We start from the raw sequence: 243793 nt of genomic DNA on the forward strand, positions 1-243793 counted from the left end.
AATGTTTGTGAAATAAATGAATAAACATCCCTGTCTGTATCCATGTTCTAAAAACCCCTCACCCCTCACAAGGTGACAAGAGCGTCCTCTTTCCTAAGACGACAGCTCCCAGTAGGGAGAGGTCAGGCTGGTTTTGTTTTATCCTGAGAATCCTCTGGAATCTGCTTGCTCTGTGCACTGACTCTCCTACCCTCTCCTTTTTCTCCCACAGTCAATTCTGATGTTGTTGCTCACTTCTCTGCTCATGTTGGGCTCTGCTCCTGACACCATTAGTCACCTCCCTCAGTTCTCAGCTTCCCTAATGAGCAGCTGTCTTGTCTTCAGTCTGAGACAGGCCTCCCCCTGCCTGCTGCTTCCTGGGGAAACCAAGGTCTGGGGTGGGAGTGTAAGGCTCAGAGAAGGGTCCCAACCTTCCTCTGTGCTCCCCACGTGCTGTGAAGGGCGTGGGAGGACAGAAAAAAGGATTATCTCTAGGCAAAGGAGGAGGCAAGTGGAAAACAGCTGATGTTTAAGGGTAGATTATAAAGGGTGGACCCGGCTTCCCTGCTGGGAAGAGTCCATGGAAGGGTCAAGGGACAGGATGAGATAGCGGCAGGAGGATCTGAGTCAGGCCTGAAGAGGAGAGAACCCATTCTGGTGGGCAACTGAGGCCAGAGGACCTCTGCTTGCTTGACGGCCTTTCCTGGGCTGGCTGGTCTCTGCCTTGTTACTGATCTCCATGTGTGGAGGCAGGGAGGTGACAAAATAATCTCTTAAGCGTCCTGCCAAATACCAGAGAACACTTGATTGAGATTCCTTGATTTTTGTGGGTTGATCTGAGGCAGCCCCAGGCAGGGATGCCCATCCAGGGGCTAAGGTGACTGGAGGTTTCCACGCTGCTGTGCCACAGTGAGAGGCTGTACTTGGCAGGGGCCCTACGGAAAAGAGATGGCACACTCATAGAGTAAGTTGAAGAGGGGCAATGAAGGGAATATTTCCTGGGTGGGGTTACAGTAAACAACATAGGACCTAGAGACACCCAAGGGCTAGCCACAGAAGAAAGTTGTTACCAATTCTAGGCTGGAAGGGGAAGGGGTAAAGGAAGGAGTGGTGTTGCCAGAACCTGGTGAGAGCTGTATGTGGGAAAGCCCTTGCCCCAGGAGCGGTAGCCTTCTGTAAAGGACCACAGCTGCTGCCAACACCGAGGCCCAGTAGTGGGGCTGAGGGTGGAGAATAAATACCCCTCTCTCTCTCCTCCCATTGGCTTGTCTCCTGTCAGTGCCTCCCATTGGCCAAACCCAACAAGGAGCTGAGGGCAAGGAGCCAGGGTGAAACTATCCATAGAGGCCAGCTTCCTGGGCCACTGAGTAGAGCAGAGAAGAATGGAGAGTGAATCGAGACCCTTCTTATCTCTTCCTCCTGATGTCACCCACCTGTAAGCCTACCTCGTCCCTACCTAGTTCCTGAAAAGCTTATAAGTCTCTGTGCCATCCCATCTCTCAGTCTGAGGTGGACCAGGTCGGGGCCAGGATCAGGGGAGGCTCCAACCATGTGGGGTAGATTTCAGTTGCCCTGAGACTACCTCCTGCCTGGCTGTTCAGCATCAGGATTCTCGGATGGCCTCATTCTCCTTGCATTAGGCTTTAGGAACACGGAGTCTGGGTAATCATACTTTCCTATCAAACCCTTGCCTCCATTTGACTCTCTGTCAACTAGATGAAGCAGGAAGTTTCTCCCTGCCTTCCCCTGCATGGGTACTGACCACTGCCCTTTATCCTCCAAAATTCCATTTTGATTTGGGGAAGCTGAGAGAGTACCCTGACCCTCTTAGCATCTCAGAGACTGAGAAAGGGCCTGTTCCTGCTTGACTTATCCTGGAAATGACAAGTCCCTCTCTCCTCCCCCTTAGAACTATTAAATTATTAGATTCCATAGGCTCATTTCTCAATACTGACCTGGGTTACCACCTTGAACCTTAATTAGTCCCTTCTTCCCACTAGCTCATTTCTCACCCTGGTCACTCTGAAGGCCCTTAAGAGAGGAACTTGAGGTGGACTCTAAGCTCTGAAGCCTAGGGGTCCAGTCATAAATATACACTGCATTATTCAGGGTTCTTCAGAGAAACAGAACCAATAGGAGCTATTGATACAGGTATAGATGTAGATATAAAATGGGAAGTGAGACTTATTATAGGCAATTGGCTCACACAGTTATGGAGGCTGAAAAGTCCCACGATCTGCCATCTGTAAACCAGAGACCCAGGGAAGTCCGTGGTCTACTTTGAAGGTCTGAGAACTTGAGAGCTGATGGTGTAGATTTTTGTCTGGTTCTGAAGGCCTGAGAACTAGGAGTGCTGAGGAGAGGAGAAGACCGCTGTCCAAGCTCATGCAGTCAGGCAGAGAGAGGATTCAACCTTCCCCTACCTTTTTGTTCTATTTGGGCCTTTAGCAGCTTGGTTAATTTTATGTGTCATCTTGACTGGGATATAGGATGCCCAGATTTCTGGTTAAGCATTATTACCTGCCTACGCTGGAGAGGGCATTCTGCTCACTCAGTCTTCCAATTCAAGTGCTAATCTCCTCCGGAAACACCCTCACAGACATACCCAGGAATAATGTTTAACCAGATATCTGGACTCCTGTGTCCCAGTCAAGTTGATGCAAAATATTAACCATTACATGTACCTACCAGTTCAGGTAACTGCGCCATCCTTCCTCTCTCCCCAACCTCCAAGACCAACTGGGCCCTAGGTTTTCCCAGTGCACATGCCTTGTAGTAGAAAACTACTGTTTTGGCTTATCCAGTACCCATTTCAGTCTTTTGTTTTTTTTTTTTGAGCCGCGCCACATGGCATGTGGGATCTTAGTTCCCCGACCAGGGGTTGAACCCGCGCCCCCTACATTGGGAGCATGGAGTCTTAACCACTGGACATCTAGGGAAGTCCCCCTCCCTTCAGTCTTGAGTGGAAAAACATGAAAATGGAATTCATTTATCGTCAAGACAGCAACGTGAAGAGATTATTGCTTAATCCCATCTCCCTTGATTTCAGTGTTCTGGTTCTTCATCTTCCTGGGATAGCCTCTTCAGTATTTTCTTTGATTATGTAAGCCACCCTCGTTTCTTTCTAATATCATCATTTTTTGCTTAAGGTACCTAGAGTTTTCCTGTTGCTTGCAACCAAACATTTTCACCAATACAAATTCCTCTTTCTCAGAGGAGCTATGGGCTCTGCCCCTCTAGTGGGCTCATATTTGCAACCCCTGGCTTGAATTCAGATCTCATTTAGTCCTGGAATGAGAGGGAAGAGAGCTCCTGCTGTTAATGGATGGTGTCACACCTCATCTCAAGAACAGGTTCTTTGTTGCCTGACTCATCAGGACCCACTCCCAGCCTGACTTGCATGTCTCCACACTCAGGTCACAGCCTGAAAGAGCCAAACTTATTTCCCATGACTCGCTGTCACAAGTCCTACAGCCAGGTCAGCCTGGTCTCCTTGTTATTTTCCACTAATTCCTGTGCTGTGCCTTTGCTCGTGATGTTCTTGGACATGTGACAAGCTGGTGGCCCTCTGCTGACTACCTGAACCCCTCTCAGACCTTCAAACCGTGGGCCACATCCTACCTCTTCCTTCCCTAAGCCTCCTGTGCACTATCAAGCCCACAGCAGCTTCCAAACCAAGCACGTCTGTGGGCTCTCTTTGACATGGAACAGAGAAAATGATTTGTTTGGTTGAGCTTTGTTTCCTTTGTAGACTTAAGTCTCTGAGGACTTGAGTTAAGGCTCAAGTACTTTTACCTTATGGGCCTCAGCGTTGGACATGAGGCTGAGCACACAGTGGGTGCTGATGTTTATTTCTCCATCCCTAGTTTGGAAATTTTCTTGGTCCTATAACACATATTCTTCATTCATTCATTTACCCAACATTTATCAAGCACCTACTAAGTGTGGGCTCTGTGCTAAGCTCTGGAGGTACACAGTAAATAAAACATAGCCAAGGAAATCACAGTCTAGAACTGAAGATTTATTGAGAATTAGACGTAGCAGAATGACCCATTGGGAAAATAACCCTGTTTAGTTTTCCTCAGCTGCAGGCTCACCTCAAAGGAATGAAAAGCATTTCACCCATTCTGAGAGGAGAGCCAAGCTTTATGTCTTTGAGGTTTGGACTTTTTTGACCCCCATGAAGGTTTGTGTGTTTCTGGGTAGAAAGGAGAAGCTGCAAGCATCAGGCTACATGGAAGACAACTTCCATAAAGCCTTTCCTAACAGAGCTTAGGACTGGAGGCTTAATGCTTCTCACATTGAAGAGGGCTGGTCCCAATTCAAGAGGCTTGGATGGAATGAAGGGGATGAAGGTATTAGTTCCATCAGAGCAGAAACCTGAGCTCATGTGAATGCAAGTCCTCTGAGATAGGAGGGCCTAGGAGGAAGAATATTTAGGTGAACAAATACATGATGACAGTAACAGCTGGCATTTATTGCACACTTAATGTATGCCAGGCACTGTGTTAAGCACTTTCTGTGCATTCACTTGTTTCTCACAAGACCTCTATGAAGTAAGCAATATTATGGTTTCCATGTTACAGATGACGTAAAGAAAGATTAAATGAATTGCTCAAGGTTATGGGTCTGAGAATCAAATCCAGGCAGTCACTGAGGGTCATAAATGCCTGTGAGGTCTGAGTACAAAGGACCACAGTTTGGGGAGTCTTGGCAAGGTTGCTGTGGCTGAACTTGTCACAGAGGGCATGGAGCTGCCTGAGAACTCTCACTTTCAGATGTACCTCACAGCCCAGGCAGGGGGTACAGCAACTGGCATGATCTGAGGACCTGGTAATCTTGATAAGAAGGTGCTTATATCAGTCAACTATGACCACAGTAATGCTGTATAACAACCACCAAATTTCAGTGCACACAACAGTAAGCATTTATTTAACTTGTGTTTGGAGATCAGCTGTGGGCTGATTTTGGCTAGGGTGTTTTGGCTCTGCTCCATTTGTCTCTCATCCTCCTTCCAGGACCAGCAGGCTAGTCAGGGAATGTTCATCTCATGGAGACAAAGGAATACAAGAGTAACAGCCCCAATGCATAGCCCATTTTAAGCCCCTGCTCGTGTCAAGTCTCATAAAATGCCACTGGTCTTATGAATCATATGGCCAAGCCCCGAGTCAAGGGATGGAGAAATACACTCCACCCACAGGACAAATCTGCAAAGTTACCTGGCAAAGAATGTGGATTTATAATCCTATTACCTAGGAGGAAGCAAAGAGATGTTATCTAGTGTTCCACAGAATTTAAACTGAATTTAATTTGGATTTAGAGAGAGAATGAAATCTTACAATGTATCATGGAACAGTTCATGCCTATTACAGAGGTAAAAATCTATCTTCAGAGACTACAACTTTTGCTATGTGAATATTTGCTATGTGAATATTTAAATTTTTAGTTTTTATTTTAGTGAAAATTTTAAAAATACCTTTTAACAAGAACATACTCTGGATGGTCTAGATGACTATGATAGCTGCCTTACAATTTTCAAAGCCCCAGTGATCACCTAGAGTGCCAATATTTAACTTTATATGCAGGCTTCTCAAACTAGAGTCTGTATTCTTAGGAAGACGTGTTTTCAAGATGGGATAACATTAGTGAGAGTGGTACACAGCAGACAATGTATAGAAGAGGCCCAGATACAGTGCAGTGGGCATCAAAGTGTGCTGGAGGCAGGGGCAGCTATGGGGCTTAGGGCAGGGCTTATGGTGCCTTGCAGCAGTGGTAGCATTTGAATAGATCTTGAAAGATGGTGGGATGGTGTCCTGGGAATAATCCTCAGATTCTTTCTCCGTGTAGGCATAACTAGATTCTTGTTTCTAGGGTTCCCCCAGAAAGAAAGAGCTTTCCATTCCATCTCTGTAAATCTAGAATCTCTTTCACATTTTTGCATCAGGGCTTTGTCCTTCATTTCACATATATATGCTGTTAGTTATAGCATTTGAATAGTAGGCTGGGGAGGTTAATGGCTAAACTTCCTGGCTTTGGAGCCAGGCCAACCAGGGTTCAAATCTTGGCTTTGACATTTACTAGTTCTGGCCTTTAGGCAAGTTGCTTGAACTCTCAGAATTCCAGTTTCCTCATCTGAAGAAGGAAATACTAATTCTTCCATGGGGTATTTGAAAAATTAGAACTTGCCAGTAAAGTGTAGGTTTTCTTTATGGGAAGATTTTTAGATTGAACTTCTGATTCAATTTCTTTAATGGTTATAGGATTTTTCAGATTTCCTATTTCAGGTTGAGTTGGTATTAGCAAGTTACAAATTTCAAGAAGTTTGTCTATTTCACATATATCCTCAGTTTTTAATTAATTAATTAATTAATTTTTGGCTGCGCTGGGTCTTCGTTGCTGTGCACAGGCTTTCTCTAGCTGTGGAGAGCGGGGGCTACTCTTCGTTGCCGTGCGAGGGCTTCTCATTGTGGTGGCTTCTCCTGTTGCAGAGCACGGGCTCTAGGCGCACGGGCTTCAGTAGTTGTGGCACACAGGCTCAGTAGTTGTGGCTCGCAGGCTCTAGAGCTCAGGCTCAGTAGTTGTGGCGCACGGACTTAGTTGCTCTGCGGCATGAGGGATCTTCCTGGACCAGGGCTTGAACCTGTGTCCCCTGCATTAACAGGCGGATTCTTAACCACTGTGCCACCAGGAAAGTCCCTATCTTCAGTTTAATTGGTACAAAATTATTCATAATATCCTTTCGTTTTCTTTTTAATGCCTGAAGCATCCATAGCAATATCCCTCTTTTCATTCCTGACATTATTTATTTTTGTCTTCTTTCAACTTTTCCTTGATCAATATCACGAGAGATTTTTCAGTTTTCACAGAATCGGCTTTGGCTTGGCTTATACTCTCTGCTGCATATTTGGTTTCTATTTCTTCAATTTCTATTCCTCATCTTGCTATTTCCTTCTTTCGGCATTCTTTGAGTTTATTTTGCTCTGTTTTTTATAATTTATTAAGAAAGATCCTTAGCTCATTAATTTTCAATCTTTTTTCTTTTGTAAGATGCACATTTAAGGCTCTATATTTCCTTTGGAGGCTTAAATAAAAAAGACATATGTAAGTGCCTGGTCCTAAATAGGCACTCATTAAATATCTTATCATCACTATCATCATCATTATCTAGTCTCAGATGAGATGGCCTAGCATAGTTTCCAGCTCTCTTGCTCTCTAATATGACCTGTGCCCCCTGAGTTTTACCATTGGACTCTCTGAGGACTTCTGAGGAATTGTTTTGGGCCATATCACCTCCTTTTGGGGGTTTTTGGGAGGCTTCCTGTGAAGATTAAGGCAGGGCACAGACAGGGGCATGTGCCTTTGACCCCATCTTCCTCAGGAGCTCAGACCTTATTTTCCTAGAATGTCTGACAATGTCCCAGGCCCATGGGAAGTGTGGGTTTTAACCTGCAGGCCTTTGGCAGATTATATTTTCAGAAAATGGCCACAGTAGTATCTCCCATCCCATAAGCTCTTCTAGAACTTGTCATTCCCCCATCAAGAGGTAGAATATATTTCCCCTCCCCTTGAGTCCAGGGTTTGTATTCCTTACAGATTATAGACCAATAGGGTGCAGCAGAAGTGGTGCTGAAAAATTTCTGAGGCTTGGTCATAAAGGAAATGCAGCTTCCACCTCATTAGCTGAAAAACTCATGATTCAGAGCCCAAAGTCACCATATAGGAAGTCTGAATAGCCTGCAGGCACCATGTTGTAAGGAAGCCATACCACCTAGAGAGGCCATATATAGGCACTCTGGCCTCCAGTCAAGGCACCAGACATGACTGAATGACCATTTGGTGATTCCAGACCCCAGCTTTTGAGGGACCTACATCCTTCTAATCATACCAGCTGAGGCTCCAGACATTGTGGAACGGAGACAAGCTATCCCCTATTGTAGCCATCCAAATTCTTGATCTACAGGCTCATGAGCATAAAAAAATGATTGTTTTTAGCTCTTAACCTTTCAAGTATTTTGCTACACAGCAGTAGATAACTGGAACAATACTTATTATCCTTTCTGGTATCCAGCTCCTCCATCAGACTCCTTATACTCTGTATTTCCCACTGAGGCCCCAGTAGAGACTGCAGAAGCAGAGCACAGCAAAGGTCTTTTGTGTGAGCCCTGTAGGAGCAAACTGGAAATGGAGATTCTCTGATCCTATCAATTTGTCTAGACTGAGCTCTCCTAAGACCGTTGGTTCCCAACCTTCCCGAGTACTAAGAAAGACCTTTATCTCATCTAAAAGGCTGAGTGTCTCCCAAATGACATGGTTGTACTTTCAGTATAGCTTCATACATAGCTAACATTCATTGAGACCTTACTAAGTGCCAGGCACTGTGTGAAGTATTTTATATACATTATATCCCTGAATCCTCATAACAAACCCAAGACTATTGTCATTCCCATTTTACAGATGTGAAGTGAGGTGATCAAATTGCCCATGCATCCTGTTCTGTATATCAGATGCAGAGTTCATGAAGGAGGGCCTATAGAATAATATCCATACCCTTACCCTGGTGTGATGGTGAGTGTTGTTGTCTAGCTCCACATTTGCCCTCTACACTGTCCCCCAAGACCTAGGAGCCTGCAACCCACATTTCCTATACTCCTTTGATAGCTGGCTTCCTGTTATGTTCTTCCAGTTGAAATCACTGGCTGGTGACTAGAAGGCAGGAGTAAGGGAGAAGCCATGTTCTTTTCCGCATCTTGATGGCACCTCTAGCAATGGCCGCATTGCTTGCTCTTGTGTTCCTTCTCAGGCAATTTAGTTCCTAAAAGCAGCCTCAATGGCACAGCAGTTTTTAGCTATGGTTATAACCGTTGCCCATTTTGTTCTTCCACCTTAGGGCTAATAGTGACTTCCTGTGATTACTAATCTTTGGAAAATCTCATCTCCCTCTTTTCGTTCCTCCAGCCCTTCCAACATGTTTGCTACCAGTTCCTCAAATTAAATCCCTTCTACTTGAAATACCGAGAGTGATTTCTTTTTTAAAAAAATAAATTTATTTATTTATTTTTGGCTGCGTTGGGTCTTCGTTGCTCTGCACGGGCTTTCTCTAGGTGCGACGAGAGGGGGCTACTATTCATTGCAGTGTGTGGGCTTCTCATTGCAGTTGCTTCTCTTATTGCAGAGCTTGGGCTGTAGGCGCATGGGCTTCAGTAGCTGTGGCACGCAGGCTCAGTAGTTGGGCTCACGGGCTTAGTTGCTGTGCAGCATGTGGGATCTTCCCAGACCAGGGCTTGAACCCGTGTCCACTGCATTGGCAGGCAGATTCTTAGCCACTGCGCCACCAGGGAAGTCCTCTAGAGTGATTCCTGATTTCTCCTGATTGTCTATTGACTAACACACTTATCTTTACAAAACTTCGTATAACCTGACCTTTATTTAATTCTCCAACATCAACTCCAGTCATTCTCCCTCTTGCTCACTATGCTTCAGTTACACTTGTCTCCTTTCTGTTCCTCAAATAATTGCAGTCTTTTCCTGCCTTGGGGCCTTTGCTCCTGTTGTCCTCAATGCTTAGAATGCTTTCCGCCAGCAAGTTGCAAAGCAGGTTCCTTCCCATGCCTCTGGTCTCAGCATAAACGTCAGCTTTGCACAGCAGCCTTCCTCAGCTAGAAGTCTAGAGTAAACCTACCCCATACCCAAGCAGTCTTATCACCTCACCCTTTTATTGTCTTCACAGCACTTATTACTAACTAACCTTATCTTACTGATCTATTCCTTAACTTGTTTATTGTCTGCTTCCCTCTCTAAAATGAAACCCTGAAAGAGCAGAGAGCTTGTCTCTTTTGTTTATTACTGTATCCAGTGCTTGGCACAGAGTTGGTGCTTAATACATATTTTTTAGTGAATGAATGATGGAATGAGTGGTATGCAAGCCTCTCCTTAGGCCTGAAATGTGCTCTGGCACCTACTGAGATGTTTGACATTGGAGGCTATCCAAGGGAGAAATCTCCCTGCCTCTCTTGAGACAGGACCACCAAGGTTTGTACCTAGTAATAGGGCCCTGAGCTCCACTTATGTCTCCAGGCAGGCCCCTCCTGAGCTGTGGGAGGCCTCCCTGTGGCCCTGCCCCTGTCTTCTGGCATGTTCTAGTCAGTCTGTTTCTTTCCATGATTCTAGCAGGCTTCAGGGCATTAATGATTAAAAATGCAAACTTGTCCAGGGCCAGTATCAGTTGGACCACACGCCCACCATGTGGGCAGCTCATTAATTCTAATAAGCCAGGACCCACTCTCACAAAGCTTTTCCATCTGTGTATTGCATTTGATAACTACAAAGAAAACAAACAAGATTGTTACAAAATTAATTTTACTGAGCATCACATTCTTATCACACAATAAGAAGCAGAAAGTTTCTGTTATATAACATTTAACCCAAATCATTGCTGTAATAATAAGCTGAATCCAAAAAGAATGAAATTCATACTGTAATACATGCAATATAAAGAGCCATTATATTTGTCTTTTATGACATTATGAACAAAATAAATTATGGGATCTTATTCTAAACAAAACAAAACAAAACAAAACCAAAACCCATTTTACTGCTGCACTAGAAAAGAGAAGCCAGCAGGATGAAGCCTGAGGCTTTCTTTGCAAGGTTGGGTGCTCCACCAGGTCATCTTGTCCATCTTACTGCTTCTGGAGAGACCTCTTTTTTTTTTTTTTTTTTTTTTTTGTGGTACGCGGGCCTCTCACTGTTGTGGCCTCTCCCTGTGCGGAGCACAGGCTCCGGACGCGCAGGCTCAGCGGCCATGGCTCACGGGCCCAGCCGCTCCGCGGCATGTGGGATCTTCCCGGACCGGGGCACGAACCCGTGTCCCCTGCATCGGCAGGCGGACTCTCAACCACTGCACCACCAGGGAAGCCCGAGAGACCTCTTTTTAATGTCTCCTAGTTTGGGAGTATCCTCTGGATAGCAGGCTGGCTGACACAGGCAGAGGAAGCCAACAGAAAACCCATAGAAATGTTTATAAGAACATTAGGAATCCAATTTCTAACAAAACTTTGAAAGAGATTGTTGAGAGAGGGAGAAGCTGACTCTGGGCTAGGACCTGGACTTGACCAAGCCAACAAGGGCAGAAGAGCCTAGTCAAAGGCCCATCTACTCTGGACTCATTTACCAGCAATTGCAGGCACTCTCCTGGTCCAGGAACCCTTGGCTGGGCAGTTGGATGGGGTGGGGATGAGACCCTCTGTAAGCTCTTGGAGGCCAACAGACATACTCATTTTGCTATCTTTCCATTATTTCCTCTCAACTTCTCTGCTTTAGGCTAACTAAACCATTCACCATTCCCTGTCTAAGTATCTTACTTTCTATCTTCTATAGCTTTCTCATGCTGTTCTTCCTCTATTGGAATGCCCTGCCTTCTTCTATACCCACCTAGATCCTCTGGTATTGTTCAAAACCCAGCCCAAAAGCCACTTCCTTCAAGAATTCTTCTCTGGTCTCCCCAGGTGGAGAGTATTGCTCTTCCTTTTGAGTTCCTAATGCCCTGGATCATAGGGCTCTGATCATTTTCTATTGTATAATGAGTATTCATGTTCTTCTACCCCTTTATGATGATTATATTATTTTTCCCAATTATTCATTTCTCCTCTCTGTAAAAGTAATATAAATTGCCAGATATCGGCATGTGACTTTCAGTACCTCCCTGTAGAGGGAGGATATTTCCTTACCCCATTGTCATAGGTTTGGTCATGAGACTTGCTTTGGCCAATCAATTGAGAATAGAAGTGATCAGAGCCATCACAGTATCCTCTACCCTCTGCCACAAGAATGACATGTACTAGACTCTTGAAGCAGAGCCAAAGCTAACCTGAAGCTGATGAGCAAGAAATAAACCTTTGCTGTTATAAACCACAAAGTTTGGGATGTTGTTTGTTATCACATCATAACCTGGAAAAAGCTGACTAATACATCTTTACTAAAGTGCAAGCATATTTATGGGGAGGATCATATCTGATTCATGATTTGTTTCTTCTCTTTCATAAACCTAGCACAAAGCCTTTTTTAGAGGCTCAGTAACTGTTCACTGAGTGAACAAGTTAAAAAATCTATCAATTACTAAGTGCTACTCTAATAATCCCTCACCTTGTGTAGTGCTATGCAACCCACAATGCAGTTTCACAGACACTGTCACTGGACCTCAGGACAACCCTGTGAGAGCAGTAAGGGAGAGTGGACATCTGTTGCTTTCTGTCTGTCTAACATCTCTGATTTCTTTGGGGAATCACCCCTCCCCCACTGCATGTGGTTCTGGTGGGGCTGCCAGTCATAACACCAGCCCCACTAGTCACAAGGCTAAGTATGTGACCAGGTCTGCCTGATTACAGTATCTCATCCTCTGGGCACAGTGACTGGACCAGAGATAAGCATAAGACCTAAATAGGGCCAGTGGAGGTATAGACCCAGAAGAAAGATGTCTAGAAAGAGTCCCAACTATGAATGGGAACTCTAAAGAGGCTACTTAACTGTTCTGTAATCCTCTTATACTCCTCTAATATATTCACTTTCTCACTCTTCAAAACTTCTGCTTCATAACTTCTCCTGTCTTTGAATATTTTTCACTCTCTTCACCACTCACTTCCAGCTGATGACCTCACCTCATGACTCATGGAGAAAATAGAAGCAATTAGAGAAGTGCTCCCTCATTTTCCTAGCAGCAATTCTACTTACCTACCTGTATGTGTCCTCATATGATCTACCTTCCCTCTTCATACAGTGGCTTGAGTGTCCCTGCTTCCATCAACGGCCAACTGCTATACAAGAACATTTTCAGTATCACATATTCTCTAATGTATTCCAGCTTTAAAACATAAATAAACAACCCTCCCATTACCCCATGTTCTCCTGTATCACCACCCAATTTTTCTACTGTGCTTCATGGCAAAACCTCTGGAAAGAGTTGTATATAGTTCCTAACTCCACTTTCTCCTTCACGTTCTCTCTTCAGCCCCTCAGATGGGCTTCCATCCCCACCATTCCACTGAAATTAAAATGTTAGTGTCATCAATGGTCAGCATGCTGCCAGGTCTGAGAGCTACTTCTCAACGTGGTTGACTTCACTTCCAACTTGAAACAGATCTCCCACATATGTACACTACTATATATAAAATAGATAACTAATGAGAACCTACAGGGAACTCTACTCAATGCTCTGTGGTGACCTATATGGGAAGGAAATCTAGGAAAGAGTGGACATATGCATATGTATAACTGATTCACTTTGCTGTACAGCGGAAATTAACACAACATTGTAAAGCAACTATACTCCAATAAAAGTTAATTAAAAATAAAAATTAAAATAAATAAAAAATGAAAAAAACCCCACTGAGGTTAAAAAAAGAAAGAAAGAAACATGATATCCCCTTGACTTCTAGGACGCCATACTCTCCTGGTTTTCTACCTCACTGACGTCTTCTCAGTCTCCTATGCTGGCTCATTCTCTTCCACAAACCACTAAATATTAGACAGTCCCAGACCTCAGCCTAACACCTCTTCTGTTCTCTATCTACATCTAGTCCCATGGCTGTTTTTTTATGACTGGCAAACTAGTATCTCCAAAATAGACCTCACCTTTGAATTTCAGCCTTCTATACCTATCAGCCCACTTGATGTCTGCTATGGATTGAATTGTGTCTCCCAAAAAGGTATGTTGAGGGACTTCTCTGGTGGTCCAGTGGTTAAGACTCTGGGCTTCCAATGCAGGGGATGTGGGTTCCATCCCTGGTCGGGGAACGATCCCATGTGGTGCATGGTGCAGCCAAAAAAAAAGATATGTTGAAATCCTAACCTCCAATACATATGAATATACCCTTATTTGAAAATAGGGTCTTTGCAGATATAATCAAGTTAAGATGATGTCATATGGATTAGAGTGGGCTCTAAATCCACTATGACTGAAGAAGGGAAGACATAGAGACAAACAGAGAGACTGTCATGTGAAGATGGAGGCAGAGATTGGAGTGATGTGTCTACAGCCAAGCACTGCTGGCAGCCACTAGAAGCTAGAAGAAAGGGACATGGAACCCATTCTCCCTCAAAGCACCCAGAAGGAACCAACCCTGCTGACACCTTGATTTCAGATTTCTGGCCTTCAGAACTATGAGAGAATAAATTTCTGTTGTTTTAAGTTTGTGGTCACTTGTTACAGCAGTCCTAAGGAAATAATGCAACATCTTGTCATAATCTCAGATTTAACATGACCAGAAGAGAACTCTTATCCCCTCCTGTGCCCAAATCTACTCCTCCCCCTTGCCATTCCCCCAAATCCTTTTTCTACCTTGACCCGTGGTCTGCTTTCCATACAATAACCAGAGGGTTCTTTTAAAGACAGAAGTTAAGGAGTTCCCTGGTGGTCCAGTGGTTAAGACTCTGCTCCCAATGCAGGGGGCCTGGGTTTGATCCCTGGTCAGGGAACTAGATCCCACATGCTGCAACGAAGACCTGGCACAGCCAAATAAATAAATAAATATTTTTTTAAAAAATAAAATAAGAACATAAGTTAGATTAACTCCCTCTGTTCTTTAAAACCGCCAAAGTCTTCCCACAATCCTTTGAATGCAATAGAAATTCCATATCTTGAACTACAAGATCCTTCATGCTCTGGCCCCTGCCTCCTTCTTTGTTGTCATTTCTTTCTTTTTTTTTTTTTTTTTTTGTGGTACGCGGGCCTCTCACTGTTGTGGCCTCTCCCGCTGCGGAGCACAGGCTCCGGACGCGCAGGCTCAGTGGCCATGGCTCACAGGCCCAGCCACTCCGTGGCATGTGGGATCTTCCTGGACCGGGGCATGAACCCGTGTCCCCTGCATCAGCAGGCGAACTCTCAACCCCTGCGCCACCAGGGAAGCCCTTTGTTGTCATTTCTTAAGTTCTCTTCCTGCTCACTTCTCTCCATTCACACTGGCTTCCTTCTGTTCCTTGCACAAGCTTATTCCTGACTTTGGGCTTTTGTACCAGCTATAATACTACTTCTGCCTGGAGCTGCCCTATCCACAGATCTGTCCATAATCCACCTTTCCTGACCTCCCAATAAAGAGTGGGCCCAGACTCTACCACACCACCAGGTTTGATTTTCTTCATGGGAGAGCACGTCCTTTCACGCCAAGTCCCTGGTTCCAGTCCCTTGGTCCTGGATTTCCTTCAATCCTTTGATTAGAATCCTCCTCAAATCTGGGAGTCAAAGCACTCAATTTTTACTTAAGAATTTGAGGGAGGTTTCTGACACTTCCAGTAGAAAGAGTCCTGCCTAATCAAAGGCTAATAAGCCCAGTCTCTACACAGGACCACACCCCAAGGAAGACTGATCAAAAGTCCATGCTCTTCCAGTGCAAGAAACCTGCTGGCTTTCGATTAGCATCCTCAAACTTTCCGTCCTGTGATGAGAAAAGGTCATATCCAGCTTCCACCAAGGGTAGAGGGAGGCAGAGCTCACAGTTTATCTCTCAAATGCCATCACGCCACCAACCAGCTATCATAGTTTCCCTGACTCTGGCCTCCTCACAGACTGAGGGGGAAGCAGAGCAAGACAGAAGAATTCAAGGAGAGAGGGACTTCAGGGGGATGTCTGTGTGATCTGTAGTTTGCCATCATCCCCCCAAAATTGAAAGGAGATCTGTAGCTCTGTGTGTCCTCTGTTGATGCCAGGCACTGTGCTAGGACTTTAATAATAATAAAGCATCAATTGCTGCCATTTGGGGAGTGTAATCTGGACCAGGCAGAGGGCTAGGCATTCTAGAACCATTATAGCATCTAGTTCTCACAACAGTTCTCTGAGGTAGGTATTATCATCCCCACCTAACAGATGAAGAAACAGACTCAGTGAGCAGAAGGGACTTGCCAGGTGGTTTCTACTGCAAAGCTGTGGTCTTCCTTCTATGTGGCATTGCCTCTTTGCTAAACCTTCTGTCACCTAATTCCCAGCATGAGACAAACCTGTGACTAAATGTAGGTACTGGGACCTGCAACCCTCGATTCCAGCCCATGAGTCACCAGAGTGGGGATCTGCTAGCTCAGGAACTTAACCCTCAAGGCAGCTTCCCCCAGCCCTTCTACAGCTGTGCTTCAAAGAGAGATACCAAGGCCTGAGTCACTTCCCTGGAAACTCCCTTTCAGAGACTGTCCTTGAAATAAGATAATGCAAAAATCTGAACTGGACTGCCCAGGGGGCCAATTCCCACCAGCCTCCACTGATGAGTTGCCTCTGCCTGTTCAGGGCGCCACAGCAAGGGTGAGCTTGAAGCAACATTCCGGCAGGAGCTTCTCCAGATATGGAGAGGCCAAGCAGATAGAAGCTGCTGCGGTGGGACAAATAGCATGCATAGAAGGATCCTGGGGATGGAGGTCTGGGAAAGGGATGGAGTGAACATCTCTCATCACGAGAATGATTCCTGGGCTTCCCTGGTGGCGCAGTGGTTGAGAATCCACCTGCCAATGCAGGGGACATGGGTTCGAGCCCTGGTCCAGGAAGATCCCACACGCCACGGAGCAACTAAGCCCGTGCACCACAACTACTGAGCCTGCCCTCTAGAGCCCGCAAGCCACAACTACTGAGCCCGTGTGCCACAACTACTGAAGCCCGTGAGCTCTAGGGCCTGTGCTCCACAACAAGAGAAGCCACTGCAATGAGAAGCCCACGCACCGCAATGAAGAGTAGCCCCCGTTCGCCACAAGTAGAGAAAGCCCGTGCAGCAACGAAGACCCAACGCAGCCAGAAACAATAAATAAATAAAATAAAATAATAAAATAAATAAATTTTAAAAAAAGAGAATGATTCCTAAGGCCTCCTCCTTGCCATAATTGCAACCTGAGATTCTGTCAGTCAAGGATGAGGCTACGTTAGTGAAACGTCTATAGCCTGACCCCCCGTAGAAGACAGTGAGGCCATTGGTGTGAGCATCTGCCATGGCAGAGACTCAGCAGAGATTTGGTGGGCAAGAGTCAGGAGTCTCAGTTTAGACGTTGACACAGGCCTGAGGGTCCTCGGAGTGTCATACATGGCATGTTGTGATGGAAGCCTTTAGGGATGTGGATTCCAACTTCCTTGTTGCACAGATGGAGAATCCAAGGCCAGATAGGGGAAGTTACCTGCTCAAGGTCCCCAGCCATGAGTGAAAGAGCTGGCACCTCTCATACTTCTGTACATTCAGGTGAGAACCCCCCCCATCTCATCCCTATTCTAACAATAGAAAATAAAACATTGAAAATTCAAAAATAGAACACTGAAACCAGGATGGGAGCCATGTCTAACCTGGCTGCTTTGGGAGGGCCCATGTGTCTAAGCCCATGTCATGCCCCCTGAGTGTCCCTGGAAAGCCAAGTTGGCATCCTGCATTGTGTGGTTAGGATTCACGCTTGTGCCAATCACGCACCAGCCCACCTCCAAACGCAGAATGGTGTTTGCGTTTGGGCAACGGCATCTTCGCCTGTGATTTTCCTCTGATGATATCTTGTTTTGCCAACTAAATTAAGACTATGACAGAGAACAGAGACTACCTCTAGCAGTTTAGTTCAATTAAGATTTCACATCAACAAATTAAAATGTATCCTCACCGTCTGCAAAGTAAATCTGCCTGCATTTAGGAGGAGGCTCTGACATTTGCTGTTCAGACACCTAGCTGTTACGAGCCGAGTATCAATGAGGACCCACCCTTTCTGGGACTGGCTCTGGGGGTTCAGGGCCAGGGTTTGTCTCCAGGGACTTACAGCTTCTGGGCCAGGGCTTCCCAAGCATGAGTGTGAGGACCAGCCTGAGACTTTGATGAAGTTTTCACTGGTCCTCTGTAAAATCACAAAAATGAGAAGTAGGAAGTCATGTTTTTCATAAAACTAAGTCAATTCAAACTAAAAGACTGTTAATAAACAGTTTTAAATTTGTCAGCCACTCTTCAAGGGACTGAGGATTCACCAATGAACAAAACAGACAAAAATCTCTGTTCTCTAGGAGCTTTTATTTTATGCGGAAGAGACAGACAATAAATAAGGCAAATGAGTGAAATATGCAATAAGTTAGAGAGTGATAAGAGCTGTGGAGAAAAATAAAGCCGAGAAAGAGGATAGGGAATGTGGAGGGCAGAGGGATTTGTGATTTTTAAATAGGGCAGTTTGGAAGGCCTCCATGAGAAGGTGACAACTGAGTCAAGACCTGCAAAGGTGAGGGACTGAGCCATGAGGATATGGGAGGTGCGGGGTAGGGGGGGCACTCGGGCAGAGCAGTGCCAAATGCAAAGGCTGATATGTAGTTGTAGGTGGTATGCAGATGGAACAGAGTGAGCAGGAGGAAGAAGAGGAGGAGAGGAGGTCAGAAGAGAGGGATCATAGGCCATAATAGGGACTTCAGATCATTCTCTGAGTGAACAGGAAGTAAGCAGAGGGATGGAGCAGAGAAGAGACAAGCTCTCCCTTAGATTTTAGTAGGATGGTTGTGGCTGCTGTGTGGAGCATAGGCAGAAAGAGGGCAAGGTTGGGAGCAGGGAGACAAGAGATTTATTGTGGTTACTAAGTGAGATATGGTGGTGGCCAGAGTGAGGGCTGAAGAGCAGGTGATGTGGGAAATTGGCTCAAAATGTTTAAAATCAGTAATATTTTAGAAAGTTCAGCATGTAAGGTCAGCACCTCCTTGACATCTTTGAAAAAAGGCAATTCCATTGGTGGTCCTAGGACAGGGACCTCAAATCCTTAATGACAGCACAGGGGCCACCCACAGTGTGGTGCTCCAAGAAATGGACCTTTTCCTCTGTAAAATGAGATGAATAATCTTTTCTTTCTAGAGAAGGCAAGTAAAGCTATTTTCTCCATTGAATATTAGAGAACTGAGAGAGTGCAAGCCCTATGAGGCAGGTGCTATGTCCACATCCTGTTTCCAGATGTTCCCCAGCAGCTACTTCTAGGTCCAGGGCATGCATACTCCAAAAATAGTTGTTGAAAAAATGAATGCATGAGTACCTTTCCCCCATACTTTAGATAGGGATTTAAACAGAGTTTTAGTAACAAACTTTGAAATTGTGTGTATATATATATATGTGTGTGTGTGTGTGTGTGTGTGTGTCTGTGTGTGTGTGTGTGTGTCTGTGTGTCTGTGTATATATACTTTTTTTTTTTAAACCGGAGGGCTGTTTGCGTGTGGTGATGGCGGTGAGTTTGTTTTCTGTTGGTTTGTTTGTTTTCTGTGAACATAAAAAATTATGGATTATTATATAGATTAGGTTCTTGCTGCTGAAGGATTTGGGTAACTTCAGGGTTATTTCTCATTCTCTCTTTTCCCTTTATTTTTTATTTATTTATTTTTGTGGTACGCGGGCCTCTCACTGTTGTGGCCTCTCCCGTTGCGGAGCACAGGCTCCGGACACGCAGGCTCAGCAGCCATGGCTCACGGGTGCAGCCGCTCCACGGCATGTGGGATCTTCCCGGACCGGGGCAAGAACCCGTGTCCCCTGCATCGGCAGGCAGACTCTCAACCACTGCGCCACCAGGGAAGCCCTACCCTTATTTTCTTCATTTCCCTTCTCCTTCCTCTGTAATCTTAGTTGGCCATCATGTAAAACTGGACAGAGTTTTATGCTTCCTATTTCTACTCTTTAAAGTAGATATGTGAAATGTTTTTTATTTTTATCTTTTAGAAAAGCCCAGAAACTAAATTAAATTCTTTTTTACTTGTGTAACTCTCAGTTAATTTTTCTCTCACTGTATGTCAGCATCCCCACTTTCTGCATCTAAGGAGTTGATACTACTTCCTGATGGGAAGGAAAACACACCCAACATGGGACTCTGGACTTCACCACTTCAAACTTCTCTGCTATTTAACTTGCATGGTAATTTGCATAGATCTACATATGTTATGCAATCAGCCTGCTCTCCTTTTACATTTAAGCCTAAAATAATTTTGCTTTTATGATGTTCTTCTCTGCTGCCTTCTTTATTTCTTACTGGTCCTGTGATTTAGATTTTTGTAAAAGGAATTGATGAAAAGCCAAAGGTATAGACACATTACCCAAACAGCTACTGGGGAGAGGGAGACGGGGAAGCAGCATGGTGAGATTGTCTTTGGGATTCATTTATTCATTCAGCAAATGTTTATTGAGCACCTACTATGTGTTAGGCTCTGTGCAGGTGCTAGGAATACAGTGGTGAGAAAGCCAGGCACAGTTCTTACTCACATAGAGCTTATACTCTCCTGAGGAAAATAGACAATAAACAAGTAAACACATAAATACAAGCATGATTTCTGTTACTAATAAGTGCTAAAATGAAAATATAGTTATTGGAAAACTGGTTTAGATTGGGTAGTTCATAGAGAGTCTCTCTGGAAAAGTGAAATTTGAGCTGAGGCCTGAATGATTGGAAGGAGACAACCAGGTGAACATCTGGGGGAAAAGTGTCCCAGACAGTGGGAACAGCCCTGAAATGAGAAGGAGCTTGAAAGGTTTTAGGAACAGAAAGGAGGTGTAGCATTTTGAATGCTTTCAGTGGAAAAAAAAAAAAAAGGAAAGGAATTGTATTACCTCATATAAAGAAGGCTGAGGGCAGAGGGGGTAGGGTTGTAAGGTTGGTCAACATCATCCAGGGCCAGACTATTCCCTTCTTTCTGCACAGTCACCCTTTTGTGCTGAGGTCCTTCTGGATGCCAAGATGGCTGCCAAAGCTCCAACTTCATACAACTCCCTTGTAGTGGTACAATGTCCAGGAAGAGAGGAAGAGGGCAAACCCTTCCCTTTTCAAAACAAGGAAACCCTTCCCTGGACACTGTGCAGATTTCCCTTCATATCTCAGAACATAACAAAAATTTCATCACATATGCATTCCTAAACTGGTCATTAGCAAGGAGAATGAATGACACAGATTGGTGTAGAGTTGGGCAGAGGAGCAGTCTAGCTTCTAGTGAACTTCATGGAAGAACCAATGCTACCAATTTCTGACAAAAGCCAGGCTTCTGAGAGTAAAATTAGGCTTCTGTGAGCAAGGAAGAAGTGGGGAATGGCTGACTGTAATTTGGTGCTCAAGAATATTGCCGCAGGAGGACAGTGTGGCTGGAGTACTGGTATAAGAGAAGGTTATGGAGATGGAATGAGGGAATACAGAGCTTGTTTTAGGTTCTTCAAATGTAATCTTTCAGATCCATGTAAGTCCCTAAGGTCTTACCCCATTTTTCACTAGTTACTCTCTCCAGTGCTGTCCCTCTTCCCGTCACTCCCCCAAGGAACCACCTCACCTCTGGGTGTAGAGTTCTAGAAAGGCTGCCCAACTCAAGTATTAGACACTGAGTCTAACACTAGCTGATGACACTGGGTAAGTCCCTTCCTTTCCTTAAGCTTAGTTTCATTATCTACAGCAATGACACAATAACATTTGTCCAACTGGCTCTTCAGGAAAGTTGTAAAGATCAAATCAAAGAGTTTCTGCATGTCCTTTGAATACTATAAAGTACCGTAGTTATTATTATTTTTTATTTTTTATTTTTTGCGGTATGTGGGCCTCTCACTGTTGTGGCCTCTCCCGTTGCGGAGCACAGGCTCCTGACGCGCAGGCTCAGCGGCCATGGCTCACCGGCCCAGCCGCTCCGCGGCATGTGGGATCCTCCCGGACCAGGGCAGAACCCGTGTCCCCTGCATAGGCAGGCGGACTCTCAACCACTGCGCCACCAGGGAAGCCCCGTAGGTATTATTATTGCTGTTACTGTCATTCATCTTCAATGAAAGACAAAGGTTTTTTTTAAAATTTATTTTATTGAAATGTAGTTGATTTACAATGTGTTAATTTCTACTGTACAGCAAAGTGATTCAGTTATACATATATAAACTTTCTTTTTCATATTCTTTTCCATTATGGTTTATCACAGGATATTGAATATAGTTCCCTGTGCCATACAGTAGGACCTTGTGTTTATCCATTCTATGTATAATAGTTTGCCATCTGCTAACCCCAAACTCCCACTCCCTCCCTCCGCCATCACCCTTCGCCTTGGCAACCACAAGTCTGTTCTCTAGAGACAAAGCAGTTTTAAATTTTGAGTAGTCACCTCCTCCAGCTCCTTGGGAAGGGACAGCTGTCATTTTGGAAAGTACTCTGAGGGGGTAAGGAGGGCGGCCTTGAGCTCTGTTTTGCCCTTCATCCCCCCAGACCTTTCCTCAGTGTCCCCCATTCCCCCCTCCCCCGACAGTCTTCTGTGCTTCGCATCAGAGATGTCCTTAGAAACAAGCTGGGCTGATGTTCAATAAAATGTGAGCTAAAGCTGGCTGAGTTATTATCCTTTTTTCTTGATAAAAAGAGTGAATGTATTTTCATTACTGGCAGAGTGCTTTTAGCTGGTGAGGACAATTAAGCCCTGGAAATGCAGCAATCCATTTCACACTGAGAGAAGATTTGAGGGATGACTCACCAAACACCCAGGCCGTGGAGGAGCCAAAAACATGGCCACTGTACCCAATAATAAAAACCATAGCATTTTTGTGATAATAAGGTAAAGCAGCCCCTAGGTGACTCCAAGTAATTTGCCCCACAGTGGAATGCTGCTGTTGCTGCTGGCATGAAAGCTGTGAGCCTGACACTTCTCCACATACCTCAAGACCCTTCTTAGCCATCCTCTTCCTTATTCTTATCATCTCTTGGGAAGGCAGGCTGGGAGGAGCTTCATGTTATGGGCAGCAGCTTCTGCCAAATGTTACCTTTTAGGTTCAGACACTCTTCTTGGTTTTGCTTCATAATCTTTTGATCACCTCCCTCACCCTCAAGCCAGACCCTATGTCCAAAGAATCAGATCTCTGAGACCAACAGAGTTGTCCATTCCAAAGCTACAAGATCGGTGGAAAAACCCTCCTTTACAAGATCAATGACAACCCTCCTCTCTTCTCTCTCCTTCCCTCCCGTCTTTTTTTTCTCTTTTTCAAAGATGAGTTAGAAGTTCTAATTTCCAGTCCCCAGAGGCAAAGGTGAGATGACCACTCCCCACCTTCCCTGCCCTACCAACCCAAGCTGAGAGGAAGAGTCTTAAGCTGCAGATTCTTGGAAGCAAGAAATTTGCTGGTATTGTGGCTTATTTGGCTACACATCTACCTCCCTCCTTAAGAACGAGGGGCAGGGACGGTGTTGCCACCTCCTTCACCTCTGCATCTCCTGCAGCCCGCACAGTGCCTGGGATAGTCAGCTCTTAGATGTTTGATGAATGAATGAATGAACAAACAAAGCCACCTCTGTGTTGGTTTATTTCTCATGGCTTTGTCTTTTTGTTCTGTTCAACACACAGCTCCACCACCATAACTTAGAAAGTGGAAATTACTTCAGAGATGCAGGGACTGAGTATTAGTGGAGTGAAAGCGATCTGGTACATTATTACAATTTTTTCTTAAACCACTTAAGCTCTAGTTTCCCTCCTGTTTGCTGTTAGAAGGGATCCCAAATCAGTCGTGAACTTTCGTCTGCCTTGAGGGAGTAAGAGGAGAGGGCTGGGGTGGTTGTCCAAGCTTATTATCCTCTCCATTACTCAGGAGTATTCCCCTGAGCTTTCACATGATTTTATTTTAATGCTGTTATTTGTATTAGGCGAGTCTCCAGCTCAGCCAGGCCAAAAAGGGAGGTGGGGGAACCAGGGAGGAGCTGGTGGAAAAATAAATATCCTGTAGGTTCATGATGATCTGACCATGGCTTTAATATGAATCATATTTGCTCTAACCTGCTTTCCCACAATCAGCATTTCTGCTAGAAATAATTTATAATTATCAAACTCCAGTTAGGCTAGAAGATTCCTTGCAAAGGACTTTGATATGATTAGGGAAAGGCTTGGAAATGTAATTTGCATGGTTCTTGTCCTCTCTGCCAATGACATTCCTGGAGAAGGCATCTTGTCCTTCCTGGCAGGAGAAATTCCAAGGGCAGATAGGAGCTGGGGACCAGACTTCAGGGTCACTGGGGCTGCTGCTCCAAGGCTGGCCCAAAAAGAAGATGCTTTCCTGGAATAATGAGTCTGAAAGATTTCCCATCTCAGCATTTCAAGAACTGAGAGTCAGTGAGTGGCCCAGAGTGGGACAGTGCCAAGTGCATGCTGACCAACAGCTGTGCCCAACACTTCAGTGTGAAGGCCCTTTGGTAACTGCCCAACACCCAGCATGGGTCATCCTAAGAGAGTCCTGGTCTTGCTCCTGGCTGAGAACTAGTAACAATCCCCTCTACCTCTTCCCTCATCTTAACCCTTCAACTCTGCAGCAGCTGAGCCAGAGAAGGACAAAAGTTAAGCAAAGGTGCGCTGAAAAATACAAATATTATTGAAAGAAATGAAAGAAAACCTAAATAAATGAAAATATATCCCATGTTTGTTACCAAACCAGGTTCATTTGCCTGACACACAGCAAGCAAAACGCTGAGACACTGAGGTCTGCAGCAGAGAAAGGGTTTATTTACAAGGCAGACAAGCGAGAGATATGAGGACAAGTCTCAAATCCACCTTCCTGAAGGTGAGGGGCTTGGGATATTTATGGGATAAAGAAGCAGGGTGGGGGCTTCACTGGTGGTGCAGTGGTTAAGAATCCGCCTGCCAATGCAGGGGACACGGGTTCGAGCCCTGGTCTGGGAAGATCCCACATGCCGTGGAGCAACTAAGCCCATACGCCACAACTACTGAGCCTGTGCTCTAGAGCCCGCGAGCCACAACTACTGAAGCCCTTGTGCCACAACTACTGAAGCCCGTGCGCCTAGAGCCTGTCCTCTGCAACAAGAGAAGCCACCACAATGAGAAGCCTGTGCCCCGCAACAAAGAGTAGCCCCCGCTCACTCCAACTAGAGAAAGCCCACATGCAGCAGCGAGGACCCAATGCAGCCAAAAAGTAAATAAATGAATAAATAAATTTATTAAAAAAAAGAAGCAGGGTGGTCTGAGATGTGGGGAAAGATAATTGGAGGCAAGAAAAAGGTAAAGTAATTGGCGTTCTGCGTAGGCATATCTGAGTTACAGGCTCCTTCATGGGATACACGTTCAGAAAATGGCTGCATTAGCATGAGGGTGGAGTTTTTGGCCCTCTGATATCCAATGTTGTCCTTCAGACACTCAAGCAGACCCAGTTGAATGGTTGGTGGTCTTGACTGGTTTGAACTGGGCAAGGCTAGCTCTATGTTTCTGAAAAACAATTTAAACAACAGTTGCTATAGCGGAATATACTTCAGAGGTGTTATCTATAGAGGGGTGGTTAAAGGAGTCTTGTGATATGTTGTCTAAGCTATGTGAAGCTTAGAGGGTACGCAATTTGCAAAAACAATTAAAGCAAGTTTAGTTAGTAAAGGCAGGTTACAGGATCATATTTATTAAGCAAGTTATAGTTTAAGGGATCTAACTGATGACTGCCCTCGGTTTCATGTTCATGGAAGACTCAATATTGTTAAGGTGGCATTACTCCCTAAATTAATTTACACAGTCAATTCAATTCCTATTAAAATCCCAGCTGCCTTACAACAAGAAAAAAACTAAACAAACTGAAAAGAAACAACTTTTCTTAGATTCATCAGAAACTGAGGTCACAGGACAAATGACCACCCTAAAAACTAGAGAGATAGGTGAATGCGGAGAATGCAGACCACTTTACCTAAAGAAGAAGCTGCTGGAGCCAGGAACCAATAGCACTGAAGTACTGATACATGCTACAGTATAGATGAACCTTGAAAATATTATGCTAAGTGAAAGAAGCCAGTCACGAGAAAAATACATTATATGATTCCCTTGATATGAGTATCCAGAATAGGGAAATCCACAGAGACAGAAGGTAAATTTGTGGTGGCCAGGTTGGGGTGAGTGGGAAATGAGGAGTGACTGCTAATGGACACGAGGTTTCTTTCCGGGATGATGAAAATATTCAGATTGTAGTGATGGTTGCACAACTTTGTGAATATATTTAAAAAACCACTGAATTGTATGTTTTAAAATAGTGAGTATTACGCTATGTGAATCATATCTCAATTAAAAAATAAAAAGTTAACCAACGATGATTTGGGATGGGAAATCCAAATTTTCCTTTAGATTCGGTCTGCAGACCGTTTTTGGGAACCAGAGCTTCTGTAGGTCATTTTCCTACTGACTGACCAACCCAGCCTTTGACCATTCCAAGAGGAATTCTGGGATATGGAAGGAAAGAGAATGAAGAAGGGACTTGAAGGAAGGGAGCTAGGACTGGGAAATGCTTGAAATGAGACTCCAGAGCCTTGTGATTGTAGCTACTGTTCTGCAGGAGGCTACCTCCTTCATTAAGTCTCCCTGGTTTCTTCTTTCCCTAAAGCATTTCATCCAAAATATATCATTTTGACCCAAAGACCTGGATCCTTGGATCACTGGATCCTTGTTAGCTTGTAGGCTCTCTGTTTATTCCACAGTAAGCTATTTTACTTGTCCCAGATATGTGTCCCCTTCACAATGACACCACAACCTCTTCCAGGGCAGGACCCCTGTCTTGGTCTCACAGACCCTTAATGTAGGAAAGAACTTTGGGCATCACTTGGCCCTCCCCTCCTAATTTAAATGTAACCCAACTATCAACTTCTTGGGTTTATCCAAGTCTCCCAGCCTCCTGGGGTCATCTTTCCCCCCATGTTCAGCTAGGAAGAATCACCTTATGCTGCTCCCCACCCTCAAAGACAATAGGAAACCCCATGTCCTGAACTCTGTGTCTTTGGGAATTCTTGTGCAGTGTTTGAGAGAATGGCTTTGGAGCCTGGGTTCATATCCTATCTCTGCCACTTATTGATGGTATGACCTTGGACAAGTTATTTAACTTCTCTGTGCCTCAGTTTCCTTGTATATAAAATGGGAATAGTCAGAGCTCCTCCTTCATAGCATTAAATGAGCTACCAGTAATATATGAATATACAGCACATAGAACTGTATCTACCACTCCATAAGGGCTATAAAAATATTTGCTCTTGGGGCTTCCCTGGTGGCACAGTGGCTAAGAATCTGCCTGCCAATGCAGGGGACACGGGTTCGAGGCCCGGTCCGGGAAGATCCCTCATGCCACGGAGCAACTAAGCCCGTGCGCCACAACTACTGAGATTGCGCTCTAGAGCCTGCGTGCCAGAACTACTGAAACTCGCGTGCCTAGAGTCTGTGCTCCACAAGAGATGCCACCACAATGAGAAGCCCGTGCACTGCAACGAAGAGTAGCCCTCACTCCCGCAACTAGAGAAAAACCAGCGTGCAGCAACGAAGACCCAACGCAGCCAAAAGTAAAAAAATTAAAACAAAAAAAAATTGCTCTTATTACCTGTTTCAGCTGAATTCTTGACCTACTGTGCCCCTCATCCCTTTCTCCTCTCATGCTGCCAAAACTTTTCACTCTCCAAAGCATCCCTAATTCAAAGCGATGTGTGGCAGACTTTTGCTAAAAGCTTGAAGGAAACATGCCACACAGCTCAGCCAATAACTTAAAATTGTATCTTGAGCATCGTTGTTCTTTAAAGTCCCCTGATCATTCTTGCCACCAGGCATCTCTCAGTTACCATCCAACTTTTCTTCTCTAATGCCAGCTTGCTGCCTTGCTCTGTATACCCAGTTTCCATCAACACTTTCTCACATCTCCTCTCGCCTTTCCCCCGCCCTTCATCCTGGAAACTCAAAATTTCACGGTGGAATTCTGTTCTCGTTAAGCCTCACAGTAGCCATCTAAGCCCCACATGAGGGGGGCAGGGCAGCATGGGGAGAGGCAGGGAGAATAGCTTTTGCATCCAGAGAGCCCTTGAAGCTGGTTTCCTTTTTTTTTTTGTTTTCTATTAAAGAGGGCTCTAGCTACCAGGACTCAAGGAGGCCCAGCAGGGGCCAGGGACACCCCCAAGTTTCCCTGGATGGAGAGAAGTTACCATCTTCCTAAGGAATGCATTGCATACCCAGCAAAAGCTACATAAAGCACCCACTGCACAAAGGACTAGCCAGAGAGCAGCAGAGTAAAACTAGCTTCTTTGTGCCGTTTGCCTTACATAATTTGTTACTAGGCCCAGATGATCAGGGATTTATTGTTTTTGAGGGAGGGTTGGAGGTGATATTTTAGCCCATTAAAGCCTCTGCTTCCCCAGGCCTGATTTTCCTCTGGCACCACGTTGAACTTTTTCTCTAGCTGCCAAGGAAGGCAGGATTTCAGGCTAAGGTAATTTATGTTAATTTTTTCCCTTTCTGGTCCATTAACTTTTGTGATGTTAATATATCTTACAGGATCTCCTCACCGCACGAGTTGCTGCGTCTGCTGGGTGCTGCAGGGCCTGAGCAGGGGGCTGCCTGCTGGCATGACCTCCCGAGCCCTGTGTATACCCTTTCTCCACTGCCTGGGGATGTTGGTAGGGGATGGGTTGGCTCCCGCCTGCTCAGATGAAAGTTAATGATTCCCTGAAGTGGGATTCCCGGAAGCTCTGGGAGGGAAATGTTGCCAACAAAGACCTTCCCTGGGCAGTTTCTTTGGAGTTCCTTCTGGCCACCCCCATTCCAAGGCCAATTTGAAAGGAGGCTCGGGTGGAATAAACTGAGCAACGCACATTTCCTTACATTACAGCGTGCTGTCTTGCAGGGAGGGGAGCTTTGGGGATTAGAAAAGGAATAAAAATCTCTTCGTGCCCTTCAGGTGCTTTCTGTATAGTTGGGAGTGGGTTGGGGTGGGAGGGTAGATGTAACCTAATAGGGTCAGTTCTGTTAGAAGGTGATGTTGAGGAGAGGGAAATGTCCCCCTCTACTTCTCTGGAGTTCTTGTGGCTGGATAAATAAAATTGACATAAAACGGATTAACAGGAGAAAAAGAAAAAAATTTTAATTCATGCGCATGGAGGTCTTATAGAAATGGGACCTAAGAAGTGGCCAAAGCAGGCAGCTTTTATACTTTTTAGACAAGGAAACAATAAATTTGTGAGGAATTGACAGGACAAAGAAACTTAGGTTTTGGGTGCCCAATTAGTGAAGAATCTAAACAGCATTTTAAAGAAGTAACATGGTTTATATACACTTCTTGGCCTGAATTCCCTATCTTGGGCGATAAGGGTGTCCTTTTACTTCCAGATGCAGGGAGAACATCTGTCACGTGAGAGACTGATTTCCTGCTTTCAGGAGACAGAAAGGAAAGTCACAGTGTCCCTCTTGTGTTGGCCATTTTTTAAGTAACTTTAATTCAAAATAAGCAATATGCCACTGAGGCACATTTTGGGATGGCGTAACCTGGGCCCCAACAGTGACATATATGCTCCTAAATATCACCGAGCTTTGCAAAATCCCTCAGCGCTTATAAGAAAACCTAGGATTTCACAACAGTGAAAACTTCACCAGTGACACATTTAAAAAAGACAGGAACCTGATAAAAATGGTAACATAGCTTTACAAATATTAAATGGTTAAGCAAAACATAAATACTATAGTAAATATAGCACTCTGATTTGGAAAAAACCTGCAGTTTGCTTGTGGAAATGGGTGTTGGCAAAGTCACAGCTCATGAGTTATTGTGAAGTGGAGGAAGGAGGATTATCTGAAATTTTGTTTGTTTGTTTGAATAAATTTATTTATTTATTTATTTTTGGCTGTGTTGGGTCTTTGTTGCTGTGCACGGGCTTTTCTCTAGTTGCTGCGAGAGACGTTACTCTTCGTTGCGGTGCGCAGGCTTCTCATTTCAGTGGCTTCTCTTTTTGCAGAGCATGGGCTCTAGGCGCGTGGGCTTCAGCAGTTGTGGCTCGTGGGCTCTAGAGCACAGGCTCAGTAATGGTGGCGCGGTAGCTGTGGCGCATGGGATTAGTTGTTCCGCCGCATGTGGGATCTTCCCAGACCAGGGCTTGAACCCACGTCTCCTGCATTGGCAGGCGGATTCTTAACCACTGCGCCACCAGGGAAGCCCAGGTTATCTGAAATTTGATGGAAAGTTGTAACACCAGATGTGGATGGGTATGGTTCCTAGCACATGTGTGGTGTTTGTGTGTGTTGTGTTTTGTGTATTTCTACATGGGTTGATCCAGGTGGGTGTATTTTTCTGCACTCACCTAGTGTTTCTTGTGGATGAAGTTGTACAGAAGCAAATGTGAAATTTGCATTTTTGTCCAAATTGTTTCCTAATATATCAATCAGTTAGGAACAAATTCATGTTTTCAAAACAAGCCTTATAGAAACATAAGACTCTCTATACATATACCAAATTCCATAATGTCGGTTTGTAACCAGATAATTTATTAAGAAACTAATTCATTTGTTTTCTCTACATTTTTTTCCTCTTCTCCATTCCAAGAAGGTGGCCAAGTTCTTTGTAATTCTTTGCCTCTGTGACATTTGCAGAACAGAAAACATGCAGTCATTCAATCAATAAATAAACATTCATGAGTCTCTCCTATGCACCAGGCAGGGTTCTACACACAAGGGGATAGAGCAGTGAACAACCCACACAGTCTTTGTTTTCATGGAGTAAGTGTTCTAGTGGGAGAGGCAGACAAAAAACAAATAAATGCATAATAGAATGTCAGGCAGTGAGAAGTGCTGTAAAGAAATATAGAGCAGAATAAGTGGTGAGGGAGTGACTAGGTGTGGAGGGAGAGGACATGACTCCTTTAAAATCGATGAAATAGTGGTGGGAAAGGGGAGATTTGAGCAGAGATCTAAATGAAGTGAGGGAGTGGGCCATATGATTATTTAAGGGAAAAGTGTTCAAGACAGAGGGAACAGCAAGTGCACAGCCTCTGAGGAAGAATCATGCTTGATACATTCGAGGGATATCAAAGAGGCTGAAGGCCGGAAGGATTGAGAGATATAGAGAGCAATAGGAAACTAGATAGGAGGCATAGCAGGAACCTGGTCACATAATGTCTGTAGGTCATGGTCCGGTCTATGGATTTTTTTTTTTTTTTTTAGTAAGTGTGATAGGAAGTCATTGGAGTGTTTTGAGCAGGTGAGAGATATCTGACTGAAGTGTTAAAAAACTCACTCTAGATCAGTGCTGTCCAAAAGAACTTCAATGATGAAAATGTTCTGTCTACTCTGCCCAGTGTGGTAGCCATTGGCCATATGTGGCAATTGAGCATTTGAAATGTGGTAAGTATGATTGAGGAAGTAAAATTTTAATTTATTTAATTTGAATTAATTTGAATTTATATTTGAGTAGCCACATGTGGCTAGTGGCTAGTATATTAGTGCAGTTCTAGATGTTGAGCATAAAATAGACTAAAAGGGAGTGAGAATTGAAGCAGGAGGACTGATAGGAGTGCAATAGTCCAAATAAGAGGTGATGGTCCCTTGGACTGAGGTGGTAGCATTGGAGGTGATAAAGAAGTGGTTATATTTTTATTCTGGATATATTTCGAAGGTAGAGGCAACAGGCTGATGGATTAAATATTATAGAGCATAAGAGAAAGAAAGGAATTGAAAATGATTCTTAAGTTTTTGGCTTGCAACTGAATGAACAGTGGTTTCACTTCCTGCCATGGGAAATAATTGGGAATGAACAGAAAGTTTCCATTTTGTGTTGTTTTGTTTTTTCCCCCAAACCTAAGCTCCCTGATGAGGCTGTTCCAGGGTCCTAGAGTGCGTGGAAGAGAGGAAGGTGCCCTGGAATGCAGCCAGGTTGGGAAGAAATCTAAAGTCAGGAATATTTCAAATTGTGTAAACCTAAACCCTACCCCTTGCAGAACCTCTGAGCGAGTGCACTAGAGAAGCCGGCCCCCAAAGAACACTCTGTCCCAAGTCTGGGCCCAAAGCAGCAGAGCTTCCTGATCCTAAGGGACCAGTGGGCTGGGATGACGGATGTGTCAGTGGTGGCCTGGATGGCTGACATGTGGAAGAATCTCCCCGACCCTGCCTGAGACACTGAGCTTCATGAAGGTGGGCAAAATGGCTGGATGTCAGTGTTCTGCCAGTCTCAAGAGATGGGTATTTGGAGTCATCTTTACATGCATTTAAGGTAGAGAAAGAAGTGTAGGTACATGAGAAGCATTGTGGATGGGCTGAGGCATTGTGGATGGCTGTGAGGGAGATTGGGGGGATTAGGAGGCGGAGTCAGGAATGGTGGATGCTTCTACCCCATAGACTCTAGATTCTAAGTCCAACAGTCAACTTTCAGTGCCTTCTGTAAACTTCCCAAGGGGTGTAAAAGATCCTTTCATTCAAGTCATTCTATAAACATGTTAGGAATAACCTTTAATCGTTCCGTTTTTCATTTTGAGGAGGGTGGGAGTCACACGCTGGGATATCTGTGCCAAGGCAAGGATATACCTCTCACACGCAGTAGGTAAAATAAAGAATTCAGAGTAAACAAATCTGGGTTTGAATCCCAGGTCCCTCCCACACTACCTGTGTGATTTGGGGCAATTAACCTCAGTTAATTAATTACTTTTTTCTGAGCCTCAGTTTACTCGTTCATAAAACGGGACCACCCAGGTCTGAAATGAGGAATAAATAATGTATGTACAATATCTTGCATGACACCTGACAAATAGGAAGAGTTCAGTAAATGCTAATTTCCCCTTCCTATAGAATTGCCCAGAGTTGCTCATTGTAGCTTCAGCCCCAGAACCTTCTTGTGGTGTGCTGCCCAGCATCTCCTGTTCGACCTGGGTTCTCCATGGCTTGCTCAGATCACATCACAGCTTTTTCTCCCCTGCATTAATGCTAAGCACTTCTTATTAAAAAAAAAAATTCTCTGTTTGCCTCGTACCTTGTGATCTGAAAAAGCAGCTGTAAATAGAAGGTGTGCTCCCTATGATGCAGCAGTCTTGGCATTTTGCTCTTTAAAGGTTAATGGCCAGGGCTCTACCTTTGGAAAACTCAGCCTACAGCACTCACCAGAAATTGCTGTGAAGGAAAGTGAGCTTGAGAGGATGTGGGGAGGGTGTTGAGGAAGGTCTCTGGAGTGGGATGGTGAACCTGTACAGGGAGAATGGTACATTCTAGGAAAAAAAAGGTAGGCCATGGCAGCCCCCAGTCATGAGAGGTAGCAGGACTATGGCTTCCATCTGGCCCCCTTTCTGGACCAGACTGAGGTCTTATTGCCTATCCTTTGCTAGAGAATTCCTGAGAGGACTTGCAGTGATAATTCGGTGCTCAATCATGCTTCAGTTGCAATTTATTTAAAGTCGACAATAGGGTTCCTGCCTTTAACAACCAAATTCCTAGTACTTGAATCTCTGAGGCTGGATTTTTTTAATCTTGATAAAAAAGCTATATTTCACACTTATTACAGCACCTGGCACCTGACACCCTCCAGAGACTTTATAAAACTAGTGAAATGAAACCCTCAGCACCATTGTAAACAGGAAAGAGAGTTGAAAAACTAGATGCCATACCCCCTCACCGTAGGAGACAAAGGACCAAACTTGCCTAACCTCCACCTTACCGGTAGATCCAGATTTTTTTAGGCCAGTCTTCAAAGAGCTTTTGATTGGTCCTCAAAGAAGTCCTAGCTCACAACATCTCTTGGAGGTCAGGATATACCTGAAAAATGGGTCAATCAGGCACCAGCTCACAGCTCTGACCTGTATGCAGATGAGTCCTCCAGACCCAGGAACCCCGCTCCAGCTTTTCACGCTCAGCATCAGACAATAGCCAGTCAGAGAAGCTGGATTCATCTTTGCCAAATGTCCCAGGGGATGAAGTATGTGGGCATGTCTGCCCTGAGATGGAAAGGTAAACGCAGGATTTGGGGTGTGGTTCAATTGAGGAAAAGTGCAATCATATGATTCTCCCTGACCCTACAACTGTCCTGATATCTCATCCCTGATTGGGTCCCTACTGGAAAAACAGTGGGGCTTATAGTCAGAGACCTGAGTTCAAATCATCCTTCTGCCACTTAACTAGACTTAAAACTTAATTTCTCCAAGTCTCAGTTTTCACATCTGTACAGCAGGAATAATAATACCATTATGGTTATCTATTATGGTATAACAAACAACCCCAAACTTAGTGGCATTAAAAAACAACCAATCTGTCATGCTCACAGATTCTGTAAGTTAGTAATTTGGACAAGGCACAGTGGAGATGGGTTGTTTCTGCTTCATGATGTCTGTGGCTTCAGCTGGGATGATTTGAAACTGGGCTCATTTGGGACTGTTGACCATGGCCTTTCCACATGGTTTGGGCTTCCTCATAGCATGGTGGCCTCTGGGACTTCTTACATGATGATTCCATGTTCCAAGAATGAGTGTCCCAGCCAACAAGGCAGGAACTTCATGGCCTTTTATGATCTAGCCATGGGATTCACATAGCATCATTTGTACCATACTCCACAGTCATAGAGTCGCCAGCCTGCCCAGATTCAAGTGGAGAGAACATAGAATAGATATCACCTCTTGCTAAGAGGAGGATTAAGAACTTGAAGTCTTGCTTTCAAACTGCCATCAGTTCCTCCCTCACTCGCTTCCTGTGAGGAATGAAATAACAATCTTGTACATAGTAGGGGCTCAATAAATAGTATTCTGTATTCTCTTTATCTCCTTTAGGCCTTTCAGAACAATTTGCACTCACTCCAAAGGAGAGGAGCACAACCAAAATAACCAAAACTGCTTCTCTTTTTTCTGGTTTATGTCCAACTCTGGAATATCACAAAACCTAGAGAAATGGTCCTGCAATGCTGACTCTTAGGGTGGTAACCTGGGGCAGGTAGGTGATTTAATGTCCCATGGGAATTTTCAGAGCTACTTCTCAGGATAGAAAATTAAAACCAAAAAAACCCAAAAAACAACCAAAAGGAGATGGACTTCCCTGGTGGTGCAGTGGTTAAGAATCCACCTGCCAATGCAGGGGACATGGGTTCGACCCCTTGTCCAGGAAAATCCCACGTGCCGTGGAGCAACTAAGCCCGTGTGCCACAACTACTGAGCCCGCGCGCCTAGAGCCCAAGTTCTGCAACAAGAGAAGCCATCACAATGAGAAGCCCGCGTACTGCAACGAAGAGTAGCCCCCTCTTGCAGCAACTAGAGGAAAGCCCGTGTGTAGCAACAAAGACCCAACGCAGCCAAAAATTTAAAAAATAATAAATAAATTTGAGGGGGGATAAAAAAGAACAATTATAAAACCAAAAGGGCAAAACCAAGTTCAGAGCTTGACTCCTCTGCTGATAGGAAATCCAGCCCTGCAATTCAATGCTAAGCATGTCCAAATTCTGCACTATAGCTTTAAGATAAGTCTGTATTTGACTGTGTATTTCCTTCATACTCTGTGAGGAAATCACCCTGGGAGTGTTTGCATATCTCTGACTGAAAGAGCTGCCCAATGAGGCAGAGGGACTGAATCAGAGGAGGGCAAGGAAGCTGCCAGGTTTGGAGTCCACTCAGAGAACACAAATTCCAGATTCTGAATCCAACTCCAACGTTTTGAGGTCCAAGTTTTCTTTACTCTTGGCAAGCTCACTTCTTTTGTTCACAGAAAGAGTAGAAGTTTTAAGGCTCATTTAATGCCTCTCTCACACCAAAAGCCCATTCATAAGGCCATGGGGATGAAGTGAGTATAAATGAATCAGGAACTTATGGCTTCTTTTTTCCCTTGAATTGTATATAAGGGAACATAAATTAAGAGAAAAAACTGGTAAGGGAAAGAAAAGCGTGTAGGGTTTTAGCCAACTTTGAAGCTTTGAAAACACCTTGGGAAGGGATGCCTTCCACCAGGCCCACCAAGAGATGCTGGTGAGCAGGTGGACAATGAGAATCATATGGGACAAGCAGAAAGGCCCTGGATATCAAGGGGAAGGTGGTATATTAAGGCAGTTTATTAATCTGTTGCTGTGTAACAAATTACCCCCCAAATGTAGCAGCTTTTTTTTTTTTTTTTTGGTATGCTGGCCTCTCACTATTGTGGCCTCTCCCGTTGTGGAGCACAGACTCCGGACGCGCAGGCTCAGCGGCCATGGCTCACAGGCCCAGCCGCTCCGCGGCATGTGGGATCTTCCCGGACTGGGGCACGAACCCGTGTCCCCTGCATTGGCAGGCGGACTCTCAACCACTGCGCCACCAGGGAAGCCCGCCAAATGTAGCAGCTTTAAACATTTATTATCTCCCATAGTTTCTGAGGGATGGAAATCAGGGAACAGCTTAGCAAGGTGGTTCTGGCTCCGGGTCTCTCAGGAGGTTTCATCGCCTAGGACTGGAGTCACCTGAAGGCTTGACTGAGGCTGGAGGATCTATTTCTAAGATGTCACTGATATGGCTGTTTTCTGGAAGTCTCATTTTCTCCACAGAGATGCTTATGATATGGCAGTGGAATCTCAAAGCAAATGATGAGAGAGAGAGAGGAAAAAAATGAGCCCAAGATAGAAGCTGCAGTGTCTTTTATAACCTAATCTCAGTAGTGATATACAGTTACTTCTGCCATATTCTTTTTTTTTTTTTTTTTTTTGCTGCATTGGATCTTCGTTGCTGCACATGGGCTTTCTCTCGTTGCAGAGAGTGGGGGATACTCTTCATTGCAATGTGCGGGTTTCTCATCGCAGTGGCTTCTCTTGTTGCAGAGCATGGGCTCTAGGCATGTGGGCTTCAGTACATGCAGCACGTAGGCTCAGTAGTTGTGGTGCAAGGGGCTTAGTTGCTCCACAGCATGTGGGATCTTCCTGGACCATGGCTCGAACCTGTGTCCCTTGCATTGGCAGGCGGATTCTTAACCACTACACCACCAGGGAAGTCCTTGCCATATTCTGTTGGTCACATAGACTGACTCTGGCACAGTGTGGGAAGAGCCACACCAGGTGTGAATACCAGAAGACAGGAATAATTGGAGGCTGGATACAGATGGGAGAGGCACAGAGACCAGGAAGGCAGTTGGATCTGGGCTTCTTCCAGAATGCTTTTTTTTTAAAGAAAAATTCATCTTATTGGAGTATAATTGCTTCACAATGCTGTGGTAGTTTCTATTGTTCAACAAAGTGAATCAGCCATGTGCATACATATATCCCCGTATCCCCTCCCTCTTGAGCCTCCCTCCCACCCTCCCTATCCCACCCTTCTAGGTTGTCGCAAAGCCCCGAGCTGATCTCCCTGTGCTATGTTGCTGCTTCCCACTAGCTATCTATTTTAATTTGGTAGTGTATATATGTCATGCTACTCTCACTTCACCCCAGCTTCCCCCTCCCCTGCTCCATGTCCTCAAGTCCGTTCTCCATGTCTGCGTGTTTATTCCTGCCCTGCCACTAGGTTCATCAGTACCAATTTTTTTAGATTCCATATATATGTGTTAGCATACGGTATTTGTTTTTCTCTTCCTGACTTATTACTTCACTCTGTATGACAGTCTCTAGGTCCATATACCTCACTACAAATAACTCAATTTCATTTCTTTTTATGGCTGAGTAATATTCCATTGTATACATGTGCCACATCTTCTTCATCCATTCATCTGTCGATGGACATTTAGGTTTCTTCCATGTCCTGGCTATTGTAAATAGAGCTGCAATGAACACTGTGGTGCATGTCTCTTTTTGAATTATGGTTTTCTCAGGGTATGTGCCCAGTAGTGGGATTGCTGGGTCATATGATAGTTCTATTTTTAGTTTTTTAAGGAACCTCCATACTGTTCTCCATAGTGGTTGTATCAATTTACATTCCCACCAACAGTGCAGGAGGGTTCCCTTTTCACCACACCCTCTCCAGCATTTACTGTTTCTAGATTTTTTAATAATGGCCATTCTGACCAGTGTGAGGTGATACCTCATTGTAGTTTTGATTGCATTTCTCTAATAATTAGTGATTTTCAGCATCTTTTCACGTGCCTCTTGGCCATCTGTATGTCTTCCTTGGTGAAATGTCTGTTTAGGTTTTCCACCCATTTTTTAATTGGGTTGTTTGTTTTTTTGATATAGAGCTCCATGAACTATTTGTATATTTTGGAGATTAATCCTTTGTCCATTGCTTCATTTTCAAATATTTTCTCTGATTCTGAGGGTTGACTTTTCATCTTGTTTATGGTTTCCTTTTCTGTGCAAAAGCTTTTTTTTTTTTTTTTTTGCAGTACGCGGGCCTCTCAACTGTTGTGGTCTCTCCCGTTGCAGAGCACAGGCTCTGGACGCGCAGGCTTAGCGGCCATGGCTCACGGGCCTAGCCGCTCCACGGCATGTGGGATCTTCCCGGACCAGGGCACGAACCCGTGTCCCCTGCATTGGCAGGCGGACTCTCAACAACTGCGCCACCAGGGAAGCCCTGTGCAAAAGCTTTTGAGTTTCATTAGGTCCCATTTGTTTATTTTTGTTTTTATTTTCATTACTCTAGGAGGTGGGTCAAAAAAGATCTTGTTGTGGTTTACGTCAAAGAGTGTTTTTCCTATATTTTCCTCTAAGAGTTTTATAGTGTCTGGTCTTACATTTAGGTCTTTAGTCCATTTGGAGTTTATTTTTGTGTATGGTCTTAGGTAGTGTTCTAATTTCATTCTTCTACATGTAGCTGTCCAGTTTTCTTAGCACCACTTATTGAAGAGGCTGTCTTTTCTCCCTTGTATGTTCTTGCCTCCTTTGTCATAAATTAGGTGACCATATGTGCATGGGTTTATCTCTGGGCTTTCTGTCCTGTACCATTGATCTACATTTCTGTTTTTGTGCCAGTACCATACTGTCTTGAGTACTGCAGCTTTGTAGTATAGTTTGAAGTCAGGGAGCCTGATTCCTCCAGCTCTGTTTTTCTTTCTCAAGATTGCTTTGGCTATTCAGGGTCTTTTGTGTTTCCATACAAATTGTAAAATTTTCTGTTCTAGTTTTGTGAAAAATGCCATTGGTAGTTTGGTAGGGACTGCAGTGAATCTGTAGATTGCTTTGGGTAGTATAGTCATTTTCACAATATTGATGCTTCCAATCCAAGAACATGGTATATTTCTCTATCTGTTTATGTTATCTTTGATTTCTTTCATCAGTGTTTTATAATTTTCTGAGTATAGGTCTTTCACCTCCTTAGGTAGGCTTATTCCTAGATATTTTATTCCTTTTATTGTGATGGTAAATGAGATTATGTCCTTAATTTCTCTTTCTGATTTTTTGTTGTTAGTGTATAGGAATGCCAGAGATTTCTGTGCATTAATTCTGTATTCTGAAACCTTACTAAATTCATTGATTAGTTCTAGTAGTTTTCTGGTGGCATCTTTAGGATTTTCTACGTAGAGTAGAAAATCATGTCATGTCATCTGCAAACAGTGACAGTTTTACTTCTTCTTTTCCAATTTCTATTCCTTTTATTTCTTTATCTTCTCTGATTGCCGTGGCTAGGACTTCCAAAACTATGTTGAATAATAGTGGTGAGAGTGGACAACCTTGTCTTGTACCTGATCTTAGTGGAAATGCTTTCAGTTTTTCACCACTGAGTATGATGTTTGCTGTGGGTTTGTCATATATGGCCTTTATTATGTTGAGGTAGCTTCCCTCTATGGCCGTTTCCTGGAGAGTTTTTATCATAAATGGCGTTGAATGTTGTCAAAAGCTTTTACTGCATCTATTGTTATGATCATATGGTTTTTATTCCTTAATTTGTTAATATGGTGTATCACATTGATTGACTTGAGTATATTGAAGAATCCTTGCATTCCTGGGATAATCCCACTTGATCATGGCGTATGATCCTTTTAATGTGTTGTTGGATTCTGTTTGCTAGTATTTTGTTCAGGATTTTTGCAACTATGTTCATCAGTGATCCTGGTCTATAATTTTCTTTTTTTGTGATAACTTTGTCTGGTTTTGATATCAGGGTGATGGTGGCTTCATAGAATGAATTTGGGAGTGTTCCTCCCTCTGCAATTTTTTCAAAGAGTCTAAGAAGGATTGGAGTTAGCTCGTCTCTAAATGTTTGCTAGAATTCACCTGTGAAGCCATCTGGTCCTGGACTTTTGTTTGTTGGAAGATTTTTAATTACAGTTTCAATTTCATTACTTGTGATAGGTCTGTTTATATTTTCTAATTCTTCCTGGTTTAGTCTTGGAAAATTGTACCTTACCAAGAATTTGTCCATTTCTTCGTGGTTGTTCATTTTATTGTCATATAGTTGTTTGTAGTAGTCTCTTATAATCCTTTGCATTTCTGTGATGTCAGTTGTGATTTCTCCTTTTTCATTTCTAATTTTATTGATTTGTGTCCTGTCCCTTTTTTTCTTGATGAGTCTGGCTAAGGGTTTATCAATTTTGTTTATCTTCTCAAAGGACCAACTTTTAGTTTTATTGACTTTGCTATTGTTGTCTTCATTTCTATTTCGTTCATTTCTGCTCTGATCTTTATGATTTCTTTCCTTCTACTGACTTTGAGTTTTCTTTGTTCTTCTTTCTCTAGTTGCTTTAGGTATAGGGTTAGATTGTTTATTTGAGATTTTTCTTGTTTCTTGAGGTAAGATTGAATTGCTATAAACTTCCCTCTTAGAACTGCTTTTGCTGTGTCCCATAGGTTTTGGGTCATCATGTTTTCATTGTCATTTGTTTCTATGTATTTTCCGATTTCTTTTTTGATTTCTTCAGTGACCTCTTGGTTATTTAGTAGCACACTGTTTAGCCTCCATGTATTTGTGGTTTTTATTTTTTTTCCTGTAATTGATTTCCAATCTCATAGCGTTGTGGTCAGAAAAGATGCTTGATACGATTTCAATTTTCTTAAATATTCTGAAGCTTGATTTGTGACCCAAGATGTGATCTATCCTGGAGGATTTTCCATGTGCACTTGAGAAGAAAGTGAATGCTTTTTGGATCAAAGAAGGGCAATCTTCCTAGGATCTCCACTCCATCTTTCTCTTCTGCACCCCTAATGGGCTGTAAACTCTATGAGGACTGAGACTGTGTAACTGTGTCTGTCTTATTCACTGCTCTTCCCTGGTGCCTGGCCCATGCTTGTTACATAGTAAAGCCCTTGATGTTTGTTGAATAATGAGATGCATAGGAAAAGACAGAAGTAGATTAGGTAAAGAATGGTGTATTGGATTAAAGCATTGAATTCCAGGCTCAGGAATTTTGTATCCTGGGTGATGTGAAGCCACTGGGAGGGCACCCTTAGACCTAGTTTATCAGGCTCTTATGGCTTCTGCTGCCTGGAATACTCTCTCTTCAGGATTCCTGCTCCTCAGTCAAGGGGGGTAAATGATAACAGAACAAAGTCTTGAAAGAAGCAAGAGGGGTGTGTGTGTGTGTGTGTGTGTGAGTATGCACACCTGCATGGGCACATATGTGCCTGCATACAGAAGCTCAGGTGGAAGGAAAATATTACAAGCCCAAAGCAAAGGAAAAAACATGGGTGGAGATTCAAAGACATTTTGAGGTGGATAAGAGGGACCTTTTAAGTCCACAGGGACAAGAGAAAAGGAGAGTGAGGAAGCTCCCAAATAAACTATGTGCACCTGAATCCCTGTTTCAGAGTTTGTTTTGTGGGAACTGAAAACAAGATGTCTCACAAAATTCAAGCATAGATATTTAGGTCTTGCTTGGAGGAGATGCAAGACAAGGGCTGCTTTTCCAGAGCCCAGAGTCAGGGTGAAGTGTCTACAAGACGCTTTTCCCTCTTATGGTATAGCTCTGGTAGTTATTGTGCTAACAATAATATCTCTTTTCTCCAACAATGTCTCTTTCTCCATCTTTTCAAAACCTGCCTTCTAACTCCCTAGTTTGGTGTATGCCACAGTCCCTGCTCTGTCACATATGCCATGGAGCTCATCATGTCTGAAAGAGCTTCATAAACTGTACTGTTAAGCAAATGGAACAAGTGAGGAAGAGGGGGAGAAGAAGGAGGGGGAAGGAGAAGACAAACAGAGGAAGGAAGATGGAAGGTCTCTAACATAGAACAAGTAATGCAGAGTTGGGCACAAAAGGCAAGGGCAGGGTTATGGGAGGCGTGTTACAGAAAGTAGCCAGAAGTTGGGCACTGAACTTTTGTAGGAAGCCAGTGTTGAAACAGCCTGTGAATAGCAGACACAGGCCTTCGCTTGAAGCTGGTTCTTCAACTCTCCTTGACTTCATTTTAAGTAACTCTTCCACCAGGCTGGCATGTGGCAGACTGGAGCTGCAGTCAAGATGCTGGGTTGCTCACAGCTGTGCTGCGTGATGCTGTGAGGCATTTCTTCAGTTTCCTCTTTTGCTTCTGTATCTTCTGGCAACTAGCAGGGGTGGCTCAGAGGACCTGCAGAGCTGAGAAATATGCTCTTCTGGGGTGTGGCACTCAGAACCCTCCCTGGAGCTGACTGCAGATCCCTAGACACACAGTTTTGGCTTTCTTCAAGGCTAATATTCTGGGGGTGGAGCAGAGGCAAGAGTGGGGCTAGGGTGGAGCGGGCCGGGGTGGGGGGGAATTTAGGTCAAATGTCAAGAAGGCCAACCTAGCCCTCTGGGTTTTCTGGGGAGAGAATGCAAGGATTGCAAAACTGACAAAGAATGCAGGGTGGCTGGGGATGAAAGCTCCCTTTGCCCTTTCCCCAAGAGGAGACTTTGTGCTTCATGCCTTCCTGGAATTCTGCTGGCAGGGGCCTGGACCCAAGTAAAAAGGCTGGGTTTGTTGTTTCTCGAGGTTGGGAGGCAGAGAATCATCAAGACACAGAGGAAACAAGCCTGGGGAGGGAGAGGTAAAGGGCTTAAGCCACAGAATTACACCGTTTTGGGGTGGGGAAAGAGTCTTTGTTGTGTTCATTCATTCATGCATGCTTCCATTCATACATTCATCTACTTGCAGGCATTTATTACTAGAGGTGCTGAGCTCAGAGGCGGCCCAGATACACAAAGCTTCCTGACTTACGTGTCAGGTTGCTGCCCTTAAGGATAGCTCTCCTGCTGTGGTGAAACAATCTTTTCTGTTCTCTGAGGAGCAAATTACAATAGTTCAGGCACAGGGGGTAGATGTGAATTCCAGACTGCTGCCTGTAGAGAGGATGAGCTTTCAGAGGGAGGAGGCCTGGCAGGATCAGTGTGCCTCACTTTCCTGCCTGTCCCCCACATTCCCTGAACCCCAAGAGAGGGCACAATCATGCCTGTTGAAGCCTGTCCCTTTTACTTGGGCAATCTGCCTTCTTGCTTCCTCATTCTTCACTCCAGCAACACTTTAGTCCACGGAATGGGACGGACTCGCAGGATATATTCTTCCTTCCTTCCATGCTTTCTCTTTCTTTTCCTTCTTTTAGTATTTACTGAACATCTACCAAGCGCCAGGCACTCTACTAGGTGGCTTCCTTAAAGCTGTTGAAGTGAGATGGTGCTTTCCGAACAAGAAGTATTCTGTTGTCATTCCTCTTTCTTTGGCCACGTGGAGCTAGGCAGAGATGTTTTTTCTCCCTCTCTCTTTTCTCTGCCTCAGCCGGTTCTCTGAGGTGACAAAAGCTGGCCTTTGGCTCCCTCCTTGCGGACAGCCCACTGCAGCCCTCCCTTCCTTTCCCCACTTTCTCTGGCACCTACGGGCCAGATGAGACTGGGGCACCGTGAGTCCTGCTGTCTATGCCTGTGTCTATTCCGTTAGCACTTTGGTCACTTTAGGGCCTCTGGGAGCCAGGACACTTTCATAACCCCCAGAGAAGACCAAAGCCACCCCAGCCTTCTGGATGTCCAAAGTTCCCTCCCATGTGGCTTCTGCATCAATGACCTACCCCTGGTTTTATGTGTGTGTGTGTGTGTGTGTGTGTGGTGGTTTTTTTGGTTTGTTTCTGCCTCAGGCACATTTTCTCTGTAATTTTTGGAACCCAAATATAAGGGAAATCTCATTTGCTCCGTTCTGACTCATTTACAATTAAATACACTTGTTCCCATCTGTGTCTGTATACATCTGCATACATTTGCTATAGCATTGCCCTTAATTTTGGAAAATGATGCGGCTGGTGTTATTTTTACCCTGACTGACAAATTGTCTGAGACCAGTGGGTGTTCACCCACCCACCCAGTGACAGCCCCCACCCAGTCCTGTCCCTGAGGGAGGTGGTGACATTTCTCGCATGGGAAAGACATCAGACCCCTGGTCAGTACTGGTCTTTGTGGTTGCCTGTCTTAGGGGGTCCAGCTGCCGGGACTGGGTGTGTGCCTGTCCATCTCAGTGCCAAGGCCTCACTGACCACAGAGATGGGCCTTGACTCCCTAGGCTACCTGCTGGCAGCTGCTTTGCTAAGCATCGAATTGGGAGGTGGAGTGGTGGGGGGGGCTTGCTGACACTCAAGGAAGGTGACACTGAGGAAGTACTGCCAGGTCACCTCAGCCCATCCCCTCCCAGCCCAAGAGAACTGAAGAGCTGTCTTTACTGTTCAGAGGGATATGGTGGCATGTGTGGGCGCCTGCCTCACCTACGTACCTAAAAATACCACACCATGGTTGTCTACCACTTTTTTTCCTCAAAAATCCAAGTTATATTCACATTTAATGAGATGATGGTGCCTGTCAGTACACTTCAAGACCTTTTTATATTATCTCATTGAATGATTTTATTTATATGCATATGCTAAAATAGAACTTGGCCAACAATAATATAGGATGCAGAAGATAAGACATCAACTGCTGCCTATCAAAAAAAAGTTTATATCAAAACAATTCTTGAAACAATATTCACGTTCTGCTGAACTTTAACCTCTCTTGGAAATTCTGTGATGGGTAGTGTTGCTACTTCTGTTGATAAATAATTCAGATCTCAGAGAAAGGCTAGGCTTTCGTATTTTTTCTGCATTACTTCCAAGACCCTGGACTCCATACTTCATGTTGATGCCAGAATTACCCAGAGTGTCATTCTGTAGCCTGAGACCTCTTTAGGCTGAGAAAAAACAATCCATGGGCACCAGTTACAACCAAGGATACTCTTTGTACTTGGCTTTGTCTTGGGCCTAAAGACTCCACAGAGGTGGAGTAGCTGCCATCCCTGGCCTTGGAGAACTTAATGACTGGCCAAGATTTCCAATCTAAGGTTGGGGATCAGTTAGCTACTCTCCTCCAGTGGGTTCCTGGGTCTCTGCCATCTCCACTGAGAACCTCTGCCCAAGATTCCTTGACTGGTTAAGGCCTTATCCCTTGCTCAGTCTGAGTGGCTGCTAAGCACACACACACACACAGACACACACACACACAGACACACACACACACACACACACACACACACACAGAGTCAGTTGTGGGCAGAGTCAGCTGCTCCTCAAGCAACCAAATCTACTATATATAACCCCCTTTGCCTAGGTTCTAGACCTACAATGCCTCTTAAAATTTCCTCTCTTTTGGCGCTTAACTCCTTGCCATCCCTCAGGTCTTGACTGAGACACCACCTTCTCCAAGAAACCAGGTTGGGCTGGGTGTCCCTGCTCTGTGTCTATATAGCAGTATATTGTAATTGCCTGGAGATGTGTCTTTGGTTTCACTAGACTGTATGCTTTCTGCAGACAAAAGCTGTGTCTGTCTTACATCCCTTGTGCCTAGAGTAGGGCCTGATATTTGGTAGCTGTTCAATAAATATGTATTAAATGAGTGAGTGAATGAGTGAATAAATGAATGCATTCCTAAACTGAGTCATTTTATAGAATCCATGGTCATTTCACTCAATTCATTCTGTAGAAGAAACCAGTTTTCTTAAAAAGAAACTGAGGGCTTCCCTGGTGGCGCAGTGGTTGAGAGTCTGCCTGCTGATGCAGGGACACGGGTTCGTGCCCCAGTCCGGGAAGATCCCACATGCCGCGGAGTGGCTAGGCCCGTGAGCCATGGCCGCTGAGCCTGCGTGTCCGGAGCCTGTGCTCCGCAACGGGAGACGCCACAACAGTGAGAGGTCCGCGTACCGCAAAAAAAGAAACTGATATTGCATATGTTGAGGTAAACATTTAGAGAGATCTACCCCAAAATGAAACAGTAATGACAGTAATAGTTGAAAACAATATGGGATAGTACAATAATAGGTGAATTGAATTTTCTTTTTACTTGTGTGTGTTTTCTAACTTTTCTACAATGAGATATATATACCAAAAGAAGTTACCATGCACAATTATGCTATATAACTGTCCTAAATTCTTTTTTGCGGTACGCGGGTCTCTCACTGGTGTGTCCTCTCCCGTTGCAGAGCACAGGCTCCGGAAGTGCAGGCTCAGCGTCCATGGCTCACGGGCCCAGCCGCTCCACGGCATGTGGGATCTTCCCGGACCGGAGCACGAACCCGTGTCCCTTGCATCGGCAGGCGGACTCTCAACCACTGCACCACCCGGGAAGCCCCTAAATTCTTTTTATAAGTTTGCTTTAAATGCATCTTCCCCATCCCAAGAAGTAATGGTAATGATAAATAATGTTTATTAAGAAGCTGTGGGGTCAGTATGGTCCTCTGAGAAATAGACACCAAGATGAGATCAGGCATGCAAGAGATTAATGAGGGAGCATCTATGAAGGATAAAGGGAGAGAGGAAGCTGGGGAAGATGATGAGAGTCTTTTGCCTACAATGCAGATTTGACAATCTGGAAAAGGAGATGGGCAATGAGGGAGGATTGGGTTGGAAGAGCTTCAGACTGAAGTGCAGTTCTGAAAAAGTCTCAGCCAGGCTTGCTGAGAGTCCTGAGCAAATGTTGGCCATCAGATCAAAGAATAAACAAAATGTCATATATACAAAACACAGAATATTATTCAATCTTTTTTTAAAATTTATTTTTGGCTGCATTTGGTCTTCATTGCTGCTTTCTCTAGTCGCGGTGAGTGGGGGCTACTCTTCGTTGTGGTGCACGGCCTTCTCATTGTGGTTGCTTCTCTTGTTGTGGAGCATGGGCTCTAGGTGCACAAGCTTCAGTAGTTGCAGCACGTGGGCTCAGTAATTACAGCATGTGGGCTCAGTAGTTGCGGCGTGCAGGCTCTAGGGCACCCAGGGTTCAGTAGTTGTGGCACACGGGCTCAGTTGCTCCGCGCCACGTGGGATCTTCCCGGACCAGGGATTGAAAACCCATTTCCCCTGCATTGGCAGGCAGATTCTTAAACACTGCACCACCGGGGAAGTCCGTTATTCAATCTTAAAGGAAAGGAATCTGACACCTGATAACATGCGTGAACCCTGAAGGCATTATGCTAAGCAAAATAAGTTAGTCACAAAAGGACAAACAGTGTAGTATTCCACTTATATGAGGTACCTAGAGTAGTCAAATTCATACAGGTAGAAAGTAGAATGGTGGCTGCCAGGAGCTTCAGTTGGGGGCACGGGAGTGGGGAGTTAATGTTTAATCAGTATGGAATTTCAGTCTGGGAAGAAGAAAAAGTTCTGAAGATGAATGGTGGTAATGGTTGCACAATAATGTGAATGCACTTAGTGCCACTGAACTGTATACTTAAAAATGGTTAAAATGATGAACTTTAAAAAAAAAATGATGAACTTTATGTTATGTATATTTTACCACACACACAAAAAAGTTGTCCATCAGAACAGTCCCATGTTGTGCAGGAAAGGCCCAACTCTAGTACCCCTGCTAGGTTCAGACATAGGCTGAGAGCAGCCCAGAGGGTGCATGGCCTTGGTGTGGATGCTGTGATAGATCTTGAGGTCAGCCAACTCTGCTCACTACAGCAGTTTCTCAAAGGGAAATCTGAGCAGCACATCACCATGGCCACCGTGGTCACCATAGCTGTGTAATGCCTCTGGACTTTGACTGCCTGGGTTCAATACCCAGCTCTGGCATTTTCTGGCTCTGTGACTGTGGGGAAATTATTCAACTTCCCTGTGTGTGCCTTAGTTTATTTATCTATAAAAAAGGGGTAATGATGTTAGTTCCTACCTTATAGGGTATTACATAAATGAGCTAATATAGGTAAAGTGCTTAGAACATTGCCAGTTGTAAAGTATGCTGTTTGTAAGAATTTGCTAGTATCATCATGAAGCATTTACTGTGACATAGGCTCCGTGATAATGAGCTTATTTGATTACTTCAAAAGAGCCTCCCAACAACTTAAGAGGTAATAATCTCTCCATTTAAAGATGGGGAAACTGAGGCTTGGTGAGGCTACACAGCCAATTAGAAGTGAAGCCCTGAGGAGGTCACTGGTGGCCCAGCTCAAGAGTCCAGACAATTAACTAGGTAATGCTGTAACCTGATCAGCCCTTTGCCTGTGACACTGGCTCTTGCTCCATTCCAAGATAAGGGTTCCATCTTGGCCCTTGTCCTCAAATATAGCATCTTCATCATCACCATTATCAAAATTGCCATCATCTTCATCAGCAGCAGCAGCAGCAGCATCCAAGAGGCCTTTATTAAAAGCATCTAATTACACATTCTGCTGTTCTGTATTTTAGACAATAATTATACAGACTTCTAGGAGCTTAGCAGCTAATGCTTTGATGAGCACATTAAGGGCTCCCAAATAGCAGGATAAAGGCACAGCTATAGAGTAACTTACAACTGGTGATGTCTCCTTGGGCAGGCTGTGAACTTCTTTGAGCCTTTTTTTTTTTTTTTTTTTTTTTTGCGGTACACAGGCATCTCACTGTTGTGGCCTCTCCCATTGCGGAGCGCAGGCTCCAGACGTGCAGGCTCAGTGGCCATGGCTCACAGGCCCAGCCGCTCCGGGGCATGTGGGATCTTCCCAGACCAGGGCACGAACCCGTGTCCCCTGCATCAGCAGGCGGACTCTCAACCACTGCGCCACCAGGGAAGCCCCTTTGAGCCTTTTTGATAGGATAAAATCTACTTTCCTTCCCCCCAGACCATAGTGAGATAAGGTTTGAGGACATGCTTGGATGATTAGGAAGCTCTGTGCAAACTTTAGCTAGCACTTCTCCCAGGCCTCTTTGATCCTGCCAGAGTTGATAGTGAGAATGCTCCTGTACTTCTCACCTGTGAATTCACTGCTCTTGCCCACTTGGGAGTACATGGATGATGAGAAGTAGGATCTTTTTGGCCACACCCTCTGCCTTTTGCTCTTAGTTATCAGAATTTAATATGGTGTTATTTTCCTGGTTTGGCCCATAGGAAGGGGCTGCCTCTCTGCTTTAGGTCTAGATTTATGACAACCCCTCCTACTACTGCCATAAAAATGACCGTTTCCTAATTCATATTTCTCTGAACCACATTTTTCTATCTAGTTAGTCAACACACATTAGTGAAGTACCTATTATGTGCTGGTTATTGTGTTGTGTGCTAGGGGTAAGGAGGTGAATGGATGCCTTCCTTGAGCAGCTCACTGATATGGGCTAGTGGGGTAGATGACAGGTAAATGTGTCATTGCAATACAGTGAGATAAGCCTTGACAGATGTGTGTACCAGGCTTGAATATCTGGGAGGATATCAGAATCTGGAAGAAAAAAGAGAATAACTGTGGGGGTAGGAAGGTGGGTGGTGAGGAGAGGAGGAAAGTTGTTCCAAGCTGAAGGAATTAGAGGCTTTGATTAGTGAAGCAGGTCTAAAGACATTCATAAACCCCCATCCTTCCAAATCTCAGGAATTGAGTGGGATGAGGTTGGAAAGATAGACCAGCACCATTCATCCATTCAGCACCTACTATGTGCCAGACATTGTTCTAGGTACTGGGAATAAAATAGTGAACAAGACAGACAAGGTCCAAGATGTCAGGCTACATCCTAGAGGGAGAAGACCAATAATAAGTAAGTAGACAAATGAATAACTTTGGATGGTGACATGTGCTATGAAGAAAATACAATGGGATGATGGGATAGAGAGTGACTATCCAGCTACCTTAGAGTGGGTGATCAGGAAGGCTGAATTGAGGCAGTGACATTTGAGTTGAGACCTGAACAATAAGAAGGCACTGCCATAGGGAGATTTGGGAGAAGAGCCTACCTGGCAGGGAGACAGCTTGTAGAAAGGAGCAGATCCCCAAAGGCCCTGTAGGCAGGCTAAATTGTTTAGGTTTTGTCCTGTAACAACGGTAAGCCACCTGAGGCAGGGAGCACCTGCCAGGGCCACATTTTGGAAATCTCACCCTAGTCTCCTGGGCCTCAGCCTCAGTGAAGACACAGGACACCTTCTACCTACCCCCTAAACCCCTAAACCTGAATACCCTTTGATGGGCAGGGCAGTCAGAAGACATTGCTCACCACCAGGTAAAAAGGGCTTTGGTCCAGAGAGCCAGAGGTTTGGCTGAAAGCTCAAAATGCTGAGGGCAGATGATAGCAGTCAGGGAGTCACAACCTCACCTTAAGCAAATTAATGAAAGGAATAAGGCATTGCGATCTAAGGGGACCTTGCTCTGTGCACTGTATTATGGCCCAGGAGGCAGAGGAAACTGGTGTGCCCAGTGTTGGAGGCACTGATGTGTTGTTGCTTAGCACAGCAGGTGGATGTCTTCCGAATTCATGATTCCTGCTGGTCCTGGACTGGGCTGTGGAGGCTGGGAAAAGCAGTAATGGGGTAGCCAATTTCATTTGCTAAACTGGACCTTGCTCAACCCAGAAAACCCCAAGAAGGGTTTCACTGAGGGCATAATGCCCAGTTTCAGTAGGAACAGCTGTTCTAGATAAAGTGTGGCGTGTTGTGTGGGGCTCAGCCCAGTCTCCTTTCTGTGTCCAGAGATGTTTCTAATACTCCATCTGGCATGGTCATTCCCCTGCTTAAAATCCTTTACCAGTCAAAAGAATTTATTAGCATGGCATGATTCTAACCTTCTCGCTTCTCTATTCTCTATTCTCTCTGACCTTGCTGTGCCCAGTCATTTTTAAAAAATATTTATTTATTTATGTATTTTTGGCTGTGTCGGGTCTTTGTTGCGGCACTTGGACTTCTCTCTAGTTGTGGCACATGGGCTCCAGAGCACATGGACTCTGTAGTTGCGGCACGCAGGCTTAGTTGCCCTGTGGCATGTGGGATCTTAATTCCCTGACCAGAGATCAAACCCGCGTCCCATGCATTGGAAGGCAGATTCTTAACCACTGGACCGCCAGGGAAGTCCCCCAGCCCAGTCATATCGAACATCTTGCTTTCCCCCAGAATCCACTATATTCTGTTGCCTCTGTGCCTTTGCACAGGCTGTTCCCTTGCTCTTGAATGCCTTCCCTTCACCTCCAACACCACATCACCTGGCTAACTCCTTTCAGGACTCAGCTTAGATGTCAGAAATTCTTTCCTGCCCTGCAGAGCTAGGGTTAGAGCTCAGTGGGCCACAGCACTCTTCCCCTCCTTTTTTTTTTTCTTTTTTAATTTCTTCCCAGTTTTATTGAGACATAATTGACAATCCTCTTTTCCTTTTTTACCTACCTACCTCTTTATTTGCAGCTCATCCTTCTGGCCTCCTGAGTCCTCCCAGACTAATCCAAGCTTCCCTCTTATACATTCTCACATTATTTTTCTTTCATAGCTCGTATCACAATGGGTAATGACATGTCCATGAGAGTGTTTAATTAATGTCTGCCTCCTCCGCTAATCTGTAAACACCATGGGGGTATGTATGTTGTCTGTTTAGTTCATCATTGTATCCCAAGAGCTTGGCACATAAATACTTACTAAATGAATGAATGAATGGTACCCTTAACAAATGGAGATTACTCCCAGCATAGGACTCAGCTCATTATAAGAGGCTATGTACTTCTCTGTCCCTCAGCTATCCTATAAACTCCTTGAGGGGAGGAATGATGTTTGGCTCACCATGATTTCCCAGTGCTTGGCATACTGTCTGGTAATTAGCCACTCAAAAAATATTTTTGAATAGGTGAATAAATTAATGTATGATGACAAGCATTCATTCATGTTCTCTTACCCTTCATTCTTTTTTTTTTTTTTTTTTGGCCGCACCACATGGCATGGCATGCAGGATCTTAGTTCCCCCACCAGAGTCCTAATCACTGGACCACCAGGGAAGTCCCGCACTGCATTCTTTTTGTTTTGTTTTGTTTTCATGTTACTTTTTTATTATTATTAATTTTTATTGGAGTATAGTTGCTTTACAATGTTGTGTTAGTTTCTACTGTGCTGCAAAGTGAATCAGTTATACGTATACGTACATCCACTCTTTTTTTAAAATAAAATTTATTTAGGCTGAGTTGGGTCTTCGTTGCTGTACGTGGGCTTTCTCTAGTTGCGGCGAGCAGGGGCTACTCTTCGTCGTGGTGCATGGGCTTCTCTTTGTTGTGGAGCACGGGCTCTAGGCGCACAGGCTTCAGTAGTTGTGGCTCATGGGCTATAGAGCGCAGCCTCAGTACTTGTGGCGCATGGGATTAGTTGCACCATGGCATGTGGGATCTTCCTGAACCAGGGCTCAAACCTGTGTCCCCTGCACTGACAGGCAAATTGTTAACCACTGTGCCACGAGGGAAGCCCTATCCACTCTTTTTTTTAGATTTCCTTCCCATTTAGGTCACCACAGATTAATGAGTAGGGTTCCCTGTGCTAAACAGTAGGTTCTCATTAGTTATCTATTTTATACATAGTAGTGTATATATGTCAATCCTAATCTCCCAGCTCGTCCCACCCTCCCCTTCCCCCCTTGGTAACCATAGCTTGTTCTCTACATCTGTGACTCTATTTCTGCTTTGCCAATAAGTTAATCTGTACCATTTTTCTAGATTCCACGTATAAGCGATATTATATGATATTTTTCTCTTTCTGACTTCACTCTGTATGACAATTGCAGGTCCATCCATATCGCTGCAAATGGCACTATTTCATGCCTTTTTAATGGCTGAGTAATATTCCATTGTATATATGTACCACATCTTCTTTATCCATTCCTCTGTTGAAGGACATTTTGGTTGCTTCCATGTCCTGGCTATTGTAAATAGCACTGCAGTGAACATCGTGGTGCATGCATCCTTTTGAATTATGGTTTTCTCCATATATATGCCTAGGAGTGGGATTGCTGGGTCATAAGGTAGCTTTATTTTTAGTTTTTTAAGGAACCTCCATACTGTTCTTAGTGGCTGTAGCAATATACATTCCCACCAACAGTGTAGGAGGGTTCCCTTTTCTCCACACCTTCTCCAGCATTTATTGTTTGTAGATTTTTTGATGATGGTCATTCTGACCTGTGTGAGGTGATACCTCATTGTAGTTTTGATTTGCATTTCTCTAATAATTAGTGATGCTGAGCATCTTTTCATGTGTTTGTTGTCCATCTCTATGTCTTCTTTGGAGAAATGTCTACTTGGGCCTTCTGCCTGTTTTTTCATTGAATTATTTGGTTTTTGTGATATTGAGCTGCATGAGGTATATTTTGGAGATTAATCCCTTGTCAGTTGCTTCATTTGAAAATATTTTCTCCATTCTGAGGGTTGTCTTTTTGTTTTGCTTATGGTTTCCTTTGCTGTGCAACCACACTTCATTCTTAATATAGCAGTCAAGTGACCTTTTAAAAATGCAAATCAGATCACGGTCACCACTTCATTTCTTAATATTACTAGGGGTTTTGCATTGCTCTTAAAGGACAACCCAAAGTCCTTACTATCACCTACAAGGTCCTACATGATTTGGCCCCTGCCTACTCCTCTGACCTTATGTAGTATTATCTTTTCCTCATTTACTACCCCTCACACACTTGTCTTTCTTGTGTTCCTTGAATACACCAGCCTTATTCCCACCCTCAGGCCTTTACACTTGCTATTTCCTCCTGTGGGATATTGTGCCCCATCACAGGGCTCATTTTGGTCTTTCAGGTCTCAGCTCAAAGCTCACCTTTTCAGTGAGGCCTCTCCTGACCTTTCTACCCAAATAAGCATGCCTCCTTCCGGTCACTCTTAGCACTTACCCCTACCTGAAATCACATTGTTCATTTAACTGTTACCTACTTATTGTCTTTCTCCTTCTCTAGAATGTAAATTTCATGAGGGCTGCCCACTACGGTATCTCCAGGGTCTAGTACAATGCATGTCACATAGTAGGTCCTCCAAAATATTTGTTGATTGAGCAAAAAAATGGATGAATGAATGAATATGGTAATAGCCTTCTGTGATGGAGGGGCAACACCTGCCAAACTTACAGGCAGGTAGAAGAGTGAGTTACTGTGACTAAAGAAATAAAGAAGCTGGACTGGTAAGAACTGATGGAGGGAGACAGACAGGATGGAATGTAGGTTTGCCAGACTCCACTGTGAGCTCATAGAGTCTGGGAATCTCAGGGTCTACTAGACTGCCTGACTCTAGTCAACTCAGAATCAAATTCACTCTGGGCAAACTAAAGACAAAGGCTGCCCCAGCTTCCACTTTAAGTTTTCCTGTATTCAGAATGCCCATATGGGGACACACAGGGGCATGTAAAGATTCTTGGCAGATGTATCTCCCTGCTCTGTTCAAATAGGTTTGCTTTTTCTCAAAGTTTCTTGGAATTTAGAAAAATTGTTAAGCAACGAAAGCAATGAATGGAGACAAATGACTCATTCACTATTACATCTGAAATCTAAAGTATATTAATTTAATTGAGCTTACATTACAATGCAACAATTCTTATTTTGATAGCACTTTTCATGCTCTTATAAAAATCTAAAAATGCCAGGCATAAAAGGAATTTTTAGAATGGTGAATACAAAGAACCAGGTTTCCATAATAAAGCCTACTGATACTTTAAAGAGAAAAATAAAGCACAAACAACCCTCTTCTATCTACCTCCCTTTTTCTTTCTTTTTTTAAAAAAATATTTATTTATTTTGGCTGCGTTGGGTCTCTGTTGCTGAGCGCGGGCTTCCTCTAGTTGCTGTGAGCGGGGGCTACCCTTTGTTGCGGTGCGCAGGCTTCTCATTGCGGTGGCTTATCTTATTGCAGAGCACGGGCTCTAGGTGCGTGGGCTTCAGTAGTTGTGGCATGTGGGCTCAGTAGTTGTGGCTCACAGGCTCTAGAGCACAGGCTCAGTAGTTGTGGTGCACGGGCCTAGTTGCATATGGGATCCTAACGGACCAGGGCTCAAACCCATGTCCCCTGCATTGGCAGGCAGATTCTTAACCACTGCACCACCAGGGAAGTCCCTCCCTCCCTTTTTAAAAGACTTCTTTTTAGATACGATTGTGCTTGGTTGTCACAGTCTTTAACTTTTATCTTTTCAGGTTCTCTTTCTTTACTGTTATCAACAAAAATACAAGCATGAAATGGGGGGAGTGTTTTTGTGTACTCATCTTTGATCATATCAGAGAGGAAAGAATCGTGAACACCCACTGCTGACTGATTTTAAAAACTAAATCTTGATTTCAGTTTCTGCAGGGAAGGTGAATAACATGAATAAAGAGAACCTTACGCATGTTTCTTAAGCATCAAGGGCCTAAGTTTGGTTCTTTTATTTAAAACTTAACTCACCAAATAAAGCCAACAGCATCCTCTATTAGAAGAGCCCTGGAAAGGATACAAGTGAGCCCCTGTCCTGGTACACCCCACACCCAAAAGAAGCTCCCAACCAGCCTCACTTATCACACTGTTTGAAGCTGTGTAAAAAGACAAAATGTAACAGTATAACAACCAGGGATTTAAATTACCTCCATCATAGTATAGCCTTAAAATGAAAACTATTCTGACGGTAGCTTGTCAACAAAGAATTTTTAAAAGCCATTGACATGGGACTTCCCTGGTGGCACAGTGGTTAAGAATCCACTTGCCAATGCAGGAGACACGGGTTCAAGCCCTAGGTCCGGGAAGATCCCACATAGCGCGGAGCAACTAAGCCCATGAGCCACAACTACTCAGCCTGTGCTCTAGAGGCCGCAGGCCACAACTACTGAGCCTGTGCTCCTATAGCCCATTTTCCACAACCTACAACAAAGAGTAGCCCCGCTCGCCACAACCAGAGAAGGCCCACACGCAGCAACGAAGACCCAATGCAGCCTAAATAAATAAATAAATAAGTAAATTTATCAAAAAAAAAAATTAAAAAGAAAAAAAAAGCCGTTGACATTTCAGAGGCTAAGTGGGGCAAGGTTAAGAGCCTGGTTCTGGATTCTGGTAGATCTGGGTCCCAGCACTGCCATATTCCCAGTGTGACCCAAGCTTCTGTTTCTCACTTAGAGAATGAGAAATACAATAATCCTAACTTCTTTAGGATTATTGAGAGGTTTGGATGACATGTGAAGCTCTTACCACAGAAACTGGCATGTACTAAAGACTTAGTAAATACAAGCTATTATTATTTTCAGTCACTGAGTATTAAAATAATTATAATTGTGTGAACAAATGAATTAATGAATGAGTTTTAAGTATACTTGACTTCACTTTGTTTTCTGTCCAACCTTAGACAAGTTATCAGTGATTCTCAACTCTGGCTGCACAGTAGAATCACCCAGGGAGATTTTTAAAAATGCTTAGTCCCGGGCTTCCCTGGTGGCGCAGTGGTTGAGAGTCCACCTGCCAATGCAGGAGACGTGGGTTCGTGCCCCGGTCCGGGAAGATCCCACATGCCGCGGACCGGCTGGGCCTGTGAGCCATGGCCGCTGAGCCTGCGTGTCCAGAGCCTGTGCTCCGCAACGGGAGAGGCTGCAACAGTGAGAGGCCCGCGTACCGAAAAAAAAAAAAAAAGCTTAGTCCCTGCCTAAGAACAACTGAATCTGAGCCCGTGGGGTGGTGCCTGGGTATCATATTTTTAAAAAGCTCTTCAGGTGATTCTAAGGTGCAGACAGGGTTGTGACTTACTGTGCTACACAGAAATGAGGAAAATACCCTGGTGTTAGTTAAGCTAACAGACAAAACTGCCAGGATGGCAGGGCTTTACTGCTTTCCCCCAGCCATCTGAAAGGGAACGGAAAGGCAACCAGTGCCACTAGGCATCCAATTGCCTTTGACCCTGATGTGGTCCCACACTTAGGGTTTTATTTATTTATTTTGGGCTGCATTGGGTCTTCGTTGCTGTGCGCGGGCTTTCTCTAGTCATGGCGAGTGGGGGCTACTCTTTGTTGCGGTGCGCAGGCTTCTCTGCCTTGCGGAGCACAGGCTCTAGGCACGCAGGCTTCCGTAGTTGCAGCACGCGTACTCAGTAGTTGTGGCTCACGGGCTCTAGAGTGCAGGCTCAGTAGTTGTGGTGCACGGGCTTAGTTGCTCCGCGGCATCTGAGATCTTCCCCGACCCGTGTCCCCTGCATTGGCAGGCGGATTCTTAACCCACTGCACCACCAGGGAAGCCCACCACACCTAGGTTTGACCTTCAGTTTTTTCTGACTCCTGTCCCAGTCTGATCCCCTTTGTTGGCTTTCCCAGGCTAATCCAAGAGTCCCTTTGGTCTCTTCTATGGGTCTTATTGGGGGAGGGTGGCTCATCATTTCATGGCAACAAGAGGTAAATGTTTTCCAAACTTTCATTTCAAAGCTGCCAAGTCTGTTCTCATCTTCATTATTTTCGGATCTTTACTCATTTTGGTTCTTCCTTCCTCAAATGAGATAATAAACAGGAACGTGCTGTGTAAACTGTAAAGCTATTTACCAGCACATGAAGATAAATAATAATGAAGCCCTCATAATGTAAAGAGTCTCTAAAATGATCTCTGATGGTTCATCTTTATTGACATTTTGACATTATTTTATGTTACTTTTCAGAATACTCTGGGAAGTCTTGCTGATTGACTTTTTTGGACTGTTTTCTCCTTAACTTTTTTTTTTTTTTTTTTTTGCGGTACACGGGCCTCTCATTGCTGTGGCCTCTCCCGTTGCAGAGCACAGGGTCCGGACGCGCAGGCTCAGTGGCCATGTCTCACGGGCCCAGCCGCTCCGCGGCATGTGGGATCTTCCTGGACCGGGGCACAAACCTGTGTCCCCTGCATCGGCAGGCGGACTCTCAACCACTGCGCCACCAAGGGAGCCCTCCTTAACATTCTTGATGCACCTTAATCCTCATGATTATGTACACTATGTTCAGCAACCTGAAGTTGAAACCTGAAGTTTATCCAAATATCATCAATTGACATTAGTGACCAAGTCCTTGGCTTCAATGACACTTGGATTTCCTCCTATATCTATGGCCACTCATTCTTTCTCCAAATATTTTTAAGTGCTTTTTTTTTTTTGGCTGAGCCACGCGTCATTTGGGATCTTAGTTCCCCGACCACGGATCGAACCTGTACCCCCTGCATTGGGAGCATGGAGTCTTAACCACTGGACCATCAGGGAAGTCCCTTAAAGTGCATTTTATCTTCCAGGCACTGTGCTAAATTTTTTTTTTTAATTTTTGGCTGTGTTGGGTCTTCGTTGCTGCGCACAGGCTTTCTCTAGTTGCGGCGAGTAGGGGCTACTCTTGGTTGCAGTGCGTGGGCTTCTTATTGCAGTGGCTTCTCTTGTTGCGGAGCACGGGCTCTAGGCATGTGGGCTTCAGTAGTTATGGCACGCAGGCTCAGTAGTTGTGGCTCGTGGACTCTAGAATGCAGGCTCAGTAGTTGTGGTGCACGGGCTTAGTTGCTCTGCGGCATGTGGGATCTTCCCGGGCTAGGGCTCGAACCCGTGTCTCCTGCTTTGGCAGGCTAATTCTTAACCACTGCGCCACCAGGGAAGTTCAGCACTGTGCTACATTATCAGAGCAGAGAAGTAAAAAAGTCAGACAAGATTCCTGTCCTCATGGAGTATATAGTCTAATAGAGGAGACAGAAAATAAACCATTAGACAAGACAATTCTAGAGAGGGATGAGTGCTATAAAGAATAGAAATGCAGTATCGTGGGTGGAGAGTGACTGGGGTGTGGGAGATGTGGTCAGGAAAGGTCTCTCCGACCAGGTGATGGAAACACTGAATGTGTTAGGTGGTGACAAGTGCTAAGAAGTACAGCAGGGTAAAGAAATAAAATGGAGAGAGGCGGGAAGGGAAGTGGGTGCTAGTGTTATTTTACAAAGGGTAATTAGGGAAAGACTCTTGGATAGGGTGATATTTGAGCAGAGATCTGAACAAAGCCATGGAGTGAGCTAAGGAGCTATGGGGGAGAAGACCATTCCAAGTAGAGGAAACTCGAAACACAAAGGCTCTGAGGAAGGAAAGTGCTTCCTTGTGTTATGGGAATGTCTGGGACTCCAGTGTGAGTTGGAGTGAAAGGATGGAGGGGAAAAGCCAAAGATGGGTCTGAGGTTGTTGGGTAAGACTACCACTCTTTTATTTAGAGTAAGATGGGAAGAACTGGAGGGTTTTGAACAGATGATAGGTTTTAAATGGCTCAGATGCTATGAGAAAAGAGCTTTAAAACGAATATGTATTCATTGTTAAAACGTAAATGGGATATTATATGCATTGCTTTACAATCTGCTTTTTTCCAAAGTGAATTTTATTTATTTAAAATGTTTTTTAAAGTCTTTATTGAATTTGTTACAATATTGCTTCTGTTTTATGTTTTAGTGTTTTGGCTCTGAGACATGTGGGATCTTAGCTCCCCAGCCAGGGATCTAACCCGCACCCCCTGAATTGGAAGGCGAAGTCTTAAACACTGGACTGCCAGGGAAGTCACCCAAAGTGAATTTAAAAAACCCCGAAATATTATCATCTTTTTCTCTTTATGTCTGAAATCCTTTGTGGTGCCCATTCCCTCACAATCAAGTCTGAAGCCTTACAAAGCCTTCTCCAGTCTGGCCTCTCCCTACTTTACAGCTCTCAAATCACGGGACTTCTTTTCCTGTAGTGGGACTTGGGGCTTTCAAACTTGCTTGTCCCCTTGTCTAGAAATACTCTTTCCTTCCCTCCCTATCCACCTTGTCAATGGCTTTTCTATAGACTCCATGTATTCCTTCTTTCCTTCATTTAACAAATATTTATTGAGGGATCTATGTCCCTCAGGTCCTCTTCTAGAAATATATTCTAGGTACCAAGGACATAGCCCTGAACAAAACAGACAAAAATTCCATCCCTCATGGGGCTTAAATTCTAGTGAGAGGAAGACAGGAGAAAACAACAATTTAAAAAATATATGTGTAGATATATACTGTACAACTTTATATGTCAGATGGCGATCCACCCTAAGGAGAAAAATAAAGCAAAGAAGGAAGGATGGGATGCTGAGGGAAGGGAATGCAATTTTAGATAGGGTGGCCAGGAGGAAGCCTCACCAAGAAAGTGACAGCTGAGCAAAAGACCTGGGGGAGGTGAGGGAGTGAGTTAGGCAGCTATTTGGAGGAGAACATTCTAGGCAGAAAGCAAAGGCCCTAAGCCGAGAGCCTGTCTCTAAGTGTTCCAGAAATTGTAGAGGCCAGTGTGTCAGGTTTGTGGTGGGGCAGGTGAGCTCTGGAGGCCCTCATATGGACCTTGCCTTTTACTCTGAGTGAGATAGGAGCCACTGGAGGGTTTTGGGCAAAGTAGGAGTGACATGTTTGGACTTATTAAAAATTTTAACAGGATCACTCCAGCTGCTGAATTGAGACTAGACTGAGGGAGGCAAGGGCAGAAGTAGGAAGGCCAGTTAGGAGGCTCCTGTTAAATTCAAGCTAAGTGATGATAATAGCTTGACATAGGATGGTAACAATGGACATGGTAAAAAGTTGGTGGATTCTGAATATACATTGAAGAGAGAGGCACAGGATTTGCCAGGAATCAGGTATGAAATGTGTGAGAGAAATAAAATAGTCAAGGATGACTCCAAAGTTTGGCCTAAACAACTACAAGAATGGAATTGCCATTTATGAAATGAAGAAAACTGTGGGATCAATAGGTTTGGACAAAGGTATCAGGAAATCAATTTTGGACATATAGACATAAAGTGTGAGATGCCTACTGGATATCCATACCAAGGTATCAAGTAGGGAGCTGAAAGTGGGAGTTTAGAATTCAGAGGGAAAGGTTCAGGTTGAGATATAAACCTAGAGTTGACAGCATAGTTAAAGGCAAAAGACTGGATGAGATCACCGATGAGTTGATGGTAGACAGAAAAAGAGGTCCAAGGATGGAGTCCTGGGACACTCTAACAGTAGTTCTTAAACTTTTTAACCTCAAGATCCTTTTACACTCTTAAAATTTTTTGAGGATCTTGAAGAGCTTTCGTTTAGGTGAATTTTATCTACCAATATTGACTGTACTATTACATTATCAAAATAGATTTTTTTTTAAAACATAGAAAGTCAAAGTTTATTTTGGTAGACTTGCTTTTATAGGCATTGGTTTAACGTATAAAATAGCATTTTTTTGTTTGTTTGTTTGTTTTGCGGTACACAGGCCTCTCACTGTTGTGGCCTCTCCCGTTGCGGAGCACAGGCTCCGGACGCGCAGGCTCAGCGGCCATGGCTCACGGGCCCAGCCGCTCCGCGGCATGTGGGATCTTCCCAGACCGGGGCACGAACCCGCGTCCCCTGTATCGGCAGGCGGACTCTCAACCACTGCGCCACCAGGGAAGCCCTAAAATAGCATTTTTTAAAAGAAAAATAACAATGTTTTCTGAAACAAAAGAAAATTCAGGGGGAGAAGTGTCCTTGTTTTGCATTTTTGCAAATTTCTTTAATGTCTGGCTTAATACAAGGTAGCTGTATTCTTGTATCTGCTTCTGCATTCTGTGTGATGCCATATTATACATCGTGTAACCTGTAAAACTCTCTATTGTACACCATGAGATATTGGGAGTGAAAAAGGCAAATGATATTTTAGTATTACTATGAAAATAGTCTTTATCTTACAATCCCTTGGAAAGGTCTCAGGAGTCCTCAGATTGCACTTTGAGAACTTTGAGAACTATTTAGAGGTTGGGAAGATTTAGAAGGAATCATTAAAGAAGACTAAGAAGTTGCATCCAGGGAGGCTGAAGGAAAATCAGAAGAGCCTGGTGCCCTGGAGATCCAATGAAGACAGTATTTTAAGGGGGAGAGTGATCAAACACTGCTGATGGTACAAGTCAACTGTGGGCAGAGACTGATCACTGGATTTGGCATCACGGAGGTCATTAGGGACCTTGATGAAAGCAGTTTTGGTGGAGAGGTGAGTGTGAAACTCTGGCAGGAGTGGGTCACAGCATAAAGGTCACTGAACCCCAGACTAGGTTAATTTCCCCCTAAATCTACTTGTATCTCTTCCCTATCTTCACATTTGACCTTCTTTTTTTATAGTTTACCTGTTTTAATACCTGTCTCTTCCATTATATTTTAAATTTTGTGAGAACAGGGATCTCAGTTTTATTATCTCAATTTTAAAGTCAGTTTTATTCACTACTGCTTCTCCAGCACATAGCAAGTACTTAGGACATAGTGAATGCTCAAGTTGCCCCTAGTAAGTTTTTCATGCTTTCTCAGCGGTCAGGAACTGACTCCTCATAACTTACAGGGCACACTGCAAGTCTCTCATATTCTTCTTCTGTCACCCAATCCTTCTTTTTCTCAAACAAATACACTCTTTCATCTTTAGGGCCTCAGTCCGTTTGGGCTGCTATAACAAAATACCACAGAATGAGTAGCTTATAAATGTCAGAAATTTATTTCTCACAGTTCTAGAGGCTGGAAAGTCCAAGATCAAGGCACCAGCATGATCATGTTCTAGTGAGAGGTCTCTTCCTGGTTCATAGAGCCTTCTTGCTCTGTCCTCACATGGCAGAAGGGGCAAGGGATACCTCTGGGGCCTCCTCTTTAAGGGCACAGATCCCATTCATGGGGGCTCTGCCCTCATGACTTAATCACCTCCCAAAGGCCCCATCTCCTAATACCATCACCTAGGGCATTAGGTTTTCAACATATAAATTTTGGGGGACACAAACATTCAGTCTATAGCAGGGCCCCACGCTTAGAAAGGTCCCATGCTTGGTTTAATGCTCCAATGTTGCTGTCTTGAAATTGTTAGTAATTTTTGAACACGGGGCCTTGCAAACTAAGTAAATGGTACTTGAGTGAAGTGATGAATATACTAAGTTATGGAGCATAATCCTTTAACTCTGTCTCTTGTTAGTTCAAATATTTATTGACTGAATATTATGTTCTAAGGTAGCTAAGTGTAGTGGGGGGAAGCCATAGCCACCCCAGGCAGGGGATACCATAGGAGCAAAGGCTCTGAAGCTAGAAACAGAATGGGGTGTGGTTGAAAGAGAATGGCCTCATTAAGGTATGTCTTTTGAAGGTTATTCTCTCCCTTCATGGTCCTATTTCCTTTTGTCAGCAACTCTTAACTAGCACAAATCCATAGTGCTTTGAATTACAGTGGGCACGTTCACCCATAGACATTAACTGGGCGCTGCCTAGGGGATAAGCCTTGTGCTGGGTGCTGTAGGGGATATAGCTCCTGTCTTGCAGGAGTTTGCATTTCCTGGGAAAGGGAGATATAAGTAGTAAAGGGTAAACATGTTGAAGGCAAGTCTCCCTAGCACCCTGTTCAGTGCTCAGCACCAAACAAGCAGTGGATACTGTCTTGCATTATTTTAGATTTATAGATCAATACTGAAATCAACCTCGTTCATCATCCCATGATGAAGATAAAATGTCATTAGGGTTTTCTATACCAGGATGATAGTGAATATGTATCTGGTTTGTTTTTTGTTTTGTAGTTTTTTGGGGGAACATTCATCAGGAAGATAAGGAAGAGTGGGAATAAAATTCCGTAAATGGCCAGAAGGATAGGAATAGACGCCAGGTTCTTCAAATTTGTGTGTATGTATGTGTATGTGTGTGTGTGTGTGGGCAATCTCAGGAGGGGACACTGATGTGAGAAGCCTCTTGTCCTCCATCAGGAGAGCTCTCGGTTTCCCCATCTGTCAAGTGACAGATGAGTTAGGTGACTTCTAGAAGGGCTTCCATCGCACATTATGAGTTCCCTAGAGTCGGATTCTACTTCCACTTCGCCTCAAGCTGTGAGGCCTCAGTTTCTCCTTCTGTAAAACCAGTGGGTGGACCTAGAGCACTTTTCCGGAAGCCTGTTACTCCGAACACCTGTGGCACTCTTCAGCGCCTCACCCGGTCCCTGGGGCACCAGCGGGGGGTGGGGCTTGAGCAGGCCGCGCCCGGAGACTCACCTGTGCACGGAGCGGTGACTCACCTGCCCTCCCCCGCTCGCGGGCTGTTCCAGGAGTCAGCGCTCCTCCTTCCTCTAGGAGGGGGGGGGTCACTCCCATCCTTAGATCACTAGGGGCCTGGAATTAAGTAACTCAGGGGTGAGGGGCGGAGAGCAAGAGGTCCTGTTGGGGGTCCAGGCCTGGCACCGCCAGGCTCTTTGGTCGAGGGCTCTCTCCAAATCGAGGACCGGGAAAGCTGGGCTGCAGCGGGAGGCGCCGGGAAGAGCGCGCCGGAGGGAGGTGCTGGGAAGGGCGGGCGGGGCCGGGGGCGCCGGGCGGCCCATTTCCTCCTCGGAGCCGGACAGGCGGAGACAAAGCGGCGGCAGTCGGCTTCGGGCTTCGGGAATCTTCCTGCACTCGCCGAGCTCGCCGCAGGTAATTGTCTTCGTGCGGGTGCGGGCTCCCCAGCCGGGCCGAGGGGCTTCTCGGGTGGGCGGGCCGGGCGCGGTCACCTCCACGACCCCGCCCGGAATCGGGCTCCGGGCGGGCGCTGGTGCGGCCTCCGGCCCTCTTCTCCGGCGGCGCCCCGGGCCTGGGCCCTGGCCGGGCGGGGCCGGCGTTTCCTGGCGCTCGGGAAGTTGAGGGGCCGCGGCGGCTGGAGCAGAGCGAGCCGCCAGCCCCGCGCCGCCGCGGCGCTTCCTCACTTGAAAGTTTCTCCCGGTTTCTAAACTTTGTTCAAGTGGGCTTGGTGCGCGCGCCGGGCCCGCGCTGGGCCCCCTCGGCTGCCTTCCTTGTAGGGAAGAGTCGGCGCGTTGTACCAGGTGCGGGCGGGTCCTGGAGTTGAGTTTTCCATTGAAGTACGTGTGGTTTGTGGTTTCTGTGGTCGCACCCCCGCCCCCGCCACCGAAACTTCCTGGTCAGGTGGACAGGACATTTGCTGGGCCCGCAGCCCCGCATTCCCGGCCCGAGCGTATGTGAAAGTTTTTAGTGGCCCTTTTCTCTGACACAGTCTGGCTGGGAAGGGCAGCCACGCCCGTGTGGACTTCTGGCGTGCACCGTGTTAACCTTTGTTGTGAAATTACTCAGACTTCTTGTGCTGGTTAATTGGACGCACTTAACACTGATTAGTACTAGTTTTCACGAACGTCCTTGGAACGTTTTTGTTGTTGACTTTTAAAGGAGTGTGCGTGTGCGAAGCGCTTGTTGGAAAAAATGTTGACTGAATGCCTAACCTTGGCTTGGCAGGAATGGCTTCCCAATAATGCAGGCGGCAGTTGGCTCAGATCCAGGACTGACAACCTCTTATGTACTCGCGCGTCTATGTAACATTTTTTTGGTGTGTTTGTTTTGTACAAAACTTAGGATAATTTAGAAAAGAGTAAGATATGTTAAGTCTCCAACTAAATTAAGGGCATTTCATGTTTATGATGAAGGAAATGATTACACCACTGTATTGTTGCAACAGGAAAGGCATTTCGATGAGAGGATATTTTGTGTAGCAGTGATTCTTAAAGACTGTACAGCTGTATGTTACTTCGGGAAAGTATGAATTTATAAATCAAATTAAGATGTGTTATTTTATTTTACAAGAGGGAGGGGTTGAGAAATTATCCATAGCCTCTGCGCAGCTATTTACCCTTTTTGACTTTTACCAAGTTAAAAAATAATTTATCCACTTTCTTAAGGGACCACAGTTGATTAAGAAATGGTCTCTGCCCCCAAGAGCTCACAGTTGTAATAAGGAGGAGAGACACACACCCCAGGTGTAGTACGAGGCTGATGGCGTTCAGTACCATAACACTACTGTTGAGAAACTTGTGCATGGGTCAGTCTTACATAATAATAATGATAAAAACTGGTGGAGATGTGGAGTGGGGGCTAATGCTTCCAGGAGGGGACGGCATTTGAACTGGATGAAACAGGAGTAGGGTTTGGTTGGGAGGAAGCATAAAAGGGCGAAGGAGTTTGTGGAATTGTGATGTAAATCTCTCCTGGTTTTCCTTATAGTTTTGGCTCTTGTTTCTCAGTCTTTTTGTTGTTCAGTACACTCATATCCAGGATTCTGTCCAGCATATCTCAGTGTTTCACACCATTGATGTGGTGTCACCCTCCTTCCATCAGTAACATTCCTATGGTGACTTAAGAGATCAGGGGTGCCCTCTCCCTCCAAGTTGAGAAGCAGTTCTCTGTGCAGTCTCCCTGCCATCAAACTTATGCTAAAGTCCGATACTTGTGCTAAAGTGGAAGCTTCTATTTTGAGTACAGATGTTTCACCTCATCCACATGGTCACTTGTGCACTGGAGAGCTGCTTGGGTGCCCCCAGGGGCATCTCAAACTCAAGAGGACCGGGCTTCCCTGGTGGCGCAATGGTTAAGAATCCACCTGCCAGTGCAGGGGACACGGGTTTTGAGCCCTGATCCGGGAAGATCCCACATGCTGCGGAGCTGCTAAGCCCGTGCGCCGCAACTACTGAGCCCACGTGCCACAACTACTGAAGGCTGTGTGCCTAGAGCCTGTGCTCCGCAACAAGAGAAGCCACTGCAATGAGAAGCCGGCACACCGCAATGAGCCGCAATTAGAGAAAGCTCACATGCAGCAAGGAAGACCCAACGCAGACAAAAAGAAAACAAAACCAAAACCAAAAAAACTCAAGAGGACCAAAATGAGAAACCTTTTTCTTCTTTAGACCTAAACCAGATGTAGAGATAGGCAGTAACTGGCAGAGTCCTGGGATTTCTTTGAGAAAGTAGCAGTAGTGTGAGACGTGACAGACAGACCTGGTTGTTGGGGGTAGTGGTTTGCGTGCTGATGAAGATCTAGACAGAGGGAACAGGATATTCTGCTTGTGTAAATAAGGGTCATGAGACAGGAGAGAACAACATGTGTTTAGAGACCTAAGAGAAGACTTGTGTAGCTTGAATACTTTTAGGATGGGGAGAAGGCCTTAACGTGAGATTGCCAGGAAACTCCAGGTCACATGTTTGGATTTTCTTCTAAGAGCTGTAAGAAGCCATTGTAAGAAGTTCCATGATCTGATTTCCTTTTTAAGAAGATTGCTCCTGCTAGTGCTTGCAAGGCTTGTATATGTGTACAAGTGGAAGGTAGGGAGTTGAGCTAGGAAGATGGTGGGAGTGAAGGTGGTGGGATAAAGGGAGCTGTATTTTGGAGAAATGAGATAGGCCTTACATATAAATTGGATGTAGGGGCCTAGGATTATCTGTTACTGTTGTTTTGTTGTTTGCTCAGTCACGCACCTTGTTCTCCCCCACTCTCCCAATTTGTATTCCATCACTTTTATAATGAGCTCTTTGTCCTATCACAAGACTCAAGCTAACACTTTCCTTTCTGGTAGCAAACTTCTTCCCACTAGCTGGTATACTCCACTGTACTGTACCTTGTTATTGATATCCCTGTTTGCCTTTGCCGCTAGAAAGTGAGCCTTAGCCTTCGGCATGGTACCTGGCCTGGAGATTAAAGAAAAAAATTAGGTGCACGTTGAATGAAGGAGGAAGGAGTCTTTTCTGTCTGGAGTCTGGCTTGTGGTTGGAACTATGACAGATGAGGCAACAGTCAGATTATGGAGGGCCTTGATGACCAAGTTGCTGTTATGGGCAAATTGAGAACCATCCTCATTCCATTCTTATTCCTTTCCACCCAGATCTAATCAGATGAAATCCTTTACATCTGATCTTCCTCTTACATAAATTCCTGTTTTCCCTTCTCCCTGCTTCCACTCTAGTTTAGATCATCTTCTTATTTTTGAACTATCAAAACTACTTGTAGTTCTCTGGATAAATTGTTCTATTGTTTGCTTTGGTGCCTTTTTCATATTTTTTCCTTTGCCTGGAGCACTGTTTTTCTCATCCATCTGACAAACTTGTTTATTCTTTAGAACTCACCTTAGATGTTAGTGCCTCTGGGTTCTCTGTTGGATCTCAGTGCTTCTTGGGTACCTTGTACATATTCTGTGGTTGCATCTTTCATGTCATTTGGTAAATATTTTTATGGATTACTTCCTCTCAGCTGGGGGTTTCTTAGAAGTTGGGTCTTAGCCTTTATTTTTAATAAAACTTTAAAAAATTAAAGTATAACATACATGTAGAAAAGTATTCAAATTATAGCAGTACCTGTCTAATGAATTATTTGAGTGAACACCACCCATAGACACCATCCAGATCAAGAAACAGAAAATTACCAGTACTCCAGAAATCTCTTTGCAGTCACTACCCACCCCTCCTCTCCCTTCAGTTTTTATAATCTGAGAATTTGGAACACTGTTGTTGCTCTGTAAGTGTTTGCTGAAGTTAGTTGAATTTCTTACTATCTTCCCCTCCACCATTCAGTCTTTTACACATAAGCAGTACTCATTCTTCTTTTGGGAAATGTACTGCTGTCTTGTTGCACTAGTCAGAATCTTAGATGGGCATTTAGCACCTTCTGAGTCCTGGCCCCAACTTATTTTTCAGCCTTATTTTCTATTGTGAATTGTTGCTACATGTCTCTGCATCTGCCAGGCATTTGTTGTGGAATACTCCATCGTTCTCTGACACGAATGCTATCCATCCGAAGGCTGATTGATACGGTTTTTCTATTCAGACATTGATCATCGTTGCTGAAAGTGATCTTTAACTTACCTGAAATTCTAAAATTTGCACCTGATTATGACATTCTCATTAGTTTTTAAAATAAAATATACATAACAAAACTTACCATTTAAATTATCTTTATGTGTACACTTCAGTGGCATTAAGTACATTCACAATGTTGTGTAACCACTACCGCTGTCCATATCCAGAAAAATTTTTCATTGTCCTAAACTGAAACTCCATATCCATTAAACAATAACTCTCCATTTCCTCTCCCCCCAACCCGAGGGCAACCACCATTGTACTTTCTGTCACTTTGAATTATTAACTTAACTATGTTAAGTGCCTGGCTTATTTTACTTAGCATAATACCTTCAGGGTTCACCCATGTTGTAGCATGTGTCAGAATTTCCTTCCTTTTTAAGGTTGAGTAACATTCCATTATCCATTCATCTATTGATGAACACTTGGGTTGCCTCGATATTTTGGCCATTGTGGATAATGCTGCTGTGAACATCGGTGTGCAACTATGTGTTTGTGTCACTGCTTTCAGCTCTTTTGGGTATATACCCAGAAGTGGAATTTCTAGGTCAGTTGGTATGGTAATTCTACGCTTAAATTTTTGAGGAACTGCCATACTGTTTTCCACAGTAGCTATGTTACTTTACATTCCTAACAGCAATGTTTAAGTGTTCCATGTTCTTCACATTTTCACCAACGCTTGTTATTTTCTGTTTTTTAATTAAAAAAAAAATTATTTACTTTTTAATAATAGTCATCCTGATGGATGTGAGTTGATGTTTCATTGTGGTTTTGATTTGCATTTCTCTAATGTTTAGTGTTGTTGAGCATTTTTCATGTGATTATTGGCTGTTTGTATATTTTCTTTGAAGAAATCTCTGTTCACGTCCTTTGGCCATTTTAATTGTTTGGGGTTTTTTTGTTGTTGAGTTATAGAGTTCTTTGTATATTCTGGCTGTTAATCACTTACTAGATGGAGGACTTGCAATATTTTCTCTCAGTTTTACCCTGTTGATATGTCCTTTGATGTTAAAAAGCTTTAAATTTTGATCAAGTCCCGTTTATTTGTTTTTTCTTTTGTTGCTAATGCTTTTGGTATCTTCTAAGAAGTCATTGCCAAATCCAGTGTCATAGAGCTTTTCCCTGTGTGTCTCTCTCTACCCCCGCCCCAGCTGAGCTGTCTACTTTGAGGGCAGGAAGTAAAGTTTTTATTGTAGCTAACTTCTGGAAAGACTTTTTTTTAAATGTAGTTCTTAAAATGTCATAGCAAACAATAATTGTATGGTAGGGGGTTTCCTGCTATTGCTAATTTGTCATTGATTATGTGTCTATTATCTGATGATTTATGATGTTAACCTGCTTTTAGGGGTTTTTAATCTTATGAGTCTCAGTTGGAGAGTTTGAACTTTGTCATCTATGTAATGACTAAGATGACTTATAAAGGATATTTATTTTAATGTTTAACATGATAGAATGCTAATTTATTCTTTTAGTTATGGACTGCTGGACAGGACATGTATCTGGTTCATATTAAGTTGTCTTATCAGTAAAACCAGTGCACTAGTTCAGTTATTTACATAGCACTGAGTTGCTGATTTACCTTTGTAAAGACTCTTGTGGACCATAAATTCTTTTGTTACATGCTGAGCCCCTTCAAGGCAATTACATTCTTTTGTATCTTTTAGTCTTTTGTGATACCTGACTCATATCTAATATGAGGAGATATGCTATATATAGGATTGTGCCAGATTGATATGGGGGTGGAGGCAGCATGGCTTTACATCCAGTTTATTTAAGTTTTTAAAAAAAATAAAACCACTGAGACTTCCCTGGCGGTCTAGTGGTTAAGACTCCGCACTTCCAATGCAGGGGGCGAGAGTTTGATCCCTGACGAGGGAATAAGATCCCATGTGCTGCGCGGCATGGCTGAAAGATTAAAAACAATAACAAAAAAAGTCAACAACTTTATAAAAAAAATTCATATTTATATCACCTAGAGATAAACACTGTTAACATTTTGGTGTACATCCTGTGATATTTTTTTCTAGGTATGTGTATTGACTGTATAACTTTTATAAAAACTAGATTTTACTTTATTTGCTCTTTTGTAATCTGCCGTCCATTTATCATACTTGAACATTTCCCCTATTAATAGCATTAAGATTAACCTTTATGTACCACTAAGAAAATAAACACTGCCAAATAAACTAGGAAATGCCATCAATTGTAAGACACATCCAAATTTTAGAGACTTAAAGATGTGAAATATGTATGCTTTAGAATTGATGAAATATGGTTAATCTCACAGTGTTAACATAGCATATTAATGATCCCCTACTGTTCCAATATAGCTTCTTTAATCAGTCCTCTGTTGGACATTTCATTTGCTTCCAGAGCTGCTTTAATTTGTAGCTGAATCTTTTGCCTGTCCTTACTTCTTAAGGGAAATTTCTTAGAAGTGGAATTCCTGGGGGAAAAGATTTGCTACTCTTAAAATAATGTTTTTAAATTGGGGTTAAATATATATAACATAAAATTGACCATTTTCACTATTTTTAAGCATTAAGTGCATTTACGATGTTGTGCAACCATCATCACCATCCATTTTATTTTATTTTATTTTTTTATTTTTTATTTTTTTCATCACCATCCATTTTAGAACTTTTCCATCATTCTAAACAGGAACTCTACTCATTTAACAGTAACTCCCCATCCTGCCCACTCCCCAGCCCCTCGTAACCTCTTATCTACTTTTTTTCTTTATGAATTTGCCTAGTCTAGGTACCTCATATAAGTGGAATCATATATTTGTCCTATTGTGTGGCTTATTTCATGTCACCTTTGAGGTTCATCTGTGTTGTAGCATGTGTCAGAATTTTCTTCCCTTCCTTTTTTTTCTTAAGTTAAAAAATTGTAAAGTACACATAACATAAAATTTACCAACATAACCATTTTTAAATGTATAGTTCAGTGGTATTAAGTACATTCATATTGTGCAGTCATCACCACCATTTATCTCCAGAAGTCTTTTAATGTTGTAAAATTAAAACTATACCCATTAAACTTCAAGTCCCCATTACCCCCTTACCCCAGCTCCTGGCAACCACTTTTCTTTCTGTCTCTTTGACTACTCTAGGTAATTGGTATAAGTGGAATCTTAATCTTTTTGTGACTAGCTTATGTTACTTAGCATAATGTCCTCAGGGTCCATCCATGTTGTAGCATATATCAGAATTTCCTTCCCTTTTTAAGGCTGAATAATATTTTATATATATCCCATTTTGCTTATCCATTCATTTGCTAATAAGCATTTGGATAGTTCTGCTATGAATAGTACTGCTATGAACATGGGTATACAAATATCTCTTTGAGACACTGTTTTTAGTTCTTTTGGATATATACCCAGAAATGGGATTGCGGGATTATATGGTAAGTTTATGTTTAACTTTTTGAGAAACTGCCATACTGTTTTCCACAGTGGCTGTACCATTTTGCATTCCAACCAGCAGGGCACAAGGGTTCTGATTTCTCCACATCCTTACCAACACTTGTTATTTTCTTTTTTTTTCTTTTTTTTTTTTGATAGTAGCCATCTTTTTTTTTTTTTTGCGGTACGCGGGCCTCTCACTGCTGAGGCCTCTCCTGTTGCGGAGCACAGGCTCCGGACGTGCAGGCTCAGCGGCCATGGCTCACGGGCCCAACCACTCCGCGGCATGTGGGATCCTCCCGGACCGGGGCACGAACCCGTGTCCCCTGCATCGGCAGGCAGACTCTCAACCACTGCGCCACCAGGGAAGCCCCGATAGTAGCCATCTTAATGAATGTGAGATGGTATCTCATTATAGTTTTGATGTGCATTCCCCAAATGATTAGTGATATTGAGTATCTTTTCATGGGTTTATTGGCCATTTGTATATCTCTGGAGAAATGTCTATTCAAGTGTTTTGCACATCATTGAGTTGTTTTTTTTTTGGTTGAGTTTTAGTTTTCTATATATTCTGGATACTAATCTCTTTTCACATATATGTTTTGCAGTTATTTTCTTCTGTTGTCTGGATTGCCTTTTCACTCTGTTCATAATGTCCTTTGGTACACACAGGTTTTTATTTTGAGGAAGTTTATCTCTTTTTTTCTTTTGTTACCTGTGCGTTTGGTGTCATATCCAAGAAATCATTACTAAGCCCAATGTCATGAAACTTTTGCCCTGTGATTTTTAAAAAATTTATTTATTTATTTTTGGCTGCTTTGGGTCTTCGTTGCTGCACGTGGGCTTTCTCTAGTTGTGGCAAGTGGGGGCTACTCTTCGTTGTGTGTGGGCTTCTCACTGCGGTGGCTTCTCTTGTTGCGGAGAACCGGCTCTAGGCAAGTGGGCTTCGGTAGTTGTGACACGCGGACTCAGTAGTTGTGGCTTGCGGGCTCTAGAGCACAGGCTCAGTAGTTGTGGCACACAGGTTTAGTTGCTCTGCAGCATGTGGGATCTTCCTGGACCAGGGCTCGAACCCGTGTCCCCTGCATTGGCAGGTGGATTCTTAACCACTGTGCCACCAGGGAAGTCCCCCTGTGATTTTTTTTTTTCCTAAGAGTTTTATAGTTTTAGCTCTTACATTTAGATGTTTGATCCATTTTGAGTTAATTATTATATATGATATTAGGTAAGAGTCCATGTTCATTGTTTTACATGTGGATATCTAGTTTTCTCAGCCCCACTTATTGAAAAGACTGTCCTTTCTTCATTGAGTGGTTTTGACACCTTGTCGAAAATCATTTGACCATGAGAGGGTTTGTTTCTGGGTTCTCTATTTTGTTCTATTGATCTCTGTGTCTGTCTTTATGCCAGTACCACACTGTTTTTTTTTTTTTTTCCACACTGTTTTGATTACTGTAGCTTTGCAGTAATTTGATGCCAAATTTGCTCTTGAAGTGAATAATCTTTTGTACAGTTAGGGTCTATGGTTTAGTTGTATGTGTGTGCTGTTTTGAAAATAAAATAAATTCTTTAAACTGTTCTATCTCTTTATTATGGAGGTGATTGCACAATTGAGTTTGTCACAAGTCATAGGATAGTATACTAGAGTGAATTTTACTGCATATAAAAAGTGAAAAAATAAACAGGTAAAAACAAATTCATTCAAAAAATATGTATTTTGCAAGTTTGACCTTCTGTATAGAGATAAACAAATAGTGAAAAACATGAAATCAATTATCCTTTCTGCTTTCCCAGCCCAAATCATTTTTCCCTTTTGAGGGACTGAAGCCACACACTTAGAAGTCTTAAAGGAATTTTGGTTATACCTTATGTGTTGGAGGATTTGTCTTATTAGTACCTTCTGTTTTCTCTTAAGAAAAAAAGTTACATCAGGCATTGTACAGAGTCTCACAGAGCAACAGTTCCTATATATATTCTGGATACTAATCTCTCACCTAGGCCGGACAGTGGCACCTGTCCGGCCTAGGTGCCACTGTGCTTGCTCCCAGACATTGAGGGTGGTATTTGTTGCTTGTGCAGTGTGGTGGTCAGCTCAGTCTCCCATGTTGTGGGCCTGGGCTGAATGGGCCGAACTGTGTAGGGAGGTGAACAGTCTGGCTTTACTTGCCCTGTCTCATGCTGTTTTGTTCACTTGCAAGAGCACTATACTAAATTTATCCATTATTGAAAGTTCAGAGTGTGCAGAAATAACTGTGCTTCAAAATAAAACTTCAGCATTGCCCTTTCTCTGTTGGAGCCTCTAAATGTTCATTATTTTCCCCCTTATTTTTTTTTTTATAACTATCAAACTTTCTCTGTGTGCAAGCATACCCCCAACTCCATTTCTAATGGAGCTTGAAATTACCATGCATTTCTATTTACTTGTTGATGGGCTGTCATCTATCAAACCCCCTTTTGATTGGGATTTAATTTGTGCTTTTTCACTGGCTGCAAGTTTGGAGCAATGCATATAAGGTAAATACAGTTTGCAAGGCAACTTTGAGTGTCATTCTAAATATTTGTAACAAAGATTTGGAGCAAGTATTGTATGAGTAGTGTGATTAGATTTTTAAAATTTCTTGTCATCTGTTTAGTAGTCCCATTGTAGTAAAAGATGAGAGGGGGGCTTCCCTGGTGGCGCAGTGGTTGAGAGTCCGCCTGCCAATGCAGGGGACACGGGTTCGTGCCCCGATCCCGGAAGATCCCACATGCCGCGGAGCGGCTGGGCCCGTGAGCCATGGCCGCTGAGCCTGCGCGTCCGGAGCCTGTGCTCCTCAACGGGAGAGGCCACAACAGTGAGAGGCCCGCGTACAGCAAAAAAAAAAAAAAAAAAAAAAAAAAGAAGAGAGGGAATTTTATTGTGGAAGTTGTAATTTTCATCTGTAAGAATTTTTTTTTTGCATTTTTAAAATATTCTTTTCCATTATGGTTTATCACAGGATATTGAATATATTTCCCTGTGCTATACCTTAGGACCTTGTTGTTTATCCATTCTAAATGTAATAGTTTGCATCTACGAACCCCAGACTCCCAGTCCATCCCTCTCCCTCCTCACCTTCCCCTGGGCAACCACAAGTTTGTTCTCTATGTCTGTGATTCTGTTTCTGTTTTGTAGGTAGGTTCATTCGTGCCATATTTTAGATTCCACACGTAAGTGATATCATATGGTATTTGTCTTTCTCTTTCTGACTTACTTCACTTAGTATCATTATCTCTAGGTCCATCCATGTTGCTGCAAATGGCATTATTTCATTCTTTTTTGTGGCTGAGTAGTATGCCATTGTATATGTGTACCACATTTTATTTATTTTTTTTTTGAGGGGGACAAAACTGCAAAACTTTACTGAGAGAATTTTGACAGTCACATTTCCAACACAAGAACGGCCTGCAGGGGCTTCCCTGGTGGCGCAGTGGTTGAGAGTCCGCCTGCCGATGCAGGGGACACGGGTTCATGCCCCGGTCCGGGAGGATCCCACATGCCACGGAGTGGCTGGGCCCGTGAGCCATGGCCGCTGAGCCTGTGTGTCCGGAGCCTGTGCTCTGTGACGGGAGAGGCCACAATGGTGAGAGGCCCACGTACTGGAAAAAAAAAAAAAAAAAGAACGGCCTGCATGGTTACAGTTTGCCTTCATTTAAACCTGTGATTGCCCTTCACCTGTAAGATAACATAACATTTGGGAATATTAGTTAGAACTTTATTTAGATGACACTAAAAGAATACAGAGGACACTACAGTCTTAGTTTTATAAAATGGACTAAAACCAGAATCCTAAGGGTGACCCTTGGCTTATATACAGTTAAACCTCTGTAGAGACTTTGAAGGTAGACTTTCAGGCATATTAACAATATTTGCTCAACACACCACTCTTTCTAGTGGTACAGAGAAACAAAGAGACTGTTCAAATTCAGAACTGATTAAACCCAATGCTTCCATTCAGAGATAGTTGTTTTTTTTTTTTAACATCGTCTTTGGAGTATAATTGCTTTACAGTGGTGTGTTAGTTTCTGCTGTATAACAAAGTGAATCAGTTATACATATACATATGTTCCCATATCTCTTCCCTCTTGCGTCTCCCTCCCTCCCACCCTCCCTATCCCACCCCTCTAGGTGGTCACAAAGCACTGAGCTGATCTCCCTGTGCTATGCGGCTGCTTCCCACTAGCTATCTGTTTTACATTTGGTAGTGTATATATGTCCATGCCACTCTCACTTTGTCACAGCTTACCCTTCCCCCTCCCCATATCCTCAAGTCCATTCTCTAGTAGGTCTGTGTCTTTATTCCCCTCTTGCCCCTAGGTTCTTCATGAACTTTTTTTTTTTCTTAGATTCCATATACATGTGTTAGCATACGATATTTGTTTTTCTCTTTCTGACTTACTTCACTCTGTATGACAGACTCTAGGTCCATCCACCTCACTACAAATAACTCAGTTTCGTTTCTTTTTATGGCTGAGTATGTACCACATCTTTATCCATTCATCTGTTGATGGACATTTAGGTTGTTGCCATGTTTTGGCTATTGTAAACAGTGCTGCTATGAACATAGGGATGCATGTATCTTTTTTTTTTTTTTTTTAAATCTTTTTGGCCACTCCATGTGGCATGTGGGATCTTAGTTCCCAGACCAGGGATGGAACCTGCACCACCTGCATTGGCAGCGCGGAGTCTTAACCACTGAACCGCCAGGGAAGTCCCTATCTTTTTGAATTATAGTTTTATCTGGGTATACTCCCAGGAGTGGGATTGCTGGATCATATGGTAATTTTATTTTTAGTTTTCTGAGGAGCCTCCATACTGTTTTCCGTAGTGGCTGCACCAACTTACATTCCCACCATCATCTGTAAGAATTAAAAAAAAAAAAGACTTAGAGGGCTTTACAGAAGAAAAAATTTATCATTTGCATTTAATTTTTGTGATGAGGTAATTTAATCCAATTTAATCTTAGTGTTAGATAACTGATGTAATTCCTTAATTGCTAATTTAAAGGGTAGTTCTTTTCTGGATTATTTCATTTTGGCTATTCCATTTCATTATACTGAGCTGTGGATTTCCTTCTTTTTCTTGTTCTGAGATTTCATTATTAAATACTGTCATAAGTAAGTGGCTCATCAGTTGTATTTTGAAAATGTTTTATTGCTATGTTTTATTTTGTTAGTATTAGACATTATGATTTGAAGAGTGTGTTGAAAGCCTGGTTAATTATCAGATTACATATACTGGTTTATTAGGTTAGACTGCAGACTGTTCTTGAAACTGAAAGTGCTATGATAACTCAGAAAACGCATTCATTGTGACCCATTTCAAGTTACACGGAGGATAGGAGCCTTTGCTAATAGTCCATTTGCCCTGTGCAACTCTGATACGTGCTTTGTTTCCAAGCAAAGATGCATTGTTACTATTCTCTCATGGTATGTTGAATATTTCATTATGTTAAATATTTCAGTATTAATCTAGACTCTTAATCATGGTTTGTGAAAAATGATAGTGCACTGAATAAGGCAGAGCTGAAAGGGTAGATTATTATTACTGACGAGTCAGTGTTCTTGGGGGTTTTCTGTTCTGGGGATCTCTAAATTGGCAAAGGTTTCTTATAATCATCTGTTACCATTTTCTTGCTTCCTTGGACCTGGGGTCATCATGTTCTCAGAAAAGCTCTGGACTGACTTTGAAGTGTATCTTTAGAAACCTGTCATTTTGCACAGAAGTGGATAAGTGAAATGTGAGCTTGATCCCTTGGGAGGAGGGGAAAAAACTCAAGGAAATGGAAGATGGCAACCCTTGAGAGAAATTTAAGCTTCTTTGGTGTCATTAAGACCTGTGAAAGAGGTAATGTTTTCTAGGTATCTTTATTGAGTTAGGGTCTAAGGTCGTGTTTAGTTTGCTGTATCTCAATTGCAGGGGGAAGGGTTCAGTTAAATACAATGCATTTATTAAGCCTGCCTTTTTTTTTTTTTTTTTTTTTTTGCTAATCTATAACGGGAGAGAGATTTCTTTGCACACACATCGGTGTTGCTAGATGAAATCTAAAAACAGTCGAGCCAGTTCAGTTAATCATTTATAGAATGTTGTTAGATGAAAGTTACCATGCTCAAAAAAGGCATGATCTCTGTACTTAAAGGAGCTCTCAGCTTTATGGGAGATGGACACACTGTTATCGTGCTATGTGGCAAGTGCTGAAATAGAGATGCTTGTAAAGTGATGGGGGAACCCAGAAAAGAGGGAACAGCTCTTTCTATGAAAGCAGAGGACATTTGTGTGAGCCTTGAAGGAAGATGGAAGAGTCTGGAGGGGTGCTCTGGGCAGAGGATAGGGGTTATATAAAAGTCTGGAGACTTATACTATCTGGAGAAGAGTTTGGAGTAGAGGCAGGTGATGAGGTTGGCAGGCCATTGTGAGTAAGGTTTGTAGGAGTTTCCGCTTCATCCTGCCTGTGGTGGGGAAGCAATGCCAAGTTCTTTTCAGAGGAGAGTCGATTCCATGACAGTGATAACTGGGGCTGTCTGGAGAGTGATTGGAAATGAGAAGACCCCTGAGAATGGGAAGGGTTAGTAGAGTGAGATATTTACTAAGATGCAGAGGAGGGGAGGGAAGAGGAGGAAAGGGGCCTAGAGTCTCCTTCTAGGGGACCTGGTTTGGTGGAGCTTTGGTAGGGGGAGATGAGGAAGGCCAAGGGGGAATAGATGGGGAGGAAAATGCTTGGCTCGAGCCTTGTGGGGTTTAAGGAACTGAGCTCTGCGGTCATGTGCGTGAAGTCCTTTAGATTGGGAAAGTGCTGCTCTGGCCAGGAAGGCACTTGCTGTTGGCTTTTGGTCTTTACTATGGTTACTGTAAGAGGTGGGGTTTTCTCCTTTGTCTTTGAGGGTTTTTTTCTGGGGCGGGGTGTGCATTTCAGGATTTTTCAAGTATTATAGAATGGTATTTTCAAGTTAAGAAAGATAACTTCCAGTGCCTTCTTAATTTCTTTGCTTATTTTTTAGCCTTATCTTCTGCCATTTCACTATCTGTCTTATATTTTTCATTTACACTTGTGGTTCTTGGAAGGTGCCAAAGTTCTCTGGTCCCTTTGCACAAACTGAAACAACCGCCCTCCCTCCCTCCCAGTACATCGGATCTTCAGTGAGGACTCTCTGGCCATTGGGGATTCCCTCCTGGGTGCTCCTCTTTGCACTGGTGGTTCACTGTACAACTCTATACTTTCTGTTTTATTGTAACTATTTTCCGTTCTATACTGTGAGCATTTCGCCCAGCTGTTTTTGAAATTCTTCAAATGTACAGAAAAGTTGTAAAAGTGTAATACAACGAGCACTTGATTCTTCAGTTTACCTAGTTTCATCAATTGTTAACATTTTTCAAATTTGCTCCATTACTCTATATAAACTTTTTTTCTGAGGAATTTGAAAGTAGACTGCAGACACCAAGTATTTCACCCTTAGGTTTTTTGGCATGTAACTTCTAAGAGTAAGGACATTGCCTTACTTAACTACACTATATAAGAAATTTTACATTGATATAGTAACATGATTTCTTTTAAAGAGTGGTCCAAGAACCAGTGTCTGCTCTCCCTAGGAACTTGTGAGAAATTCAGACTGTTACGTACTACCCTAGACCTACTGATTCAGAATTTGCCTTTTAACAAGATGCCCAGAAGTACTGATCTCATGTACAGTCCATATTCATATTAAATTCCACCAGTTGTCCCAGTGATGTCCTTCATAGTTTTTTTAATCCAGGAATCAGTAAAAGATCCCATACCTCATTTAGTTGTTGCATTTCTTTAGTTCTTTTTTTTTTTCCCAAATTATATTGTTTTTAAAAATATATTTATTTATTTGGCTGCACAAGATCTTAGTTGCGGCATGCGGGATCTTTGTTGCAGCATGCAGGGTCTTTTTAGTTGTGGCATGCGGGGTCTTTTTAGTTATGGCATACGGGATCTAGTTCCCTGACCAGGGATCGAACCCGGGCCCCCTGCATTGGGAGCATGAAGTCTTAACCATTGGACCACCAGGGAAGCCCCCTGTGTCTCTTTAGTTTTGATTTTCAGTCTTTTTTTTCCCCCATGACATTGACACTTTTGAAGAGTTTAAGCCAGTTTTATAGAATGTCCACAGTTTGGATTTGTCTTATTATTGCCACTTTTGGCAGGAACAGTACATGTGTGATGATGTACTTTTCTCAGGGCATTGAAATGATTGTCAGGTTGTTCTACTGGTGGTGATGCTAAGTTTAAACAGTTGTGATTAAGTGGCATCTGCCAGATTGTTCCATTTAAAGGCAACTTTTTCCTTTTGTACTTAATAATTAATTGCTGTGATGATCTGGTAGGGATTTCTAATTAGTCTTTGTGTCCCTGGCACCTAGCAGGATCCCCAGGGTGTGGTAATTGGTCAGTCATTGACAAGTGAATGACAAACTAGGTCATCAAAGGTATACATTACAAGTTTTAGAGATAGTTCTTTCTTGCTTTCTTACTCAGTCTCGGTAACTTCCTATACTCTAGTTAAGTTCCGGCATCTTTTCTCCTGGCTCTCCAAGAAAAGTACAGTCCTCTTCTTCCTGCGCACTTCTCAGCTGTGTGAGAAGTTTCTCTGCCTTTTAGTCCCATTGTTGTAAAACAAAACCCTCTTTTTTCTCCCTTTGTCTCTTTTCTCTTGTGCTTCCAGTCCACATGCTGGTTTCATCTTTGTTTTTCAGACGAGAGTCATCCAGTTTCTTATGGAAACAGGGACTTCCTGTGTATCCATAATCAGTTCCCTGTTAGAGGGCTTAGTGCAATTTTCTCTTAAACACTTCCTTTGTTGATGGTCTCAACCATGTCGAGTGGAAGCTAAGTAAATGAACAAAGATATCCAGACCACACTGCAGTTACTTCAGCAGCTCTGGAGCTTGTTTTTGTTTTTTCCTTCACTTGATCTCTCTCACCTCTTCTTGCTCTATGCTCCAGCCACATTGGCCACCGCTTTCTCTAAGCCCTGGGAGATGCTGCCTTGTCTCTGTTACCTCTGCCTGCAGCGCTCTTCCCCCAAATAATTCACTTGATTGGCTCTTCCTTGACTTTCAGATTTCAGCTCGTGTTACCCAGACAGAAAGGCCCTGGAAGGACCCTACCTAATTGCATTACCATTATCCTGCTTAATTTTCTTTCTAGCACAGATATTGTCTTATTTGTTTACTTATTTATACTGTTACTACAGCGTAGTTTGACGAAGGCAGAGTTTTTGGTCTCAAATAGTGTCTATACAGAGAAGGCACTAAAATATTTGCTGATTGAGTGGCTAAATGGTGGACTGAACATTGTTTTTTTAGGTTTACCTTTTGTCCTTTGCTTAGTGCTCTTGGTAATCATTGTGTCTCCTAACGCTTGTGGCATGGAAGTTCTTTCATTCAGTTGTTCCCTGTGTTTCCCCCGTTGCCTGTTTTTTTTTTTTTTAAATACGTATTTATTTGGCTGTGTCGGGTCTTAGTTGCGGCTTGTGGGATTTTTTTGTGGGGGCGTGCGGGCTTCTCTCTAGTTGTGGCACACGGGCTCTGGAGCTCGCGGGCTTAGTTGCCCAGTGGCATGTGGGATCTTAGTTCCCCGACCAGGGATGGAACCCGAGTCCCCTGAATTGGAAGGCAGATTCTTAACCACTGGACTGCCAGGGAAGTACCTCCACATTGCCTTTGGTACTCTAGAGAAGATAAGAAACAAAATGAGAGTGATGGTATGTTTTATTATGATTAAAAATAATTATCTTTAAAAAATAATTATAATAATAAAAGTAATCATAATTATAATCTTAAAAAAATAATAAAGATCTAGCCAAGTGTCCTTTTTCTTATAGATCTATATATACCTGGAAGTGGAGTGACAACTTGTACTATGTGCCATATAAGTTCCTGATATAAAATGTATTTGTATATGAGTTGATCACTGGTTTATGTAATCCAGTATTCTGCTGTAGATGGAAACTTTTTACTTTGATTGTGTTTTGGCTCTCAGGTTTGACCAAGGCTAAGCATTTTTTTTTTGGACAATGATATTGTACTTGTGATTAGAAAGAAACTGTGCTTTTTTTTGTGGTGGTTGGAGGGGAACAGGTTTTCTTTTTGTTTACATGAATCTGTGCTTTTTTTTAATATATAAATTTATTTATTTTATTTTTGGCTGCATTGGGTCTTTGTTGCTGCACACAGGCTTTCTCTAGTTGCAGCGAGCGGGGGCTACTCTTCGTTGCGGTGTGCAGGCTTCTCATTGCCGTGGCTTCTCTTGTTGCGGAACACCGGCTCTAGGCGCGAGGGCTTCAGTAGTTGCAGCACGCGGGCTCAGTAGTTGTGGCTTGTGGGCTCTAGAGTGCAGGCTCAGTAGTTGTGGCGCATGGGCTTAGTTGCTCTGCAGTATGTGGGATCTTCCCAGACCAGGGCTCAAACCCATGTTCCCTGCATTGGCAGGCAGATTCTTAACCACTGTGCCACCAGGGAAGTCCCTGGAGTGAGTTTTAATCATAAAGGTTACCTTTTTTTTTTTGACAGTAACTGGGAGATTTGAGAGTTGAGATTCCACCAGCTGTGGTAACTCTGTTTAATGCAGATGCAACCTGGCATCCCTACGACTGCCCTGAGTAATCCACAGTCCTATATCTTGTGCACTGTGACAGTTAACATTACTGTGGGTACTTTAATTTCTAAATTTCCTAATTTGCATTTAAATGAACCATTCTAACACTGCATTAACTTAACCTTGCTGTTTAAAAAAAAAATTGGCATTTAGTAGCTAGGTGCGGATATTCTAAAGCTTTGGAGCAGACAGATTTTAAGACTAATGTGGCCATTCTGTTGTAAATGAACATTTAATATTTTTGGAGAAGGTATATAGCTCTTTGCACAAATGAGACAGTTTGCCAACAGTCAGCCTCCTTGGTTCTGATGGAACTATGCTTTTATTTTCTGCTTGTTGCTTCTCCATTTCTCTTTCGGTCATGAATATTGCTAGTCACATGCCCACCATCTCTGCCCCTGTCTGAATTTATAGTGAACTTTTGCTTTATAGCCAGGATTGCTATTTATAAGGTAATGAAGACTGAGTAACTACAGTTTAACTTTTATTTCATTCCACTAAGCGTGATCCCTCCTGGAAAAACCTAAGGTTGCTGTAACTCATTAAGGTTGGCTGGCTCTAGTAGGTTTTGTAATAGGTCTTGTGAAGGAGTGCTCTGTAAGTTAATTGGAAAACTAGAAATTGCCAAGAGTTTAAAAGTTATTTGTTTAGTTACTTTAAACAATGTCATTAATTGTAGAGAAGCAGAAGCTATGACTAAGATTGAAGCAGGAACTTTGTCTTGGTAGGCTTGTAAATATTTCAAAATCAGATTGCATAAATTTAATTCAACTAATACTGTGTCTGCTCTGCATAAAGCATCTTTGCATAAAGTACCTTGCTAGCAACTTAAGGCATATAAAGAAACATAAGCATAGTTATCAGGTTAAAACTTAAAATACAGGTAGGAATACCACAGGCTAAACCTGGGAAAAATCAACTATGTTCAATGAAACACTTCAGAGGCTACTGAGAGACCATTTAAATGAAGGGAATACTAGAATTTCAGAGCTGGAAGGACATGGAGCTTAGAATTCAACCCCTTTCATTTTATAGATGAGAAAACTGAGGATCCAGAAAGGTGAGGTCACTTGTCCAAGGTCAGAGAATAAATAAATGACGAAGCTGGTTCCGGGAGCCGTGTTCTTTCCAGAGAACGTATTTTCATTAGATTTTATTTTTTAAATTTTTTTTTAAACTTTGAAGAGGTCAGTATTCTTTTTTTTAAAAATTAATTTATTTAATTTATTTTTGACTGCGTTGGGTCTTCGTTGCTGCACGTGGGCTTTCTCTAGTTACGGTGAGTGGGGGCTACTCTTCCTTGCAGTGCACGGGCTTCTCATTGCAGTGGCTTCTGCTGTTGTGGAGCACAGGCTCAGGCACATGGGCTTCAGCAGTTGTGGCTCGTGGGCTGTAGAGCGCAGGCTCAGTAGTTGTGGTGCACGGGCTTAGTTGCTCTGCGGCATGTGGGATCTTCCCAGACCAGGGCTGGAACCCGTGTCCCCTGCATTGGCAGGCGGATTCTTAACCACTGCGCCACGAGGGAAGCCCTTCATTAGATTTTTAAATGTTCTACCTCTGCTGTTTGAAATCCTTGTAGGGTTGGGGTCACCAAGAGCATAACTTGATTCTGTAGTATAGTTTAATAACATTTGGTGTCACTCTTGGAGGGGCCTTTGATTAAAGATGCCTCACAAGGCAGTCTGCTTCCATCATGGTTATTGAAAGACTTGAAAACACACTGAATGGGTTCTCAGTTTTCAAGTGTCAGTATATTTCAAGTTTCTCAATGGAAGTGAGTGATTTGAGTCTTTTGCCTTAACACCTCCCTCCTCAGAGACAGTACTTAAGAGGATGTGGAGTTCTGGGATGTGGAATCAATCAGAAAGGACTTCAGGGGAGAATCTTGTTTAGTGATTGCAAAGTGGTGACCAACAGGGCAAACGTGTTTGTCCCATACAGTGGTAAAATCTTTTGGAACAAGTTTCTAACATTAAAGTTGGGAGATTTAATGTAAAAATCTGCAAGTTTGGATCTCTTAAAAAATCGAATGATCTGCTAACCAGAGGTGTGCATGATAAAGATTGCCTGGAGCTCATGGGAAGCTGGGCACATGCTTTTCCCATTTACCAGTCCCTAGTGGGTCTCCCCACACCCAGAGAGGTCAGGGTCGTTTGCAGTTCATTAGTGTGCTTACACTCTGCCTTCTTTTCCAGTTAATAAGAATGTGAAATTATTTTGTAATTGGGAAAACAAAAGACCAAAAAGACTGTTTTTTTGATAATTTAAAATTTATTATCAATCAACATGTGTACAGATCATCAGGGGACTCTTGTTCTTTCTCTAAGGCAGTCCTAATTTTTCTCCAAGTGTCTGAAGCCTTTTTCCCCGTTACTGGACTGGTCCAGTCTTCCCAGGCTCACCTTGGGCAGCTTGCTCCCTCTTTGAGTTATCTCCAAACAGCTTTTCTTCTCGGCAGGTTCCCTGTGGCTTGAGACCTTGTCTCTCTCTCAGCTCAGGACTCTCATCCTCTCCAGTTTTGCTCATTGGGCCTGAGCAATGGATTCTAAAACCATAAGAATGCATGTGTATGGTGTTTGGATCTTGTTTGCTGGTTTTCAAAAGTAATCAAGTCCTCAGGCCAGGTGCCTTTCCTCAGGCAGGGGTTGGGCTAAGTGCTTTTCCCTGAGCTCCTTTCAAGAAGGCTTTTTATTTCAAGAAAAAAATGAAAAAGTGTGTTTCTTTGGGAAAGTGAATTGTTGTATGTTGTACTTGTTTAATAATTAAAATCCAAATGTGACCACGTCTTCTTGCAGCTAACTTCACTTAAGTTGTCTTTTGACTCCTTCCCTCTGCAACCTTTGAAAGATTTTCTGTTCTGTGTTGATACAGTGGCTGGAATGCTAGGATACAGAAATGTGGGATCCATGGGGAAAAATCATTCCTTCTGAAATGTCTTATCTTTGACATTTGATGACATTTGCTTGAGCTGTTGTCAGTCCTGTAGCAATCTAAAGGACTCCCATCTCCTAGGGTTTGCTCACTTGGGCTGATGTTTAGTGGGCAAATAACCTTTAAAAACCAAAGTATAGGCTTGACATAATATGAGTGTAGAGAGCAAATTTGCCCACTTGAAATGAAACAAATTCCCTGGAAATGGGCATTTTGTGTTACCAGATTAAGCAAATCCACATTCCTTTTGGCATTCCATCTTCAGCGATTCTAGAATTTTTAGATGATGCCTCCAGTAATATTTTCAGCTATATCTAAAGGAGTCTACCTGTTTGTGCCTCAAGCATGCATTTATGGGAGAGGATACAAACATATTTTTTATAGTAAAGTTGTTAGGAGTGTACTGGTCACAGACATGCGCAGTTCTACCTTGTCCTGGTCATCATTCAAATATAGGATTTAGATGTCTGATGTTGCTTTCTGTAGAGGGTTTAGAACTGTGCTGTCCGATAAGGTAGTCACTGGTGGCTATTTAACATTAATTAAAATGAAATAAAGATAATCAATTCTCAGCTACACTAGCCACATTTCAAGACATCTCTCCCTCTCCTCTCCTCTCCCCTCCCCCCTTGTTCTCTCCCTCTCCTCCTCCCTTCTCTTCTCTTCTTCTACCCCTCCCTTTCTCCATACTGTCTCTCATTTTCCCCTTCAATTTCCCTGTTCCTTGTCTTTCTCCTCTCTTCCTTCTTTTCTTCTCCTTCCCACTCTTCCTCCCACTTTCCGTTCTTCTCTGTATATATGCATATATTTAATACATTAGTTTTTTCTAAACCATATGAGAATAAGTTGCAGACATCATTCCCATTACATGTCACAAGGACATAGCTACAATATAATGACGGGAATTTGAAAAGTTAACATTGATACATTACTATTGATTATCTATTTCAGAGTCCCTGATCAAATTTTATCAGTTGTCTCAATTTTTTTTCCCTCCTAATACAATTTTCAGTCCAGAATGACTGCATTTAGTTTTCATGTCTTTTTTAGCCTCTTTTAATTTGGAAGAATTTCTCAGCCTATCTTTGTTTTTCCTACCTTGACATTTTTGAAGACTGTAGCTAGTTATTCTGTAGAATATCCATCACTTTGAGTTTGTCTGATGTTTCCTCATGACAAGATTGAGGTTAGATAGTATTGGTAGGAAATACCACAGAAGGTGATGCTGTATCCTTCTCAGTGCATTGTACCAGGGGGTACATGATGTCCATTTGTCCCATTATTAGGGATGTTAATTTTTGTCACTTGACTAAGGTGGTGTTTGCCGGGTTTCTGTACTACAGAGTTATATTTCCCCTCTTGGTAATCAGTAATCTGTTGGGAGTTACTATGAGACTATGTAAGTACTCAGTTTCTTAGTAAACTTTTCATCTGTTTGCTTTAGCATTCTTTGATAATTCTTGCCTGAATATTATTATGATGTTTCCTAAATGGTGATTTTTCTAAATATGTTATTCCTTCCCTATTTGTTGGTTAATTTCCTATTACAGAGGAACTTTTCTTCTCTTTTGTTCATGTTAGCGTGGACTCATTCAGCGGATCACAGTCTGTTTAATTTAATGTTCACAAAAGCCATCTAAAGACATGATAGTCTTTTTTTCTTTATTATTATTTTAATAAATGTATGTATTTATTTATTTATTTTTGGCTGCGTTGGGCCTTCATTGCTGAACGCGGGCTTTCTCTGGTTGCAGCGAGCGGGGCTGCTCTTTGTTGTGGTGCGCGGGCTTCTCATTGCAGTGGCTTCTCTTGTTGCGGAGCACAGGCTCTAGGTGCACAGGCTTCAGTAGTTGTGACATGCAGCCTCAGTAGCTGTGGTGCATGGGCTTAGTTGCTCCGCGGCATGTGGTATCTTCCCGGACCAGGGCTCAAACCCGTGGCCCCTGCATTGGCAGGAGGATTCTTAGCCCCTGCGCCACCAGGGAAGACCCCTATTATTATTATTTTTTTCTTTTCTTTATTTTTTTGGCTGCATCGGGTCTTAGTTGCAGCACAGTGGATCTTTGTTGAGGCATGAGGGATCTTTCGTTGCGGCTCGCGGGCTTCTCTCTAGCTGCGGTGCATGGGCTCCAGAGCGTGTGGGCTCTGTAGTTTGTGGCACTCAGGCCTTCTAGTTGAGACGCGAGAGCTCAGTAGTTGTGGCGTGCAGGCTTAGTTGCCCCATGGCATGTGGGATCTTAGTTCCCCGACCAGGGGTCAAACCTGTGTCCCCTGCATTGGAAGGTGGATTCTTTACCACTGGACCACCAGGGAAGTCCCTGATAGTCTTTTTCTAAAAAGTAAATGATAGTTTTATTTTATAAATGAGGAAACAAGTTCAAAGTGATTAAGTGATGGTCAAGCCTGCCTTTTGATTATATTGTCCTCCTTACAATTTGTAAAATAAAGATTGTACTTTTTTTCATTACAAAAATAACTTTCTAAATATCTGTCATTTTATAAAATCATAAAATACAATTATAAAAAAGAATGTTAAAACCACTCATAATCCCCAAATCTTAGAGGTAACATCATTGTTAATATTTTGGTTTATATATCCCCCTGCAGTTATACTTCATATTGTTTTCAAAATCCCCTTTCCGTCTTCAGTAGTATGTATTTTGAACATTTTCTCATAAACCTCTACATTTTCCCCATTTTTAAAATGAGAAATTTCAGATATACACACCCAGCCACACACATGTCTTCCATCTAATTTAACATTTATGAATATCTTTTCATAATTCCTTGGTCTCTATGTGTATGTATTTTTACTTTCGCTGAATTTGAAAGTTGCAATCATCTTGACATTTCACCCCTAGATATTTCAACATGCATCTCCTAAAAATAGTCCTTTTTCTATATAGCCACAATTCATTATCACACCTATGAAATTGAGCAGTAATTCCATAATATAAATATTAAAAATTTACCAATTTCCCTGCAAATGTCTTCTTAATAGCTTTTTGTTTCAAACTGGGATCCAAACAAAATACATGTGTTGCATTAGATTCTTATGTCTCCTGAGCCTTAAAGTCTGAAATATTCCCCACACCCCCCCATGTTGACTTTCTGACAAGTTAATGTCCTGTTGTCTTGTAGGATGCCTTACATTCTGGACTTGTCTGTTACCTCATGGTGTTGTTTAACATGCATGTGTATCCCCTATAAACTTCTATACTTCATATAAACTTGCAATACAGTCTAGGTTAGGGTTTCTTAACCTGCATTGAATTTGAATTGGAAAAATTTTGTCTTTGTTGTTAATAGGAATTTAGCATTTCCTTCTTTTATTAACAATAGAAAACCAACTCCAGTTTTCAGTTGAACCTCTAACTTTGTCCCACTAGTAGGAATCTCAGTGCTTTTCATATATGTAGCAATTGTAATGTATCTTGAAAAAGTGCGTGTTCATTATTACTTTGAAGTAGTTATCAGACTTCTTGACTTTTTTTTTTTTTTAATTTATTTTTGGCTGTGTTGGGTCTTCGTTTCTGTGCGAGGGCTTTCTCTTGTTGTGGCGAGTGGGGGCCACTCTTCATCACGGTGCGCGGGCCTCTCACTGTCGCGGCCTCTCTTGTTGCGGAGCACAGGCTCCAGACGCGCAGGCTCAGTAGTTGTGGCTCACGGGCCTAGTTGCTCCGCGGCATGTGGGATCTTCCCAGACCAGGGCTTGAACCTGTGTCCCCTGCATTGGCAGGCAGATCCTCAACCACTGCGCCACCAGGGAAGCCCCTTGACATTTTTAAAAAAAAATTATTTATTTTTTTGGCTGTGTTGGGTCTTCCTTGCTGTGCGCGGGCTTTCTCTAGTTGCGGCGAGCGGGGGCTACTCTTTGTTGCAGTGCACGGGCTTCTCATTGTGGTGGCTTCTCTTGTTGCGGAGCACCGGCTCTAGGCACGCAGGCTTCAGTAGTTGTGGCACACAGGCTCAGTAGTTGTGGCACACGGGCTTAGTTGCTCCACGGCATGTGGGATCTTCCTGGACCAGGGCTCGAACCTGTGTCCCCTACATTGGCAGGCAGATCCTTAACCACTGCACCGCCAGGGAAGTCCCTTGACATCTTATTTAATATGTTAATAAAGAGCATATATATTACTGCATCGCACATTTGTAAAGTATTTTTATAACTAAATTTCAATATATGTGTTTCTTTGGTAATCCTTTTTTTTTTTTTTTTGCGGTATGCGGGCCTCTCACTGTTGTGGCCTCTCCCGTTGCGGAGCACAGGCTCCAGACGCTCAGGCTCAGTGGCCATGGCTCATGGGCCTTCCGGACCGGGGCACGAACCTGTGTCCCCTGCATCGGCAGGCGGACTCTCAACCACTGTGCCACCAGGGAAGCCCCCTTGGCGGTAATCCTTTGAATTATATTTCACGCATTTCAAAAAAGTTCTGAGAAAAGGTCTATAGCTACCCTGTGCAGTACTGAAGCCACTAGCCACATGTGGCTATTGAGCCCTTGAAGTGTGGCTTGTTTGAATTTAAATGTGCCTTAAGTGTAAAACACATCCCAGATTTCCAATACTTAGTACTTATGTAAATGTCTCTAATTAAAAAAAACTGATTACATAACGAAATGATAGTATTTTAGATATACTGTTTTAAATAAAATATATTATTGAAATTAATTTCATCAGTTTCTTTTTACTTTTTTAACACGGCTACTGGAAAAATTTAAATTACATAGGTGGCTTGTATTATATTTCTATTGGACAACATTAGTCTATAGACTGCTAAAGGGATCCGTACATTGAAAAAGGCTTAGAATCCCTGTGCAGAGGCTTCATTAGACTCAGGTTAAACATTTAATTTTAATTTTGCTGTTGCACAGATAATTTTGCTCAGTTTATAGTAATACAGAGGCTCTTGAAAAACATTTAAAACTTTTTTTTCATTAAGAGTACTTTCTAGGAAACATAGGGCACTTCATATTTCATTGGGTTAGGCATATACTATCAGAGTTGCATTATTAGCAATACTAAGTTTAGTTATTTAAGGGGATGATTATTAGATCCCAACACTGTAAAGGTGTATCCTCCCCGCTTTGTAATTAGTAAGTAGCCTGTTCAGGTGGTACTTCGGCACCTTACAAATACCCTGTTCCCCAATAGCCTATCACCTAATGGTGTTAACATTCATTGATAATCCGTGTTTGAATCAGTTATCCCACTGGGGTTTACAAAATGGTCATTTTCTAATTCTATTCTATATTTATGGTACAGAAATTCTCTTCCCATCCCCTTTCTTTTGAGGATCCCTGTGGTCGTAGGATAGCTATCTAATAGGCAGTTACAGTTATTCTTCTTGATACTCAACTTGTGAATTTAGCCAATGGAGCCCTTGGTTCTAGTATCTTGTTGATATGATCTTGTTAGTCTTTGTGTCTTTCCTTGCTTTCTGCGCAACAGGATGTATCAGACCTTTAATAAGCCTTTTTTTTTTTTTTTAAGGAAATAGTATTTAATAGCAATGAAGACCTGGGCAGTGAGAACACTAATTTTTGTTTTTTTCTGAATTTTGTCAGTATAGCTTTTTAAGAGTAGCACAGTATCCCCTTGTGTGGTTGGTTGTGTGATTTATTCAGTGATCTGTTTGAAATTTAGGTAGTTTCCAGTTTTTAATGATTGTATACAGTGCTGATGTGAACATCATTGTATCCAAGTTTTTACATGTACCTTAATTTTTCCTAGAATAAAAATTGAGAGGTAGAATTTCTTGTTCACAAAAATGCACCCTAAAAGGTTTTATATTTCTATGAACAGTTTGTTGTCTGGAAAGTTTTAGTGTTTACTTCAGCTACATGTCTCACCTGGTTTTCTGGTTTTTCTTTAATCTTTGAGGCACTACTTTTAGAAGCAAACACCAGCTGCTTGGTATTTTGGCTGAAGTCTTTTTCCCTTAGTCTTAAAGCCTCTGTCTAATGGAAGTTTACCTTGACACTGATACAGTGATATTTGACTAAGTGTGTGACTTGAAATTTCTTCTGGCTACAAGTGATAATAGCTGTAGGTGCAGAGGGCAGTAGGCTTAAGCATTATGTTTTAATACAGTAAGAGAAGATATTCTCTAAGAATCCACCAAACAGTGAAGTGAGGTTTACCTTTTAGATAATAGTGTACTATAAATATTTTGGAATAAGAAAAACCAGAATCTTCTGTATTAGTCTTCTTTCACTTTAGCTTTTCATCCTAATTCTAAGTCAGTGTGGAAAAACTCGAGGTAGAAGTGTCTTGGTGCCAGAGAAGCCAAAAGGGAAAAGCTCTGTGTTTGGGAATGCCCTCTTACAGTAGCCCTAATGTTTGTAAACTCGAAATCTTAAGTGTAAGAGGTTGTAAGAATTATGGGCCCTCATGTGCAGGCTGGTAAGAATATTTTTCATCTTGTGATTGTAGCTTTCCTGGTATAAAAGTCCTTAAGTAGGAGAAGACTTGTTATATGTTTCATGTTTGTGTTTGATACTTGCCTGACCTTGTCTCTTTCTCTTTCAGAAATGACTGCTGTCCACGCAGGCAACATAAACTTCAAATGGGACCCCAAAAGTCTAGAGATCAGGACTCTGGCAGTTGAAAGACTGCTGGAGCCTCTTGTTACCCAGGTAAGAATCTGCAAACAAATACGTAGTTGTTGTAACATGATTCCATAGCAATGGGCCCAGGTAATAAACACAGGGCAAGGTTATTTAGTTCAAAGCCTTAATTTGAGTGGTTGAGTTTAGGCTGATAGTAATGAGGCAGTTTGGCTCCGCTAATAGTTAAATATTGATGTGTGGATTCATTTAGCCCTTTAGAAACACATTTGCTGCCATTTTTTCAGTCTTACTGGCAGTAATAGGGGCTAGTGTATGTAGTGCAACTAGTACTTAAAAGTATTTCAAAAAAAGATAGGATGCGGAGCCTTGACTGTTAAGCTTCTTCACCCTGCTTAACACACCTTTTGTTGTCTAGGATTGATTAACAGGTCATTTAACTTGAGAGTGTAGGTTTGGTATGTTTTGTTACAAGTACAAATATCACAGTGTGATGACATTTCATTAACTGTTAGCAACTAGCTATGCACTTTTAGTGTTTTGGCACATTTTACTCCTGTGTGTGTGTGTGTGTGTGTGTGTGTGTGTGTGTGTGTGAGAGAGAGAGAGAGAGAGAGAGAGACAGACAGATACTGTGCTAGCATGAAAATGAGATGTAATGGCATGTGCTATCTTTTTAAAAAACTCCATTCTAGCTCATAAATATAAACTAGTATTATAAGTAAGTAAGTAGGAGTGGGTGGTAATACTCGAGAATATTTACTTTCTTGGAGCCCATCTACTGCAGCTCTCAGGTCTTCTGTGGACCGCGTTACACTAATAAATGTTTAGTCATCTTCAGCCTATACAGGTCATCATTATTATATGTGTTAATGATGGTTAATGTCTGGGACTTAAAACATCATCACAGTAGGCTGCTTTGGGCAATTGTTCCTTTCTTTATTAAGGGCCTTTCCTAATTAATTGCGATTTGTGTGAATACACTGAAAAGATTTCAGAAGCAAGTTATCTTAAAACATTTTGCATAGGTTGAAAACATGGAAAAATGTGACCTCCAGGCAGATCTAATAAATTCATTGTTAACCTCTTTCTAACCTTCTTGATGACGTGCAGTAGAGACGTAACTTGTTTGTTACCAGTTTTTAATTTGTAAAATGAAGTTTAAAAACCTAATGATCACGTTTGAAGAATTAAAATATTCATTATATTTCTTAGCTTACACATTGAGATAGCTAAATTATTTTGGAAACTAAATAGAGTATCATTCCTGAATATCTTAAATATGGAGAGAGTTGTATGTTATTTGTTAATGCTTAGTGGAATCTCATAAGTGTGATGTTTCATTTTATTATGAATAATTTATTCTTGCTACCTTTAAAGATGTTAGTCTTTCTGTTTTTTTTTAAATTTTAATTGACTACAATTTAATTTTCAAAAATGAAACTTTTAGGTTACAACCCTGGTAAACACCAATAGCAAGGGGCCCTCTAATAAGAAGAGAGGTCGTTCTAAGAAGGCCCATGTTTTGGCTGCATCTGTTGAACAGGCAACTGAGAATTTCTTGGAGAAGGGGGATAAAATTGCAAAGGAGAGTCAGTTTCTCAAGGAGGAGCTTGTGGCTGCTGTAGAAGATGTTCGAAAACAAGGTAGGTCAATATTGCTTTTTATATATAGAGAGGCAGGCCTTTCTAGAAAAATAATCCTTAAAGGTGACTTTTTGTGGTCAGTATTTTCATTCTTATATGCTTGCCAGTTGCTCAGGTAACTATGAATATTCACTTAGTGGAGATGTATTAAGTTGTACTGGCTTAAGCTTTAATCAGGAGAGATTAACAAAGGAACTTCTTTTTTGGAGACTCTGAATCCAGTTCCCTTGGGTGTTCCAAATAATAGTTGAGTCTTAGAAATGTTATAACACAATTTGATAGGAAATAAATGGGGCAGAAGTTTATATTTCATCCTATGTAATATCTCTTAGTTTGTGCCGAAGATGTAAGGGTGATAAAATGGAAAAATGTCCAGCCATTCTTTTCAGAAAGCACTAGAAACCGCTTCATTCTGTCAGACTGGTATGTAAAATCAGCCATGCATATTTGCACTGGCTTGAGTTTAAAATAATTTAAATGGAGCTTAAGGGAAACATTATTTTTGGAAACTCAGAAGTAGTAAAAAGTGAAATTGTAACCCACAGCTTATCAGTAGTTACTATTAGAAAAACTGTCATCGCTCTGATGTAATAAGCACAATATAAGAGGACTTTATTTTATTAAAAATTTTTTTAAATTTTATATTGGAATATAGTTGATTAACAATGTTGTATTAGTTTCAGGTGAACAGTAAAGTGATTCGGTTATACATATACATGTATCTATTCTTTTTCAAATTCTTTTCCCATTTAGGTTATTACAGAATATTAAACAGAGTTCCCTGTACTATATAGTAGGTCCTTGTTGGTTATCATGATAAGAGGACTTTAAACCTGGACGATTAACTTCTTGAAACCTGCAGTTTTGTGTTAAACTTCTGGTCCAGCAGGAGGACTTCAACAAAGACATAGGTTTTTTTACGGCTGTTGGATATCATCTAAGGTGAACTGACCTCCTGCTCTGTGCATGTGCTTTACTGGCTCTTGGGAGAACCTCAGTGGCTCTCTGATGGCTGACAGCAATGTACAAAGTCCATTGGAATCTTAAGTCAAATTCATCCCTGTGACAGTACCCAAAAAGAGCAGTGCATTCAATGGAGATGCTATCTCCCATTGTTCTGAGTTTGTGAATAAATATTTTAATACTGCAAATGATGAGATTACTTAAGTTCCGTAATACTAGCTAGGTGGACGTGTTAGTTTTCTCTGGCTGCCATAATAAATTACTACAAACTTGGTAGCTTAGAGCAATAGAAATTTTTTTTTTTGAAGTTCTGAAATCAAGGCGTCAGCAGGGTTGATTCTTTCTTGGGGCCTCAGATGAAGAATCTGTTCCATGTTCTTTCCTGGCTTCTGGTTGTTGCTGGCAATCCTTGGCATTCCTTGGCTTATAGACACATCATTCCAATATCTGGCTCTTTTTGTCACATGGTATTTATTCTCTATGTATCTCTGTGTTGCAAAGTTCCCTCTTATAAAGACATTAGTCACTGATTTAGGGTCCACCCAGTGTGACCTCATCTTAATTTGGTTATATCTGCAAAGACCCTATATCTAAATAAGGCCACATTCACAGGTTCTGGGTGGACTTGAATTTTGGCAGGACACTATCAACTTGGTAGAGTGGGTTTTTAATGAATTTATTTTAAAGTGGTTTAATTTTCCAATTCAGGACAATTTTTGAGCTTCCTATTGAGGAAATCAGGACAGCTGTTACTTCATTGACCTCAGAAAGTTTTGTTTCCTAGGCCTTCTTGCCTCCTCTAATGAAACTCAAAATCTTAACAGGTGAATTTGGTCAAGTGTTCATTGTCTAGTGACTTAAGACATTTATTTTCAAAATAAAGCTTAATTATTGTAAGTAGCTTTTTTTCCCACTGTATATGTTCCTTGTTTCAGAAGTTACTCTGATACAAATCTGTAGCAATCATGGTATAATACACTCTCCCCAAGCACCCCCCTATTATGAATGCATATCTAAATTTCTGTTTCTTTGTGTTTTTTTGTTTATATCTGAGAAAATCTTTTATGTGGCTCTGAATCATAAATACTTGTTCGTCCCAGTCCAGCTTTGTAATTATTTTTGATCTATTCATGATTTAGTCACCATAATTTTCCTTCTCCTTGCAGGAAGACAAAACAAAACAAAAGTAAAACTAAAGCAAATATATAACTGCCTGTCATCATCGTTACTGTATCAGGTGTGAAAAGCTGAAGTGCCTTGCCTTTTTTCTGTTGGCTTACTTTTTTCTTTGGTGATTGTTAACAAATGGTGATGCAGCCTCTCTCCTATCATAAGTAGAAAATACGTGGTATGAAAATGGTTGAGCACAGATCCTTTTTAGTCAGCCAAACCTTGTTGGTTATGTTGTTGAAGCTGTTTACTCATCATTTGAAACCCTGAAGTGATGTTGATATATCTGCAGATTCTTTGACACCTCTCCGTTTAAAAAGTGGCATCTAACTTTGATTCTCTTGAATGTGTGTTGTACTTAGAGACTCTTGGTTCTATAAAGAATAGAATGTGATGTGGAAGTTATACTATTTACTTTCGAAGCAAAGTCATAAAAAGAGTGTTGTATCCTCTTATCTCTTTCTCATGGGTTATTCACTCTGGGGAAGCTGGCTGCTATGTTACAAGGACACTCAGGAGGTCTTGTGGAAAGGAACTGATGTCTCTTGTACCAAATTGCCAAGCATATAAGTAATCTGCCTTGGAAGCACATCCCCCAGCTACAGTCAAGTTTCAGGTGATGGCAGCCCCAATCAACCCTGAATTCCTGACCCACAGAAAACTTGGGGAGATAATATTTATTTTAAGCAACCAAACTTTGGGGTAATTTATTGGGTAGGGAAAGACAATTAATGCAAAAACCTTTCCCAGGCCCGCTTTCAGTCGTTCTGAGCACTTATGCAAAACTCTGACCTAACTGCTCTGAATTTTACTGGCATATAAAATGTAGAGTAATTATGATTTATCTAGCGCTCCATAGCAGATTGCCTTATTAAGTAGAGTTAGAATCCTTTGCATTTCAAGTCTGTTGCTTATCCACTGGAACACTTAATTGCTAAAGGATGTATATTTATTTATTTTTATTTATTTATTTTTGGCTGCTTTGGGTCTTTGTTGCTGGGCATGGGCTTTCTCTAGTTGCGGCGAGCAGGGCTACTCTTCATTGCGGTGCGCGGACTTCTCATTGCAGTGGCTTCTCTTGTTGCAGAGCCTGGGCTCTAGGTGCATGCACTTCATTAGTTGTGGCACGCGGGCTCAGTAGTTGTGGCTCACGGGCTCTAGAGTGCACACTCAGTAGTTGTGGTGCACAGGCTTAGTTGATCTGCGGCATGTGGGATCCTCCCGGACCAGGGCTCGAACCCATGTCCCCTGCACTGGCAGGCGGATTCCTAACCACTGCAACACCAGGGAAGTCCCTAAAGGATGTATAAAAAGATTATTTTGTTCCAAATCAATGTGGGCTACTTTTGCCTAGTACAAGTTGGCTTTTTTTTTGGGGGGGGTAACGTTCAAGTAGTAAATATTTTAGACCTTATTGGCGATAAGGTCTTTCTTGACACTACTGAGTTCTGCAGTTGTGTTGGGAAAGCAGCTATTCAGTATATAAACAAATGGGCATGGCTGTATTCCAGGAAAACTTGTTTATAAAAACAGGGGGTTGGCCAGATTTGACCCACAGGCTGTAGGTAGCTGACCTCTGATCTAGGATTAAAGATATGAGCTTACTGTTTTCAAATAAATAATTGATTTAGGTACTTATAATGCTTTTGAGCCAAAAATTGGACCTTCTATATCTTTTGAGTTTGTACAAGTCCTGTGCTTTCTGTGCAGTCATAATTAATAACCAGAGACTTGAATGCATGCAGTTTTTCAGCATAACTTAATTTTCTTTTTGTATTTGCCCCTGATTACATGAATAATAAACACAAACATTTGTGAGTACACTAAAATGTTATCGTAACACTGTCAGTGGGTAAAACATTCACATACATAAATGCAGGGTCACTTTACCTCAAGATCAGGTGAGTCTCCTGTGGTGGGTGGGAGCCAATTATCAATTGCATGGCCTCCAAACCCCTGTGATCAGGGATTTCATTGTACTGCTAGTCAGCCCAAACTAGTTGTTAACTACCTTATATGGGCTGAGGCATACATGTGCCTCATAGAGATGTGCTTTTTTGGGACCCTGCCCACCCCCCATGTTCCCCTCCCTGATTAGGTCATTCTTACTTTATACTTTTTTCTTCCTAGCTCTTAGCACAGTGACAATTAAATATTTGGTTGTCTTCCCCTTTCTAGGCTCCAGCAGGGTAGGTTCTGTGCTGGTCTGGTGACTGTTCTCTGTGGCAGCTATCATGGTGCCTGTTCTATGATAGGCACTTAAATGTTTGAGGAAGGTAATTGACTATGTTCTCCAAGAATTATGTGAGAAAAGGCTCTTTCCAAAATTTAAGGTGAGTTTCCTCCCCGCTGCCAAATGTAAATGCAGGGATACTAGTGGAGAATCTTACCTTAAAAAAAAAGAAATTGAGATATAATTCACTTAACATAAAATTCACCCTTTTAAAATGTATATGATTCAGTGGTTTTTAGTATATTCACAGAATTGTGCAGCTGTCACCATTATTTAATTACAGAACATTTTCATCACCCCCAAAAGAAATCTCATACCCATTAGCATTCATTCCTTATACATATATTGATTTTAAAAAAAAATTTATTTAGGGCTTCCCTGGTGGCGCAGTGGTTGAGAGTCCGCCTGCCGATGCAGGGGACACGAGTTTGTGCCCCGGTCCGGGAGGATCCCACATGCCGCGGAGCGGCTGGGCCTGTGAGCCATGGCCGCTGAGCCTGCGCGTCTGGAGCCTGTGCTCTGCAACGGGAGAGGCCACAACAGTGAGAGGCCCGCGTACTGCAAAAAAAAAAAAAAAAATTATTTAATTTATGTATTTTTGGTCGTGTTGGGTCTTCGTTACTGTGCGCGGCTTTCTCTAGTTGTGGTGAGCGGGGGCTACTCTTCGTTGTGGTGCGTGTGCTTCTCATTGCAGTGGCTTCTGTTGTTGCGGAGCACGGGCTCTAGGCACACGGGGTTCAGTAGTTGTGGCACGTGGGCTCCGTAGTTGTGGCTCGCAGGCTTAGTTGCTCCGTGGCATGTGGGATCTTCCCGGACCAGGGCTCGAACACACGTCCCCTGCATTGACAGGCGGATTCTTAACCACTGCGCCACCAGGGAAGCCCATATATTGATGTATTTTAATGATACCTGGAAAAGAGTATTTGTGAGTCCTTGAATAGGGCTCTGATGAGAAAAAGAGGGCCCTTAACTGATTAGGGGACATCCAAGGGACAGAGATGGGAAAGCCTAAATGAAACTTGTTTGAAAAGGGGGAGACGTTAAAAAAGTAGGACCAGTGATGGTAAATTGGAGGTTGACTGATGAGGAATAGTTTCTACTAGAACAGGGTTTTTTAATCCATTAGTTACAATTCACAGTTAGATCTCAAAGGCCAAGAACAGAGACTTGCTGCTGCATCAGTGACTTCTTCCCTACAGCTCTTGGGCATTTCTGGGTGGAGGAGGGAGGAGAAGGCCCCAAGAATCTGAGGTGCACCTTTATGTATTCCCGCACGGCTTCTAATGATACTCTGTTCGGTAAAGGGTCCAATGATTGGTGTACTGCACAACAGTGTATTTCCTGGGAAGAAGCTTGTGTTTAGAGACACCAGAGTGGGGAAGGGGCTGGGTGACCATGTGTGGTCTCTGATGCAGAGAGACCGTCTTCAGGAATTCCCTGACAGTCCAGTGGTTAGGACTCAGTGCTTCCACTGCAGCGGTCCCCAACCTTTTTGGCACCAGGGACCCATTTTGTGGAGGACAATTTTTCCACGGATGGGGGTGGGGATGGTTCAGGTGGTGATGCGAGCGACGGGGAGCAGGCAGATGAAGCTTCGCTCCCTTGCCCGCACCTCCTGCTGTGCGGCCCGGTTACTGACAGTCTGCTGCACTGGTCCGTGGCCTGGGGGTTGGGGACCCCTGCTGTAGGGGGCCGAGTTTCAGTCCCTGGTCAGGGAACTAAGATTCTGCATGCAGAGCGGCGCGGCCAAAAAGAAAAAAGGCAGACAGACAGGAGGCTGTTTTTCCTGTTTCATCTTGGAGCTTATAATCAGGACATATGGAAATGTAAATTAATAATAGCATGAGTGTCATGCCAAGAATGGAGTGGACTAGGAGGTTAAGCATGGGATTAGAAAGGCTTCCTGAAGGTGCAGTAGTGGATCTTGAAAGGTGAAAGAAGGGAGGGGAAGAAGTCATTCAGGTAAGAAAACCAGCAGACAGAGCAAGATGTGGGTGAGGAACAGTGAGGGTTCTGACTGGAGAGGAGTGCTGGGAGGAGAGGTTGGATAAGAAAGAGCTTGGAAGCTAGATTTTAGAGGGTGGCTTGGAATGCTAGGTGAAGAAGGGAGCACAATCCGGGAAATGATACAGGATTAGAGGGTTCTGTGGCTGGAACAGGTCTCCCAGGTTCAGGTTCCCATATATTTAAATATATATAGTGACTCAGGACTTGCTACCTCTGGAAGCAGCTTTTTCCAGCCTTGTGTTTATTTTTAAAGCTTTTTTCTTCTTAAATTAAACTGAAATATGTCTCCTTAACTTTGTTCCTGTTTTAAGAATTTCTGCCATCTGGGTAACACAGAATATGAAGAAAAGTGGTGTTTGGGAGAGATTAGTTTCTCAGGTGTGTACAGGAAGCGTTAAAGTGGTTGGGGGAGAGCCTGGAGGCCAGACCAACAGTCAGGAAACCATCAAGGTGGTGGGCAGTGAGATGGTGCTGTTAAGGACAGGACTGCTGCAACAGACTGTGGAAAGGGAGAGTTGACCAGTTGTCAAGCAGGTTTACTGCCCCCTTGGCCTGTGGTAAATGGCTAATTTTCTTCATAGATGAAACTAAGGGACCTGGTATGTGAAAAATTATAATATTTTCCTCAGACTTGAATCACTTAGGGTATATATTGAGGCAGTGTGTGCTACTAAAAACTCCAGGTGAATTACCTAAAATTAGCATACTCTCCTCAGTTTAGAGCCATTCTAAGATTCTGGTGTGCAGTTTTCCATCAAGTTGAAAAAAATTCCATTACATTATTTGCTTCAGTGTTTATTTACACTAATAAAAAGTCAACTAACAGATTATTATTTTTTTTAACTTTTTATTTTGATTCATAGGGATTTGCAAAGATAATACAGAGCAGTCCAGTATACCTTTACCCAGTTTCCCCTAATGGTTACATTTTATGGAACTATAGTACAGTATCAACATCAGGAAACTGACGTTGGCACAGTAATTCTGTGGTTTTATCACCTGTGAAGATTTGTGTAACCATCTCTGCAATCAAGATACAGAACTATTCCATCACCACAAAGCTTTCCCTCATGCTACCCGTTATAGTCATACCCATGTTGCTTATATTCCCCACCATCCCTAACCCTTGGCAACTAATCTGTCTCCATCTCTAATTCTGTCATTCCCAGAATATTGTATAAGTGGAATCATACAGTATAATATACTGTATATGAGTATATGACCTTTTGAAATTGGCTTTTTTTTTTCTTTTCCACTCAACATGTTGTCCTTGAGAGCCATCCAAGTTGGTGTGTCTGTCAGTAGTTTGTCTGTGAGTACTCCATGGTGTGGATGTAGCTTGTCTTTTCATCCTCTTAACAGGTATTTTGTATAGTAAGTTTTTAATTTTGATGAAGTTCAATTTATTGATATCCTCCCCCATTTATGGATCGTGCTTTTTTTTTAAAAAAATTATTTTTGGCTGCATTCGGTCTTTGTTGCTGCGTGTGGGCTTTCTCTAGTTGTGGCGAGCAGGGCTACTCTTTGTTGCAGTGCTCAGACTTCACGTTGCGGTGGCTTCTCTTGTTGTGGAGCACAGGCTCTAGGTGCATGGGCTTCAGTAGTTGTGGCTCATGGGCTCAGTAGTTGTGGCACACAGGCTTAGTTGCTCCATGGCATTTGGGATCTTCCTGGGCCAGGGCTCGAACCCGTGTCCCCTGCATTGGCAGGCAGATTCTTAACCACTGCGCCACCAGGGAACCCCATGGATTGTGCTTTTGGTGTCACGTCTAAGAATTCTTTTTTTATTTTTTTTCCTAAGAATTCTTTAACAAGCTTTATGTTAGCTCATGAAGTTTTATGTTTTACGTTTAACTCTCAGACTCATTTTGGGTTAGTTTTTGTATAAAATGTGAGGTTTAGGTTCAGTTCTTTTTTTCCCTTGCGAACATACAGCTGTTCCAGTATCATTTGTTGAAAAGACTGTCTTTCCTTCATTGAATTGCTTTTGCACCCTGTTAAAAATCAGTCACCTGTACTTGTGTGAGATTATTTCTGGGTTCTCTGTTTTGTTGTATTATCTATGTGTCTGTCCTTCTGCCAATGCTCACACAGTCTTTATTGCTGTAGCTATGAGTCTTAGAAGTGGGTAGAGTGATTCTTCCCCCTTTATTCTTTTTCTAAATTGTTTTAGCTATTCTAGTTTTTATTGCTTTTCCATATAAATTTTAGATAATCTTGTCTATGTCTACAAAAAAGCTGCAATTTCGGTAGGAATTACATTAAACTTGTAATCAATTTGGGGAGAGTTGATATTTTTACTATATTGAGTCTTCTATGAACAAAATATGTTTCCATCAATTTAGATCTTTTTTATTTCTTTCATTAGTGCATAGCACCATGTATATATATATAATATATATATCCTCTATATGTTTTATTAGTTTACATTATTTTATTCTTTGAATTATTATAAATAGTATTTTATATTTATTTAGTTTTGTGTTTCTTTTCAAGTCCTTGGCTACACGCATATGCATTTTACCCTAGTTTTATTTCTAGCTTTGGTATCATTTTACTATTTTCTTTAAAAAAATTTAACACTAATTACAGGCATTTTTTTATGATTTAGTATAACCTTGGAATTTATTATCTTTAAAACTATGTACTTTCTGGGACTTCCTGGTGGTGCAGTGGTTAAGAATCTGCCTGCCAGTGAAGGGGACATGGGTTTGATCCCTGGTCCGGGAAGATCCCCCATGCTGTGGAGCAGCTAAGCCCGCGAGCCACTACTACTGAGCCCGTGTGCCATAACTACTGAAGCCCGCGTGCTTAGAGCCCATGCTCTGCAACAAGAGAAGCCATCGCAATGAGAAGCCTGCGCACTGCAACAAAGAGTAGCCCTTGCTCACCACAACTAGAGAAAGCCTGGGCGCAGCAACAAAGAGCCAATGCAGCCAAAAATAAATGAATAAATTTGTTTAAAAAAACCAAACTATGTACTTTCTATTACATCATTTCCCTATTATTAGGCTTAGAGGTTATTTTTATGTTTTTGATATAAATAATGCTGTAGTGAGTGAATACCCTGTATATATAATGTTTTCCCCTTTTCAAAAAATTATATCTTTAAGATGTATTTCCCGGAGTAGGAATATAGGGGCACAGATCTTTTTTAAAAAAATTAGAGTATAATTTATATTATATACAGCAAAGTACACAAATTGGTGTACAGATTGAAGAAGTTTTACATATATGTATACTCATGTAACTACCATTCAGAAAGTTTCCTCAGGGACATAGATTTTAGGACTTTAAAAATGTAGTCCTAAATAGTTCTCCAGTAGGGCTATATCTATCTATCTATCTGTCTGTCTATCTAGTTTGCTTAGTGTTCATGTAACCTCACCTATTACAGGTTACAGAAATTCAACTCAAACTTGTTTAAGCAAAAAGGGAGTTAACGGGTCTTAGTAATTGGGAGTTCCAGGAGTAGATCCTGAGTTCAGGCATGGCCAGTGTGACTTGACTGAAGGGATGTGAAGCTTCCTTCATCACTTGCCTCCATGTATTTGTTTACCTCTGTTTTCATATATACATATTGGACAAGATGCCCACCTCTAGTTTGAGGTGGTCATCCTAGTTTGTCATCCCAGCAGATAAAACTTTTCTTTCTTAGTGTTTATATCTTAGTCACGGAGGGGACTGATTAGCTTTGCTTTGGTCATGCTCGGCTCTAAACCAGTTTCTATCTCCAGAGGAGATTGATTAGCCAGTGTGGATCACATGTTCACCCCAGGACACAAGGAATGGTGGAGCATTCTCCTAGGGAACAAGGGATATAATAATACGATGTTCAATGGAAGCAAATTATCCTTCTTGACAAGTAATGGGATAGTCCATTAAAATTTTTTACTATCTTTTTTTTTTTTAAATCTATTTATTTATTTTTGGCTGCATCGTATCCCCTTTGCTTCACGGGGGCCCCCTCCAGTTGTGGCCAGCGGGGGCCACTCTTCAGTGCGGTGCGCGGGCTTCCCATTGTGGTGGCCTCTCCCGTTGTGGAGCACAGGCTCCAGGCGCGCGGGCTTCAGCAGTTGCGGCTCGCGGACTCCAGAGCACAGGCTCAGCAGTTGTGGCACACGGGCCCAGTTGCTCTGCGGCATGTGGGATCCTCCCGGACCAGAGCTCGAACCTGTCCCCCCTGCATTGACAGGCAGACTCCCAGCCACTGCACCACCAGGGAAGCCCTTTTACTATCTTTAGAGGTGTAAAATGCTACTTTATTTTTTTAAAATTTGCATTATTTGGAGTAATTGATGTTGACCATTTTTTTGTGTTTGTTTATGACTGTACCTTAAACATGATGATGCTTGTGAGAGCCCCTAGGGCAGTGATAAGTATCTATAAACATTAGTGCTCCTTTGTTGATTTGTTGAATCCCTGTTATTTTTCTTATTGATTGGAATTATGCCAGGTTTTCAAAAATTGTGACATGGCTTATTGGACCAGAGGTGCTAATCTTTTAGGTTTCTCATCACTAATCTATTGGTATGCAGAGGTAGTATTAACTTGGAGTTGGAGAATCAAGACGTGATTGTGTGTGTCTGTAATGATTTTAATGGTGGGACCTGATTTATGGTAGTCCTGGAAAAGGTGGTTGAGTTCAGTTGAAAAGAACAAAGATTGCAGCTAAATCCAGTGACTTTTTCTGCCTCCCAGACCATGTGGTTTGATTTTTGTTCCATGACTGCCATACTGCTAACCACACCCAGTCATCTCTCATGTATGTGCTGTTATTCACATGGTGGACAACATGAAAACATCTGGATAATTCACTGCGGCCTCCTCTCCAATATTGGAAAAACAGTTAATAGTAATATCTACATACCCCATCTCCCCAAATCGATAGAAGGTAAAAATAGAGTAAATCCTTTTACTAAGTATCCTTGACAAGTAAATAGAAAGCAAACATTTTAACGTTTGGCTTATAGTTTCCCACCTTTCATGTCTGTTTATGTCAGGCAGTATTTGTCTTAAAATTTCTTTGGAGGCTTTTCATTTCAAGTTCTGGCTTTGGGATCATTACAGTATTCCATTTCAGGTAAACTTTGATTATAATGCAAGCCCATTGTTCTTGAGTAGAAGTAGGACTTCAGCTTATTGAGAGCAATCATTGTTGTTCAGTACTAAGTTTCAGTTGTTCTAAGAACCATGTTTTCTGTAGGAAGTGTCTTGTAACTTTTAGAGCAAGAAAGCAGTATATATTGGTGTTCTAAAACAATAGAGTTAAAACTATTGAGTTTGCTAAGATCTGTGTGATCTTAGCAGTTACAGTTCGTTGGTGACCATATTCATTAATGGACTTGTTGCACAAATATCTTCTCAGCTTTTTTTAAATCTTGAAAGTACAGAATTACATAGATAAAACTGATGGTCTTTTAAGGACATTGTTATAAAGAAGGAATAGTCAGTGAGGCTTGTAAATTGATATTAAGAGACATTCTTTTATTTATCTCAGTAATTGTGCAGTGAAATTGAGGACGTAGAGGCCTTCTTCCTTGTTATAGTTTGAATGATTTGTATACAGGGAGAAAATAGTATATACATATGGAGAGGTGTGTGTGCATGCATATATATGTGTGTGTGTGTGTACATATTTTTGTGGTGTGTATATATGTTTGTGTGTGTGTGTGTATATATATATATATATATTTTTTTTTTTTTCATTGTAGATCTTGGCAAGGCAGTTTTAAGGAAAATAATGATGTATTTTATCCCTGACAAAAGAATATTGAGCACAAGCTATCAGGCTCTTGAGGCATAATTTTCTCCCTGGCAACTAACTAGAGTCAGATTGAAGGAGGTGAAAATTGGTCTCCTGTCCAGTGCAGATGTTGACAGCTTCAGACTGGTATACCCACATCTAATATAGTCAGCCTGCAAGATAGATGTTAGAAGGCAGATGTAATCAGGACAAAGCAGCTGTCAGTGAGTGTTTCGAGTAGGATTTGAGAGGTAGACAGGAGACAGAGCGAAATCTGGGCTTGCTAAGTTCATGATGTGAAGACTTGAAACATAGCTTTGAGGAGCTTTGTGTGGGTGTGTGAGACTGCATTTTAATTTGTCTGGTCTTGTTAGTGTGGTTTTATTCATGTTGAAATCATGAGCTTGATCTTATATATGGGATCTTTAATTTTTCACAGGAAAAAAATGACAAGTATTCCTACCCTGGAATATTGAGTATGGATTTCAAAAAATGTTAATTATGCTATGGAAGAGCAATAGCAGAGAAACGTTTTGAAAACGATTAAATTTAAGTTAATTAGGTTTTCAGATTAGTGTAATCACTTTCTTCATTAAATCTAACAAGAAATCAGCTGATTTTTCTCATACTCTTGCTTTAAGTTCTGGCTTGTCATTTGTTATCCTGCCTTTTCCCCTTGCTATTTTGGTAGATTTTTCGTCCTGTTTTCGCTGCTTATTTTTGTGGATATCTCTTTTCGTGTGATCCCGTGATGGCTGTATCTGTTGTTAGAAGTGCTCCCACTCCAGTTCCTACCCTTCGTATGTTCCTGAGGACTGTGATTAATTTAAAACTTGTTCATTATTGACCCCTCTTCCTCCGCTCTCACTATTTAATCTGTTTTCTGTTGTTCTTCATTTAACTTGAGCAGGAAAAGCAAAATATAAATTCCAGAAAGTCATTAACTGGTTGGCATCTGGGTGTTTTATGTCTTAAAGTTGTCTGTCTGACTTAAACTGTAAGTCTGTAGGCTGGAGGCTACACTTTCTTTGACTTGGGATGTGTCAGGGATGCTGTCTGCTTCTGGATCACTACCCTTGTGTGAGCATATGCTTTGCAAATACTTGGGTTCTGGTGTAGCCAGCTTGGAAGTGAGGAAAGGAGAACGAAGTTATTAAATTCTAATGTTTCCTGTCATTTTGAAATTGCTTTTTTTTTTTTTTAAAAGTCTATCTTGTTAAACTCACAAAAATAATGACACTGACCAGGATAATAATACTTTTAAGATACAGTGGGTAATATTTCTGCCTTAATATATTTGTACAGTGTAGCTAAGGAAGTTATCTTGGGTATTGAATTTTTGACTTTGGCATGACTTCAACCATGATGTAGAAACGTGGTTGCTACTAGTTAATTTTTTAAGAAAGTGACTCCAAGTTGAAATGCATGTTATGCATTTATTTGAATGTGTAATCAGGAAGTAAGTGCCTCTCTTTGGAGTGTTTTTGAATAGCAGCAGGGCACACTTGAATTAGTAAGGAAGATGAGAACATGAATATGTGTGGTACTCTTTTAATTTTTTAAAAAGATCCATTCTATCTACTAGAAAAAGTAGAAATTTCAAAACTCCTTTTCTTACCCAGAGTGGGTGGGGAAGGGTGTAGATTGAGAGTTTTTCTGGGTGCTCCCTGAACTGATTCAGATGGGCCGACAGTACTTAAATAACATATTAAATGTTTTTTTTTCTGGGTTGATTTTCAAAAACTAAACAGTTTTGTGGATTAAAAATGGCACCCCAGGGAAGTTCTCTTAAAGCATCTGTCAGGAATTCTTTGAATCATTGTCAGTTTTTCTATAGTTATGGAGGTGTCATCTAGGGGTCTGTGGTTTTTGCGAAATATCACCCATTGATGAATGGAAAGGTGAAGGTGGAGAGCATGAAGTGTTTTGTTCATATTCATCTGTATGTCACAGGGTGAGTGAGTTACACCAGATATATTCCACCATTTGGTTCCTTCCCATAAGGACTATGTTATAAAATCTGTTATTCTTTGCAACTATATTGCCAGTTTGTCTTCATCGACAAGTGTGGAAGATGTCTTATTTTGTTACTAGATCATGGAAAATGAATTAAAAAATTTTGGGTGTTGGAGGGAAGGGATTGGGACAGGTTGGGAAATGCATGTTAATCCTTGATTATCTTGAAGTTGGCAAATAACTTTATGAAGAGTTGGTCTTGTCAATTTATTATTTTGTAAAAAGAAAGTTGGTGGAATGATAACAAAGAAGTAAGAACAGGTATATCACTTTTTGGTGAGATCTTTTAATCAGATATGTTTAAGAGAAATTGATATAAAGTAGGTTTATCAGTGGAGCTAAAGCAATAAAAAGGTAACTTTCAAGAATTAGGAATCCTGTATTCAAATTCAGGGCTGGATTTCTTTTTGGCTTTCTACTGTGTAAAAAGATGCCCAGCTGTTAAGTACAGGGTGGTTTATAAAAGACTTACCTGTGATGTTGGTTGCTTGCTCTTTTTTTTTTTTTTTTCCTTCTTCTTCGTCTGGCTACTCTGGGTAGAACTGAAAACATTCCTTTAACAAAAGTTAATTTTCTGCAGTGAACATGTTTTTGATAGAGCAAAAGAGAAGTAAAAATCAGCTATAATTTTGTTACCCAGAGATGAAATCAATGGTTAACATTTTGGTCTTGACCCCTCCAGTTTGTTTTTTATGAATATACTCACATGGGTAGCACTATGTTTTGCTCATTTATTTTTTTCACTTAATGGGTCCTGAACATCTTTCACTATCATTAAGTACTTTCCTACAACATAATTTTTAATGGCTGAATAATATCCTCTATAGAGTAATATGATTTAAGAAGGTTATTTTGAACCAGAAAACTAAAGACCTCTCTTTAATATATTTATGACCAGAGTTTTATTCACTTTTCAAAAACTTAAAAGGAGTGTGGTAAATAGGACAGTTTTTATTTTAAAGACTGAAGCCTGCCATTGTTAACAAGGATAGTATGAGATATCTGAGAGAATGAAAAATTTTAGACAGTTAAAATCATTTTGAGATAAAGAGATCAAAGTGACTTGACCAAGGTTATCCAGGAAATTAGTGGGAGAGGGGGAATCAGAATTACACATATGGACATGAAATTGATCATGAAATGAATAAATAATTGGAACATGTTTAAGATGATGAATCTTTTAACTCTTCTCCTGGAAGCTTCTGTCATTTTAACACAGGGCTGTGTTTGCTGGTCCTCAAAAGCATATTCAGGTGGATGTCTTAAAATATCTTTTCTTTTGGATCTGGCAGTTGATAACAAACAATATGGTCTTATAAAATGTTCTATTTAAGAAGTGTCTAGTTAGGGTCTGTATAATAGTTGAGCTTCTCCTGCAGCAACTAAACAAAAAAATAATGACAATAAGATTGGGTGTGCAGATGGGCCCCTTATTTTACCAGTTGGCTTTCCCATATTTTGGATAAGCTTCTCAAGATAGCTGATTTTACAAAGTTTTTATTTCATAATGTATGCTAATTTTCCTTTTTCCTTTTTGCAGTGACACTAGTAGCCATGGGATTTTTTTATACCTTTGAAAAAAGAAAATTTGCATATAGACTTTCTTGGAGTACTTTAAGTTACTCGTTTCTAGGAAAACCTCAGTTTTATGTATCACAGACATGGATTAAGGATATTTTACATTTTAAAATTATTTGAAGACTTTTTTCTTTAAAAAGATACTCATTATAGAAAGTTAAAAAAGAAAACCCACACAAAGAGCAGAAAATAATCACCCATCGGGCTATACAACCTTATGCTATACCACCTCTGTTAATATTTTCGTGTATGTTGGTGTAGTCTCCCCCATGACATAAATACTTTGTGATTTCCATTCTCATTGTGCAGTACAGATTATTGTATATCTGCTATTTAAGGTGGAAATTTAAAAAAAAGGTTTTTTTTCTCATTAATAAAGACACCTGGAGCTGGTAGATTATATAAGTTACAGAAGATAAACCATGTTCCTCTGCTGGGCTGGCCGAGTTCTTGTCTTTTTCTGGACCTAAAGATAGAAAAAGTTCTGGCCAAGGAGCATATTAGAAATATCCTTAGTATTGTTTTTAGGGAAAATATAACTTTGCTCTATATTTTGAGTCTCCTTGGAGAACTTTTGAAGGCTTATAGAGATGTTTCCATAGCTGAATTTCTGAGGACTTGGTGCCCTCTGCTATGGCATTGTGATTAGGAGCCATTTTTAGAGTATGGCATGGGCTTTTGGGGATGGGAAGTTGTAAATAGGATATATGAGGGAGATGACCAGTTTTTAAAAACTTGAAGGAACCTCAGATTGGCATAATTTCTCTCTCTCTTTCTCTCTCTTTTAATTTTAAAAACCAGCTGGAAAAGCTAAAGCCCAGCAAGGGGGGAACTAAGTCAAGCTTTATTTGTAGCTATTATCACAAAAGGACCGGTTTTTACCACTTTCTGCACTATGGAGATGGGAGTGAAGGAGGTGCCTCCTTTACTACTTCATCACTACAAATTAAAAGCCAATTTTTCCTTCATCCTTTGAGAAACTTGCTAGTATGACCTTATTTCTGAAAATATAAGAAATGATTGGTGTGTGAGCAATGACAATGTTCTGAATAGGTTTAAGAATTGGAGAAAGTAGATGAGAAAGTGGAAGGGGCACAGAAGTATTTGTGAGCTTCGTATTTATTACCTCATTTAATTTTCAAAACAGCCCAGTGGGGTGGGGGGTGGTATTCTCATTTTACAGAAGAGAAAACAGACTTAGAGCTGAAGCAACCCGAAGTCACACAGCCATCAAATAGCAAAGCTGGGATTCAGACCAGTTCCAATACCTTGTTTGATCTACTCCAGACATTGTTCTGGGAGAAGAGTATATATTCATTAATATTACCTAGCAACATCCTTTGTTTTAAAGGAGTGGCATAATAGAATATCTCATGTTTCCTAGGCTCAAGTTAAAAAAGAAAAAACAATCCTCTCTCTTTTTTTACTTTGTGTGTGTATGTGTGTCTCTCATACACACACACCCACACACACTTTTCAAACCTGTCCTTTACCCGTAACTTTATAAAAAGTTGGATTGCTTTGAAGGGAATTTACTCTAGGTATTTGATGCTTCAGAAGGGCCTTTATCTTGTCCTCTTCTAATGTAGAACGGTGTTTTTTGGTTTATTTTACTTACAGTTGCGATTTGTCCTTGTTTTGAACTCCAGAAGAGCTTAACTTTTATCCCCAGCTTAGTTAGGGGAAAATGCCAGGGGATGGACATGTTGACAGATCTGATTTCATGGCTGATGGAACAGTAGTAGTGGGTTCCAGAAGACACAGTTATATTCTCAGCCTTTACTGCTGATCATGTGACCTTGGACAGACTGCCTGTCTGCCTCAGTTTTCCTAGTTTGCCTTTTTTTGTGTACAGAAAGAGTACTTTTGATAACTCTTACAAGTATGCACTGTAAACTAACTGATAGTTACATTTATCGTTTTTAAAGGTTGATTGATTACGTTATTAAACATCTCAAGTCAGTCTTAAAATATCATGTTCCTTTTATAGAGATGACCATTTAGCAGAAATTTGAGGTCCACCCCCCTTTTTTTTAAAAGTTAATGGATTGGGGCTTCCCTGGTGGTGCAGTGGTTAAGAATCCGACTGCCAGTGCAGGAGACACGGGTTTGAGCCCTGGTCCGGAAAGATCCCACATGCCGCGGAGCAGCTAAGCACATGCGCCACAACTACTGAGCCTGCACTCTAGAGCCCGCAAGCCACAACTGCTGAGCCCGTGTGCCACAACTACTGAAGCCCGCACGCCTAGAGCCTGTGCTCCCAACAAGAGAAGCCACCACAATGAGAAGCCTGCACACCACAACGAAGAGTAGCCCCTGCTCGCTGCAGCCGGAGAAAAGCCCGTGTGCAGCAACGAAGACCCAATGCAGCCAAAAATAAAATAAATAAACTAAAATAAATAAATTTATTTTTAAAAAAGCTAATGGCTTATTTACTATTCATAGTTGAGTGGAAAAAATTGTATGTTAAAATTGTATGTTTTACTCCATCACACAGTATGTTTTCTGATGTATTTTTCATTACTAATACCATATGTTAGCCATGAAGTTAAGGGTTTGCCATTATGGTTGTGAGCTAGAAGAGATGAGGGTGGATGTAAATATATGTAATTTACTGTGCTTCTTCCTTTCAGTTCCACTTATCGTTTGACCTGATACTAATTTAGAATGATACCATGCTAGCTGTAGAGGCATGAAACTGTTTAAGAGGAACTTGGGAGGGAGTGAGAATTTGGTAGGCGGGGGTTATGGTATAAAGAGAGATTAGAGTTGGGGATAAATTGGGGGATTATTACAGTGAGGTTAAGTAATTAAATTTAAACTTGTAAGACTTTATGCTTGTGCATTTGAATGTAAGCTAATTATCGAAGAGGTTTGATTCATTTAGATGGGCTATAGCTTTAAGAATGTATGGTAAGTTCATCCTGTTTGGCTTACTCTGGGCCTTTAGTTCTTCCCACAGTTCTTTCGTTTACCTCAGGTTAATTCACTTTTCCATTTCCTGTAGCAGCTGCTTCAGAGTTTCTTCCACCCTCCTCAAACCTTCATTTCCATTACCATCCTGTTCAGTTTTTAGGAGAGCTTCATTTACTGCCTCTGAGAACATAGATTCTCTAGCTATGCTAAACTTCATACTGCCTGGAAGCATCTTGCTACCTCTGCTTTCACTTCTCATCTGAGGGTACAAGAACTCCATGGCTCTCACTTCCTCCTGTGGTCCTGATTATGTGTGTTCCTGTCTGTGATCTAGAATTTTCATTCTTTAGTTATGTGTCTTTGGTGTCTTTTTGCCTCCTTTACCCCCTCAATCTGTCTGTAACTAATTCCCATAGTGATAAAAGATAGTATGGGAATGTAGGCACTATTCTAACCTCTCTCCTGAACATTGGGTTTCATATCCACAGTAAACCTGGGAGGTACATAGAGGCAGTCCTTACTTTGCACTGTTCCAGTATGCACAAATTTGTTACTACAGTTTCATAATACCAGTTCCCCAATAACATGGTTCAAATTTTAGTATATTAACTGAGTGATTGTATACAGTACAGACTTTACTGCTAGCTCTGAAGTGTACAAATCACTACATAAATAACAGGTCTGCATCACGATCACTGACCAATCATGTCTCTTCTTTCAAGGTCTGTTAGTGATTGATTGGTCACTGCAACTATTCAGTTCATGCAAAGTGTGTAGTTGTGTTGCCTCCTTGTCTCTCAGTGATAAACCCACGTGAGCCATTTTATAAGAAGAGATCATTGAAAGAGGGAATTTGCTAACAAAGATGAAAGTACAGCAAAGAAAGAAAAAGTGATAAATCCAAGTTACAGAAGAAATAGCTGACTGGAAATGTTGACACTGCTGCTGTTTAAGAGACTTTAGATATGCAGTCAGAGGAACTTAGTGAAGGCAAACTTACTGACATGAATGAGAAAAGTAGTTGTGATGGAAAGAATAATGATGTCCAAGAGAAAGTGATGTCATCAAAACCTTCACATTAAAGGAACTCTTGGAGATAGTTCATAACATTGAAAGTGCAAAGGAAATGTTGGAAACTGATCCAGACTTAGAAAAAAATAGGATAATTGTGAAGGGATAAAAAAGGTACTCTGTATCATGTTGAAAAAGGTAAGCATTGTTCAGAAACTACTTTTGAGTAGTTTTCTTACAAGGAAATAAAACATTTTCATTCTCAGTGTTACTATCATAATGTTTTAAGTTACGTATTAAATAAATATTAGTTGTACTATTTTTGTTTAATTTCCCTGTATATTTATAATCAATAGTAAGGAGCTTTTAACCTGTTGACAAAAAATTTTAAAGGTCACAAGACAATTGTAATTTTTCCCTTTGATGATTAAGATCACATTGCATTGTTTCAGTTTCTGTGATCATTTTTACAGACCAGCACTACTGTGCAAAGTAAGGATTACCTGTATTATTTGTTGTACAGCTGTGGAAACTGACCTGTGTAGTGGTGAAGCTACAGTTTCTGTCTGATTTTAAGTTCATGATCATACTCTCTTCCATTATACTGCTAATCCTACAAAAAATAAAAACAAAAAACAAGAATTTTCTTTAGTAGGCCCTTGTCTTTTCTTCTTAGTAGCAGACCAAATTCTTGAAAGAGCAGTTTTACTTCTAACTTGTTCTGTTATCCTTGAAATCTGGCTTTTGCACCTACCACAGAATCATTCTTCATTACCTCCATGCCAGCCACACTGGCTCTCTTGGTCTTCCAAGATCATTTTAGTGTGCATCTGCCCTAGGGTCTTTGACTTGGTGTTCCCTCTGCTTGGAATGTTGCCTTGAGTTAGCCACGTTGCTCCTGTGCTGCCTTTTTCAAGACTTTCCTCAAGTGGTACCTTTTCAGTGAGGCCTGCCTTGATCCCCATATTTTAAATTGTATCTTATATTCCCACTCTCCCTGTCCTTCTTTCTGTCACTCTCCCTCCATAATTGATTTATTTATTACGTTTATTATCTTTTCCTCTCATTAAAATATAAGCTCCCTGGAGCCAGGAATTTTTGTCTGGTTAATTTCTATCCCAAGTGTTTAGAATAGCGCCTGGCTCATTGCAGGCACTCAGTAACACTTGCTGAAAGAAGGTATGGATGCCCTTGAGGGTCATTGGTGAACAGATTTGAATACTCAGGAAACGCAATGAAGATCTTTTCTCTGTCTTCTCATCTTGTTTTACCTAATAGTAATAATTTCTACCAACCCTATATTGTCTCCTAATGCAAGGTAATAAAGTAGGCCTCTTATTAGTTGACCCTCACAGCAAGTTATTCTCTAAGCATTACAGAAGAGGAAACAGGCTATGGAGTCCAGTCACATAGTAAGTGGAAAAGTCAAAACTCAAGCTTACCTCCAACTCCAAGGTGTGTGCATTTTCAGGTCACTGCATTTGATACTCTTATTTATCTTTTTATTTTCTGAGTCATAATAATTCACATACCGTAATATTTACCATTTTAAGGCATACAATTCACTGGTTTCTAGTATATTTACAAGGTTGTACAGCCATCACCGCTATGTAATTCCAGAACATTTTCATTACCCTAGAAAGAATCCTCATACCTATTAACAGTTAGTAGTCCTCACTCTTCCCTTCTGCCCCAGCCCCTAGCAACTGTTTATCTAGTTTCTATCTTTGGATTTACCTATTGTGAACATTTCATATAAGTGGAGTAATACAATATATGGCTTTTTGTGGCTGGCTGCTTTCACTTAGCATAATGCTTTGAGGGTTCATCCATGTTGTAGCATGTACTTTATTCCTTTTTATGGCTAAATATTTCATTATATGGATATACCACATTTTATTTATCCATTCATTAATTGATGTTTGGATTGTTTCCATATTTCAACTATTATGAATAGAGCTTCATGTATATGTTTTTGTGTAGACACTTGTTTTCAGTTCTCTTGGGTATATACCTAGGAGTAGAATTGATGGGTCATATGGTAACTCTACATTTAATCTTTTGAGGAACTGCTAGACTGTTTTCCAAAGTGGCTGTACCATTTTATATTCCCACCAATTGGCTATGAGAGTTCCAGATTCCCCATATCCTCACCAACATTTGTTGTTATTTGTCTTTTTTATTATAACTATCCTAGTATAAGGATAGTTTTATTTTAACATATCTTAGGTCTCAAGAAATATTTAGTGATTTTCTTTTTATTGCCTTCATTCTTTTTTATTCTTATTAGTCATCCATTTTATACACATCAGTGTATACATGTCAATCCCAATCTCCCAAATCATCACACCACCACCCACACCCCCCGCCACTTTCCCCTCCTGGTGTCCATACATTTGTTCTCTACATCTGTGTCTCAATTTCTGCCCTGCAAACTGGTTCATCTGTACCATTTTTCTAGGTTCCACATACATGCGTTAATATATGATTTTTGTTTTTCTCTTTCTGACTTACTTCACTCTGTATGACAGTCTCTAGATCCATCCATGTCTCTACAAATGACCCAATTTCGTTCCTTTTTATGGCTGAGTAATATTCCGTTGTATATGTACCACATCTTCTTTATCCATTCATCTGTCGATGGGCATTTAGGGTGCTCCCATGACCTGGCTATTGTAAGTAGTGCTGCAGTGAACATTGGGGTGGATGTGTTTTTTTGAATTATGGTTTTCTCTGGGTATATGCCCAGTAGTGGGATTGCTGGGTCATATGGTAATTCTATTTTTACTTTTTAAAGGAACCTCCATACTGTTCTCCATAGTGGCTGTATCAATTTACATTCCCACCAGCAGTGCAAGAGGGTTCCCTTTTCTCCGAACCCTCTCCAGCATTTGTTGTTTGTAGATTTTCTGATAATGCGCATTCTAACAGGTGTGAGGTGATACCTCATTGTAGTTTTGATTTTCATTCTCTAATAATTAGTGATGTTGAGCAGCTTTTCATGTGCTTCTTGGCCATCTGTATGTCTTCTTTAGAGAAATGTCTGTTTAAGGTCTTCTGCCCATTTTTGGATTGGGTTGTTTTTTTAATATTGAGCTGCATGAGCTGTTTATATATTTTGGAGATTAATCCTTTGTCGATTCGTTTGCAAATATTTTCTCCAGTTCTGAGGGGTGTCTTTTCGTCTAGTTTATGGTTTCCTTTGCTGTGCAGAAGCTTTTAAGTTTCATTAGGTCCCATTTGTTTATTTAGATTTCCATTACTCTAGGAGGTGGATCAAAAAAGATCTTGCTGTGATTTATGTCAAAGAGTGTTCTTCCTATGTTTTCCTCTGAGAGTTTTATAGTGTCCGGTCTTACATTAGGTCTTGAATTCATTTTGAGTTTATTTTTGTGTATGGTGTTAGGGAGTGTTCTAATTTCATAATTTTACATGTAGCTGTCCAGTTTTCCCAGCACCACTTATTGAAGAGCCTGTCTTTTCTCCATTGTATATCCTTGTCTCCTTTGTCATGGATTAGTTGGCCATAGGTGTGTGGGTTTATCTCTGGGCTTTCTATCTTGTTCCATTGATCTATATTTCTGTTTTTGTGCCAGTACCACATTGTCTTGATTACTGTAGTTTTGTAGTATAATCTGAAGTCAGGGAGTCTGATTCCTCCAGCTCCGCTTTTTTCCCTCAAGACTGCTTTGGGTGTTCGGGGTCTTTTGTGTCTCCATACAAATTTTAAGATTTTTTGTTCTAGTTCCCGTAAAAAATGCCATTGGTAATTTGATAAGGATTGCACTGAATCTGTAGATTGCTTTGGGTAGTATAGTCATTTTCACAATATTGATTCTTCCAATCCAAGAACATGGTATATCTCTCCATCTGTTGGTATCATCTTTAATTTCTTTCGTCAGTGTCTTATAGTTTTCTGCATACAGGTCTTTTGTTTCCCTAGGTAGGTTTATTCCTAGGTATTCTTTCTGTTGCAGTGGTAGATGGAAGTGTTTCCTTAATTTCTCTTTCAGATTTTTCATCATTAGTATATAGGAATGCAAGAGATTTCTGTGCATTAATTTTGTACCCTGCAGCTTTATCAAATTCATTGATTAGCTCTAGTAGTTTTCTGATGGCATCTTTAGGATTCTCTATGTATAGTATCATGTCATCTGCAAACAGTGACAGTTTTACTTCTTCTTTTCCAATTTGTATTCTTTTTATTTGTTTTTCTTCTCTGATTGCCATGGCTAGGACTTCCAAAACTATGTTGAATAATAGAGGTGAGAGTGGACATCCTTGTCTTGTTCCTGATCTTAGAGGAAATGCTTTCAGTTTTTCACCATTGAGAATGTTTGCTCTGGGTTTGTCGTATATGGCCTTTATTATGTTGAAGTACGTTCCCTCTTATGCCCACTTTGTGGAGAGTTTTTATCGTAAATGGGTGTTGAATTTTCTCAGAAGTGTTTTCTGCAGCTCTTGAGAAGACCATATGGTTTTTTTTTTTTTTTTTTTTTTTGCGGTACGCGGGCCTCTCACTGTTGTGGCCTCTCCCATTGCGGAGCGCAGGCTCAGCGGCCATGGCTCACGGGCCCAGCCGCTCCGCGGCATGTGGGATCTTCCCGGACCTGGGCACGAACCCATGTCCCCTGCATCGGCAGGCGGACTCTCAACCACTGCGCCACCAGGGAAGCCCGATCATATGGTTTTTATTCTTCAGTTTGTTAATATGGTGTATCACATTAATTGATTTGCATATATTGAAGAATCCTTGCATCTCTGGGATAAATCCCACTTGATCATGGTGTATGATCCTTTTAATATATTGTTGGATTCTGTTTGCTCGTATTTGTTGAGGATTTTTGCATCTATATTCATCAGTGATATTGGTCTGTAATTATCTTTTTTTGTAGTATCTTTGTCTGGTTTTGGTATCAGGGTGATGGTGGCCTCATAGAATGAGAAGTGTTCCTTCCTCTACAATTTTTTCTGAGGAGTTTGAGAAGGATGGGTGTTAGCTCTTCTCTAAATGTTTGATAGCATTTACCTGTGAAGCCATCTGGTCCTGGACTTTTGTTTGTTGGAAGATTTTTAATCACAGTTTCAATTTCAGTGCTTGTGATTGGTCTGTTCATATTTTCTATTTCTTCCTGGTTCAGTCTTGGAAGGTTATACCTTTCTAAGAATTTGTCCATTTCTTCCAGGTTGTCCATTTTATTGGCATAGAGTTGCTTGTGGTAGTCTCTTAGGATACTTTGTATTTCTGCGGTGTCTGTTGTAACTTCTCCTTTTTCATTTCTTATTTTCGTGATTTGAGTCCTCTCCCTATTTTTCTTGATGAGTCTGGCTAATGGTTTATCAATTTTGTTTATCTTCTCAAAGAACCAGCTTTTGGTTTTATTGATCTTTGCTGTTGTTTTCTTTGCTTCTATTTCATTTATTTCTGCTCTGATCTTTATGATTTCTTTCCTTCTGCTAACTTTGGGTTTTGTTTGTTCTTTTTCTAGTTCCTTTAGGTGTAAGGTTAGATTGTTTATTTGAGATATTTCTTGTTTGTTGAGGTAGGCTTGTATAGTTATAAACTTCCCTCTTAGAACTGCTTTTGCTGCATCCCATAGGTTTTGGATCATCGTGTTTTCATTATCATTTGTCTGTCAGTATTTCTTGCTTTCCTCTTTGATTTCTTCAGTGATCTCTTGGCTGTTTAGTAACATATTGTTTAGCCTCCATGTGTTTGTGTTTTTTACGTTTTTTTCCCTGTAATTGATTTCTAATATGATAGCGTTGTGGTCAGAAAAGATGCTTCATGTGATTTCAGTTTTCTTAAATTTACCGAGGCTTGATTTGTGACCCAAGATGTGATCTATCCTGGAGAATGTTCTGTGTGCACTTGAGAAGAAAGTGTAATCTGCTGTTTTTGGATGGAATGTCCTATAAATATCAATTAAATTTGTCTGGTCTATTGTGTCATTTAAAGCTTGTGTTTCCTTATTAATTTTCTGTTTGATCTGTCCATTGGTGTAAGTGAGGTGTTAAGGTCCCCCACTATTATTGTGTTACTGTCAATTTCCTCTTTTATAGCTTTTAGCAGTTGCCTTATGTATTGAGGTGCACCTGTGTTGGGTGCATATATGTTTATAATTGTTATATGTTCTTCTTGGATTGATCCCTTGATCATTATGTAGTGTCCTTCCTTGTCTCTTGTACCATTCTTTATTTTAAAGTCTATTTTATCTGATATGAGTATTGCTACTCCAGCTTTCTTTTGATTTCCATTTGCATGGAATATCTTTTTCCATCCCCTCACTTTCAGTCTGTATGTGTCCCTAGGTCTGAAGTGGGTCTTTTGTAGACAGCATATATATAGGTCTTGTTTTTGTATCTATTCAGCAAGCCTTTGTCTTTTGGTGGAGCATTGAGTCCATTCATGTTTAAGGTAATTATCGATATGTATGTTCCTATGACCATTTTCTTAATTGTTTTGGGTTTGTTTTTGTAGGTCCTTTTCTTCTCTTGTGTTTCCCACTTAGAGAAGTTCCTTTAGCATTTGTTGTAGAGCTGGTTTGGTGTTGCTGAATTCTCTTAACTTTTGCTTGTCTGTAAAAGCTTTTGATTTCTCCATGGAATGTGAATGAGATCATTGCCGGGTAGAATAATCTTGGTTGTAGGTTCTTCCCTTTCATCACTTTAAGTATATCATGCCACTCCCTCTGGCTTGTAGAGTTTCTGCTGAGAAATCAGCTGTTAACCTTATGGGAGTTTCCTTGTATGTTATATTTCCCTTGCTGCTTTCAATAATCTTTCTTTGTCTTTAATTTTTGTCCATTTGATTACTATGTGTCTCGGTGTGTTTCTCCTTGGGTTTATCCTGTATGGGACTCCCTGCGGTTCCTGGACTTGGGTGGCTATTTCCTTTCCCGTGTTAGGAAAGTTTTCGACTATAATCTCTTCAAATATTTTCTCAGGTCCTTTTTCTCTCTCTTCTCCTCCTGGGACCCCTATAATGCGAATGTTGTTGTGTTTAATGTTGTCCCAGAGGTTTCTTAGTCTGTCTTCATTTCTTTTCATTATTTCTTCTTTCTTCTGTTCCGCAGCAGTGAATTCCACCATTCTGTCTTCTAGGTCACTTATCCGTACTTCTGCCTCAGTTGTTCTGCTATTGATTCCTTCTAGTGTAGTTTTCATTTCAATTATTGTATTGTTCATCTCTGTTTGTTTGTTCTTTAATTCTTCTAGGTCTTTGTTAAACATTTCTTGCATCTTCTTGATCTTTGCCTCCATTCTTTTTCCAGGGTCCTGGATCATCATCACTGTCATTATTCTGAATTCTTTTTCTGGAAGGTTGCCTATCTCCACTTCATTTAGTTGTTTTTTTGGGGTTTTATCTTGTTCCTTCATCTGGTATGTAGCCCTCTGCCTTTTCATCTTGTCTGTCTTTCTGTGAATGTGGTTTTTGTTCCACAGGCTGCAGGATTGTAGTTCCTGCTTCTGCTTTCTGCCTTCTGGTGGATGAGGCTATCTAAGAGGCGTGCAAGTTTCCTGATGGGAGGGACTGGTGGTGGGTAGAGCTGGGTGTTGCTCTGGTGGGCAGAGCTCGGTAAAACTTTAATCCACTTGACTGCTGATGGGTGGGCCTGGGTTCCCTCCCTGTTGGTTGTTTGGCCTGAGGCAACCCAACACTGGAGCCTACCTGGGCTCTTTGGTGTGGCTAATGGCAGACTCTGGGAGGGCTCACACCAAGGAGTACTCCCCAGAACTTCTGCTGCCAGTGTCCTTGTCCTCACGGTGAGATGGAGTCACCGCCCCCACCTCTGCAGGAGACCGTCCCACACTAGCAGGTAGGTCTGGTTCAGACTCCCCTGGGGTCACTGCTCCTTCCCCTGGGTCCTTATATGCACACTACTTTGTGTGTGCCCTCCAAGAGTGGAGCCTCTGTTTTCCACAGTCCTGTCGAAGTCCTGCAGTCAAATCCTGCTAGCCTTCAAAGTCTGATTCTCTGGGAATTTCTCCTCCCGTGGCTGGACCCCCTGGTTTGGAAGCCTGACATGGGGCTCAGAACCTTCACTCCAGTGGGTGGACTTCTGTGGTATAAGTGTTCTCCAGTGTGTGAGTCACCCACCCAGCAGTTATGGGATTTGATTTCATTGTGATTGCGCCCCTCCTACCGACTCATTGTGGCTTCTCCTTTGTCTTTGAATGTGGGGTATCTTGTTTGGTGAGTTCCAGTGTCTTCCTTTCAATGATTGTTCAGTTAGTTGTGATTCTGGTGTTCTCACAAGAGGGAGTGAGAGCACGTTCTTCTGTTCCTCCATCTTGAACCAATCTCCTTGCCTTCATTCTTGAATGATTATATTTAGTGATTTTGATATGCATTGTCCTTACAGCAAATGAGGTTGGGCATCTTTTCATGTGCTTATTAGCCATTTATGTATCTTCTTTGGAGAGGTGTGGTATAATTCCTTTGCCTATTTTAAATTGGATTATTTGTCTTTTTATTGTTGATTTTAAGACTTCTTTATATAATGTGGATAGTGGATCCTTATCAGATATATGGTTTTCAAAAATTTTCTCCCATTCTGTGGGTCTTTTCATTTTCTTGATAGTGTCCTTAGAAGCACAAAAATTTAAAATTTTGATGATGTCCAGTTTTTATCTTTTTTCTTTATATATGACACTTTAGTTGTCTTAGCTAAGAAACCATTGCCTAATCAGAGTTCTTGAAAACTTTATCAATGTTTTCTTCTGTTTTATAATTGTAGCTCTTACATTTGGTTTTGATCTATTTTGAAAGTATATGGCATGAGGTAGGGGTCCAACTTCATTGTTTTTCGTGTGGATATTCAGTTGTCCCAGTACTATTTGTTAAAAACACTGTTTTCCCCCTATTGAATGGTCTTGGCAGCCTTGTTGAAAATTAATTTACTGTATTTCTGGATTCTCAATTCTATTCCAGTGATTTATATGTATATATTTGATTTTGTTGACCACTTTCCTTTGCAAATGCTTATCTTCTTGTTTTAGACAGTTTGTCATCTTGGGTCTCTTTGTTTCTCTTGTCACAGAGTCTTCTTTCCCTTACTCCTAAAGCCACAGTCTCAAGGGCTGCAGCTTTTTTTTAAAAAATCTTCCCCAGTTCATGTGCATACATGTAGTATGCCCTGGCTCTCCTCTCCGTCTCAGAACAGCTGTACCTTGAATCCTTTAAGTAGTCTTCCACCATGCTTTCTTTTCCCTTACTTTTTTTTTTTTTTTTTAGCCGTGCCACCCAGCTTGTGGGATCTTAGTTCCCCAACCAGGGATTGAACCCGGGCCCTTGACAGTGAAAGTGTGGAGTCCTTAACCACTGGACTGCCAGGGAATTCCCTCCCTCCCTCTTAATAATCAAAGGTTATCATATCATTTGACCCCTGCATTTATAATTTACTACTGTTCTTTCCTGGGCCCTTACTGTGGCTTTCTGACCCATATTACTGGCCAGGTTTATTATATATGCTTTTGTTAGGTTGACCTTGACTTCCCTTTTTGGCTCAGGGATTCTTGTTTGTACTCTGTTTGTCCATGGCCTTTCTACCCATCATCATATCCACCCCCCGATCATCTGATGCTTCTATACACATCCTTTACTTCCAAGTTAGACTAGAGAACTCAAACATGCCTTTTTATTGTATACCCAGCTTGTTAAGTGGTTCTAAGAACATAGGCATTAAGCAGTACAAATCCTGTCTCTCTCATTTACTATTAGGTGAAATAGTAACTAACTTAATCAAGTTAAGTTAGTTACTGTTAAGTTAGTTAACTTGCCTAAGCTTTAGTTATCTCTTTTGTAAAGAAGGGCTAATACCACCTACTTTCTAGGTGGTTCATAGGATTAAATAAAATAAGTGTAGTGCCATGGAGTGGGCATTCAATAAATGTTAGATATTACTATGTTGTTGTTCCCTTTGCTTGAGGTGCCAGCTCCCTTAACTCTACTGTCCCAAGTTCTTCCTATCCTTTGGGGGTAGAGTCCATTTCAGAGGACCATGTCTTCAATAAAACTGTTGTTGGCATTCCACTTATACCCCAAACTGGTCGTTTAGTGCTTCCTTTTTTGACCCTATGCTACTCTGTGCCTTTCTTAAAGCTCGTATGTTAAAAATGACACATAATTTCTGTATGATCACTTTCTTCTTCTCTGGTTTATAAACCATTTGAAAGCAGAGGTAAGTCTTGCTCAGCTTCTTATCCGTGGCACTGGATTTATTTGTGTAATATGCTCTCAATAAATAGGTGGAATTCTTTTTATTGTATAAGGCCAATATTTCTTATTTAATATCCCTTGCTTAAAATTAATATTAGGCAAATATCTTTTTCTGCAAGGCTTTAGGGACAACTTCTTACATGAGTAACTAACTTTTCCTGATATATTCCCATAGCACCTTGTCCACAGTGCTATTGTAATTTTTGACTGCATTGTAATATTCCCTAATTTGTAGGCCCTTTGAGTACAGGCGCCTTGTCTTAATCAGCTTTTAATTGTTTGCTTGTCTGTCTTACCCCCTCCATAGAGCTCCATGAGGACACGGACTGTTTCTTGAGCACTATATCGCTGCCCTTTAATGTATAGTGGGTGCTCAAATATTTGTTGAATAGATAAATGAATGGCTGAGCTCTGTCTTTTTAAGTACCATAAAATAACATTTTTGTTAAGTATCCACGTAATTGTCATATGTCTGTATCTTAGATCCAGGAAAACTTTTAACTATGAACTTCTTCATTGTGAGTTATTTCTGACCTGACAAATACGCAGAGCTTGTCTTTGCTCTTAATACTATATTGTGCTTCTTAGCCTAATTAATACATGAATCTGAGGGTGAATTTAACTTTTTCCCCCTAATCTCACATTCTGCAACTAAATTTGATAGCTAGGAGAAATTTGGTAGGTCTCTTCAGAAGTAGCTAGGCTTCTACGACTTCCCTGGTGGCACAGTGGTTAAGAATCCGCCTACCAATGCAGGGGACACAGGTTCGATCCCTGATCCGGGAAGATCCCACATGCCATGGAGCAGCTAAGCCTGTGCACCACAACTACTGAGCCTGCACTCTAGAGCCCGCGAGCCACAACTACTGAAGCCTGTGTGCCTAGAGCCAGTGCTCCACAACAAGAGAAGCCAGCGCAGTGAGAAGCCCGCACACCGCAACGAAGAGTAGCCTCCCATTTGCCACAACTAAAGAAAGCCTGCACACAGCAACGAAGATCCAATGTAGCCCAAAATAAATAAATTAAAAAAAAAAGAAGTAGCTAGGCTTCTTGATAGTGCACTTTTTTTACATTGTGGAAGAGATGAGAGAGTGAATAGCCTTTAGGCTTTAATCTGAAGTGGACATGTTCAGCCAAGGGAGGGAGTAATTTTCCAGGAATCCAAAGATAGTCACCATAGAGGCACTGTCGGTATAACTTGTGGAACAGACACAACCCTGGCCCTACAGTTGCTTTCAGCTATAAGAAAAGAGAAACGATAGGCACCTTAAATGATTGTTATTAGAAACAGATAACAAAAAAGTATAAGTTATTTTACAAGTTTCTAGGAAATGTTATAAGTAACTTCTTAACATTGTTGAAGCCGGGATTGTATAAGTTGGATATTCCTAATAACTATAGTAAAATGTATGTTTTTAGCCTAATTTTTAAAATTATGGATATAATACCTGTTACAGAAAATGTTTTCACAAGTACAGAATAATGTAAAGAGTCAGATTGTAACCTAATATAACTATTATTTGTCTTTTTAAAAAAAATTATTTTATTTTTTTTGGCTGCATCGGGTCTTAGTTGCCGCACGTGGGATCTTCGTTGAGGCATGCGGATCTTTCTTTGTGGCCCATGGGCTTCTCTCAAGTTGTGGTGTGTGGGTTTTCTCTCTCTGGTTGTGGCATGCGGGCTCCAGGGCACTTGGACTCTGTGGTTTGTGGCACTTGGGCTCTCTTGTTGAGGCGCTTGAGTTCAGTAGTTGTGGCACACGGGCTCAGTTGCCCCACGGCATGTGGGATCTCAGTTCCCCGACCAGGGATCAAACCTGCGTCCCCTGCATTGGAAGGCGGATTCTTTACCCTGGACCACCAGGGAAGTCTCTATTTGTCTTTTTTTTTTTTTTTTTTTTTTGCCGTACGCGGGCCTCCCGCTGTCGCGGCCTCTCCCTGTGCGGAGCACAGGTTCCGGACGCGCAGGCCCAGCGGCCATGGCTCATGGGCCCAGCCGCTTCGCGGCACAGGGGATCCTCCCAGACCGGGACGCGAACCCGCATCCCCACGTCCCCCGCATCGGCAGACGGACTCTCAACCACTGCGCCACCAGGGAAGCCCCCTGTTTGTCTTTTGACTCCAGTCTTTTCTGTATTTTTTAAACACAGATTACATACATTTATCATTTCATCTTTTATTTTTTCTGCTTAAGGTTTCATCATAAGCTTTAACATTTTTTCCCATATATGTGTTAATATTTGCATAATAGTCAATTATAGGCTTTACCATAATTTACTTAACTAGATGCTTGGTTGAGCATTTGAGCTGTTGAAAGTGTTTTGCTATGAGGAAAATGAATGAGTCAGTGACTGAACATACCAGTGAGTTTCTGTTTGAGCTGTATGCATTAGGTAGTTGTGATGGTTAATGAAGTATGATGGTCCTACATAATGGTTGCTGTGTTTCTGTATCATTTTGTGGATGTGAGGGTAGATTGCATTAGATCCATTTTTTTCTCGCATTCAAATCTTGAATTTTTTTTTTTTTCCATTAGGATACATATAATGGTCCTTCTTGGAAAGGAGTATTATTAGATCAATGGAAAGAAGTATTTTTAAGGCTCTTGATACATTAGTGCTAAATCACTTTCTAGATATTGTGCTTTTACCAGGGATGTATGAAGGTGCTTTTTCTTAGGGACAGCTAGAAAACAAAACAACAAAAATAAAAATCCTTAAACTAAATTCTGCACATGAAATATACAAAGTTTGAATTATTTTTATTTTTTTAAAATGTAGACCAGTTATTTGGTTCATTCTGCTGAGTTTGTTTTTCTATTCTGTAAAACAGGTGATTTGATGAAGAGTGCTGCCGGAGAGTTTGCAGATGATCCCTGCTCTTCCGTGAAGCGTGGCAACATGGTTCGGGCAGCTCGAGCTTTGCTCTCTGCTGTTACCCGGCTGCTTATTTTGGCTGACATGGCAGATGTCTACAAATTACTTGTTCAGCTGAAAGTTGTAAGTATAAGCCTGTGTCTGTAATTTGTTCTATCACAGCGAGGCTGCTGCTGGCCATACTTAGTTCAACATTTCTTAGGGTTTGGTTTGGTTTTTTTTTTTTGCGGTACGCAGGCCTCTCACTGTTGTGGCCTCTCCTGTTGCGGAGCACAGGCTCCGGACGCGCAGGCTCAGTGGCCATGGCTCACGGGCCCAGCCGCTCCGCGGCATGTGGGATCTTCCCGGACTGGGGCACGAACCCGTGTCCCTTGCATCGGCAGGCAGACTCTCAACCACTGCGCCACCAGGGAAGCCCTGGTTTGGTTTTGAACTTGGTTTACCTAAATGGACCAGGAATGTTTTTAATTTCCACTCACTCCTCTGTTCCAAGTGAACATCATACTGGCTCTGCTGTGAACCTGTGTTGTCTTTGTTCTAATAAAGAATTTGCAGAAAAGGTTTTGTTTCGACTCCTTCCCTTTTTGTGGTAGTGATTAAACATTTCCTTGTACCAGTAGAGTTCCAGAGTTGAGAAATCAAGATATGTTAAATTGTATCCTTTTAGATGGAAGTCACAATAATGCTGTCCTTCCCCACCTCCCATAAAACTCCCATGTAGTAGCTGCTCAAATGTTTGAGGGCCATGTAAATTGAAGAGGAAGTTTGGATTGCTACGTGAGTAGCTGTCGAAAGGAATAAAAAATTCTAGATCTTCTTTATGTACAGACTTGTATTGTTGAGAATTTTTCTTTTGGGGGTGTGTGTTTTATAGGTAGAAGATGGTATCTTGAAACTGAGGAATGCTGGCAATGAACAGGACTTGGGAATACAATATAAGGCCCTGAAACCTGAAGTGGATAAGCTGAACATTATGGCAGCCAAAAGACAACAGGTACAACCATGATTTGGGGATACATTTAAGTTGTTTATATTATTACCTAGTGGGAAAAATCGATTTTACCTAAGTTTTCAAAAGGTACCAATATCTCCCTCTGCTAATATAGTTCCATTAAAATATTTAGTTTATGATGTGTCCTTTCAGTATTGTTAATAAAGTTAGTATTGAGTTGTATTCATGTTTTGCTCCTATTTTGATTCCTGTGAAAATTTTACTTTAGGTAGCTTAGCAGTTTGTGATAGTGTCTGGAGAAGTGATAGGCTTTTGTTCTCTGTGTTCAAGGATGAACTTGAGTTGGTGGTGGAGTTTAATTCAAACTTTTAAAAACCTTAAACTAGTCAAAACATTGGAATTACTTCTATACCAGAAAGTACCTCCCCCTCCATATTTTATAACTTTTAAAGTGTTTCTTACCATTCAAGTAGTTTTTATAGTGTTAGGAATTTGTGTTGTGTGGTATGTGGATCAGTGTTCTTATTTTTCCAGCCTTTGCTAGCCCTTTGGCATTTTGCTGTTGGGGTGCTTGAAGTCTTCCCTGTGCCCTTCCTGGATGCTGTGTGTTAGATGTGTGTTCCTTAGGGGGGATGCATGTGTCACCATCCAGCTCTTATAATTTCCATAGTCCTGGTCAAGCTTGTGCTATTCTTATTTTTAAAGAGCGCTGAGTAGATGAATTCTTTTTCTTTTTAATTAATTAATTAATTTTTGGCTGCGTTGGGTCTTCATTGCTGCGTGCGGGCTTTCTCTAGTTGCGGCGAGCAGGGGCTACTCTTCGTTGTGGTGCTCGGGCTTCTTTTGTTGCGGAGCACGGGCTCTAGGCGCATGGGCTTCAGTAGTTGTGCCACGCAGGCTCAGTAGTTGTGGCTCACGGGCTTAGTTGCTCTGCAGCATGTGGGATCTTCCTGGACCAGGGCTCGAACCCGTGTCCCCTGCATTGGCAGGCGGATTCTTAACCACTGCGCCACCAGGGAAGTCCCGAATTCTTATTATTGTTAGCCAATACCTGTATTGGTTAAAATATTTTATGCTGCAGTTTACAGAAAACCCAGCTCCAAAACTGCTTGAACATTGAGGGGTTTATATTCTCAGTAATTAGAAGCCCCAAGTTAGGTTAAGTGACTTCAGGGTTGTTAAATTTAAAGGCTTTGCAGTATCATCAAGCATTCAGTTTCTTGACATTTTCCAGCATTTACCATCTTCAGTGTGCCTGGCACTGGATGGCTGTAGAAGCTCTAGGTATGACATTTGCACGCATCAATATGTCCAGTGAGAAAAAAAGACTGTTTCTTCCATATGTCTCTCGTTATAAGCAAATGATCTAGAAGCCTCTAACAGATTCGCCCTAAATATGGATTGTATAACATACCCATTCCTTACTAATCATTGGTAAGAGGAAAGCAGTTAACTCTATCTGACTCAGAGTAATGAAGATCTGCCTGCTTGTCTGTGACAGTGGTAGCCTTCCTGAGAATAGAACTCTGACAGGCATGAGGAACATGGGGTCAATACTGTAAATGTCCAATATATGACAGCCTCAGCTTTGGAGACTTCAGCTTTCATTTGGTTACATTTACATTAGTATAAAATTCTACCCCACAGGGTTGAGAGAATTAAATTAAAGAATGTGTGTGAAGTATTTAATATAGTGCCAGACACTCAGTAGGCCCTCAGCAGTGGGCAGTTGGTGAATAGTAGTTATTGCTCATATTTTAAGCTGTAAGGTGTGATCAGACTGAATCTGTACATATGACACCCTGGTTTTACATTTCCAGTACTTAATATTACACTTGATAATATAGCTAGATTTGTTGTATTGCCTGAGTAATTTAGTTAGTATAGGCTCAGTGTGCTTTTATCATTTGTCCTTGTGTTGGCTTATGTTTCCATCACATAAATCACAAGTAGGTTTTTCTTTTTGAATTCTACAGGTTCTTATTACGTATCCATTTTATACATATTGGTGTATATATGTCAATCCCAATCTCCCAATTCATCACACCCCCCCCCACCCCGCCCCGCCACTTCCCCCCTTTGGTGTCCATACATTTGTTCTCTACATCTGTGTCTCTATTTCTGCCCTGCAAACTGGTTCATCTGTACCATTTTTCTAGGTTCCACATATATGTGTTAATATATATTTGTTTTTCTCTTTCTGACTTACTTCACTCTGTATGACAGTCTCTAGATCCATCTACGTCTCTACAAATGACCCAATTTCGTTCCTTTTTATGGCTGAGTAATATTCCATTGTATATGTGTACCACATCTTCTTTATTCATTCGTCTGTCGATGGGCATCTAGGTTGTTTCCATGACCTGGCTCTTGTAAATAGTGCTGCAATGAACTTTGGGGTGCATGTGTCTTTTTGAATTATGGTTTTCTCTGGGTATATGCCCAGTAGTGGGATTGCTGGGTCATATGGTAATTCCATTTTTAGTTTTTTAAGGAGCGTCCATAATGTTCTCCATAGTGGCTGTATCAATTTACATTCCCACCAATAGTGCAAGAGAGTTTTTTTCTTTTTGCTGGGGCTGACTGATCCGAAGAAGAACTTGTTGTATGATAGTATGGTAATTTTATAAATATGGCAAGCTGGCCAAATTATGTTCACAATTTATTTTACTTAACATTCTTGATATAAGTTCTCTTTTGAATATGTGAAATGAATATTAGTTATATTTAAAAAATAAAGTTTGGTGAATAGTCTTACTGTCTTAAAACCTAGTCTGATTTTGACTTATGAAGACTTACTATTTTTTATTTTTGCGGTATGCGGGCCTCTCACTGTTGTGGCCTCTCCCGTTGCGGAGCACAGGCTCCGGACGCGCAGGCTCAGCAGCCATGGCTCACGGGCCCAGCCACATGGCGGCATGTGGGATCTTCCCGGACCGGGGCACGAACCCGTGTCCCCTGCATCGGCAGGCGGACTCTCAACCACTGCGCCACCAGAGAAGCCCCAAGACTTAATATTATTTGAGGAAAGTGAGAACATTTAGACTGACACTACTGCATATCTTTGCAAAATGGTGGAATAAGTAAATTGATGATGTTCTTGAGATAAACACAATAATAGTCCAGAATTTTGTATGCTACTGGAGAAACTTACTGGAAAGTAATGCTGCCTGAGTTTTAATTCTGTGTGCCATGAATCCATGAAGAGTTCCTTCATAATCCCTGGTGTATTTAAAAAAAAAAAAAAAAAGTAGTGAATTTCAAACATTTGCCAAATAAGATGTCATAAAAATCTTGAAATTATTAGTTAACATGCCAGATGATCTTCTGTTAGCACCTCCATGTCTGTTTTCTGACCTTGGTCACCCTGCTCTCTGCCCCAGGGACCTGACCTGTCTGGACTGCATCCAGGGGCTTCTTTGCTCTCTGGCTTCTGATTGGGTTGGCCACTGGGAGCGCTATTAGGAGATCAGAGGACAGTGAGGATAGGGTTTTATCCCTCCCTGCTGGTTGCCCTGGGTTGCTAAAAGTCATAGCCTCTCTTGGGTGGTATTCTCCCCACACCTCACTTCCTGGGTTCTGGTAACTGCTGCCTCGTTTTGTCTCTTTGGGCCTAAGTGCCCTAATAGCCTGTGGTTTTCCTGAACTTTGCCCATACCTTTTGTAGCATAGTCCCTAAACCATCTTTGAATTGCCCAGCTTGATTTTACCATCTGTTTTCTGTGGGTATCTTTTTTTTTAAAATTAATTAATTAATTAGTTTGTTTGCCTGCGTTGGGTCTTAGTTGCGGCACTTGGGCTCTCTAGTTGTGGTGCATAGACTTAGTTGCCCCGCGACATGTGGGATCTTCGTTCCCAGACCAGGGATTGAACACGCGTCCCCTGCATTGGAAGGTGGATTCTTAACCATTGGGACCACCAGGGAAGTCCCTCTGCTGGTATCTTGAGTGATACGTTTTAAAATTTGTCTTGGGTTTGTAGTATGTCATGGTCATTTATAGTTTTCCTTGGACCTAATTCTTTAACCTTTAGCCTTAGCCTCCTACAGTAGAATTTGTTGAATAGGCTGGCTGTGGGTGCCTGTGTGCCTTCTGATCGTAAAGTGACTTTTTATAGGGCCTGGGCCTTGGTGTATATTTCTATAAACTAGTGCTGTTTTTGGGAATTAAACTCAACTCATTTTATCCTAAAGTAACAGCCTGGTGGAAATTTCATGCTCCCTTTTAGATACTGCCCATTGGCCTCCTTCAGTTACTGGTCACAATTTTGCACATGTGTTTTCTGGCAGAATTCCTCTACTGCTGTATGCTTAGTACTCTGGACTGTTTTCACCTTTGACCTTTCCTTCTCTTCCCGGGTTTGGTGTATAATAATTTACCTCCTCATCAAGCCTTTTATATTTGCAGGCAGCCCTAGTCTAGAAAAAGGGTGTTTCCTCAAGAGCAGTATTTGGATGTGATGTGTGTACTTGGATGCTTTAGCCTCCCTTGTACCATTTAAGCAACAGCCACCCAGTGAGGAAATGTTGAACCTTATGAGATATACAGGCACTCTGGGATTTACCTATTTGTCTCTAAGGTTTTTCTGGAACATGGCGTGGGGGTGAGGATGTTGCTGAAAATAATAATGAATAACTTTAAAAAGGTGTTTACTTTGTGCTAAACACTGTTACAGTTCCTTGATAAACACGAATTTGTTTAATTTTTACAAAAACAGTATAAGGTAGATCCTATAATTGATCAGATATTAGTTTTTATACGTGAAGGAACTGTATGTAGCATAGAGAGGTTGAGTAATTTGGCATGGACGTTCATCTAGTAAGTGGTGGAGCCAGGTTTTGAACCTAGGCTTGTCTGGCTCCAGAGGACAGGGATTTTGTTTAAACTGCTACTATAATCCCTAATGCCTAGAACATTGCCTGGATACAATAGTGTTCAATAAATATTTGTTTAACTAAAGAGAGAATAACCCATTTTGCTGTACTGCAGATCCATCCTGGAATGGGATTCTGTGTGTGACCATAATCTGTTACTTTCTTGGGCTAGAATATTATTTGCTGACTAGAAGTTTTGAATTTCTATTAGGCTGCAGGCTCTTATTTGACTGTAAGGGTGAAATAGATGGCAGAGGTAAGGATCTGCCAGAATCCACCCTGGTTCCTGTGAAGAGGACTACCTCTGCCTTACATTTTCAATTCTGCCTCCCCAATATGCTAAAGATGGAATACTTTGATGTTTACAATCTACCCACCCAGGTACATGAGTTTGTTGAAATAGGTTTGGTAAAAATGTTGTGCTTCTTACCTAGTCTGTGAACTCTTTCATGATTATTTTTCTGAAAGCCTGAACAGACAAATTGGTAATGGATAGTACTGCCACTGTTTTATGTGTAAATCACCTGTACTGGATGGGTTTGACCATGGACCATTTCTTTAAGTATAGTCATTTGAATCCAAGAGAAGACATCTGATCAAAAGTATCTGTGGGGACTTCCCTAGCTGTCCAGTGGTTAAGACTCTGTGGGGGGGTCACGGAGTTCGATCCCTGGTTGGGGAACTAAGATTCTGTATGCTGCGCGGTGTGGCCAAAAAAAAAGTATCTATGGCTACAGTTTTATATTGTTAAGAGGGACATGAGAGGAAACTTTCACTTGAATTTCCAGGTCTTGGTTAGAAAGTGTTATGGATTGCTTAGAATTTAGCTTCTGTTTCTTGGTCACTGCATGTGATAGTTGGTCCGAATTATGTTGAAAGGGATCATTTCCACTTTATGTTTTCTGTTTGTTCCTGAGTCTGTTTGAAATATAACTGGATTGGTCAGATTGGTGAATCATGAAGGCTGAAGTAGACCAAGGAACTCTATAATTTTCTAAGTAATCTATTACACTGCTTAATAGCTCACTTTTTTTCACTAATCTGGGTTACTTATCAGGACTATATATCTTGAAAAGAATTCTTATGATTGATCATTATTATAGTAAGTCGTGCTGCCTTGTGATAATGTCTATTTTCCTATCTTAACAAAACCTAGTTTCTTTGTCCTATGGCAAAAGCAATTCTAAAGAGAGAAAATAGAACACCTTAGCAGTTAGGACAAACGATGGTGGCTGTCATTTTCATCATAGATTAAAATATATCCCCCGTACTTGTAAAAGAAGTCTATCAAAGATACATTGTGATGAGGGCAAGACATTTAGAAAATGCCACACAGAACATGTACACTATCTGTTTACGCATGATGGTGAGCCCTAGACCTTTGTCATAGTTGAAATGATCGTCGACTCTCTAAATCCATGGGGTCCTATTTCTGAGTATTGAACCTGATGTAGTCTTTGGAAAGGTAGGAGTTTATCATACCAGGCCAGGCAGCGGCTTTAGGAAAGTCAGATGTTGAATAGTAATTTTGGCACCTATTATAACTTTAGGTGACCACAAGTGTCTTTGCTAACCTTTACAAGAGGCTGTACTGATATCTAGGTTATAGATACTTAGGAAGAATGCCAAAATTGATTGCAAAACATTTTATAAAACAAAGGACATTATTAACTGCTTAAACGCAAATGCCTCCTTAGAAAACTTAAAAGTCCCTGAGGTTGTGGTGAGGGCAAGACATTTAGACAGTGCCATACAGAACACGTGCACCAGCTGTTTAAGCATAATGGTGAGCCCCAACCACCTGTCATAGCTTGAGTCTTGAAATGATCACTGATTCTCAAAATCCACAGGGTCCTGTTTATGAATATTTAGCCTAATGTATGGTGCTACAGGGCATTTGGAGTGCTGTGTGCTATTGCTTGCAAATTCAGATTACAAATGAGAAAAGAATTCTAGGAGGAAAAGTAAGCTGTCATATTATACAAGGTTTGAATAAAGATGCAAACCTAAAACGTATAGTGAGATGAAGTTTCAGGAAAAGGGAGGAGGTTTGGTGTTCTAATGCTTAATCAGGAACTCATTTAGAAAGATGAGCCATTAAACAGCTGTCAGACTTTAAGTTGAGTAATTGACTTTGGCCTTTCTAAGTCAGTTTTCTCTTACTGTTTGTACATGTAATACTCATTTTAAAAACATTTAAATTTGTACTCTAGGATTCAGTTGGTGACATTAACATTGAAATTCTAGGATCACACGTAAAATAGAGTTGGAACAGTTGGTGGTCAGTTATGGTTATCACTTATATTTCTCTTCTGTGGTGGCAGTCCACATTTACTGAAGACTTAGTTTTCTCTGAGTAATTGCAGTAACATAGGGGTACCAGAAATACCCCCTTTCCATCTTGCTTATTATTGGTATCACTTAATTATCACTTAGCATATTCACCCAGTTTACCAAGTAGATGCTGGTAGTTGAAACCATGTTAGGAACCTCAAATCCTTTTAACTCTGAATTATAATTATGGGGTAGAGGAAATTGAAAAAGGACAGTTTCACCTAAGACTACATGTCTATAGAGTATTACAGTGAAATACAAACCTTTTGGATTAAAGTCATGGAGTCCATGAGCCTCAGCTTTATGCCTTAATAATCTGGGTCCTAAGGTGGTCTTTGGGATGTGGGAGGGGAGATGTTCTGTACTTGGGAGAACAGCCTGCCACATCCTCACCTGGCTGGTTTGCGTAGTTTGTGTAAACTTGTGGTATCCCATCCCAAATTTCATAAAAATCTTTCAGTGAACTTTTATAAGTTAATAAAAAAGAAATCCTCTTAATAAGTTTTACTGTGTTTAAATGTGTCTCTGATTTTTCTATTTTGGTTGGAATAGGTACATCCATCTTTATAAAGTTGTAATCAAGATGCTAGTCAGTTTTGTTTTGTTTTTTATTTAGTGCTGTTCTAGATGCTTTACATGCATTGTTCCATTTAATCCTCAAGACAATTGTAAGAGGTAATATTATTGCTCCTATTTTACAGAAGGTGAAACTGAGGATGGAGAGTTTAAATAGGATCATAATAGTAAAAATTAGAGCTGGAGATTCAAATTCAGGTCTGTGTGTTTTGGAAAAGTTTGAACTCTTACCTACTAAGCCATACTGCCTCCTTTGTGATGAACTTTCAAGCCAGGCTGTTAATGAAAATATTGTCTAATTAGTAGAAATTCTAACTTTTCAGAATTCACTGACAAATTTTTATGAGTAGAACCCATATTCTTGTTTTACTCTTGTAGGAACTGAAAGATATGGGCCATCGTGATCAGATGGCTGCAGCCAGAGGAATCCTGCAGAAAAACATTCCAATCCTCTATACTGCATCCCAGGCATGCCTACAGCACCCTGATGTCGCAGCCTATAAGGCCAACAGAGACCTGATATATAAGCAGCTGCAGCAGGCGGTCACAGGCATTTCTAATGCCGCCCAGGCTACTGCATCAGATGATGCCTCCCAGCACCAGGGTGGAGGAGGAGAACTGGCATATGCCCTCAATAACTTTGATGTAAGTTATACTTGGGAGGAGACTACAGGCTCTTGACCATCCCTCAAAGTTAACAGATTTCTGGGGAAATGTGATCAAGGTTTCTCATGAAAGCTCAATTTCTCCTTAGATTTGTAGTCTAAGTTGAAAGAGATTTTATGAACCATCAGTCTACTTGACCTTGACTTGGCCTAAAGCATTTTATCTTTTCTTCCCCCTCCCCTTCCTCTTCCTCTTCTCCTTCCCTTCTCTTTTCTTTTTTAGTTTTAATCTTCTGAATTCTTTTATGCAACTTGTGTTTCCTATGAGGTCATTCTTTGGTGAAGATATGAATTTGGTTCATTTCAATCAAGACTTTAACCTTCTGGTAGATATGAAGTTATGGGAGATACAGAGGCAAAGTGCACTTAGGCTCTGCCCTCCAGGGGCTCACAGTCAGTGAGAGATACAGACACATCATAAGTGACTACGGCAGAAGTGCTGTCATCTTAATCTGACTTGTCTGCCTAGATACACTTCTCTTCTCAATGACTAAATAATAGACAAAATTTAATCAAGTGGAAGCAAATTTAGGATTAAAATACTTCCTTAGCATAATGCCATATAATTACCTTTTATAGATGATGCCCCAGATCTGTTCTGTGTATATATTCTGTGTATACACTATCCTATGTATCAACTTTAATCTTAATTTTTGGGCGTGTGTTTTATGGTTTTAAATTCCTACCCACAATGCCTCATGGCTTCCAGTAGATGGCAGCAGTTTAAGATTTTTTTTAAAGTGGTTTTTTTTCTGTTTGTTTTTTTAGACCAACTGTTATGTTATTTTTTTTTTAATTAACATAAGGGAAAATTGCCTTCCAGGTGACCAGCATCCTTTCATTAGCAGGAGTGCTTTGAGGTACAGAATCAATATAATGGAGTGCATTTTAACAGTTTTTTCTGGTCTTTACTTTTCTTTCCTTTGTCTCACCCCTTTACTTTATCTTGGGTAAAGACAGTATTAAGCCTAAAGACCATGATGTTAGAACTGAATTTTTACCCTGGAGCCTTAAACATTAAATGACTTTATGGCAAACTCTTAAGATATATCTTACAATTAACTGGCACTGTTGTTTTTCCCCTTCAAATTTGGTAGTATTAGGTACTAACCCCTTCAAGGCGGTACAGGTTACATTTTGCCCTAAGTTGAGTAATGTCTATCAGAGGTCACTTAACCTCTTAAGGCTACAGTGAAACTTCATTCATAAAATGACAGGGTTGGACTAAACGGTTACAGGTCTGTTGAAGTTCTATGACTCTATGTTAAAATTCTTTGACCATTCATTCTTCATTCCTGTTGGTCATTGAGAAGAAGATGTTATGTATTCAGTTTTGACCAGAGAAATACTGCAGTAACTTAATCTGGTAAAAAAATAATCAGCTAAAGTGTAGGTTAATAATAAACCGAAGGAATTGTATGTTTAATTTTGAAACTGACGGTTCTTTGGAAGGGAAAGAAGACGTGTACTTATTGGAAAAGGGCAAGCTTTTTTTAGAGAAAAAACTTGGCATTTAAACTGAGATCAATAAGAGCATAGTTAGTATAAAGAAAAATTAAAGGCAAAATATTTGTACAGACATTTATTGGTGTAAGGATAAATTGTATCAAGTGGAGAAGTTTGAGGAAGGCCAGTAGATCTTGTCCTGGGGGTGTTGATGTTTGACCTAGTACCTATAGCTTACTTGTGACCTGACCTCACTCATCAGTGGTAAAGCTGGATTTAAGTGGAGTCGGGGGAGTGAAGGGAAGACAGAGGAAGGATTTATTCTTTTGCGGGCAGTTGTACCTCAGAGAGTGGCTTTGTTGGGACAGGTTCCTGTCATCTCTTACAGAATACCTGGAGGTCTTTCAGCAAAGCAAGTCTCTAGTTTGGAATTAACAGGATAAATTTGAGACTGAATTGTTTATAAGCTTTAATGAAATGTATAAGATGAAGAAAATTGAAATTGATTATAAATTCATTACTTTCTGAAACTTTGAAGACAGAAGTCAGTGTTTTGTTTTTATTTATTTTTTGTGGTGAAACAGTTCTGCTAACGTCATGTAGCAGTTTTATACTCAGTACATAGAAAAGAACAAGAGTGCTAATGTTTATTTTCCTTGTAATTCTCATTTGGTAACTTACTATTACTGCATAGGCTGACCTTTAGATGTTCAGATTAAGTAATGTGAACATGATTTTTATGCCGACATATTTCTGTTTGCATTTGTGGTATTGTACCTTATTCAGGCCCCATTCCGCTGGATAGTATTGCTTCCAGCGTCTTCTTTGAGAAGTAATCCACCATAGGCCAACTTGTGTGGGATGCCCCTCATCTGCCAAGAAGTATAGCTTTGTTTCAGGCATTGGAATTTTTATGTTATATATTGGTGTTCCTAATCAACACTTTCCTCACCTTCTTGAATATTGGAGGGGATAGAGATTACACTAGCATTCAATAATGCTTCCTTTGCAGAAACAAATCATTGTGGACCCCTTGAGCTTCAGCGAGGAGCGCTTTAGGCCTTCCCTGGAGGAGCGCCTGGAAAGCATCATTAGTGGGGCTGCCCTGATGGCTGATTCATCCTGCACACGTGATGACCGGCGTGAGAGAATCGTGGCAGAGTGTAATGCTGTCCGCCAGGCCTTGCAGGACCTGCTCTCGGAGTACATGGGCAACGTGAGTAAGAGGAATTTTCTATAGCAGATGTTGGATCTGAGGTGTTTTTCAGAACTTTTCTTTGAAGTAACAGGAGTTTTCCATAATAATTGTTGGATCTTAACTATACATGTTAAGAGGTCTTTTAACTATACATGTTTTAACTATACATGTCAAATATGTTTTAACTATATATGTCAAATATGTTTTTAGCTTCTTGACTCTTGGGTGGAGTAAAATTTTTCAAGGAATGGATAAATGGCTTTCTGTAGTGCCCCCTTTCTGCCCAACATTTTGGTGTGAAAAATTTTAAACTTACAGAAATCATATAATGAACACCCATCAACCCTTTATCTAGATTCACCAATTAACATGTAAATACATGTGCATGTTTGTGTGTATAAATATATGCATGTATATGTATATATACACATATACAACCTTTTTTATTTTTATGAAACATTTGAAAGTAAGTTGCGGACATTGTATTGCTTCACCTAAATATTTCAGCATGTGTCTACTAGGGATAGTAACCTTCAATACCCCTAAAATTCCATTATCACATGTAGGTGGCCATCTAATTTTGGGCAAAATGGAATGCTGAAAATATTCATAGTTGATGAAGTTATTTGAATAAGCCATGTGCAGTGCTATAAGAGTAAGTAATTGCCAAGTAGAGAGGTGTATTAGGTGAACTGAGTAGTGTTTTTTAATTTTTAAGGTTTGTGTTTAAAAACCAGTGCTGTGAAATTGGATACCTGACAATTTTTTTGTCATAGAAAATACTGTATCTGTTGATTTCTTTTCTGTATTGTTAATGTCTTCTTTTTTCCTTCCCTAATACTTCTTTCATTCCAGTTATTTAATGCTGGTTTAGGGTTAGTGTAGTTTAGACCTTGTACCCAGTATTTTACTGTGGCAAAGAAGGAATAAATTAAATAAAAATTATATAAAATCATTTTAAAGGGAAGAAGGACAATGCAGATTAGTTCTCACTAGTGATTTTTCCCTATTTAATAGTTTTCACAAAAAGCTCCTTGGTACTTTCTCATTTGTTCATTTGCCATACATCTTGTTTGTTCACTTATATTCTTATATAAGTGAACATATAATGGTGAGTCATGATGGAATTCCTAGGGTGAAGATGAATGCTTTCCTTTGTTTATCTTGTTTCTACCATATTGTGAAATTAGTGAAGCATATTGAATTTTTTTAAGCCATTGCCATGTTTTGATCATATGCAGTCTACCTCAGAAAAATGAGATTAGAGGCTTAGTTAAATCAAATGGAAAAAGCGGTTGATAAGTCACAGTGAAAATGTGGGACACATTTAAAAATGCATATATAAGCCTGAAAATCAGAAAATATAAAAAAATGAATAATTTGAAGACTGGCTCAGGGAAACAAAGACTCATGGCATGTATGTGAATCAGTTATCTACTATCGTGTGCTGAAGTGGTACGAAAGTGTCCAATGCAGTTATGATTGGGAAACCACTTTAAAAACAGCCTTTGTGGGGAAGAGTATGTGATAAATCTGTTCTCATTCCTCCATACTAGAGTTTCCTAACCAGTCTAAAAGATATTCCTTGAGTCTTGGGGTTGGTCACATCTTGGACTAGCCATCTCTGATCATGAGGTACCTCCTAGATTCTCCCCAGAATGCCAGACAAAAAGTACTTTCTATTTTGCGCCATGGATGTAAGTAATGGTGGGAGATACTCATTTATACTGAAGATAAGGAGACCATAACAGCACTCTTACATAACATTTTATTATGTAAGTGAAAACTAGAACAGTGATTGATGTCAGGCTGAAATTTAAGGATTATGGTGGGGGTTTTGAAAGAAATTCTCTCAGTATTCAGAAATATATTTTAGAAGATGATTTCTGAACACATTTCTTCTAAAGATAAAAATATTTAGTTTCCTTGAATTGACTCACATAACAGTGATCAGGCTGTGTCCTGTCAAAAAGTGATGGAGTGAGGATAAAGGGGGAGGGCAATGAAGCACATTTGAAGAAAGCTTAGAATGGTAAAAGGGTCTGCAAGAAGCAGAATCAACTAGGGATAGATTTTTGCTTATTTATGAAGCATTCAAGAACAGTTAGAACCTCCAGTGACAGAACTTACCCGGCAGTATCTTCCTGTCACTCAGTTCATATTGAGTATGTGTCATCTGCAGAGTAGTGTGCTGTGTAAAAGGAGGAATGAGGCATTGATCCCTCCCTTCTGAAACATACAGCATCTCTACAGAACATTTATTGGGAGTACCATCATAGGTACTACTAAAATACCATGGGCATTGCAAGGAGGATGAGATTATTTCTAGCTGGAATGGAGTATTTATTTTATAATCTTTGTATTGAGCTTTACCTTGATTTTAAAAAAATGATTCACTTTAAGTTTTGATTATTTCTTTTGAAAAATATTAGATAAATAATTATGGTATGTGGAGAATTGAGACAGTCTGGATTAATTAAAACTGGTTCAGTACTTAGAACTTTGTTGACAGAGTGGTAAAATCCAGAAAGGTTCACGTATTTTTACTTTTTTTCATTTCCTGGGTTCTCTCAGTCATGTCATGATTTTTATAGATACATACTTTTAAAAAAATCTTGTAATTTCTTGAGCCTTCCTTCTTCATCCTGTGTTGCCACTTATCAAGTTACATTGGTGTTTCCTCTAAGGCAATGATTCTTTTTCTTTTTAAAATTTAATAAAGTTTTATTTTTCCAGAATGTACAGTTGGTGGGATAAGGCAATGATTCTTAACTTTGGATGCACATTAGAATCCCTGGGGGGCTTCCCTGGTGGCGCAGTGGTTAAGAATCTGCCTGCCAAGGCAGGGCACACGGGTTCAAGCCCTGGTCCGGAAAGATCCCACATGCCGCGGAGCAGCTAAGTCCGTGCGCCACAACTACTGAGCCTGTGCTCTAGAGCCTGCGTGCTCTAGCTACCAAAGCCCGCGTGCCTAGAGCCGGTGCTCTGCAACAAGAGAAGCCACTGCAATGAGAAGCCTGCTCACTGCAATTAGAGAAAGCCCACATGCGGCAACGAAGACCCAACGCAGCCAAAAAAAAAAAAAAAAAAGCTTTTTCTGAAAAAGAAACTTTTAGAAATCCTGATGTCTAGGTTGTACCCAAATTAAGTCAGAATCACCAAATTGAGTTCCAGGCATCAGTATTTTTAAAAGTTCCCCAGGAGATTCCAATGTGCAGTTAAGGTGGAGAAAGTGCTACGATGGTTTATTGCATTTGTCCTTTTTTGTCTCCACTGCTGTTGTCTTATTCCAGGCTGTATTCACTTTCTCCACTTCAATTTGTTCTGCCTGCTCAGGCCAGTCTGAGCTCATGCCTTCAGTAGGACATTGTTCATTGTGTTATTGAAATTCCCTTCCTACTTGTTTAAACCTAACCTGCCCTTCCTTCAAGGCCCACATTTCCCCCCCATCTCTTTGCTGAAGGCCATTTCAGACTACACCATTCTACATTATTTCTTTGTAGCTTGAAGTTTTGCGCTCAATTGTTTACTTCCTTGAATCATTGCTCAATTCTATTTCCTATATCCATGTAATTTCTGCAACTAGATTTTAAGCTTTTGAAAGATGGGAACTATTTAAAAAATATTCTTTCAGGGTCTAGTATAATGGTAGTAGAGATACTCAATAGGTGCTTGCTTAACGAACTCACGCTGAATTGGGAGAATGGGTAAAGTGAACAGTTTGGGATATTCATGGTACTAGGGATATATTAGTGGAAAAAACAAAGATCCTTGCCCTTATTGACCTTACATTCTAGAGGGTTATGGGGGAGGAGGCCATGGGTGATTTACCCTTACTTCCTTTAGCTCTTTCGGTATACAGATGACATTTTTGGAAAAAATTAATACTCTGAAATAAGCAGTGAATGGAAGTGATATGTTAGATCATAGGGTGAGGGCCAAACTCCCTTTTAAAGGCTCCAAGGGCCAGGAGGCCAGCAGCCTTAATGCTTCTACTTGCATTGTAGTTTGAAGAGTTAGAGATAGATAGTCTTAGATCTATCACTAACTTACTGTATGATGCTCTAAGAGATACTGATGTTAAGGGTAATGCATTTGACCCCTACTTACTTAAACATTATGGAAATGCTTCAGCATTTCTGCCTGACAGCAGAGGGTTTTTGACCGTTCAGTAGATCTTTGTTTCACAAATGACTTCCAGCTTTCCTTGAAATGAAATGTAGTTATTGTGGTTATGTTTAATTTGTTCTTGCTCTATCAGCCTAAGGTTACTCTGCCTATGAGGATTCTAGAGAAAGAAAAACAGCTTGGATGGGTTTAAAAGTGAATGGATTGAAAAAAAAAAAAGTGAATGGATTGGACTTCTCTGGTGGTCCAGTGGTTAAGACCCCACACTTCTACTTCAGGGAGTGCAGGTTCAATCCCTGGTTGGGGAAGTTCCATGTGTTGCGGGATGTGGCCAAAAAAAAAAAAAAGTGAATGGATTGAAATTAAAGTGAAATGTAATTGAATTTGAAAAAAGTTATTGCCACTTTGTTTATTTTTTTGTAGTTGAAAATCATACATGTGCATTAAATTGTTGACCCACCATTACTATTAACATTTAGGTATATGTATTTCCAATTTGTCTCCGTTCTTGTATGCAGAGTGTTTTTAAATTTTAAAATAGTTTTAACCCTCTTAATGTTCTCCGCATAGACACAAAATATTCGTATAACATTCAAACTATTAGGTTAATGGTGCAACAACATGGGTGGACCTGGAAGACATTATGCTGAGTGAAATAAGCCAGACACAGAGGACAAATCCTGTATGATCCACTTCCATGAGGTTCCTAGAGTTGTCAAATTCATAGAGACAGAAAGGAGAATGGGGGTGCCAGGCGCTGGGGGAGATGGGAATGTGGAGTTACTGTTTAATGGGGGAGAACTTCAGTTTGAGAAAGTGAAAAGTTCTGGAGACGGATGTGGTGATGGTTGCGCAATAATGTGAATGTTCTTGAGACCTATGAGCTATATGCTTAATATTGGTTAAGATGGTAAATGTTATGTTATACGATAAACATAGTAAAAAAAAAATAATGAACAAAATTAAAAAAACAAACAATTAGGTTAATGGGTTAAAACAAACTACTAGTTTAATAGGTTAAACTTTCTGTTTCTTAAATGTGTAGTTGACTTTGGAGCCCAGTTCTGTGTTATAATACTCTGAAGATAGTATTTCAATGCCATTGAAAAGTCTTCTTCTGAAGAGCCCTGTACCTGGTACAGCTGAATTCTTTCTTTCACACTATTCATTCTGCTAAGGGATATGCTGATCCTTAATGTGGTCCTTTCTCCCTTTGTTAAGGGCATGTGCTTTGAGTTTTTCCCAGTACTGCAGTAGAATTTATTGGGACCAAACTTATTTGTCTCTTTTATCACACTCATATTCCCCTCAAAAAACAAATGAACAAAACTCTCCACTTTAACCCCCCTCCACCTGACCCCAATCTGAAAACTCTTAACGCAGTGTTTGAAACATAAATGACCCTCAGTCTTTGAAATGAATTCCATTTGGTTTTGACCTGAGCAATCTTGTCCAGCAGTTCATGGTCATATGCTGACTAACTAGAATTAGAATTTATAATTGGTGAGAAGAAACACATGCCTTGGGCTTGAGTAGCTTTAGCTCTGTTCCATCCAGTGTGGTAGCCAGTAGGCATATGTGGCTATTGAGCACTTAATAGGTGACAGGTCCAATTTGAGATGTGCTGTGAGTGTAAACTATATACCAGATTTCCAAGACTTACTGCACTGAAAAAGCTGTAAATATCTCAGTAGTATCTCATTGATAATATTTTGGATATATCGGGTTAAATAAAATCTGTTCTTAGTTTTTACGTGTTTCTTTTTACTTATGGCTACCAGAAAGTTTTAAATTATATATGTAGTTTTTGTTTCTTGCTTGTATTATATTTCTCTTGGATAATTCTGACTACTGGGTAACCAACCAGCTAAGGGGAGTAGATAAGAGTTAAGCATCAACTTTTTCCTTTTTTAAAAAAATTAATTAATTTATTGAGCTAGCTGTGCTGGGTCTTAGTTGTGGCACGCGGGATCTCCATTGCTGCATGTGGGATCTTTAGTTGAAGTGTGTGGGATCTAGTTCCCTGACCAGGGATCGAACCCCCGCCCCCTGCATTGGGAGCACGGAGTCTTAGCTACTGGACCACCAGGGAAGTCCCAACTTCTTCCTTCAGTGTCCAGAATGGTAACTTACATAGTAGCTATTGTAGCTTGTATTTTTTATACCTTAAACTAGTTTTAGGCAGAAGAAAATTGGTACAGCTTAGGACCAGGTGAGGATGATGTTGCTTAAGGTTAAATTTTATCTTTGCTCTTGCCCAGAAACGTTGGAGGTTGTAGGATCCTAAAAGAGTAATGAAGTAACTGGACATTTTTTGTATTGGACTGGGCCTGTATTTCAGGGGTTTGATTATGTTAGCATATCAGGTATAAAATTTTTATCTGATTTGGATAATGGTTAGATATGGAATATATGAATAAGGTGCAGTTAATGTTCACTCTCAAAGATATATTGTTATTGCAGTGAGGGGAAGCACTTAATCTAGATGCTAATCTCTTCTCAGTTTTGCAAATGCTTTCCTGGAACCACTCTTGCGGAGCCAAAGCTTCCAAGCCTTTGAAGGACTCCTTCGAAGAGCTTGTTAACTGCATTATTTTGTGGCTGCATTTTCTTATTTTCAAAATTAGAATAGGTTAATTTTCTTCTGATTATAAAGTTCTCTGTTCATTATATATCACCATTTTCGGTATATAGCATTCCAGAGTTCATTCTATGTGTGTATGTACACATTTATCTGTTCTTTTCTTACTGTTTCTTCTTTTTTGACAACAGAAATAAGGATTGTCTTTACTATTATACTGCTTACCATATACTAGCCATTGTGCTGAGAGACATACATTATTACCTGTTTGACTTCCATAATAACCCTATTGAATTGTTACTTGCTCAAAAATACTCATATAGCTGAGATTTGAACTCAGATCCCTGTGACCTGAAAATCTGAATGCTTACTACTTTTATCATAGTGTATCTTTGTAAGTCAGCAAATACGATTTTACATCATCATCTTTTAATAATCATGGGTTTTTTCACTGTATAGCTTTATAAATGAAATTTATTACTGAAATTTATTACTGAAGTTAAATACTTCACACTAAATAAGGTAAACCCAGGTCTGGTATAGCTGCTTGAAGTGAGCTGAACAAGAAGAGAAAGCTTTTTTAGAGTATTCTCCCAAGCTAGACTCTCTGGAGTTACTTGAGTGTCATAGATGTTTCAGTTGGCTCTGATGTGCAGCTACAGGGCCTGAGTTTTGTTATATGATATGCTATGATTTTCATCTTTGTGTGAACCCTTGGGTTTCCTGCAGTAGACTCTTTTTTTTTTTTGTGGTATGCAGGGCCTCTCACTGTTGTGGCCTCTCCTGTTGCAGAGCACAGGCTCTGGAAGCGCAGGCTCAGCGGCCATGGCTCACGGGCCCAGCCGCTCCGTGGCATGTGGGATCCTCCCGGACCAGGGCATGAACCCGTGTCCCCTGCATCGGCAGGCGAACTCTCAACCACTGCGCCACCAGGGAAGCCCCTGCAGTAGACTCTTGCCTGTATTGCTAGTCCATAGTTCTGTAGCTATATGATTTTATTGATTTGCTGGTGTAAGCTTTTCGGTGAGCTGCCTAGCATATTTGGAGAATTTAGGTATAAATAGAAGTTTCATTGAATGCAGAATTCGAGCATGTTTAGGACTTAGTCCTCTTGACATTAGCATTTATTTAATTTGGAAAGCTTCTTTGTCAAAAATTGTGTGATTTTCTGTGGTGTGAAATGAGAGGTTTAAGAGAACTTCTTAAGTCTGAGGAGGACATCTCACCCTAGTTATATTTTATGTTGCTTTTTAAGAGGCCTGAGGTGCTTCCTGTATCTGCCACTCTGGCATTATGGATTGCAGTATTTAACAGGCAAGTTCCTAACCTTTTATATGCAGAAAGATGCATGTTTATATATTAGATAAAATGGCGCTGGCTTAATGGAACAGTAGTAGAATGGTCTGTAGAAATCAGGATGATAGGGCAGACCCCGAAGCCTGCCCAGCGTCAGGCTGCAGATGCATCAGGTTTTAGCCTACAGGAGACTGCTGTTAGACTGTCCTTGGTGTTAGTTTATGCTTTTTAGATGTCAGGCGGGCTTGAAGAGCTTTTATATCTAAAAAAATGTGTCTAAATTAAACGGTAGTAATAATCTAAATATATCAGAATATTAGTAATTATCACTGGGTGGTGGGATAATAGGCAATATAAATTTTCTTCTGTAGTTCCTCCCACATTTTTGGCAATGTTTCTTATGGTCATTATGACACAAGTTTAGAAATAAACTTAGACCCTTAGTTTTATGTGTCATGGATTTTTAGGCTTTGTTCATAATCATATACTCTGCTTATTTCCAAAGTACTATTAATTTGAGAACACTGAAGATTTTTCACGTTAATAAGGTGATTCATCTTTGAGGTAATGATTCATTCAGGACTAGTTTGAAGTGGTGAGTTGTCTGGGAGGGTTTTTTGTTTACTACAGTATATACTTCTAGAAAGTCTTGGTCAAAACAGAGTCAGTTATCTCTGTGTGATAGTACTTGCATTATCCTTTTCTTGAACTATTTGTCAGTGATTTTTGACCATGGAAATATAGAATTATACATTTTAGAATTTTGAAGTGACATTAGTTATCATAGTGTAGGGTTGACAAATTAAACTTCTCTGGTAAAGTCTTGCCTGCCATCTGTTTTTGTAAATTTAATTGGAACATAGCCATGCCCATTTGTTTACTTACAATCTATGACTGCTTTTCCACTGCAGTCGCGTAGTTGAGTAGCTGTGACAGAGATGGAATGGCCCCCAAAGCCCAAAATATTTGGTATCTGGCCCTTTACAGAAGTTTGCCAAGCCTTAATCTAGTCCAGCCAACTAATTTATTTTCAGCTAATTTTTTGAAGGTTTTAAAATACAAACTCAATTTCTCTTAACGGATGTGAGATTATTTAGGTTATATATTTCTTCTTAGATAAATTTTGGAAGTTTGTGGCTTTTAAGGAATTGGTCCATTTTATCCAGTTAGTCAAGTTTTATATGCAAAAGTTGTTTGTAGCGTTCTCTTATTATCCTTTTAGTGTTTGTGGGGAGTCTGTAGCCATATTCTCTAGTGTTGGTAATTTGTATCTGCCTCCTTTATTTTCTTTGCCAGTCTGGCTATAGGTTTATCAATTCTGTTGATCCTTTGAAAGAACCAGCTTTTTTTGGTTTCATTGATTTTTCTGTTATTTTCAATTTCACTGATTTCTGTTCTTCATTGTTTCTTCTGTTTCCTTTAGGTTTATTTTGTTCTTCTTTTTCTAGTTTCTTGAGGTGGGAAATTAGGTTATTGGCTTGAAATCTTTCCTCTTTTTAAATGTAAAGATTTAGGGCAGACTTCCATATAAGCCCTACTTTGTCTCCATCCCATAAATTTCAATATTTTGTATTTTCATTTTTGTTTAGTTCAAAATATTTAAAAATTTTCCTTGAGTCTTCCTCTTTGACCAGTGGATTATTTGGAAGTACAGTATGTTGTTTAATTTCCAAGTATATGGAGATTTTCTTGTTAAATTTCTGTTATTGATTCCTAGTTTAATTCAAATTCAGTTTGGTCAGAGAACATACTTTGCATGATTTCAGTTTTTTAAATTGTTTATTGAGATTTGTTTTATGACCCAGTGGTGCTATCTTTGTGATGTTCTGTCTGCACTTGGCTATGTGTTTTGGCTGTTGCTGGATGGAGTGTTCTATAAATGTCAGTTAGATCCGGTTGGTTGATGGCATTGGTTGATTGAATTGGTTCAGTACTTCTATACCTTGATTGCTTATTTATTTGTTTGTTTATTTAGGGTCTGCTTGTTCTAATAGTTACTGAGACAGTTATAGCCCTGTCTGCCAACTGTAATTGTGGATTTGGCTCTTTCTCATTTCATTTCTCAGATTGCTACTTTATGTATTCTCTCCAGGGTTTTTAGTTGCATTCAGTAGGATAGACAGGGTGGAAAATGTTTACCCCATCTTAACCAGAGCTAAAACCAACCACCTATTTTCAAAACAGCCTGAAACTAGAGGTAACTTGGCTATGATCATACCCAGGTAAGAGTAGTTAAGATTAGAATTAAGTCTTCTGATTATCAGTCCAGAGCTACTTCTGATGGTCCTCATCATACGTGATGCCATGGATGGTGGACAGTAATGCTTACATCGAATAGGCATCGTTAAAGCTTGATCAAGTAGCCTCCCCCTGAGCTGCTTTCTCAGCTGTAAAACAGGGTCATTAATAGCTGCCCCTCTACCTGACTTTGTTAGAGGGCACAGAGAACCACTCAAGACCAAGCAAAATGAAGAAAATGGGATAATGGGTGGTGGTAATGCAAAAAATGCCTTGAGACAAAAGAGCATTAAATGATGTGTAGCCAAGAACAAGGTGAACAGAGATCTGGATAGGCAGTGACCGAGGCTGCTCTCCTGTCTCTTGTAGCAGATTCTTCTCAGCTCTGTGTGATAGCTCCGTTCCTTGCTCTGTCTATAGCAAAGAGCCAAAGCAGCAGTCTCCACCCACAAGTCTGCATGATCTTGTAGTTCAAGCATCTAATCACAGCTGACAGAGGATCTCCTCCGCCACCCGCCATTTGAGTGTGGAAGGGGAAGGGGATACCATGTTTGACTTGAACATAAAACTAGAAAGTGCTATAAATACATGCAAATTGGTATCGTTTTAGGAAATTAATAATACACTTCCTTCTTTCTCATTTATTCTTTTTACCTTTGGCAAAGTTGTCATATGTTGATAATAAATTGATTCTTTTAAAATAGTGTCATTGTTTAAATGTAGCAAAGTAGGCATTTTATTGCTTATAAAATAAGCCTGTTTATCTAGAATGCCCATATGTGACAGACATGTAAAATTAGAAGCTTATCAATCATAACTTTCTACCCTAATATTTTCTGTCCATTGATCTTAAAAAATTTTTTTTAAAAATTGGGTGTTTTAGAGGACTTAAGGTAGTTAATAAAACTCCTTGAGTTTCCAAACTATCTTTGCCAGAGACAGGTATAGCCCTGGCTGCCAGGAAATTTTCTCTTCTGTGATTTCAGGCCTGCTTTCTTGAAAATTACTATGGTTTTCATATTTCTTAGTCATAAAATTAGAAGGGTTAATTTAAAGTCTATGGAATGTGATATTTTTCTTCTCTGAGCAAATAACCTTATTTTTTCTGTTTATTTTATCTGTGATCACATCTGATGACTGCTAAATAAGTACTTGCCAGTCACCCAATAACTTATTTATTTTAAAGTGGAATATTCAGGGGCTTCCCTGGTGGCACAGTGGTTGGGAGTCTGCCTGCCGATGCAGGGGACACGGGTTTGTGCCCCGGTCCGGGAGGGTCCCACATGCCACAGAGCCTGTGCGTCTGGAGCCTATGCTCCACAATGGGAGAGGCCACAACAGTGAGAGGCCCGCGTACCACACACACAAAAAATAATAAATAAATAAATAAATAAAGTGGAATATTCAATATTTAGAACCAGAGACTGCTGAGAACTGATTTTGTTTGGTCATTCTCTGAAAATGGCATATGACCTTTTCATAATGGTATGATTTGGAGATACACTATTAAGGAAGACATTGCATTTGAGTTGCTTTATGCTAAAATAACATCTAGTCAGTAAATTGTCTTACAAGGATTATTTTCAGATGTGTTGGAATGATTGTCCTCCTGGTTTTACTCCAGTTGCAGATATTCTAACTTTGGGATTTGTAATTTGCAGTTTGTAATAGTCTACCGTATAGAATGCAGTGTGGCATCTGATTTCAAGGCTTCCCTGATAATTGTCCTTTAAATTTAACTCCGGAGCATACTTGTCCTGAATTAATTCTCCCTGCTTTGAGGGAGAATTATTGGTTTTGCAGACTCAAATAAGAAACTCATCTTCTAGGAATAAAAAGATTTATGTTTTGACTTGGCCTTGTTCTTGTGTCTATATGAACATTGCTTATTATTCCCTGGTGTAAAATAACCTGCAATATTTTATAAGAAAAATCGTAAGTATTTGACCAGTGATACCCAACTGTAATCTTTAAAGCTCATAACAATAAATTCACTTGTTGCTGGGAAGTAGACCTATTTGTTTATGTTGCTTTTTTTTTTTTTTTGGCTGCATTGGGTCTTCGTTCGTTGCTGCGCGTGGGCTTTCTCTAGTTGGCGGCAAGTGGGGACTACTCTTCGTTGCAGTGCGTGGGCTTCTCATTGCAGTGGCTTCTTGTTGCAGAGCACAGGCTCTAGGTGCTCAGGCTTCAGTAGTTGCAGCTTGTGGGCTCAGTAGTTGTGACACACGGGCTTCAGTAGTTGTGGCACGCAGGCTCAGTAGTTGTGGTGCACAGGCTTAGTTGCTCCGTGGCATGTGGGATCCTCCTGGACTAGGGATCAATCCTGTGTTCCTGCATTGGCAGGGGATTCTTAACCACTGTACCACCAGGGAAGTCCCTATGTTGTTTTTAAGATTCTATGTTGGTGAAAAAAAGATAAAGCCATTATATACTGGAAAATTGTTTGGTTTTTAAAAGTTGGTTGTTTATATATACGCTTATTTAGTGATTTCTTTTGTGATAAAGGAACCCCCTGTCCCCTTGACCTTTTCAAAGCCGGTTTTTCTTAGGCTATCAAAATTTCTTAACTCAGGAAATGGACTTCAAAACATTAGGAATACGTTTGTTGGATTTTTTTTCAAAGCAGTATCAAACTTTGTAGCATTCAGAAAAAAATTCCATTTAAAAAGTGGAATTCTAATCACAGTGTTTGTTAAAACTGACTCCATTGACTAGCTCTTACTTGCTGTCTACAGATCTGTCATTTTGGCAAACTCTAGAGCTAGAAACAAACTATTTTTTTTTTGAGTTGGTTTTCTCAGCTAGTGCAAAATTAGCTATTTTCTTAAAACCATTCCGAATCAAGAATTACATTAGTTTGGGAATACTGTGTTGGCTGAGTGGTTAGGATTCCACCCTTCCATTGCCAGGGCCCAGGTTCGATCCCTCGTCAGGGAGCTAAGATCCTGCAAGCCAAGCAGTGCGGCAAAAAAAAAAAAAAAAAAAAAAAATCACATAAGTTTTAGGGTTATGATGATAAACGTCAGTAACTATATGTTTGCAATTTGAGGTTTTGGACAAGTGATAGTTCTTTTAACCCTCAACATTTGACAAGATTTGAACATCAAGAGATGAACATAGATCCAAGGGGAATCCCTTATGAAATGACATGATGTTGTAGATTTGTTTTAAAATACTCCACCCCAAAACTAACAGAAGTGTTATAAATGACACAAGAGAGCAGAAAGTTGATAGCTGGGAAAACTTGGTGATGTTGCATAAGGAAGTGCATTTTAGTCTTCTTAATCCTTTTGAATGTTTGGAAAATCCCATAATAAAAAGTTAAAAAAAGACAGCTCTTATCATTATGGTTATTTGAGTAGATGTCAGCATACTAGATGTTTAAGGGCATAGTCTTTGCAATGTGTACAGCCCTTCTGAAGGCATTTGTCTGTCTTGCAACCTCTCGAACAGATTGCTTTATTCTATTCCAGCCCCCTTCTCAGTCCGCAGTTCTTAGGCCAATTAGATTCTCTTGGAAATTTGTATGGGAAAATAATGAGAAAACGATGCAGTTAGTAAATGGAAACTGAAGTAGGAAATTATGCCATTAAGTAGAGTCAGGGTCGTGAGGGGTCATGGCAAAGTGAATTTGTGGGTGGGCAGCAGCTATGAATTAGTTAGGCAGCATAGAGGGTAACATTGGGTCAGGTATTTGAGGTTGGAGAAGGGTGCAAGCAGCTAAGAGGAGGATCCTGTTCTTCCTGTATGGCCTTCCTGAGGCTGGTTGCCCAACTGTGCTTGGGTTTTGTGCATGTGTCCTTGAAGTAAACGCTTTGTCACTGTATTTGATTTGAGTTCCTTGATTCTCCAGAAAGGAGTGTACCTAGTATAGTCATTGGACGATGCAGAGTTTTCTTGGCTAAATTGTTAGTAAACACTTTTTTAGAAGGTCAGAATTGGTCATTGCCTAATCATCTAGGCATTCCATAATCTACTGCCTGAAGCATTATCAGAGCTATTGCCCTCCCCTGAATCATAGTTTTAAAGCTCTATCATGTATAGTAAGAAGTTTTCTGTTTCTTACCTGCTTGACTGTTGTATAATTTAGTAGTGATGTTTCCTTGTTGTTCACTAAACTTTGATTGAATGGAATTTAATAAATGGCAGTAATTAGGGCTTTCACTTTTTCAAGAGGGTGGTGGTACGACTTCTGTAGATTTCATATTAATTAAGAAGTTGCCTTAGCACAATTTTAGGTGGCTTAAACAGTATTTTCTTGGCCACGATGATTTCAGATTCCTTGCTTTTGCTGTTGATTATGAAAATACATTGTCTCTAGCTAGAGAAAACCTTATTTGAATATAAACATTCTATGTACTGTTTCTATTATTTTTCCTTTTTTAGTGCTCTTTTTGTCGGCAGAAATCAGAATGAGGAGTTCTGGTTTATACGAGATAATGCTGGTGCAATGAAGTTTTTTAAAGAAAAGCACAAATAAAATTATTTTATTATTATAAAGCACTGGAGCAAGTATAAAACTTATATTAAATAGATATGCAAAGACAGACAAGGTTGGCATTGATTGGCATTGAAGAGTGGGCGAAGGGAGAAACAATAATAGATTTAGAATCAGGAATTAATTAGTGTGCAGGGAATGGCAAACCTCTTGGCTTGGTGGGAACAAAGAGCCTTTTGTTGTTGTTGTTGCACCGAGCATGGCACGTGGAACTTCCCTGACCAGGGATTGAACCTATGCCCCCTGAAGTGGAAGCGTGGAGTCTTAACCACTGGACCACTGGGGAAGTCCTGAAGAGTCATTAAGGAACCATTTTACAAGCAAGACTAGCTAGAAGCAGTCCTCTTTTCCCGTTAGTGGGTAGCTCACTGACAGAGGTGTTGGGAAGTGTTTGCTTTTTCCCCTTTAATTTGCTCCTATGGAGAAAGGTATTGTTTAGATTCCAGTGATAAGGGGCTTGTGGAGAGAGGAGTTTTAATCATTATTATTTTTATATTGTAACATCTTCAATTGACAGCATTCTTGTAGGGTGGTTTTAGCCTTTGATACATTTCCTCAGGCCCAAGAAAATGATCTGCTAAAGCAGAAAGAATGAAACTATTCCATTTAGCCTCTAGACAGCGACACATTAAGGACTAATGACTGCCAAAAGGAAATGTCAAACACTAAGCTAGTCTACTTTTTTTGGCAGCCGAAAATCCGGTGAATCAACAGTTTTTGGGGGTGTATATTTAATGTGGGTGGAAGAAAAGAGTGTCTAACATTCTTTAAGGCCCTGTTAAGTTTGGCACTGTTGGACTTGGAGCCCACTTCTACTTTTCTAAACCCAAGGAAGGCATGTGCCACAGAATAAGGATAATTACTTGTTATGTAGGTAGTATTGGATAGACACATTTTAAAATGTGTTTGTGGGCTTTGTTTTTATGTATTTTTGTTTGTTATAGGTGGTAAAAAGTGGTGCATTCATGTGTGATGAATCAAGAGTTGATTGCCTTGGTACCCTTTTTCACAAACAGGAATTATCTGGAGAGGTTTTTGAAAAAGAATGGATAACTTTGTGATTCTGGAGGTTTAAGGAGCAAATTTAGACTGAATACTAAAAATTACTTTTAAGAAAAGGACAACAAATTTAGAGCTTTAAAACTTAAAGCCAAGTATGGTCACCATGTCCCGGATATTTAAAATTTAGTACTTAAATATTCACATCCAAGGATTGGGGGAGTGATAGCTAAAGGGTATACAGAGCTTCTTTTTAGGTGATGAAAATATTCTAATGGTAGTGGTTGCATATATCTGTGAATATACTTAAAAATATTAAATTGTTTAATTTACCTGGGTGAATTGTGTATGCATTGTCTTAATATACATCATAATAAATATACATATCTTAATAAAGGTGTTTAAAAATAGTCACATGCTTTTTCATGTATGTATCCTAATGATGTGATGATCATTTTAAATTGTATTTTATATAGATTCATGCAATTTGTCTATCTTATATGAAGTAAAGAATGTTTTCCCCATTTTGAAACGGGGCCTGTGTCAGTTATTGCCATCAGAATGACATTGGCCAAATTAAAAAGCCTACATAAAAGTGCATAAAAGTTGGCCTCTTTTATCTCTTGGCTTTGTATTGAATAGACTAATGGCCTGCAATTTTCTGTGGCTGTTTCATTTAAATTATGAATATGTCAAATTAAGGGTTGTTGAATCAAAAATAATTTAAAAACTCAGAAATCAGATTGAACATGTATCATTTCAAAGCGACTATTTTTTATTTTAGTCTTTGTGAGAAAGTGGCGGATCTGTACAATATGCATATTGTTAGCCCTTAAATTATCACATTTTAAATACTTTGGACTTTTTATTTGAAGATTCTGCATATAATCACTAGAAATTTGATTATCTTAGAACTCTAAGAACTATAAAAATGAATTAGCTTTTATATTAATTACATAGTCTTTTTTTTAAAAAAAAATTGGGGTATGGTTGCTTTACAATGTTATGTTTGTTTCTGCTGTACATCGAAGTGAATCAGCTATATGTATACATAAATCCCCTCTTTTTTGGATTTCCTTCCCATTTAGGTCACCACAGAGCATTGAGTAGAGTTCCCTGTGCTATACAGCAGGTTCTCATTAGTTATCTATTTTATACATAGTAGTGTATATATGTCAGTCCCAATCTCCCAATTCATCCCAGCCCCTCTTTCCCTGCTTGGTGTCCATATGTTTGTTCTGTACGTCTATGTCTCTATTTCTGTTTTGTACATAAGTTCATATGTACCATTTTTCTAGATTCTATAGCCTTTTTATTTTATTTATTTATTTATCTTTATTTATTTATTTATTTATCTTTTTGGCGGTACGCAGGCCTCTCACTGTTGTGGCCTCTCCCGTTGCGGAGCACAGGCTCCGGACGCGCAGGCTCAGCGGCCGTGGCTCACGGGCCCAGCCGCTGCGCGGCATGTGGGATCTTCCTGGACCCGGGCACAAACCCGTGTCGCCTGCATTGGCAGGTAGACTCTCAACCACAGTGCCACCAGGGAAGCCCCTATAGTCTTTTTAGATTAAAAACTTTTTTTTGTCAGAGGAATATAATGGATTCCAAAGAGGGATTTTGATAGAAATAATGGTACTCATAAATATATACTAGTATCTCATAGCTATATTCTACGCCCACTTGAACTTGAAGAAATTGCAAAAAAGATGTAGCAGAGATTGTAGGTGAACTGGCTTGTTTAAAGCAACATTAATTACTTTGTTAGCTTATAATAGATTTTTGCTTTTTTTTGTCTCTATGAGTTATTATTTGTAGCTCAACAGCATGGCTCTTTTGTTTGTTATGTTTGTGTTATGCTGGCCGTTTCTGGTCTTTGTGGTGCGCCTACCAGGATAGAATGGCTGATCCTGTAGGGTTTGCTGCTGCCCTGCAGAGCTAAACTGCAAATCTATCAACTTTGGTGGACCCAAGGGGCTGGCCTTACCTACTGTGAAGTGTAGGCAAAAGTTGGCAGCCTCCTTCCAGCTTTCAGTGATCCTAAGGCTTTATCACAGAAGTATGTTCAATTACATCATAGAAACCAGCAACAAATATACAATCATAAAATAAGTCTCACACCACTCTGTGTATATAATATAAAATTACAATTACTAACAAGTGTTCAGATTAACCATAATGACCTCATTTCAGGGTTTTCCATTTATGTTAACTTGCTAGGTAGTTTGTACCTTTTATCTACTGATGTTTGCTACCAGACCAAACTGTAACAGGCTCCAAAAACATTCATATGAGAGAAGGGATTTTTAAAAATACTTAAGCTTTTTCTGAAATTAGGAGGAAAACTGTGAACATTCATTTTTAGCTGTCATAATTCCTTAGTTAAAATGTCCATTGAAATAGTCAAATATAATCTCTTCCCCACTTTTCATTGTTGGCTTTGTTTGGGGATATTTGCCCCCGCACCCCCCCCCCCCTTTTTTTTTTATCTTACAGAAGATTCTCAAAGAGGAGGCTGATGGTGGAATTTCAGGCACAGTGACAGGAAGTAAGAAAGATGTGTTTTGGTAGAGACAGTCACCCTCAGATAAGTGTGGGCAGGTGCTTGTGAAGCCTATTTTGGGGAGGGAATCTCTCTCTACATTGTTGTCCTGGGAGACAGCATATTTTTGCTGCCCCAAGTAAATTTTCAATGAATTACAGAAAGGAACTGTTGGGGCAGCTCTCGGTTCTGTTGCTGCTTCTTGGAGCTTGGTACTAATGAAGTTGGTATTTCTTTACCTGGGACTGAAAGTAGAAGCTGAAGATGACAAACATTGTATAAACTAGTGTATCTCTCATTAGTTGTGAAGTTGTCAGGGATGCTTACTGTTACCTATGTTTCTGGAGAGAAATGAGGTGGCTCCTCTGTATCTTTAAAATTCTCTTTGCTTAGTTGGGATTTACTGACCTTCTTCTGGGGTGGTAAAATCTACCTAATTTGAAGCTTTGTTTTCCCTCCAGAGATGTTTGAACTCTGTGTTTACTAATATGTATAGGTTGTTGGCATTAAGATAAGTTTCTTATTGAAGGGATTTTCAGTGGAGTGCTGTTGTTCTATTTTTTTTAAATAAATTTATTTAATTAATTTATTTTTGGCTGTGTTGGATCTTCGTTGCTGTGTGTGGGCTTTCTCTAGTTGCCGCGAGTGGGGGCTACTCTTTGTTGCGGTGGGCGGACTTCTCACTGCAGTGGCTTCTCTTGCTGCGGAGCACGGGCTCTAGGCACTCGGCCTTCAGTAGTTGTGGTTCGCGGGCTCTAGAGCACAGGCTCAGTAGTTGTGCACGGGCTTAGTTGCTCCGCAGCATGTGGGTCTTCCCAGACCAGGCCTCGAACCTGTGTCCCCTTCATTGGCAGGAGTATTCTTAACCACTGCGCCAGCAGGGAAGTCCCGTTGTTCTATTTCTTGACAGCTGCACTGAACAGGAAGAGTCACCCAGAATCCCCCAGTCTCAGTCGCCTCAACACTGAGTTGGGGATGGCGATTGTGCCTACACACATAGCATGGTTGAGAGTGTGTAAAACAGCCCCTGCTGTTCATACTACTGCTACTATACCACTACTATTACTAATAAAGTTTAGAATTTTGAATGGCTTAAAATTTTAACTCCTCTGTTTTTTATTTTTACCTGTCCTGCTTTCCAGTGATTTCTTAGAGTAGTTGCATTTCTCCTTCTGCTGAGAGAAAGAGCTTAATTCCTACCCTGCCTCCGTTTACCTTCTTCCCTCCTCTCTTTTAGCAATGGTCAGATACATTTGGAGAATTTTCCCTTTTTTATATGCATTCTGGTAATAATGTCTAAAGATTGTATTAATTTTTAGCAAGCGTTTCCCTGCTGACTGTGTCACAGAGGTTATTTTATTGCTTTCTGTTTGTTTTAACTGTCTTGCCTGAAGTTGGTGGCCTTATTCCCAGGTTCATAATATGTTCTGTTTACTATTAAAACGTACATTTTGCTTGGGTCTGGCATACTTCTTTATAGTTAATTCTGAGTTATCTGGCATGGGGAAGCGAGGCTCTGATTGTCAGCGTTCATTCTCTGAATTGAGTTTTGTATAGGCATCTCTGTTTAAAATCTCTCCATTATTCTTTCCCAACCAGTTTGCATTTATTTGATGATTGCGTTTGAAATAGATTTTTTAAAATTTCAATAGTATATCCATATACTTTCTTTTCTCGTTCATTTTCTACAAGTCATGTTTATTTGTCCTCTCCAGCTTATTAAAACATCTTTCTAGCACCAGAGGAAAATAGTGTCATGAATAAAACTTTTTCTGATCTTATTAATAAGATCTTTTCTGATCTTAATTCACTGTTTAAGAGAATTTACACACCCTAGAGCTGGTTAAATAATTAACCCAAAACAATAAGTTTAGGCATTGCATAGTATTTAAAAGACACTGGAACAGGTAGTGTGAGGTCTAGGTTTCTTTTCCCTTTGATGTTTATAATCTTTATTTCTTTTTAGAGCTCTAAAATGGCTGAAGAGAAAAATCTTATTAGGAAAAATCTTTGTAGTTAAGCTGGGCTGACTTAGAAGTGAAGCTCGTGGGCTGGCTGGCGTCATCAGTCTTCACTTAGGAGATATGAACAATTGCCTTCAGATGTTATCTGTGAACTTGCTTATTGGATTAATGGTTAGTTGCTTCAGAAGTGATATTAAAGCTAAGAGTAATGGGAAGCGTTTCATTTGCTGCCTCTCATAGGCTTGTTTTGAAAAAGGTAGGTCTCTCTTGTTGAGCTGCGATCCTATGACTGCATTATTGCTTTATGTGTAATAAAAAGTTGTTTTTTAATTCTCTTTTTAAAAATTAATTATTATTTTAATTAATTTAATTTTTGACTGCTTTGGGTCTTTGTTGCTCCACGCAGGCTTTCTCTAGTTGCGGCGAGTGGGGGCTACTCTTCGTTGTGGTGTGTGGGCTTCTCACTGCGGTAGCTTCTTTTGTTGCGGAGCACGGGCTCTAGGCTCGCGGGTTTCAGTAGTTGCAGCACGCGGGCTCAGTAGTTGTGGTGCATGGGCTTAGTTGCTCCGTGGCATGTGGGATCTTCCCAGACCAGGGCTCAAACCCGTGTCCCCTGCATTGACAGGCGGATTCTTAACCACTGCGCCAGCAGGGAAGTCCCTGTTTTTTTAATTCTTAAAATAGGTAATATATTTACATGGTTCAAAATTAAAAGGGTATAAAAGAGTATATAGTGAGTATATACTTTTATTCCCTTTCATTCCTGAGTCCCCTTTCATTCCTGTTCTGTAGCCATACATTTTCTTTCCTTACATTTTGTTATATTTCCTTCCAGAAATGTTTTATTTAGATACAGTAAAGTACACACACATGTAATTAAAGGTGTCTGTATTGAGAGTTATATTACTTAATTGTAAAAGAGACTTTGATAATTTCTTGATTTCTGCTTATTTTTTTCCTTTTAAAAGTGTTATGCTAAGTATTATATACTTTGCTCTTATGGCCACCAAACTGAATCCCACAGCTTCCTTTCTTGGCCAAAACTTTCTGCAGTCTCTTTTTTCACTCCTAAGAAAGCTGTTTCCAGTTTGTCTTTGCTTTCCTGCCTCTTTCTTAGATATTTAATCTCAGAGGCCTCTGTTCTGTTCACTCTACTGTGGCATCAGCTTATAGTCCCTTATTGTAATGAAGTCTATAAACCTCACATGTCTGGAATGTAATAATTGCATTGTGTTTCCTGTCTGAATTGCTTTTCAACTAAGATTGAGTAGCCCTAGGCTAGGTTTTCTATTATTGACTGTTCTGTATAATATTGAGGTTACTTTTCTTTAACAAATAATTACTATTAATGACAGCACATCTTAGTGTATTATCTATATAGCCAATACGCATTTACTATCCTCTTTGAAATGTTTATTTCAGAGTGTCAGATCTCTTTACACTTCATAATTTATTACCTTTTCTCATCACAGATGGTTTATAGTAGTCTTCATTCACTATAATAACTTTCAAAGTTTTATCATTTCACTATAGTCTCTTTCAGTTTTGCATATCTGACAATTCCTGTGGTCTTTAACTCTTGACCCTGGCTCTTGTCCTGGAAAACATTGATGCTTTCTGGTTTTAGAGCCCAAAAGATGATACCTCTATAACTTTTTTGCCTGTTACCATTATACTGGGGTGGGGGGGAAACCCTGTCTAATAAGTTTTTTTTTGTGATCGATAGTAGTTTCTGCTTTCTAATATTGGACCTTTAACTTCAACCACAAGCACAAGGAGTTTTTATTCAGTTTAGGGGATATTGTGCATTACTTATAGCCATGGTAAACACTGCTGTGCTGTGCTCTAGGAAGAAAGACTGACTGTTAATAAATAAATAAACAAACAAAAAGTACTCTTTGCCTTGTGCCATTAGGAAACATGCAATGGCAATGTAACCAGTGATATATGCCTGGGAAGTTCAGTTTTAGGATAATTCCACAAAATATTCTGTGTAGAGCGTATCATGGGTAATCGAGAGGGGAACCCATGTTGCCTTTAATGGGCTCCTATCTCACTGAGCCTCTCTTCTTATCCTGCTGGGCACTTTTGTGCTTGATCTCTGACCCCAGGGCTTCTGGGGCCCTAAGCTTCACATCCTTAGGAGATTTTCCAGTTGATTAAGGCAACTGGTCATCTTGGGAAGCAATGCTACATTGCCTGTGGGTAAAGGTGGAATATGATGGGGATGGATGGTTCCTGCCTCTAAGTAGGGGAGATATTCATTATAGGTACAACTGGTTAATGTGGATGCTACCCAATCAGTATTGCTCTTGTGCTGGAGCAGGATTCTAGAAGCCTCCATCAGGCCTGGCATTAACCTTTTAAGTAATGGGATGTGTGTGTGTGTAAGTGTAATATTTCAATACCTTTAACAATGTCTCAGTGTATTCCCACGAATATGGGCCTTGTCTATGAGGCTGTGGGCCAATAGCTGCCACCCCCCTCCGCCCCCATCAACATTTCCTGCTTCCAGGCTCAGTTCAAGGAGCTACTTTCACCTCTTTCTTGGCAGTGTTCCAGTACAGTGATTCCAGCCTTTTCTCCACTGTACATTCTCTTTTCACTGCCTTCCTTCTCTTCTTCCGTTTTCTGCTTTTTTTTTTTTTAAACATGGTTGTCATTTCCTTTCCAGGATCCAGTGAACCTGATGACTAGTGTAGTTTAATTATAGTTGCTTCCTAGACTCTATATTGACTTTTAAAATATTATAATTATAAGAAATTAGGCATCACTTTTAACAAGTGCAACTAACAACACAAAAATTATAAAGACAAAGATAATTCATCCTCTTTTAAAATTTATACTTACTTGCTCACACATACACATACACATGCACATGCACATAGCTTTTCCATAAATGAGATCTATATATCCATACTCTTATTTTTTGCTTTCCCCTCCTTCCACTCAGATCTCTCCCTCATCCCACATCTTCCTTGGCCAAAGAAACAGTGTTAGCAATCTGGTATGAATATCTCTATACTTTTCTCTGCTTATATCTCTACTCTCCATACCCCCAACCCCCATATCGATTTTTTGGCATAGGTGTTTCCGTGAACAAAGTAGGATCATTGTTTACAAACCTGCGACTTATTGTTCAACAATGGAAATCCTTTCAAGTCTCCTGATTTACCTCTAATTCATTCTTTTAATTGCCGAGTAAGATTTCATAGTGTGGATATACCATAAATTATTTGACAGTTCCCTTCTTCTTATGAGCATTTGCTTTAAAAATTTTTTTAAGCATCATGAACAATGTTGCATTACCTTGCATTTGGTACTTTATTTCTATGAGATAGATTCGGTATTTTATTTTTATTGAATTGCTGGGTTGAATAGTACATACACATTTTTATTTGAATGGCTGTTGGTAGATTATTTTCCAAAAAAGGCTAAACTAGTTGCAGTTCTACCACCAATGTAAGAAAATAGCCTTTTCTTCACTTCCTCTGTATAGTAGGTGTTATTTAAGTTTTCTAATCTGATGGGTAGGAAGTAATAACTCATTATTACTTTAATTTGCATTTTCTGACCACTTTTGAATTCAAATAACCTTTTTATATATTTGTAGGTCACTAGATTTGCTCTTCTGTGAATTGCCTGTTTATATCCTGTGTCCATTTTTCTAATGGCTTGTGTGTCTTTTTCTTTGCTGGAGCTCTTTGTATAGTATAGCTATTAACCTATTATCTGCCATCTGCATTGCGTATATTTTTTTCTAAATCTGTCATTTATCTTTTGACATTGCATATAGCTTTTTTTCCTCACCATACCAGAGTTTTCTTTTTATTTTCATGTATGTATGTTTATCTTTTGTTTTTTGGCTAGGGGATTTCCTGTTTTGGATTACTTACATACACAAATGCACACACCCCTTTGTGTCACTAAGGTTTTAATCACAGAAGCAGAGCAACTATGAAAGATATATAAGGGATTTATTATAGGGGTTTGACTTTATGTATTGGGTTGGCTAAAAAATGCCTTCAGTTTTTAAGTAAAAATAAAAGACACATTTTTCATTTTCACCAAGAACTTTATTGAACAATGTATTCACCCTTTTTGTTCCACAACCTTCTGCCATTTTTTAGGCAACTTCATAATTCCATCTTCCCAAAACTTTTTATCTTTTTGAGCAAAGAACTGTTCCAGGTGCCTTTTACAGTCTTCCAGGGAATTGAAATTTTTTCCATTAAGAGAATTTTGTAAAGATCGAAATAAATGGAAATCCAAAGGTTCGATGTCTGGTGAATACAATGGATGAACCATAACTTCCCAGCCAAGCTGTAACAGTTTTTGCCTGATCGTCAAAGAAACATGCAGTATTTTGTTATCCTGATGGAAGATTATGTGTTTTCTGTTGACTAATTCCAGACACTTTTCATCGAGTGCTGCTTTCAATTAGTTGGTCTAATTGGGAGTAGTACGTGTTGGAATTGATCGTTTGGTTTTCCAGAAGGAGCTCATAATAGAGGAGTGCCTTCTGTTCCTACCATATACACAACATCACCTTCTTTGGATGAAGACCATCCTTTGGTGTGGTTGATGGTGGTTCATTTTGCTTGTCCCACGATCTCTTCTGTTCCACATTATTGTGTAGTATCCACTTTTCATCACTCATCACAATTTGTTTTAAAAATGGAACGTTTTCATTACGTTTAAGTAGAGAATCGCATGTGGAAAAACAGTCAAGAAGTTTTTTTTTTGCTTAACTTATCTGGAACCCAAACATCAAAGCAATTAACATGACCAAGTTGGTGCAAATGATTTTCAGTGCTTGATTTGGATATTTTGAGTATGTCAGCTATCTCCCACATGTTATAACGTTGCTTGTTCTCAGTTAATGTCTCGATTTGATTGCTATCAACTTCAACTGGTCTACCCGACCGTGGAGCATTGTCCAGCAAGAAATCTCCAGCATGAAACTTCTCAAACCACTTTTGACACGTTCGATCAGACACAGCACCTTCTCCATACACTGCACAAATCTTTTTTTGCGTCTTGGTTGCGTTTTTACCTTTCTTGAAATAATAAAGCATAATAAGCCAAAAATGTTGCTTTTTTCTTCCATCTTCAATATTAAAATGGCTACACAAAAATTCACCAATTTTGATAAGTCTTTTTTTAAATGCATGCTGATATGACAGCTGTCACATACAGTCTAAAGAGAGCTGAATGCTACTAGAGCCATCTTACGGAAAAAAACGAACGAACCTTTTGGCCAACCCAATAATTATGGGAGCAGATTAAACAGTTCATATGAGGCTGTTGCTTTTGTTTCTGGTGCTGGAGCTAGAAATTAGCAGGGCCTGCAGTCAGTAAGAGAACATGGTACATATGAAGCAGGATCATTCTGGAATATGAGTTGGACCCCATGAGGACAGCCTGCAACTCATGTTAGCCTCTCACTACATCCAGACCTCCAACTATGATGATAGAGGTTTCTTGAAGGAGAAGATGGGTACCTTTATCACAGATTTAAATATGCACCTGGCCCAGAAGTCAGAAAAGCTGAAGGAGAAAATCCTGTAGGAGTTGTGGTCATGGTCATTGCCCCATGCTAAGCAAAGGAGCCAGCAGAAAATCAACAATGTGTGTGACCTGCAGTAGCACCTTGTACCAGCACTGACCTTCCCAGTTTAAAAAGGTGGTGCTGCTTCATTTCCACCTTTCAGATCTCATGCCAGGATGTCTCTTGTGGTCCAGGCTAACCTGGAACTGTGCCGGGAAGAGAATTCTGGGAAGTGTAGTTCTGGATTGGCTAAATTGACACAATACAAATTCATCACAATCTTTCATTTGCCTGGTGTGAGATAAGTGCTCCAACTTAATATTTCTTCTAGCTTGATAGTGACTTACGTTTATACTATTCATTAAATAAGCTATGGCTGTGAGTGTGCATGGAATACATGCAGAAGTAGTACCCAAACAAGAGAAAAGACTGTTTAACTCTGGTTCTAGGAAAGAATTTTCAAATGGGAGTATCATATAAATTGACATATTCCAATTACAAATTCCTTTGCAAAAATTTCATGGTTGAATACAAGGTAGTAATTAATTGCCTAACTTTGAGATTTTAGGTTTCATAAATTTATAAATGTTTTTTTCCACGCAGGCTGTTTCAGTTGTTTAGGATCAGAAGTCATTTGACCTGCTGGATAGGGGAAGTAGCCCAGTCATAGATCTGGTTTAGTGGAAGTTTTCAGAGCCTTCTATGGTAAACTTTCTTTTCAGAGCCTTCTATGGTAAACTTTCTTTTCACAATTCTCATTGACATTGCATCTGCAGTATTTCTATACTCATAAATAGTTTTAAGAATATTTGTTTTTATTTGTACCTACGTCTGCAGAATTTGTGTGGATTTCTGCAGTTTATTTATGGATGTACAAGTTCTTGGATGCAAGCATTTAATGTAACTACACATATTCAAGTGAGGGGTTCTGTAATCAAGTAAAAATGCCTGGTACAAGACTTGAAATCAGAGGGAGGTGCCAAAGTTTAAAAAAAAAAATCTTCGACAGGAAATGAGCTAAATAATGGCTTTCTCATCGAGACAAATAGAAGCTATTTTATTTTGTCTTGATCTCAAGTCTTTCTGCTTCCATTTTCCCTCAGCTGAACACAGGTACTTGTGCCTATTGAAATATTCTCTTACATAGACTTAAGTGAAAAGTATAAATGCTTGAAAGCTCTCAAGTAAGGAAAGACAGAATGAAAGGCTGAATGAGTAGGCTGCCAAGCATCACTGGAGAGAAATTTAAGTGAGAGAAGAGGCGAAGAAAGAACAGTTTGACGAACTTCTCTGGCTGCAGTAGTGTAAAATATAGACATTTTGTGGTACAGTGAAAACAGAGTAAGGGATTTTAAGGGCAGAATTCATTTGACCTACTATGTCCCTCTACAGTAAGTCTCCTACATACGAACGAGTTCTGTTCTAAGAGCACGTTCATAAGTCCAATTTATTCATAAGTCCAACAAAGTTAGCCTAGGAACGCAACTAACACAATTGGCTGTACAGTACTGTAATAAGTTTATAATACTTTTCACACAAATAATATGTAAAAAACAAACACAAAAAATAAACATTTTTAATCTTACAGTACAGTACCTTGAAAAGTACAGTAGTACAGTACAACAGCTGGCATACAGGGGCTGGCATCGAGTGAACAGGCAAGAAGAGTTACTGACTGATGGAGGGAGAGGAGGTGGGAGGTGGGAGAGCTGAAGGATCGTCAGCAATAGGAGACGGAGGGCAAGCTGCAGTTTCACTCATGCCTGACGCTGATGGCACAGGTTCTGGTTCTTTGCTGGATTCAATTCTATCTACCCTCTTGAAAAAATGATCCAGTGTTATCTGGGTAGTAGCTCTTTTTTCTCGTCATAGATGACATGGTAGCACTGGATTGCATACTGAACGGCTGCTGCAACCTTTGTGTGCCGTTCTACATTCGGGTCCTGTGCCTCAAAAACTAACAGTGCCTCCTCAGATAAAGAAAATCCCCTTGCAATTTCCTGCATCATGAATTTCTTTGATTCTTCAGTTACTTCTTATTCTTGTCTCTCTTTGTCCTTTCCCTGGGCCTCCAATTCCATCAGGTCTTCATTAGTAAGCTCCTTGTGTTGCACAGCAACAGAACTGTACAGTAAAGAACTCAAAAGCACAACCACTTGTAGAGGATGCACACACGTTGCAATGTACGCCAGACACATGAACTAACTTACGTGATTGGATATACAAATGCACTTTCGCATCTTTGAAAGCTGGCAACTTGAAGGTTCATGTGTCGGGGACTTACTGTATTAGAAAAGAATTCCCTCTAAGCCTTTCTGGAGACATTTTTCCCAGTTCCTTTTTTTTTTGGACTAATTTATTATGATATCATCTTATTCTTCCTTATCCTATGTGGATACTATTCATTAAAAGGGACAATGATGGCTTATATAATATGTCATCCTGTATGTAGAGGTATTTCTTATTTTGTGGGACGTACACTCTGAGTGATTTCTCCCTAGCACTGGCTAGGGAGATTAGCACTGGCTAATCTCCTCACAGTTTTGAGTACCAGTTGTAACCATTGACAGATATTTTCAATTTCACAGATGAAATCATTGGAGTTTAGAATGTGAAGAGCAAAACCTATCTCTTCAAGAGACCAAACCCATGCCTGGCCTTTTAACCAAGCAAGCTGACCAGCCAGTTCTATATATCAATGTTATTGTGGATGCAGGAAATTGTAGATTTACCATTAGAAACCCTTTAATATCAATACAGAAAATCTAATACATACTGGGTACATTTTTCCCTACCTGCCTCCTGAAAATGTGCACCTTGTTGAATTTTAATATTCGTTTTAAAAGCTTAGAACACTGTATTTTACCGGTGGTTCTAGTTGCAGACCCTTGCCTGGAGGTGTTCTGGGAGCCCGCGCTTCTAGTGTTTGGTGGGTGAGACAGAGTCTCCATTTTGTCCCTCTCTTAGCACAGGGGAAATCATGTCCCTTTTTTTTTTTTTTTTTTTTTGTCAGAAGAGCTGCAAAAAGCAGCAAGAGTTGACATCTGGTTGGGTCTTGCCATTTAATTTTCCCCTACTTTGGTTAAATTAAAAAAGATTTTATTTATATACATATTTTTGGCCGCGAGGCATGTGGGATCTCAGTTCCCCGACTGGGGATCAAACCCGTGTTCCCTGCAGTGGGAGTGTGGAGTCTTAAACACTGGATTGCCAGGGAAGTCCCTTAAATCAAAAATTAATGTAGAATTCTTAACTCTGTGGAAAAATCTGGATATCTGATCATTTTCATGGTTTGCCTAAGTAGAGAAATTTATCAGCTAGTCTTTTTTTTGGCAGGGGGTGGGGGAGTAAAATTGCTTTACAATGTTGTGTTAGTTTCTCCTGTACAATGAAGTGAATCAACTATATCTATACCTATATCTCTCCCTCCTGGACCTCCCTCCCACCTCCCCCATCTCACCCATCTAGGTCATCACAGAGCACTGAGCTGAGCTCTCTGTGTTATACAGTAGGTTCCCACTAGCTATCTATTTTATACATGGTAGTGTATTTATGTCAAGCCTAATTTCCCAATTCGTTCCACCCTCCCCTTACCCCCAGTGTCCACATGTCCATTCTCTACGTGTACATCTCTATTCCTGCCCTACAGATAGGTTCATCTGTACCATTTTACTAGATGCCACATACATGCGTTAATATACGGTATCTGTTTTTCTCTTTCTGATTTACTTCACTCAGTATGACAGACTCCAGGTCCATCCACCTCACTACAAATAATTCAGTTTCGTTTCTTCTTATGGCTGAGTAATATTCCATTGGCTATATGTGCCGCATCTTATTTATCCATTCATCTGTCGATGGACATTTAGGTTGCTTCCATGTCCTGGCTATTGTAAATAGTGTGGCAGTGAACACTGTGGTACATGACTCTTTTTGAATTATGGTTTTCTCAGGGTATGCCCAGTAGTGGGATTGCTGGGTCATATGGTAGTTCTATTTTTAGTTTTTAAGGACCCTCCATACTGTTCTCCATAGTGGCTGTATCAATTTACATTCCCACCAACAGTGCAAGAGGGTTCCCTTTTCTCCACACCCTCTCCAGCATTTATTGTTTGTAGATTTTTTGATGATGGCCATTCTGACCAGTGTGAGGTGATACCTCATTGTAGTTTTGATTTGCATTTCTCTAATAATTAGTGATGTGGAGCATCTTTTCATGTGCCTCTTGGACATCTGCATGTCTTCTTTTTGGTGAAATGTCTATTTAGGACTTCCGCCTGTTTTTTAATTGCGTTGTTTGGTTTTTTTGGTATTGAGCTCCGTGAGCTGTTTGTATATTTTTGAGATTAATCCTTTGTCTGTTGCTTCATTTGCAAATATTTTCTCCTATTCTGAGGGTTGTCTTTTCGTCTTGTTTATGGTTTCCTTTGCTGTGCAAAAGCTTTTAAGTTTCATTAGGTCCCATTTGTTTATTTTTGTTTTTATTTTCATTACTCTAGGAGGTGGGTCAAAAAAGATCTTGCTGTAGTTTATGTCAAAGAGTGTTTCTCCTACGTTTTCCTCCAAGAGTTTTATAGTGTCCAGTCTTACATTTAGGTCTTTAATCTATTTGGAGTTTATTTTTGTGTATGGTGTTAGGTAGCATTCTAATTTCATTCTTTTGCATGTAGCTGTCCAGTTTTCCCAGAACAACTTATTGAAGAGGCTGTCTTTTCTCCATTGTATGTTCTTGCCTCCTTTGTCATAAATTAGGTGACATATGTGCGTGGGTTTATCTCCGGGCTTTCTATCCTGTACCATTGAGCTATATTTCTGTTTTGTCAAAAACTGTTTCTGCATCTGTTGAGATGATCATATGGTTTTTATTCTTCAGTTTGTTAATATGATGTATCACATTGATTGATTTGCATATATTGAAGAATCCTTGCATTCCTGGGCTAAATCCCACTTGATCATAGTATATGATCCTTTTAATGTGTTGTTGGACTCTGTTTGCTAGTATTTTGTTCAGGATTTTTGCTTCTATGTTCATCAGTGATATTGGTCTGTAATTTTTGTGTGTGTGTGATATCTTTGTCTAGTTTTGGTATCAGGGTGATGGTGGCTTCATAGAATGAATTTGGGAGTAGTCCTCCCTCTGCAATTTTTGGGAAGAGTTTGAGACGGATCAGTGTTAGCGCTTCTCTAAATGTTTGATAGAATTCGCCTGTGAAGCCATCTGGTCCTGGACTTTTGTTTGTTGGAAGATTTTTTTTTTTTTTTTTTTTTTGGTGGTACGCGGGCCTCTCACTGTTGTGGCCTTTCCCGTTACAGAGCACAGGCTTCGGATGCGCAGGCTCAGCGGCCACGGCTCACGGCCCCAGCCGCTCCGCGGCATGTGGGATCCTCCCGGACCGGGGCACGAACCCGTGTCCCCTGCATTGGCAGGTGGACTCTCAACATTGCGCCACCAGGGAAGCCCTGTTGGAAGATTTTTAATTACAGTTTCAGTTTCATTACTTGTGATAGGACTGTTTGTATTTTCTAATTCTTCCTATCTCAGTCTTGGAAAATTGTACCTTTCCAAGAATTTGTTTCTTCATGGTTGTCCATTTTATTGGCATATAGTTGTTTGTAGTAGTCTCTTATAATCCTTTGTATTTCTGTGGTGTTAGTTGTGATTTCTCCTTTTTCTTTTCTAATTTTATTGATTTGCATCCTCTCCCTTTTTTTCTTGATGAGTCTGGCTAAGGGTTTATCAATTTTGTTTATCTTCTCAAATAACCAACTTTTAGTTTTATTGATCTTTGCTATTGTTTTCTTCATTTCTATTTCATTTATTTTTGCTCTGATCTTTATGATTTCTTTCCTTCTACTGACTTTGGGTTTTCTTTGTTCATCTTTCTCTAGTTGCTTTAGGTGTAAGGTTAGATTGTTTATGTGAGATTTTTCTTGTTTTCTTGAGGTGAGGTCGAATTGCTATAAACTTCCCTCTTAGTACTGGTTTTGCTGCGTCCATAGGTTTTGGGTCGTCGTGTTTTTGTTGTCATTTGTTTCTAAGTATTTTTTTATTTCTTTGATTCCTTCAGTGATCTCTTGGTTATTTAGTAGCGCACTGTTTAGCCTCCGTGTATTTGTGTTTTTTACAGTTTTTCTCCTGTAATTGATTTCCAGTCTCATAGCATTGTGGTCCGAAGAGATGCTTGATATGATTTCAATTTTCTTAAATTTTCTGAGGCTTGATTTGTGATCCAAGGTGTGATCTGTCCTGGAGAATTTTCCATGTGCACTTGAGAGGAAAGTGTATTCTGCCAGTTTCAGGTGGAATGTCCTATAAAGATCAATTAATTCTATGTGGTCTGTTATGTCATTTAAAGCTTGTGTTTCCTTATCTATTTTCTGTTTGAATGATCTGTCCATTGGTATAAGCGGGGGTGGTCCTATGTTGGGTGCATAAATATTTATAATTGTTAATTGTTTAAGGAGGGAAAACCTAACTTCTCCTTTTTTCTACTTTCTTCCACGCACCCAAAAAAATACATAGCTTTCTTACTCAGTTTTCCATTTCTTTCCTACAGGTATTTAAAAGATTGCTCAAATTACCCTATATGTTTTAAATTTTCCCTTTTCTTTTTTTTCAGCTAGTCTTGATTGTAATGAAAATCTGAAAAAGAAAAGAAATGTTTTTTCTTATTTGACACACTGAGGAACTCTTATAAGTAAGATGGTTTCTGAGTCTTTCTCAAGAAAGAGGAAGTATTTGATTACAGACAGGAAACCAAAAACATGATAGTGTTAAATTCAAGTAGGGAATGAAAGGATTCTGAATTTTGAAACTTGTTGCTGTTGTGAAATGTAACCCTTAAGATGTCATTTTTCACCTTCAATTTCTGTTATTAAGATAGGACTTAGGTAATGTTTGGGGCTTTTATTAAAATTGTATTGGCAGCCATGCCACATAGTTTTTAACAAAACCAGCAGTTACACTGAGGTTTCTAACAGTGAAGCCATTAGTCAACCTCTTATATATGAAAGTAACACATTAAACCTTGTAATAAGATTCTTTTGTAGTATGTGAGAGACTTAAATTAGCAGGTTGTCACTACACTGTGCTCCTGCATTTCTGTTTAATTTTGCACCATATAAGGGAATCAAAAATTATTGTTCTAAAAGTTTGAAAGTTTAGTTTCTAGAAAATTTAAGAGTACATGAATAAGATGGGGAAAAAGGGTAGATTTCACTAGAGTGAATGGGACCCAAACCAGACCTTTGCCCCATACTTACTGGTTCTGCCTTTTCCATGTCTAAGTCATGAGACATGGAAAAGTATCAAAAAGTATCCTTTTTGATACTTGATAAAAAAAAGTTGTAAATATAGAAGCATGGAGAAACTATGTATCTTCTCAGAAAACAGTTTCAGATTGGAGATTAATAGTGAAAACTTGAAATTTAACATGAGAACTTGGAGGCTCTGTTTAGTACATCCTAGTGAATGAATGATTTCTTACATCTCTGCCCCTCACGCTACCCATTTCTCTTGAGCAAAGCTCTTACAAAGAGTCGTTTGTTTTTTTTTCAACTGATCATTGGTTCTTACCCTTTGCCTGTCCTTCAATAAACCTTTCTTTTATCCATCTTCCTTAGCAGCCCTTTTCTGATAGTTAAAGTTATAGGTTTTGTGTTTCTCAGCAAAATAAAAATTGCTAAAATACATTTTTCTAAATCACCACTTTGACCATCATATCCCAGCCATCTCCACAAATCCGGAGTGGCCCTTCTTGCTGACCATGTTAAATCTGAGCACCTTTCCTGGTCCCAGAGGCCCCTTGGCATTTGGCCCTACCTTCGCTGCACTTACTGGTATCATCTGTCAGATTAGTGGCTCTGGCCACTCTGTACCCGGCCATATTGAAATCCTGATGGTGCTTTTGTACCTAGCTTTAGGCTGTTTTCTCCACGGCATTCTTCAGTGCCCTCCCTGTTTTCTAAATATCAGCAATTTAGTGGTACCATCCAGTTCACCTCTTTTGGGCTTATCTTCTTTTATTAGTTATTTATTGAATATTTTAAGTTTTACCTCTGACTAACTATAAACTCCTGAGGGCAAGGGCCTATATCACCATAGCACCTTGTATAGTGGAAATTGAAGTACTTGTTGAATTATATATTTTAAAATATTGTGAAGAAGAAGGAGTAATAGTAGTAGTAGTAGTAGTAGTAGTAGTAGTAGTAGTAATACAGGTCACACTTTAGCGCTGTGTGCCAGGAATTGTTCTAAGTACTTCACACACATTCCCATTTAATCTTCAGAGCACGAGTTTGATACTGTTAAGACATAGAGATTAAATGACTTGTTTAAGATCTCACAGGTAGTAAGTGGAGGTACTACACTTTGAACCTAGCCTGGCTCCAGAGTTCAAGCTCTTAACCACCATGCAGTGCTGTAGGTCTAGTTGAGAGGAATACTATGTTAGATTGCCAATACCATAAATTACAATTGTAATTATATTTTTTTCCTTTCCTCCCAACATTTTATTGTGAAAATTTTCATACATACACAGAAGCTGAAAGACTGTTCAGTGAACACCATATATACACACACCTATTTCCTAGATTCTGTGATTGACTTTTTGATATATTTGCTTTGTCACATATTTATCCATTCCTGTATCCATCTTTTTATTGTTTTGATGTATTTCAAAGTCAGTTGCAGGTACTTGGGTATTTCACCTCTAAACATTGCAGTATGCATGTCATTTAACTAGAGTTCAGTTTTATTATCGTAAATTTTATATAGTGAAATGTACAAATTTTAAGTGTATTACGTGATATGTTTTGATAAATGCACACACTTTGTACCCCAGTCCTTTATCAAGATAGAGAACATTACATGGTTATCATGTTATTGAATATTTGGCTACCTTGTAGCTCAAGTACATGAGCCGTACATTTCCCCCCACATTAAAACCTGCTTTTCTAGGACTCCCCTGGCAGTCCAGTGGTTAAGACTCCATGCTCCCAATGCAGGGGGCATGGGTTTGATCCCTGGTCAGGGAAATAAGATCCTGCATGCTGCATGGTGTGGCCAAAAAAAAACCACAACAGACCTGCTTTTTTGATTGCCGCACGTTCTCTTTCTTTCTTGTCAATTCTTGAGCCTTTAATTTTTCATATGAACACAAAGGTCCATTTCTCATTTTCACTGCACTGTGCTATTAGGATTTTATTAGGAATGCCACTGGATTTGTAGATTAATTGACATCTTTGCAACACTGAACCTTCCTATTCATACACATTGCCTACTATTTCACTTATGCAGGTGTTCTTTTATTTTTCAACAGGTTTTACCATCATCTCTAAGAACATCTTGTTTCTTTCTTTTTAGATTAGTCTTAAATACTAAAGTTTTGTTGCTATTTTGAATAGTTTACCTTTTTATAATGAGATTTTACTTCCTTTGTGGTATTGTATACAGATGGTATTAATTTTTTTAACATCTTTATTGGAATATAATTGCTTTACAATGGTATGTTAGTTTCCGCTTTATAACAAAGTGAATCAGTTATACATATACATATGTTCCCATATCTCTTCCCTTTTGCATCTCCCTCCCTCCCACCCTCCCTATCCCACCTCTCTAGGTGGTCACAAAGCACCGAGCTGATCTCCCTGTGCCATGCGGCTGCTTCCCACTAGCTATCTATTTTACGTTTGGTAGTGTATATATGTCCATGCCACTCTCTCACTTTGTCACAGCTTACCCTTCCCCCTCCCCATATCCTCAAGTCCATTCTCTAGTAGGTCTGTGTCTTTATTCCCGTCTTACCCCTAGGTTCTTCATGACCTTTTTTTTTTCTCTTAGATTCCATATACATGTGTTAGCATACAGTATTTGTTTTTCTCTTTCTGACTTACTTCACTCTGTATGACAGACTCTATGTCCATCCACCTCACTACAAATAACTCAATTTCGTTTCTTTTTATGGCTAGTAATATTCCATTGTATATATGTGCCACATCTTCTTTATCCATTCATCTGTCAATGGACACTTAGGTTGCTTCCATGTCCTGGCTATTGTAAATAGAGCTGCAGTGAACATTGTGGTACATGACTCTTTTTGAATTATGGTTTTCTCAGGGTATGTGCCCAGTAGTGGGATTGCTGGGTACCCATCCTTTTTTGGTTGACTGCCATTTGATAGATATTGTTTAAAGATTCCTCAGGTTGGTGTAGGAGAAAAGTGTGGTTTTATGATTCTCTTCTTCATCTCTCAGTCTCTTGGTGAAATCATTCAGTTTTATGACTTTCAATACCCCTATTCACTGATGATGACTTCAAAATTTATATTTCCAGCCTAGATCTTTACCCTGGATTTGTCATCTCTACTTAAATTTCAGCTTTAACATGTGAAAAGCTGAATCTTAATCTTTCTTACTCCTCCCCTTCCCAATCTATGCCATCCATAGTGTTCTGAATCCCAGTTGATAATTAGGTCTTGGTTTAAATGTTTAGTTTAAATGCTAATTAATAAATCAGAATAAAGAATATAGCCTTTCATAGGTTTTATCTAATCCCCAGATGCCCCACCTCCCGTCCCATCCTGTCCCCTCTTCAGTTTAAACTGAGGACTGTGTGTGTGTGTGTTTGAAAATTGATGTAAAATATTTAGAAGGCACGATCTTCAAAATACTGATTATTATTTTGGAGAGCCAGAAGATTTGTGTTTTTAACAGAATTGTATTTGTTTAATAATTTTTGTAATAATTTATGGTGATGTATCTTGTGGGAAGGTCAAGCAGACTTTAGATAAACCCTTTTACAGTTTGTTTCTTCACATTCTATCTGTAATTCATCTCACGTGTAATTCTAAGAGAGCACAAATTGGGTGTCTCAATGATGATATCGCTTATGCACTATAATGTCTTTTGACACTTTAGGAATGCTGCATCAAAAAGAAGAAAATTCTTGACCACCTGCTTTCATGTAGAGTAGTAGATAAATCTTAGCCTGGCAGTTTTACCACAATCATAAAATGGGCTCTAGTTGTTCGAAGTTGATGGCAAGTGTCAGAGAGCAGTTTTGCACCCACTGGCCTCAAGGGATTGTCAGGAGATGAGGGAGATGTGGTGACCTGACACTGTCCCAAGATGCCTACAGGAGTGTGCTGAGGGTAGTAGATTCTTTTCTCTTCTTTCTCACTGCCATTATTTTCCCTTGTGAATTTCAAGGGAGAGTTAGGGAGATTGATCAGAGAGAAGGTAGCATTGTCAGGGTCACTTCTGAACCCAGTTCTTAGTGTGTGCCATGGGCGACAGTCGTAGCATGGGGTGCCTGATGCTCTTATCTTTTTCTCTGTTTGGAGCAAAAACTATGGCAGAACGTACTTTCGAGTGAAAGGTCAGTGTTTTTGTGGCCAGTTCATTGGGATCCTGACAAAACTGGTATGAAATTTTAGAGCACAGATGAGGGAGGTAAGGATTACTACCTATTATCTTGAGAATTCTATATTTCTGAAACTTTTACAACCATGGCCCGTGTACCTGTGTCCTTTATGCCCCAAGGCATGTTCCCCACCCCCACATAAAACCAGCAAAATAGCTATTAATATTAAAGATGTGAAGAGTGTTAGGGATTTTATTTAGTCAGAGAGCTGGAGTGAGTACTAATTATTAAGAGCAAAAAGGGCACTATCCTTAAATGACTGGTATTTCTTGTCTTTTGAAAGTAACAGCAAAGTGAATAAACATTATTTGTTACTTGAATCTATGCAAAGGGAAGGGTATACTGAGAAGACAACTCAGATGCGTAATTGTGTTTCTAACAGTATTTTCCAAGTTGTATGGATTAGTTTGAAGCTGACAGACACTTGGTTTTGTGGAGTTGAGAAGTATTTTTGAAATTATGGCTATTTCTTAAAAAGGGGCTGCTTAGCACTGGATATACTACAACTGAACAGTTTCCCCCCAATAAGGTTGTTTATCCTTGGAGTTTTGGAAACCATGAAGAGAAGGAGAAATGTGAAAAGCTTGTTTATGTGGTGGTAAAAGAGGAAGGAGAACAAGCCTAGGGTCAAGAGATGGGGAAAGTGCAGAAAAGTTGCAGATGAAGGAGCAGATAAAGTAATTTGCCTTCTTGGATAAACTGGATCATGATCTTGGGGAAGACAATGTCAAGAAAAAGTTCTTGAGTTGAAAAATCTGGGCCATAAGATCTGTAGGTTCTGATATGACCAGATGTGTGTCTTCATTCAGACAGGTTAATTCTGCACAAGCTTTATATTTAATAGAGCTTTTGGTAATATGGAGGATCACTGTACAACAGTCATGAAACATATCCTCCTGGATTGACGGGTTATCTTTGTCTTTTAAAATTCTCATACTTCCCTTGCTCAGACCCCTCAATAATTCTGACAAATCTGCCTAGGAACTAAATCTGCCACAATTGGATGGGCTGCTTCCTAAATTAGATGTGGTAGGCTTGAAGTACATTTTTTCCTAAGCAAAGAAACCCGAACATAATAGTGATCCTTAATTCTCAGTTATGTATTTTGTACTAAAATAAAATTGTCAGAGGCCGAGATATCAATGAGATTATTTTATATTTATTTTGAAAAACAGAATCTGTTTGTGATAATGGATGGTATGTGTTGTCCTATATAATTTTACTGAACAAGGAAAGACATTACTTGATTTTTTTATTTTATTTTATTTTATTTTGTGGTATGTAGGCCTCTCTCTGTGGTGGCCTATCCCGTTGCGGAGCACAGGCTCCGGACGCGCAGGCTCAGTGGCCATGGCTCATGGGCCCAGCCGTTCCGCGGCATGTGGGATCCTCCCGGACCGGGGCACGAACCCGTGTCCCCTGCATCGGCAGGCGGACTCTCAACCACTGCGCCACCAGGGAAGCCCAACATTACTTGATTTTTAAGTGACTTTCTTACCCAGAAGGAATTTTGGAAATATGGATTCTAAATCTTATGAAATTTAGCCTTGATTCATGAAGCCAAACTAAAGTAATGTCATGACTAATATAATAGTACATTTATATAAAGCAGATTACTTGACTATGAGATGATATGGTCAGTTCTATATCGATATTAGATACAAAAAGTGTATCCAGGCTATTGGCTTATTAAAAGCTCTCACTAATTGTCAATCTTAGTATAGATAACGTATAACGTTATATAACGTATAACGTATAGATACTATACGTTAACTTAGTGAGGGAAGTAATACTAGAAAGTAGCGAGTTTCAGGGAGCAACTCAGGGGCCTTACATGTCTTTAATGTGATTATATTCTCTACTTGGTGGATCTCTCTCATCTAGTTCTCCACATATTGTTACTAAAAATAGCAAACATTTGTTAAATATTTACTGTGTTCAGGACTTTCTCAGGACTTTGCATGTATTAAATTCCCTTTTGGTTGTTACTGCTATTAATTCCAACTTAAGGGTGAGAGACCCAAGGCACAGTGAGGCTGATGGACTTGTCCAGGGTGACAGGCCCAAGTGTGGGGCAGGTCTCTGAACACAGGTCTCTATTTGCTCCTGTTGAAACCTAGGAGGTTTTGCTAACGGCATACAGAATGGGTTTTAAATTTTAAAGAGACTGTTAAATTTCTGACAGCTATTCAGACCATTGAACGCTTTATCTTTTTAAATGTGTTCTTTCTTTGAAAATTAGTTATCATCTTATAGATTCTTACCCAAGGAGAACATTTATGATTATCATCAGCGTAACTAGAGATGATGCATGAAATGTGCTTCTCTTCATTCATAATGTAATGGAAGAGTTTTAAATTGTACTCCTAGCCTAGAAGATTTATAATGTAATGGATTAGGAATTTACTGGGTGTCCCTTATGTGATGGAACACTCTAGTTTGGGTCCCAGGGATGTGATAAGGAGAAAACATGAACTGTTCTTCCAAGTAGGTGCATATTCATTCTTGCTGACTTTATAGGCTCTTGCCTTGGGTCACAACAAAGGTTAGATCATACCACAAAGCATGCATCATGCTTGTGTTGCCTCCTTTCCCATAGTTTTTTCAAGGGTTGACATGAAAAACATGTCTGCCTGTTCTCTAAAAGCTCCTTGGGGATATTGTCTGACATGTTTCCTTATTGTTCCTAAAGCTGGCTCTATTTTAAAGATAATTCACAGACTTTTGCATTTGTGTCATTCCCTCCAAATAAACCAATGTGCTTCCTTTATCAGACGAAAGCTGTTGATTTTCTTCTTTGCCTTGGCCAGGAAGATCAAGGCCCAATTAGTGTATACTAGAATTGTTTCATTGCTCTGTTAGGGCTTTTTTGTGAGTTAACCAAAATGGTTTAGGATCTGGTGAAATTGCTAGACTCAACACAATATTTGCAATATAATTTCAAGAGATTCTTGCATCCTATGAAACATATCCTGGACCCTTAGAATTAAGAATCCCTGCTTTTGATCTTTTTACATCCTTATTTCAATCATTCTATACATATGAATGTATTTTGCTAAGTTTCCTTGACTTTTAGGCTATATGTAAATGATAAATACATTGTTTTCAGAGATCTTTAGGTGCTGAGCACTTACCCTCTAGGTATTTGGCAGTGAGGCCATAGGAAATGTTTTTGTTTATCACAGGAGGAACTTTTTTGGTTCTCATGATAATGAAGCAGATAAATGGCTGTAGAGTTTTTATCATATGATTTTCCAGAAAAAGCAACCTGGAGATTGTGTGTGTATGTGTGTGTGTGTGTGTGTGTGTGTGTGCCCGCGCGCACTTGGTAGAAACACCAGGGCCTAAAGATGGAGTTTTTGTGCACTGAACACAATTGTGAATGGATATTCAGTAAAGTTATGACATTTTTACATCTCTTTGCTGTGGTTCTTGGTGAAGTCTCTTCATGGAAGTTGTGAAAAGGCTTTGGGAATTGTCTCTGGGGCTGCAGTTTTAAAATCTGGTTCCCAAATGAAGGAAGAGCCTTCTCTGTTTGGGTGGTGGTAGAGCTGTTGGCCCCTGCCTTCAGGATTGTTGTTCACAGGTGCTCTTTCATGTTGGAGGTCCTGAGATGGAGGATGGGCTAGCTTTGCTCTTGGCCTCCGTGTTTAAAGGGAGGGTATATTCACTGGTGGGCTTTGCAGCAAAGCATGTTTCATTGTACTTGCCTTTGGAGATGTCTTGCTCTTTAAGGTCTCCTTCAGATAGAGCTTCAGGGAGGCTCAGCATCTGTCCCTTAGAAGTGTTCCCAAAACATTGGCTAGTGAGGAGGAACTCATGCTAAGGGGAGATGTGGGAATAGCTGTGATTTTCACCTCTTTCTCCCTTCTTTCTTTGTAAAAGACAATTTGTAGTACATTTTGTCTCTCTAAGGGAGACTCGAGTACCCAGCTGGTTAGATATATTTAAAGAAAGAAAAAAAAATCTCTTCACACAGACCTTGAAGAATTCTATTATAAATCTGAGTGGGAACCTGAGAATGCTGTGGCATACAGGCAAAACTAATTAAAATAACTGATAAAGAAATCAGATGTAGCTTTACATGGGATTTTCAAGATTAAAATGTACGAGAATTATGTTAATAAGCTCTGCTTTTAACTCTATAAAGGATAGGAACTCATTCCTTTGTGCAACTTGAAACTACTATCACCTGTGCCCTCTAGTGCATACTGGATGAGTTAGTTTGACAGTAAAATTCTGTATTGTGCTTCCTGCCTCTGCCCTAATTCTTCTGAGGTTCCTGGTGTAAGAATTCCCTTAGCGTCTCTGATCCCCTCATCCCTAGGTGTTTATTCCTGCCTGTCTGGTCCTGTTGTACTGCTCCTGGCCTGGAGAAGTAGTAAGGTCACCCTGGCAAGTACAGCGACCTGTGGCAGTCAATTCCCAAGGCCAGGGCCGTTTCTGCCCCCAGTGTTGCCGAGGCAAAGCATCCTGTCCTGAGGATGTTCATGTCAAGCAAGGGAGGCTAGTTAAAAATCTTCCCTCCTTTTCCCCTATCCATACTTACTGAGCTGGTGTCTGGGATAGAATGGGTCATGTAGGGATCCTGGAGACCCCAGCATGGTCAGCACCTGTGGACCTCCTTCCCAGGAGTGGTGTGCAAGGTACTGCTAGGATCTACTCCAACAGATCCCTGAGGTAGAGGCCAAGTTACTGTTTGCTGGGTATGGGCAATTGAGTACCTTTTTGAAGTTCCCCAGGCTGTGGCGGAACACAGGGGAGGGTGGGGGATGGCGGCCAACCTTTGGCCCTGTGAGCCGCACAGACAGCTGTTTGTCTACTTGCTAAGACTTGTGACAGAGCAGCTTCTTATTGCATGGCTGCTGTTTACTGGCATGGTGGTTTCTTAGCCAGCCCTCCCCTCCCTGCCTTACTTCCTAGCCTAGTTTTGCCTGTCTCCGAATGAAGACACGTGATGATTAGCTGCCCCTTTTCCAACTGGCACATTTGGCATTATAGAGAACATGGTACAAAACAACTGTTCATTTAAGGTTTCTATATCTGTCATAAATGAGTTTTCAACTTTCACATGTCAAAATTGATAGGTTACCAAGGAAAAGCTTTGGAAAAAAAAGAAAGACATTGGCTGTTTACAGTATACACAATTTTAATAACAAAACTTCCCTGTACACTGCACTTGTCCCCCACCCCCACCCCCCCACCCCACCCCAGTATAATCGTATTTTCTTCCCACCCTCCCGACCCACTTGACCACCTCCCACCCCCACCCACCCACCCAAATGGCTTAGGGTGATTGAACACAATAGGTTTGGACTGTACTTTCAGTTTCCAGTTTCAGTGTTGATAGGAATGTTCATCAAACATTCCATAGATCAGGCTTTTAAAAAATTGCCAAGGAAGAATAGGTTAATTGAAGGAGTAGCAGACATTTCCAAATGTCTGCAATAGCAGTATGAAAGCTTAAACAGTCATTTACTACTCATTTTTTGCCTTAAATTATTTAAGTACTACGAGTTTGCCCTAGGTTAGGAACAGAAATATTTAATTATCTGTGGATGGCCTTATCACTTTTGTCTTCTGTCTTTTTCTGGTTGAAGCAATTTAACCAATAAGATATTGAAAAGCATGTCCCAAAACAGATTTTTGAGACGAGTCTGTCATTGTATTGCTTTATTAGGAAAATGATCATGTAAGTCATCTTCTAAAAATAATATTTCAAAATTTCATACTGATAGCCACACTTTGGAGAGAATGGGACATTTATAGCTCCCCCCCATAGTTGCGTAGGACGTATGCCTTAAGAAAATGATACGCCTGTTTTGAATTTTAGGATTAAGACCTAGTGTTACATAGGGTTCATTTTTATTGGAAAGAGTCTAGCTCTTGGTGACTAGCATTAGAATAAGCAGATGGATTTTAATAATTAGTGGAGTGGGAAAGTAAAATCAATTCCATTCAATGAATTGGTACAGAAATTAACTTAGGCACAGTAAGAAATTACATGTGTTAGTGCAGATTTTTGGCTTAAAAAATTAGTATCTTTGCTATTTGATGTTGGCAGAGGGTATTCTCTGAGTTGTGTATGGATTTGCAAATTTATCAGCTCACTCTCATTTCAGAAAGGTGATTGAAATCCCTGGCAAGCTACAGAAATGAATATAAATGATTCCAAGCTAGCTCTTGGTTACTAGGTGGGTACAGTATCATAGCCTTTGTTAGCTTGCTTTTTCCAGAGAGCTTTAATTATTTTTCTGTTTTTTAAGTGGTCATTTTCCTCTAATCTTTAAAGTGAAAAAAGGGAGAGGGGGCATTGAAGAGGATAAAACGACAGCAAAAGACAAAAGGCCTAACATTATATTACCAGGATCTGCAGTGTAGTTGTGATGCTCTTCCACCCGAGCCAGTTGGTAAGGAGAGCACATATGACTAACAGCCTCATCTTCAAACCTGTGCTGATACCAAAACACAAATAGACCAAAATTAAAAGAAATTCTGCCTTCTATAGGCAATTGAAAAGGGAAATTTGCGCTTTAAATGGAAATGGAAAATGCTATTTGGCACGGTTATTCACTTTTCTCAGAGAGCATTGCCCAAAAAACGAAGGGCCAAAAAAAATCTGTTAATTTTCAACTGAAAAGTATGCCCTGGTGGCCTTGGCTATGCTGTTCCCCTGAATTACTAAATGGCTTGCTTTTCCAATTTTCTTTCCTACATACATTAAGGATTTTGCCAATTGACGGTCCATTTCACTAACTGTAATCTTTAGGGTTAATGTGGGGACTCCCAGCCACTATTTCTCACCCTTCTGCTCACAGTTTCAATTAATTTTGGGTTGTGGTTGAAATGATGGAAACTACTCTGCTATCCTCCAGGGCTAGTGGAATCTTGTGTGTCCAGGACACAGTTGTATTGTGATAAAGTTGTTCTCTGACAAATGGCCATGGTTACCCTGATAAATGGGTTGGTAAATTTTAGCTTGTGGAGCTCTCATTTGTAATGGGGCTTCTGATCCAGCCCTTCTGTAAGGAAGCTGTGAGACGTGCTCTATGCCGTAAAATCAGCTTCTGTCCTTGCCCAGGCAGGCCTAGTGTCTGGTTTAACAAGAGGTGAAATGCTCACTGCTCAGGATCAGCTGAGATGGGCTGAGACTTTGCCAAACTAATCTACCCACCTTAAAAATTGTAGAGAGCACATTCTTACCATAATTTGTGATCTTGTCTGCTTTTTACTGAGACACATTTTATTTGAAATGTAGGTAGACATCCCTCTCTTAGTATTAAATCTCATGGATTAAACTGTAATCTTAACATGTGTTCAATTCAATCCTGGGAAGAAATGTGCCTTGAATGAAGGATATCATGTTAAGTAAAAGATAACTTTTTTTTATGGTAGTGGTTTTCTCTACGAATTTATGCCTTTTTTCTCATCAGCAAATGTCAGTTGTAAAAATGCTCATTCTTCTAAAATCAAGTCAGTAGTCTAATTTCATGGTTTTTGCTACTACATACATGGCACCTCATTTATGGAAAAATTCTGTGTCAATTGGTAACTTGCATCTAAATCCTAAATATGTCATAGTTTCTCCATAGAAATCATAATGGAAGAAACAAAGTTGTGGCTCTTTTCTACATGAAAAGTGTGGCATCATTATCATTTTTTAATTACTGAACATTTATATTAATACCAGAGAACCTCCCCCCGTCCCCTTTCCAGCTGCAGGTCCCTGGGCCTTGCCCTGTTTGATGCAGATCATGTATAGTTGCCCATTTGCTTGACTACCTTTTAACTTTGCTAACCTGTTTCAGCAAGAGTCATATTTCAAAATGCTGCCTTTCTCTTTCATCCCCTCACCTCCTTCGAGTTACCACTGTGTGGCTGCATAGGCATATATTGTGTTCTGCCATGAGAAGGTTTGCCTCAGATATGTGTTGTTCCCTTCACTTAGAAGGACCTGCTCTTACAGTAAGAATAGGTATCCATTAAAAAGTCAAAATTTAGCATATAATATTTATAAAGTGATTTTTTCAAGGTTCCTTTAAAATATATTCTAACAAGAATCAGTATTATGCCTGTTGCTAGCCAGTTATTTTTAATTTGGCTCTTTGAGGCTTGAAGATCAGGAAAAGGCAGAAGAAAGAGGTTTAAACCCCTTTGTCAAGGCATCTTTGATCTTGGCAGTTGAGGGAGAGATGGAGGTGGGGGGTGGAGGACAGGGGGAGAAAGAGAGAGACTGGAGAGAGAGTGTATTTGTGTGTGCTTTCAAACTAGAGTGAGCAGCTGGTCATAGGATTGCTAAATTGACTCAGTTTATCTCTTTTCTCTCCAAAATAATTTCTAAGTCTTTTTTCACATATAAATGTATATATAGGATTTAGTAAACTAATTAGTAAAGTGATAATTTAACACTAGTTTAAAGTATCTAAATGCCACAAAAATCAACATGTCCATTATAAGTCAAACTAGAGATATGAAACGAAGTCAGTGTAATTATTTAGTATTGATTTCATTGTAATGAGACCTTTTCACAATCACTTGGATTCATTGTTTAAATATATTAAAGTATTAGAATTACATAAAGGGTTCTGATTTCATGATATGGACTTTGATAATATCTATTAACCCAGGTAAAAACTCTGGAAGAAGAGTGTTTAATATTGACCAGTCTTCAGCATATGTGAAATGCTACTCCCCACGCTGGCAGTAAATAGGTTTGAGTAAATACCAAATTATCATACAAGAGAACTTTGCTAAGTCTCCTTTTAAGCAGCAAGCCAAGTTGTGGTACTTGGGGTAGAGAGCAATGATCAAACAAGTATTGATCCATATCTCTTTCTACTCAGTAGCTTCTTTCCAAACTGTTTTCAGTAGAAAAAAATAGCATATGGAGACCTTAGTGTAAATGTTTACCCACGATAGCGTATAATTACATACATGAAATGTCTTATTTTGAATTAAGCATTTTTAGACTTTCCAACAAGAGTGCAAATTAATGTGAGCATCGCTTCATTTAACACTGAAAATATGGTTTCATTAAAAAAAAATTAAAAATATTTCAACACGTCAGAAACCTAAGTCTCCACTTGGTTTGGAAAAATTAGCCTTAATGTCACCATTGGTAAAAATTAGATATGTATTTAGCCCCTACTATGTAAAATAGGTTACTTATCTGATGTGATTTTTGATGATGGGTAGATATTATACTTCACATTCTTTGTATGGCAGCTGCTGACACTTGCACTGTCCATAACCATTAATGATGATGAAGGGTCCTTCATGGGTGGGTTCATATTCATTATATGGTCCTTGGTCTGACATGTTTGACATATGGAGTCGTGTTTGGGATCGGAGCTGCCTGTGGTTCTGAATCATTGAGCACTGCCTAATTCTTCTTAAAGTGGGAGGGCAGCACTTCCTGGAGATGAACACTATAAAAATAATAAAAAAGAAAGAAAACAATAAAGCCATTGTTCCCGTAATTACCCGCTGAGTGAAGATGGCATTGTCTGGTTCGGGAAAGTGTTCCTCAGTAGTAACTGCTATGCCCGCAGTAGTTGGGATTTCTTTGTCTCCCACATGGTAACTTGATGAGCTTATTCTTTTTGTATATTCAGTGGTTGGATCTTTATAAGTTGTAGCCATGGCGGTGACAGTGGTTGATAAATTCCAGCAGAGCTGAAATCCGTGGACTGCATCTAGTATATCCTCTCCTTGGGTGTGGTCGGGGCTGTGGCATAAGATGGAATGCTCCCACCGACCTTGGAAACTGCCCAGCCAGGAGGCCAAAGCACATATTCGAGGGCTGCATTCCCACAGATTGCCAGAGAGGCCAACGGTTGTGAGGGATCTCAGGGAGTTTAAGATCTTGGAATCAAGGCTGTTTAACTTGTTGTTATCCATGAGGAGTATTTTAAGATTAGGCATCGTTTCAAACACTGTCAGGTCGATGGCTTTTATTTCATTTCCAGTCAGGTCTAGCTTTTCTAAAGTGCCCCAGGTCCACTCCATCCCACATGTCAAGTTGCTAATTTTGTTCCATTGTAAGAAGAGTGTGTGCAGACTGCTAAGCCGTAGGAAATGAGCAAAATTAATCTTCGTCAGCTGGTTGTGCTCTAGGTGAAGCTCCCTCAGTTTGATTAATCCTGCAAATCCATTGCGAGCCAAACTTCGCAAACGGTTTGTGCTCAAATCCAGAAACTCCAGACTACGACAGTCCCAGAACAGGCGTACTGGGATAGTCCGCAGGGAGTTGGACCGTAAATGCAAGGTCTGTAGCTTCCGGAGGCCATAGAAGAGCTCTGGGTGCAGAGATGACAGCTGATTAAAAGACAGGTCCAAATTTTGCAGGTTAATCAGTTGGGTAAAAGTTGTGTTTGGTAAATAAAATATTTTGTTGGAACTTAAGATTAATTCCTTAAGTTTATATAGTCCTTGAAAAGCATCTTCTTTTACTGTTGATATTTGATTATGGTCTAAGTGGAGCCAGGTAAGTTGACTGAAGCTGGCAAATTGATCCCTTTCAAGCTCTGTGATGTGATTGTGCCTCAGGGACAGGCCCAGAGAGCCCTTGTCTGTGGTGTTTGGCACCGAGTGGAAGCCCTGAGAGTCGCAGTAGAAGAGCAGCTTCTCACAGCGGCATTTGGGTGGACATGCCATACCCAGGGCAGGCAGCATTTTTAAAACCATACTCATTGCATATATTGCTGCCAGCATAGGGGCCCCTAATGGCCACTTGAAATGTAAGCCTGCAGAATATAATTTAAGGAAGACAAGAAGATAGGATATTTTTCAGCAGAGCGTATGGGCTATTAAAACAACAACAACATATCATTATGGCAAAAGATTTAACTACATATAACTTATTTTTCATTTGCTGCAGAAACACTAACCTTGTTAGTATGACTAGAACAAAACTTAAACCATTAAGAAAGAAGATAAAACACATCCTGTCATCAGCAATATATGTTTTTACCTAAACCTCAAAATCCAAAAATGTGACAGTGATCTCCCTCATAAAATGTGAATTCAGTGGCTTATTATTTTAAAAGCGTTGATTCCTTGCTGACTGTACAAGACACATAAATACATGGACTTACCCATTCTTCTGAGCACATTGGAGCCTGCATTCAGTCTCGGTTGTCAGACTCAACGCAGTGAGTCTGTAAAAGGCTCTAACATGCGGGAGCCTTTGACCAGTTTCCTGTTTTCTGTGTCCCAGGCTTTCCGAGTAAAATTGAATCCACCAGGGTGAGTTGTTTTTTCCTTAGGATATTCCTCTCGAAAGCATTGGTTTCATTTTCTGTGACCACTCTGATCCCCTAAATCAGTTTTGAATATGTTATTAATTTCGTCCTCCTCTAACTGCTCAGCTGGTTAATCAAAGCTTCAGCCTCTCCTTTCTGCAGCCGTTAGTTCTCTCGGTCTTAACTTGTTGATGGCAGATGGGCGGCTTGTTGCAGAGAAGAGCTCCTGGAGCAGCATGAGTGCATTTACTGAAAAGCTTTTCCGAGAAACGGCACAAGAATGGATTTGCTTATGTGCTGCGACCACACAGAACTGTATATAGGCTGACGTCACCGCGTGACGTGTCTTTTGTTTGGGTTTTCCAGAGCTTTACTGTTATAAAGCAGTGTGCTTTGTAACAGTATCGGGGTCGTTGTTAAGACCCCTGATTATAATGAAGCGAGAAAGAAGAACTCCTGACTTAAAAACATGGTATTCCTTCAGTGTAGGAAGCAGCAGTGAGGTTGTAATAAAGGCTGCATTCAAGAAGACCCGTCTGAACAGTGAGTTGGGTTAGCAGAGTGATGATTTTTTAATGCTTGGGAGAGCCAGTGTTAGACTGCCGATTCTGCATAGAGAGATCTAAATGGGCAGGAGCCTGCACGATTTATGAAGTGCTGATTTAACTGCAGCCTCTGCAAGTGCCTGCTGCTCTGGTAGTTTGGAAAGCTACTCAGTCACCTTGCTGTCATGCTTGGTTAACATAGAAGTATGACTATGATTTGCTTCAAATGTGTTGGTAAACTAGCTAAGTGGGCTTTGCTTCTTTGTCATTAAGAGTTTAACATCATAAACCAAGAATAAAGGGCAAAAAAAAAAAAGGTTGGAAAACAAAGCATTTGGTTATTTTGCTCTTTGAGAATTTCAGGAGAAAGCTAATTAAAAAGATTCTCCTTCTCTGTCTTATTTTATATAATAGTGTTTTATCACAGTGCTAATTGAAAAATAATGCTGATTTGATCTTTGGATGTCTTAGTAGGAGAAAAGGGTAGGTTGATACAGTCATTTAATATTGCATGCCCTAAGTGTTAACCGTGGAACAGAAATGATTTAGGACAAGTGGTATAGCATGGCTGGATTCTGACATGATCCCTTGTGTTTACCTCAGAATTTCACCTACTTCTTCGGCTAAAAGCCTCGAACTGCTCTGGGATTGGGGTATTGTGACCCTCAAACAATAGAGCATTTGCACACTCAGTAGTGCCTACTGGCACACTTAAGAACTGACTTTGAGTCTTATACTAACTGTTGTTGAAATCTCTCTAGGGAATACAAAAGGTCACTCATACTCTGGAATAGGATTTTTGCTTTGGCTGTTTTTACTTGACCTAACACCATCTTCTCCCTGTCGAATAGTATCACTTTTCAGAATTTGGTTATGACTGTACAGCTCCATGTTTACTATTGTATAAATGTAAAAGATATTTCTACTGTGAGTCAGGGTCATATTTTCAGGCCTGACAAAGGTAAGGCCTTCTATACATCTGACATTATTGATTTGGCCTTCCAGGCCATTTCTCCCATATCATTGGCACTTATCCTTAGTAGGCCTTGTCTCAGACCTGAAGGCAAAAATCTGAAAACTACCCATTGTATCTGTGAAACCAGACCATCATCAGTCTGTTGGCTTCCAGGGGCTTTATCACACTGGGCATGTGTAAGAAGTTATTGTCTCAAGGGGTTTAGTTTCTGTGTTGGAGTGTGGTGCTAGAGTGAGGACTGGAAGACTCCAAGGTGCCTTCCTCAGGGCTCTGTGGAGACAGCAGCAGCTGCACGTGTGTAGTTCGGCTCCTCCTAGAAGCAGATCCCAAGGTAGGATTAGAAGTATAAGAATTTTATTGAGGAAAATGCCTGGGATGTGCAAAGGGAGAGAGAAGACAGCAGGAATACACTTAGGTCTGGTAGAGTCTAACAACCATGGGGCATGTCTGATACCTCTGAAAGAAGAAGACTGAAGGAAAGACTCTGTGGGCAGTGCAGTTCTAAGATAGCGTGCCCAAGCCAAAGTTACCCATGAGTGGAACCCCTTATTCTCAGGAACTAGTACTCCCACTGTATTCCTGCTTGCTGGTTAAGGAAGGGAGGGAGAGGTCCTGTTTTAGACTTCAAGGGTGCCACTCCCCCAACTGACCTTGATCCTTTCCATAGTCTTTCTCTCTTGTAAGCTAGAAGTTCTTAACCTGGGTCCATAATTGGCTTGTAGAATTTTGTTGCTTGTGCATTTTTCTGTGGATACGGTTTAATCAAATTCTTACAGGTCTGTGACCATAGGTTTCAGAGTGACCGTTCTATAGGAACTTGCTCCCAAAACTTCCAACAAGGGGAGTCTGACAAGGGTGTTAAATTTTTTTTTTTTTTTTAAAGGAAAAGAAGCCCTTGGGATACTGTAAATGCTCTTATTGAAGTCAGCCACCCTCTGATTAAAAAAAACCTTTGCAAGGCAGGAGGAGCTGGATTAAATTCTTCCCTGAAGTAACAACTTTAATTCCATGTGGAGAAAAGCATTAGAACCAATTGGATTAGAGCAACCATGATTAGGAATGAGTTGTATGTGAAAATTTAGAGGGAAGAGCATTTCCTTCCCCTTAAACTCTTGGTTCCTTTCTGCTCTGTAGTCTGCTTGGTCTACTTCTTATACTAACACATGGAAAACCCTTAAATTACGTTATCCCAATACTGCTATAACAGATTTGTGGGCAAGGAAAACTGCACAGAAGAGCACCAGTGCAATCAAGAGTAATTATTTTTTGATGCATCTGGAGAAGTGGGCAGTAATGCCTGCCATATCACAGTACCCAGAGAGCACAGTCCATCTAGGTCACCAGCCATCTTGCCCACCTTGCCCACTTGCCCTCCCTTTGGGTTCAAAAAGTTTAGACTGTGAAATCAAAGAAGATGTGGTGTTTGTCTTAAAATTGGTTGAAGTACCATAGTTCCTATTGATGGAGCTTTTTACCATTTTTTGATCTTTATCTTTCTTTAGCTAAAAGGACTAAAAAACCCATGTTCTTTCTGAATTAAACTTTTTCTTGGTTTCATTTTACAACAGCTTTATTCTGCATACATATGCCTTTGACTTAAAGTGGCAGTACAACCTCTGGAAGGTACTTTCCATATCATCTGTTTCAATTTTCACTGTTTTAGTTGTTCGTGACAAGGCAAAGGACAAGTAAAATCTAGCCCGCCTGTCCTCTCTGTAAATGGTTGTAAGCAAATTAAATGAGTCATGTGGCAGGGCTTAGGCGTTGTAGTTACCTGCATTACTCTACATGATAGTTTGCTTTGAATATATATTGCTAATTAGGGACAAATATTTCCCCACCTGGAGAAGCAGATGTATGGGTATACACATGAAATCTTCTAATTTGTGGTAGAGAGGGAGCTGGATTTTGCTTTATGCTAAAGAGTCAAATATTTCTTAACTAATCATGCCCGACTCCAAAAATTTTAATACCCCAGCACCCAGAGGTGTGGTGGGGAAGCACAGAGGTGCTCTGGAGAAGTATGTTAAAATAAACCTTTTTGCTTCCAGTCTTGGTCATTGTTCCTTGGAGATCTCCTTACGATTATCAAAAAGTGATAGTAGACATTTTAGGGTGGAGATCCAAGATTTGTGGGTCTGAGTATATCCCCTCCTAAGAACCTTTTAGGGTTCTTAGTTGGCAGCCACATACTTGGGCCTATATTGTATCAATACCTGTATTAGAGTGAGTGGGTTTTACTAGCCTGTTTCTGGAGGCGGGAAAGAAAGAGGATGGGAGAATATTCTGATAAAACCTAGAGTTGTTCACTGCTTTCAAATGTGTGTATTTGGAGACAAAGATTGACTGTTCTTTTAAACTATTTATTTATTTATTTATTTACTGTGTTGTGTCTTCATTGCTGTGTGCGGGCTTTCTCTAGTTGTGGCAAATGGGGGCTACTCTTCGTTGCAGTGCACGGGCTTCTCCTTGTGGTGGCTTCTCTTGTTGTGGAGCACGGGCTCTAGGCTCACGGGCTTCAGTAGTTGTGGCTCACGGGCCTAGAGTGCAGGCTCAGTTAGTTGTGGCACGCGGGCTTAGTTGCTCTGCAGCATGTGGGATCTTCCCGGACCAGGGCTTGAACCCGTGTTCCCTGCATTGGCAGGTGGATTCTTAAACCACTGCACCACCAGGGAAGTCTGACTATTCTTTAAAATTTTTGATTTGCTCTTTAAAAGCTACTGGGGTTTGGCACTAAACCGTTTGTTATCCTCCCAAGAACCAGAACTTATCTGACAGAGGCAGATAGAATATGTAAGGATTGATGGACTTACCAATCTGTCATGTTAGAGATGGGCTAAAGAGTAGTTGATTTATCCCAGGTAGAGCCAGAGGATCTGAGAACATTTAAAATTCTAGGCTCTTAGAGTTTTGGTGAAATCATAGGGGGGACCACTGTTGAGTGTAAATAAGTATCTCTATTGCTGGGATCTTTCCTTTCAAAAGCCCTGTAAGAAGTAGACTGTCCACATTAAGCCTACAGAATCCCTATTTTTGACCTCGTCCTTGCCCTCCATTAATTGTGATTTTTAAGTTCTTTTGTTATCTTTATTAAACATGACCGAGAAAGGAGTAGGAAGGAGTGATGGTTACACCAATGATGATGAGCTGTGTCCCTTTTGGTTCTGTGACTTACAAAGTTTGGTTTTGGAGGCATGTGCTTTTTGGCAATTGTTGGTATTGGTGGGGTGGCAGAACTAGGATCATGTGACAGCCTAATTCTGTTGTGCTAGCATTGTGTTCTGTGCCCAGGGCTAGAAAATTCAGCAGTAAATTTTGGAGTGATGCACCTTAGGTAAAGGAAGATTTTCCATAGAAGTTTGAGCAGAGGTACATTTAGACCACAAAGATTTTTTTTTTTTTTTTGCGGTACGCGGGCCTCTCACTGTTGTGGCCTCTCCCTTGCTGATCACAGGCTCCAGATGCGCAGGCTCAGCGGCCACGGCTCACGGGCCCAGTTCCGCGGCATGTGGGATCTTCCCGGACCGGGGCACGAACCCGTGTCCCTTGCATCGGCAGGCGGACTCTCAACCACTGCGCCACCAGGGAAGCCCTAAAGATTTAATTTTTAAAAATTTAGTTTTGGCTGTGTTAGGTCTTCGTTGCTGCGCACAGGCTTTCCCTAATTGTGATGAGCAGGGGCTACTCTTTGTTGTGGTGCATGGGCTTCTCATTGTTATTAAAGAAATTAATTTTGTTTGTGAAATATTTTACAAAGATTTCTTCCAGTTAGTCATTTGTTTTTTAAAGGTTTTATGGTCTTTGCTATATATACTAAATTTTAATGAATGGCAGAGAATCTTTTCCTTCTCGTTGGAAGGAAAAACAAAAGTTTGTTCTCCCAGAGGTCACCACCAAAATGGGTAAAATCCTCCAGGAAATTCTAGTTCTTAATACTTAAAAAAAAAAAAAAAAGAAATCAATTACAAACTTAAATGTAATTTCCTGTATGACTTTTACTTACTGTTCTGACCCACTGTGATGTCATTCTGAACTGCTGTCAAGCCCATCACAATACAGGGTCTTGCTGAATTAGAGGTTGCTCTGAATTATTTTATCTCAGATTAGAAACCCTCTGAGAGAAGGCTATGGCTAATCCTGCCTACTCCAGTGGATGTAGAGTGCTCAGTAAAGATTGTCTAAGTAGATAGAAGTCTGTCCACGCAGGAGGAAGGTGGAATGGCTTCTTCATGCTTCTCTTAAAGATTGGTTTTAAAAGCCCTTTCACTGTCTCAGCCAAAACTGTGTTGCTTAGAGGCAGTCCCAGCTAATAACCTTTGCCTCTCCTCAATTCCGCTGATATTTACTTGTTGAGGAGAAGCTTTATGTTGAAACCCCAAACATACCATATCTTTTTCTTAGAAAGCCCTTTTTTCACTGTGTAGCAGGGGCATACATATCAACATTGAGTGAGTCCAGGTGGTCTCTCTGCTTAGTGGAATAGAGTCTCTCAATTAGGTGGGAACCGAGAGTCACTTATTTTAAAGATTCATTGGGCAAATTTACATAACAGCCTTAATCTCAAAGAGAAGTAAGATCTTGTTTTACAGATCAGCAAGCCTTCTACTTTCATCAAGCTCATTATTAAGTTTGTAAGTGTGTGTACTCACCCCTATTATATTTTAAATTATTGGAACTGTAAACTTGCTATTTGGACTGGGTTTTTTTTTCTTTTTTTTTAAGGGATGCTTTGATTTAAAAGGTGGTCTGGGGCTTCCCTGGTGGCGCAGTGGTTGAGGCGCAGCCTGCCAATGCAGGGGACTCGGGTTCGTGCCCCGGTCCGGGAAAATCCCACATGCCGTGGAGCGGCTGGGCCCGTGAGCCATGGCCGCTGAGCCTGTGCGTCCGGAGCCTGTGCTCCACAACGGGAGAGGCCACAACAGTGAGAGGCGCGCGTACCGCAAAAAAAAAAAAAAAAAAAAAAAAAGTGGTCTGTCTAGTATAACCTAAAAACTTGAGTAAGTAACTGCTTCTGAACTGCTCCCTACTGATTAATGAGGCATAAGCCTCTATTTCCTAAAGTAACAAGAAAGACAAATTGATTTTTAAGGTAGTTTGACAAAGAATTAACAGATTCATGTTGTGTGAATTTTGCTGTGTGAATGTAATTCCCTCAAAAGTCAAGTTTAGGGCTTCCCTGGTTGCGCAGTGGTTGGGAGTCTGCCTGCCGATGCAGGAGACATGGGTTCGTGCCCCGGTCCGGGAGGATCCCACGTGCCACGGAGCGGCTGGGCCCGTGGGCCATGGCCGCTGGGCCTGTGCATCCAGAGCCTGTGCTCCGCGGCGGGAGAGGCCGCGGCAGTGAGAGGCCTGCGTACCCCACACACACACACACAAAAGTGAAGTTTAAGGATTTGCTTTTATATAACTTTCTAAGTATTATAAATTCTTCTACCCAAATTGAGGACGTTGCAGGGAATTAGGCTCTCATGAGGTTATTGAACCCAACCTTTGGATTTCAGATAACAGATGTTTTCTGGAGTAAATGATCTATTAGAAACACCCCCCAAAATGTAGCTAGGTACAATGACAAATTTTACTAGGTTTACTTCAAAGTGAGTGCTTGAGTATCTAAGAAATGTACTGAGACTTTCCTGATTTAAGCGTTAATTATGAGGTCAGTTTGATTTTTTTTTTTTTAAAATTCAGTTTTAGCCACCTTTGCCTTAGATCCTGTTATTTTGATCTTTGAGATTGTCAGTAACTAATTATACTTGTCAAGTTGTCTTCTGACTGATGGCCATGAATAAATCACCGTTTACTCCTACAGGTAGAAATGCTCATATTTTCTCAGTTTTTGTTGAGACTCTTTGTTTTTTTTCCCCTTAAACCCATCAATATTAGTGGATTACTTAACTTTACTGACAGTACAGTTGGAGGAAAAGGTAAGGGATATGACCCTGACCAGATTTGACAGGGACCATATCAATGTGTCAGTTATATTTCAACTTTCCATTTTAAGTCCTTTTTTGTCTCCTTTCTGTCTTCTGCTAAATAACCTGTATCCATCAATATTCCTTCTCTTTTCTTCTAATAGCCCAGAGATGGAGGCAGAGGGACAAGTGTCATTGTCTCCATTTAACAGATGGGGGATAAGAGAGAGATTGAGTAACAAATGTACATTAAAAGGCACTCAGAAAGCATGTAACCACATCTCCCCATCCCCAGCTGTTTATCTACTATGCTGACTTATGTACTGATGGCATATCCATACCAGAATGTCTTGAGGGTGACCATGGGTAGAGAAACACTGGGTTAAATTCCTTTGTCCATTCATATCTCTTCTGTAATTACTATATGTTTTACAGAAAGAGCCACATTTGTTGACAGGCATTTTGTAAGGAAAAACTTTTAATATATTTCGTAGTTTAACCTAGTTGATGTCTTACTAGGTATTTCTAAGCACATGGCTAGCTATCTCTACCTGGGATAACTACCTTTGTCCCTTTTCTTTCAACTACCATCCATTTTGATTCTGCTTAGAATGTTCCCCAATGCAAATGTCCACTCAACCCGCTGACCTCTGAACAAATGCTGATTTACATACCTCTCTCAGAGTGGCTGATAGGTTCTTTTCTGTGCAATACAATTGCGTTAAGCTTAGCCTAGAATTTTAAGTAATCTTACAAAGCATACTTATTTGGCCTGTATAATATACACTGTTAACTGAAGTAATCTGACAAAGCATTCTTATTTGAGCTATATAAAAATATGTTATTAACTCCTATCCATCATGGTACATCTTAGTTTTAAGACTTGTTGTTTCACATTGTTTTAGTGCCAGGTGCCATCTTTCACATTTTGACCTTCTTCGTATCTCAGAGTTCTTCAAAATCAGGTATAACCTGTTTTGCTTGCAGTTCTTGGAGAGCTGGTTCGTTAATGAAATTGTTGTATGCTGAACCTTTTTTTTTTTTAAACGTATTTATTGGAGTATAATTGCTTTACAATGGTGTGTTACTTTCTGCTTTATAACAAAGTGAATCAGTTATACATATACATATATCCCTGTATCTCCTCCCTCTTGCGTCTCCCTCCCACCCCTCTAGGTGGTCACAAAGCCACCGAGCTGGTCTCCCTGTGCTATGTGGCTGCTTCCCACTAGCTATCTGTTTTACATTTGGTAGTGTATATATGTCCATGCCACTCTCTCACTTTGTCACAGCTTACCCTTCCCCCTCCCCATATTCTCAAGTCCATTCTCTACATCTGCTACTTTATTCCTGTCCTGCCCGTAGGTTCTTCATCACCATTTTTTTTCCTTTAGATTCCATATATATGTGTTAGCATACAGTATTTGTTTTTCTCTTTCTGATTTACTTCACTCTGTATGACAAGACTCTAGGTCCATCCACCTCACTACAAATAACTCAATTTCGTTTCTTTTTATGGCTGAGTAATATTCCATTGTATATATGTGCCACATCTTCTTTATCCATTCATCTGTTGATGGACACTTAGGTTGCTTCCATGTCCTGGCTATTGTAAACGGAGCTGCAATGAACATTGTGGTACATGACTCTTTTTGAATTATGGTTTTCTAAGGGTACATACCCAGTAGTGGGATTGCTGGGTCATATGGTAGTTCTATTTTTAGTTTTTTAAGGAACCTCCATACTGTTCTCCATAGTGGCTGTATCAGTTTACATTCCCACCAACAGTTGCATGCTGAACCTTGAATTAAAATATAAATTTAATTTTTCAAGCAGAACTTTAAGCAAAAGTCTCACCTCTTGGCTTCTCTTATTTTGGCAGAACCCCCTCAATTTCCATCCTGAAATAATATGGAGCCCCTAAGAGTTGTAAAATTAGCTTTTTATGAACAAAGCCACAGGGTGCTCTCCCCAACCACCTGTATGTCCCAACTTGGGGCTAAAAAATTGATTTTTCCATGTTGATCTGAACTTAGTTATGGACTATCATTACATTTCCTTGTAAATTACTGCAATGTGCATCTCTTTCCTTGTTTTCCAGGCTGGACGTAAAGAAAGAAGTGATGCACTCAATTCTGCAATAGATAAAATGACCAAGAAGACCAGGGACTTGCGTAGGCAGGTAAGCTGGAAGAAGTGTTGATTGCTTTCCCAAGTTCTCACTTTAGTTGTTTTGGTTAAAATCCCAACAAATACTGGGCACATAGTCTTTCTTGAGTTAACGGATGAATTTTCACAGAAATCTGACTATCTCTATTTGTTTTTTGCTAATAAGCTTCTAAATGGCTAATAAAATCTCTTGGGGACCTGGAATAATACAGTCCCACTGGAATGGACTGAATAAATTAGCTCTAGTGTGAAAAGGATGTTCAGGTAAGAAAATCAATTTAAAATGACTTGGGGATCTGTGAAAATACCCTGCAGGATCTTGTGATGTTAACTTACAAACAATAGAGACAGGAATTGAAGTTATTTATTTGACTTGCCCCATTCTGATTTTGATCCTTGATGGAAATGTGTTTCTAGTATAAATATGGTGGATATAGAGGTATTTGGGGCCATCAGTTTTCTGAGTTAGTAAGTACAGAGGGTCTTTCTCTTCATTTAATGTTAAATAATCCCATTAACATTTTGGAATTAAATTGAGTTTTAGTCTTTAAGAAAAAGTTGGATTGAATTTGTAAAACAATGTATTAAGACTTAAAAAGAAGTTGTAATAGTAATACAAACAATCTCCTGACTTAGTGGAGAAACATTTTATTGTTCATGTCTGATATAAAGCAGAATTAAAGATGGAATGTATCTATACGTCTTCCTTTTGGTAAAGTAGTATCACAAATGGTTATAAAGATAACCTTTCAATTTTAAGGTTCATAGAGTGCTCACCCTGTTCAGATAAACCAGAAAGTGCTTTTTTTCTCCCTTCTCAGTTTTATTTAGCCAATTAGGCTAATTATATATATATTTCAAGCCTGTGTGCCAATTCAATCTAGAGCTGTTTTCTGTTCAGTTTTTTATTATTCCTTTAAGATACAAGCTTTCGTTTTGTAATTCCCAAGAAAAAAAGGATTTTATTTTGAAAACTGAGATTCTGTTGCTGAAATGCTATAACTGTAGTATAAGCTGTTATCTCCACAATTGTGTTTCCTGTGTTGCAGATTATATAACTGCATGGCTTACATGAGGGGTCCTCATATAAGTGCAGCCAAACTGTCATGAGCTTCCATTAGATTTAAAAGTGCAAGAGAAAAAAAAGCAATCTAGCTTCTTGGTAGAAATAAAATCAAATTTTTACAATTTAATTATTAGCTCCGCAAAGCTGTCATGGACCATGTTTCAGATTCATTTCTGGAAACCAACGTTCCACTTTTAGTATTGATTGAAGCTGCAAAGAATGGAAATGAGAAAGAAGTTAAAGAATATGCCCAAGTTTTCCGTGAACATGCCAACAAATTAATTGAGGTAAGTGTATTAGCAGTTTTATTAATTATGTGTAACTTGATGGACTGTGGTGATTTTTAACCACAGTATTTAATCAGCAGAAAAATTTAGGGGCTCATCTAATGTACAGTATGTGTAAGATGAAAGTCTGTCATTATTAACGTCTATCCAAAACTACCATTTTGGTCAGTTTACATTAATTACATACATAATTAGATATAGGTAGTCTTTATCTGGGAAACTTAACATCTCCTCTTGGTGTTAATGCAAATAAAATAGATCATGACATGCTTAAACTCAGAAGACACTGTAGAAAGTAGTGGCTAGAAGGTGGAGCTCAGGAGTCATACTGCCTGGGCTTGCATCCTGGCAAATTACTGAACCGCTCTGAATTCCCATTTCTTACTATAAAATGAAGATACTAATGATACCTATCTAGGGATTATTTTGAGATCTCAAAGAGATGCTGTATGTCAAGTGCTTAACCCTTTGCCTGAGACACAGACTCAGCTCCATCATCTTGTTTTAAAATTGTAGAAATTGGGAATTCCCAGGTGGTCCAGTGGTTAAGACTCTGCACTTTCACTGCCGAGGGCGTGAGTTCAATCCCTGGTTGGGGAACTAAGGTCCCACAAGCCAGGTCACATGGCACAGCCAAAAAAAAAAAAAAAAATTGAAGAAACAGAGCCCTAATGTGCTGCTAATTAGATATGTTTCGACAGTAGATATCTGTATGTTAGTGGTTGGTTTTTTTGGCTATAAGAAGAAAGAGTGAGCTGCTATTTAATTTCCAGATAAGTTAGGCTTGCCTCCTACCTTTTGATTACTGAAATTATGTTACTGTTTAATTGATTTCATTATTACTTTATTTCAAAAATTTGACACACTGTAAGCATATACCCAACTTATTTAATTTTGTAACCCTAATGTAAAACATCTAATATTTGGAAGAGATATTCTGTAGACCATTTGGTAAGTTGGTCATTATGTAAGAACAGAAAATGGGCCTTTTATGTAAAATGTGTTTCTTGTACGTTTGGATTTATAGTGACATTAGGCCAGGTTAGTACCATAAAAATATTCTAAGGAAAACATCAGTTATCACATTAAATGTGTTACTAATTTTAAATCTAGTTTTCTTTGAACATTAATAGTTATTCTCACCTGAATTAATTATGTGCAAAATACGTAGGTCAGTCTGCTATTCAAGTTACTTGTTCTGGCATTTGGTTAGAAGACTTGCGTTTTGTGTCTCCATTAAGCATAATCTTTTTCACAGTAGTCATATGACTGCATGAGGTGTAACCTTCAAATGTACAAAGATAGTCTTCACAAAGATTGTCTTCAGGAAGCCAACCTCCTGTAAGTAGCCTACATCTTAGAAAGTGTGCCTGTGAGGCAGGAAGCAAGGACACTGCCAGCCCATGGCCTTGGGTAACAGGTAGCAGTAATGGCAAAGGCATTGGAAAGGGCATCTGAAAGAGTATGGCAGGCTGAACCTCATAGGGCAGCCTTTTTCTGTTCTACAGCTGGAGGGCCCTTTATAAGGACCTGCTGTACAGTCCTCAGCCTCTCCATCCAACAAAACTGACACTTGTTGAGCACCTGCTGTGTACCATGTATATGCAAATACAATGTACTTTCCACATTCTCAGGTAAGGAAACAGGCTTAGAGAGGTTAAGTAACTTGCATTCCTCCCACAATGAGGGCTGTGTCACTCAAGCTTACTGACGTAGTGGACAGCCTTATGGCCAGTAAGAAGCACTAGATGGACCTGGTGGGTTCGGAGACCTGCTCCAGGAACTTTGTCCATGCTTATACTTCTTATTTCATTCTGAACTAACCAAGGGCCCCTTAATGTTTAATTTTGATATTCCCTGTCACAACTGACTTCTGACTCCTTTCTTCCCTCTCTCCCCTCTCCATGCCCTCCACCCACATCGTCCCACACACATAATATATGTGTATTAAATGACACATGGCTTTTCATTGCTTGATGCATAACCAAAGGCCTTGTAGTATCATTCTGCAAACATTTAAATTACATTTATGGTAATAGAGGTCCTAGGGTATATAACTGCATGTGTGCATGGAAAGGAAATGAATTTTTAAAGTGTTTGTTATAGAAGCCTCAAATTCCTGATTCAAGGCAGAACTTCATTCTTCAATGACAAGCCTTCTCCTCCCCACACTAGTACTTTTGTATTATAATGAAACACTGAATTAGTGAGAGACTTGTTTAAAGCAAAGGTAAAATACTTTATTGTGATTATTTTCTTAATCTCCTGACATCTTCCTTTCTTTTTATTCTCCCTCTTAAGTGGAGTAAATGTCTGTAGGCCAACTTCGGTTTTAGGGGCCATTTGCCATTTTTCCTGGGGTTTAGGGGGAGTAAGGGTGCTATGTGAAAGTTGGGAAGGGCTGGTGGTGATAGGCCTCTGGCAGGAAAGGAAGGACTCAGATTCTGCAGCCACTGAGAATTCTGCCAGATATGTTTGTCCTCCTAAAATATTGAAATACAATTCTATCACTAACCACCTGCAATTAGCACAGACTCCACAGGTAAAGGGCATAATTCCCAGTAAGATCGTCCTCACTATAGATGCCAACTGCAAGTTAGGGGAGTCCCCAGCCCACCTGTACTTCTGACCCAACTGTCTATAGATTCAAGGGTTCCCATGACCTCTCATCCCTTCTTCACAAGACTGCCCTCATTTCAAATGCCAGCTGCAAGTTTGAGGGTCTCCAGTCCACCTGCTCTTCTGATCAACTAGCTACAAATTTGGCGGGTTTCCATGGCCCACTTCAGGTTCATTAATTTGACAGGACAACTCATAGAGTTCAGGAGAGTGCTATCCTTATGACTGCATTTTATTGTAAAGGATACAAATTAGGTCCATCCAAATGAAGAGACATATACGGTAAAGTGCGGGAAGGTCTCAAAGACAGAGTTTCCTGTCCTCTCCCCGTGGATCAGGGTATGTCACCTCCTGGCACATTGATGGTTCAGCCAGGAAGCTCCACTGAGTTTCAGCAACCAGAGTTTTTACTGAGATTTCATTATGTAGGTATGATTGATAGAATCCCTTCCTTCCGTGGACCTTGGTTTTTCCTGAAAGCCCCCATCCTCTAATCACATGGTTGGCATGGTGGCCTACCCATCCTCAGTCATCTCATTAGTCTAACATATATAGGGGCTCAGCTGGAGTTACCTCGTTAGCATAAATGATGAATAAGAAAGACACTCCTGTCACTCCTGAAATCTCTCAAGGATTTAGAAGTTTCCTCCCAGGAATCCAGTGCAAAGACCAGACATTTTTTTATTATACAACACCTCCCCATCTTGAAGGAATGTGGAGTGCATGGTTTTTGGATAGCTTGCTACCCAGCCATAAATACGACATGGAAGAGGTAAGACAGGGCAGGTTTGTTTCTTGCAGCTTTATGTAGATCCTGTTTGTGGCCATTTACCCAGCGATTTACCACTTGTTTTATCTGGTGTTCCTTGCATTGTTTGGTTTTACTTTTCCCTGGAGGTTCGCCCGTTAGGAGCCCAGTTTTCTGATTGAGTCCATCTCTTCTCTCCTAAGTGAATGGTTCTTTCTCATAGAATCATTGATTCTCCCTCTGGTGTATAAATCCCCTTCTGTTTAATATCCGTGTATTGACATTTACCCTTTCTTAGACTCATTCTGTAGTGGGAAACTCCCTCCTTCCAGAGGCGGCACCTTCCACTGGTGGATTTCTCTGGTTGTTAGGAATGGAGGGCCACAGTCTCCTTCTCTGGAACACTCCCTGTCCATCTTTTTACTGCTGCACACAAATGAATTGAGAGGAGCTATAAGTGAAAATAGACACCTGATTTCAAAGATGTGGCATGGAAAAAGAATGTAAAAGATTTCATTATCTTTTTTATTGATTACATGTTGAAATATATTATCTTTAGATTAAATATTATTTTTTCTAATCTCACCTCTTAATGTGGCTCACATTGTATTCCTGTTGGACAGCACTAGTCTAAGTGATTTCCTCAGGCCTTTGAGAGGCTCTCTTCATTCTGCCTCTTCTCTGAATGCTTGCCACTTAAGTGCCAGTCCTTATTGAACACCTGCTGCAAGAGCGGGCGGATGGACGTAGAGCAGCCAAAGCTTCCACTGGCTTTTGGGCAGTGACCTCACAGTCAGCTCCAGGATTTTGCTTCCAGAGGTGCTGCTGCTCAACTCCATCTTCTCCATCCTGGTCTGTGTGGGTGCAGTTGGTTGTTTGACTCTCTCTGTTTTGACACTCATGCAGTATAAACTTCTTAGATTCAGTCTAGTGTTCTGTCCTGTCAGGACTATTGCTGGCATTGCTCTTCATATTATTGACAACCCCTTCCAAACTTGTATCATTTCTTTCTTTTTAAAAAAATAAGCATATCTTTTCTCCTTTTATCCAGTATGTTTATAAAGTACTGTCTAAGACAACCCATGGGATAGAAACTTTCTTTCAGCTTGCCACTAGAAATCATTGTGTTGATTGTACGATTCTTTGTGTATAGTTAGCTGTTCAGCCAGTTACAAACTCCTTAACTTTTGTCTTGATCTCTGTCCCTGCCCACCCCGGCCAAATAAAATAGTGTAAAAACGTTATGCTATAATTTGGGTTGTCATGTCAAGTTGCTTCAAATGTACTAATAGTTTCTGAGTAGTATTAGGGATAGCATCCACAGAGAAATGGGAATATTATGGTACCTTCTCTGTATACCACATTATGGAAATACAAGATTAGCTTGAAGCATAAAAACCACACACTGACTGGTGAGGTTTTATGAGCAGAAGTGGATTTCTCCAGCCCCTCTGTGTGGGCATAGTGTTTGGAAGGCTGTGTGGTGCCTGCTGCCTATTGGATCCTTATTAAATGACTGTGATTTTACTTGGGAAAGCAAATAACAGAGTGTTTGCTGTGTGGCTGCTCTTATTTTCTCAGGGTCTGACTAGGACCTCTGACTGCCTCACACTACAGTTGTCAGTGGGATCTATTACCTCCCCACATGGTATCGAATCCCCTTTTCTTATGTGAAGGGTACATAGAGGTTGTGCGTCTCAAGGCCAGTGAGTAGGGGAGCAGGAGCTGAGGGTCAGTGTTGATGAGCTGGTGACCCTTCTGTTCACCGTTTTCTTCTGTTAATGATTTCTTTATATTGCTTGTCAGTTTAGTGTATTGAGGTGAAAAATTTATTTTCTGTCAGAAATATTAACCTTTTTGTCAATAATGCAACACCCACGTGTCCTTTTTAATTGCTTCATTCTTTGCCTACCTCCTTTGCTGTGAGCAGCTTAATAGCTAAAGAGCAATCAGTTTTCCCTTTTTAATTTTGCTGTCTTCTGGTTCCTTTTCAATTTCATGAATTGAGAGTAAAATAGGAAAAATACAATTCATGAAATCTTGCCTGTAAAAACTGTCTATCATTTAGTATCCCTTTCCCCTCAGCCCGAGACACTGTACAATAAGATAGTGTTTTGTTCATTGCCTTGTGAATTAAGAACCAAAAAGTAAATGTAACTGGTATGATTTTGAGCTGGATTATCATTACTTGCTATGTCCCCCACCACCACCACCCCAGGACCAAGTATTTCCCATTATCCAGGACTTTATAGGTTGTGGCTTTATTGGCTTGAAATGTGTATTTTAACTGCAAATTGAATGATCTTCATTATAACTTTTATTCTGTGTTGTGCTTATAATACGCAGTAAAGTGACCTTGCAGAAACCTCTGTAAGGGGCATTTGAATTAAACACTGACCTTATACCATCTGCCTGTGACATCTTGGATATTTTCTCAGTACCTCTGTACAATACTATAGGCTGAAATTCTTGCAAATGGCCAATCAAATGAAGCTTCAGTTTTCCAGGACAGTAGGATGTTTGCATGAAAGCAGTTGGGTATTCTTAGGGAAGAATGCTGACCTCAGAATCAAGAATTTCCTGAGCATATTGAGCTTGGTTTTCTCACATTTTCAAGGGTGTGTAATTTCACATGCATGGGGTTGTGTAAGACCAAAGTGTCTTGCCTGTACTATTTTAACACCTTAACACCAAGCTTTTTTGGCTGAACTGAACCACCTAGTCAAATTTTGGGATGGTCAGGTGAAGGCAAATGGATGTATCTTGTTCTCAAGGAGCATTGAGATTCTATTCTCTTGGAGTGTTGGCAGGAACAATTAAGGAAGCACTCTGCCCAACTCTGGCCCTGCTTCAGAAAAGATTGTAGGCCCTCCTATTGCCTCAACAGTAGACCTGATGGACTAGTGTTTAGACAGGCACCCTTCCTAGCCTTATTGACAGATTATTCAGGAGATTAGACAGAAATAGGGAACTTTTTAAGTGATCTGTATAATAACATGTAAATGGAAATGATGACAATATCACCTGGGTGGTTATCTACACATGAAAGCCTTTTTAAAAATATCACATAGCCAAGCTGTTTAAAATAGTTTATGATGTTTTAGTAAATTCACAATTTCTAATCCTGTTACTAGAGATACTTATATCCCTAAAATTAGATTTGGCATGGCTTATTTTGAACAAAAACATGTAAGAGAAATTAAGGTAGATGTAGAAAATCAGGACGTAGGAGAGAAATAATACACAATTACGAGCTATAATTGCCATGCTTGAGTTTGGTTGTGTTACTGCACTTCCTGGTAGCATGGAGGAAAGGAAGACACACAATCAGTTCTGTATTCTTGTCTTTAGAATGGAAGAAGTATGCCCATTTTTTCATGGGAAATGAGCCTATCGTAAAATGTTAAAAAAAAAAAAATCCTTACTTGGGACTTTTACATAAGGGACAGTGAATGATTTAATACATAGGGTCCTCAACATTTTAGTAATAAATGTAGTGACAGAGTCCACATGATTTTTTTTTTTTGTAAATTCCCTCTAAAATGGCAAGGTCATAATATTCAGTTGACACTGAATTGAGTTCCAAAGAGCTGTGATGAGGAGCTAACCCAGCATGTGGCCTTCCGTCTCCCAGTAACAATATTAGGAGAACTGAGGGCTGTGAGTCTGTGAGTCCAGTGCTTCCTCCTGATCATCCCAGTGTAGCTTTCTTTCTTTTTTAAAATAATATTCAACCTTCCAGTTTCTTTGTGTTTTAAACGTGTCCTGTAAAGAGCATATGTTTAGTTATTGTTATTCAGGTTAGCAGGGTTTTTTTTCCTGTTAATTAGGGAGTTTTGTACACACACATTTATTATCATTATGACATGTGGATTCATTCTTACTATTGCATTTTTGTTCTCTCTTTCCCCTTCTTAACCCTGCTTCCATCCCTCCTCCTCTGTTTCTAACTCTCCTTCCCTCTTTTGGATTGATTGAGTCCTCCCACTTCCTTCTATTCCCCCCCGCCCTTCTCATTTGGAAATCATACACTCCATTTTATTACTAGCAACTCTGGATATTTTAAGCATGCATGTTTAAATTCAGAGGTTGAGGGTAAGTAGTATCTTTTCCTCCTTCTGAAACAGTATGAGAATCTTAGAATGCTTTGACTTTAGTTATTCTCTAACTTAGATGTTATTGTTGTCCAGTAGTTTGGTTCTCTTAATTTTTAGCCCCATGAGTTAGACACTGTTGGTATTGCTTTATTCACTTATTTCAACTTTTGCATAAAATTTATCTGATACCATATTTTCATTGCTTCCCATTTCTTCTTGCATATTAAACCTTCCTTCTGGGATTGCTTCCTTTTTTCCTAAAGCATCTTTATTAAACACCTTTAGTTGGGGCAGGAAAGATCTGTCTGGAGTAAATGCTCTGAGATTGGTTTTGTTTTTGTTTTGTCTTAGTGTCTTTATTTTGGCTTAATTCTTGAAAAAATAATTTTATTGGATGTATAGTCCTGGGATGATTCCCCCCACTGCCTCCCTTCAGGGATTTGAAAATATTATTACCCTATCTCTGGCTTCCATTGTTGCTGTTGAGAAATCAGCAGTCAATCTCACTGAGCTTTCTTTGTAGATAATTTGTATTTACTTTCTGGCTGTTTTTAAAATCACTTTTGTTCTAAAGCTTCACTTCAGTGTGTCAGGGTGTAGATTTCCTTTTATTTACTCTGCTTAGAATTTATCGTCCCAGATCTGAAAATTGTTTCATCCATGCTGAAAAATTTCAGCTGTTACCTCTTGCAGTATTGCCTCTTTTGCATTCTCCCTGTCTTCCCTTCTGAAATCCTCATAGTTGAATAATAGACCTCAATTTATCTTTCATGTCTCTTAATTCCTTTTATGGTTTCATGTCATGAAAATGTCTTGGTTTTCCTGAATAATTTCTTCAGTTTGACTTTCCAGGTTAGTAATTCTCTTTTCAGCAGTGTCTAGTCGATATTATTTTAAATATCTAGAAATGGTAGACATTATTACTTTTCTCTTAAAGTTCTATTTTGATCCTTCTCAAATCTGCCTAGTTATTTCTGAGTGTGTTTTTCCTTTTCTATACTTTGTATCCTTTGTGTTATCTCTGTTAATGTAAAAAAACATATTTCTTAATACTCCACTTTTGATCGTTTAAGTATCTGCAAGTCATGGATCTTATTACACAGTTCTTTTGCTCAAGATGCCTTATTTCCTTGTGTACTTCCTGTATTTTTTATTGTGGGTTCACATTCCTGGTATTTCGTATTTGGGAATTCTTTGAGGCCTGGGTTTAGATTACTTTCCATCAGAGAAAATTTCCATTTATATTTACTTCTGCCAGTTGCTTACGGATACTACTAATACATGACCTCCTAAACCTAAAAGTTTTGGGGGGCCAGATAAATAATATAATTTCTATACCTAAACCCCTGAGGAGGGCCAGCCTTTGGTTAGAATTTACAGGAGAGACCTTTTTTTTTTCTCCTCCTTGAGGGAGTGATTAGGGCTTATACTGGCAAGTATCCTACTATTTTGCTCTTCATGTTGACTTTTCTCTTAATTCACTCTTTCACTTAGGATGTTGCCTTTTGGCTGTCCCAGCTCTGTGCAGAGTCTCTCATCTAAGGCATCTACCTTATGAGACCCATTAAAAACCCAAGTTCTGACCACAGAATGGCACACATACTCCCTTCATAAACAGTTTTCAGTGCTTGCTTACCTCTCTGAATTTCTGTTTTCTCATTTCTAGCCTCTGCTGATTTCCCTTAATTACTCACCTGCTTACCCTACATTTTTTTTTAACAGCATGATTGAGGTATAATTTATATACCATAAAACTCACCCATTTTAAGTGTACAATTCAATGGTTTTTACTAAGTTTACAGAACTATGCAGTCATCATCACAGTCCAGTTTGGAAGTTTTCTGTCACCCATGTGTGCTTCACTTTTTGGTTAGCTATCTTGTTCCTCCTAATAAGATAGCCAACACCCGTCCCTGGAAATTGGAAAGTTGGAAGCTTGACCTGTTTCATCATCATTTCTTCTGTGGGTTTGGAAGTAATTGTTAGAAATTTCTTCAGTGGTTCTGAAATTTATATGATGTGCAGTTGGGACTTCTCTCTTCATATATGACAAGTTTGGAAAAGTTGATTTATTATTACTTTGGATTTTTTGAGAGTACAGAGAGCTTAACCATTTTGAAGAAGAAAACTCAGGTGGTAGCTTGACCCAAGATCACATGGCAAGTGATGTAGAGTTTGAGCTTCAACTTTACGGCATGCTACTCAGGTCGTGGTGTCACTACTTAAGACTTAAAAGCTCCCTGTTCCACAATTCTTGTCACTTGTTGCACCTCCACAACAGGTATAGGCTACTGTGAGAGTAGGTCATTAATTTATTACCAAGAACAAAAACAAATCTCTTCTTGTCTTCCTGCAAAGGTTCCAGGGTAAGGGGCAGTGGGAAACAACTTATGTTTGACTTAAACAAATTTTAAATTTATTTAAAGTCATCAACACATGTATAACAGAGGAAAATTTGTCATAATGGTATATTTTTTCCCCCTTGTAACCTTGTTTCATACATTTTATTTAAGTAAAGAAATTCTAGAGCTTTCCTACATGTCTGAAAAGTTGTCTTTCCTGTCATGTACAGATGTCATATTTGTTGATTTGACACAGCCTGGCTGTGACAATTTTTTCCTGCACAGCACAGATTATTACTGGGCTACTCCTAAAACCAGCTAAAGCCCAGGGCTGTTCTTTGGTTTTTTTCAATCAGGGAGTTGAAAGTTTTCTGAAATGTTGTGCTCTTCTACAGGGTCCAAACTTAAATGGGATAGGCAGAAGTGGTGCAAAAGAGGCCTCATGATTCCAAAGCTGGTAGTCATAGTGTCAGTCTTAGCCGACCTCTTAGATTAGCAGGAATCTAAGATGTTTAAATTGTTAATACACAAATTACTGTGGTAGCAAAGATATAAAAATTTATTCCGAAAGCAAATTAGAGATGTTACTCATCACTCTCCAAAGTCTCCGCTCTGCTAGGTTCTCTGGAAGTTAGCTGCTCTGAGTATTTTTAATTCAAACTTCAGAAACTTCTTCAGTCTACTGAGCTGCTATCCCAGATTTCTAGAGCCCCACAAAGAGGTATTTAGGAAGCCCCTTCCCTCATTCCCAGCTTTCATGGCAGTCAAGCCTGGCACTAGTATATGAGGTTAGCTTCTCAGAGAGCTGTGGTCGAGATGTTGCATTTGCACATTTGTCATTGTTAGGAGTGAGTGGCGCTTTCCCTGGAGGGTGAATTGAAGCTCATTCATCTGGAGAAGACTGTCAGTGACAGGTGCCCACTTCCTCCTCCCAGGGCAGACGGGGTGGCCTCCTGAAACAGGCAGTGTACTCTTGTAGAACATTAAAGTAATGTTTTTAAAATAAAGAATAAGTCTTCCCAAGTCTTGTTAGGATTTGTATCAGGAAACAGGAAAGATGGTTTACAAAAGTCAGCCATTTCAGCCTTTAGCCACACACCATCTCATGTGTCTGATCTGTAGTAGATAATACTTATTGTAATCCTTTGCTTCTTAATTTAATTATTTTTTTCTGAGTTTTACAGATTCATAAAATTGGGAGAATATAAAATTATACTAGTAGTGGCTAGAGAGTGGAAGGCAGAAACAGTGACAGACCTTCCTGAATCTAACATTTGACTGGCCTCCGAAAATGGTGGGCATGGGGTGGGACTAGGGATCTTTGTTGTCCCAAATTGCTAATTCAGTCATCAGCCTCAAATTTTATATTTGGTTTCAAAATGCCTTGTTAAGGCAGTGAAGCAATAGAAGCTGTGGCTTCATAAACACATCTAATTTAAGCTTTCTCCTTCAGTAGAGCATCATAAAATGTACATTTGAGGGATAATGTTTGTAACAGTTTTATCTTCTACAGAATTTAGCTTAGGTCATATTTTGTAGCACTTTTAAAGGAAACAAATAGAAATCAACAATTATCTCTATAGACTGTCATCATGAATAGAAGTGCCTCTTTGCTCAGGTCCAGTTGACACTGGAAAGTGGAATTGTAACCTTCAGGGAGTATAAATCTTACTTCTTTTGTGTGATTTTGAAGGCCCTTACCCATTAAAGATCTGACTTAATTTTCTTTTTCCGCACATTTTTATGTTTAAGTTCTATGTTCTTTTGTTTCTTCTTGTGATTAGGCATTGCAGGATTGTGATAGTTCGCAGTCTTACAGAAAGCTGATAATCCCTAACTGTAACACTGCGAACAACAGTAATGGTATATAATTTTTCTTGTGCCTTTATCTGCTTAACTTGGGTGGAGGAGTGAAAATCAAAGGTTATTGCCATTGCCCTTGTTTACTCTGGCATTTTAAATTCTCAGAAAGTGCCTCTGTTATTCAACTGCCTACGCCTCTATCATTCATAACTCAGTTTGCAACTGGGGTAAGATATGTCTCAGCACTGTGTATTCAGTTGGTCCTTGGTATTGCTAATGGAATTGGCAAGCCTGTTTATTTAGAAACAGTGGTAAGTGATCACAGCCCTAGCAGCCGCTACAGAACAACATTCTCAGCACAGCCAGAGCTTCAGCAGAAGTATGATACAACTTGGAAAGATTGTTTCTGGCTACATGAGTAGTGTCATTGAGGCAGTTGGATGGCAAGGTAAAGATTTTAGTTCAAATGAAATAGCATCATTCAGGAAACAGTCCAGCTGTCAGTGCTTTTGAGAAACCAGTTAAAAGACAGTTTTGCTCTTAACTATGGGATATCATCTCTGTTTCTTCTTCCATTTCTGATGAGGGTGGACTTGGGTCCATCTTGATGTGTTAATGCTATTTTTTTAATTTGAAAAATAGCCTTGCGTTCAAATAAAACTCATCTTGGCTTAAAGTAAGCATCCATTCACCTGTCAAATGAGAACAGCAGCTTAGAATTTCGATTTCCTTCCTTTAAGAACAGCTGCAGAGTACATTTTTATTTGAGGGTACCAATGATTCTTTGGTGCCTTTGGTTCCTTGGTTTTTCTCACGTCTCACACCAGGAGACCCTTTTTCTCAACTTACTGTTCAGGCAGGTTAGAGCCCATGTAAAGCTGGTGAGTTACAAGCCCTAGGATCTTTCAGTGTTCTGCCACCAGCTTACAATGTGACCTGTGTTATGAGTTTAATTTCCTTAGCACAGAGCTAAAAAAATTTGTCCTCATAAGCAGGTAATCAATCTGTGAGAAGTAAAACACTTTTGGTGCTTTTGTCATTTGTTCTGTAAAGGTCAGGGATAGGGTAGGTGTACATTTGTTTTCCTTTAAAGTTAAAAGAGAAAAATCTTCAAAGGTCTTTTTCATCTTTTCTTCTAGGTTGCCAACTTGGCCTGTTCCATCTCAAACAATGAAGAAGGTGTAAAGCTTGTTCGAATGTCTGCAAGCCAGCTAGAAGCCCTCTGTCCTCAGGTAAAGTACAACCAGCAATGTTTAAGGTTTCACCAAATTGGATTTGGGTTATTAGAGTGGGGATGAGGTTTATTTTGTTAGTTTCATTTTTAGGATTTTAGATAGAAGTCTTGAGGACAGAACGCTGATCCACAGTCTATATAGCTTGAGAAATTTGTTTGACTTTAAGCGATATTCCCTTAAGGCATCATGTGTTACTGTCTCCTTGCCCTTCATTAAAAATGTATAGTGTCGGGACTTCCCTGGTGGCACAGTGGTTAAGAATCTGCCTGCCAGTGCAGGGGACATGGGTTCGATCCCTGGTCCAGGAAGATCCCACATGCTGCGGAGCTGCTGAGCCTGTGCTCTAGAGCCCGCGAGCCACAACTGCTGAGTCTGCATGCCACAACTACTGAAGTCTGTGCTCCTAGAGCCAGTGCTCCACAACAAGAGAAGCCACCACAATGAGAAGCCCGTGCACCGCAAGGAAGAGTAGCCCCCGCTCACCGCAACTAGAGAAAACCCCATGCAGCAGTGAAGCCAAAAAATGAAGCCAAAAAAAAAAAATGTATAGTGTCCTCCATTGCTGGCAAATGGAGAGTAGGCAGTGGCCATTCTACACCCTCCCTAAGGGAGGGCCATCTGCAACATGTGGTAGTCCTGGAATCGGGATGGTTACGCACAAGCCTGAAAGAATAACTGTTACCCACCCACACTCCATTGTGATGCCCAGTATTTGGATCTTGTTAGAGGGAATGAGATTCAAGAGCTAGAAGCCTTACTTAGCTATGTCTTGAAGTAGCCTTATGATACAGATATTAATAATGTAATTCAGCCAACTACTGAAGTAAAAGCTTAAGAACTTTTCTCCGTTTATAATGGCATATTGGAAGACTGGTGATCAGGCTAGGTTAAGCATCTGGGGCTCTAGAAAGACTCTGAAGCACACAGAAGAATGGTTGCTTTGTTTAATGTTAGGTGAGTTGCCTGCCTCCTGTGAGGGGAACTGATCCTTTTTGTGTGCCTGACACTCCTTGCCCCTCACAGGGATTTCTAAGCAGTGTCAGTGCTGTTTTGGTGGAAGAGGTTGCCTCTTCAATTTCCCAGGTAGAGAATGGTCATGGGCATACTCTGAAGATTTACATTAAACTCTTTCTAAATGTCCTCTCAGATTGCATTGACCACAAATAAAGGGGAATAAAGCAAGGGAACTGGAGTAATAGAATAGAGGTAACAGGAATGAAATTTCTATGTTATGTCTGCAACCAACTTTAAAATATACCATGACTAATACTTTGGTTCTTTCATATGTATAATTCCTGACACTCAAGGTAGGTGACCAAAATAAGTAAAGCCTGGTTATTAACCTGGGATCCTAACTGGTACACAGGTTAGCTAGGGCATTTATTCTCATTCTCAACCATGTGGGTTAGTATGCCAGTGAGAGCTGCTTCATCTGAGTATGAGTGTGATGAGCCAGGTGTGGATCCACATTATCTAATCAACATTTCCCCAGCTTTAATCCAGTCATGAAGTCTGCTACTGGTCAATAGCTGTACAGATAATAAGCACAATGAATTTAATCACCTACAGAAAGTTCATGGATGACCAAGTTGTATGAAATAAATTGAGAGTAGATTTTAAAGATTTGGCATTCTTTTCTCAAGCTTGCCATTTTACCCTATCAGCATTTTATTTATTTTTTTATTTTTTAAGAAAAGGGTGGAATTTAATCTTTATTTACAGGACACTGCAAGATATGAAATTCCACATAGAAATAAGAAACCCACTGAGAGGAGAAGCTTCATATAGTATGTACAGTTTGGAACTGTTCAAGAATAGTTTCTTTGTAAAAAGTGCTACAATAACAAACCACATGTAAAAAGAGTTCTTAGTAGAGAAACAGTAAGACAAACTTCTACCAAACATAGTACACAACAAACAACTTAATGCCTCAGGTGTACAATCTAAAAGTTGAAGGTCCCAGCAGTGCCATCCTGAACTTGGAATGTAAACCCTTCAGAGGTAGTTTCTGGCACAACATTTTGATCTTCCTCTTCCTCCACAGAGAAAGAGGAGGATCTCAATCTCAATCAAGTTTAATGAAGCTTTGTACACAGACTCATTTTCATGGTTTTGTAGAGCTTCAATTTTGTCCAAACCTCCACATTCTCCAGTCATCATACTAAGTTTCTCAGTTTCCCCTAGTTTCTCAGCAGCGTGAAAGATATTTGAGATGGCATCCAGAATAACCAGAGGAATTTTGGTGTCTTTCGCAGTTAGGAGGTTCATCAACGGCTCTGTTATGCCACAGTGAACAAGGTATACCATCTGCTCAACTGTTCCGCCACGTGTATAGTTGGTTACAGCCCATACAGCTTCCTTTTGTGTCCTAAAGTCGGCCTTAGAGAGAACGCCAACAAGGAACGGGACTAATCCGTGATTTACAGCTTGTTGTATCTGGTCCTGGCGGCCAGCCGTGATGTTTGACATTGTCCATGTAGCTTCCTTCTGAATGTTAGTTTTGGAGTTTGTTAGCAGGCTGGGAAAGATGGCAAGTGCTCCTGCATCTATTACAACCTGAGTCTGTTCATCTGTTCCAATGACAATATTCCCTATGGCTCTTTGTGCAAGAGTCACAACTGGCAATTCAGTAGCTCCTAAAAGCTTCACAAGTTGGGGTACAACCCCAGTTTTCACAACCATTTCAATCCGTTCATGTGGACCATTGGTAAGGCAGGAAATAGCCCAGCAGGTATCAGCTAAAACTTCTGGGTCATCGTGATGCAGGAGATGAACTAAAGTAGGAAGAATTTGCTCAACAGAGTCTAAGGGGGGGGTACACGATTCTTGTTGCGACAAAGATTTGAAAGTGTCCAGGTAAAATTATGTAAGTAACCACGTGCTAAAGATGACACATCAGGAACCGCCAAAAGTGCCAACAGCAGGTCAACTGGACCATACTCGATAACCAAGTCTCGGAAAACCGAGCTATCACCTGCAGTGTTTCCTAGAGCCCATACAGCTTGTTCACTGATGTGAGCGTGGGGAGATGCCAACAGAGAAATGAATGCTGGGACAGCACCTCCATCTACCACAGCCTTGGTCTGTTCTGATGTCCCGGAAGCATTGTTAGTGAGGGCCCAAGCAGATTCAAACTGAATGGGACTACAATCCGTTCTGCTCAAGAAGGACACAAATTTTGGAATCAAACCAGCCCGGATTATGCTGTCTGTGGGGGGCTATTTTACCCTAGAAAGCAGTTTCCTAGCAGCTTGAGTAGCTTGGAGCTGGCTTTCCAAGTTGTTGCTATTTATGCCTTTGACAATATCATCAACAGACCAATTTACAGTGCCCCGGTTTTTGCGGTTTTCCTGCAGTGGAGAAGCAGCAGCATCTGGAAAGGAGCTGACATTTCTCCATTTCAGCGTCTGGTCATCCTTCTTAGCTTTCCTGAGCTCCACATTAACTTCTGTTCAGCGCTGCCTCATTTCTATACTGTCTTTCCCCTTGTTCTTTAATCTGTTAAGGCGGGCAGCTGGTGAACTAGCATCCTCATTGGTGGACATGGTTATGAGACAAAGGAAGAAAGCTACACAGTTGACTCAAGCTTCCACAGGAGGTGGTGCGGGGCGCACAGGCTGCGCATGGGCTGCCCTCACAATGTCCACTACGGTCAGCCCGAGGGTGTGCCAGCACTTTATTTTTAATGCCTTTGGTTCTCCATTTGATTTTGAAATGCTTGAAAAGCGACAATGCTTTCACATATTGGCTGAAACAGATGGTAACATACGCTGATCACACCTACTAAGAGTATTTATATAAATGATCTTAAAGCCTAGAAAAAAAAATCACATGGAGAGTCTAGTAGATCCTAATGAGAGTGATGGTGTGCATAAGTCATGTTTGGCTGGGACATGTTGCCCAGGTTTTAGGTTGCCCTCAGAAAGCACCTTTTTTCCCTCTCCTTTGTAGGTTCATTTCTCCTGCTAGAACAGACCTCAAGACAGTGTCCAGACCACACTTGGAATTGGGTGTATGTCCTAGATAAAAAGGTGTTTCTCTAGGTGTGATTATTCCTTCAGATTCTCTCCTAGGCCCCTTCCTACCCTTGCTCACAGACAGGGCTGGGCAGGTTCAATGATGGCAAATACAGTAGACATTTGCAGGCATGGTAATGACAAACTATGTAGCATGTGCCATTTCTAAATGAGGTAACTGTGACTCCACTCCAACCCATTATTGCTAGATTCTTTCATTATTTTTAAAGAGAAGTCAGCAATTCAGATTTTTTTGACAAGTCTCAATTTTAAAGGATTGGTAACTAATTTAAAGTTTTGAAATTCTTTGAGGAGCGTAAACCAGATTTCTGGGAGCTGCATCTTACCTACCCTGGCCATGTGTTTCATGCTCAAAGGACCTCTTCTTTAAGGTAGCTGATGGCTGTCCCTCTCAGGAGGAGTGGAGCCCTCTCCTTATTCTTCAGCCTGATGTGGGCAGTGATGTCAGGCATCGGGGGGTCCTAGTCCTGAGGTGTTTCCTTCCAGGGTCACTGGCTTGTTTGATAAACAAACCCTAGGCACGTTAATCAACTTGACTAGGCTAAATATGCTGTAGCATGTAGACAAAAAGTTATTATATTAAAGTGTATGTTTCTTTATTTGAGGCTACTGTCAGCATCCATCCACAGTATTGGGTTTTTCCGGTTTGTTTTTCAGGTCTCACACCCACACTGCTGCATTCAGGCAGCCCTGGCCCCTCTGCCGGGGGCTGCTTTTCTGTGGCTCCACCTACAGTCTGGAGTTGGTTCTTAGACCTTATTGTTCCTTTCTGGAGAGGAGAGGTGACAGATGGAACCTGTAGAGGAGTTTTCTTCTCCATCTTTCAGTTCACCCAATAGCAAATTAATTTTTGGAAATGGGAAATTCTGTTCTAAAGTACTAACTTTTTAGTAGTTAAGCGACTTAACTCTGATATTTGCGGTGTTAAAGTTGAGTTCAGGCAAAGTAACCTGAGAGTGGATTTATTTTGTTGCTTGGGGGAGAAAAAAGCACCCACATTTTTTGGTGATTTATGAGTAGGAAAGAAAGTAGGTCAGCTCTTTCCCTGCATTGCCTTCTGTTTTGTGTCTGCAGTATCGCACTGTTCATCAGAAAGGGGACCTCTCTCCATCTGAGCAGAGAGCCCAGCCTCACATGCTTTTATCAGGAAAAAAATCTAACTGTTTTGGGAAAGAACCTGATTCTCTACCCCCATGCCCCCCACCCCCCAATCATCTTGCTCATGGATGTGCTCAAGTCTTAGTGCATGGTAGCTGCTTAAAACACTTCAGTTTTTCAATTCATCTGATGCTGGTCAAAAGAAAATAGAAAAACCCTGCCAACAGCATGTTTCTGACAGTTGATAATTCATATGGCCTTCCTTGGAAATTGAAGCAAGAGTGAATGAAGTATTTGAAGCTGCTGCTTATCTACATTTCTTTGTCTTTTTTGGGGGGGTGGTACGTGGGCCTCTCACTGTTGTGGCCTCTCCCGTTGCGGACCACAGGCTCCGGACACGCAGGCTCAGCGGCCATGGCTCACGGGCCCAGCCGCTCCGTGGCATGTGGGGTCTTCCCGGACCGGGGCACGAACCTGTGTCCCCTGCATCGGCAGGCGAACTCTCAACCACTGCGCCGCCAGGGAAGCCCTCTTTGTCTTTTTTGGGGGGTATTTCTCACTAACTAAATTGAGAAAGAACTTATAAAATTGTTGGTTCTTTCTTCTGCCTCCTTAGATTTATTTTCCATATTGCTGCTTCTCCCATTGTTCTGTGGGAATGCTGATCATTTTTGTGGCTAACAGGCTTGACAAGCATCAAATAAGCATAAACCCAGATAGGCCTGGTCTATATAGGTAGTGGGAAAATATATAGCTCTTAAATGAGCATCCAAGGCATACGGGCCAGGGAAGCCTGTGGCCTCAAGTTCTCATTCATGTATTATTTCACAATCATAGGACCATCTACCTTTGAATCACCTCACTTTTCCACTTCTGATATTCTCTAATCTTCTTACACAGTAGTTGCACAGAAGAGCTAAAAGGAGATGCTTCTGACTAAAAGTTTCTCTCAGCATTTTCTGTACCTCTTTCCTCCCTTCCCCCCTCCCATGGAGGCCTGCAGGTAACAGGCCTCCTGAGGTACTCTGGTTTCCTTGTAAGCCTTGCATATTGGTATTGGTTTGTTGTTTTGTTTTCTTGTAAAGTCTGATTTCCATATCATAAAAGTTGGAAAGTGTTTCCCTCTCTTCCATTTTTTTTGAGAAGTCTATATAACTGGTATTCTTCTTTAAATGTTTGGGGGGAGTTTATCAATGAAGCCATCTGGCCTGGAGTTTTCTTTTTTTAAAATAAATTTATTTGTTTATTTTTGGCTGCATTGGATCTTCGTTGCTGCCTGTGGGCTTTCTCTAGTTGTGGTGAGTGGGGGCTACTTTGTTGCAGTGCGTGGGCATCTCACTGCTGTATCTTCTCTTGTTGTGGAGCATGGGCTCTAGGCGTGTGGGCTTCAGTAGTTGTGGCACACAGGCTCAGTAGTTGTGGCTTGCGGGCTCTAGAGCACAGGCTCAGTAGTTGTGGAGCACAGGCTCAGTAGTTGTGGTGCACAGGCCTAGTTGCTCTGCGGCATGTGGGATCTTCCCGGACCAGGGCTCGAACCCATGTCCCCTGCATTGGCAGGCAGATTCCCAACCACTGCACCACCAGGGAAGCCCCTGAAGTTAGAAGCTTTTAAATCATTGATTCGAGACCTTCTCTTCTAATGTAACATGTAATGTTGGTGTGTGTGTTAAATAGCATGGTTGGGATGGTCAAGAAAGACCTCACTGAGAAAGTGATGTAGAAGCAAAGACCAGAAAGGAGATGACAGAACAAGTCAGAGAGGGTGTCTGAGGGGAGAGCACTCCAGGAAGATGGAACAGCAAATATAGAGGCTTTGAGGAAGGAGGGTCAAGTATCTAACAGGAGTGTGAATGGTATAGAGCCTTTTAGGGCCATGGTAAAGCATTTGGCTTTTTACTCTGAGTCACATGGGAAGCCATTGATGGGTTTTGAGTAGAGGATTGACATGATCTAACTTTGGTTTTAGCAGGGTCTCTCTGACTTCTCTGAGGAAGGATAGAAGCAGAGGGACCCCTTAGGAAGCTGTGGTTAGCAGAATAATGTGCTGCCCCCACCCCCAATTTTCTAATTCCTGGAACCTGTGAATATGTTACCTTATATAGCAGAAGCGACTTGGCAGAGGTAAATAAACTAACGATCTTTAAATGGTTAAATTATCCTAGATTATCCGGGTGCATCCCCAGTATAATCACAAGGGTCCTTATATGAGGGAAGCAGTGGTGTTGGTATCAGAGAAGGAGATGTGATCGTGGAAGCAGGAGTTGGAGTGATGTGGCCACAAGCCAAGGCATGTGGGCAGCCTCTAGAGGTTGGAAAAGACAAGGACTGGATTCTCCCCTAGAGACTCTGGAATGAACAGTTATGCTGACACTTTGATTTTAGCTCTGTAAGACCCATTTTAGACTTCTGACTTTCAGAACTGTAAGATAACACATATGTGTTTTAAGCACAGCTAGTTTTGTGATTATGTTACGGCAGCATAGGAGACCAAAACAAAGGCAAGAGTACAGTGGAAGTGGTGAGCACTGGTTATAGGGTCTGGATATATTTTGAAGACAGAACTTACTGAAGGATTAGTTGTGAAGTGGAGGGGAAAGATAAGAGTCAGGAAAAATTCCAGTTTTTTTTTTTTTGCGGTACACGGGCCTTTCACTGTTGTAGCCTCTCCCGTTGCGGAGCACAGGCTCTGGACACGCAGGCTCAGCGGCCATGGCTCACGGGCCCAGCCGCTCCGTGGCATGTGGGATCTTCCCGGACCGGGGCACAAACCCGTGTCCCCTGCATCGGCAGGCGGACTCTCAACCACTGCGCCACCAGGGAAGCCCAGAATTCCAGGGTTTGATCCTAAGTAGCTAGAAGGATGGAGCTGTCATTTATGTTAATTTTGTGGTGCTTGTTAGACATGCAAGAAGCAAAGTCAAGTTCAGGAAAGAGGTCTGGATGAAATATATAAATGTGAGATCCATTACCACATACATGGTGCTTAAAGTCATGAGACTTAATAAGTTCACCAATGGAATGTGTAAACCCAGAGTAAAAAGGTCTGGGAAATAACTGGGGTTCCCTAACATTTAGAGTTTGGGGAGATGAGCAGTATCCAGCAAAGGAGATTGAGGAAGTGTTATTGACCAGAAGAGCATCAGAAGCTGGCTCTGTCTTGGAAGACAAGTGGGATAAGTATTTCTAGGAAGAGTGATTATTCATGTAAAATGGTTGTAGAATGTGACCTGAGAACTGATCCTTGGATTGAGCAACATATAGAGATCACAAGTGATCTTGGGCAAAGAAGTTTAGGTAGAAATTTAGGAGAGATAAGCTTGACTGGAGTGGATTCAAGAGAGAAGAGATAAATTGAGTATAGCAAGTTGACAGCTCTTTCTAATTAAATGTAAGGATTATGGAGACATGGGGTGATAGCATGAGGTAGATATGGGGTTGAGAATGTTTTTTGCTTTTGAGTTTTAGTCGGGAGCATTTTTCTATGTTTAGCTGATGGAAATAATCCAGTAGAAGGGAAAAACTGGTAATAAAGAATAGAGCAGAGAGAATTGCTAGGACATTGTCCTGGAGTAGAGAAGAAATGAGATCCAGTGGACAAGTGGCAAGGTTGGTAGGAGCATAGATAGGAACATTCATAAGTAAAAAGAGGTAAGATAGAGCATGTGGCATGGATGCAGGTAAATGGATAGGTGCAGTGATAAAGATTCTATAGACATTCTCTTTTGATTGCATTCATCTTCTCATTTAAATAGGAAGCAGAACTATAAGCTGAGAGTGATGATGCTGGCAGAAGTGTTACAGGTTTGAGGAGAAGGTATGGAACAATTACTCTTAGGGTTCAGACTTGAGGAGAGGAAGAGACTGATTGGACTAAGGAAATTTAGTTTTCTTGCTGTCCTCAATACTATGAGTCCACTTGAAGTTGAGTGATCAAGATTTTAAAGGAGTTCCATTCAACATGGTTCAGAGCAGGAAATCATGAATTTTATTTTAGACATGTTTATTTTGAAATGTCTGAGGCATCTGAGTAGAGCTGTTGGGTATGTAGCTAGGAAATGACTTAGGGGCTAAAACGAATGGTCTGGGTTGGAGATGTGGGAGTAGTTGGCAGATGGGTGGTATGTAAAATCATATGATGAAATTGCTCACAGGTGGGAGAAGTGTAGAATGAGGAGAGAAGGTAGCATAGGATCAAGCCTTGAAGAACTTAAGCATTAGTGGAGGAAGACAAGACAGCAAAAGAGACACAGAAGAAGTAGCCAGAATGGTGGAAATGAAACAGAAAAAGTATTTGACAGAATCTAACATCCAGACCTGATAAAAACACTTTGTAAACTAGGAATAGAAGAAAATTTCCTCAGCCTGATAACATCGTACTTAATGATAAAAGGCTGAATACTTTCCACTAGGATCAGAAACCAGACAAGAAAGTCCTGTTCAGTGTTGTACTGGAGGTCTTAGCCAACAGTAGCATTTAAAAAGTTGCCATGGTATATATGGTGGTAGTGCGTGGTTTGGGGCTCTCTGCAAATTTAATGAGCAAGAGTAGTGACTCATTAATTTATAAATGAGAGTAAACTTTTCCCTCTAGTTGTTTCCTAGCGATTTGTAGGTCACCTTAGGTAGGCTGTTGATGTCTTACCCCATTTTCTACCGGTATTCTAGTGTTCTCCTTACTGATTTACCTAACACTATATATACTTCATCTGTCATGTATATTTAAATACAGATGTAAATAGAGAATTTTCTAAGACATGAGGAATGTTCAGTAAATGCATAAACAAACACGTTCTTTTAGGCTTTTTTAAATTTAACTCATTATCTATCTGGAAACAATCTTATTTAGCACATAAATGTAAGTGTGAAGGGAAGCTATAACTTTATTTTTCTCCAAATAGCCCGTATCAAATGTAGAAATATGCCATTCCTCACTGATTTGTGATGTCACTTTTATCATACACTGAATTCTGCTCTGTGATAGGGTCTGTTTTTAGACTATTCTTTTCAGTTACTTTAGCTTTGTATTACATTTTAACTCCTTTCATTACTCTTTTTTTAAAAAAATATTTACTTATTTATTTGGCTGCACTGGGTCTTTGTTGCGGCACACTGGATCTTCATTGCCGCGTGCAGGATCTCTTTTGGTTGCGGCATGTGAGATCTTGAGTTGCAGCATGCGGGCTCTTAGTTGCGGCATGTGGGATCTAGTTCTCTGACCAGGGATCGAACCTAGGCTGCCTGCGTTGGGAGCACGGAGTCTTAGCCACTGGACCACCAGGGAAGTCGCTCTTCATTACTCTTGCTCTCTATCCCTAATATCTTTTTGCTAATTCTCAGCTATTTACTGTTCCAGATTAATTTGTGAATAAATAGGTCAGTCTTCCTACTCCTAAACAAGGACTGTGTTTCTATTTATTCACATTTCTTTAATGTACCTCAGAAAAATTTAGTCATTTTTGTTACTTCAGTCCTCTGGGTTTCTTTACAGATTTAATCCCACATATTTTCTATTAATTGCGTTCATGAAGAGCTAATATTCCCCTCATTTTATGTCCTGTTTTCTGGTATATAGAAACGTTACTCATTTTTATATTTATATTGTCTCTAGCTAACTTAATGAAGTCCTATTAATTCTAAGAGTTTTTTCAGTTAACTCACTTCAGTTTCCTAGATAAAGAAAGATGATCTACATTGAAAAGTAATTTTGTCTCCTTTCTAACAGCTTTTTATTATTATTTCCATTTCCCACTTTTATTTCATTAGCTAGAAAGACCATTATTATTTAACTAATGGTGACAGTAGGTGTTCTGATCAATAACATCTTGATTTTTAAGGTAATGATTCTAGAGTTTCACCACTAAGTATCATGTTGGATAATTATTTGAAGTAGTATGTTAAGTATCTTTCTATTCCTAATTCATCAGAAATTAGTATTTATCATGTCCTTTGTAAACAGTTTTGTAATCAGAATGAGAAAATTCACCTTAGACGAGGTCCTTTTCCTCCATTATATATAAGGTATTACAGAACAAAGAGAGCAATTTTCTCTTTGTAAGGGAAAATTATCTTAATATTTAAGACATATAATTAATTCCCTGACCCGTGTTTACTTGGCTCTCTTAAGAAACATTTTCTTCACCCAGATTTTCTTACAAAGTCTAGCTCCACACTGATTCATTGATACATTAGTGAATTAATGAGTTAATTAATGAAGAGTAGTGCACAATGTTGAATCACCCAGGATGGCTAAAATTTTTTTAAAAAGGAAAAACAGGTGTTGAAGATATGGGGAAATTGGAACCCTCATACATGCTGGTAGGAATGAAAAATGGTTCAACTGCTTTGGAAGACAGTAAGGCAGTTCCTCATAAAGTTAACCATATGATCCAGCAGTTCCATTCCTAGTTATATATTCAAGAATAATGATAACAAACAAAACACATATGTGAATGTTCATAGTAGCATTATTCATAATGACCAAAAAGTAGAAAGAATTCAGATGTTTGTCAGCTGATGAATGAATAAAGAAAATGTGATAAATTCATATAATGACATATTATTTGTCAATAAAAAGGATGAAATACTGATACATTCTATAGCATGTATGAACCTTGGAAACATGTTAAGTGAAAGGAGCTAGTTCCAAAAATGCACATATTAATATGATTCCATTTTAAGGAAAAGTCCAGAATAGGTAGAGCCATAAAGACAGAAGTTAAGTTAGTGGTTGCCAGGAGACAGGGTTCAGGGAGATAGGGAGTGACTGCAAGTGGGTATGGGGTTTCTTTCTGGAGTGATGGACATGTTCTAAAATGATTGTGGTGATGGTTACAAAACTGAATATACCAAACATCTTTGAATCTTCCAATTTAAATGGGTGACTTGTTTGGTATATAAAATTATATTTCAGTAAAGCTGGGTTTTTTTTCCCTAAAGAAGTTACTTTTTATTATTCTAGAAGAAATTACTTTTTAAACTTAATAAATGTTATACTTTCTGTGAAGTTATTATATGTCAACTACAGTTATCTCAGAAAAAAAAATTTTTTTTTCTGTACTTTGAGAATGTACCAAGAACCTAAAATGCCAAATGTTCATCACAAGCTTAAGAATGGTGGGTGACTGGAACAAACCTTGGTATCGTATAATCAGAATAGTGATGTGCATCTATAAGATGGAATAATAAACAGTTAATGTTTTTTAACATACATTTAATGATATGGAGTATCATATCATATGGAGTATTTAAAAGAAGAAACAGGAATAGTTTTACTAGCATATAATTCTAATTATGTATTTTTTGATTTGGCACATAACGTTTGTATGTGAGGGAAAAAAAAGCCTGGAATATAATGTCAAAAATTGTGAAGAGTTGTTATCACAGGGTGGAGAGATTAGAGATACTTTTGTTTGTTATCATCCATAGTTCCAATGTATTACTGTATTTCAGATGTATTACTTCTCCATTCACATATAAAGCCTGTTGTTTAATACTTCTCTACTTCATTTTTGTAACTGTTAACAGCGGAGCATGTGGTATCATGCGTCCTCATGAAATGCACAGGAGACAAAGCATAGACACTGTGCTGACCAAATTGTCTCACTTGTTTTATTTTCATGACTCTGAAAGAGTAAACAATGAACTTTAATGTCTTTGCAGGTTATCAATGCTGCATTGGCTTTAGCAGCAAAACCACAGAGTAAACTGGCCCAAGAGAACATGGATCTTTTTAAAGAACAGTGGGAAAAACAAGTCCGAGTTCTCACAGATGCTGTCGATGACATTACTTCCATTGATGACTTCTTGGCTGTCTCAGGTAATGAGCTGATTCCCCAGAGAAGTATGTGAGGCTGTGCATACTTACTTCCACCTAAGTTACAATAATGGGCAATCAAAATGCCCCCAAGTATGGGCAGGTAAATTATTCTAGCAATAATATTGTGCTGATTTTCATTTTAATTAAAAACAGCAACAACAACAAAAAAAAGCGGGACTTGGAGTTGGAGTTGTTTCCCTTGTTATGAGGCTGGTCTCGATCTTAGAAGTGTGAATTAGTAATCTGCCTGGCAGAGGTTTTTCTCTGTTTATATAGAGTAAGATCTTGCAGCTGTGACCTGTACAACACCATAGCCATCCACCCCTTTTGCTGCTGCTGTGTTTAGAAAAAACATTGACCTGTGTCCTGGCTGTGGTTATTTGTTATGAGCCTATGAGACTTAGGAGGAGGGATTCCCAACATCATAGCTTTAGTTTCTTTTGTAAAAATTGTTCCCCTTGGAAAGCTTCTCTTTCTCTCTCCCTCAGAAAAGATCGTAGTTTAACTGCCTACTTTTCGAAAGACTCTGTCTGCATGATGCACAGATAGAAAACAGAGAGGAAATTTTTAAGTACCTTTTAATTATGAACTTACAAAAAATAAATCTGGGTAATTGACCTCACAAAAACAGTTGATTTCATTATATAAACATAAACTGGTAATGACATAGTAAATTGCATTCATATAGAACATGTCTGTCAACTGCAATTCCCTGTTTATCGCAGAGATAAGTTTCAATCCATCTTCTTAGAGTTGAGCAAGTATAAATGCATTCTCCATTTAACAGGCCTCTGCTGCCCTCGACTGCACTGCTTGCTCTCTGGAGGTGCCAGGTTTCCTGAGGCCAGTGGCTGTGGGCAGAGTCAACGGCTGGTACTTGTAGGGCTGAAACTACCTGTCACCCCAGGGAACCACAGTTTGGAATGTGGGAGATGTGAGTGGCCATGGGGCTTGAAACAGAAGCAGGGCTTAAGTACATGCACAGCACAGTCCTCCAGCAGTGACCTATATAAGGTGACAGTGTGTTCTGCATAACAACGTTCCCCTGTGTCTGCTCGCTCTCCTTGGGGTTGGAGCTTTGGCTCTACTTGAGATAGTGGGGAGCAGGCAATCCATAAACTGCAAAACAAGGAGGTAAATCATGCTGCTGCAGGACTGCCAAATTGCAGGTGCTGGTACTTTAAAACAAAAAACCATTTGTAAGCACATCTTTGCAGGTGCCAAAAATGCAGGAATTGCTTTTTTGGGAAATCTTGGCCTTCTGTTGTTTTCCCCAGTGAAGTACTGAATTATTCTTTTTCATAGATTTAGAGAAAAACACTCTACTTTAACAGCACACTTTTAAGCAAACAACAAATTCTGATATCTAAATACAAAGCCCCCCTCCGGAGATAGATATTACATTCCTAAACTCACTTACCAAGTAAGGCTTGGTCTCAAGGGGTTTTCGGTCCTTCTTATAGCAAAATAAAATGTAATAGAATCAAATGTCCCTCATGCAACATTCTTCAAATCAGAGAACAAAAGGGATTTTGCAGTAGCATTTAGTGGGATCCAGGCAGTATCTTTAGGGTATATGACATAAAACAGAAGAACAGTAAAGAGAAATCAAATTCTTTAACAGATACACTTTTGTCTGGTGAGTATGTTCAATTTTTATGCAAATGTGGGAAAGTAGAAGAGTTGACTTGATGGAAAGGAGTTTAGACAGTTTCTATTTAGCAAATAAAAACACAGAACAGTCCTCTCAGAAAGTGGTGGTGCTTTCAGAGCATCTGAATTTTAAAGATCCACCTTAGTGTGTTTCTCTAATGTTTTGTCACAGACTTGCTTAGCAGTGTCAAGTAATTAAATAATTAACAGGACAAGACTGTTATTCACAATTCCTTTGATTTTTATGGTGTGCTTTTTAGGGGCATGGGATGAAGGGAAGAGACAATCAGATACCTGTGCAGAGTTCTACTGGATTGACCAGTTAATTTTTAGCATTCAGACTCCTTTATACCCTTATGCACTTACCTCACCCATGGCAGCTTTAGCACTTTTTATGTGGCAGACTAGAGATGTCTCTCCATCTCACCTGATACACTGGCTCTCATTGAGAGGAATCCCATTTTCAACCGGGCAGGCCCCCACTGGTCCCCAGTCCTTGGCCCTTGTACAACTCACAGCCTCTCTAGAGGTGCCCCGTGGATTGGAGAGCAGGCGTCATCTGCAAGCACCGTGTGCAGTCTTTATACCAGAAGCTGAGATCTGCCCACTCCTATTACCCAGAGGCTCAGTAGTCTGTCAGCAAGGTGGGCATGTTTCTGAGTAAGGGGCTGCAGGACAAGTGCCCAGCACAGGGTCTGGCTTAACGTTGGTGGACTTCATAAAATTTTATGTAATGAAAAGTAAGACTGCTGCTTGACTCCTTGGAGTGGTGGTGTTTTACTGTGTCCTGGGATATTGTGGCCCTATGGCAGTGTGATAGGTTTTGAGGAATAGTTCTAGTAATGATTTTTCACCATCAATCCCCCTTGAAATCCCTGGGGCCTGTGTGTTTGCTGTAGCCCTGCCCACTCATGAGAATCCATCCAAAGGGAAGTTACTTAGGGGATAGGACTGAAAGGACCCTCTGCTGCTCTATCTCCATTGTTCCTGGATATTCTGTCCCATTGGTTCCAGAAGTTCCCTCGTGCTTATTACAAGTTATATCCTAAATTTGTGGCTCAAAAATTAATGGTCATCTTGTGTATAACCTGGTAAAGCCATTAAGACCCTGATGCCAGTGTTTCATGAGGCTGCAGGGCAGGGGGAACTTGAGTCACTGTGTATCAAATATGCCACTGGCACTTGAAAATAGAGAGGGACATGCAAGCCACCTCCGGGGGAGAGGGAGGGGGACCCCTGTTCCCCAAGCTGTTCTATTCAGAAGGTTGCCTTGTAAATATTGGAGGTGGTTTAGGATGCTACAGAGCGTTCAGCAAACTGTGAATATATTTATATGGACCGATCCCTTAAGGACAGTGGTTTGAAATTTATCAAAGCGATAAAGACTGTTTGAATTTCATTTGAATTGTATTTGATAAACATTTTCCATGGAAATGAAATTTACTTTCTCATTCGTTTACTCTGCTTTCATGTGGAAGTTCTGATCCTCCCCACACACACACACCTTTTTTTTAAGTTGCAAGTGGTTGGTTAGAGTGGTTCTAGTTGGATTTATTACTATTCTTTACCAAGTGCTCTTGGAAACAAATAACATAATGCATTAGATACTTTGGGGCAACACTTAGGAGTAGTAATTTGTACTCTTTCTTCTTCATTGTCAGTGTGCTCAAATAATTTGGTCTGATTGGTCTAAATAAAAGGATTTTTGTACCTAATTTTTGTTTTTGTGTTTAATCGCAAAAATCCAAAACTGAAAGTAAGGTAAGGAAGTGGTGAAGTTAGTTTGATTTCTGACTCCCATGCCCCCTAGCTTGAGCAAGCCACTCAATACTTCTGCGCCTGGTTTCCACATTAATTATAGTGATTTTTAAAAAGTGGTTACGATAGAGTTAAATGTCAAGCACTCAGAATCTTTCCATAATATTAGAGTAAGTTCTCTATATAACGTATTAATATTATCATCTCCTGTGTATGCATAAGGCTGCACTGATAAAGATATCCAGAGCAAGGGGAGGGCGGAACAGGCCCTGTTAGACATTGTGGACTGAAGGCTTTCTGGAGAATGCCAGTTGGCTTGGTTCCGGAGGGCAATTAGGCATCATACATCTACTTTATACATATATGCCTTTTGACTTAGTATTCCCATTGCTAGAAAATTTCCCCAGGGATGTGTACATAGATGTTTGCCAAAATACCTGTACAAGGATGTTCACTTCAGCCAAAATGCGTAAGAGAAGACTGGATAAATGAATGATGGCCCCTCCGTCTGTTCAGTAGGGTACGGTACAGCCATTAATATGGATGAGGAAGATCTGTGGAGGCAGTTCTAGAAAGATTTTCAAATGAAAATCAGATATGTTAACATCCATAATGTGATCCCTTGGAGATAGACTGTTGTATGTGTGTGTGTAGGTTTTTTTTCCTTTTAGAAGCATCTACAGATAAAGACTGTATTAAACAATCAGTTTTTAATGGGGTACAGATTGGTGTGTCTACTCAAAATGGAGCCATGCTGAGTTTACTTGGAAATTCAATTAAGGTAAAGTAACTTATGGTTTAAGTTAGTGTGGGTACCTCCAACCCTCCCATATTTGCACATGTCCAGTGGGAACTCACTTCTCCCTTAGGGCTCAAGTGTAGAGAGCAGGTTGTTGTGTCCTGGGTATATAGTGGCCTCAGCTGGCTGGGGCTTTCCCAATGAAGGTGGAAAATGTTACTTTAGTCAGCTTCCTGAAATAGAAGCCTTCCTTGGTGGCTAAAGGATGGCAGGCTCTTCCCTTGTTTGGGTTCAGCTGGAAGAAAACCTGTATAAATTCAAGAAAATCTAAATTGATTTGTAAAAACACACTTACCCAGATGAAGGTTAACAAATCCTTGGTGGAAGTTTGGGCTACTTTGTTTAATGAATGACAAAGAATGCTATACTTCATTGATTCTAAGATGTGCTTTCCGTCCCCTGGTATTAACAATCCTGATACCAGGATGAGTCTTAAAAATCAGTGATATGAGAAAACATTGGTTCATAGTTTCATTAGCAACATCTTTTCTTTCCTTTTTATTCCTTTCCTTCCCCTTCCCCAAATGTTAGATTCAGTAAAAGCAGCAGTTTTTAACCTAAGGCCTAGTATGGTAGGCAGGCTCAGTACCAGTCTGCTTAGTTTAATATGTAGAGAGTTTGTATATAAAAGATGTTTCTGATCTAAACATGGGCTCTAAATCCATTTATTCTTATAATTGGTTCACATATTCCTCCTAAAATTGGTTTATGTAAAAAGTTTAATACGTTACCTCTTTCAGTAGTGCAATGGTGTAAATTCTAGCAAGTCTCCTAATTTTTGAATTAGCACATGCTAAATTATGGTCTTCTTAGCTATCTTGTGGTAATTCACTTTTCCCTTCTGCAGTAGAAATTTTTACTATATTTTGGCTTTCCCTGGAAAGATATTTATTTTAATTGATGAATTTTTATTTTTTAAAAAGACTTTTAGAGCAGTTTTAGGTTCACAGCCAAATTAAGAGGAAGATACAGAGACTTTCCATCTACTTCTGGCAGCCACACACGCACAGCCTCCCCCATTATCAACATCTCCTACAACAGTAGCACATTTGTTACAATTGATGAACCTACTTTGACACCTCATTATCACCCAAAGTCCGTAATATACATTCCTGTTCACTCTTGGTGGTATATACTTCATAGGTTTGGACAAATGTATCCATCATTGAGTATTTTCACTGCCTTAAAAGTCCTCTGTGCTCCACCTATCCATTCCTCCCTGCTCCAACCCCTGGCAACTCCCAAGGTTCCTGCATGTCTCTTCATAGCTTAATAGCACTTTTTTTTTTAAAGTGCTGAATAATATTCCACTGTCTGGATGTACCACAGTTTTTCATTTCACCTACTGAAGTATGCCTCGATTGCTTCCCAGTTTTGGCAATTATGAATAAAGCTGCTGTAAACATCTGCGTGCAGGTTTTTATGAGGACTTAAGTTTTTAGCTCCACTGCATAAATACCAAGGGGTGCAATTGCTGGATCATAGGTAAGAGTATGTTTAGTTTTGTGGGTGCAAGTCCCTTCCTGCAGTCTCTTGGGAACTACAAAATGAAGGGCCTTGTTCCCGGAGCCTACAGGGGATCTTGAAGCCCAAAGGCAGGGCATTGTGGTGGCTCTATTCTTTGCTGAATCCACTAAGCATCACTTGCCTCTGGCTCCCCTTGAGATAAGAGGAAATAGCATTGTGACCACTAGACACTGTCATATATAACTTGACTGAGTATGTTAGCAGAGGCTGTGAGGGAAGGGTAATGACTTTGGAAGGGAATTAAATCAGGAACCAGTCTAGATAATGACAGGTCAAAGCATAAGGTAACCAGGGATGGCAAAGAAATGACCAGGTGTGTTTCTTTCTTTGTTTCTTTTAAAATTTATTTTATTTATTTATTTTTGGCTGTGTTGGGTCTTCGTTGCTGCTCACGGGCTTTCTCTAGTTGCGGTGAGCGGGGGCTACTCTTCGTTGCAGTGCACAGGCTTCTCACTGCAGTGGCTTCTCTTGTTGCAGAGCACAGACTCTAGGAGTGCGGGCTTCAGTAGTTGTGGCCCGTGGGCTCAGTAGCTGTGGCTCGCGGGCTCTAGAGCACAGGCTCAGTAGTTGTGGTGCACAGGCTTAGTTGCTCCGTGGCATGTGTGATCTTCCCGAACCAGGGCTCAAACCCATGTCCCCTGCATTGGCAGGCGGATTCTTAACCATGGCGCCACCAGGGAAGCCCCAGATGTTTCTTAAATAGATTACATTTGCCCTAATTGTCCTGTCTCTTCCAGAAAAACCAGAACCATTAGTCTTTCACCTATTGTGCTAGGTACTTTGGTTTAAGGAAGTGAGCATGTCTTTAACAGACACTGCTTCTAAGAGTTCTTACGTGTCTTGAAAGCTCCTTTCCAAGCTGGAAGGAAATGGGCAGGCGATGACCTGGAGGCTTTGTGTTGCTCTCTCACCCACCCACCCCATGGATTGTGGGCATCCCTGTCACTTGGGCTGTCTGTTGGTAGACTCTGCAGTTCCTGGTGGTGAGAACATTCCCTTTTCTATGACTAGACAGCTTAACAGGAGTCAAGGATTTCCTCAAATAACACAACAGGCCCACCTGCATCCCATGAGTGGTTTACTGAATGTTTCGCCTGGGGCGGTCCCTCAGCGCCCTCCAGAGGGGACTTTAACCTGCCTTCCAGGGCCTTCTGTTCCAGAGCTGTCCTGGCATCTTGGTAGCTTGTCTGAATACCATCGGCATCTACTGGAGGGAGGGGCAAGGAACTGGGAGAATAAGACCTTACAGTGAACCTTTTCTTCTAATTTAGACTTTGTTTGGGATGTAGAACCAGTGAAATCATTTAAGGGAAGGAGAAATTATTAAGGATTCTGTGATCTTGAATTTTACGCCTGGCTTAAAACTGTGCCTTAAAGATGGGCATCTCTGTCTCTCTCTTTTAAACCTGGAATAAAGATTGTTATTCTTGGAGGTGATTGCAGGTTGAGTTTCTGTGGGACAGTTAATCCGGTCTCTTGAGTGAAATGATAACGTGTAAAGCTTTTGGCACCGTAGCTGGCACAGAGTGAGCTGTCGATGAATAATAGATGCCAACTAGTTGTCCCCTTCTAGTGGAAGGCCTCCTCCCTCATTCAGCTTTTTTTTGTTTGTTCCTCAGAGAATCACATTTTGGAAGACGTGAACAAATGCGTCATTGCTCTCCAAGAGAAAGATGTGGATGGGCTGGACCGCACAGCTGGTGCAATTCGAGGCCGAGCTGCTCGGGTCATTCACGTGGTCACCTCAGAGATGGACAACTATGAGCCAGGGGTCTACACAGAGAAGGTGCTGGAAGCCACCAAGCTCCTCTCCAACACAGGTGTGGAGGCTGCCTCCCTTCCTTGTGCTCCGCACACACAGATGGCCTGGTGGCCAGGCCATCCAGTTAGTACAGGCCCTGTGGTTAGGAAGTAGGACGCTGGGACTCAGTTCAGTCTTAGGACAAGAATTCTAGAAGGTATGTCAGATTCGTGAGAAGTTGGTCAGCCACATTAAGGCCTCACAAACACATTTCCTTCATGTGTGTCCCACGATTAATAATGGGAGTTATTTTAAGATGAACGTCTGAGTTATATCTCCTGTCAGTGAACACAGTAAATTAAGGAGGGTCCCATTCTAGCAGGGCCTCAAGTTAATCCCAGTTCTCAACCATGTAAATCCTATGTTGCAGAATCTGCCCAGAGACAAAGAAGATGATTTGAGTCTGTAAAATACAGCATTTGATTTATTTCAACCTTAAATACTTCTCACATAGGTAGAAGCATCGGCTCTTCATCATGCACCCTGCCTCTTTGTGTCTAACTGAGGGATTTAGGGAGGGCTGGTAGAGCAATGATGTTTGCAGGGCCAGCAGGATCTGCCATGCTTTCTTCTCCGCAGTCATGCCACGTTTTACCGAGCAAGTGGAAGCGGCCGTGGAAGCCCTCAGCTCAGACCCCGCCCAGCCCATGGATGAGAACGAGTTTATCGATGCCTCACGCCTGGTGTACGATGGCATCCGGGACATCAGGAAAGCGGTGTTGATGATAAGGGTGAGTAACTGCATTTCAGATGTTTTAACAGCTTCTTTCTTATCATTTGCTAAACTTGAGCAATGCATCATTTTGGAACTCAGCAGATGAGTGGCTATATATTAAAACCATGAATCTAAAAGCTGTTAGAATGAGATATATTTAATTACGTTGTCTAAAATGACTTTTAGTTGCAAGTTAGAGCCCAAACTTGGGCTGAGAAGGGGAGCTAGTATGAGTTGGCCGTGACGATTTACTTCAAGTTAAACAATTGCCACAGATATGAGGCTTCCGTTTGAGTTAGAGGGAAACTACAGAAAATAAAGGCTCATCAGTTAATTTCAGAGAAGGGAGTATTTCCTTAATGCAGGTTGAAGCTCTTCTTTACATGGAGCACCCCTCGCCTCAAAGGTGGCAGGCAGGCAGGATGCTAGAACCCCAGGGTTTTGAGGGTGAGAATGAGGGGCTGTGGCAACTCCCGGGCTTGGGGCCAAGCACTGAGCCCTCTCACCGTAGCTGAATGGAAGTGCCACCTGCTCTGGGCCCCATGTGACCCATCCTGTCTGAGGCAGCAGCAGCTCTCACCATCTGAGACAATGTCTAGGGCCCCCTGTGGATTAGCATGCACAAAGGGGTTTTGAGAAACTACTGACTCCTCTGTGATCATCCCCAGTGTGCTGCGCTGGGACTCACAGCTGCCCTTTCCGTCGCAGTTGATCCCTCACATGCTGTTCTGAGCATGAACAGCTCTGGAAGCTGGGAGCAGAGCCTGTGCCAAGCTCCCCCAGGCTCACCTGGACCTCCCCCAGGCTCGGGCCATCCCTGCCATAGCCACAGAGCCAGCAGTTGGAATGCAGGGTCTGCCTGCTGAATAGACAGCTGCTTTGCTATGCTGACGATCTAGTCGGGTCAGGGGAGTTTCCGTTACACCTTCATGGGTTGTTAGTCAAACCTCCCAAGGTAGGCAGGGGTTCTGTCCCACTTTTTACCCCCTCAGCTGGAAACAGAGGCCATTTCTGAGGCCGGTGCATTAGGCTGGACCCATTGTGTATGCAGTGTAGAAATGCTTGGGCAAGACTGCGTTTCTCTCTGGGGTGAGGAGGAAAGAGAACAATTCAGGGATGGCCTGGTTGGCTGATGGCTGTCCCTGCAGGCCCAGGTCACCTGGACATGCTGGGGTGTGGCGGGGGAGAGCTTGGGGAGCCTTTTTGCTTTCTTCACGGCTGCTGCTGTGCTAGAGAGCAACCCATGCTCAGCAGGTCGTAGCCCGGTTGAATGCAAGGTTAAACCCAGCAGCTAGATCTCAGTGGTGTGAAGGGATCCCTGGGTCAGGTGTACCAGTGGTGGTAAAACACAGCCCTATTTTTCCAAAGTTCTTTGCATACTGACAGACACTTAGAGAATAGAAGAAATGATAATGAGGAGTCACTGGGTGTTTGAGATTAATGCCTTTGGGGTTTTAAGTGAGCTGGTATGCGCACACTCCAGGATGCCTGCACATTCCAGGGCCTGTTCTGTGGAAGCAGGTCGGGTTGTGGGAAACCACACCCTGGGAACAGGCAGGCAGCTTGGATTCCTCTTCATGTCTGTGACTCTAAGCAAGTTTCCTCATCTTTCTGAGACTCACATGATGGTGTTGATGGTTTTAATGGGATGAAATGGAGGTAACGTGTTCAGCTCAGGGCTTGGCATATAGTAGCTGTTTCTTGCGCACTTACTGCTGTGTTGGAGCGCAAGTGTGACAGAGGCCCTGGCAGGCTTGGTGAGATAGAACCTGGGGTGTGGTCAGCTGGGAGGGCCCAGAGCAAGGGCAAAGTAGGTCTGTGGCAGCAGTGGTTTAACTCCTCCCGTATTGTCTTGATTTTAATTCAGGAATCATCCTTCCAACCCCCCGGACCTCTTGGTTTCTTGATGTCTTATCCTCCCCCAACCTCAACCTTACTTGCCTAGTCTTACCCAGTCCTTGTCATTATCTACGTCATCCCAGTGTCAGGTTTCCCCCTTCCATCAGCTCACTGTCTCTGGTCCTGTGACTCCCAACAGTCCTTTGAGTCCATCAGGATCTTCAGCCGGTTGGCCCTCCCCACTTGCAACCCTCACTCAGCCCTTCAGGTCCTTGCCTCACTCCTTTTCTAGCTTTGAGTCTATCGGTATAATCTCCTTTGCCCCCTTTTCTGTCCTCTTGTTTGCCTTGCAAAATACAATCCTAGTGAAATTCCTTCTCCTGCTGAGCATGGTGTAGAAAAGTGCAGCCACCCTGACTGGGGTCACCGAACCCAGGACCGTCAGGGGGCCCTTGATGCCATGCAGCCTCGCCCACACAGCCACAGAGTCTGGGAGCATTTCATACCTTCCTGCTTGCCTCCCCATCTGTGCCCCATCCTACATGTCTGGCCTCAGTGCCTGTTGCACTGAGGATCCTGAGGCAGTTAGAACATCTGCTCCTGGCTGAGCCCGTCCCCTGCACTGGGTCCCATTCTCTCTTCCTCCAGCACCTTCCCCCCAGCATACAAACATGCCATTATTTCTCCTGTTATAAGAAAATCTCCTGGCCCCCCTCCTCCTCAGTCTCCTTTGCTGGTTTATCCTCATCTTCGCAGCCCCTTACCACTGGTACACCCTGTAGCACAGTTTTTCACCTCTCTCTTTTCTGACTGTACTCATTCCCCTGGTGCATAAAGACGTGAGAAAACCAGCAAGAGGTTGACTCTTCTGTGGTCCACACTCATCTAGCCACCTTGCCTACTACCTGTCACTTGTCTAACAGGCACCTCAAGCTTATTATTCCCCAAAATGAGCTCCTCATCTCTCTCCACCCTGTTTTCTCGTATCAGTTGATGGCAAATCTGTCTTTCACTTGCTCAGGCCCAGACCTTGGATTCACCTTTGATTCCACTTTTTGCCTCAAACCCTGAATCTGATTTATCAGCAAATCCTGTTGGATCTACCTTCACAATAAATAGAAACTCTGAACACTGTTCCTACCGTGGTCCAGGCCACCAGCATCTCTCACCTGGATTCATGCAATTGCTTGCTTCTCAGCCAGTCTCCCTATTTGCATCCCTAGGTGCCTGCAGTCTCATCCACAGAGCACCCAGGGTGATCCTTTTAAGCTTCAATTAGATCACGTTATCTACTGCTTAGTACTCTCCAAAGGCTGCCACGTCACTCAGTCCTTACACTGGCCCACAAGGCCTTTGAGGAGCTGAACCTGTCACCTCTCTGACCTCATCTCCTACTGCTCCCCTGCCTTTGCTCCCAGGGCTTCAGCTGACACTGTGCCATAAGGGCAGTGAGCTGAGCCCCTACTGTGGCCTTGCTATTCATCCAGTTCCCCAGGCCTTTCTGTTGGTGACTCCGTCCTGCTGGAACACTCCTCCCCCAGGTACCTCCTGTGCTCCCACCTTCATTGCCTTCAGGTCTGTGCTCCAGTGTCACCTTCTCATGAGACCTTTCCTGACCACTGATATAAAATTACAATCCTCCTCTACTGCTTGCTTATAGCACTGATCACTTTCTAATAGGTCATGTGATTCACTTTTGTCATTTTTCCCATCAGAATATATGTGAGAGCAGGGATTTTTGTCTGTGTCATTTTGTACCTTCAGCGCCTAGAACAGTGCTTGGCACACAAATATTCAGTGAATGAATGAACGAATAGGAGATATTTGGTTTTCTTGGCAAGAACAGCTCTTGGGTCTGTGATGGGCTATCGAGGAAGGTGGGGAAGTGGAGATCCTGTTAGGAGGGCACCCCTTTGACAAAGCTCCTCCACAGACTGAGGCTCAGGTGTCTGTGACCCAGGATTAAAATGGCGAATGGCAGCAAGACTCCAGGATCTTGCATTGCCATGTGACTCACTGGTTCCTCGAGTGACCCTGGCTGTCCTCACCTCCTCATGGAGGGGCAGGCCTGGCCTTTGCACCTGTACAAACCCAACATACTCTGGGCAGTTTTGGATGCTTCCTCACAGGAAGCCCTTGGGCTGGGCTTGGATTAGGTCCTGGTGCAGATGAGGGACTCGCCTCACTGCCCTCCTGTCACAGGCCGGCCAGCTGGGCTAAGAGGCAACCCCAGCTGTTTGCCTGCTGCCCTGTTGCTGATAACTTCTAGAAGATGACATCATGTTTCAAGTCAGCAGCTAATCATGAGAGGCTGGAGAGTGTACAAAATAAGAATTTTATTTTATAATTAAAGCAAAGAGGTAGGACCAGTAATCGGTCCCTTTGGTATTTATTCACACCTTATCTGCCATATTCTCTCTTTAATAAAAGTAAGTACATAAAAATACATTGCCTATTTTTACCTCTCAAATCAGCCTTTGGTACCCTAAGAGAAGTCCCAGTATTAGTTAATTCATTTAATTTTCTTTTTGTCATAAAATGGGAAAGTTATAAGAATCTGTTTAATGTTGTATGAAACTGCTATTTTTAATACAGTACCTTTTCCACCCAGGACAACTCTCACCTTTGTCTTAAGATGCAGGTGTTGGAGAAGTACGTTAAGAAGTGAAAACCTTTGTCAAGCAAAGAGTGACTCTTTGGTAGAAACTGAAACCCTCAACCCCATAAAGGACCTGTGTCCTTTGGGAAGTGCTGGTGTGGTGCCTTTGCTTGCTGTTTGTTGAATGGGCTGCCTGGCACGTGCATGAGCTAAAGCAGGGTCTCAGACAAATATTGAGCAATTTTAACTTTATTCCTCACGACTGTTTGAAATACTGCAGAAAATTCTGGATGTCTGTACATCAGGCTGTGGGCCCAGAGGCCTGGGGAAGCTGGAGGCCTAGGGTTGTATTTGACTTGTGATTTCTGTCTCGGTGGCAGACCCCTGAGGAGCTGGATGACTCGGACTTCGAGACGGAAGACTTCGATGTCAGAAGCAGGACAAGCGTCCAGACAGAAGACGATCAGCTGATAGCTGGCCAGAGTGCCCGGGTAAGGACCAAGTTTAACTTGTCCTGCAGACCCTCCCTGTCCCTCTCTGTTCTTGGCTTTTTCTTTTCCAGGAAAACACTCTCATTATTGAGAACACCATTTTTCCTCTCGTTTTCTCTGGCAGTAGGACCGAAGTTATCCTAAGTTGTGGCACCTGCTAGTCAATTGTAGGTTCATCTAAAACATCTTCTCAGCTGTGCCCTGAAGCGTTGGTTTGTGAAGAGCCCTGAGTCAGGAAAGCCCTAGGATCTAGTCAATGCAATGTTTGTTAATAGGACAGTGAAATTCAAAAAAGATTGCTGTCTTTGCCTATCTCAATGATACCATGGGCATGAACTATTTAATTATTCATGGGTTAAAAAAAATAACAGTGGTACATTCAAGAAAATCAGAGCCATTGCATTCATTTAAGTCATTAAATCTTCAATTAACTGCATTTATGTTTTTGGGAGGGTGCCAAGAAATATTACTAAGGAGTCTTTTTTCACCCCTTAGAAGATATTTTGAACAGCGGGTACATCCCTGCTTTAAGCCCCACTCGGTCCTAAGCATTTTGGGAAGCTGAGTGGAGAGGAGCCCAAGGCCCTGAGTCTGTGCCTTGAGGTGGGCAACAGGCCTCCAGGTGCTGCGGTGATAAGGTTTAAATGCCATCTCAAGTACCTAAAAAGCATACTCTGCAGCAGGTTCTCTTCTGCCTGCCTGCTTGCCTTCTTTAATATTAACATTCTAGGGCTTCCCTGGTGGTGCAGTGGTTGAGAGTCCGCCTGCCGATGCAGGGGACGCCGGTTGGTACCCCGGTCCGGGAAGATCCCACATGCCGCAGAGCGGCTGGGCCCGTGAGCCGTGGCCACTGAGCCTGTGTGTCCGGAGCCTGTGCTCCGCAACGGGAGAGGCCACAACAGTGAGAGGCCCGCGTACCGCAAAAAAAAAAAAAAAATTCACATTCTAAAACTACTTGTGGGTCACCTTGAAAAGTTGGAGATGTATTACAGCCACCGGGCCTGCCATGGAAAGGACTCCATGTATTAGCCCCTCCCTCATCTCCTCTCCCCATGGCAGGAGGCAGAGGATGAAACTTTTTTTTTAAGGTTCAAATGAAGTTTATTTTTTTTAATATTTTAATTTTATTGGAGTATAGTTGATTTACAATGTTGTTAGTTTCAGGTATCAGCAAAGTGATTCAGTTATACATTCTTTTTTAGATTCTTTTCTCGTATAGGTCATCACAGAATATTGAGTAGTGTTCCCTGTGCTATACAGTAGTTCCTTGTTGGTTATCTCTCATAAGAGATATATATGTGTTAGTGTGTGTATGTTCATCCCAAGCTCCTGATTTATCCCCCTGCCCCCCACACGTTTCCCCTTTGGTAACCATAAGTTTGTTTTCCATATCTGTAAGTCTGTTTGTTTTGTAAATAAGTTCATTTGTATCTTTTAAATTATCAGTAGATTCCACATATGAGTGATAGCATATGATATTTGTCTTTCTCTGCCTGACTTACTTCATTTCAGAGGATGAAACTTTTAAAGAATTAAGGTAAGCTGATTCTGTCCTTGTGCAGGCGTGATCATGGAGCTTCTGCATTGGCCTTCAACCCCTCATACCCTGTTTTTCTCCACACTAAAACTTGTTCTTGAAAGTGGGTCGGGAATTCAGGCTGCTGTAAACTTCGGTGCAAAATGGCTCTTCAGGCAAAATGAAACCTATTAAAGCATTAGCCTACCTGTGTCATAGATTGCTTGGTGGAAATATTCTTGGCTAATGCACTGTGAGAACTTCATATTCTCTTTATGTAAGAGCTTCCTGGGCTTCTGATTTTAGGCGATCATGGCTCAGCTTCCCCAGGAGCAAAAAGCAAAGATTGCGGAACAGGTGGCCAGCTTCCAGGAAGAAAAGAGCAAGCTGGATGCTGAAGTGTCAAAGTGGGACGACAGTGGTAATGACATCATTGTGCTGGCCAAGCAGATGTGCATGATCATGATGGAGATGACGGACTTTACCCGGTGAGCAGTGCCCGGCCCCAACCTGCTACACGGAGGGCTGCCCCCCTCCCTGCAGGTCACCTCACACAGGCAGGACGTGCTGCTCTGTACACACTTTTCTGTTCATCTCCACCTACGAGGGCTTCAGTTATGATCATTCTTGTTCCCTTTTTTCAGAGGTAAAGGACCGCTCAAAAACACATCAGATGTGATCAGTGCCGCCAAGAAAATTGCTGAGGCGGGATCCCGGATGGATAAGCTTGGCCGTACCATCGCAGACCATGTAAGTGACAGACTTGCCACATGGGCCTTGAAGTTCATCCTGGGACTCTGGCAGCCCAGCGGTGGTAACAGTGTTTTTCATGAGACACAGTACTTTTCCCATCTCAAAAATTGTTCTTAACTTGTCAACCCACTTGACTAACATCAGCATAGAGTTTTAAGGATTTCTGTATTCCTGTTTCTTCTTTGACAAGTTTTATAAGGCAGGCCCAGTTTGCATTACAGCACATCTCTGGGGCAGGTGTGTATGTCCTGAAATCTTCCCTTGGTTGACAGCTAAAACCAGCCTTTACTGTTGTTTATTATCTCTCAGATCTCTTCAGGATGTCAGCTCTGGGCAGGAGCTAATTCTGCAAGCCCTAATAATACACTGAAACGAGGTGTATAAGAGCCTCTTCTTGTGGAAGTATTGCAGTATTTCATGTGAGAATCAGGAGCCCTTTTGGCTAGTGCTTTTGGAAGGCTGACGTGCCCAACTGGGGACAGACATCTATGTCCTCAATCACCCAGCCTTCATCCCTTCATTCTCTGTATCGATATGTCCAAAAAAATGTGGTTCCTACCTCCTGGAAAGTTTACAATATATTTCCCTTGATGCTCCAAGATATTGTCAGCTGTAGTTACAAACCCTTCCCACTCCTTTCCCTGAAGTATCCACATGCTCAGCCTGCATTGGGGTTGCGGGACAAGTGACAGTGGTTTCTCATTGCTCAAGCCAAAGATTGGGAAGTATCCTCAACTCCCGTCTTTCATGTAATAACCGATACTCAGCCCTGGTGCTTCTACTAGCCACACGAATCTCAACACCATCTATCTGGTCCTTCCCTCTTAGCAGCCCCCAGCTGAGTCCTGGCATGCATGGCCCACGCCTGCAAAACTGTGGCCTCTCCTCACTGATTTCCTGCTGTCTCCTCTGCACTCCAGCCTCCACACAGTTGCCAACACAGTCTTCTTATATGATCACCTTAAAATGCAAATGAGGTATGGCTCTGCCATGCTTCAGTAGCTTCTTAGAATAAAATTCTAAATCTCCAGCATGGTCTGCACCCCAGCCTCACAGGAGGGAGTTTTTGCATAAACACTTGAGAGAGGTGCTCTGTTCCTTCTTTGGGTGACGTCTCCGAAGTTGGCCCTGAGCTTTGGCAGCAAGACGGGCATTTCCCTGTGACTGGTCGGGACCCCACAGCTCCCACGTGCTCTTCTTGCTTTGGTTGACTCACCCGTTCTCCATCTTTGCCTAAAATGACCCTCCTTTCATCAGGTGTTTACAGAGTGCATCATAACTGAGCAGATAAAGTCCCTCTGAGCAGAAGAGCTATTTGGATGGTTATCACCTAGCTCACAGCACTCTCACTTTTCTCCAGAACTAGACTCTCGCTTGCTGAGGCTATTTTTCACCTTTAGGGGCTAGGGGCAGGGGCTGCAGCAGAGAGTAGCCTAGGGCTATGATGGCCCCAGGTAATTGGGTAACTCCTATCTTGCCCTTTGCTCAAGCAAGGAGTGAAGAGCTGGTGGCACACTGAGCCTTTCAGAAATATCTGTGGGGGTGGGTGTGTTTGGGCCGGGCTCAGAGTGCTTGGTGCTAATTCCGCTCTCCCGTCAGTGCCCAGACTCAGCCTGCAAGCAGGACCTGCTGGCCTACCTGCAGCGCATCGCCCTCTACTGCCACCAGCTCAACATCTGCAGCAAAGTCAAGGCTGAGGTGCAGAACCTCGGTGGGGAGCTGGTCGTCTCCGGGGTAAGTTCCATCTGTGAAGAGAGCTGGTTAGTGGGAACGTGCTAGGAAGTGTGCTGTGGGAAAACTGGAAGTTTCCTCTTGGTCCTCAGAGGCCGTCCTCAGAGGCCAAGGGCTGCACATTGGCTACTTCCTGCAGAACTGCAGCTCTGCTTAGCATGGTTGGTGACAGCTAGGAGCTCTTACAGTGCTTGCCTCTTCCCCTTTGTTGACCACCCCATAGGTAAAAGTATTTTTGTCTTCATCGCTTTTCTTCCCCCAGAAAGAACTGAGCCTGTTCAGAGATTGCAGAGATGACATATAGGCTTTCTCACACCCCCTCCACTCTCAGAGTTCCCAAGTAGTATCTCTTCCCTTGTCTGTTTACCATGTCACAGTTCTGGACCCCTTGTCACCTTGGGCAGGGGAAAGAGGACATCTCGCTCCACTGAAGCCCCGTGGCTTCTGCTAAACCCCACAGAATTTCCTTTCAAAGAAGACTTGGTATGTTGGACATACTCATACCATTTGCTTACCTGCTGCAACATAAATGCCCCTGTCTCTGGGGAGCAATTATCTGTATTCTCTAAATGAGAGAGGAGACTCCCCGGGTCATTACTGAAAGCACTGGGGGCGTCTCTGTCTAGGAGGCTGACTTATTGCCATCTCCCCCTGCACCATGGCTGTCCGTGGCTGTTCTCGGTGCTTATGGTTATAGCTCTGCCATCACTCAAAAGATTTTGGCAGATCCTCCCCCAACTTGAGTGAATGAAAACTTGTTGAGGGGTGGGGGCAGGTAAGGTAATGGTACCTTAGGTTTATATCACTCCTTCCTTCTTCAAAAGACCTGAAACACAGGCATTTTCAGGGTATTTGGATAAGAGCACCCAGTCACTGGGAGAGCCAATCAGGAGCAGGGCTGCTGCCCTGCCCTGTCCTGGTCCAGGAGGAGTCGGGACTCCACTGCCAGGGACTGACAGCCTCCAGCTGGACCGGAGGGTCCAGGCCCTCCGGTACCTAGACCCAGGCCCCTGGGTACATGTGGGGTTGGAGGTCAGGCCTGTGCTCCTCACCTACCTTTCTGCCTCTTAGGTGGACAGTGCCATGTCCCTGATCCAAGCTGCTAAGAACTTGATGAACGCTGTGGTGCAGACAGTGAAGGCGTCCTATGTGGCCTCCACCAAATACCAGAAGTCTCAGGGGATGGCTTCCCTTAACCTCCCTGCTGTGTCGTGGAAGATGAAGGCGCCTGAGAAAAAGCCCTTGGTTAAGAGAGAGAAACAGGATGAGACACAGACCAAGATTAAGAGGGCATCTCAGAAGAAGCATGTGAACCCTGTGCAGGCCCTCAGCGAGTTCAAAGCCATGGACAGCATCTAAGGCTGTCCCCAGCCCTCAGGGCTTCTAAAGATCTGTCACTGTTCTTCACTCGTGTATTTGCTAAATAGAACACTGATGTTAGATTCCATAGGAAAATAGATTTCAGACCTGGCCAAGCTGGTGAATTTTGCAAAGACATACTTGTGTTTAAGTCAGTCAAAAGTACTTTTAGAAGTCAGGAGCGTATTTCTAGCTATATTTTTTTATAAGCGTAAAAATTCCATAACCAAAGAGAATCCCACATTAACTTCTTAGTAACACTGCTGACCAAGTTGAGATGCCTGTCCTCCTAGTGGTGGCAGCTGTAGGGTTTGAGAGAAGGGGGGGGGGTCTGACTCCACCCTGGTTCATGGAGAGGGCTTCCACCAGTTCGACTGGTATTAAATGACCAAAGATGACCCAGAGTAAGCAACCTGGGCATCTTAGGAGGCCCTGGAAAAAGGAACATTCCCAGAAAGGTCTTCAGAGGGACAAACAACATGAAACTGAGTCAAACATAAATGTATCATGAAGAAAACTGATTACTCTCTTTATGATGTGAGAATTTTAATGCATGGTTACAATAACTAATGTACTCTGCTGCAGGACATGAATAAAGTTGCTTTTTTCAGGCTAGAATGTTGTGATGCTGTAACCAGAACATGCTTTTTTCCCTTTCTTCAACTTCAAATGCAATGCAAATTCATCATTGGGCTCACTTCTAATAATTGCAGTGTTTCCTGCCTTGGGCTTATAAGAGAAGCCTGACAAAATAGTGTTTGCTTAGGCAGTAATTTAGACTTACCTTATTTGTGATTACTATAGCTACAAGGTATAATTTTACTTTCTTATTTAAATTTTATGAATTTGAATGTTTTTTACACTAACTTTTCCCAATAAAGTCCAAAATGAAACCAAGTCTAAGGGGCCAGAGTCCTTTTCTTTGCCTTCCAGTGGAGTCTAGTTTTACATTAAACATCTCCTGGATTTGCCTGCAGCATCTGCAGTGCTCTGGGCCCTCCCGCTGTCCCTCGTTCCCTGGACGGTACTGCCCAGTGAGGAGACCATGCCTATGGCTCTAGGCTGAGGGCCGCACCTCCTTGCAGCTTCCGTGCCAGCCCAGCAGGGAAGGCCATGCCCACAATGGGAATTCACATGTCCGTGCTTCAAGGTGCAGGTCAGAACCTCGGAGGCATCCTTGATATTTCCCTGGATGTCACCCCCTCTCTGCTGAATCATCCCCATTAGTTTGCAACCATACCATGGTAACGGCTGCCTTAAAGATACCCAGCCTCCTCAACCCCATGTCCTTTCCTAGCCAACATCCCCACTTAAGCAAAACTCCCTAAAGAAATGTGTGTAGTCCTTGTCTCCTCTTCCTCACTTCCGTCCCTGCCATCCAGTCAGCTCTCTGCCCCACCATCCTATCACCATCCTCCATTCCATCTTACTGTCCTCACCCTATCAGCGGCCCAGGTGAACACGCCCTCCCTCCTGACAGCTCCTCCCCTGTCCTCCAGAGCACCTCGCCCTCGTTTCCTGTCTTCCTTACTGGGAGCTCCTTCTCCTCCTCTTCCTAGTTGTTCTAAGTTGCGCTGTCCCAGGGCTCAACCCCTGGGCCTCTTCTCTGTTTCTGCTGATTCCTGATCTTAGCCAGACTCCTGACTTTAAATACCATCCAAATGCCAACTTCTCCCAGAACTAGACTTTTATAACTGCGTGCTTCCTGAAGTCTCCACTTGAATGTCTCCGTAAGTATCTCAAACTGGACCTGTCCAGATTCTTCCCTTTGAAATACATGCTGGGTCCAACTATTTCTCACCAGTTCCGCTTGCCATCACCTGGTCTAAGCCCTCATCGCT

The 243793-nt window shown here is 41.1% G+C and overlaps 2 protein-coding genes and 1 pseudogene across 3 annotated transcripts; 1 reads left to right on the forward strand and 2 right to left on the reverse strand.

Annotated features, from left to right (window-relative positions):
• The first annotated feature begins 63921 nt into the window (after nt 1–63921).
• CTNNA1 (catenin alpha 1) lies at nt 63922–242849 on the forward strand. Its single transcript, XM_082650230.1, has 18 exons — nt 63922–64037; nt 91735–91841; nt 93223–93418; nt 126112–126278; nt 127030–127149; nt 135269–135535; nt 138014–138217; nt 196196–196276; nt 197464–197616; nt 210365–210457; nt 223255–223411; nt 230768–230968; nt 231529–231680; nt 236483–236593; nt 238416–238597; nt 238754–238859; nt 240462–240596; nt 241665–242849. Exons 2-18 carry the CDS (start codon nt 91737–91739, stop codon nt 241950–241952), a joined length of 2718 nt encoding a protein of 905 aa, XP_082506356.1. The 5' UTR covers nt 63922–64037; nt 91735–91736; the 3' UTR covers nt 241953–242849.
• LRRTM2 (leucine rich repeat transmembrane neuronal 2) lies at nt 184617–186158 on the reverse strand (the record flags this gene model as incomplete). Its single annotated transcript, XM_082650234.1, has 1 exon — nt 184617–186158. The coding sequence occupies exon 1, from the start codon at nt 186129–186131 to the stop codon at nt 184617–184619; it is 1515 nt and encodes a 504-aa protein (XP_082506360.1). The 5' UTR covers nt 186132–186158.
• On the reverse strand, nt 212404–214005 carry LOC309819774 (importin subunit alpha-1-like; annotated as a pseudogene). Its single transcript has one exon. The product of its transcript is annotated as an importin subunit alpha-1-like (transcript).
• Nucleotides 242850–243793: the final 944 nt, after the last annotated feature.

This window comes from Grampus griseus (assembly GCF_964374135.1).
Source record: "Grampus griseus genome assembly, chromosome: 3".
Classification (NCBI taxonomy): domain Eukaryota; kingdom Metazoa; phylum Chordata; class Mammalia; order Artiodactyla; family Delphinidae; genus Grampus; species Grampus griseus.

What these genes read in the sequence shown, in the direction of transcription:
- CTNNA1 (XM_082650230.1), top strand. Translation starts at nt 91,737, where the DNA reads ATGACTGCTGTCCACGCAGGCAACATAAACTTCAAATGGGACCCCAAA. An exon ending in TACTTGTTCAGCTGAAAGTT is followed by an intron (nt 126,279 to 127,029) that starts GTAAGTATAAGC and finishes TGTGTTTTATAG; the next exon opens with GTAGAAGATGGTATCTTGAA. An exon ending in TAGAAGCCCTCTGTCCTCAG is followed by an intron (nt 210,458 to 223,254) that starts GTAAAGTACAAC and finishes ATGTCTTTGCAG; the next exon opens with GTTATCAATGCTGCATTGGC.